Source organism: Squalius cephalus (genome assembly GCF_949319135.1).
Source record: "Squalius cephalus genome assembly, chromosome: 15".
Lineage (NCBI taxonomy): Eukaryota > Metazoa > Chordata > Actinopteri > Cypriniformes > Leuciscidae > Squalius > Squalius cephalus.
The window spans coordinates 23094610-23382967 of NC_137136.1; the positions used below are offsets into that span (position 1 = coordinate 23094610).

The 288358-nt window shown below is 38.2% G+C and overlaps 10 protein-coding genes across 23 annotated transcripts in view; 4 read left to right on the forward strand and 6 right to left on the reverse strand.

Moving 5' to 3' along the window:
• Positions 1 to 21727: 21727 nt before the first annotated feature.
• On the reverse strand, positions 21728 to 27861 carry snx10b (sorting nexin 10b). The gene is made up of 4 exons (XM_079894918.1): positions 27718 to 27861; positions 27527 to 27627; positions 23569 to 23670; positions 21728 to 23423 (listed from the first exon to the last, which is right to left on the reverse strand). Exons 1-4 carry the CDS (start codon positions 27808 to 27810, stop codon positions 23219 to 23221), a joined length of 501 nt encoding a protein of 166 aa, XP_079751044.1. The 5' UTR covers positions 27811 to 27861; the 3' UTR covers positions 21728 to 23218.
• A 2416-nt stretch (positions 27862 to 30277) lies between these two features.
• cbx3b (chromobox homolog 3b) lies at positions 30278 to 33645 on the reverse strand. 2 transcript variants are annotated; one of them, XM_079894917.1, is made up of 5 exons: positions 33387 to 33645; positions 32707 to 32852; positions 32451 to 32616; positions 31932 to 32089; positions 30278 to 31102 (listed from the first exon to the last, which is right to left on the reverse strand). In XM_079894917.1, the coding sequence occupies exons 2-5, from the start codon at positions 32844 to 32846 to the stop codon at positions 30985 to 30987; spliced, it is 582 nt and encodes a 193-aa protein (XP_079751043.1). In that variant the 5' UTR covers positions 32847 to 32852; positions 33387 to 33645; the 3' UTR covers positions 30278 to 30984. The 2 variants fall into 2 exon arrangements, with proteins under 2 accessions (XP_079751043.1, XP_079751042.1); XM_079894916.1 differs by having other exon boundaries at positions 32451 to 32628.
• Positions 32570 to 101658, forward strand: spmip4 (sperm microtubule inner protein 4). 2 transcript variants are annotated; one of them, XM_079894919.1, is made up of 8 exons: positions 32570 to 32649; positions 35662 to 35912; positions 38545 to 38578; positions 95397 to 95542; positions 95914 to 96060; positions 100897 to 100968; positions 101063 to 101092; positions 101381 to 101658. In XM_079894919.1, exons 4-8 carry the CDS (start codon positions 95457 to 95459, stop codon positions 101538 to 101540), a joined length of 495 nt encoding a protein of 164 aa, XP_079751045.1. In that variant the 5' UTR covers positions 32570 to 32649; positions 35662 to 35912; positions 38545 to 38578; positions 95397 to 95456; the 3' UTR covers positions 101541 to 101658. The 2 variants fall into 2 exon arrangements, with proteins under 2 accessions (XP_079751045.1, XP_079751046.1); XM_079894920.1 differs by lacking the exons at positions 32570 to 32649; positions 35662 to 35912; positions 38545 to 38578 and adding an exon at positions 92157 to 92238.
• On the reverse strand, positions 70857 to 92114 carry pde11al (phosphodiesterase 11a, like; the record flags this gene model as incomplete). Of its 2 annotated transcripts, none has more annotated exons than XM_079894914.1 (20): positions 70857 to 71668; positions 71743 to 71826; positions 71916 to 71990; positions 72192 to 72255; positions 72336 to 72413; positions 72728 to 72828; positions 74546 to 74636; positions 76044 to 76153; positions 76639 to 76746; positions 76961 to 77107; positions 77867 to 77917; positions 78289 to 78381; positions 78515 to 78582; positions 78666 to 78741; positions 78835 to 78955; positions 79797 to 79861; positions 81136 to 81276; positions 81489 to 81578; positions 85574 to 85732; positions 91251 to 92114. In XM_079894914.1, 20 exons carry the CDS (start codon positions 92112 to 92114, stop codon positions 71345 to 71347), a joined length of 2910 nt encoding a protein of 969 aa, XP_079751040.1. In that variant the 3' UTR covers positions 70857 to 71344. The 2 variants fall into 2 exon arrangements, with proteins under 2 accessions (XP_079751040.1, XP_079751041.1); XM_079894915.1 differs by lacking the exon at positions 91251 to 92114 and adding an exon at positions 87463 to 87569.
• A 7349-nt stretch (positions 101659 to 109007) lies between the features above and the next one.
• On the forward strand, positions 109008 to 190591 carry osbpl3b (oxysterol binding protein-like 3b). Of its 2 annotated transcripts, XM_079894646.1 has the most exons (23): positions 109008 to 109384; positions 138898 to 139128; positions 148244 to 148360; positions 148874 to 148927; positions 150283 to 150396; positions 151568 to 151732; positions 152969 to 153080; positions 153194 to 153297; positions 155424 to 155516; positions 155863 to 156022; positions 157119 to 157249; positions 162843 to 162950; positions 165564 to 165701; positions 166853 to 166946; positions 173011 to 173255; positions 174905 to 175042; positions 177394 to 177457; positions 177555 to 177633; positions 187118 to 187262; positions 189005 to 189149; positions 189350 to 189476; positions 190030 to 190152; positions 190329 to 190591. In XM_079894646.1, the coding sequence occupies exons 2-23, from the start codon at positions 139033 to 139035 to the stop codon at positions 190423 to 190425; spliced, it is 2649 nt and encodes an 882-aa protein (XP_079750772.1). In that variant the 5' UTR covers positions 109008 to 109384; positions 138898 to 139032; the 3' UTR covers positions 190426 to 190591. The 2 variants fall into 2 exon arrangements, with proteins under 2 accessions (XP_079750772.1, XP_079750773.1); XM_079894647.1 differs by lacking the exon at positions 162843 to 162950.
• Positions 190592 to 193411: 2820 nt separating this feature from the next.
• Positions 193412 to 205802, forward strand: gsdmeb (gasdermin Eb). Its single transcript, XM_079895486.1, has 10 exons — positions 193412 to 193495; positions 194238 to 194479; positions 195229 to 195421; positions 196952 to 197120; positions 197308 to 197431; positions 197642 to 197758; positions 200727 to 200854; positions 202533 to 202704; positions 202849 to 202922; positions 205456 to 205802. The coding sequence occupies exons 2-10, from the start codon at positions 194272 to 194274 to the stop codon at positions 205684 to 205686; spliced, it is 1416 nt and encodes a 471-aa protein (XP_079751612.1). The 5' UTR covers positions 193412 to 193495; positions 194238 to 194271; the 3' UTR covers positions 205687 to 205802.
• A 282-nt stretch (positions 205803 to 206084) lies between these two features.
• pals2a (protein associated with LIN7 2, MAGUK p55 family member a) lies at positions 206085 to 234158 on the reverse strand. 5 transcript variants are annotated; one of them, XR_013823773.1, is made up of 14 exons: positions 234038 to 234158; positions 226446 to 226524; positions 218833 to 218951; positions 217441 to 217593; positions 217025 to 217174; positions 215896 to 216123; positions 213923 to 214054; positions 213715 to 213811; positions 212156 to 212227; positions 210612 to 210773; positions 210308 to 210510; positions 209122 to 209250; positions 207082 to 208804; positions 206085 to 206614 (listed from the first exon to the last, which is right to left on the reverse strand). XR_013823773.1 is itself a non-coding variant. In XM_079895488.1 (14 exons), exons 4-14 carry the CDS (start codon positions 218947 to 218949, stop codon positions 208628 to 208630), a joined length of 1620 nt encoding a protein of 539 aa, XP_079751614.1. In that variant the 5' UTR covers positions 218950 to 218951; positions 219519 to 219637; positions 226446 to 226524; positions 234038 to 234151; the 3' UTR covers positions 206085 to 208627. The 5 variants fall into 5 exon arrangements, 4 of the variants coding, with proteins under 4 accessions (XP_079751614.1, XP_079751613.1, XP_079751616.1 ...); XM_079895488.1 differs by adding an exon at positions 219519 to 219637 and having other exon boundaries at positions 206085 to 208804; positions 234038 to 234151; XM_079895487.1 differs by having other exon boundaries at positions 206085 to 208804.
• A 4060-nt stretch (positions 234159 to 238218) lies between these two features.
• LOC307172764 (pro-neuropeptide Y-like) lies at positions 238219 to 241246 on the reverse strand. Of its 2 annotated transcripts, none has more exons than XR_013823765.1 (4): positions 240965 to 241246; positions 239780 to 239943; positions 238657 to 238811; positions 238219 to 238470 (listed from the first exon to the last, which is right to left on the reverse strand). XR_013823765.1 is itself a non-coding variant. In XM_079895352.1 (4 exons), exons 2-4 carry the CDS (start codon positions 239941 to 239943, stop codon positions 238449 to 238451), a joined length of 303 nt encoding a protein of 100 aa, XP_079751478.1. In that variant the 5' UTR covers positions 240965 to 241246; the 3' UTR covers positions 238219 to 238448. The 2 variants fall into 2 exon arrangements, 1 of the variants encoding a protein (XP_079751478.1); XM_079895352.1 differs by having other exon boundaries at positions 238657 to 238773.
• A 1162-nt stretch (positions 241247 to 242408) lies between these two features.
• On the reverse strand, positions 242409 to 265231 carry stk31 (serine/threonine kinase 31). The gene is made up of 26 exons (XM_079893957.1): positions 265015 to 265231; positions 264835 to 264921; positions 264695 to 264734; positions 264545 to 264597; positions 264316 to 264411; positions 264176 to 264247; positions 262096 to 262254; positions 261623 to 261942; positions 260926 to 261085; positions 258317 to 258442; positions 258086 to 258198; positions 256521 to 256677; positions 256198 to 256323; positions 254956 to 255138; positions 254455 to 254571; positions 254129 to 254248; positions 253519 to 253650; positions 253254 to 253355; positions 252806 to 252886; positions 249566 to 249691; positions 247407 to 247526; positions 247224 to 247310; positions 246781 to 246930; positions 246502 to 246627; positions 242776 to 242847; positions 242409 to 242656 (listed from the first exon to the last, which is right to left on the reverse strand). The coding sequence occupies exons 3-26, from the start codon at positions 264723 to 264725 to the stop codon at positions 242552 to 242554; spliced, it is 2934 nt and encodes a 977-aa protein (XP_079750083.1). The 5' UTR covers positions 264726 to 264734; positions 264835 to 264921; positions 265015 to 265231; the 3' UTR covers positions 242409 to 242551.
• Positions 265232 to 271536: 6305 nt separating this feature from the next.
• Positions 271537 to 288358, forward strand: part of LOC307172826 (uncharacterized protein) — a 19100-nt gene continuing 2278 nt past the window's right edge. The window contains exons 1-6 of one of the 5 annotated variants that reach the window (XM_079895492.1): positions 276105 to 276336; positions 277307 to 277777; positions 282663 to 282746; positions 283446 to 283537; positions 285565 to 285906; positions 286921 to 287265. In XM_079895492.1, the coding sequence (XP_079751618.1) occupies positions 277581 to 277777; positions 282663 to 282746; positions 283446 to 283537; positions 285565 to 285906; positions 286921 to 287265 (1060 nt within the window). In that variant the 5' untranslated portion in view covers positions 276105 to 276336; positions 277307 to 277580. Of the gene's footprint in view, positions 271756 to 276104; positions 276337 to 277306; positions 277778 to 281485; positions 281791 to 282212; positions 282532 to 282662; positions 282747 to 283445; positions 283538 to 285564; positions 285907 to 286920; positions 287266 to 288358 lie in introns of those variants that run through there. The other 4 variants (XM_079895493.1, XM_079895494.1, XM_079895491.1 and 1 more) reach the window with 4 other exon arrangements.

Below are 288358 nucleotides of genomic sequence, written 5' to 3' on the forward strand. Positions count from 1 at the left end.
TACCCTGGCTAAGTAGTATAGATGCACACCTCACGGAAGTAGTAGGTCATCCGGGTAGTTTTTGCTTACTGTATTATGAATACTGTGAATTCGGACATACTACTCTTTCAATGTATTTCTACTTTTTCACCTAAAGTATGCAATTTCGTATGCAGCCAATCTCTTAATGAATGAGTCATTGAATCATTAACTCAACCATTTCGTTCAGGAACAAATCTACGAAAATCCCCCAAATGCGTTTGATACCACCTAATGTTTGCTTTGTTTGAAACTATTTCGTTGACTAGGTAAAAACAAAGTAAGACAAAGGAACTGGCAATATTGTGTCTAAAATATAATTTACTTACCATTAACTTCTTGTTAATTGAACTGTTTTATAAAAACAATATAACAATCATGCCGTTTTTACGAATGTTTATTTAATTATCTATTGCACTGCCAATATTCAGGAACAACAGCAGACTTGCTTGTGTGATATTGGTTAAATATGACTGTGAAGGTACTCTCTCAGAGCACATATTTCTTTAGTACCTTTTATTCAAAGACATTTAAGGTACACACAATAATATGTAGTTGCTCTCAGGAGGATGTTATATCTTCAAGAGTATATATCAACCCATTATAATGTGAAAGAATTTGAAAAAGATGATTGCCATATAAAATGTGAATCTTTACATTTGCCCTCTAGAAGTATTTGTGAGATGAGGGCAACTTGATGCCGTTTAATACCCAGCCAAATGACACTCCATTCACGAGTCACTTCACAGCGTTGCACACACAGTAATTTCTTCATCTGCAGCAGAAATATGCTCTCCTGCACGCAGTGACGCGGACCCCATCCGAGCGGAACCAGGCAAAGGTAGCCTGTCAAGGCTGATGAATGGGGGACATGCTGCATCCAGATTCATTTCCCTGCCGACAAGTGAGTGACGGGGAAGATGTCTGGTATTGGCAGCGCTGGCATGGAGGGCTGTTTTTCAGATGGAGCTTAATGTTGAGACAGGACACATAGATGAGTCCCCTCCCCTTCACTGCAGTCCAGATCCTGATGGAAGACAATGAGTTATTGCAAGGTGATAGAGCGTATATATTGTATGAAAGACACAAGAAGCCTTTCAAGAGGATCTTGCTTGTAGATCACTGTATGTTTGTAATTCAATTTCACAGCAAGATGGCATGTGTGTGTGTTTGTTGGCATCCTATAACAACAGTTTGTGGGACCTTATCCAACAACCCGTTATCTTTCATAAGGGGAATATTGCACCTATTTTCGGAGGGGGCAACAGTTGTTGTGAACCAGACAAGATAAGATAAAAAAAGGTTCAATGGGGTTCTATATAGAAGACTCTTGACCAGTATTGGGTGTAATGCATTAAGTAACATGAGGTATGTAATCGGATTACTTTCCCCAGTAACGAATAAAGTAACACATTACTTTTATATTTACAACAAAATATCCTGAGTTGCTTTTTCAAAAACGAAATGCAGGTTACTTTGTTTTCCCTTTTATTGACTGGAACCTCTCCCATCCCCATGTTGAGAGCAATCGGGAGTAAGTGCGGTGTGTAAACATGATGGATATTGTAGTTCTAGACTAAATGTGAGCATGCATTTACTCATCTCACATCTCACTCATCTCACAAAAAACAGATGTAGTATTCCTAAAATTTAATACAAACAGTGAAATGCAAACTCAGATTATTACGCAAACCTGCAATAAATGTTATATGTGTTGTGTGTTATATAAATAATACAAATATACTTTATGTATTTAATCTCACTTTAAATACACAATTCACTTTCTTTGCTGTTAACCTTTGATAATCCAATTCAACCATAATAATTAGCAAACATTACTTTAGATAAACATCAGATTTGTGTTTCATTTTTGTTTTTATTGCTGAAAGTAAGTGTTGAACTTTCTTCTCATGCGTCCTATTTTTCTGCGATCCAAAATGAGCTGCGCCCTCTACTGTACAGGAGTGAATTTGCATTCCCTTCATCCTGAGGCTTATTCATTTAACTTTTGGTGTGAAAGGGCCTTTACATTTGCCAAAAATATAACTTTTTTTGTTATTAAAAACAAAGAAGCAAGCCCAGCCCAGGTAAGAAAAAGTAATGCATTACTTTCCCTAAAAAGTAACTAAGTAACACAATTAGTTACTTTTTAGGAGGTAATGCAATATTGTAATGCATTACTTTTTAAAGTAACTTTCCCCAGCACTGGTCTTGACTCAATTTTAAACAACCATTTATGCCAAAAGGGTTCTATAGAAGGAGAAATGTCTTAAATTATTTCATTACTTTCATGTTTAACAGGTTATTTACATTTTTCTAGCGATTAAGTATTTTTACGTGCTGTTTATTTAATACAATTTTATCAAAATTAAAAGAGAATTAAAACCAGATTAATGAATTAAAACTAAATTCATAAATGATGATGGGAACCTCTAAAAGGTTCCATATGGAGCACCTGACAGAACCCTTTATGGTTTTATATAGAACCTTTTCTTCTAAAAGGGTATGATCCAAACAAAAAAAAAGTGAAAAAGAAACAGTATTTTTCAAATAATTGTTAGACTTGTTATAGTGATAGAGTTTTTACTTTTTACACGCGAGCTTTCAAACTCTGACATAGTATTTTTTTTTAAATTTTATTTAATAAAATCGAATATTTAAAAAAAATCACAGATATTATATTTATCCATATTAATGATGGATTTTATTTGTTAGAGCAACTTTGCAACTTTAACAGAAAAAAAGGTCATACGACTTTCAAATAATATTATATTTGGAATATAAGTTTTAAAATATACAGTTTTGGTAAGTTGCATTCGAAATGTATAATGTCAAGTCTGAACACCCCCTTGCTCCATTAGATGTTAATTTTACAACAACAATCACTTATGTATCTTGATGTGATTTCAGGGCTCTATGGCAATGGTCACTATTGATCAACTACACAATAAATGCAAAAGCACAATAAAGGTCAAATGCAATCTAAATAATGTTAAATGTGACTTTAATCTGAATATGAGTGAACATGTGTATGTTGTGAAACAATATGCAGTTGGTATCATAAAAAGTGCTGACAAGCACTGAAGCAGATGGTGGTGTCCCCAGTGGAGTCATCCCCCTCTCCGTCACCTTTTGCAGCTTCTGTTTGTGGAGAATTCATTCTGCTCATTCAGCATGAACAGATGACCTCCACACACTATGATGAACACAGAAACACACACACAACAGAATCATCAGCATTATCAGAAATTAACATTTATATAGGGACAATGTTTGCTCCCTGGTTGAATTTATTTTTCATGGGGATTTTTTTTCTAACCATATAAAAATATAATTTTATGTCATCAATGTAAATTCATTGACATAAGTTTCAAATCAGATAAATCAGACTGAGAATTTATTACCTATTCACAATAAATTAAATCAGAATCATCTAATATTTTATGCCATAATACATATATAACTAGGCCTGAAATAGAAGAAATATATCAAATGTCAAAAAAAAAAAAATGATACAGGAATTCATTTGGCGAGAAGCACATTGACATTTGCAGAGACCTTTTCATTTAAACAGACTTGCAGATCTCGAAAGATTTTGTCTTCATTTATAGTATCAAGGTAAAACCCTCATACCCAGCAAACATACATAACATAAACTAACTTTGTTCAGTTAGAATATAATCAGTTCTAATTTAGACATTTCTGTTTTATAGATCCCCGGTGGGCCCCTTGTTGAAAACCCTTGCATTAGATATAAGACAGTGTTTGCTTCAAACTTGGTGAAGGTGAAGGTCTGTTCGGTTTTTAGTGCTGTCAGGACAGTGGAGCGGGACTGACAGCCATGGCCATTCCTGCTCCTCTTCCCCCTGTGGCAGCTCAAGGTTAACAGTCTGTAGAAGAGGAAAACAGACAATTACAGACTAGTCAATAGCTCTCTCAGACTGGAGCACTATACCGCTGAAGTCAATAGCAGCATCTGAAATGGCTAGAAAGAAATTTACTGTCACAATACTCCTCTCATTTAGGAAACAGCAAAAGAGGTCCATCGGGCCTGGGATTGACTATTTCTGAAAGGTGCAATCAGTCATTTTTTCCTCATTAAAAAGTGCTAAAGAAATGAATTGGCAAATTTGCAAAATGATTTGTTTGACAGATGTGTAAAATGATGTACACTCACATGAGGTAAAGATATCAATAATCTAGAAAATGCTGTTTTAATTACCATGTAGTAGGTCATCTCACAGAGGCTGCCATGTTGAGATCACACCACCAGCTAAATACTACTATCTCAGTAACCCGTCTAGTTATTGTTAACTTTCAGTTGTAAAACAAATAATTAATTTGTGACAAATATGCCTGTGAATAGAGTATACAACAGCAAATGTACTATAAAACAATTGCTTTTGTGTGGCGATTTTGTATTCCACACCACTAGGTGCCAGGCTAACGCATGAGATCACAGTTGTATCCTCAAGTGCGACATAAACAAAATTGTCTGGACCTTTAAACTGTACAAACTTAAAAATGGTGCATTACTGAATAACTTATTGTTTTACCAAAGAATATTCACTATCAACTGCAATATTTTTTTAATTAATGCATTATCCATAGTTATCCTACAGGGCTGTTGAATGCTTGAATCTGATTGGTTTACGAACATCTAAGGTGTGCAATTATTTTCAGGGAATCACACAGCTAAAGTAGTTCCAGGCAGGTCTTGACCGCATTACAGTTCCATATTACTTCGCCAAATGATTTCAGTTATTTCAAAGGTCCTTACAGCCTACAACAGCAAAATAACCAAAACCCACAATGACAATGACCAAGCAAATAAATTTAGTAAACAATTGGATAAAAACACACACACAATAGGCTTGTTTCCATTACAGTTTTGCGTTTTTTTTTTTTAAATGTTGATAAAAAACTATTGCGAAATGACGCCGTTTCCATTAACCGATGTTATGCGACTAAAACGTAAAATCAGTCATTCCAATCATGGCAACGGATGTTGGTAGGTTTATATAGTTTATATATATCCCAGCCACCGCACTAGTCATTATTTTTAATGGAAGTAAACATAGGCGTGTTATCCAAGTATTAATAGTAAGGAAAGCCCCTTATACTTGTGAGTGGCACATATGAGGTGTTTCTCCCTCAGATCTGCTTCAAGCTCTTGGTTGAGGTATTTCTTTGAGTTTTATAATCCAGTATTCCTGCAATTCTTTTGTCTTTTATGAATTTCATAAAGAACTGTCTCGTCTTCTGCCCAAAACATACTGTGTCATGTACGTCAGGTGACCTGTAAATGCGCAAAAACTGTTTCCATTGCAGTTTTGCGAAATATTCCTTTTTCGAATTGACTGGAAAACCACCTCATGCGAACATAAAAACTTTTTTGCGATAAATGGGAGGTTTTGCAAAATTGACGTGTTTCAATTTTTCAATTTCAATTTGCGCTAGGCTATTTGAAGGGTAATGGAAACGTGACTATTCTCTCTCTCCCATTCAAACGAACACACATACAGTACAGATACACACTCGCATAGAAACGTGTTGTCATCGCTGCTCTGACGATTTTTATCAGTAAAATAGTTTAGTAACTTAAATTCTACATGACATTTCTCACTAGCAAGGTAAAAACAGTGCTGTTTTTGAAGCAGATAAACGTCTCGGGTTACGCATGTAACCCTTGTTGCCTTAGAGGGAACGTGACTGCGTCAATGACACTTTGGGGACGCTCCCCTAGCGTAGCGGCTCTGAAGTATGAATGAAAACTAATCCAATCCTATTGGCGTTGCGCCGTGACGAAATGAGTGACGGCATAGGCGGAAGCTAGATAAGGACGCCGGCACAGCATTGAGTTAGCTTCGCGATGAAGCAAGCGCTCCCAGGCAGGGGGAGGCGTGGCGAAGGGACGCAGTCTCGTTCCCTCTAAGGGAACAAGGGTTACATACGTAACCCGAGACGTTCCCTGTCAAGGGAACTCGACTGCGTCAATGACACTTTGGGGAACGAATACCCACTATGCCACAATGAGCCCTACCTGTCCCAGTGTGAAGCTGAATACAGGCACACTTAGGACGAGAGCACAAGGGTGCCAGGTGTCGAGGGAAGGTCCAAACTATAAAACCTAATAAAGGTATGCGGGGTAGCCCACCCTGCTGCATCGCAGACCTCTTGGATGGGAACCCCAGAAAGGAGGGCTCTGGAGGACGCCATGCCTCTGGTAGAATGAGCCCTCACGGCCAGAGGTGAAGGCAGATTGCGCACCTGGTAGGCCGAAGATATAGCCTGAACGATCCAGTTACTGATGGTGGGCTTGGAGGCAGGAAGCCCCTTCTTGGGCGACCCGAAACACACCAGCAACTGGTCCGACTTCCGCCACGAAGAGGACCTCTGAATATAGATTCTGAGAGCTCTGATGGGGCAAAGCCGATGAAGTTTCTCTTCGACCGACGTCTCATGAGGTGGAGGATGGAAAGCCTGCAGAACCACAGGCCGAACTACATTGGATGGAACCTTAGGTAGATAGCCCGGCTTAGGATGAAGGATGGCTCTGATGTCGCCTGGAGCAAACTCCAGGCACCCGTGAGATAGAGAGAGCGCCTGAAGATCCCCTACCCTCCTCAGAGAGGTAATGGCCAACAGGAAAGCCACCTTCAAGGACAGGTTCTTGGCCTCAGCCGACTCCAGAGGTTCGAAGGGGGCCTCGACCAGCCCTTCGAGAACCACTGCCAGGTCCCAGGTGGGAACCCTGGTACGAGCCGCAGGTCTCATCCTCCGAGCCCCATGGAGGAAACGTACGACCAGCTGTTGTCTTCCCAGTGGCCCGTCACCCAGAGGAGTATGGAAAGCCGCAATGGCAGCCACGTACACCTTAAGTGTGGACGGGGTAAGACCAGCAGAGAAGCGATCTTGGAGGAACTCCAGCACTGAAGCCACTGGGCAGTTAACTGGATTCACTTCACGTTGTCTACACCATGTGGTGAAGACATTCCACTTTAGGCCGTACAATTTCCTCGTGGAGGGAGCTCTAGAGCTTAGTATGGTCTCAGTCACTCCTGCTGACAGACCAGCTTCTAGGTACTGTGCCCCCTCAGGGACCAGACCCAAAGACTCCACAGCTCTGGGCGAGGGTGAAATATTGAGCCCTCCGCCTGTGTCAGCAGGTCCCTCCTGATGGGAATCTCCCATGGAGGGCCGTCCAGGAGTGATATGATGTCCGAGAACCATACTCGGGCCGGCCACAACGGGGCTACCAACAGTAGACTGACCCCGTCGCGACGGACCCTCTCTAGAACTCCCGGGAGCAGAGCAATCGGGGGGAAAGCATACAGACGCAGCCTCGGCCACGTCTGCACCATGGCATCCAACCCCAGCGGGGCTCGTCTCTCGAGACGCAAACAAATCCACTTCCACTGGGTCGAATCTCTGACATATTGACTCCACCACATCCGGGTGGAGCCTCCATTCCCCGGGCCTCAGCCCCTGCCTCGACAGGACGTCTGCTCCTAGGTTTTGGTCCCCTGGGACGTACATTGATCTGAGAGACAACAGTTTCCCTTGGGACCAAAGGAGAATCTGATGCGCCAGTCTGCATAGAGAGTGCGACCTCAGTCCCCCCTGATGGTTTAGATAGGACACCACTGACGTGTTGTCTGTTCTCACAAGAACGTGGTGACCCTTGAGGTCTGGGAGAAAACTCCTCAGAGCCCGGAAAACCGCCAACATCTCCAGACAATTTATGTGCCAGGAGGAATGTTGGTTCTGCCACAGACCTCTTGTAAAGCGGCCGTCCATGACCGCGCCCCAGCCCGTGAGGGACGCGTCTGTTGAAACGGCCTTCCGGTGACATGACGCTCCCAACACGGGCCCTTGGGACAGAAACCAAGGTTTCTTCCACATTGATAGGGAACGAAGGCATTTGCGCGTAACCCTTATCATGTGGAATGGATTTCCCCTCGGAGAAAACCCCTTGGTTTTCAACCACCACTGTAGGGCCCTCATGTGCAGCAGGCCGAAGGGAATGACAGTGGACGCTGCTGCCATGAGCCCTAACACTCTTTGAAAATGTTTCACAGTGATGGCTTGGCCTAGCTTTAACCCGGACACCGTGGCCAGGATGGACTCGATCCGTGCAGGAAACAGCTGTGCCCGCATCGCCACCGAGTCCCACACCACTCCCAGGAACGTAGTTCTCTGGGCTGGTGCCAACATGCTCTTTTTCGTGTTGAGTCTCAACCCCAAGCTTTGAATGTGGCCAAGGACGACATCTCGATGCCGAACCGCCATATCTCGAGACTGGGCCAAAATAAGCCAGTCGTCGATGTAGTTTAGTACACGGATGCCCTGGAGCCTCAGCGGGGTCAGAGTTGCATCCACGCACTTGGTGAATGTGCGAGGGGAGAGAGCTAGGCCGAATGGAAGAACCCGATACTGGTACGCCTTGCCCCCAAAAGCGAACCTCAGGAACTTCCTGTGAGAGGGAAGGATGGAGACGTGGAAGTATGCGTCCTTCAGATCTATCGTGACAAACCAGTCCTTGGACCTGATTTGGTTCACGATCGTGGGAATGGTGAGCATCTTGAACCTGAATCTCCTCAGAGACCGATTCAGATGCCTTATATCTAGAATCGGACGCAACCCTCGATCCTTCTTTGGAACTATGAAGTACCGGCTGTAGAACCCGGACTCCCTGTCTGGTGGAGGAACATACTCTATGGCCTCTTTTGCCAGCAGAGAGTGAACTTCTTGTTCTAACACTAGACCCTGCTCTGGGTCCACTGCAGTCCAAAGCACCCCGTTGAACTTGGGTGGGCGCACGTGGAACTGCAGTCTGTACCCCTTTTCTACAGTACGCAGGACCCAAGGTGATATATTGGAGAGGCTTCGCCATGCCTCTGCAAAATTCACCAAGGGAACCAGCCCTTGACGATTCCCTGAAGCGGAAGACCGGCAGGGAGTGGTCGAGAACGACTCTCGTTGTGCGGACGTGAACGCTGCCTGACCACAAGCCTGTGGGGTGGACAGAGCAGCGTGCGTTCGCTGGAAACTGATGTGTCCTGAAGCGCCATAGGCGGCGGGATACTGACACCAGTTTCCTGAGGGCCCAACGAGAGAGGAGATCTCGATCGCTCTCTCTCGTGGGGGGCAGCCCTTAGAGGTTCCACAGACATTAGGACCTCTTTCCCTTAGCCTTTCTAGCCTGAAGAACAGTTCTTAAATCTGTCCTCTCAGGAGGCTGCGGGTGAGAGCGCCGTCTAGAGTCCCAAGCTCTCTGAGGGGGAGCTCTAGAAGCGACACTCTCTTTCTGGTCCCATCTGTATGAGGAGCCTGAAGACGGCTGAGACTGGCCACCAGCAGCCGACTTCTTGGACCTTGAGCGGCGACGGATGTACTGCTTAAAAGCTGCGCTCTGCTTCTTAGCTTCCTGAAATCCGTCGACGACCGCATTAACCGCGTCGCCGAACAGACCAGACGCCGAGACAGGGGCATCCAGAAGAAAAGCCCTATCTTTCTCCTTAATTCCAGAAAGATTTAGCCACAGATGCCTCTCCGTGGTTACGAGAGCTGCCATGGAGCGCCCAACAGCACGGGCCGTCTCCTTCGTAACCCGGAGAGACAGGTCTGTGGCTCTGCGCAGCTCAGCGACATCCTCAGGTGTCGGGCCCTCGCCCTCATCAATGTCCCTTAGCAGGTCGGCTTGGTAGGCCTGTAAAATAGCCATGGTGTGCAGGTTCGCACCAGCCCGACCCGCCGCCATGTATGCCCTGCCCACTAAGCCAGATGTCATGCGACAGGGCTTAGAGGCAGAGCCGGGGCTTTGAGGGATGAAGCCGCATCAGGTGAAAGATAGTTGGCCAAGGGCTGCTCGACCACCGGCATCATCCCATAACCATTCTCCTTAACCCCCACAATATTAGAATAGTCCAATATCGGGGGATTAGACAGGCGAGAAGAATACGGCCTGTTCCATGACTTACACAACTCGTTGTGTAAGTCAGGAAAGATTGGCAAAGCCCTTCGTGGAGGCTGTTGTATGTGCTGTAGAAAGCGTTCATCAAGCTTACTTGAAGAACGCGCTTCCCGTTTCTCTTGAGGCCAGCTGATATTTAATTTTTCTACAGCACGCGTTACAACCTCCACGAGCTCCTCATATTTCACTGGAGCAGAGTGAGATGGCATTGTGTGTGTTCCAACAAATTCTCCTTCCACAATGCTGAGCACGTCTAATTCCTCAGAATCAGACAGCTGCAGCACGGGATTCTCAACGTGAACGGAAGAAGCCGCTGGGCGGGCTTCCGCACGGGGGGGAAGGGAATCTGAGCTATCAGACGAAGATCGGGAAAGTGCCGAAGCAGTCCCGATCGCGTCTGCTAGCTCCCTCTGCGAGCCCCACGATCTGAGCCGCCGAGCCGCCTCGGTGGACGCGGGACCAGAACCGCGGGGAGCGCGAGGTTGGCCGGCTTCATCGAATATAGCCCGCCGGGAGCGCAGCACTCTGATCGGGAGTGCTTCACAGTGGCCGCAGGCAGCCCCCTCGAGAGCTGCCTGGGCGTGCTGCACTCCCAAACATTCAACACACAAGTCATGAGTGTCCCTGCCCATAATATAGCGCGGGCAAGGGTGCACACATAACCTAAACTGATCCTCGCTTGCCATCTCCTAACAACAAACAATTTCTTTTCAGTTCACACACACGACAGAGAGCGCTTGCTGAAGAGCTAAAGCTAACTCAATGCTGTGCCGGCGTCCTTATCTAGCTTCCGCCTATGCCGTCACTCATTTCGTCACGACGCAACGCCAATAGGATTGGATTAGTTTTCATTCATACTTCAGAGCCGCTACGCTAAGGGAGCGTCCCCAAAGTGTCATTAACGCAGTCGAGTTCCCTTGACAGGGAACTTACAGTTTTGTTACGTTACTGCCAAACACTGTTGAGACATGCACAGACTCGGTTAATTTACACACGCTTAATCTCTCTCTCTCTCTCTCTTTTCTCTCTCTCTTTAATAACTGCATTAATAACAACATTAGTCCACTATCAATGCTCAAACCTCTGTTTCTTGATCTAAAATGACGTTGTGGAATTAGCAACAGAGGCTTTGGATGAGATGCTTAAGAAATTAGTCGTACACACAAGAGCATTTTAAGGACAAAAACATGACAAATGTCTTGAAATACAACATCTGAACAATGTCTTGAGGTGTGGTAATCGTAGTATAATCTAAGCCAAATAATTGACCCCGGTCTATTCAATTATTAGAAAATAATGCACACACGTGTCGTGGCCACATTACCACCTCGGGTGTGCATTATTTTCTAATAATTCATCAGCCAATCATCAAATATTCCTTACTTTGTGTTCTAGACACCATGCGAGGGAATTTTCCCAGAAAATTATTTTCCAGACTAGAAATAACGGCAGTGGAACAGTGCATCTGCCCTATTCCTGGGCCTGGTCTCTGCCCTGAGCCCGTAATTGGACTGGTCTGTCTTGAGCAGGTGAATGGCTCTCTCATTTGAATATCAACCATATCCACATGCTGGCGGCCATGACAGCTTCATTACCGCCATGTGTGAAAGTGACGGGAGGGGTAATGCATACACTCATGCCCACTGTACGCTTTGCCTTCACACCCATACACCCACAATCTCTCTCTCTCTCTATCTCTCTCACACACACACACACACACACACACACACACACACACACACACACACAGACACACAGACAACTCAACAAACCCTGTGTGGTTTAATAAGACAGCTTCAGCAGTGTGTCCTCTCAACCCCAATTTGGTGTGCTCCCTGCTGCCCTCGCTGGTCTATGCTGAGTAGAGGAGGTCCAAAGGTGACTTTACCTGTCAGTCATGCAGCCGGGAGCCCTTTGTTTCCCCGATTATGAATTTATAATGAATATCACCCTCACCTCCGGACGACACAGTAATCTAATTAATGTAGCAAATGTGTCAGACATGTTCTAGCTAACGGCATATGACATTAGCATAGCATATAGCTTCCTTTAGCAGTCTGAATAAGCAGTCTTTACAGATGGTGAACAAGGCTTAAAGTTTCATAAGAATCACTTTTTCACTTAATGTTTTTGGACACTTAATTGCATCTTAAGTACAATTCAATGAAAATGTACAACTTTACTTACAATTTCATAATTACTTTGTCATTGAAATATGGTTATAGTGTAACGCCGAGTGTACTGACAAGCTTTTATAGTAAGATAAAAGATACTTTAATGTGATTTGTATTGAAAGTTTCATGTCATGTATTTAAATATATTTGTAATTACACATTTGTAGTGTTGAAAGTTGCAATTTAGTGCATTACAAATATATTAACTTTAAATGTAATATCAAATGACACATTACAGTATTTTAGTCAACACATCAAAATAAATGTACTTCTTTAAAGCACAAAAATATATATATAAAAAATATTATTTATAATGTATTTAAAATAACACTTAATTTGACATAAAAGTGTATTTTTTAAATGTGTGCCAAGTCATTTCACTCTGCGGCCATCTTTGAAACATCTCTCGGGCAGCTCTTTCAGTCATGCAAGTGCAGCTCCTATCTCTTTGAATGGGGAAACATCAAATTCTCCAGAGGTATTCACCAAGTGTACAATTAAATTTCATTTTTGAAATCACCAATGAAATCTGACAACATCTGACTCAAATTTTGTTTCTAAATACTCAAATTATGACAAAAAATGTGTATGTATAAAAGCATTTATCACCGTTATGTTTAGTTCAGTCCATGGACTTTTAGTTTGTTTTCATTAGTCACTTGTGTTTAGTTTACAGACGCATTAGTTTCTATGGACACTGATTATCATCACAGTTGTTCATAATTTTGTCATCATCACTGTGTATTTAAAGCTGCAGTCCGTAACTTTTTTGTGTTCAAAATTTACAAAAATTATATAATGAGCAAGTACATTATGAATCCATTTTCCAAACCGTGTTTATGTCTGATCCTGAATACGGTACACCGATGATAAGTGTTTATATTGGGACTATTTTAGACTGGTTTGGGTCGTACCGCTGCGGAGTAGCCCAAAACCTGCGTGACTCGTCATAGACATAAACAGAGAGAAGTAGATCCGGCTACAATGTTCTTCTGCAAGACGCATGCATAAATGAAAATTACCCTATGATTTATCACCCTGGAGCCATCCTAGGTGTACATGACATTCTTCTTTCAAACAAATACAATCGGAGTTATATTAAAAAATGTCCTGGCACTTCCAAGCTTTATAATGAGAGTGAATGGGTATATTTTATTTGGAAGTCCTTCAAAGCGCATTCATCCATGATAAAAGTGCTCCACACGGCTCTGGAGGGTTAATAAAGGCCTTCTGAAGTGAAGCGATGCGTTCGTGAAAGATAAATATCTATATTTAAAACTTTATCGTCTATAATAACTAGCTTCCGGCAGACAGTCATACACAAGTCGACTTACGTCAAAAGAGTAACACTTGGCGATGTATGACGTAGGATGTAGGAGCAGCATAAGCTTTGATGCCTCTCGCGGTTCAAACAAACAGGGCTGGGCAACCGCGTTCGTCATTATGTTGTGCGTCAGGTCAAGGGTTACTCTTTCGCCGTAAATCGATGCGTATGGCCGTCTGCCGGAAGCTAGTTATTTTAGTAGACAAAGTTTTAAATATGGATATTTTTCTTACACGAACTAGTCACTTCAGCTTCACTTCAGAAGGCCTTTATTAACCCCCCCAGAGCCGTGTGGATTACTTTTATCATGGATGGATGCGCTTTGATTGGCTTCCACAAAAAAACATACCCATTCACTCTCATTATAAAGTTTGAAAGAGCCAGGACATTTTTTAATATAACTCCGATTGTATTTGTCTGAAAGAAGAATGTCATATACACCTAGGATGGTTTCAGGGTGAGAAAATAATGGGCTAATTTTTCATTTTCACTATCCCTTTAAGTTCCTTCTTTTGCATTCTTAATTTGTCCGGTATTGTTTGTGTTTCACACGCTGTCTCGCATGTTGGCTGTCTAGTTTAGAGTTGTTTAAAAAAAAACTTGTGTTATATTCGCTTCATCTTCGTCTTCCTTGGATTTACAGATTACCGGACCAGAAATGAATTACGCCCGAAATTCGCTGCTGTGGTTTAGAAGAGCAACGACTTTTTAATTTTTACAGAGGAGTTTTGCCGTTTCGCAGTCAACTCCCCTTCTGACGACGAGACCCTGAAATCACTGTTCTGGATCGGAGCAAATTATCATCATCCCGTTGACCTCCAAGACACCATTCGACTGAACTAGAAGGAACTGTCAGCTCTGCCTTGGCTCCTCCCACATTAGGCTTCACCGGAGACCCTCGGTCTTGTGGCTTCACTGGGTTCCCTTGTACCACTGGCTCCCCCTTGGTCAGTCATCCCTCTACTTCTGCCACGGACATATGGGCCGTCTGCTGCGCTCCATCCCTCCACCCCTCCACCCCTGCGGCTACAGCGTTTTCCTCCTTCCCTTCGGCTTCACCTCTGTCCTCGGTCACACCTGCATCGCCCCAATCCTCGGGTACTCTGGCTCCGCCTCCGACGCTTGTCGCAGCGGCTGCGCCACGGTCTCCTGAACCTGCGCCATCGCTCGGCTCCATCGAACCCCATCTGCGCCTTCAGATTCTATGCCTCAGTCTCCGTCGGTCGTCCCCTAGATGACATCTGCCACCACAACACCATCTTGGCTCCTCCCTCCCTCGACATTGCCGTGGGCTGTTGGCACTGGAAAGCTCTGGGTCTGTGCCATCGGGCCGTTTCCATCTTCGCCGCTGGGCCCTCGTCATCATTCGGAGGTTGCCACTCCGTCGCCGCCAACCCTCAGCAGCCCTTTGCCTCCTCCTGTTTTCATCCCTTCACCAACTCTTCTTCCTCCTCCAAAGCCGCCTCCTCGGCGGGGGGCGTTCTGTTACAGTTATATTCAATCCATGGACTTTTAGTTTGTTTTTTTATTAGTCACTTGTGTTTCTTTGTCTTTGTTTCCCACCACACATTAGTTTCAATGGACACTGATTATCATCACAGATGTTCGTTATTTTGTCATCATCACTGTGTATTTAAGTTCCTCCTCATGCATTCTTCATTTGTACGGTATTGTTCCTTTTTCAAAAGCTGTCTTACATGTTGGCTGTTTAGTTTTGAGTTGTTTTTTTTGTTATTTAGCGTTACAGCATGTGCTGTCAGAACACTGATTGCTTCTAAAACATCTGGTCAGAGATGGTCTTATTATTGGGAGTTACGAGGGTCCGTGGCTCTACCGTTGGAGAAAGCGTAACAGCCAACATGGATCACGTGTGCCTTGATAACCAATCACATTGCAGCTTTTTTAGCCAACCTTGCAGGCTTGCCTTCAAGTGGCTTTGATCCGGAGCTTCTAATGGTAGATGCAGTGACTGATCGACTTTACCATTTGGTGATTTGCTCTTTTATTTAGTAGGTGGGACTTATTCCACCATATTGCACGTTGCACTTTCTCCCATTCATACTGTATGATTGCACTGTCTTCTATATCTAAAGTCTTTGAGTGTACTTAATTGTGTTAAGAAAGTGTAGCCTATTCTCTTTAAGTACACTTAAGTGGACTTTTATTTCACTGATATTATATTATCTGCAAGCACAGTTTATTTTTGAAATATACTTTTAAGTTTATTTTAGTACACTACAAGTGCACATTAAAAGCAATTAAGCATCTTTACAAAGGAAAAGGCAAATAAGTACACATGGCAGCCATCATGAAAATGCAATCAGCTATTTTCATTCATGCAAGTACAGCCCATGTATAATTAAATGAGGAAAAATCCAAATCTCAAAAAGCTGCTTGCCAAAATTACTGAATTAATGAGATGAATGAAACTATAAAGTTTGTATATATATATATATATATTTTTTTTTTTTTTTTTTTTTTGCTGACTCATATGTATTTTTGGTTATTATCTTGTGTCCTTATTTGGTGTACAAGTATGATTCACCACTGGATTAAACAGCTGAAGGAGCTCACAGAAAAACAGATGCTTTAGATGGTACAGTATAATACAAATGTCACCTTTCAGTTGTTCTGACTGGCCTGCTGAATAAATAATACACCTCATGAAGATGTCACAGCAAGGGCCAAGCACGTCATCTTGGAAGGTGGACAGAATGACAGGCCGCTGACATTAACCAACACAGCAGCCTGCACTGGGACTTTGCCTGTCAACGTGGTATTGCCCTCATACAACCGTAGAAGCGGCTTGTCTGTTTGACGCATTCACACCTCCGGTCTCTTTTACTGGTATTTGTGCGTCCAGTGGGAGTCTCAGGCCCGGTGCTGCCAGCACTGCTATCAGGCAGCTGAGTGTGTGCAGAGCCTATTAAGACGGTCTCCATCGTTAGAGAGACAGCAGCAGCTGGCAGTCAGGGTTCTTTAGGGAACCATGGCGAGTGATGTTCAGGAGGCAGGCGATTAGAGGAACATTTCAACCTGTTGGGCGAGTCTTCACATATGAACCTTTGCCTGGAGTTTGAGAGGTGCAAGCAAGGCAGGAAGAGATGGGGCAATGGTCTCCTTTTAGTGAAAATATCAGTCTCTTAAAGCTGAAGTGTGTGATTTCTGTGCCTCTAGCATCACCAACGAAATTGCAAAAATTATGGTTTTCAAACTTCCTCCATTTGTTTTCCAGATCTTCCTAGAAAATAAGACCAAAATAATGAATAATAATTTAATAATAAATTATTTTAAAAATTCAACTAAATTGGTAAAACATCTGAAATACAAAGACACTCAGCAGCCAACGTAATGCCCTTGTTCAGCTAATATTTTCAGTACAGGTCATGTACTTGAATGGGGAAGGCTGCAGTCTCTGAAAGTGTTTGTCAATGTCACATTTAAATAACATATTTAAAATAAATATATTTAAAATATAATAGTAAAATAATAACAAATGAACACGTTCTAGAGTAACAGGCAAACAGTTAATTTGGCTCCTTTATTTGAAAGACAGGACTTCCATTTGTCTATCAAATTTGATCGAGTTCTTTTTTAAAGTGTAAGGCAGGACCATTGGTACCATATTGAGCATTACAATTTCTCTCACTCATTTGATATGATATGTAACCTGCCTTATGTCTCTGACGGGGTCATACGGGTCATACTAACAGGACTGCCAACTTTCACGCCACACATCCATTTTCTCAAGCAGTTAAAAAACATTGCGGAGCAAAGATGACACTGACAACGCGCCCGGCAGACACAGAGCAGGTTACTTTTGTTATGAAACACTTTTATAACAAAATTCAAAACAATAAAAATAAAACCTTTTTGGCACTCTTTAAAGGGTTAGTTCACCCAAAATGTGAAAATTCTGTCATACGTCATAATCCTATGTGTTGTTCCAAACCCAAGGCCTTCGTATCTTCGTAACTTTTTAATAAAATCTCAGCGTTCTGTAGGCCCCATTGACAACTTGGCTAACTGACGCTTCAAAAAGTAAATAAAGAGATTGTAAAACTAAACCATGAATTGAGTGATTTAATTCAAATTTTCTGAAGAGACAGAATTTATATTATTTATATTGAATTTATAGGCTTTTATTCACATAAACATTGATTAGAGAACAAACAGAAGCTCAAAGGAACCTGCTTGACCCATGAAAATGAACCTCATTGGTGCTTGCTGAAACTCAAACGTGGTGCGTAACATGAGAAAGAACCTCATTGGTTGTTCGCACGTCAAGCAAACATGAATGAGCTTCCACCATGAATGTTTTTATACGTGAATAAAAGCCTAAATTAAATCTGTTCAGCAAAACGATCGTGTGTCTTCAGAAAATTTGGATTTGGGAGTAGGCTACACGTTTGGAACAATATGAGGGTAAGTAAATGATGACAGGATTTAAATTTTTGGGTGAACTAACCTTAAAGGGGGGGGTACAATGGTGTTTCATGTATTCAGAGTTGTTTACAGTGTTAAAGAGATGGATTCTCATGCTAAACATGGGCAAAGTTTTAAAAAAATATTTTGGACGAATAACGGAGAATTTCTGTGCCGAAAATCTTACTTCCGGGTTGGTACAAGTTTCGGCTGTTTTTTTTTAGATCGTGGATCTAATGACGTAGATCAGAGTGCAACTCCTTATATGAGCATTTCTCTCGGAAAAGCTCGCCCGCGAGCACGTCGACTAGAGGAGAGTGAGACCGCGCACATCAACGCGCTTCAACAGGAAATCATCGGCAGCGCTGCATAGGATTTGTTCAAGAATGTCTCCAAAAAAGTGTGTATTTGGATGTGAGGGAAAGCTTACCGTGTTCAGTTTTCCAAAGAACCCAGTGTTACAGGAACAGTGGATGCAGTTTGTTTTTCCGGGGCAGCAACAGAGTGTAGGAAGTGCGGTTGTGTGTTCTGGTCGTTTCAGTGACGAATGTTTTATTAACAAGGCTCAGGTCGACGCTGCATGGATTTGCAAATCGTTTGCTATTAAAACGTGGAGCGGTCCCAGTGATAAAAGACCCCATTCATGTAAGTACAACTGGATCAGATTTCTGTCTTTTGCTGGAAATCAAGCATACCGCTTGACTCTATAGCTCCGCCTCCAGGACTTCGGCTTTTTCCGGAGAGAATCGGAAAGCTGTATTTTTCTTTTCTAAATATAATAAAACTAAACACTTTTTTGAGATATTAAGGATGCACTACTACTCTATAGGTACTCAAGATTAACATGAGATTAGGTGAAACTGTGCATGTACCCTTTAATGTGGCATGACAGAACGCTGTAACGTTACCACCTCAGTTCAAGCTGCATGTGATCCGCCCTGTTCTCTTTAATGCTAGTTAGGCCTATAGCACCAAACAGGGTTCCCACGGGTCCTTGAAATCCTTGGAAGTTTGTGAATCTGAAAAAATAATTCAAGGCCCCGGAAAGTTTTTGAAAATGAACATGCATAGATACAGGTCCTTGAAAGTTTTCTCGAAAAAAAAAATCTATATTAATCCATCTGGTTCACTAATGTTTTATTTAGCCAACACTTCGTGGCCTATGCATAACGTTACTAGCTTACTTTACGCGCATTTACGCGTTACCTTACGTGTTTCCCGCGTGAGGTACTTTGTGTTGTATGTTGCCATGACACTCACGCGCGCTTGAAACTACTAAAATGGTTCCTCAACGGTTCACAGACACACCGTGAAACATTGCAAAAATAGGCTGAAACCGCAGAAACGTGATGCCTGGAAAATTTGGCTCACCAAAGAAGATTACAAAGACTGGCTTGTAGGTTTGCCACCCGTCCCGTAAAATACGGAATAATCCCGACTTTAAAGGTAAAATTATGTATTTTACATAGACCCATGGGCGCCGTAAAGGGGTGGAAGGTTAGGACGATTCTAAGGGCCCAGGCTGATTTAGGGCCCAGAAGAGCAGACCCCCTTTTTCTTTTCTTATTTCTTTTCTCTTTTTTATACATACATTAAATGTGCTAGGGCCCCTCATGCACTAAATGTGTATTTTGTCCGTTTTGACCATAGATTTAATATTTAAAAAACAAATAATGCATTTACTGTTTCAGTCACACCCCTCCCCCTTACAATGGTTCATTCCACCTGCGCTGTCCGAGCTACGATCGCTAGTGTAACGTCTCTTGCTTATTGCACTTGCTATGATGCAGCGCAGACAGTGACACACGCAGGCATGTCACATCAAAAGTTAGGGCATCAAAAAAGGAAAGGAAAGAGAAGACAGAGAACGCCGAAGTCGACAGTATGTCACACAGTTTTTCAAAAAGGTATCTTGCCCTATTCCTGTATTCCAAAACTTTCAGAGTTACTTATTTTTGTTGCTACATGACCTGCTTTTATCTAGCTAGCTTAGTAAAATAATTACTGAATTATGATTTACATCCAACAATAATAACATCTCTGGGTTATCATGTCTCTACACAGGCCCGGCTGCAGAATGAAATGACTGAGGGGGCATGTGAAATTGTTAAGGGGGCTTATACCATCAATGAACAATACACACTGATAACTTGCTTAGTAAAAAAAGATAAGCCAGCGTCATTTATTATGCATATATTAACCCTTTCACGCTTAATTTTAATATTCTAACTGACTCCCCATAGTGAGTTTTTTCAAGGCGACTGTTATTTTAGAATTTAGAACGTTCCCCCTTAATGTTTCCATGGCAACGCGTCATATTTGTCACGTGACACACCGCGGATGTATCGCTTTTATTTCCTTTTCCCTTTTTTATTCAAAATATTCACAAACTTGCTTACCATATCTGATATTCCGATTCTCAAAAATGTGTTTGTGAGTGTGTTTGGTCATTTAAAAACCTTTATAAATAATCTTGATCTTGATCTATAACGTGAGATGGCTAGCTGTTTCTTTGCGCCGCAGTTCAGAGAATCCTGTGAGTCATCAATTTCTCCCGAAATACATGCAAGAAAGTGGAATAGAAGAATAGAGTAAACTACTTTATAGTTACTTCCACTGTGTTTGTCTGATATGAATAACACACGTCGGCAAATTATATTTGAATAGATTGTTATTGCTGCTTCCACAGACATCAGTGTGTATTTTACAAACTCCAAATGTATTGTTTTACTAGTGCTTAATGTGTTTTTAAATGTCTGAAACCAAAAATAAACATTGTGAGGTTGAAAACACTGCATAGTTGTGATATATGACAGCGCTGAGCGCGTCCGACTTTGGCTCAGCGCCAGCCAACGCGCGAAAGCACAATTTGAATCTGGCAGTTATGTCGTCACTCGTCACTGAACATTCTAAATCCCATATATGGGACTGTACCGCTCAAAAGGTTAAACATTTCATTTGTAACCATGAATACAAAAATGAAACTGAGGGGGCACAAATCAGATCTGAGGGGGCAATGCCCCCTTTTGCCCCCTCGTGGCGCCGGGCCTGTCTCTACACCATAGACTAAAAAATAGCTACACAGATTCAGCGGTTGCTGCACACCCACGTCCTCCTTCTCCCCCCGTGCGAAATTCGCGTCCGATATTTTAGCACGTTAAAAAATAAATACAACCTCACGTTAGGTCACTAGCACACTGCCTCCGAAACTTTCGTCCGTCAAAAAAAAAAAAAAAAAAAAAAAAAAAATTCGGATCGGGTTCGATTTTCTGTGTTTTTCGCATCCGTAACAAGGGTTTGAATGGTGTTTTGACAGTTTAGAGCCACAGAATGACGGATACGAAAAAACGCATCGATTATGTCAAACTTGACGTTCTTAATATAAAATGCCCCAGAAAAAAATAATATAAAAAAACGAATAAAACATGTGTCTGTAGTAACCATTGGCTATAAGGAGTTTACAAAATAGATATTTTAATATTTTATATTATGAAAACTAAATAGGCCAATAGAAATAATATGGTTATTACGTGTGTGTTTGACTTATAAGTCAAATTTGTATAAATACAATTTTTTTTTCTTGTTTTTGTAGGCTTTGGACTCATCTTTAGACATTTTAACTACGCAATGTGCTAAGTATCTTTTTTTAAAGTATACAGGGCATGTTTATTGGGTTAAATTTTATCTGTAAAAAATGTAGGGGGCCCAGAAATTTTGGTTTCCATAGGGCCCAGAATTTCTGGCGGCACCCCTGCATAGACCCACACATTCATTTGCGGGTGATTGCATGTTATCGTCTTTGTTTCCATAGCGACAGAGTCTAGAGAACATGCGCAACAATGTATCTTACAAGGTAACACGATGTAACCTTCCTCTCACTTGAAATGTGTCCCCACATTAAGTCCTTGAATTTGAGGATATTGGACCTGGAATGTCCTTGAAAGGTCCTTGAATTTGAAGTTAACCAAAGTGTGGGAACCCTGACCAAATAAACATGAATACACATCAGAAGGTATGTGGAAAGATACAGTAGGCTACAGCTTACTGAAATGTTTCATGTCTTGTAATCTTTCAATGAGTAATTCAACCGTGGAAAGACGTGAATAAAACCGCTTGTGAACAATATCACGTAAAGCCATTCAATGACCATATCATATTAGTTAGCTAGAAAAATTAACTTTAGAGGAGCATTTTGCTAGGCCTATGCTAATAATAATACCAGCTGACAGGTTTCCCTCTATGTTTACATAGTTGAGAGAGATTGTTTCCTTGAGAAAAATTAACATGTAGTCTACTGCTCCTGATCTTAAGCCAAATAAATGTAAATATTGAATCAAGATCAGAATCGAATCGCAATGCTTATTAATCGAATCATAATTCTCACTCCAAGCTAAACTCAAAAAATGACAGCCCTGATACAAACCATCCAACCCTTCACCCCTTGTAAAATATATTACTGCCTTGATGATTTCAGTTTATTGAATATTGCTTGCAGCCCTTATTTTGATGGTTTTATTTTGATCTGTTTGCTTTTGGCGATATAACGTAATTCCTTTATCCTCCTGTTCTAGAATGTCTTGGTGATTTGATGCCCCAGTCAATGACTGTGAGAGCAGTGGATGATTTGAAAAGGGGAAATACTGCTTGCTTTGAGGGCTTTTACTCGTTTGATTAAACATTTATGATTTTGCAGGGATGAGACCGACAGGAAAGACAGAAGAGCAGCGGCGCCATCTGCCGGTCAAGTACGGCCTCACGTGATTGTTAAATATTTACGAGAAGGCACAATTTGTATGACATCCAGACAATGATCTTTTATAGCTAACTATGGCAGTAAAATTGTTTGAGTAGAGATTATTATTTGGATTTAGCTCTGTGGGGTCGGGTCTAAATCACACAAAGTCCTAATGCTCTGTGTTTGCTTATTAGGATGTGGTTATTGCGTTTAAGGGACTTCACAAGCAAACATAAATTCCCTCTCGTAAACCTCTCAACACACACATCTGTAGTTTTAACAACAAACTGTCTTCCACACAAGCCACATTATGCTTTTATACATTAATTTGATTGCCAAGCAAGACATTAATGTGTGCGCAACTGTGGATTAAATAATTTAATTTATTAGGTTATCTTCTTCAATACAGATTAATCAGTACAGAGACAAAACACTGTTTTACTCAACAATGACAGTATCTTTTTCATGTTTCATTGTCCCTCTTCCAGCATGGGTTGCACTTCAGCAATGCCTTTGTAAATTTAGTACATTTGCTCCATTTTATTGGCAAGAAATCACTCGGATTCTCAGTGCATATCTTCCTCCTCTTCCATGTTCTCTTCAGATTGAGAATCAAAGCGTTTGTTTCCTGAGCCAAAACTGTGAATGGCCTCAGACACGGTGTAGCGACTCCTGCCTTCAGCACAGGCCTCCATTTGTTTCACACTCAGTTGGGACTGTAGGAAGAGGTGCAAGCAACTGTCCGACAGCAGAACCGGACTGTGCACCACGCTGGAGGATGTAAGCATATAACTGATCACCATTCGAGATATACAGTACCTGAGATATGTCGCATGTTCTCAAGCTAAATGCATTCTTTCAGTCATGGTTTTATGTTTTAATTTAACCTGTTCTTTAGGGCTATTCTGATACTTACCCTTCTAGAAATTTTCGGAGTCCCTGCATACGGGCTCCAATTTCTCTGGCATTGTTGAGACTGAAGAACGGGTTTTTTGGAGGAAGTTTGGGTAGATGTGTTCTGCAATTCGTAGACAACCACAGAGATTCAGTTTACATGCTTCACACAGAAAGCTGCCGAATGACTGAAACTTGAATATGTCTGCATCAACACAGCTGCCTAATTATGGTAATTAGCAGTATTGTTTTTGTTAACTAAAACTATTGACTTTTTTTTTGTTATATAAAATAAACTTTAATAAAGTAAAATTAAAGCATTAGATAAATAAAAAAATAACATTTGCACACAAAATAAATATCTCTTGGCAACGAACTGAAATTGTTTAAGTTAAAGGGGTGGTTCAGGATTTTCGACATCGGACCTCATTTTCAAGTGAGCCTGGTTGTTATTCATCAGTGGAGACAGTTTTCAAAAAAATTCATCCAGTCCTTACTTTTGGATAGTTCGCCTATGCTAGGCTAGCGCGAGTCAACGGTGCACGCGTTAGCCTGCCATTAAAACAGTTTTACCCACTCCACAGTACACCAAAAGCAAATAAATTATAACGCCAGACTATCGATGTAAATGTCTATTGAGAGAATAATGTTAGAAATCAAAGTACTCTTGTATCTCAATTATCTGCGGCAGGTAAATACACTTGCGTGATTGTTATGTGGACCGGCTCTCTCGGTTTCCTAGGTAACCAAATATAACTCCACCGCTGCTGTAGACTGCTTATAAATACAGGGAACAAATGATAACTAATGCAATGTGATTAAAGGGTAGTTTGATTTCTAACATTATTCTCTCAACAGACATTTACATCGATAGTCTGGCGTTATAATTTATTTGCTTTTGGTGTACTGTGGAGTGGGTAAAACTGTTTTTAATGGCAGGCTAACGTGCACCGTTGACTTGTGCTAGCCTAGCATAGGCGAACTATCCAAAAGTAAGGACTGGATGAATTTTTTTGAAAACTGTCTCCACTGATGAATAACAACCAGGCTCACTTGAAAATGAGGTCCGATGTCGAAAATCCTGAACCACCCCTTTAAAGTGCTAAAATTGCAACAAAATTATTTAAACTTGAACTAAAATTATAACGAACACTGAAAATATAAAAATGACAGCTTATTCAAAATATTAATAAATAATAAAATGTATACATAATACTAAAATAACCCTTGTAATTAGCAACAATTAGTAATTTGTAAATAATAATAAATTACCTAAATTATATTTGAATGAACTGAGATGTATATTGGGCAGAGGTGGACAGTAACAACGTACATTTACTTGAGTACTGTACTGAAGTACACTTTTTGAGTATCTGTACTTTACTTGAGTATTATTTTTCCTGGAAACTTTTTTACTTTAACTTCACTACATTTGAAAGACAAATATCGTACTTTTTACTCCACTACAATTCTGTCAAGGTCCTTGAGTAGAATGTAGTAACGTCAGTCAGGGGATGATTTTGGTTGCAGGTGTTGGTTTCTGACCTCAACCCTTTTTTCATTTTCAACCACAATACAACGTCTGTCCAACGTTGGAGATTAACATCAATCTGGCGTTGGATTCTGACATTTTAATTTTCAACGTTGGGTTTGGTCTTCTAAATGTGAATTTTGTCATTGTTTTGGTGCACACTAGCTTATAGGAAACAGTAAGGCAAACATACTCATACTGAAAGCCCAAAAACTTTAAATAGGGCACTATTTGAGGAAACTGTCATTTGGGTGTCCGAAACCAATGTGGATTCAATCCCACTACTGGAACTGTAGAACGTTCTAGAAATAAATTTGACATTGAAATGAGAGTAGGTATGCAGGCATATCAGAGGCATAAGGTACTGTACGTATTACATACAACAATGCATTGACATTTACTTTTTAAGTAATCAAGTACTTCTGTACATTTACTTAAGTAAAAATCGGTCTTTACAACTTTTACTTGTAATATTATAATATTATAATATTTGACCAGTAGTATCTGGAAGTTGTGTACTTTGTCCACCTCTGAGGGTCAATGACGTTCAGTAATTTATTAAAAAATAGATTAAATATGTAAGTCTCACATATACAATGACTTTCATACACTTGTGTACACTCGCATATATTCCAGGAGTAAGGAAAAAATGTGACAAATATATATTTTAATTCTCCTTCAGCATATCCCACAGACTTTCATTGAATTTGAGGTCTGGACTCAGAGGTGCCGATTCATGTGTGAAAATGATTTTTCATTCTCCCTCCCAACCATTCTTTCACAGTTTGAGCCTGATGAATCTTGACATTGTCATTCTGGAATATATCCATTATGTGTCTTCCTACTAGGGGTGTAACGATACATCGATATGGATCGATGCATCGATATAACGTCTAACGATACGATGCATCGATTCCACACTTAAAATATCGATATACACCTTTATTTTGACACCTCCACATTCTCACGTAACATCCTTCCGCCAAAGCGCACATTTTCGTTTACTCACCAACCGCCTGCCGGTGTGTAACGTTAATCTCCTCATCTGAAAAAGACGCCTGACAAGACTGACTGAACCCTAAACAAGTTTTTTTTTTCACAAAAGTCGGTATTGTCCGCTGTCAAGGCATCGCGAGTTCATGTTTTACAGCAGAAACAGACAAGCAGTCGCACCCTTGTTGGTGAACACAACACGATAAATCCGTATTAGCGACTCAGCGTGCAGTATTCAGGTCAGATGTCACTTTGAAAAGACGCGCTAGCTAAGAGGAGTTTCGTTAAAGCTGACTAAAAGTGATCGAGGATGGATAATTTCAATGAACTCGTGATATCTTCTAAAGGGCGTAAAAGGAAAATAAAACCTGAAACATTTTCACGGAACCCACTAAAGCAGCTCGTTTAGTGGTGAGGGAAAAGCTCTCTGTACTGCGTGTACGTTATCACAACAACAAAGTTTGTTAGGCGTCTATGTCAGCTGAGGAGATTAACGTTATGAAGATTAACCGAGTGTTGTATTATTTATCATAGCAATTACTTGGTTTTGTTTGACTCAGAAAGATGAAATGTGAATGTATCTGCTCTGCTCTGCTAAAAAAAAAAAAAAAAAAAAATTTTTTTTTTAACATATTAAAGCATACTTTCAATTAACTTTAATTTTGTAATTTACCTGTGTTTTTTAACTTGTTATTATTATTATTAATCAAAACAACCCAGCTGCAGTTTGATTGATATTACTTGGAATGCACAATAATAATAAAAAACATGATTTATGAAAATGAACAAGAACGGAGTACTTGCAAATGACCACTTCTGTTATAAATGTCCCAATTGGGAGAGGGTGTGCAATTTTCAAAGAGTTTAATTAAACGTTCATGTTATATATTTTGGTTGCATTTGTGAGTTAATAAAAACGTAACTGGTTGTGTGAACATAATATCTAAATATCGATTAATCGATCGATATAGCCCTGAATCGAATCGAATCGAATCGTATCGTGGAATTTTTTGAAGTATCGGAAAATATCGTATCGCTGGCTGAGGGAATCGATATCGTATCGTATCGTGATTAACTGTCCGATTTACACCCCTACTTCCTACATACTACACCAATTAGGGTTAGAAGAACGGTTGCCAAACATATAACATCCTAGAAACATAATAATCACTGCAATAATGATACAATCATATACTTTTAAGCATTCGCCTATTTAAATCCAAACAGCAACTTTTTGGCCAGGCAGTGTATATTTGTCAGTTTGATGGGTACACTTAATGAGATTTTTAGTCTTTCTTGAAAATGGCATGAAACCTTGAGAAACCAACATGAATACAAATATACGAATTTGGTATATTTTAAACTCGCTTTTAAAACTCTATTACAAACCTATAACCATAAGTGCACAATTACTGAACAAAGTAAATAACAGGAATATGAGTCAGCGCTTACATACATGAGCATGGCATTTTCCTTTAGCTTTTTTCTTAGCCACACAAACTCGCTGTATCTCCGCCGCACACAGGAACACTTCTTAGTGAAGGCCAAACTGTTTGTCTAAGTGAATATAAAATACAGAGAATGATCAGTTTCTGCCCTCTTGTTTGACTATTTTGTGTCCTATATATATGCTTCTATTGCACTTACATGTATACAGATTTCATAATCCATGTAGGCATGCCAGAAATCTTCCTTCTGGATGCGAGGGTCCCTCACCCACACTCCAGTGAATTCCTGCATACGTCCAAACGTGAAAAAAAAGCCCTCACACTCACACGTACGCTCACAAACTCACATTGGACAGGAACACATAGCCAGTACTCTGAGGTTTAAAAATGGGAAGAATAAAGAAGGAAGTATTTTCATGAGACATTGGTCTAGTTGACCAACTGGGGCTGATTCATGGGAACTGTAGACTACGGAAAAACATCAGAGCTCATTTTGTGTCTCTGACTGACACCGCTGCTTCATTTTTACCAGCCACCAGAGACATAGCAGACTAGCAGCGTCATTAAAAATAAAAGGAGCAGGAAAAAGCAGCTGGAAAAAATGGTACCATAATCATAACACCTGCATGTTTGAAACATCTAGCAGTACTTAAACAGTTATTCAAGGACGCTCGTCAAGCGTCAAATGCGAGTAAAAATCAGTGTTGCAGAGTATATGAAACAGAATATCGCCAGTTAGCCTGGTAATACCAGACTCTGCTACTTCACTTTGCTTCGTAGTGAGAGTCTGGAATAGCATAATAGAGAAGTGTTTTCTCTCTTGCGGGGGGGGCGCTTGTCTGAAGGTTACCCGTAAGCCAATCACATAACGTTTGGTTATGGCGTGTGTTATGCGCATGCTCAGCCGTATCTAACTTCCACTGTAAACACATGTATGATGCAAAAACTAAACCATCGAGCGAAATACCGGAGTGAACATGGCTGTGAACGACTTTTGCAGATTATGTGAAGTAAATCTACGCAAGTACGCATCCACCACGGTACAATCAGCGTCTACGTCACGGCTCTCAGCCCGCCCTCTGTTCGTTGATTGGCCCGGCTGTTTTCAGGCCGGTGGAAAACTGAAAGATACGCTGCTATCTCAGACTGACTACAGGAGCGAAATGAAATTAGCGGAAGTAGGAAGTCTGACGTAGTCAGGCTAATCGCCAGTAGGCCAGTAACATTTTCATAAATTCTAGAAATGCTAATATTATTTCATTAATATTAATTCACTAACAGAACATGAACAAACGTGAATGACACTCGGGCCAGCGCTGCATAGTCACGAATGTTTAAGACTTGCCAATTTAAATATTCAAGTGCAAGAAGACGAGACAGGGAACTTAATATGTTACTTGTGCGCTGTGAGAAAAGTTTTCTGTATGTAAACATCCGGCATGTGCGTCAAGAAGGGCGGCAAATAATGAATTTCGCGTCTTCTTGTGCTTGAACAGACATTCAAACTAAATTAAGTCAAAATGCCCGTCTTGGCAAGTGTCCTTGTAAACATAAGAGTCAGTTAAAGGTGCAGTGTGTAATTTTTAGCGGCATCTAGTGGTGAGGTTTGCGAATTGCAAACAGCCAGTCACTCACGGCCTATCCCTCAAATTGCAAACTCGAAGGAGAAGCTACGATGGCCGACGTAGGATCGGAAGATGTCGTCGTCTGAGTCTGAGTCAGCAGAGAGTAGCAAGTCAAGCAATGAGGTTTCTTTATATTATATTTTATATTAAATTATATTTACTTAATTATTCAGTAAAACCACGTTATTGCGATTGTTATTTTTACTTGTTCATCATTGTGTTAGTCTTTTATTCACTGACTTTACCATAGCTTGTTTCCATGCTAGTTAGTATAAGATAAGAGCTATGGATAAGAGCATCAAAGCAGCTAGGTAAGGGGAAATAGCTAACGTTACGATGTCCGAGGCGTCGTTCAGACAGCATGTTTTTCTCCACGTTTGCAGAATCATGGACAACCTGAGTATTCTGCTGCTTCTCATTCAAGTTAGTAACGAAACACGCTCTGTAGCGCTGTTTACAATCACAATATGTCGACCTTCATAAAGGGGGGTGCCCACAGTTATGTAGATATAAATGACTCATTCTAAGGTAATAAAAACATAACGGCCTTTATACACCTCTGAAAACATTGTTATGGATCTTATATTGCACTTCTGTCAATAGATCCTCAGAAATATTACACATTGCACCTTTAAGTGAACGTAAACAATTTAGAAAAAAAGCATGTGTAGCAGTGTATTGGACCTGTGCATTAGCTCTTAAAGTGACAGCAGCCTAATATTCCTGCTGCTGTCTGTGTTTTTAATGTTAATCAAACAACAAAAGAAAGAACAATCGCTCATTGCTCTTGACTGAATAACGTGTGCAAGTTTAATGTGGATTAATCTATGTTTCATAGCTGGTAAAAAGTATTTATGGCCGATAAAATAAAATAAAAAGTCACCGGCCATTGGCAGGTTTGCCAAAAAGTTAGTTTTAGGCCCTGCTTGTAGGTTTTCAAACCTCTTGATATTATAGACTGGCTATTTTAAAATTGAATTGATGATTTTGATATTTAAAAGCACAAACTGGTAAGAAAAGGCTGCTTCATCCATCTCTCCTATAATGTAGCAAAGATTATTCGATTTTTTTAAACACCTTTTTACAGAAGACTGCAAATTAACAGGTTTATAAGAATGATCACAACACTTCTGAGGTAATTTTGTGTTTATTTAAAGCACCTATAGAGATTGCTCACTCGAGATGTAATGTTAACAGTGATCTTTACAGAAAACAGGAAGCCAGAAGAGTGAAACTACAAGACAAAGGTCTTAAACGCAAAACCTAAATAACACTACTGCTATGAAAGTGACACTGACCAACAAGAAGCGTGTCGATGTTCACAAAAATGTGATTGTATAGGCTACATTCTAGAATCTGTTTTGTGCAAATCTAAGGATTTATACCTGCATGAGCCACACTTTATGCTCTCACAGATCACGGGATCCATCACAGTATAACTTGAATAAGTGCGTAACCAGGGGGTTTATACTACATTTACACAACAAACAGTTCCTCTCGAGCAGGTTTTGTACATCCGTCGTCATCTCCTATGTTAAATCACAGTTCAGATCATAGTAACAAAGAGGACAGAAGAATGAACATCGCAAGTGAATTTTTCCAACAACAGACCAAGAGACACAACAACATTCGATTAATAAACCACTTGGACACTACAGTAGCACTCTAATACTCCACTCACATTTCTAGAGGTTAGTGTGTTAGGAAGAGCTTCACATTGGGCTGTGGATTCACACACTTTGAAAACACGGTATGTCAAACAGTAAACTTATGCCACAGTGTTTGTGTATGTGTAAAGCTGCCAGGAGGTACAGTAGGATTCACTGCTACATATTTCCCTCTCACTGCTCGTCTTCGCCATGCCAGGTCAGCTTGTCCTCGTAAAAGCGGATTACCATCTGGGGCCACCTTTTACTGGCCTCCCTAGCTGACAGTAAAGCTACCTCATCTGTGTTTTTCCTGCGATGAAAGAAAGAAATAATGATCAGTGTTAATGGACAAATGCAGCAAATTAAAAGCACATAATCACCGGCTGCAGATTAGTGGCAACAGAATTGTAAACTACGCCATCTTTTTGCTGTGAGGGTGTTTTTGATCTTCATCTCTATTTGTGTGTTGAAGAAGAGCATGGACATGAAAGGAAAGGAATTCCTTGGTATCAGTATTAACTTTAAGCAGAGCAGCATTGTTATTGTTAACTAAAACTAAAAGGATTAAAGATGGTTTACGTTAAATTAAAGTTGAAATAAAACTGAATTTATAAATTAGACCAACTTAAACTTGGCAAATAAAATAAAACAAAGTCGATTAATTTAGGTTAAATATAGATATTTAATATAAAACCCAAAAACTAATAAAAAATGCTAAATCAAAATCACTAAAACCTAAACTATTATATAATAGTATTTCATACTAAACACTGAAAGAGTATGGTCACAATATTATTTTAGTATTACTGAGATAATATACGTTTTATACTTTTGAATTAGATTTTATTTTTGTATTGTATTTGTTGCACCTGACAACAATGTGCTTCTATTCTAATCATTTCTAAACAATTTTCCAATTAAGGAAATGTGGTGATAAACATAAAAGCTAAGTTAATATTGAGGCGTGTATCGATGCATGATCCGAGTTAAAGATTTCAATGCACTGATTACATTATTTAATACTAAAGATTGTCGTTACAACATCTAAAAAACGTTTGTGATTTACAGTGCATTTAAAATGAACAAAGCAGTGTGGAATAACACGAATCTCCACAAATGGTCCAGTGTAGAAATATTACCACTTGATGAGAAACATGATCTCTCCTTGTTGGTCTGTGCATCCGATGATGCAGTCAGGTTCTGGGTGGCTGGATTGTCCTGCTGGGATCTCAGCGCTGTGATCGCCAACCTCCTCATTGCCTCTCTCAATGAGTTCTTCCTGAAGCCGCTGGTGAGCCTGCATGATTCCAGACACTGAACTAAACTATCATAAAGCCTGACAAGGTTTTGGAAATAACTAAAACTCAATACTAAAGGTGTGCAATCCTGGTCCTGGAGAGCCACCCTTCTGCTGAGATTAGCTCCACCCTGTTCCAACAATCCTGATGACCTTGATTAGCTGGTTTAGGTGTGTTTAATAGGGTTGGAGCTAAAAACTGCAGGAAGGCGGCCCTCCAGATACAGGATTGGACTTCACTGCTTTATACACAAAATACAACAACATTATTATTTAGCAGTTTATCTAATGCAATTAAATGTATTGATATTCAGGAATTTTCAGTAACACCTGTAGGAGTGAAAGTGAACGGCACACTAACCGTATCAGCGTCTAGCTCGGTTAACTCTTGTTTGGGCTGGAACTCATGGTCTAGAGATTGACACCCCTCTTGATCTGTCTCTCCTGAGACGGTTAGGTTTCTGAGAAACTCCTCTATCAGCTCAGGACAATCCATGTTGTCCTCTGGCTCCCAGGTATTCTCTGCACTGATAGAAGGACTACAGACATGTCATATACTGGTAGATATATTAAATAACATTTTGACACACACAGGCAACTTTGTCCCAGACACTCACTCTGTGAAGCCTTTCCACTTTAGATAGTATTCAACTTTTCCATCGTTGACTCTTCTGCGGATGATTTTTTCCACAGCAAACTCTTGGACAACGGTTGTCTCTTCTGCTTTCCTGTTTTTCACATTCTGCTTTTTCCTCATGATTTCCTATAAAAACACAGCTAGCATTTAATAATATTTCCAAAGGCTTACGTATTTCAAAATCTATTATAAAGCATTTATATTAAGTTTAGCAGACATATAACTAATCATAAAATAGGATAATTTGACATGAAGAGACTTTTTAAGGAAATTGGTTAGTGACGATGATTTGGTTTTTGATAGGCCCAGAATATCACAAATACTAAACTTACATTTATACATAGAATTGTTGTTTAACAATAAAGTCGGAGGAATTTTTAAATAATTTTCCACTTGATACTTATGTATTTGTTTTCTGTTGCTGTATCAAGCGATGTTGCATCTGACATGAAGGAATACAAGGAATTCCTTAAATAAACAATGGCAACAATACGTCGCTGCCGGTGAAAATACCGCAATATGTATGACGTCTAATTTCCAACTAGCTAAACTTTCACAGTCACTGACCAAGCAGGTTAATATTATGAATGGTTGTTTTGTTGTATTTAATTATATTCATTCTACGCCACTGGTATGAATTTGATAAGTGCGCGTGCCCACCTGCCGAAGCCTCACGCGCAGTTCACGCGCTATTCTTTTATTCCCACTGCTGGTGATTAATGCTCGTGCAAATGATCAGTCTCTGTACAAACAACGCGGTGCATCCACACGGAAGATCACAGTGCTGTTCAGTAATCTAGCATCGCTTACTATGTCGCCTTCACGATCATGGCTTTACTGTTGTGTTTACATAACTTTTCATGAATGAGTCAAATTAAACATGGCCGATTGGGAGAAGGGGAGGAAGTGGTTTCAAAGGGAAGAGGTCAGTTCAGGAAACCGGGGGAGGAATCCTTAAAGGCGCATCCCGAGACGAGAGCAAGACCTGGCTGAATTTCTCTTCCCTACTCTTTAGGGAAGGGTTTAATCTGACACTAGATAATGCAGCGCAAAACGCCCTTAGAATCGGCTACTGTAACATATTTTGATTACGACGAGTTGCACTCATATTGGCAACAGTTGCAGTTTTTAATGCCAGATGATTTTGTTAGTTAAAAAAGAACGTTAATGATTTATTGCATATATAGAAACTTTTGCGTCTCGGTTTAGAAAGATGTAGATAGGGAAAATACCTTGTGTTGTGTTGACGTCACAATCGTAATGTAGTCGAAGGACACTGGAGGGCGCATGCGCCACTCATTATGTGCATTTATAAAACCCTTACTGTCTATAAAACCCAGCTCGAGTTCAGTGATTCATGGTTTATCCGTGTAAAATCTCATTAGAAGACACTGAAAATATCTCTTAAATGATTCTTACTTTAGAATTAAAGTAAGGCCCACTTTTAGGGCCAAATAATAATTCTATTAGTTTTATACTACACTTTATTATTATTATTGTTGTTATTTTACTTGTCTTATCTAGACTATAGTTCTAGCCTATATAAAATATATATAAATATATAATCAGGGTACAACTGCATTATGGCTCAAATTATCATATGGATATAGAATATTAGTATTAATTAGTATATTTAAATGGACTAACCAGTTCTATCATCGCAAATTCTATGTTGATTTGTTTTGGAATAATTGTATTTTTACTGTTAAAATAGTGTAAAATAGCACATTATTGCGTCAAATTACTATAAATACACTTTAATGCAAAACAAATTTAATAATAATGTAATTAATAACGATGGTAATATTAATGGAGGATTGCATCTAAACCTGTCTGCACGGGGTAGTTGAGCGAGCTTTAAGTTATAATACGGAGCTCTTTACTTTAGGACGCTTTCATGTAACTGACCATTGGTTTCTGTGTAGAACTTAAGCTCCTCCTATTTTCGAATTGATTGACAGGTTTCCACCTTCCAATCAGAGAGAAGGTTGAATCGGATTGGTTGAGTTTTTCACCCAATCGCATTAAAGATTTAAAATGAAAGAAATAGGCCTATTTGGTTGTGTACCTTCCGCAACAAAAGTTTTTCCTTTATAGCTTTTACTAGCATTTTCCTATATTTTACCTTCATTACTTTTTCATTGACTTAATATTTAATATATTAAAATTGTAAAATGAAGACATAAAATCTGGACGTTTTAAAATTAAAACATTGTATTTGATGTTAAACCCTGCCACTTCTTAGTGGGCCCACAAGAGGTCGCTATTATCCATCCATAAATCTCTTGGCATCGCCATTTTCAGTGGTTGTTTTGGTCCTCATAAAAAGTTTTATTTTTACGAGATAACTTATAAAACGTTTCATTACATGTGTTAATGTGTATTTAACATTTGCTCCGTTTACTTTATACTTTCTTATTAACTTTATATCTCCTTTGACATTATGTGCAATTTATAGCTTCAAGACTCTTGTTCAAAAGCAAGTTTTGGTGAGGTTGCACGAAATCAAGGCAAGTTCTTAAGGATTAAAACTCTTTCTTTTAAATTCATCACTGCACATAAAAACATGCATTTTATAATGTATTGCATATTAAACCATTATATGTAAAACCTCAAATTTGTCAATTAGACCTGCAACATGTAGCTTAGAATGATACGAATTTGAAAAATGCTTCATGTCATATAAACATCAGTTTGAATTATTAATTCAGAATACATCTTTAGTAATTTCATCATGCATAATGTTTTATTTTTCTTTATGTTGAACAAAAATGTACATTCCATGTATAGGAGGAGCTCTGTTATTCAGCTGATGGCCCGGGCCCATAATGGTTGACAGATGGGCTATAGAACGAGAGTTCTGTGTTTTAAGGAAACTCACAGATTTCCCTTTCTCTCTCTTTTTCTCACTCTCTCTCTCTCTCTCTACTCACAGTCCAGTCCTCCAGTCTGCTCTCCATCTCCAGCAGTGACAGTCCTGAGTGGGCCATATGTGAATACGTTCATTAATGCAGCCATGGCTCCTGTCAGGGTTGAAATGTGTCCAGATGGAGGGACCCCACTGTGCAGGCCTGGCCAGCACTCGAGAGCTGATGTGTGGGGTGGGGAACCGCTCTAACTGGACTCTTTCTCTGCATGCGGGTTGCCGAGTTTTGGCACGCCACCGTCCCTCGGCTCAGGTTACAGGTACGCTCGTGCCGGCCGTGTCAGACATGTTGTTTTTTTGTGGCTTGTCAACCCCATGAACCCTGAACAGATTAGTTTGAGTTCAATTTAATGAAAGTGTTCTGTGGAGCTTAATTCATCGAGCAGTTTGTTAAAGGGTCAGCTGATTTACACCAAGGAATCCGAAAGGCTGACATTAAATATGGTCCCTTCATCTGTGCATCTCGCAGCTGATACTGACCAGATTTTCTATCACCAAAGTATTCTCTGTTATTTCTGTAATTTAGTCCTGATGGACAGTAAAAAAAAAAAAAATCCTTTTGTAAAAATCTGATTAAACCAGCTCATTGTGAACCATCTTAAAATTAAATAACTGAATTGAACAATCAATAATATAATTACTAATATTAATTCACATTTATTTTAAATTTATTTCTATTTTGTAAATCAGCACTTTATGTGAACTCAATAAAAAATTAAATTACTAAAATATTATCATTTTTTAACACTTAAATCATTTTATTTGAACATATAATATTTTTGTTATTACTTAGGCTATTATTGCTCTCAAATTAGGCACACAATAAATCAATAACCCCCCCCCCCCCCCCTCCCCCCAAAAAAACTTAAATCCCACGAAAATTAATTTGTACTTTTTAAGGGTTCATCCAAATTTATTTACATTTTTAAAAAAAATGCATTGTGTAAATCAACACTTTATGTGAATCACATTTTTCTTAACACAGGAATAAGGTATCTTTCAACTTATTCAAACAAATATTGTTATTACTGATTATTGGCTCGCTTCTACTTTAGCTTATATCCATTCTATCCAGTTACTTCTTTCATTTATTTATTCTCAATTTCATGCGGTTGAACGAGCCTTGAATTCAGCTTTTCGTTGCTAACTCACTATTGTGGATGTGATTCAACCTCAACACATGTCAAATTCCACCACGGAAGAATCAGAGAATCGGGCGAGCCGGGGAATCTCACTGAAAGCGCCTCGCAGTCTTTCCCAGCAGTGTGTTTGTTAAAACTGTGGGTTCTGTATGTTTTACCGGGTATATCTCGCTCTCTGCCTCTCCATATCAGCACTCAGATCACCATTATCAGCAAAGTGTCGGCTACACTCAGAGCAGTCATCTGTCATTCTCCTTCTTTTGCTTTGAAAAGCCCAAACCTGACACCGGCTGACAGCCTCTGTTGTTTACCCAACTAGAGGGACACGGGCGATTGTTCAGAGAACATGACACGGCATACTGGGCGGCAATATGGCGGACGGCTGGGCCCCCTCATCAGCCGGCTCTCAGCACCTCCGTCAAGTCTCCAAACCCAACAGAGTATCAGATTCACAGGCCCATATTTAAGCAATCTGAGGTTCACATGATGATTTGGGTAAGGGACTGGGGGATTGAGCCAGGGAATTGAAACTGACATTCTGCTGGGGGAGAGACGGAGGAGTTGAGGAAAGACCACCTGGGTAACCTTTCATAGAGCTGTCCTCTGGTGCCAAAACACCCTGGAATAATATTCTCCCTCTCGCTCCGTTTCACAAGTCTTGTACTAAGTGCTAAAACAGTGCCAAAACTTGTGAACGTCTTCAGTTTGATTAAGATGATTCAGATTGTTCAACAACAAACTTCTAATTGTATAATCCTACTAACTCTACAGCATTATTCTTCATTTGTTTACAACTGCATTTTTTCAGTAAACACCAAATCCCTGTACAGATTTTATGAAAGCACAAAAAAAGGACTTTGGGTGTTACATGTTGTGAAATATTATTTCTAAACCTAAAAATCCAGCTAAAACGTTTCATGAAAAAAACATTCCATATATTTTTGTTTGCTAGGGTGTTATTGTGTAAAAAAATGTGACAAGGGATAGTTCACTCAAAAGATGTTACAAAGTAAACCCGTATAAGATGGCAAAACTATAAAAAAAAAAATTTAAGTTAAGAAATTCAAAGTTTAAGCAGAACTTATATTTTTATTTACTCTTAACTTAAAATATTTGAGTAAGCTTATTCATACATTTCACTTAAAATTATCATTATAATCTCAACTTTATTTTTTTAGCAGTGGAAACTTGGCTAGCTTTAACTAGTTAATTCAATAAATGCTAACTTGCTAATTGGTAACACAATGCTTTGATAGCATTTGCACAGCATAGCAATTGCTGAATGAGTACAGCGTTATAGAACATTTAATATGTACCTCTTCTCAAACTAAGCTCATGCTCCACTTGTCACTAAGATAGGAACCCCCCAAAAACCCAACATAACAGAAACTCTTCTAAATGAACATAGCAAAACACACCTAAATCTCCCATTTTACTCAAAAAACATTATATAACACTTAATTTTAGCATTCACTCTCCCTTTCGAGTGCCATGACAAAGCATTCTGCATGGGAAATAGAAATCCTAGCCCAGTTTCAGTTCATTTTAAATTTGTCTAAATTAAAAGAAGGCACTTAAAACTTACTTAAAATGTGTCAGTTTTGTGAACTCAAAAGTAAATGTAAGTTATAAATACTTATAAAAGTTAATTTGATTGAACTCATTTGTTTAATTTAAGTTTGCCCTACTGTTTAATTTAAGTTTGACCAACATTTTAATTGCAATATCTTCTTTTTTGGTTTCATGGAAGAAAGGAAGTCATACAGTTTTGGAACGACATGAGGGTGAGTAAATGATGACAGAATTGTCCTTTTTGAGTCAACTATCCCTTTAATATTCTCTCCATTTGTATATGTGTGTGAGTATGAGTGTTCTGAGAGAATTGTCTTTTGGAGAAGAGAAATGCCTCCTTGGCTTGCACGAATGTGTGCAGAATGGCAACAATGAGAGATTGTTGATATAGTGAAGTCTTATAAAGGCTTCGTGGTCATTGCGAGTCATTACGGGGACTGCGGGTGCCTTTACATACATGAATGGGGGAATTCCAGTCCGCTCTGCCCGCAACAACAGACTTTGTGGGAATCGGCAGCTGTCCCACTCTCTCTATTTTGATGCCTCTCTCTCTTAGGTTCTCAGTTCCTTAATATATATATATATATATATATATATATATATATATATATATATATATATATATATATATATATATATATATATATATATATATATATATATAAAATAGTGTGTGTGTGTGTGTGTGATGGAGGCTTTTGAGAGAGTGAGCAGACATCCTGTGTGTGACAGGGATCACTTTCAGCAGAACACTACACTCATTTCCCTCCTCCAGCCCACACACAATCCTTTCATTCACTCCAATTAAGACTGAACACTGCGTGTGTGTTTCTGTATCTAAAAAGAGAAAGATTCAGGTGTGTTAGTTCCAGTTTATTTCTTTATTTCCAGTTTAGATATCTCGGGAAGATCAGGGAAGCAAAAAGCTGCAAACAATTAACTGCAACTATGGAATCATGTCTAATTAGGATCGAATAATAAATAGGCTTATCAATTTAAAAGGGAGAAAACACTGTATATTTTCTTGTGTATGTCATGTGTCCAATCAACCTCTGTGTTTTGGCACAAATTCGTCTGTCACTTGGTAGAAGCTTGATAAATTAAGCAGAAGTCAAGATGGAGAGTTTGCATGACTTCATCCTTGAAAACCATGAACAAAACTATGCAAGATAAAAGAAATACGGGTCTATAATAAATACGGGTTCACTTGCAATCAGAATCACAAACCACAATTTTTCATGCAAATGATTGTCTTAAAGCATGAAACCATTCAACCAAATACTCAACATTATGCATTTACTAGTTAGTTTTCCTATTCAGTAAATGTTATTTTAATAGTATTGTGAATTGTTGGGCATACAACTACTTTTATAAATGTTTGGTTTTAAGGGGATTTTTGTTGACTTTTTCAAGATGAACAATGTTGGCACTGTATTTTCCAGTGTAAAATCTGTGTCACAACTGAACGAGGACGTAATACTTTTATTCAGCAAGGACGCATTAAATTGATCAAAAATATCAGTAAAGACGTTTATAATATTACAAAAGTCTTATATTTCAAGACCAACTGTGTTCAACATTGATAATAATAAAATATATTATTTATTAATAATAAATATTAATAAAAAATGATTGTATATTCGACTGATTTCTGATGATGATGCTGAAAATGCAGCTTTGCATCACAGGAATAAATTACATTTTAAAATATATTATAATAGAAAACAGCTATTTTATAATATTGAACAATTTAATATTTCACAAGTCACATCTCATAAGTAACTAAGATCCTTACATCCTTCAGGTAATGCTAAATAGAATAAGGTTTGGAAGGGGGAAAAAAAAGTGAACAGAATCAGTGAAAAAGAAAAGTACAGCTATTGTCCACCTATTACGTTTTCTCCAAGAGTTCTTCATAAAAGCCAGTGATTACTTTCGTTGCTCTGCTTTTGAAACCAGAATCTGTCTGTGGTGGTTTGAGCCGTGTGTAACACAGTCCAGCAGGCGACATGTTGACCTGTGACTCTTGACAGGATATGCCATGAGAGGTAACAAGAGCGGTGGATATGCCTCAGGCCACGTAGAGCCCGAGCTCTCACATGCATTATTCAAAGGCCCGCCTCAGGGGACAGCAGCACTAATGGTCTCCATGAGAATGTACCTGATAGCAGGACTGTGGTCAGTTCATTTAGCATCACGGCACCTCTGGCATCACAGCTTCATGACAACATACATGGCTCAGATTGCTCAGCCGGGAACAGCGCTGTGAGAGTGAAGTTTAAGTAACGGTTCTGTGGTGGAATAAAAGTCATGAGTAAATGTAGTATTTTCTATTATGATGAAGTAGACATTTGAAGTCTACATTTGAAGAAATAAAGAAAAGGAAAAACAAGTATGCCAATATTTTACAAAATTGTCTTGGACGCCTGCATATATATATATTCTTTTTTTTTCTTTTTTTTCTTTATATTTGAAAGCTTGACCAATTTTTGAATGGTTCAAAGTAGTGATAGACTGATTTTTACCAAATTAACTGATTAATAGAAGTGTTAACTAAAAATGTAACTATAAAATGTAGTTATATACAGGGTGCAGGTACATTTTTTGGTCTGGTTCTCAAGGGAGCACCTGGAGATTCTGTTTGGCACTTACACTTTACGAGACACACTTATCCTACAAGCTGCCTAAATCTAAAATTACACTATTTGTTCACTGTAGAAATTAAAGGGATACTTCACCGATTAGCATTAAGCTTTGTATCAGTAGAAACCCGGTAGTGTTTTCGAATGACCGAGCTTCCCTCCCTCATGTCCCCCTGAGACGAGAGATTTCTGTATTGTGTGTCTGGAAAAAAACCTCCGATGACGCAAAAATCGTCATTTTGTTTAATCGGAGGCTATTTTGGCCAGAGGCTAGAGACTACAGCCAGTAGTAGGAGCTCGTTCCGCATGTTTTCAACCCGCCCATAGAGGGTGATCTCACGATAAAACAGCGTCTTTTCAGTTTCGAGTCAACTAGTAGCCTAGTTGTATCATTTCTTCCGATACTGCCCTCTGTACCGGTAGGCGTGGCTTGGGAGTGGCCTCGTAGGGCAGCGAAACAAGTGCATTCTGGGAGTTGTTGTCTTTCATCCACATGAGCCAAAAATACATTTTCTGGCTTTTCTCAGTCTAGAAGGCACCAACTTCTAAAATAATTTCACAATTCTACTATGACACATCCGGTTTCTTTCTCAACTTCCCTCCACGTTTTTATATATATATATTAAAAATATAAAAGAAATGTGTGTGTATATATATATATATATATATATATATATATATATATATAATATATATAATATATATATATATACATTTTTGATGCTTTTATTTCATTTTGAGCTTGAGAAACCTAGTCATCACTTACTTTCATTGTATGTAAAAGATATGTGTCAACATTCTGCTACAGAAGACAGAAAACTCCATACAGCTTTGGAACAACAAAAGCTATATATATATATATATATATATATATATATATATATATATATATATATATATATATAGATATATATATATATATAGATATATATATATTGGCCAGCCAAACACATACCGAATCTATCTGAATTTTTTCAAACAATTATTTGGCATCAGATTTTTTTTAAATCGCTTATATGCTTTTTTTTTGCTTTTTTTTTTTTACTTTATCATGAATCCTTTACCTAATATTATTTATTTATTTATTTATTTATTTATTTATTTATTTATTTATTTTTTTTTTATTTTTTATTATTATTATATTTTATGTAATGTGTTTTCATCATTAAAAAAAAAAAAAATATATATATATATATAGACGTATTCAGAGATGGGCATAAATACATGGAAATGTATTTAAAATACAAATACAAAATACTGTGTGAAAAAATGTATTTAAATACAAATACAGTATTTTGTATTTTGAAAATACACAAAATACATGTGAAATTGGCCATCCAGTGCAGGTACAGGCCACAGTGATTGAAGAAACTACATAGGCCTACTGACTTTTCATTCCTAACCTCATCTCTTTCTTTCTTTCTTTCTTTCTTTCTTTCTGGCAATTACAAATAAACTTATGCAAAATAGCAGCCATTTATATAGGCTACTTATTTCTGGTTACAATGTAGTCTATTACTTGTGGTGAACACTATTAAAAAATTCATACTGTATGTAAAACTGTGGGAACCTTTTCTGCTATCTAGCAAAGAATATGGATGGGCGATATGACCAAAATCTCAATTTTACTTCACAGTAACAATATCATGGTTTCACAATTCTCAATATCAGTTTTGATTCCACAGCATAAACTGAATATCAAACTCTTTTTGAGTTTTTTTTAAATTATTATTATTATTATTTTGCAGGTAGTCCAATGCTTTTTAAGTAATTTTATGTTTATTTTATGTAAAGTTTATTTGTTTCTATAAGTTTATTAAAATTAGAAAGTGTATCTAAAATTTAAAATTAGAATTAATTTAGAATCATTTGACACTATTTACCACTTTTTGATTATTATTTTTTATGTACAATAAAACTAAAAGCTGAAGATTTTTGTGGTGTATCATTCATCAGTGATTGTTTTTCCACTCCAACGGTCCAATAATTCCTGCCCACTAAAAGCTGCACGGATACATTTGCTTACCCCACAAATAGGCCCATCTATGTAAACGATTTAGAAAAAGTTCCATCAATTCACACTTTATATCATCGCTATGACATGTAGTGTCATATCACCCAGCCCTAACATGCAGTAATGCTTTAAACACATTTGACAAGCTAGTTGATAAAAATCAACAACCGGTCAAGACTGATTGGCTTACGCTATTTTCCCACTTGTCTGTGCTCTTTTATTCTTTCAAGTTAACTGAAGTGAATAATGCAATATTTTAACTTAAATCAACAAGTAGAATTGATCATGACATTCTCACCTTATAAAAAAAAAGAAAAGAAAAAGATCGCTGATCCAATGCTGAGCTAGTGAATGTCTGAACTAGTTGATGCACAAAATCAGTACCCTGATAAAGAGGTTGACTGGCAAAAAGTATTTTATGTATTTTGAAAATACAAAAATACTCATCTTAATACAAATTACATTTGATTTTTTTCAAAGGCTTTAAAATTCAAAATAGCATTTTGTATTTCAAATACGTATTTTAAATACATGTATCTGAAATACTGCCCATCCCTCGACATATAAGCCTCTTTCAAAAATAAATAGTCGTTTTTTCTAAATTCAGACTGCACAATGCCAAATCCGCATTGCCATCATAAAGCCAAACATAACTGCAGTTTTATACTGTTAATGTCTTTTAACACTAATATAAATATATCTGATAGAGTTGTGAGAAAGGAGATAGTATGGTTTGTTTGTGTTTGTTGAGTGTGTGTTTGTGTATATGTGGCTTTAGCGTGCGGGCTGGAAAGCGGCACTCCGTCTCACTCCAACAGGTGTTGATCTCACGGCAGGCCCTGACAGGAAGTTTCCGCAGCTTTCCACCAAACCCATTGGAGTGCACATCAGCCTGACGGATGGATGAATGACACCAATGAAAAAGGAGCGCTATCCTCCGGGCAACCCGCTCAGGATGAGTGACAGGGTGCAGGCGGGAGAAAAGACTGTCTTTGAACCTGAAAAAACTCTTTTTCCTCCCTCTCTCAAATCTTTTCTCCCCCTTTTCTCTTCTTCAAGGTGCAGATTCCCCCCAAACTCTGGCCGATCCACTCTTTTCTCTATGCTGGCGTTTTGTTTCGGCTGGCTAAGGGTGTGTGTGTGTGTGTGGTGGGCAGTGCAGGGTGTGAGGCGTGTTAAATGCTCTCCTTTCAGAGGCAGAATGTGTCAGTCAGCTCACAGGCCCTGTTTTGTTTGGAGCTGTCAACCCTTCTGGAAGAGGGAGAGGAAAAACCGGGGGAGTGAAGAAGGAGAGAGAGAAATCCGAGGGCAAGCGGAGAGGGACGTGTGGGTGTAGGGAGAGAGACAGCTGGGAGGCCTACAGGAGAGCCTGACCTCACCTCAAGAGCAAAGGGTCACTGGCAGGCCACGCACAACTATTCCACAAAGCTGAAATGAGTTATTGAATACTCGGCACACAGCAGAATAATTCATACAGCATTCAGCTAAGAGTGAATTATATGGGAAGTATAGTAACTGACATAAAGGTGTTTAGAGAAATGTCATCAATTCTGTTACCTTCATGTTGTTCCAAAGCTGTTTGGAGTTTTCTGTCTTTTGTAGCAGAATGTTGACGCGTATCTTTTACATACTATGAAAGGAAGTGATGACTAGGTTTCTCAAGCTCAAAATGAAAAAAAAGATTCATCTGACTTTATTCTAAATGGCTTTGCTGGAGGAAAATATCAAAATTTAAATTGATACTTGCGTGCCATGCCAGGTTACGTGTCATAATTTGAAAAGGTCATTATACATGATGCCTCTTGTGTGTTTCGTCGTAACAAATCATGATGCCTTTAGAGGACGTATAGAGGAATATAGCGCACAAGCCATCTGGACCACTTTCATAACTGCCTGATGCTTTTTGTCTTTTTTTTTTTTTTTTACTGTGACAGCCCCTAATCGCCATTCACTTTCACTGTATATATATATAAAAAAAAAAAAAAATGTGACATCTCATTTTGTTGTCTATGGCAGAAAAAAAATCCTATAATTTTGGTATGAGTGAACGATGAGAGAATTTATATTTTTGAGTAAATTATTCCTTGGTTAATAGTAGATCAGAAGCATTAGCAATGAATATTACTTTCTGAGAAACTGTATATAAAAATTAAACATTTCATGCACTGGGATGTGTAACAAATATGTGTGTGTGTGTGTGTGTGTGTGTGTGTGTGTGTGTGTGTGTGTATTAGTGCTGTTAATCGCATCTAACAAACGTTTATGCTGTGTGTGTGTGTATATATATACTGTAGATACACACATATATTATGTAAACAAAAACTTTTCACGATTAATCGATTTGACAGCATACATATATGCATATACATAGCCTATAACAAATAATTGACGCAGATGCATATCATCGACAAATAGAATTGCAAAAATTGTGTTTTCTGGATACTCACCTCATCTGCCATTGGTTGGCCAGATAGTCCTGCCCCCAACCATTGGTTGAGCTAATGTTGCCATGTCAGGCTGTTGATGCTCAAACAAAACAAGAAGAAAATGTTCACAAAATCACAAAACGGATCCACAGTGTTTGCATTTTGGGGGTTACAACCTATGAATGTCTTACCATTGTCTCTAAACTGGGAAAGGAGAAGGTATTTTAATCAAAATGTTACTTTACCTTAAAGTAAATATCATATTAACATTTACTTGTAAACCTCCCATACGCAGTTCTCATGCCTTTGTTGGGCTCATTAGTGAGTTAGCGAGACGCCACATTCCCATCAGATTGTTTGTTTTGTGGTGACTTTCTTTTGTACCAGGACCTCCTCCACTCTGGTTGGAGAGTTTCTTTTGAGGACTGCCAATCACAGGCAGGAGAATGAGGGATCACTGACAGATAAGAGGCACAGGGTGGAAGGTGAGGGTCAGGCTAGTAACAGAGGACAGAGTGACAGAAAGAGAGACCGAGAAGAAGAGAAGCAAAAAACGAAATTCCTCCAGATTTCGCCAGTCCATTTCTTATTTTTCATCACCATGTCCACGGTGGTTTTAAACTGAGGATCTGGTGAGAGGGTTTGCTGACATACCTTCTCTCACTGGGAGAGGGACAGACTGGTATGCATCTGCTCTGGCTCCGTGCCCCACTGAGTGTCAGCGTGCAGATGGAAGTGGTTATTTGTAATAATAAACCCTGGGAATGGGAGAGATGTGTGCCCTCACAGCCTGAGACATGCGTGACTCTGAAGCTCAAACACCACTGAGGACAACACAGCCCGATCTGAACCAAAGAGCTTGCTTCCACTTTTGAATAGCCTACTCTTTTTGAGGTTCTATTCAGAATGAGGCTTTGTGCATATAGCCTTTTTTATTATTTTGCTTCCACTTTGTTACATTCTCAATAAATGCATTAAGATTCAATGACTATTTTACTGTCCAGATCTACTTATTCAAAAATAAATTAAAAATGCAATTCACATACAAAGATTTGAATACACATCTTTAAGAAAGAGAATTGTTTCATTGCTGAATTAAATTTAATTCGAATATTTTTAGGTGGCATAAAGTCAAACAGTGTGATGCAACTGTCCTGATGACTTAAAGGGTTAGTTCACCCAAAAAAATAAAATTATCCCATAATTTCCTAAGTGTATATATGACATTCTTCTTTCAGCCAAACATAATCGGAGTTATATTTAAAAAAAAAATCATGGCCCTTACAAGCTTTATATGGGAGTGAATAACTTCAAAGATTTTGAAGCCCAAAAAATCGCATCCATCCATCATAAAAGTAATCCATACGACTCCAGGGGGTTAATACAGGCCTTCTGAAGTAAAGCGTTTTTGTAAGAAAAATATCCAAAATTGTAACTTTATAAACTGTAATCACTAGTTTCCGGTAATGTCCGTTCATGAGAGAGTCGAGTGGGTGAAAGAAGAAAGTCATATGATATACACCTAGTATGGCTTGAGGGTGAGTAAATTATTGGATAATTTTCATTTTTGGGTGAACTATCCCTTTAAGGAAGAAAAAAGCCTTAAAAATATAAAAGCTCATGAAGTTTTCTTTGAAAAAATATTTTTTTGAAAAACTGCTTATTATTTGAAAAACTTTTGCCCACCAAATCAAGATCATGTAATAATAATAATAATAATGATACGTATATTTTATATAGCGCCTTTCAGGAAACTCAAGGTCGCTTTACAATAAAGTACAAATAAACATGACATGAAACAATACAAATAAATTGAGATGGATAACATAATAGTGGTACATAAACGTAGAAATCAGATCATAGAGTCAGGGAAACAAGTAGCAAAAAGATATAAGGTGGGTTTTGAAATAGTGTAATGTATTGTGATTAATATTAAAAACATGAGAAAAAAGATCAATGCATGATCAATAAAAATCATACATTATACATGACTAAGGTTATGTGTGAAGGTCAGTAAGTATCTTAAAATATTGATAATTTAACCTTTTTATGAAATTGCAAGGTTAGTTCATGTTGTAAAACGTCATGTTGTGCGACTCCCCAAATATTTGTTTGGCCTTTTAGTGGATAGGACAGTGGAGATTGACAGGAAAGCGTTGGGTTGAGAGAGGGGAACGGGATCAGCAAAGGACCTCGAGTTGGATTTGTGTGCTAACCAGTAGGACATCAGCCCCGACATGAATTAAAGTCTTAAATAATTCAAATGATATTTTGCTTAAATATATACTTAAAACTTTTTTTTTAAATGGATAAGACTCAAATGAATTCAAGGTACAAGGAAAATATATTATTACTTTTTATTTGATGGTCACACCACATGACATTTTTAGAGTCAGTGAATTTAAACTTTTCTTCATAATTGTTTAAAAAAAAAAAAAAAAAATACATAAAACTATATACTAAGACTGCATTTCTAAGCTCTTAGCATAGTTTTTCTTATTGACCATAGATTTCTATTGTTTTTTGTTTGTTTTTTGTACTTTTAAACCTGTAGTTCACTTGCAGCCTTTGAATTCCTGTGACATAAATATTATGACAACTATTTTGTTGGTTCTGTCAGATGACTTTGCACTGATTTTGATGCTGTATTCGTTTCTGAAAGGTGGAAGCTCAGCAAATGATGCTCAAGCTTTTTCCTGCCAATCACACTGAGGTTCACTATAAGGTCTCTTTAATTAGCTGTAATTCCAGAGTCTTTAAACTGTCACTGTGATATTTTGAATAAAAAACATCGCCTGCTCCAAACAGAATTTATTACTGTACACAACCCAGAGGCCAGAGGCAATATTTTGCATGAAATGATTCAAGTATTTCTTCACTTGCCGGGAATAATTTACGTCAAGAAGCGCATGGTGGGACCACACTCGGGGACAGGACCTGAGTGAGCTCTTTTACGAGCTGAACGTCGACAACATGTCAACCTTTTCCCTCCACAAATAAATATTGCGCAAATGTCAGAAAAACTCGATATTTACGCTCAGCCCATGAAAAACACACAAACATTATTTTTTCAAAAACGACATGCTTAAACTCTCATTGCCCTCACAGTGAAAACAAGGCAGGATAGGGGGATGGTGAAACATGCTGTAACTTTTAGTTTTGTGTTTTGAAATAACATCACATTTCTAGGCGAAAACTCCAGCAACATGTGTTTAGCACATTGTATATCATCATAAGCTACTTCCTTTGAGTGAATGCTAAATCGCATCTTAAGCGATTCAATCCAAAAGCGACCAACCCTTTCATTTGCCTTTGTGTTGATGTCATTATCACTTTATCCCCTTTCACAGAATTCTGGTTAATTAACTTCTGTCCTGTCTGCCTTGTTGATTGGCTACTTAAGGACTCAAAGTCTTCGCACTCTTGTCAATATCTTGAGCTCAGAGCTCTGATTGGCTCTTCTTTTGTTAACGAGCTGGTCGGTGCGCTGACAGCCATGACAGCGATGTGGCATGATGTCTTTGTATGGTGAGAGAGGAGTGCGGTCCAGCCAGCTCACGCTGTCACTCCGCAGCTGCTGACTGTCTCCGGGTGGATCGCTTCGTGCCCCATCCCCTCGAACACTGTCTGTTGACCTTCCCGGCTCGGGGCTCTGTTTCTCTCTCACAGCTGTGCGCTTTGAACCCGAAATCGGTGTGTTAGAAGCAATCAGGGCCAAGCTCTGTTTTCAGTTCTTTTACCCTTAGGCCTCACAAGCTGTTCTGTGTGATCAGGCTTTTGGGCAATGAGATTGGATATGCTGGTCAAGAATTAGAGAAACAGTCATTATTCAGGCTGCTTGTGGTTTGGCTACAGACAGAAAGACTTCACGGGCTGCTCTTCTCTCTCCGGCAATCATTACTGTGTCTTTAAAGATGAGAAATGTCTATGTTCAGAGTTAGTTTCAAATGTCTTCCTGTGTGAAATGTTATAAATGGTTGTGTTCTTTTTGCTTGATTTATAATCATGCAGAGCTGTTAAAGGGTTTCATGTTCTCATATAGCTCTATTTAATTTAAAACAAAGAACTGATCTTATGCTGGTGAATTGCTTTGACAGTCAGCTTTTTGACAGCTTTAACAAGCTGAAAAATGTAGATTAAGTTAGCTGGTGTGTATTTTGGAACATTGTGGAAAGTTTCTAACTGGTCCAAGCTGGTCATTGGCTGGTAGACCATAATGGACCAGCAACAAACCAACTACCAGTTTGTCTTTGCTGACCTAAGCTGGTTATATTAGCTAGTCTAAACCAATGGTTCTCAATCCCACTCTAGTTATTTGCTGGTCTAAGATGGTCATTAACTGATCTAACTGGATATTTACTGGTCCAGGCTGGTTATAGCTGGTCCAAGATGGCCATTGGCTGGTCATATGCTGGTCCAAATTAGTTATAAAGGGCTTAACTCACTAACTTACCATATAACTCGTGGTACTGAAGCAGTTAACCAATCACAACATACTGGTCCAGCCGACCAATCAGAGCAGATTGCAATTTTCAGAAGGAGGGGCTCATAGAGACCAGCACTAAACAGATTCTTACTGACAGACTGGGAATAGAGATCACTTTTAAGCATGAAAACCTGTTCCAGTAGACCCCAAAAACAAAATCTAATTTTTGAAAAGGCCATAATATTGGTACATAGCTGGTACAAGCTGGTCATTAGCTAGTCTAAATTGATCATTAAGTGGTCCAAGCTAGTCATTAGCTGTTGTAAACTATCTTGTTCAAGTTAGTCATTAGTCCAAGATGATCATTTGCTGCTCCAAGCTGGTTATGCATTGATCTAAACTGGTCATTAGCTTCTCCAAGCTGGTTATAAGCTGATCTAAACTGGTCATTAGCTGGTTCAAGTTGGTCATCGGCTGGTCCAAGCTGGTTATTACATGCTTCAAGAAAGTCATTAGCCCCTTTCACACAGCAATCCTGGTAAATTATTGTAAAATTGCCAGAATGACTTTACCAGTAAATACAAAAATATGCTGTTTACACAAGCAACGCCGTTCTGGCTTTTTACCGGTAAGAGAACATTCACACATCAGCTCCAAAATACCGGTAAATTCAGTGATGTCAGTCATTGGAAGTGATCTTTAAACGTCACGCCATTGTCTTCATCCGGAAGAGGAGAAGCGCTTTAGTTTCACTATCTGTTCAATTTGACAACATTTTTTGACGTCTGGGTGAAAGGCATAAGAAGATGATCAAACAGAACGCGTTTTAGCTCGTAAAGACACGCGACATGCATAATAGTAACCAACTGCAGTGCCGCAACGCTGATGAATGGAAAAGAAGGCAGGGTCTCGAGTGCGACATGTTGAAAAAGCTGTGAGACGTGGCGCAATGGTCAAAGATGATCTCATCTTGCGCATATTTAAATAGAAAAACAATTAAAAAGATTACTGTAAACACCACTAAGTAATCACATCATCTCCATAAGAACTTTATGATTGGCCAAAAGCTCGTCAGCGCGTTCTGACGTTGTACGTGATCATACTGGTAATCTTCATTCCGTGTTCACAGCAGTACCGGTAATTTACTGGTAATGTTACAAACTTCCCTTACTGGTAAATTACCGGAACCAGTTTACCGGTATTTTTGAAAAGGTCCTGTTTACACATGATCTCTTACCGGTAATTTACCGGTAATTTTTCAGTAAAGACTGTGTGTGAAAGGGGCTGTTAAGCTGTTCAATAGCTGGTCCAGACTTTTCATTTGTTGGTCCAAGTTGGTCATTTGCTAGTCTAAGCTATCTGACAAGCACTTTTTCAAAAACTAGCTTGACTACCTTAACATGGCGTTATAGGCTTTAATGTTGTTGTTGTTGTTATTGCCTACCTACCAGCTAATGACCAGCATGGATCAGCTGGAAAACACTTTCCACATTCCAAAACACAGCTAACACCATCTTACACTGGATTTTCCAGCAATATATCAACTGTGAATGCTGCAGTTGTTTAGTCCTCTTTCTGCTTCCAGTCTTGCTACTATGGTAATCCACCACTTTACCTCTTAAAATAAACAATGAATAGGGGGAAATTGAAATATTTTTTCTAAAGATTCTCTATAGAATGCATGTCAAATCGGGTCTCTGCTAAAACTAATACAAGCATTCATCTGGCACCCATTTGTCTCAAGCACATGACAAAACCACAGCGCCATGTTTTTTCTCTGACAGTCCCTCCTCTGACTCACTAATTGAACGAGACAGCCGTCGGCTGCAGGCCATTCCTTCTCTCATGCGTTTTGAGAAAACTTTCCGTCCTCACGACTGCTTCCAGCAATATGGCAGGACTCCAGTCATCACATTGTCAATGGATAGTCTTACTTTTACTCTTTCTGGAGCCTGTAAACAAACAAGCCAACAATAATAACAGTTCAACAGTCCATGGAACAATTCAACATCTGTAAAATCCCATCAGAGATAAAACTAATCAGGAGTAAATCTGTTTCAAGTAGATTTAGGGAACAAAACAACACTGGATATGTAATCAAGTGATGTGTAGCAATGTGGAAATCTCAGTCTGGAACAAAGTGCTTCCTCTTTTTGACTATACCTTTGAAGTCGAAACAATTGTTTTGTTTTTCTTTTAAACTGCATCTGATTGGTTTACTCATAAATACGTCAAGCAATCAGTGTGAATGACACATGAACACTCTCGCACAGTAGAGCCAAAACTGTTATATGTTCCACTTGTCAGCCTCTGCTTGAACACAGCGTCTCAAGAAACTGGCAGATATTTTCTTGGCCCTACAATATTTGCAATTCAGAGAATATGACCTTACTCTGAGATGGAAAGGTTGCTGGGGATGAAAATTTGTCTACATGTTAAGATTGCCACTGAGTTCTCAAAGCCGCAGCCTTTGGTCTCCCCGACCAGCTGTCTGGAACTGACAAAACCAGAAATGGATTTACATTGTCCATACTCCAGACTGTCTTTGTCAATTTGGGGGCCATCAAGAGGCAATCTGGAAACTGTTAGTCAGTGAGTCCTTGCAGTAATTGCTTGCAGCTGAGAATTCAGTCCTGTGTGAGTTGAAGTGAGGGGGTTGGGGAGAGGGAAACCTGAGATGTAACAAGTGCAATTGATCCTTTTCTGAATTCCCTCTGTGAGGAGCCACATTTGGGCTCCACACAGCTCAGGAAACAGGCTTTCTGGAAAGGAAATGAAGCAGTCGCACAGACGGACTTCTGTTTTTGTTCAAACGCGCAAATACATCGAGCACAGAGAAGAAATCAAATGTAAGGATTTAGGATGTCCTGATCAAACGTACACAGTAAATACCCAGCAGTCTTCTAAAACACTTCCACAAACACACACACGCTCAGATGGTCCTGGTTAACGCTGAGACTTAGGGGCTCCTGCACTTTGTTTCCCCTGTGTGTTCTAGTAAACAGCATGCCAGTATGTTTGATTAAGGCCGCACGCTGGAGAGTGCAGGTTTTGAGGACACAGTAGGGGTCTGGGCTCTCTCGGGTGCCTCTGTGTGTTTACTCTGATTGTTTTTAAGGTCAGAGAAAGAGAGCAGAGAAACATGTAGAGAGCTCAGGCATCAACGCTCCTTTGCCCACAGCCAGCAGAATGCATTGTGCTGAAGGAAATATGGAAATATGTCTGGTATCTTGCAATGATTTTTTCCCCCTAAAATAAATAAATAAGCACACTTGAAAAACAAAATCCTGTTATATACTGTAAAAAACCCGACAGCTGTGTTTGCTAGAAATTCACTGTAATGAAATTCAGCATCATAATTTCATAAACTGTCATCAAATTACAATAATATGTCAGCCTCCTGAGATATGCTTTGTACTTAAAATATACTGATGATACATGTGGCCACACAATGACACTAAAGGTTACTTAAAATGGGTCTTTATTAATAATAACTATCAGTTACTAACACCAACATAAAACTTTAGGGTAACACATAATGTAAATAATGTAACAGATAACAAAAATAAGTATAAAAATGTACATAAAATAAAAATGTCTAAAAAATGATTTTTTACAATAAGTTCATATGGTGACTCATCAATTTTACCAACAACATATACAATTTAATATTTTTTAACAAATAATAGGCCTACATGTATATTTTCTAAATATAATATAGATTTCGGTAGATACGGTTACCATGAGAATGGTTTCACTGAGTGGGTCTCAAGCTCCACTTTTAGTGTCTAAGCAATTTAAAAAAAAACTGTAAGTTAGAAATTAAAGTAAAGTAATTATTAAATAAATAAAATAATGCAATATTTTATTAATAATGCAATCCAAAAATGCATACACCGTTTTTTTCTAGATATCTAAACAGAAGAGTCATAAGAAAGAAGACAGAGAAAGAAAGAAGTGAAAAGAGGTGAAGGGAGTCCTCTTGACATTTGAATGAAGGCATCATTCTTTTGATACACAGCCCTCTCTCTCTCTCTCTCTCTCTCTCTTTGCTCTGTGTTGGAGGTCAGATAAGTGTATTGTAGGGAGGATTTGACGACGAATGCCTCACATGGTTCACTAATGTAAATAACGCTGCTCTATCCACACATTCTCCAGCCTCTGCACCTCGCATGAATCACTCTGAATCTCCAGCGTAATCTCCCACTGCGGGCACAATCACCCCATCCCTGCGACTGCACATCTTTCAGATCTTCCCAGTGGAGGAGGAGGAGGACATGCTTTAGGTTGCCTAGATGCCGCTCAGATCTTGTCCTTGTTTGTCCAGCAAAGTGAGTTATATGTTGATGTCCATTTGACAAAAAAAGGGGTTGCTGGGGTGAGCCCTTAATCATAGACACATCAGTTGAGGAGTGGAGGTCCTCCCTTACCAGAGGAAGACTCGTCTTTTTTGTCCTTTCTCCCTCCATTTCCTTGTCAGGCAAAGAGATGATGAAATGCAAGTGAAATGCTTTCAGTTCAAAGTAATGTTTGGATGAAGCCTCAGTTCATGATAAAAAAGACAGTGCAGATGGAATTTAGAAGTGTACAATTGCAGAGGAAGAGGACATTTTTTAGAAAACTTCCAAACCATTCTTTTGTTTACAGTATTCCAATTGCTTGGCTTTGTGCTTTATTGTACAATTACAAAGCAGAGTGAATGCAGACTCTTTTGTCGAATTTGTCCAGTTAAAATATCTGAAAATCATTTAAAATTAATTGAACTTTTCGAATATTTCGAGTTCAGAACAAGTTAGGCTCAATCAATTTGCAGAATGTTTATAACAACAAGATATAATTTCATTTTCTTTCTTTTATAGAAGTGAAGTGAATAGAAGGGAATGAGGCCACTGTTTGGAGGATTTTAACGTAGAAATGTGAAGCTTCTAATTTTACAATACTTGTTCTGTTAAAACTTGTGTATCATTTAAGCTGTAAAGCTATTTAAATCATAATGTTTACAGTCATTTTAGGGTTTAAGGTGTTACATTGTCATGTTGCATTGCAACAAAGTTCTAAAAATGGACATAACTGTACACATAAAGAGGTTAGTAAGCAATAGTTTAACACTAAAATCATGTTAACGCATGTTTTGTGACTACACTTTTGAAACAATGAGCATTTTAACATCAATTTCCATTGTAGTGCCTCAGTGTAACACAGACTTTTTTAAAGTAGAGCAAGTGGAAATTAATTTTTGTGGTAATCAACATTATAATGCATGCCAATGGAGCTTAACTTGAACTGAGCCCATATTCCTTTAATTAGTCTTTTTTTTTATTTTACTTGTGTCAGTGTCAAACAAATCTTTTCTTGCAGATGGTCTTCTAATGTTCCTTATTCAGAGTTATTTGGCAACACTAGTACATTGCAGCATGGAATAGAAATGCTGGCTTTTCATGCACGGTTATAGTCTGATTTTTCTTGAGGCTGGAGGCCTCTGAGCGTCTTGTTTGATCCGACACATGAACTACTAAAACATTTTGTCTCTTCTCTGTCCAAATGTTAGCACAGGGACAGCCATATGTTAGACCCAGATAAATCAGCCTTATTGAGTGGCCAGTCTCACAAACCAATACAGATTAGAGCATTAGAGAACTAATGAGGCTGCTGGGAGCCGAGGGCCGCTTCATGTTACCTTGAACTGAGACTCTGTGTGAAACACAAAACAGACATGCTTTTGCGTTGAAAACAGTACGGCAGCTGCTGGCGGAAATCAAACACAACAGCTCGCTCTTTTGTGGTGAGTTCACTCTAATCCAAATGGTGCTTTTTTACCTCCTCTGAAAGCATTACTGTGGGGACAACGCAAGAATAAAGCTGGACGCTGACTCGTTCGCCGACGTACATGTATGTTATTCAAAGCTTATGTTTCATACAAGGTCCATTTTTCTTTACAGCTTCCACAGTGGTAATTCTATCAGGCTTTGTCAAAATGTTCTCTCTTCACACATCAGTTATTATGCACATGGTGAATACGGCGCTCAGCTTATGTTTGTCTGTGAAGTATGTAGATCAATACGTAAAATGCATTAGGGTCATTAAGTGCCCTTTGTTTTCTGACCTTGTTAAAATATTCATAAACAGCAGAAAGATTGTCTTCCACAGACGACAGGAAACAGACCATCACCGGACCCCGGGTCTATATCTGGCCAATCACTGTCCATAGCTTGAGCTTTTATACGGCCCATTGGACATCTGCAGACTGTGAGACTCCTTGGCTTTTATGCCCTTTACTTTCTCTTTGTGTTTTTCCTCCAAATGGCTTTATTCCTATGACAAGCAACACTTTATAGCCAAATCAAGTCACATAGTGCTTACAATACAGATTGTTTCAAAGCAGTTTTACATTAATTTGTAAAGCTATTTAAATCATCATTTTTACAGTCATTTTAGGGTTTAAGGTGTTACATTGTCATGTTGCATTGAAACAAAGTTCTAAAAATGGACATAACTGTACACATAAAGAGGTTAGTAAGCAATAGTTTAACACTAAAATCATGTTAACGCATGTTTTGTGACTATACTTTTGCCGTCCATTTGAAACAATCTACATTGTTAAAAGCGCTATATAAATGAAGATGACTTGACTTGACTTGACTCAATTAATAAACAGGAAAATAACAGTGGTAATGGTGTAAAATTAATACGTTTTGAAACAAATTCAACTGTAAAGCAGCTCAATGGAAGGTAATAGTGTCATTATTCAACTCAATTTAGTTCAGTGTTGTTTCAATTAACTGTCAATTGTTGAATCAATGTTGATTCATTCAGTTCAATATCGGAGTCAATGCTGCATAAGTTAGTGTCATTATTCATAATTCAGTTCCAATGTTTTTAAAGGTAAATAAGTGCTCGATTCTTGACTTTTTGCATAACAGAGTGTTATAGAGCTTTAAATAGTAAGAAAACGTGATGCCGGTCTGACTGCTAATGCGGTCTCTTTTCATTACTTACCACTCATACATCAACTTAACCAGATTACCCAATCTGAATTGAAATATTTTGAGTATGGCTAATCAAAGAATTGTTCATTTATGGCGAGTTTTAGAGAGATGCTGTAGAAGGGTATATCTCAATCCACTTTTGTTCAGCTGTCTGGTTTTAAGCAGTGAATGTATCTGCCTGAGAGAGGTTACCATTTGAATGGCAGAGGTCTTACACTTGTAGAGTTAACGCCTCGCTTGTTACTTTCTGAGGTAAAATACCCACCCGTCTATCACTCTGACAGCTCTGACAGCCATTCAGGGAACCCTGAGGTGCCCCAGTGCGCAATCAAAGGGCTTTTATTGAAAGAATCCAAAACTAGCCTGTCAGGACAGAGAGGCGGGGTCAGCTGTCATGGTGACATGGCCCTGCAGCGGTAAATTATCCTGAAAGAGAGAACTCTAAGATCCCGTGAGGAGAAACTCAGCGCAACTCTTGCACTGCACTTATCTGTAACAAATGTTAAAGAAGGAAAGAGTTAGTCTGTTTGAAAGGGGGTTCCTGTCTGCTTTATTTGGCCGTCCTTCATCCTTCTTCATCTTATTCCTACTCTTCCTCAGCACACAGAAGGAATAGAACAGAACAGAACAGAACATAAATCAGAAGTTATGTTCTCAATTTTCCATTTTTACCACTGGAGGACACTACTGTACAGCATATGAAAATTATTTTGCATGCATGTCAAGAGTTTATTGATGTTGTAAATTATCATTTTATGAGGCCTATTTTTGGTTACTGCAGATAAAACAATCTTTTAGGCATATATATAGCAACTGCAAGTTTTTATAGCAGGCAAAGCAATTGTAACAAGGGGGTGGGTGGTGGAATCAATTGTTCTGTCATTTATATGCCAAGTTGCCAAACTTGCCTTGTCATTTATAAGAATTGATAAAACATTGGTGCTATTAAAAAACGGCTGGAATCATATTTAAAGGCTGTGACTTATTCAGCAATATCTGTGAACTTGAACATTCAGAACTGAAGATATAGCTAGTGCTTGCATTTCCTCTTTCAAAGAGTCAGATAGTTTTTTCTTCTTTAATTTTGGAGAAAAGCATACCCCAGAGTTCTGGTGAGTCTGTGTGATGTCGTTCATTACTGGTGTAAAAACGACTTACACTCGCAGTTTCGTCAGCAACATAATAAGAGTTCTGCTGAGGCTTGCTCGGAATCATACAGATGGAAATAATAATGCAATTTCCATCTAAATGAGGGTAGCGCTCTAATTTTCCAGGTGCTTTAGGGTCAGGGCTTGGAACTGAATTTTGTTTACATTATCACTACAAAGCTAATGTGTGAAGTGCTTCTTTCATCTGGTATATCATTTCATACCCCTCTACTGAAAATGGTTCAGGTGTCATCACTCATCATCCATGAGAAGATGACAGCTCAATGTGTGTAAGCCTCATACACTCATGTTAAGCATGTTGAGAATTGGGGACTATGAAATAAATCTCCCTGTAGAGTAATCCATACTTACTTCTAGTGATACAAATAACACAAAAGCAATAAAACATCAGTGTTCAGTGAAGAGTGTGTTGTTTGTGTAAAATGTCAAGAAACTTTCCACACAATGCAGATCGTTCTGTCAACAACCTTCAAAAATTCAAGGCTATAAGTTAACGCATTTTAACTCAATATTTATCTGTTTCACATTAAAGTAACGATTACGACTTCTTACATGTCTCAATTCCCAACTGTGTAAATAACAGGTGGATTAAAACTATCTATATCGCCATCTGTGGTTGGAACATGAAATTACAAGTTAATTGCGGAGTTAGTTGTTGGCTGCTTCCAAAAGCTTAGAAATGCTGCCATTGGAGGATGCATTCCAAGGCATCGGCACGTCTGAATCCAATGTTAGCTTCAATGTTGGTCAGTTTGTGTGTAAATGTACGTTTCTGACCAAGGTTGTTTTCCAAGACCAAGTAATTTCTAGCTAGAAATTTGTATTGTAGTAATCAAATATTCGCTTAGTTATCACCAAAGCTTGCTCTAGAGTTTAGACAACTGTTTTGTTGTAGATCATTAAACCATTATGCTGCCTCTAAAGTCTGTCCCAAATCAGTTTATGTGAGGTATCTTTGTGATCAAACGCTGCCAGCAAAGTCATTGCCTGATGGCAACAAGTCAGCTGCCTGGAAGCAGACGTTGTTTATATGTCAGTTGTGCTTCGAAACTTTGCTATATGCCCGGATGAATCTGATGGTGTTGTTGACAGTAAGAAAGTCCCACATACCTACACTCTTAAGAAAAATGATTCTAAACAGTACCAAATACAGGTTCTTTGGCTTAGCAGAACCCTTTTTTGGTGCTAAATAGAACCCTCTTTATAAGGTTCCATAAAGAACCATGCTTTGAAAATGCTATAGGTGTTAGAAATAACCTTTTTGTTAATATGAAAATGGGTCGTCCGTGCAAGGAAGTAGCATCTTCCAACAAAGAAGCCTGTCTTTTCTTTACTTGCTAGGGGTGAAAGTTCAAATTACTCATGGTTCGGTTTTCATTGCGGTTATGGTTTCGGTACAGTATGTGCTATGTTCAGGGGAAAAAAGGACTACTGTCAAATAAAAAACTACAAGCAGCAGCACAAAGAAATACAATAGAGCAAAGATACAAATAAAATAAACAGTGCTTTTCAGGTTATTTATCTAAAAGTAGTTTTCAGAAATTGAATGAAGTAGTCAAATGTAAAATAACATTGCATATAATCTTCACTTTATAAATTAAACAAAAATTAATCATTACAAAAGCTATTTTAGTCAAGAGAAGTGAGTGATTTCCTTGTCTTTTGTTGTTTGATTAATGCGATGCATGAAACGGACCACACGCTCACATCTTTTTTTAGCCCGCAGCAGACAAATTTAGAAGCCATCAACTTATGGAAAGCTTTTGTATCCGAATGCAACAAACCGTGGATGACGTCAAAAACATGTCATCTCCAGTTTCTGGGTACAACAGGATGGCGATGAAACATCACAAAAAAGTGAAACGCCGGCCTCATCAAACTTGACATCAATCAATTTAAGGCCCGTGAGTGCCCCCCTGTCTTCAAGGACTGGACTTCCGGATCAGAACCCTGGTCCACGTCTATACTGGAGTAATTCACCCCCACATTGGTGCTTGCTCATGAAAGGCAATCTGCTACTGCATTGGATTTCCCTACAACATGTTGAATATCAATAGTGAATTCAGAATTGTAAGCCAGATGCCACTGCTGGTGGGTGGACCATGGCTCCAAAACCTTTGACAGAGCGAAAGTCAAAAGTGTCAAGTTTCGACTAAAAAGTCGAGTGTCGAGGTAAAGGTCAAGCTACTCCCAATCGAACGCATTGAATTTTTGTTCAGGACAAAATTGGCAGCTAAAGTGGCTACCAATGCCCATGCCCCAACTGTTCCTGGACAGCCCCAACTTCGAAACCAGAGAACGTCGGGAAGCGGATGTGTCAACATGGCTGCCTCTGCTAGAGCCCATGCTTTCAAAAACACCAATCATCTCATGTGACGAGGGGTGCTGTTATTAAGGGCCTTGTAGAGCGGACACATAAGCTCAGCTCCTTTGGGAATAAATCTGTGATAGAAATTAACCATTCCCAGGAATTCTTGGAGATCTTTAATCGTGGCAACAGTGTTGGGGAAAGTTACTTTTAAAAGTAATGCATTACAATATTGTGTTACTCCCTAATAAAGTAACAAAAAGTAACTGCATTACTCAGTTACTTTTTATGGAAAGCAATGTGTTACATTACTTTTGCGTTACGTTTCCTCATCTAAGCTGGGCTTGCTTGTTTGATTTTTAAACCAAAAGTGAAATGTCTCAGGCTGAAGGAAATGCAAATTCACACCTGTACAGTAGAGGGCGCAGCTCAAATAAACTTTTCAGCTGTGCTGTTGAAGAGAGTTCAACACAAATGTGATGTTTAAATAAAGTCATTTTTGCTTATTAGTTGAATTGGATCATCGAAGGTCAGCAGCAAAGACACGTGTGAATTTTTGAGAATTTTTTTTAGAAAAAAGTTTTCTGAAGGTTCCAAAACAAAATCACCTGGTAACCATACCTTAAAATCCCTGGTAATAACTCCAAATTCCTCTGAGTGAGTTCACGTAGTGTAACAGCGCAGCGTTTCTGGGTTGTACGTCAGAACGTAGGCTCACTATTGGCCAGCATCACACAGCATCGACCAATAGTTAACCTACGTTCTGACGTATAACCCAGAAGCGCTGCGCTGTTACACTACTTGAACTCACTCAGAGGCCCACACAGAAGAAAATGAATTGCTGAATAATTAATCAATTACCTAGCAGCCTATGGAGGAGTGAGCCAGCTCTCAGATTTCATCAAAAATATCTTAATTTGTGTTCTGAAGATGAAAGAAAGTCTCACGGGGTTGGAACAACATGAGGGTGAGTAATTACTGACATAATTTTCATTTTTGGGTGAACTAACCCTTTAACTGCCGCCACCCTTGAAGGCAATGGGCATGTGCCTTCGCTAGTAATTCGGTGTCCCAGAAAATCGATAGACGAAAGGCCGAATTGACACTTGGCAGGGTTAATGATAAGTCTGTGGGCCCTATCTTGCACCCAGCGCAAATGACTTTGTACACCGACGCATGTATCATTCCTATTTTGCACCCGCGCACAGCGGACTTTTCCCTCCACAGACGCACGTCGGTAAACTAGGAAATACACTTGCGCTTCACGGGGCGGTTCAGCGCAAAGAGGAGGCGTGTTCCGGCGTAAACGTTCCCTGGTGCTATTTTGCAGGTTTAGAAAACAATTCCGCCACTGACCAGGAAAAACCTAGTCTAAAGTCAGTGACACGTTGCGCATGATATTCATATGCTATTTTAAGGGCGCGTGCTTGGCCATAATCAATGTAGCGTGTGCACAATGCGCATACACTTTGATTCTCTCATCTACACAGAAGCAGCAGTTTTCATTTTTGCAAATCATACATTATTACAATAGATAGATAGATAGATAGACAGTTTATTATAAAAGCATAGGCCTACATCTAGCTTACACATTTACCCAAATTATCATACGCCTGTTTAACCGAAGTTAATCCCCAATGTCACTTATCTGTGTTTTACGGCCCTGACGAGAACGTCGGTCTCCTCAGCTGTGAACCGCTCCTGGTGTGCGTCTGGCAAATCCTCCGTTAGCAATCCGCCATAGAACAAGCGCGCCTGCTCTTAAAGGGAATGTGAGATGTCGCTCTGATTGGTTTATTTCACGTTACGCCCAAACCACACCTATGAATAATGAAGCTACTTCAGACCAACCCATTTTAGATTTGCGTCGGGCGCAAGAGTCATTTATACCGCCGGTATAATAGCAACAGCGCCCAAGACCCACCCACAAAGTTACTTGCGTTTCGCGTTTGATACTTGCGTTTCAGATCATTAAAATAGGGCCCTGTGAGTGCTAAGGCATTTGAAAAGAGAACAGAGATTTGACAAATGTTCTTCTTTGGATGTACTTGCGACCAAAATGTCATCCTGGTAGACAAAAAGGAAGTTCAGACCTTGTAACACAGAGTCCATGAGCCTCTAATAGTCTGAGCTGCATTTTTCAGGCCGAACGGCATTCGCATGAACTCAAATAACCCAAAAGTGGTGACAACGGCAGTTTTCAGAATGTCGTCCGGGTGGAACGGCACTTGTTTGTTTGTTTGTTCATTTATTTGATAGGGACGAAGCATGTTAATGAACATTAATACAAAATGTAAACAAGCCGGATTATAGCTACATTGCTAATTTACATCTGCAGTCCCTAGACAGGTACACGCAAGAACAAACACTCAGCTATTATACATACTACACTACAAAGAGACAAATACTGTACCCCAAACACATTATTAAAATTTTTAAGTTAAATGTTTACACAAATGATTCATCATAAGCCACTTTTTCAGATGAAATTGAAAAGTGTGATAAGTAGAACATTGTCTTATTGACTGTGGTAAACTATTCCAGTATTTGCTCCCTATTACAGATACTTTCTGACCAAAATATGTTTGCCTATATGGCACCTCGCAATCCCCTCTAATGATAGACCTGGTACCAATACCACAATCTGTCCTCTGTTTTATAAATTCATTTAACGGAGGTGGGGCAAGCCCATGCCACTTACCACTTGGTGGTAACCTCGCACAAAGTCTACTTTGGAGAAAATTGTTTTGCCAGCTAGCCGCGATGAACCGCAGTGCTAGTGCGTGCCAAACCATGGATGGAGAACATTACGGTTCAGTTTTTTTATCAAGAACTGTTACACCCCTATTACTTACTGACAAGACGTAAACAGCAAGCACGAGTGACGCAAAATTTTCCATCAAATCTGACCTGCCTGTTCAAATATAAATGATTGTTTTAGGCAAGAAGTACTCACTCGATAATGTAAATCTTTTCAAAGATTCCATTAAAAGATATAGTGTGGCTTCAGCCATTAAACAATCACACGCCATTTGTTTGTGGATTTAACAGATCTGCTAAAAAGAAACATGGCAGAAAAGGCCAATTATAAAAAGAAAACTAGTGTACAAACTCTTTCACTGGAGTCAGCAGTGAAGTTCTATTATCCAAAAATAACTCAAAGGTTTATAATTCCTATACCCTCCTCTGAAGTCTTATGCAACATTGCGCTGATAACCTATCATAAAAAAGAGAGACAGACAGAGGAAGATAAAGGAGTATAGTCTCCAGTCCCTATAATTCCATTTCTCTCTGGATCTTTGTTTAAGCCTGTTTTTAAATGCACTGAAGAGCCGATTAAGAACTAGAGTTACGTAACTTCTCTCACATGAATTTTTCACCAGCAAGTCAAAGCACTGAGATCTCTTTGATTGTGGGAGGCGTGCAGACAGAAGAGGATGGAGAACGGCGAGGGGAGATAGGCACGCGCAAACTTTTCCCCACCCGTAATTGATTTGTGGACCGGAGCATCTTCATAAAAACATCTACAGTAGTTTCGGCATTAACTCAAAGGCCAATGAGCCGTGGAGCCTGGCGTGAGTATAGCAGGGAGTTGGGTTTAAAGCAAGTTTTCGTCCTTAAGGGAAAAGCACATGAGCAACATACTTATATAAACCTGAAGAATCTGACTGTATTGTTTCAGTATAAATAATCATTGAACTCAAACCTGACACTGGCAGCTTGGGCCAATTAATATAGAGTTCTCTGTCAGGAAGGTTAAGAGCAGACAGGGTTGGACGCACTCCACTGTCAGCACTCAAGCTGCAGAAAACACTAGCTGAACTTTACTGGGAATTCTAGAGTGCGCTTTTTGACTTTCATGTGTGCGGTTATAAATCTCAGCTTATACTGTGAAAATAGAGCTTTTTATTTATTGGATGCACTGTGTTTTTTTCAAAACACAAGGATTTGAAGATGACTTTTAGAGGCTTATGAGCCCAGAGAGGTATTGCTTTACATTTTCTTATGGCATTCACTTACGGCAAAATGTTGAACTTAAAACAGTTGGGATTTGGGAAAAACAATGTAAACCTCTAGATATAGAGTTATTAAATCACTTTTGACCTTTGGCTTTTGGCTCTTGGACTTTAAATACAACAAACAATGACAAACAATTAAATGTGACAACATATTTGGATATATCCTTTTACACTCTTTAAAACAAACTCTGAGCCACGTGTCCATCTTAACTGTAAAAAGAGCAAAACATTGAACCACAGCAGTTTACTCAAAATTTTAATTTATAGGCTATACATTTAGTAACAGACTAACCCTCATCCATTATACTATTACTTGAAGAATATTAAAAACATGAGCAGACTGCATATGCTTTGATTTCCATCCAGATTTATTTTTGCAAACTACCAACCTTCCAATTCATTGTTACACTGTAATGTAGCAACAAGATGAATAATTCATATATAATAAGATTCTTTATTGTGTGTTTAGCAAAGCGCAAAGTTATTATGACATAAATCTAGACATAGAAATGAACAATTTATATGCAAAATTAACTTGTCATTGTCAAGTTTCCGGCGCAAATGTGCATACATTAATGTTAATAGCCTATTTATTTCACACTGCCTCTAGTTTAGCGGGTTTCAGTTCTTCATATTGATTCAGTATCATAAAATAAATTGGAGCTTTTCTATATTTCTGCTGAATGTAATTGTTATTGTTATTATTATATAAATAGCCTCATCATAACATTATACTTGTCATCTCCCTCGGCCTATTGGTTATTTTCTGTGATGAAGGCATTTGCAATTACTCAAGGAGATATTGTATTCTCAGGAGCAGTTTAGCTTTTTTAAGAGTGCATTGCCTTACTGTTAGTTGTTATGTTATATTCAAGTGGCCAATAATCTTTCTTCTTTTTTTTTTGTTGCCTGGAATATGATATTCTGCATTGTATATTAGCAGAAGATAATGTAAATGAACTGTGATAAAGACGAAGCCTGATATGTGTGAAATTAGATTTCATGGAATATACATAGTGTCTTAAAATGGTATTGAAAACCCATAATAAACAACATGCTTACATATAAATACTGGTTTGTTCAAAACTAAAATATTAAAATAAATAAATGAAATATTCTATCAGCATTATATGATTGAACTATAATTGTGTATCATTAGCATTTTAAGAATAAAAACACAGTTTTATGGGATCTTTCAGGCCTCAAGGAAAAGCTGTAAGTAAAAGAAAGGAGAGGTAAAACAATTTAATGAATGAGAGCAATATCCAAGCATTTGGATATGGGAATGTGTCTCAACAATTCCATGATTCCCAAAGAACCATGTGGAAGCAAGTCTGGAAATTGCCAAAAACATAATAACAACCAGGATCCAGCTTTTTGTCCCATTTTCTTTTTAAATATATAGTCATGTCCACACCAAAATAAAGTGTAACACTTATTTCATTTTGAGCTTTGGTTCTTTTATATATAAAAAGATGGGAATTGTTCAATGAAAAAAGGAGGGGTAGAGGAGCGCTTCCTGGACTCCAAAGTTTGGTTAAGATAGAGGTGCTCTTTGGATGGGAAACTAAATGCCAAAAATCAAAAAAGAACTCCAAGGCACTCTCAATTGAAAAAGTTAAAAAGCCTTTATTATTATGGCTTGGTCAAATTAACCTTCTAAAAAACTCCAACGCGTTTCGGCTACATGCCTTCTTCTGGGAGTTAAACAGATCTCAAACAAACAAAGTTTCTTATGAACTAACAGTCCACCAATCAGAAGTCTCCATCTGTCAACTGGGGTGCTCAGGTTACAATTGTTAGTACACACAAGAGACAGCAGATGTCATCATTTCCACTTCTTAACAAATCAATTAAGTACACACAAAAACTGACTTCATGAAGGGAACATACCAGTACACAACACGGTGACACATAAAAGTTAAAATACAAGCATAGTATATGAATTTCAAACCACCATAAGACAACAGAACATCAAAGATATGCACTAAGGTCAAGTTCCTCATTCAAGCCTGGATATTTAGTAGTTGGTGTTTCCTGTGCGAATTGCGTATTTGTGTTCAGCCAGTCTGTCCAGTAAACGCCGCTTAGTTCTTCCTACATAAAAGACTTCACACATAGGACATTCCAATCTATAAATGACAAAGGTAGTTTGACAGTTTATGAAATGGTTAATAGTGAATTCCTTTTGGGAACCAACATGATGAAAAATGTTGGTTTGTCTTACATTAGCACAATGGTTGCAGTGATGGCATTTGTAAGAACCTATGGGCCTAACCATGTTTGTTTTACTTCTGGTTTAAGATAACTGTGAACCAGTCTATCTTGTAGGGTGGGACAGCTTCTAAAACTAATGAGAGGTGGTTCAGGAAAGACCTGACTTAGTACCTCATCACTTTCAATAATACCCCAGTTTTTTTGTATGATTTGCCTTATCTGTTCAGCCTCTGTACTGTATGTAGTGACAAAAACAGGCCTCTCTTTTGTTTGTTTCGGTGTATTCCTTTGTAGTAGTGATGACCTAGCTACATGTTTGGCTCTGGTGTACGCTTTTTGGAGAGTAGAGCTTCTATATCCCCTTTCCTTAAATCGTGACATCATCTCTTACTCTCAAAAACATGATCTTGGTCACAGATCCTCTTCACTCTCTGGAACTGCCCATATGGGACATTCTCTTTAAGCCAATCTGGATGGAAGCTCTTGGCATGTAAAATTGTGTTTCCGTCTGTCGGTTTTCTATACACTGATGTATGCAAGGTTCCTTGGTTACCTTTTGAAATTGTCAAATCAAGAAAATTAATACACACTTTGCTATATTCTAAAGACAACTTGATGTTTGGGTTAATGCTATTCAGATAACCATGAAATTCATTCAACTCTGTTTCCGAGCCAGACCAAAAAAGACATATATCATCAATATAGCGCCCCCACCAGATAATAAACTTGTGAAACACATATTTTCTTGGTTCAAAACAAAGTCCTCCTCCCATTTGCCCAGTTACAGACCTGCATAGGAAGGGCTATAGCATGCCCCCATGGCACAACCTTTTGTCTGTTTAAAGATCTTATCCTGGAAGACAAAAATGTTATTAGTCAAGGTCCATTCTGTTAGTGACAGCAAGAAATCAGTGGGTGGCATTTCATGTTCAGGACGCCCACTCAAAAAATGCCTGAGTGCTGCAAGGCCCTGTTGATGGTCGATATTTGTACAGTGAGGAAAATAAGTATTTGATATCTAAAAAAAAAAATCCAGAAATCACAATGTATGATTTTTTAACTATTTATTTGTATGATACAGCTGCAAATAAGTATTTGAACACCTGAGAAAATCCATGTTAATATTTGGTACAGTAGCCTTTGTTTGCAATTACAGAGGTCAAACGTTTCCTGTAGTTTTTCACCAGGTTTGCACACACTGCAGGAGGGATTTTGGCCCACTCCTCCACACAGATCTTCTCTAGATCAGTCAGGTTTCTGGGCTGTCGCTGAGAAACACGGAGTTTGCTCCCTCCAAAGATTCTCTATTGGGTTTAGGTCTGGAGACTGGCTAGGCCACGCCAGAACCTTGATATGCTTCTTACAGAGCCACTCCTTGGTTATCCTGGCTGTGTGCTTCGGGTCATTGTCATGTTGGAAGACCCAGCCTCGACCCATCTTCAATGCTCTAACTGAGGGAAGGAGGTTGTTCCCCAAAATCTCGCAATACATGGCCCCGGTCATCCTCTCCTTAATACAGTGCAGTCGCCCTGTCCCATGTGCAGAAAAACACCCCCAAAGCATGATGCTACCACCCCCATGCTTCACAGTAGGGATGGTGTTCTTGGGATGGTACTCATCATTCTTCTTCCTCCAAACACGTTTAGTGGAATTATGACCAAAAAGTTCTATTTTGGTCTCATCTGACCACATGACTTTCTCCCATGACTCCTCTGGATCATCCAAATGGTCATTGGCAAACTTAATACGGGCCTTGACATGTGCTGGTTTAAGCAGGGGAACCTTCCGTGCCATGCATGATTGCAAACCATGACGTCTTAGTGTATTACCAACAGTAACCTTGGAAACGGTGGTCCCAGCTCTTTTCAGGTCATTGACCAGCTCCTCCCGTGTAGTTCTGGGCTGATTTCTCACCTTTCTTAGGATCATTGAGACCCCACGAGGTGAGATCTTGCATGGAGCCCCAGGGAGATTGATAGTCATGTTTAGCTTCTTCCATTTTCTAATGATTGCTCCAACAGTGGACCTTTTTTCACCAAGCTGCTTGGCAATTTCCCCGTAGCCCTTTCCAGCCTTGTGGAGGTGTACAATTTTGTCTCTAGTGTCTTTGGACAGCTCTTTGGTCTTGGCCATGTTAGTAGTTGGATTCTTACTGATTGTATGGGGTGGACAGGTGTCTTTATGCAGCTAACGACCTCAAACAGGTGCATCTAATTTAGGATAATAAATGGAGTGGAAGTGGACATTTTAAAGGCAGACTAACAGGTCTTTGAGGGTCAGAATTCTAGCTGATAGACAGGTGTTCAAATACTTATTTGCAGCTGTATCATACAAATAAATAGTTAAAAAATCATATATTGTGATTTCTGGATTTTTTTTTTTTTAGATTATGTCTCTCACAGTGGACATGCACCTACGATGACAATTTCAGACCCCTCCATGATTTCCAAGTGGGAGAACTTGCAAAATAGCAGGGTGTTCAAATACTTATTTTCCTCACTGTATATAATGCTTCCACATCCATAGTTACAACGAAGGTTTCAGAGCCTATATCTTGTAGCTCTTTGTAGCTGTCATTTATAGATGGGAATTGTTGTTTGCAATGGGAGAACTGGTTCTGAATATGTTAGTAAGGCAGAGATTGTGTGCTGAAACACACATAACTTCAGTTCTTCTGCCTCATTCCTGTTTTCTCCTGGTTTTAAAGCCTCAGGAAGGCAGCTGAATCCCTGTTGAATAATAGATCACAGAGAGCAGAGCTGGATGCAGCCGGCCACGCTGCTTTTGTATCAGTCGGCTTGTCCGGCACAAAGCCTCTCTCTCTCTCTCTCTCTCTCTCTCTCTCTCTCTGTCTCTCTCTCTCCAGCCGCGACTTCAAACACTCGCTTTCATCAGTCCTCACACTTTCACCCAGGCCAAATATTTATGCATATGCTGTTTTACATAAGCGATATGCTTGCTGTTTGCGTTCTTGGCTTGTTAAAAGCAGCATAGGCTGGGGAAAGAGTTTTGAGATTTGCACATATGTTTCTGAATTATGAAGTCTAATGATTTCATGCAGCCAATCACGGATCACCACACCCGCTTGCATCACAGTGTTCTTTATTAACAAAACAGCCTGAGGAAAATGACCAGCAATCAGTCTGGCAAGAAAAGACCCTTTGCACCTCTTACAAACCGGACAGTATATCATATTCATTCATGTGGCATTTGACGGATGAAATACAGTATGAGAATTTCTCTAAAAGAGACACGCTGAGGCACCAAGTATGTTATATGAACATTGTATGTTATAGCTAATAAAATACAAAAGCTATTTCTGGCCTTCTTTTTAACGGTATGAATATAAATTCTCTTTTGAAATGTCGAATCATAATAAATGCAAAAATAGTTACATTTAATTTGAATAAGGCAGACAAACTGAAGTGAATGAGCATAATCTGACTGTGTGCACACCGATAAACATTAGTAGCAAGACTGCAACACAACCCGAGAGTTTAACTCTCATTTAAAGCAGAAAGTTGCTTTTGTCAAATCTATGCAACATGCATTTCATGGCATTCGTTTGAAAAAATACAATACATTTCACATACTAAATTTCAACATGTAACAAAAATAAACACTGAAACTCCCATTCCAACAACATATGTTTGTTTTGCATGCAACAAATTCAGGTTTTTAGCATTGTGACAATTGACTTTGGTTCAGAATCAACCATCAAGGATGTATCCCTGATAGCTGGCTTAAGACATTATCATTCTGGATAATCTTGTGTTTGCCATTTGATCAGTTGGTATGCAATCATGTGCAAAACAATGTTCATACATACAGTATATACAATATTTTGCAGTGAAAGTAATAATATTTTATGATTGACAGGTACATGAGGGTAAGGATGCATACTCAAACATTAAACAATTTGTATGTAGAGCTGTTCAATATAAAATGTTAACACAATCAGCAGTTGTAACAGTGGTTCCATGCAAGTCTAAAGAGACAACAGCAACAAAAATCACAGTGATATTAATTTATACATTCATCAAATCATTTCTCGCATCTCAAGCATAGGAATGCTAGTTGCAACTCTGTTTTATATTAATGTAATTCCAAGCTTTGTAAAACCAAACTCGCAACTTGCAATATAGCAGCACAGACTTGGACAAAATCTGAGCATTTATATTCTGACATTCAAATTTTTTTTTTGTGCACTTGAATTTTCAGTTTTGTCACATATGCCATTTTACATTTTTTTCAGAGACAAAAATCTAAAAAATATGGGTTCTTAATAAACATTTTCTTTTTAAAACCATATAGTCATTTTTAAATTGTGCTGTAAGTGCCTGGATTAAATGGGTCCACACAAAAATGAAAATTCTGTCAGCATTTGCTCACCCTCATGTTGTTCCCAACCTGGTCTTTCTTTCCTCTGCGGAACACAAAAGAAGCATGATGTAAAATCAAACAGTTTTGATTTTTGTCAATACAATTAAAGTCAATGGGAGCCGAAACTGGTTACCAACATTTTTCTTTTATGTTCCACAGAAGAAAGAAAGTCATACAAGTTTGGAACAACATGAGGGTGACTAAATGATGATAGAATTTTCATTTTTTGGATGGACTATCCCTTTAATTTCAATAGAAATACTGTCAGTCTCAAAGCAACCCATATAAAAAAGAAACGAAAAGAAAAGTTGGTTAACATGTTTCTTTTGTGTGTAAACATAGTAAAGCTGTCGAAGTGGGCCGTCCTTTAATTGCCACATCACGCCTCTTATTTGCAATTGGCTACTGGGGTATGATTTGGCTCCACACAGTGGGTGGAGTCTTTGCTCTGATTGGTTGCTCCACTCTGACTTGACTCTGGCTCGTGGGCGGAGTCTTCGCTCTGATTGGTTGCTTCACTCTGACTTGACTCTGGCTCGTGGGCGGAGTCTTCGCTCTGAGAGGATTGTGTCTCTCCTGCCTTCAGACCGGAGATACACTCAGAGGCTCTCCGTGTCTGCTGATAGGACAGACAAAGCTCCTCCCACTTTTTCCGGTTGGCATCAATTCCATCTGCCATCGGTTGAAGCTTCCTATTCAGCTTCACAAGAGCCTGTAAAATACATTATCATCAGTCTATAAAAGTTAATTAGCAGAGTTAATTCATTTGATTTATTTAACTGTTACCTCATATAATGGCTTACAAATTCCATCAATCCATTCCACCTGAAGCACAGGAAGCTCATCTTTACGATTACGATCAAAAATGGCCTGAAAACGAAATAAAAATTGAAATTTAAGCAATCGATTGACAAATCAGCCAATTTTAGAGATATCTGTTGGTGAGAGAATATACGTACAGCTGGTGTCAGCTTCAGCTCTGATCTCTCCCTGTCACCCTGTTCAAAGAATTCACTGGTCACCAGTTCAGCAACCTGGAATTAGAAACATATAGACATAACATTATTTTAATGTTAATCTATCTATCTATCTATCTATCTATCTATCTATCTATCTATCTATCTATCTATCTATCTATCTATCTATCTATCAATATCGCTGCTCAAATAAATGGATCATGTTTTAAGGATGTTTAGATATTTGTACTTATCTAATTTTTTCAAGGTCTGTCTAACCTGTTTTGAGATCTCCCATGGTCGAGTCACTGCACCCAAGTCGCAGGCAGTCATCAACATAGACCTGGTATGTTTAAATATGAAGACCATTTACAGAAGCTCCAGGTATTTCTGTTATCAATTTTAAAAGTTGTAGTCGCTCACCTGAACATGTCTCTATGTTCTTCATTACTCCAACTGAACTGTTCAGAGAGAACACACTCAAAGAACTTGGTTCTTCTTCTTTTATGTCCAATGGAAAACAAAGATCCACAAAAAAAACAAAAACATTTAAGGTTCTTTCACTGCATTCAAGTTAATTTTATTCAATGTTCCTTATGGTGAAGATCTTGTAGATCTTCATCAGGCTTTTAGGATCTGAACAAAAGCCACAAAAGGGGCTCGATATCACCTCTTCTGCCTCTTTCAAAGGGCGCCTCTCTGTGGCCTAAACATGAATTACATGCACCTGCTGGGATATTTAGAGCTGTTTGAAGCTGACCTCTTTTAATAACTATTTAAACAAAAATTCCACTTAAGTTGACACTATGACTTACTTGAAGTATAAGGTGAGATCTGTGGACAGAATGGCCTGTTTCAGTATCTGCATCATGTTGCTGTACTCCTTGGAGCATAGATTCGCAAAAATGTTGTGACCCTGTTGAAGGTTAGGCATCATTCAGAAAACAATGAGAAAAAGATGACAAAGTTGTCAGAGTTGTTATTTGCAATAGTAGGGGGAGAGTGTGTAATCTGGTAAACTGGGTCACCCGCTTACAGTGCAAATGAATAGCAATGCAAGGAAGGAGCAACATTTCATATTTCACGTCCCACATAATCATTTATGTCCTTATTTGTATTTGAGAACTTAACCCCATAAAGGCTGACTTTCACATAGGAAATAATAGTAATAAAAATCTATATAAAAAGGGACAGGTTTTTGGACAAATTATTTTAAAAAACAGGTTTTTAGTATGATATAGTGAGAATTTGAGGCACACACTCGTGGAGGAAAAAACCTGTTTGGTGAAGTTGCTGATATTTATATGGCGGAAAAGATGAAATTCTGATAGCTCTGTAAAAAAAAGTAGCTGCCTTACATTTTTAAGTACAATCAACTTAGATGTTTAAGTCATTTCAACTTAAATTACATTAAACTGACTTAAAAAATTTGTTGAATCTTGCATAACGTATTAAAGAAAGTTGAAAATTGCTTAACTTATTTTGATGAGTTAAAGCAATGTAAAAACGCATGTTGTCATAACTTATTGATCATATCATTTTTTACAGTCTAATGTAAATCAATGAGATCTTTACAACATCATAACAGACTACCTAATGTATATAAATATTAGTTGTCACATGTCTCCCAAAAATGTCTTAGTAAGATATTTAAATGCTTAGTTTCATATCAAAGCTCTGTAATTTTTGTACATTTATATTTGAGAGATGTACAAATAAATGTTCCTCAAAATCCTGATGTATCATATTTGATACTCACATTTTATCATGTTTTCCTGAAAATGATGTATAATCAAGTAAACCTTCAGTCCAGTAAATGTTGAAGTAAAGATTTTTTAGAATTATACTACAATGTCTTTTACCTGCTAAAAAAGTATAAACTGTCAATAAGAGGAAAGAAGGCATGTCGTAGATAAGTTTTGATCATGTTGATATTAATAATTTAGTGTCCTTAGAAATTTGCACATTAAATATGATACAGTAGGTTTTAGAGGGTTAAGTAAAATGTGGCACAGCTTACCCCACTCTCTTAAGGTCTAAGTGAAGTTTGAGGAAATCACATCCCTCCTTCCAAGTTCTATTACTCATACAAAACCCTGTCTTTTCCTCTGAAATACAGCCAATCACGAAACCAGGAATCACTTCACACCCCTGAGTATCATTCATAGTGTGTCTGCAAAGTTCTCTACGCTTGTTCAGTCTCTGCGATAGAAAGCAATTTTTTTCTCTCTCTTTGCTTCAGTGAAGCTGACCCAAGAGGGGAATCTCCTTAGCACAGTTAATTGGTGTTGGTTAAAAAAGCTCAATGGACGTCTACAGGAAATCGATACAGAGCTTTGTCATGATTAAACAGCTCAGAGCTAAATCAGCCACTTCATCAAACGCTGACAGCCATTTGCATTCTTTCCATCCACTGAGACATGCAAATGTGGACAGGGGTCAAATAGGTCATTTGTGCAAATCCATTACAAGAGAGGTGTGAGATGGACACAGTATTAGTCCATTGCTTTGACAATATTTGTTCTTTTTTATCCTCATAAGAATGCAATTCAGTGCTTTATCTTGCTCCTGCTCACAGTACTGTGACCTGACCAGACAGACATGCTAGCTCACGTCATTTAAACATTACTCACCTCACTCTGCAGGATCATGACGGCGTGGTTGAAATGATGATGCTCAAGTGTGGCAGATGTTCCGTACAGAAGCGCCAGTGCTGACCCAGACCTTTGGGAACACAACAGAGATACACTACAGTACAGTAACGACATTATGTTGCTGTACAAACATACAGGACACACTAAATAGAGCTCATTTCTTATTTATGAATAAGGACTGCACTACAAAAAAATATATATTTTCTTAATTACCATTGTACTGTATCTTGCTTCTTTTTTTTAAAGAAATTTATATTTTATCCAGCAAAGACATCAAATTGATCAAAAGTAACAGTATAGTCTTTTTACATTGTTACAAAAAATGATATTTCGTGTTGCAACAAATATTGAACAAACTATTCATCAAAGAATTCTGAAATTATTTTATCACGGTTTCCACAAAAATAAGCAGCACAACTTTTTTTTTACACTGACAATAATATTAAATGTTTCTTGATTGAGTGATTTTTGAAGGATCATGTGACACTGAAGACTGGAGTAATGATGCTGAAAATTCAGCTTTTTTTAAGAATGTTATGATATTTTTACTAGATATCAATAAAAATACAGAAGACATATGGGTAACACTTTATTTTCGATGGTCCACTTTAGATATTCTATTAACTGTAGTAACTTTGCAACTGCATGTGAACTAACTCTCATTAGAGTAGACTAAGTAGACTACATGCTTAATATCTGCTAATACTTTATATTGATGCTTCACCAACAAACTATAAGTAACTATGCAGCTACATGTCAATTTATTCTAACCCGATCCATAACCTAACACTCATTTTAATGAGAGTTAGTTGAGATGTAGTTGCAAAGTTACTTATAGTTCGTAGAGTGTCTAAAGTGGACCGTAGAAATAAAGTGTAATCGACATGTGAAAACAATACTAAATGCAAATAAAATGCAACTAACCACGTAAACATGCATAATTAGGATAGCAAAATAAAAAGACTTATAAACCGTTAAAAGGGAGGAGAATAAAATCCTATATATTATGAATTTAAAGGTAGTGCAGCTAATTAAAATGCACAGTATTGGGACAAATCTATCAGTTATTAGATGATAGTCATACACTGTAAAAAAATTCTAACCCTCCCAAATAAAAAATTTCAAGTGACCGATAACATCTAAATTTTTCAATTGGCCTAAGTGAAATTCTGTAAATTTCAATTGGCCCAAGTGAAAATCTGTGAATTTAATTTTATAATTTACAGAATTTCACTTGGGCCAAGTGAAAAAATTAGATGTTATCGGTCACTTGAAATTTTTTATTTGTGAGGGTTAGAAATTTTTTACAGTGTATTAGGCAGATGCCAACATTGACAGGTACACAATAAACAACTTTATTTTTACATGACAAACTATTTTGATACTGTGTTGGGTGTGATTTGATCCCAATATAAAATCTGGGATAAACCAGCTGAGAACCACTGATGCGATGTACATTGACAGACTGTTGACTCACTTTGCCTGAAAGGCGTTATTTGTACCACGATGGTCCAGGTCATGGCAGAAACACCCAACCATCAGTGCGAGAGTCTCGGTGTCTGTCAGCACCTCCTGTAACCCAGCGGTCTGAAATCCACAACAGAGTCAACCCAGTCACACAAATCCTCAAATTCAGTGATTAAATTAAGACTTGAAAGATCATTATTAATTTAATCTATGTGTATTTACTACCTTTACCTCAGACAATTATTAGAGGAATAGTTCACCCCCAAAAAGAAGCCCTGTTATCATTTACTGACACCCATGTTGTTACAAACTCATATCACTTTCTTTTTTTCTGTTACTGAAGGTGTTTATCTCTTCCCTACAATGAAAATGGATGGAGGACCAGGGGCTATCAAGCCCCAAAAGACAAAAAAAGCACCTTAAAACCATTAAAAAAGTAGTTTACAATACAATATTACAAATTACAATAACTTTGAGAATTCAAGTCGTTATGAGTCATGAAAGTGTATTCTCTTTAAGCGCACTTAAATTGACTTATTATCTACAAGTAAAGTTTTTTTTAAAAATACATATACTTTTAAGATTTGAAGTGCTTGGTGACTTACGGTGATCATAACAAACATGCACTGCGAGACGTTGAAGGCATGCCTCCAGTTGTGGTAGGCTACGGTGCGGTAGTTCTTCCTCACGGTGAGCAGCCAGCGGCACAGCACCTGAGCAGGAAAAGAAAGGACCGCTGTACTATTCACACACCGTACAGAAGCTGCAGACCTCCCGGTGTTCCAGGAACCAGCCTGCAGCACAGTATCTCACCGATCTATAACCCAGCGATCCACCCTCAACACTGCATACATATGTAAGCAGCATTTCACTCTTCCAGTCAGTAGGGTTGGCGTTTCGCCCCCTCTCTCAAAGTGATTGCCTCACCTCATAATCAATTTTGAATTTCTGCACGACACCAAGCTCCAAAAACATCCGCAGGGAGGCAGTGATCATGGCGTCGTTGTCCAGAGAAAAGTCATTAAAGTGGAACTCATCGATCCCGAGCTCACTGCTTAGGGGAATCTTAGCAGCCTGAGAGAGGAGAGGGGACAATCTCAGCGACTCCGGTAGCAAGGCAATTAAACACCAGAGCAGAACCTGGTCCACTGAGGGCTCAAACAGAAAGAGCACTGCCATTTCAATTATTAATACTTTAGCTCTCTCAAGTCTAGGACCCACCAACTATAAATTTCTTGGAAACGCATAGGGCTGAGATGTTTTTTTAATCATCTATCTCTCTAATGTACGAGTTTAATTTGAAGTTTTCATCGTGTCTCTCTCTGGAGAAAAGTTTTAAACGTTCTATGTTCTACTGATCTGTGAATCTTGTACCGGCCCTTTAAGGGTGTCCAACGCCACAGAATCTTATCATGCTGTAGAGATACTGCATAGGTCAAACAATACAGTAAGTTTGATATTTTTGATATTCAATTCATAACAGGCATTACAGTGTATTGCCAAAGCAATTTCTAAAGTTTACAATGAATCTAAAACAGATATTGAATAAACTAATCATAAAAAAGTTAATCATTTTAGAATTCAATATTCTACCATTTAAAAGCTTGGGGTCGGTATTTATTTATTTATTTATTTATTTATTTATGTGAAATAGAAATCTTTTGTAACATTATAAATGTTTTACTGTCACTTTTGATAAGTTTGCATCCACAAGAACATCTTAAACTTTGTTTTAGATATCAATAATGAATTTAAAACATTGGTATATTTTCAGTGCATCTAGTTAGTATGGACTTTATTACCATATTTTATCTCTAGTTTGATGAAACTTACTTTCAGTCGATCAACCTCTGCCTTAGAGCATGTAGCATGATAAGACAGCATCTGGGAAAAGACAGAAACAACAATACAATATGCATACAAAGTCCTTTTTTAATACCGACACAGATTGTAACCACATCATCTGTTCTTATGAGATTTATATGCAGGCAAAATTGCAGCTGTTATGTTTAGCTTAAAACAGAAGAAGAAAATACAAATAAGATATTACAGTTACACTTTATTTTAAGGTGATGTAGTTACATTTTACTTACTCAAATAAGTACTGAGTAATATTAATTAACTACATGTACTTATTATATTGTTACGGTTAGGGTTTGGTAGTTTAGGGTTAGTTGTAATTATGCATAATTTACCGTTATTAATAAATACATAGTAACGTAACCTTAAAATAAAGTGTTACCGATATTACTCACATCTAGAGCCACAGACTGCTTGGCCCAAGTCTTCTTCACCTGGTTATACATCATTGTGTTGTTAATACCCAAGCCACAGAAAATAACAAATGCCTGTGAGGATCAACGGACATGAAAATTACTCATGCGTGTGATTTATGTAAACATCAGTAGTGGAAGTATGGCTCTTTATAAAATATTGATTGCTCATTTTATTCCAATATCAAAAATTTGAATAAAGTCCCACCTCAAATAACCTTTGATCTGCATCATTAAATGTCTTCCTGTCCAAGCGATTCAGAATCTGGGCAACGCCTAATGGAAGTAAGAAGTTATTTTAGTTGTTGTATTTGTGGGTTTGTGTATAAACAATGAAGCATTTGTGTAGGGAAACTCACCAATAATCTGATGTGTCCGATTCCAAATGGGAACGCACAAAACTGATCTGATATGAAAACCAGAAGCCTGGTCCGCCTGAGAAGGAAACGCATTGCTTGCACGATACAACTGACACACCATGTGAAATCATGCAATCAAAACGAGTCTGAGAGTGTGTGTTCTGCTCACCTCAGCATCAAAGCGGGGATCCTGACAGACGTCACTAATGTTAACGGGCAGTCCTGTTGATGCTACCAACTCAGCAATGCTGTTATTGATTAGCCAGTCCGAACAAGACACCTTCTCCATGCTGACTTTGTCAAATGCACACACATACACACAAACACACATACTAAGCATGGTATACATTAAAGTCACAATGAAATCAAAATGGACAATTCTTATTTTTTTGTGCAGAATGTTACAGTGTTTATTATAAAAGATTAATGTGCAGACATAAACTTTAATCAAAAATGTTAACCTTCATTCCCCCTCGAAACGGCATCTGCTCTCTTGACATATATCTAGACGGATGTTGGGACTTTTGCTGTGCTATTCACGTGCTATCGGATATTTCCTACTTCCCACTTCTGAAGTTGTTGATTGTGAACTCGTCGCATTCAAGTGCTTTGTTGTCGGAAAGATGGAGAACACCAGGTTTATTCTTGCTTATTTATTGGGTATGCTGACAATCCTGGAATTTTGGTCAAATACAGGCTATTTTCGCTATGTACAAAACATACAATATGCTTCAAACTATTATTTTAGGGCACGCCCAACTCGGGAACATGGGTATCAAAATTATTCCCGAGCTTCCCACTGGTAAATATGACTTGAGAGGGCATTCATGATAGGGCATTTACGATAATTCCGATTAATATCCTCCACAAATGACTACAGACTTTCAAATATGCCTCCATTTAGTTAGCAACACCCAATTTCCTATGATCCAATCAATTCCCAAGGACGAAATCAAGACCCACCCTACATATTTTTCTCCTTCCAGAAGACATTTCACTCTGATATACATCACAATAGGGAAGAAAAGACTTTCGCAACTTCCGTTTCATGCCGAATTTACTTGACATACACATTACTGTAAACACACATGTAATAGTATGTTATATTATTTATAGTCCTGTTATTCTCACCTGATGTCATGATCAACGCTGCACAGCGGAGACATAAGCTCAAATGTCTGGGAGAACTTTACCACCTGAGAACACAGTAAAAAACAAAACAATGTTAGGGTGATTTCCAGGACATTGCTAAGGTGTTCTGAGCGGTTGCTAGATGTTTTCTTGAAGTCTAAAGTCTGATATATTGTGATATTCTGGTACATATATATGGCTCTGTTTTATTGTTCTTCAAGCATTGTAAATCTAATTGCATAGAAATGCATTATTTGAGGTAGAATTGTGATCGATGCTGAATACACTGTTTGAAAAGGCACAAATAATAACTTTAAAATGAATGACCAAATAATCTAAAACTGATTATCCAACTGATTAGATTATCAGTGAGCAAGTTTTTGTTTATCCAACAAGCAAAATGATACAGTGATATTTTAATGAACATATCTAAAATTAAGAAATGGTTCAGTTTTGGAAATTAAATTAAAGAGATTTTGTTTCTAAAACAAAACGGACAGTCACTTTAATGTTCCATTCAATATGCAGGCACTGAGCATCATCTTTTCAACCCTATTCTCTTTAATTCTACGTTAACTCTGGACTATCAAGTGCTGAAGCACAGTGTCCTCTACTGGCTGAACAATATATGCAGTCAGTGACAAATAATCATGGAATATAAGTCCTCTGCAAAGAAAAAGCACAGACTGTTGTTCCTTTAAGAAGTCAAGCTATAGAGTTAGCATTGTTAGCAACCGTCTTTTTCAAGACAAGTAAAAACTTTAAAAAACACAAGAGGGAATTACTGATGTATTATATGTCATAGAATAAATTGTGAAAATATCTTGAGCTTGTATTAACCAGAGACCTTATTTTAAGGCATTTAACCCAACACCAATTCAAAAACCCATTGACTTTGGAACAATGAAACCGAAAGTGCTAAATGCTAACTCGTTTCCAGGTTTTAAAAAAAACAGCTATATTTTAAACAAATGTAATAAAAATAGAATTAATAATTTAATGAATTATACAAATCACATTTGCTAAATTGAAACGGAATGGAATTGAGTTACATTCAAATTAGCTTTTCATTTTGTCGCACTCCCACTTTAAGCTCCGCCCACAGCCTCATCCACATATACATTTTGACTGCATAATACATATAATAGCTTGGCTACACACTCCTACTTGAGGTATCATTCATGTCCATAGCCTACATTTCAATGCTTATGTGAAAAAAAACCTAAGAATGAGCAATACTGATGTTCTCTTTAGCAAGAAAGGTGGAATGTATAAAGAAAAAGATGTAATAAAGATAGCATGACAGAAAAGAGAAAAGGAGGACTGAAGGTGATCTCACAGGAGAGTGGATGTCCTCTAGCAGAAGCACAGAGCAGCGCTCACACTGCAGTAATGTCAGCGCACGCTGCATGATCTTTCTCACAATCTTCTCCAGGTCCGTCTGCTCCTCAAACAGATCATTCACCACCTCCAGCAGAGCCTTGAGAAACAACAGCAGCAGCTCCAAATGTATTCAGAAAACACAGGCCTTCAAGCTTTACACAGGATTATTAAATATTTTAAACCTTGCGACCTGAGGATTGTATGCAATCTAACAAGCTACACTGTCCGAGAGGTCTAGAAATCTGGAGGCAGGGTTTTAATCATTCTGAAGAGTTTTATTCAGCAACAATTCTGCAGATCTTGACATACCCTGCTCCTCTCATACTCCTTGCGGGATTCGGAGAAGAGTTTGGCGTTGGAGATCGATATTCCGCAGAATGGTAGATACATTTGCAGGACCTGTAGAGAGAAGTTTGATGCTTTCAAAGCTTCAGTCAGATTGATGGGTGACGGTGAGATATTGAGAGGGGAAAAAAGAACTGGAGGCATCACATCAGTTCTCCTTTGTATTTCTAGGGCATTTATAACAGCACAGCATGCTTTCTGCTTTCAGTGCTGCTTGGCATAAATAATTCTAAAGAGAATTTCTGTGCTATTAATTACTATCTATAGAGAGATGTTTGAAGCAGCGATGAAAGTAAGGGAATGAGATGAATGGGTACAGACTGATTTGTGCCAAGAGACTGCAGTACTGGATCTATATTTTGTATTGATTCTGAGGTATGCCATTTACATGTGCTGATTTAGTCAATGACAATAATGACCTCTGTTCACGGCTTAAATTGTTAGTTCACCCAAAAAAAAAATCAATTACTCACCTTCATGTTGTTCCAAACACATAAGACTTTCGTTCATCTTCGAAACACAAATTAAATGAAATCTGAGAGATTTCTTTCCCTCTATTGACAGTCAGCTACTAGTTTTCCGCTTCAAAAAGTTCATAAAGAGATCCTAAAATTAATCAATTAATCAATTAAACAAAACTCATTGGTTCTTGCAGAAGCTCAAATGTGGTGCGTAACACGAAAATGAACCTCATTGGTTCGTGAGGAAGCTCAAATGTGCTGCGTAACTCGAGAATGAACCTCATTGGTTCGTGAGGAAGCTTAAATGTGGTGCGTAACACGAGAATGAACCTCATTGGTTCGTGAGGAAGCTCAAACGTGCTGCGTAACACGAGAATGAACCTCATTGGTTCGTGAGGAAGCTCAAACGTGCTGCGTAACACGAGAATGAACCTCATTGGTTCGCGAGGAAGCTCAAACGTGCTGCATAACTCGAGAATGAACCTCATTGGTTCGCGAGGAAGCTCAAACGTGCTGCGTAACTTGAGAATGAACCTCATTGGTTCGCGAGGAAGCTCAAATGTGCTGCGTAACACAAGAATGAACCTCATTGGTTCGTGAGGAAGCTCAAACTTGCTGCGTAGCTCGAGAATGAACCTCATTGGTTCGCGAGGAAGCTCAAATGTGCTGCATAACTCGAGAATGAACCTCATTGGTTCGTGAGGAAGCTCAAACTTGCTGCGTAGCTCGAGAATGAACCTCATTGGTTCGTGAGGAAGCTCAAACTTGCTGCGTAACACAAGAATGAACCTCATTGGTTCGCGAGGAAGCTCAAATGTGCTGCGTAACACAAGAATGAACCTCATTGGTTCGCGAGGAAGCTCAAATGTGCTGCGTAACACAAGAATGAACCTCATTGGTTCGCGAGGAAGCTCAAACGTGCTGCATAACTCGAGAATGAACCTCATTGGTTCGTGAGGAAGCTCAAACTTGCTGCGTAGCTCGAGAATGAACCTCATTGGTTCGTGAGGAAGCTCAAACTTGCTGCGTAACACAAGAATGAACCTCATTGGTTCGTGAGGAAGCTCAAACGTGCTGCATAACTCGAGAATGAACCTCATTGGTTCGTGAGGAAGCTCAAACTTGCTGCGTAGCTCGAGAATGAACCTCATTGGTTCGCGAGGAAGCTCAAATGTGCTGCGTAACACAAGAATGAACCTCATTGGTTCGTGAGGAAGCTCAAACTTGCTGCGTAACACAAGAAAGAACCTCATTGGTTCGTGAGGAAGCTCAAACTTGCTGCGTAACAAGAAAGAACCTCATTGGTTCGTGAGGAAGCTCAAACGTGCTGCGTAACACGAGAATGAACCTCATTGGTTCGTGAGGAAGCTCAAACGTGCTGCGTAACACGAGAATGAACCTCATTGGTTCGCGAGGAAGCTCAAATGTGCTGCGTAACACGAGAATGAACCTCATTGGTTCGTGAGGAAGCTCAAACGTGCTGCGTAACACAAGAATGAACCTCATTGGTTCGTGAGGAAGCTCAAATGTGCTGCGTAACTCGAGAATGAACCTCATTGGTTCGTGAGGAAGCTCAAACGTGATGCGTAACTCGAGAATGAACCTCATTGGTTCGTGAGGAAGCTCAAACGTGATGCGTAACTCGAGAATGAACCTCATTGGTTCGTGAGGAAGCTCAAACTTGCTGCGTAACAAGAAAGAACCTCATTGGTTCGTGAGGAAGCTCAAACGTGCTGCGTAACACGAGAATGAACCTCATTGGTTCGTGAGGAAGCTCAAACGTGCTGCGTAACATGGGGTGTGTGTGGCGCAGTGGATAAGACACATGCCTTTGGTGTGAGAGACCTGGGTTCGAATCCACTGTGAGACACCAATGTGTCCCTGAGCAAGACACTTAACCCCTAGTTGCTCCTGAGGCGTGCGACCTCTGACACATATAGCAATTGTAAGTCGCTTTGGATAAAAGCGTCAGCTAAATGAATAAATGTAAATGTAATGTAAATGTAACACGAGAATGAACCTCATTGGTTCGTGAGGAAGCTCAAATGTGCTGCGTAACACGAGAATGAACCTCATTGGTTCGTGAGGAAGCTCAAACTTGCTGCGTAGCAAGAAAGAACCTCATTGGTTCGTGAGGAAGCTCAAACGTGCTGCGTAACATAAGAATGAACCTCATTGGTTCGTGAGGAAGCTCAAACGTGATGCGTAACTCGAGAATGAACCTCATTGGTTCGTGAGGAAGCTCAAACTTGCTGCGTAACAAGAAAGAACCTCATTGGTTCGTGAGGAAGCTCAAACGTGCTGCGTAACACGAGAATGAACCTCATTGGTTCGTGAGGAAGCTCAAACGTGCTGCGTAACACGAGAATGAACCTCATTGGTTCGTGAGGAAGCTCAAATGTGCTGCGTAACACGAGAATGAACCTCATTGGTTCGTGAGGAAGCTCAAACTTGCTGCGTAGCAAGAAAGAACCTCATTGGTTCGTGAGGAAGCTCAAACGTGCTGCGTAACATAAGAATGAACCTCATTGGTTCGTGAGGAAGCTCAAACTTGCTGCGTAGCAAGAAAGAACCTCATTGGTTCGTGAGGAAGCTCAAATGTGCTGCGTAACATAAGAATGAACCTCATTGGTTCCCGCAGAAGCTCAAACGTGCTGCGTAACACGAGAATGAACCTCATTGGTTCGTGAGGAAGCTCAAACGTGCTGTGTAACTCGAGAATGAACCTCATTGGTTCGTGAGGAAGCTCAAACGTGCTGCGTAACACAAGAATGAAACTCATTGGTTCGTGAGGAAGCTCAAACGTGCTGCATAACTCGAGAATGAACCTCAATGGTTCTCTCGCTACAAGCGAACATGCTTGAGCTTCTTTTTATCATAACAGATGTGGGTGTTGATGAATGTTTATATGTGAATAAAAGCCTAAATTCAATCTGTTCATCATATAAAGCGATTGTGTCTCTTCAGAAAATGTGGACTAAACCACTCACTTTATATGGATTAGTTTTATGATCTCTTTATGAACTTTTTAATCAGTGTCAGTTGGGGTAGCTGTCAATGGAGGGACAGAAAGCTCTCAGATTTCATTAAAAAGATCTTCATTTGTCTTCAAAGATGAATGAAAGTCTTAAGGGTTTACTGGAACAACATGAGGGTTAGTAATTAATGACAGAATAAAACATTTTGGGTGAACTATCCCTTTAATTTGAGTGTGAGCAATTTTATGAAATTCGGAGAGCAACAGAGTATCGGATCTAAGCTTTGATTTAAGCAGTCACTTAGTACAATGACCACAGGGTGTCTAAGGTTATGAATATAAAGAATAAATCTTCTCATATAAATAACTAATTTTCCAAGTCTACAACTACTCCAGCATGGCAGGATATTCGTTAATTGTTAATTCATAGATCTCTTTTGATTTAGCACAGCAATTATCTTCACACTCTAGAGTTTCATTACCAGCAAAAGTTTGGGCACTATAGTAATAGGTATCTGGAGAATGAAATAGACTATAAATCCAGTAGTTGGAACAGATCTTTAGAGTTTAATATCAGCATGAAGCCAAGTGAAACGGAGAATAGAGCTTACCTTCTCATCGTCCTCAGTGAATGGAGTTCCGCTGGGGTTCTTGTTGATGGCCTGCACTACACCAATGACTTCACCGTCACTGTTGCGGATGGCCATGCACAGAATGGACTGAGTCTTATAGCCCGTCAGCTTGTCAATTTCATCACTGAACCGGTGGTCCTACACAATACACAAGAGGCACAGCATTCTTATAAAAAAGGGTTCAATGGGTTCTATATAGAACCATAGGGTTCTTGATTCAATTTTAAAGAACACTTTAAGCCAAAAAGGTTCTAAGGAAAAATATCTCAAATTATTGCATAATACTTTCTTTTTAAATGGTTATTACATTTTTTTCTAGTGATAAAGTATGTTAACAAGCTGCTTAATTCATAAAATTTTATCAAAAATAAAAGTTAATTAAAACAAAATTAATTAATTAAAACAATTCATAAAATGATCCCATGATGGAAACCCCTTAAAGTTTATATCCACCATTTTTTCATGCAAGAGCGGGGGCAGGCGTGTGGCCATTAGGAAATTGAATGTGTCTGGCTTCCAGTTATTTTTGCTATTGCAAACTGGTATTTCTTACCATATTATTTTAATGTAATGTACATAAATGTTTTTTAATGTAATGACATCGCCAACTACTGGCCTGGCAGCAGAATACACCAATTTTTTTTTCATGGATCTGTGTAAACGGGATCGTTTTGACAATGTTGTCGACTGTACGTGAAAAACGCAAAGGGAAAACTTTATTATGTCATTTTTAATGACTACTTTTGCTAAATTGCAAAAAAGAAAAGTTTTTTTTTTTCCTTTCATTTCCAAATACACTTATATACTCTACGTAATTTAAATCTAGCCCAAGATGATTTGGAAAAAGAGGCTAATTGTTCCATCTTCACTCTTGACTTTATAGCAATGAGGAAGAGGAAAAACATGTGTTGTCTTTCAGATCAATCTTCTAGCATATTAAGTAGTTTGCTTTTTGTGAACAAACTGCTTTTATTTCCACCAAAGTAAAAAGTAAAAAGTATGCGATTCCATTGGACTGCTATGGGATAGTGGCACACTCATTGCACTGCATTAATGGATCTCCTCTGACCTATACCGGGGAAGGCTTGCCTGTGGCCATGATATAATGATGTATACGCACAACTGGTAGCTTGTATTTGAAGATGGAGAAACAGTCATCTCTGTAACTGCGATTTCTTCACATGAAGTATTGAGGTTCTTGAATCTTTTGTCATAATCAAAATAATCAGACAGCGATTCCAAGCCTTGGCTGCAGAAACTGTAGAAATCACAAATCTTTGAAGGCACTCTTCACATAACCCAAGTCTACTCTATCCTCTATATTAACATTTTATATTTTTGCTGTAGCTGTTGGGTAAACAAGAGAATACAAAACTACACAGACATACATCCAGGCAAGGGTTAACTACATGGAGATTTTACCTGAAAGGCTGTTACAATACGTGTCTTTTAAATGTTGGCCAAAACGATGATTTTATATTTATGTGTCACCTCTTACACTAGCTTAAGGCCTAGGCTGTTTAATGGCAGTTCAATAATGTGTATTGATTGAACGGTGGAAATGTCCAATAGTTTTTTTGTAGCCAAGACCTAATACATACACACACACACACACACACACACATATATATATATATATATTTATCTTGGATGTTCTTGGCCGAAAACCAAAAATTATTGATTTCTTATTTTAAATTATCTTATTTTTGTATTAATGTATTAATATTAGATTTTTTAATGAAATTCAATCATTTTAAAGGTCCCGTTTTTCGTGTGTTTTTGAAGCTTTGATTGTGTTTACAGTGTGCAATATAACATGTGTTCATGTTTCGCGTGTAAAAAAACACAGTATTTTTCACACAATTTACTTATCTGTATAATGCTGTTTTCACTGTCCTAAGAACGGGCTGATGACTTCCTTGTTCTATGAAGTCCCTCCTTCAGAAATACGTAACGAGTTCTGATTGTGCCAGCGGTTCCTGTGTAGCTTAGCGCACGTTGCCCGGAAAGGTCACGCCTCTTGCCATAACGTGGAGATGCATGCGCATGCGCATAAATTGTAACCATTGATCTCTAAGTACAGCGTCTCTGGGAAGGCCAAACAAAGGTGATTGGACTCCGGGATGAAAATAGCAGTGTCTCGACGACATGGCGACAAACACACTCTACAAACGCAACTCTTCCTCTTCTCCGTGGGAGCGCAACAAGACCACACCCCCTTTTTTGTGTATTCCTGTGGGCGGAGGTTAGTCAAAAAACTGTTCTAGTGACGTCATTAAAAAAGGAAGTAGAGGGATGTAGTCCAAACTGGCCGTTCACTGTAGGCGACTTCTGTTAAATAAAATATCTCGCTTGGCATTGAACTTTGAGCTTTATAATTTTACAGATATTATTTATACTCAAACAACAACATTACACACATGAAACATGGGATCACGAAGAATGGGACCTTTAATGATACTGAATTTAAAAAAATACAAACCAATGTATACAGGTATTAATAATATGTATTAATATATAATATATTTTTTGGTTAAGATCAAATTATGCATGCTTCAGCACCAAGGAGAGCAGTCCCCTGAAAGAGCTTACACGGGTGGAGCGCGTCTTTTTAAAGATGTCACTCTACCTGTGTGTTTCTGGATGCAGTCGTTACCTGGGAACGCGGGATGGTCACGAGCTCTGCATTACGTGTCTGGGCATTGAACACGCTGAAGCAGCGTTCGTGGATGAGTCATGTACCCATTGTGTCCCACGCTCCGCAGCCAGTAGAGCCACCGACGGAAAGCACTGGACCATCCACGAGGTGTGTACAAGCCGTATCCTTCGGCTCTCCCCACGAAGAACAGATGTTGATCGCTGCATTGGAGGGTGGGTCAGACTTCTCCGCGGATGTCGATTCAGCACCGACTGCCAACAGGATCGGGCTTGTGTGGAACCATCACCGTGTCCCGAGCCCTCGAGGCTGGACGATTGGTTTCTCGGGGTGGCACGCGCTGGTTCTCAGCAACCCACCCCAGTTCCTTTCTTCCCGGAGGTGCATGAGGAGCTCACTGGGTCATGGACAGCACCTTTCACTGCCAGAAACCGTCCCGGTGGCTCCTCCTCCCTCACCACCCTTGATGGCGGGGCGGCTAAGTGTTACATGCGCATCCCACCAGTGGAGTGGGCCGTTGCTATGCAACTGTGCCCTAACACCACTTGCCGCGGAGAGCCGTGTCTCCCTTCCAGGGCCTGTAGCACTTGTCGGACTTAACCGGCAAGGCCTGTGTGGAAGCCGCCACTGTCATACACGCCATGACGTTGTTGCAGGTCCATCAAGCCAAAGCACTGAAGGACCTGCATGAGGGTGGTCATGATCCCCAAGTTCTCCAAGAACGTTGTCCCGGGCCGTAGCAGCAACCTCCACCTAAGCGGCGCCGAGGAGCCAGTCGCAGGCAGGCCGCCCCACCCGTCCCAGCCCCCACCAAGAGGGGTGGCAAAGCCAAGGGTAACCATCCCTAGGACGGGCGACCCAGAGATGGATGGGACTGCTCTTTAGGAGATGGTGACTGCACCGCTCCCTCCCCCGGAAGAGGGCCGGGTGGAAAAACTTTTGTTCCCTTTTATTCGTGTTCCGCCACTGGCCTTAAAACCAGCAGTATCCAAATTCTCAATAAAAGAGCAGTTTCTTCCATCTCTGGGTCCGAAGAGGGCCCGGAGAGCAGTGGGGGGAGATGCACCGGACGCTCCAGGCCTTTATTCGTTGAATCCTTGAGAACCGGTTCTAGGCTGGGTCCCATATGTGTGGCCCTGCGGGGATCCCATATGTTCCTAAACGGAAGCCTGTGTCTTTCCCTTGGGCTAAGTCACCCATTATTTCATATGCAGTACAACCTTCGGGTTAGTCCATATGTATATCTCCACATAACTCCTTCGGGGAAGAATGTGGGTTCCACAGCATTCTCCTTCCTAACAGAAAGGGCACGCTTTCCCAGTGTTATACAGTCTCACTGTATGGGTTATCACGGAACAACAGTGACAGATATACTCTGTGCAAGCCCTCTCCTATAGTCCTTCCAGGCAAGAAGGAGCAAGAGGCTTGCACAGGGCGCTGGATGGGGTCAGCAGCTGTGGCCCTTTGGTAGGGATTCCTATTCGTCGGTCTCAACGTGGCGTCGACTGACCGACTGAAGAGGAACGTCTCAGTTATGTGTGGTAACCCTTGTTCCCTGAAGGAGGGAACGGAGACGCCACGTCCCGTCGCCACATCTGCTGCGGTCTGCTGGGGCAGCCAGCTTATTCGGCTCGGCTCCTCAGCAAAAAACTGAAGTGCAATCGGACCTGCTGCTCATTATATACCCACGCTGTGTGGCAGAGCAGCTGTTGCAAATGCTAATGTGCATTGGCTCGTTTAGTTTCACTCGAGTAGATTGGCCTCTCTAGCGAGATTCCTATTCGTCGGTCTTGATGTAGCGTCTCCGTTCCCTCCTTCAGGGAACAAGGGTTACCACATGTAACCGAGACGTTTTGTTGTTTGATTATCATTAATGACAGGCAGCAGGTATTTATAGGTTGCTGTCACTTTAAGACCTCATGTACGGATCCAATATAATGATACACATCTGATTTCTTTCTCAACTCTTTACGTTCACTTATGTCATAACCAACTGTTTTTTTACGAGAATATTTGCAGAGACTGGTATTTTTACATATAATAGACTGGTATAAAACATTTGTGTGTATGTGTCCGTTAAAGTGCACTGAGATGCAAATGAGGAATCAATGATGCTTGCCAAACTAATCTGTGTGTGCAGACTGTGCTGTGCCTGTGTGCACAGATAACAGTGCTTAAGTACCAAAACCTAGCAATTAATCCGCAAAACACATCCGCGCCGAACCGTGGGGCCTGGCCCGTCCGGATCACGGATCAACTATGATCCGTTTAACCCCTAGCATAGAGCGGAATATTGCAAGTAGGTATTACTGCAGACCGGAGATCTCCAAAATAGGGCACGTGAACTCCAAAAGTGGGCAGAACCTTCAAAAGGGGGCGGGTCTCCAAGTGCAAAGACTTGATCTATTGGCTCTGGCTTCATCCTATTGTCATTGACTTATATATATATATATATATATATATATATATATATATATATATATATATATATGTATGCATGTATGTATGTATATATATATATATATATATATATATATATATATATATATTCACTTTATAAAATTCCCTTAAACAACTAGCCCCGGTCTACCCTAGGCTACAACTGTCATTTTTCATGTAGGCTTACAGTGTATTTAAAATACATTTTAAAAGTTTGTTACATTATGAAATGTAATGTATTTTTCCAGGCGCAATTTGTCTTGCGCAACACAAATTGTAAACTGCACTTGCACAATTAGCTAAACGTCAGCTATCTGAATGACTTAAAAAAAAATGCGGTTTTTGTTTTGTATTTCTTGATGTGTACGTTTATAATCAAGTAAATAAAATCTGACCGCAGTCACTGGAGTTAACTGTTGTTATGGTTACCTCTGGCTAAGGCGACTTCTATTAGTTTGTGTCTGTTTGACGACAGTCAAAAAATACGCTCCGTGACTAACTCTCCCGTAACCTTCAACCTTTTATTGTCGAAATTGTCTGTATTATTAGTTGCAATTCTACCTCGTATGCGTTCGGGATGTTGACGGTTTCTCCGTGTTCTGCAACATAACCTATGATGCCTTTTCCCCACGGAACCTGCACCTCATTTGAGTCCAGGGTGCTCGAAGAGGGTCGCACCGTGGTACCCGAGTGCACATCAAAAAACTTGGACACGAGTGTCCTCTTATGAGACGGTCCCTCCACTAGAAAAAGCGAACACCTGTCTGCGTTTACCATGATGCACACATTGATAAGAATCTTGTAACTGAGGTTCGTCATGTCAAGTTCGTTAGAAATGTCCTTAACCAGCTCGAGGAAGAACTCCCTCTCGTTGGACTCTTTGAGTCTGTATTTGTAGTCAATGGCGCTGGAGGCATATTGAGGCACGTTGACTCGGGACTCGAGGAGCGCGCTCAAGATGTGCGCGGTGGTCGGCGGTAACGAGCTGGCTTTCCGCAAGAGCGCGCGCCGTCGCATACTTGACTGGGACTCGTTGGCCGTGAGACTGACGTGCTCGTCGTAGGTCCGGTGTGCCGTCATCGCTTTGGACCGGGCGAAGTTCCTGCGGAGCTCCATGTGGGACGATCTGCGCTTCAGTCCGTCAGGGTTCGTGGGCCAGAATGGGTCCCTCGCGACCCCGCGTTTCTCCTCCACCGGAGACGTTTTGGACGGCTGATGCTCTTTGATCCACCTGCTCAGGGTGTCACATTTTCCCTTTCTGACGAGATATTCCTCAAAAAGCTCTGGGTGGCAATCCAAAAATGCCTCCACGTCGGAAAAATCAAAAGTTGTCATGTCGATAGCCAAAAATGCCACAGCCAAAGTGATCTGAAATCGTCCAGTAACGCTCAGCTCACTGTGTACTGCCGCACACACTTCACACATCCATCTGTCATTTACATATCACTGTTCTCCAGCCTTCCTCCTCGCGCCGCTCTTTTATGAAGCTCGTGGAGTTGAACAGTGACTGATGCGCGACGACGCTGCAAAATAATAAGGAATTTGACAGGTAAGACACAGGTCTCCTCTGGGATAAGGACCTAAATAAACTTAAAAGCAAACGTGTTTGTCTGTGACTGAAAATGGATGTTTCTTTTGTGTGTCTAGTGGTAGTTTAACGAACTCTCTGGTTTTGTTTGGTGAAGCTCTTTTTATACGGTAGGCTATGTCGTCTTCACACTTGCGTAAATACGTGTGTGTGTGTGTGTGCGTGCGTGCGTGCATGTGTCTGTGTGTGTGTGTTTAGAGAGAGAGAGAGAGAGAGAGAGAGAGAGAGAGAGAGGGGGGGGGGGGGGATTATTTTTCAATACCTTTTTTTATTTATTTCATTAAGCACTAATGAGCTAAAGGCTTTTGAAGTAGCCCCAGTCTAAAAATCACGCCTGCTTTCATTTGTCATTAAAGAATCCCTTTAATCTAAGTCTGTCCACAATATGTATATTCCAACAGGACGAATAGCTCATTGTTGCCTGTTTGCACCGAGAGCATTCATTATGAATTTTATATTAAATAATAATAAATAAATAAAAACATTTCAATTTAACTTTGTATTGCTTTATTGTCGCTGAAGGGAAATATATCTTGGACTCTAGTGATGTACACACACACAACACCCTCATGCTCCTTCAAATCATTATAAACAAGAGCTGTAAATAATATCATGTGCATTTACACATTTAAGCGGTATAGCAACAAGGTGTACATTTTATCCATTGATAAATTGATGATTGATGCTGCAACTCTGATAAATGTAAATATATTTCTGATATTATTGACTGACTTTTGAACACAGTTAGACATTCCTTTTCTCTTGAATGTTTTCGACAGATCATCTGCAAAAGTGGGACAGTAATTTATTTATAGCAAATTAATCTGCTGCTTAAATAATACAATATCATAGAGAAATTTTCATATAAAGTAACAAAAAAAAAATCAGTATATGTGCCTGCATGAAAGTAATGTCAAATTAGCCTAAACTGGTTTTTGGAACATGGTTTCTGCTCAAACTGTGTACCATCCAATCATCTTTTAAAACCACCATAGATGTTTTATTTGTACTGTATGAAGAGTAATGATGTCAAACCAAAATGTATATTATTATTTAGTATTTTACTTATAAGTTCCGTTGAATTAGTTCACCACTGCATGTTCTACACTTGTCATTTCATTTATTGACGCATAGACCTTCACTTCTCCTGAAAAGGCATTGTGTACTTGTTCACCTTTCATTCCAACTGAACTCTTTCTGACTTTGTCAGAAATATGTTTTTTTTACACAAAGAAACAACAAAGTATGCAACTGTGGATTAGTTCTGCTTTGATGTAATATTCCTCCTTACATTTAAACTCCATTTCTGGGATCTGCCCAGAGAGCGTTTATACGTTTTAATTAGAATCATCCATGGATGTGTAATGCTAATGCAGACAGGTCTTCAATAAACAATTTCATCAGATTCTGGGATTGTAGGGTGCAAATGGAGGAGATGTTTACTTAAGTATTCATCTATTGTGCTCAATAAAAAAAACTCCATTGTGCTCCTCTGAGCTTGATAGGTTAATCATTTAAGCACATTTAAATGGTTGCTGGTGTGCGATTTAGCTTATACCAGTTGATGCTCATTAGTAAGTTGAGGTACTGCTGCAGTCTTGACGTTTAAAACCGCCCCTAATGGCTCGCAGCAGTATATTCTGACACAGGCTAATGAAATCTGCTCTCCATAGTTGAGTATTAACAAGCAACCAAGGGAGCGGGATCAGCACACTACATTCATAATACAACAGTAGGAGATGTAATACAGCAACCCCTCCGAAGAGGAGGAAGGTAATTGGTCACTGAACTTTACTTTGGCATGTGTGCTAAACCCCAGCTTTTCTCGAAACCTTTGACAAGGCCCCTGGAGGATCCCAATTAAAGGTGTAATACTGAATATATTGCTCAACACAGCCTTGTAAATAAGGCCGGTCAGTGGAAATGCTTGGCAAGCAGTTGGCGGTGCCACTGGACAGAGTCTGGTTTATCGAACGGTGCGTTCGCTTTTTATTGAACACCAAATGTTCATGCTAAGAGTGGGAGTTTTTCCTCAGGAGTGTGCATTTATAAAAACAGCTGGGTAGATTAAATGTATGTTTAATGTAATGCATGATATGGAATGTAATGAGAATATGTTGTTCATAATAAGACTGAATTGTGGAAGTGACACGTTTCAGGACCACGGACAGCACTCCTACTGTTTTAAATGGAGACAGCGGTGATGATGACTTGGTGGGAATAAATTTAAGAGACCTAAAGGAAATCAAACAAGTCATTACTTTAGCACACAAGCCTTTAAAGGGGATTTTCTAACATTCAAGCCAACTGAAGGAACAATGGAGATTTCCATTATGATGTCAGAATGCATTTTTTTTTTTTTCTTTCAATGAATGAAAGATTTATTAGTTTGGGAACAACATGAAGGTACGTAAATGAAGACAGATGTTTCATTTTGGGTAAACTACCCCTTTAAGCATTCCTATATGTGTAAACTGCACTACTTTTCCATTGGATGCATGTGCTATGAATTCAGTTAGCTGTTGAAACCAGAGATGGGTTTACACTCTCTGCATAGCCTAGATCTCTGTTTCTCAGATAGCCTGCTCTGGTTTCAGCCTATCTATTGAATACAAGCACCGAACTTTCTGCACTCAGAGACCCAGCCACGGCAGACTTTACATTCTGAGCTGTGATTGCTCTCTGAGGGCTATTGATTTCTTGCATTATTCATTAGGAATACATTCACTTTTGAATTTACATAATTAGCTTTGAGTGTAACAGTTAAAACCTACAGACGGGAACTGACATCAGCCTAATTTGTTCAAAGACAACTTTTGCATTATATTTTGAATTTATAAGTGAGTTTAAGGGCTTAGCAGTAGGATTAAGTGCGATCTGTCAGCGAGTCAGGTCTAATGAGCATCTCGCATCACCAAATCCCTTAAACACAACAAAGGCCGCAGCTGAGCTTCCATAGTGATGGTGTTCGGACTTGGATAAAGTGTCACTCTGTGGTCTCATGTGGCTGTTTGTAGATTCAGTACTATGAACAGTGTGGGAATCCAAGCTTTCGGTAGCAGATGCAATTTTCACGGCGGCGTCCACCTGTCCAACATTTGCTTCCTTTCATCCACCAGAATCAGGCTGAACACCTGCCCACCTTTCAACCTGTGTGCCAGAGCATTTGACTGGGAACCATGAAAGAGGAAACCTGCCCTTCTCCACTTAGACTCCCACTCATCTTGAGGCAACCGTTAAGCATCTCTGGACTCTATATTCCAAGGTGAGGATATTCTAGGATCCTGCATTTAAAGGGTTAGTTCACCCAAAAATGAAAATTCTGTCATAATTTACTCCCCCCTTAAGTTGTTCCAAACCTGTATGAATACACAAAAGAAGATATTTTGAAGAATATGGGTAACCAAATAGTTGATGGTATTGATTTCCATTGAATGGGTACTATGGAAGTCAATGTGTTTAGCTTTAAGGTGAGTAAATTATGACAGAATTTTTATTGTTGGGTGAACTATCCCTTTAAGATTTAGTTCTATATAATAAAGAGGATTATTTTGTTATTACATTTTAAGGACATAAATATAAAGACAAATAAGTGTAATGTGGCCTAAACTCATTGTCTTTCAATTGTACATATAGGGACAACAGGGTCTACCCAAAAAGGCATCATGAAGAGCAAAGCCAACAGGCTTATAGAAAGATGGCTTTCAGTTATCGGAATGAACATATCCCTGCAGTCATTAAGGGACATCAACACTTCGGCTTCGGAGGGTCTGTGTTGCCTGAGTAAGCATTGCTAATTCTTACGACATATCTGATATATATTGAACACAATTTAATAAAATTAAATATTACATTAGTTAAATTAATTTAAAAAATAACTTATTAAATTATTATAATTAATCATATTTTAAGTTATTTTATTTTAAACATATTTAATTTTGTTTTTAATATATTTAAGTTTATTGTTTAAAGGAACACGCCGACTTTTGGGGACTTCAGCTTATTCACTGTATCCCCCAGAGTTAAATAAGTCCATACATACCCTTTTCATCTCCGTGCGTGCCGTAACTCTGTCTGAAGAACCCACCGCTAGCCTAGCTTAGCACAAAGACTGGAGGTAAATGGCTCCAGCTAGCATACTGCTCCCAATAAGTGATAAAATAACGCCAACATTTTCCTATTTACATGTTATGATTTGTATAGTCACAGCGTGTACAAATAACAAGGTCACATGAGACACAGCCATCTTCTAACCGTATACATACTGGGAACTATATTCTCAGAAGTGGAAGCACTGCTACTTGGGCGGAGTGATTTGCTCGCAGCAGCTGAGAAGCCCCATGGTGAGGAGCAGAGAGTTCGAGAGAGTTGGAGTAAATCAAGTCAAGTCAAGTCATCTTCATTTATATAGCGCTTTTAACAATGTAGATTATTATCTCTTTACAGAGATAAACGTATAATTTAAGGTAACAGAGATTGTTTTGGCTTTATGGCGGTTCTTTAATAAAGTTATTTTTCAGCTAAAGTTAGTTTTGATTGATTTGCATCCATCGCAACGATCATTTGTTATTAAATTAGGGGCCGCTAAGACGACACCATTCTCTCTACACAGACTTGTGTTACAAGTGCACAACCTGTGCACAACCTGTGATAAACGCTGATGGTGTTCACATGCGCATTAAGAATTGATTCTATAGTTATGTGTGTTTGAATATATGTGCGCAGGTTTGTAATTCCCTACAAACCAAGCCTAAACAAAGTACTGGTCTTTCCTTATAAATTTTGATACAGAATTTTATTTTATTTTGTCACTTCGGGGTAGGTACGCGAAACAAATTTTCCCGAAAACGCTTTATCTGTAGAGTGGTAAAGGGATCCTCCATAGGGAGAGACTAGTTGGCACTTCAGCACTGCGTTAACATCGGGTCCAGGCGCAGGTCCTTCGTCAGATCTGGATCCGGCATCGCTGCGGGAAAACCTCGGGATAAACAAAAACACAAAAATTAGTGTAGATGCCATTCTTCTTATGATGTAACGAGTACATCAGGATTTATGGGAAGTGTTCCCGGTTCCGGCTGACCTAATCTATGCAGCCTAACATTGAATTATAGGAGTCTATAATGTATTATGTGAATGCTAGGTCAAAGAGATGTGTCTTTAATCTAGCTTTGAACTCACAGAGTGTGTCTGCTTCCCGGACAATGTTAGGAAGACTGTTCCAAAGTTTTGGTGCTAAATAGGAAAAGGATCTACCGCCAGCAGTCGATTTTGATATTCTAGGTATTATTAACTGGCCGGAATTTTGAGATCGCAATAGACGTGAAGGACTATAATGCGTTAAGAGCTCGCTCAAGTACTGGGGAGCTAAACCATTTAGTGCTTTGTAAGTAATCAGCAATATTTTAAAATTTATGCGATGTTTAATAGGCAGCCAATGCAGTGTGGACAGAACCGGGCTAATATGGTCATACTTCCTGGTTCTGGTAAGAACTCGAGCTGCTGCATTTTGAACTAGCTCTAGTTTGTTTATTAAGCGTGCGGGGCAACCACCCAGTAGAGCATTACAATAATCTAGCCTTGAGGTCATGAACACATGAACTAATTGTTCCGCATTTGTCAATGAGAGCATATGGCGTAATTTAGATATATTTTTAAGATGGAAAAATGCGGTTTTACAGATACTAGATATTCAAATGAAAGATTGGTATCAAAGAGCACACCCAGGTTCCTAACCGACGACGAAGACTTAACAGAGCAGCCATCAAGTGTTAGACAGTAATAAGTGTTAGACAGTTAGTCCAATAATTAGAATCTCTGTTTTTTCAGAATTTAGAAGTAGGAAATGGCTAGTCATCCAGTTTTTTATATCAGCTATGCATTCCGTTAATTTAGTGAATTGGTAAATTTCGTTAGGTTTTGAAGAAATATACAGCTGAGTATCGTCAGCATAACAGTGAAAGCTAATTCCATGTTTCCTAATGATATCTCCTAATGGTAGCATGTACAGAGTGAACAGAAGCGGTCCTAGTACTGAGCCTTGTGGTACTCCATACTGAACTTGTGATCGATGAGACATCTCTTCATTTACTGCTACAAACTGATAATGGTCAGATAAGTATGATTTAAACCATGCTAGTGCAATTCCACTAATGCCAACATAGTTTTCTAGTCTATTTAAAAGAATGTTGTGGTCAATGGTGTCAAATGCAGCACTAAGATCAAGTAACACTAATAGAGAGATACAACCATGATCGGATGATAAGAGCAAATCATTTGTGACTCTAACGAGAGCTGTCTCGGTAGTCTAAATCCGGACTGAAAATCCTTGCAGATATCATTTCTTTCAAGAAAGGAACACAGTTGTGAGGATACTGCTTTTTCTAATATCTTTGACAGAAAAGGCAGATTCGAGATCGGCCTGTAATTGACTAATTCTGTAGGATCAAGTTGCGTTTTTTTAACAAGCGGTTTAATCATAGCCAGCTTAAAGTTTTTTGGTACGTATCTTAGAGACAAAGACGAATTAATGATATTAAGAAGAGGATCTATGATCTCTGGGAGCATCTCTTTCAGTAGCTTAGTCGGTGTAGGGTCTAACATACATGTTGTCGATTTAGATGAATTAACGAGTTTGCAAAATTCTTCCTCTCCTATAGCAATAAATGAATCAAATTTTTCCTCAGGGAGACTAAAATGCACTGCCTGATGCGGTACTGTAGTAGACGGTTGCATAGTTATAATTTTGTCCCTGATATTATCAATCTTATAAGTGAAGAAGTTCATAAAGTCATTACTGCTGTGTTGCTTGGAAACGTCTGGGCTTGAAGCTTTCTTTTTCATTAGTTTAGCCACTATTTCAAATAAATACCTAGGATTATGTTTATTTTCTTCTAATAGGGTTGAAAAATAAGCAGATCTAGCAGCTTTTAAAGCCTCTCTGTACGTAATCGAGCTCTCCTTCCATGAAATCCGAAATACCTCTAGTTCTTCTAAGCTATCCGGGATGCTGAGATGATGAAACTGATCAGGAAGATTATTAATAAAGCAATCTTTAGTGGCAGAAGTGATAGGTCTAACATATTTGAAACACGGAGTCGGCTTTGCAGCCTTGGCTAAATGTAATTTACAAGAGACTAGATAATGATCTGAGATGCCATCGCTCTGCTGCAGAATTTCAACGGCATCAACATCTATTCCATGTGATAATATTAGATCTAGAGTATGATTACGACAATGAGTAGGTCCTGACACATGTTGTCTAACTCAGTGGTTCCCAAACCTGTCCTGGAGGACCACCAACACTGCACGTTTTCTTTTTCTCCCTAGTCAAACACACCTGATTCAACTCATCAGCTCATTATCACTGAGCTGATGAGTTGAATCAGGTGTGTTTGACTAGGGAGAAAAAGAAAATGTGCAGTGTTGGTGGTCCTCCAGGACAGGTTTGGGAACCACTGGTCTAACTCCAATAGAGTTTACAATGTATTTAAATGCCAATCCCAATGCATCTTTTTCATTATCTATGTGTATATTAAAATCACCAACAATTAGTACTTTATCTGCAGTCAATATTAATTCTGATAGAAAGTCCGCAAATTCTTTGATAAAATCTTTATGGTGCCCTGGTGGCCTGTATACAGTAGCCAGCACAAATCTCAAACGTGATTTATCGTTTACACTATATATTTTTACATTAAGCACCAACATTTCAAAAGAAGTATATTTAAAACTTGATTTCTTAGTGGTTTTGAAAATATTACTATAAATTACAGCAACACCTCCCCCTTTGCCTTTCAGACGAGATTCATGTTTATAACAGTAATCTTGTGGGGTTGACTCATTTAAAGTAATGTAATCGTTTGGTTTTAGCCAGGTGTATCAAACACAGCACATCTAGGTTATTATCTGAAATCATATCATTAACAATGAGTGCTTTTGAAGTAAGCGATCGAATATTCAGCAACCCAAGCTTTAGCATTTCCTCATCTGCATTATATCTGGTTTTTATTTGTTGAACATCAGTTAAATTTTTAACCTTAGATGGGTTTGGACGTTTTTTGGATTTCCAAATTCGGGGAACAGACACAGTCTCTATATGATGATATAGGTGAAAGAGGCTCTATGTGATGGGATTTATCTGACCAAATCACTCCGTAGAAGTAGCAGTGCTTCGCCTTCTGAGAATATAGTTCCCAGTATGCTAGCTGGAGCCATTTACCTCCAGTCTTTGTGCTAAGCTAGGCTAGCGGTGGGTGCGTCAGACGGAGTACGGCACGCACGGAGATGAGAAGGGTATGTATGAACTTATCTAACTCTGGGGGATACGGTGAATAAGCTAAAGTCCCAAAAAGTCGGCGTGTTCCTTTAATATATATATATATATATAAATTAATTAAACTATTATTTCATTAAAATTATGTAAATAAAATATAGAACTATTTAATGTTTAATTTACATAGTTGTATTTTATTAATGTATTTTTTATTTAATTTACATTATTTATAAACGTAATTTTATTTGTTTTATTGAAAAACTGATCATGAAAAAGCCGATATAACGTTTTCTAAATTCATGCCTTAAAAGATTTTCAGACTAAAATTTGAATGTGCTTACGTTTAGGTCTGTCATCATTGAGCAATATTATGACCTCACCCTCACCAAGAAGAGTAATGTCCGACTGAATGACCAGCTGTAAGTTTTCACAGACTCTCCCTTGCTAAATTTACACACTAATCAAATTAGGTTATATTATCATATTTATTATTTTATTATGCATTGATTCCAGGGTTCCCAAACCGACGGACATTGACATGAGGTACAATTATGAAATATCTTTCTGTCCGTTTTCTGTTTTTTTCTTTTGCACACCTTGCATGCTGTATTTATTTATTTATTTATAAATATTTGTATTTGTATTTGTGTGTATCAACTGCACATTAGAATAACACACATGCTCTCTTCTCTTCTACTCTCTTCCTTTCATGCGGTTGGGTAATTGGTTTTGCTGTCAGGCAGGGATGGATCAAGGATAGAGTGAAAGCACAATCTTTTCATTGGAAAAATCCTGAGATTTATAATCCTGTGTCTGTGTGTGTTCTTACAGTAAGAAGATGATTAAAGTTGATATTCCGAGGGAACATCCTTTCAGCTCCCACATCCCCCGGTATCCCGCTATATTTCCATCATACCGATCCCTACCAGTCCAGCCCTCCAGTGCTTCTGCTCCTGTAGTTGTGTGGCGGCATCATCAAAGGAGCAAATAAACATAAAATAAAAGCTGAATAACAAAAACTAAATTATGTATTGAAAAAGTTTGTGGACAAAATGCATTTTGTGATCCAGACAGCCTCTTTCACAAACAAAAAACATACATCTCATTCAAATATTGAGTCCCTCACAAATATATGTGCACCCCTGCCCAAAAGCATAAACATCAGAATCGTTATAAACTAAATCATTTATCTGTTGCTCTGGTGGGTGCAGATAGTTCACTGAGTTCTGAGTCTGTCCTTTCTTTTTTCTATTTAAAAGGTGCTAGAATGACCTTAGCTTCACTGAGAATAGTTTTTTTTTCTATTTCTTCTTCAAACAAGTGAAAAGCATGTCTCACAGCTGCAATGTCCTTGAGCGTTTGCAAACACACATTCTTTCATTCTCCAAGCATCTGTGCCACCTCTGCATTCGGAAAGCTGAAGAATGACAGCAATCTGTATTTTAGCTATTGCTGGAGGTTTATAGAGGGAGAATCAATGTACATATTCTACCATAGACATTCTACAAGTCATTGTTAAAAGATGTCTTATTGATACTTTCAGAGACCCATGTCTGTAGTTTTCTACGCCATTACTGTTAATTGTTGTATTCATCTACTATTTATCTATATATTAATTTATCTCCATATAAGGAGTGGTTTTTCAACGCAAACATGCCTAATATAAATATGCTTTACGTTATCTCACTTTATTAAACAATGTCTTTGCTGCTGACCTTTGATGATCTAATTCAACCATACTAATAAGCAAAAATGACTTCAACATTTAAACATCACATTTATGTTTAATTTTAATTTTAAGATTGTTGAACTTTCTACTCTTTCATCCAGTTCTTCTGTGATCCAGAATGGCAGCACAGCTGAAAGGTTTGTTTGAGCTACGCCCTCTACTGTGTACATTTCCTTCAGCCTGAGGCTTATTCATTTCACATTTGGTGTGAAAAGGGCCTTTACAATTGCCAAAAAATATAATTTTTGGGGGGGCGGGGGGGGGGGGGGTTTACGTGTATAGTGTACGTGATGTTAATTGAAACGTGTGTGACAGAGATTGTATCCTTGAAAGTTAATGTTAATTAACAAGAGTATTGCTAAAACCAAACATTTATACAAAAAGGAAAATTTAGCAATTCATGATGACAGTTGTAATCTAAAAAAAAAATCCAGGAAGAGGAACAGCTGGCATAATACGTGAGTCTAAGAGATAAGTTATTCCTGTTGTCATGGAGACGACTGACTCTTGACCTCAAGTGCCACAACTGAGGATACGTAGAGAAGAGGCGGTTTTAAGAATTGATAATGTCCTTGTGTAGGTTTTGTGCCTTTTAAAATATATATATATATAGCTAGTAGAGTTGTCCCTTTACATGTTTTTTACATGTCATCAGATGCAAAGTCTGTCTCTATTTTATCATGTGGCACACCTTACTGCATGCGTAATAATTATAGACCGCAAGCGTTTTTCCTGCTTTCTGCGTTTCTCTTATTGAAAATGAAGTACAGTGTACAGTTGCCGTGTCCGAAGTGCTGTTTAGTGGTATCAGTTCATGAGCGGACTACCAGGAATTCTCCTGATTAACCTGGACCTGCAGTTTCTAGAAGAGGGTGGTACTCTCTCTAATGAGTAATAATACTATGCCTTTGTTACTCAGGCCCTGTCCAAAATGACACACTTCATGTCCACTTGCAGTCTTGTGGACTTACAATGGCTGCTGTGTGCGGGTGTACGTTAAGTCCACAGGACCGTGCACCCTAGGGTGTCCCATTTGTCATTTCAGAATCCCTTTTGTGGCCAATATCCCCCCTAGATGTGCACTTTTGCCGAGCCCGCAAGCCCATGAGCTCCGCAGCAGACTTCTACTCGACAGTCAAAGCAACATTACATCACAAAAGGGGAGGAAGATCACGGGAGGCCTCAGAAAAAACAAGTTACGAATACTTGATTGGTTTGAGTACCATAAGCAAAAGAGTTTAGGACCATTCGTAATAGACTTTTCTCTCATTTCCCCCACTTCTGCAGTTATCTTTCTCCTTAGTTGCATTCACTCATTTTCCAAAGCCATTTTGAATGTTGAATTGTCAATACAAAAAAAAATAATAATTTTGAGAGAACATCACAGAAGTTTGTTTCATAAATTGATGTTGATTTCCTAAAATGGTTTTGTTGGAACTCACCATTATGGTGATTAGTGTTCCCATGTGGTTAGGCACTTGGAACTTTTGGAACATTTATATCACCAAATTCTCTTTTTATTGATGCAGTGATGCAACAAAAATATGTTTTATTGACAAACATGTTTAAATGATTTCCCCAATCAGCGCAAGAGGAGGCTTATGTACTGTATACATAGCCGACTTACATATGTTCCTCAAAAATTTCATTCTGCATCCCTCCGCCACCTCACTCTCTGCTGTTTCCTCCCAGTCAGGAGTATGAGGGGAGCACACTGGGTTCAGGCCAAACTCCGATCTTGGAGCCCTCCCTTCGAACAGCACACCAAAATACCCAGTAAGCAATAGCCGTCATTTCCGATATATTCGGGCTATGAATAACCCACTTCTAGCCAAAATAACTTTGAATTTGGTTACCTGTTGGATACCCCGCTATGGGGTCTATTACAACATTTGACTTTGTCTATTCAAGTATAAATTGTACATATTATCGTATGTACACATGTTGCAGCAGTGTGGGTAGCTGACGGATGTGGGTATATTGTATTAAAATGTTGGCCTTTCAACACAAACAGCCTCTGAGAAACTCAAGGAAATGTAAAAAGTGTTGCAACCGTCCCCACTCTCCTCTATTCTTTTTATTTCTACTTCAGGACCTTTTTCAAATAAGTGAAAAGCATGTCTCACAGCAGCAATGTGTGTCGGCCCACTGGTTGTCCTTGAGCACTTGGGTACACAGATCCTTTCACTGACAAACTCTGCACACAGAAAGCTGAAGAATGACAGCAATCTGTATTTCAGCCATTGTTGGAGGTGTATAAGGGACTGCAATTATATATAATAATAATAATATTTATATATATATATTATTTTTTGAATGGCCTTTATAGGCAGTCTAGCATACATAATGTTTAATTTAGTAATTTTTCATCAATGCAGAAAGTTTTTCTGTGAATGTTGTCAGAGTAAACCATAACTGTTGTTGACTTCTTCAGACACTATGAAAATAGTATAGTTCACTGTCATCAACTAAATGATTGGCACATTCCACAAAGAACTTCAGGGATCCATGACTCTATTAAATCAATAGAGGGCGCAAATCCCATGTTTTTATGTGTGAAAATGTCAAATAGACCTAAAAAATTGTCTAAGGTAAAATTAAACTTAGCTTAACACATACAAATTTCACATTAATTTGGCTATATTTGTAATTTTATAAATAATTAAAAAAAACATTAAAATACAAAAGCTTTCTATTTCAGATAAATGCTGTTCTTCTATTCATCAAAGAATACTGAAAAGAAATTGTACACAACTGTTTTCAACATTGATAATGATAATAAATGTTTATTTGGCAGCAAATCATCATATTTCTGAAGGATCATGTCATGTGACACTGAAGAGTAATGATGCTGAAAATTCAGCTTTGATCGCAGGAATAAATTGCATTTTTAAATATATTCAAATAGAAAACAGTTATTTTAAATTGTAAAAATATTTCACAATATTACTGTTTTTGCTGTATTTTGGATCAAATAAATGAAGCCTTGGTGAGCAGAAGAGACTTATTTTAAAACATTAAAAAATCTAAATATATGTAAATGTATATGTTTTGAGGGTTGCTTAATGTTTAGTGCTAGAAAATTAGATAATTACACAAATCAGGTTTTTAAAATGGATTTAGATATGCCCTACATTTTGGTGTAAAAGCTCATAAAAAAATTAAGCTTATTATAATATAACATAATATAATATAATTCAACATCATATTTTGTTAAGTTGACTGTGATAAAAGCTGTTGCTGAATAGCAAGATCTCTACATGACTTCAGCTTTTAGGAAACTGGCCACTAATGAAACCACAATTTTGTAGTATCTTAATTCCAACACTAGATGGGAGAATTGTCTTTCTTTAGAAATCTTCTGTCAACTGAAACAAAGCCCTGTGTTGCAGTGGGTTTTATTTAAAACACCCCTAACCCGTTTGTCCGAGACCATATTTGAAGTTTTTCCTATATATGCTGATATGTACCTGTTTTTCTGTTGTAATTCATTCATTCATTCATTCTTTCATTGCATTTAAGTAATTAAGGTTATGTTCATATAACTGAATTTAAATAAGTTTGCAGAGCCCCCCTGACTGAGAACCACCGCTGTAGAACGTTTGTATTGAGCTGTACTAACTAAATTATGTATAAATAAAAGTTATTTTGCCTGCATGTCATTTTAACTAGAGGCAGTCACAACATGTAGTGTCGTTTAATATGCTGTAAATATTTTCAAAAATACAGACAAACATCTACTGTGTAATGTTGCGACTCAACAAACCACATTTCACCAGTATGGGAACTTTCTCAAACTGTGTGCTTTGGAAATGTTGGGTGACTGTGGATGCAATCTGTTATAATGCTGTGTGATTATTGTTTGCATCTAGTTTCTGGTGGAAGCCCACACATTTCCAGTGCAGTCACGCACAAACCCACTTCACATGAATGAGTACTGTGTCCTCTAACACACATGAGCACTCTCAATGATGAGGGTGTGTGTAATACCCCGGGAATGTGCTAAAAATATGCACGGCTTGGTGAACACACCCCCATAATACACAGCATGTCCGACTATGACTAACAATACCCTCAACATCCCTCCTCTGTTTTTACTTTCTCCTCCATTACAGGCAACAGCAAACTGATGAAAGATACATAGAGCTGCTCATGTATTATTTGGCTTCTCTTTTTTTGCTGCTGATTGGCTTTGACATCACAATAAAGGCTTGAATGCTCTTCATTGGTAAAAGATTAATTATCTAACAATTCATGTAGGGTTGTCCAATTCTTATTGGTGACGTACTGGTGTCATTATAGTGACAACCTGTACATAATTTATGTGCCTGAGTGGATGTTGCTAAGTATAACAAAAAGGATATGGCATGCATTCTTAATGACCTTAAAACATTACGGAAACATCATAAATCAATATAGCACCATAAATGTTATGTGTTTATGACTGTGTAAGAGCAGTGATTCCCAACCTTTTGTGTCAGGTGCCTCCACGACTGAATGCGTAGTGCCACTCCATTTACCCAAACCATTAGCACTTTCATGAAAATTATCACTATGATTCACTTTTTGGGATTGTATAGATTTAGTTTTAATAATTTAGTTTTAATACATTTTTTATTTTAATTCAGAAATTCATTACAGATTGAATTACATGCAGGTATGTACGATGTAAAAACATGTGGTTACCCTTTATTTTAATGTGTCTTTATTACACTGTTATTATACATTTAAGTACTGAGTAATAATAATTAACTACATGTACTTGCTATAGGGTTATTAGGGTTTGGTTTGGTTTAGGGTTAGTTGCTTGTAATTATGCATAATTTAATGTTATTAGTAACTGCATGTAATGTGTAACAACGACACTGTAAAATAAAGTGTTACCAAACATGTATGTACACATTAAGTGTATTGTATCAAATTATTAATTTAAACGTTAGACACTTAATATAAAGTGGGTCCAAAAAAAAAAGAAAAGTTAAATGTGAAAGTACCATTCAAATATTTAAATGATAGTTCACCCAAATCTGAAAATCCTGTCATCATTTACTCACTCTCATGTTGTTCCAAACAACTTGTAATCAAACAGTACACTGTAAAAAAAGAAGAAGAAAAAAGAAAAGAAGAAGTTGCTGCCTTAAATTTTTAAGTACATTCAACTTGGATGTTTAAGTAATTACAACTTAAATTACATTGACTTTAAAAAAAATGAGTTTATTCTTGTATAACTTGTATAAAAAAAGTTGATCATATAATTTTACATCATTTACAGTGTTGATGGACACCATTGACTTCCATTTTTATTTCCATACTATGGAAGTCAATGGTGCCCCAAAACTGTTTGGGTACCCATGTTCTTCAAAATATCTTCTTTTGTGTTCAGAATAAGAAATTCATGTTTGGAACAACTTGAGGGTGAGTAAATGATGACATTTTTTGGGTTAGCTTTCCCTTTAAAGGGATAGTTCACTTTGAAATTAAATTTTGGTATGTTTTAGCTTACCTCAAAGGCATCCAAGATGTAGGTGTCTTTGTTTCCACAATAGTTTCAATTTTGATATTTTTAGGTCAAACCGTTCTTGTCTGTCATTCATATAATACAGGTCTATGGTCACCACCTCAAAGAGCATGCACAGAGTCCAAATTAAATAATTCCCCATCGTAAGTACACATTGATGGCCTAAGACACGAAATGAGCGGTTTGTGTGAGAAAACGAACAGTATTTATATCGTTTTTACCTCTTGTACACAACCGGCGCTTGCGCAGACTAAGCCAGAATGCGCGCACACGTCACACACCAGGAAGCGCGCGCGCCCTCAGATCATTTGGACGTGGTTGTGTAGAGGTAAAAACGTTCGTTTAAATACTGTTCGTTTTCTCACACAAACTGCTCGTTTCGTGTCTTAGGCCATCAATGTGTACTTACGATGGGGAATTGTTTAATTTGGACTTCTCTGTGCATGCTCTTTGAGGTGGTGACCACAGACCTGCATTATATGACTGACAGACAAGAACGGTTTGACCTAAAAATATCAAAATTGAAACTACTGCGGAAACAAAGACACCTACATCTTGGATGCCCTTGAGGTAAGCTAAAACATACCAAAATTTAATTTCAAAGTGAACTATCCCTTTAAGACATTTCTCAGAACCTTTTTGGCATAAAGCATTCTTAAAAATTGAATCAAGAACCTTATGGTTCTATATAGAACCCCTTTTTTTTCATAGAGTAAAGCTGAGGTATAACATACTGAAGGTGCAAACAGTGTCATACACATTCACAAAACACCATCATTGTACCACGAGACAGTAAAATAATACAATAAACATTCGTTTTTAACAACATAAGATGTAACATGCACCAGAATAATGCCATACATTATAAAAAATGTACACAACGTGACTTTGTAGTGACCTTCACAAGGACCAACATCCATCACCAAATAGCCTATGTAAAATGTCAAGTTGCTGGCCAGGGGAAGCAGTTAAGCAAAGATGTATTTAATAAATTAGGAAATGTAGGTACTGTGTTAAAAAGAACCATTTATATTCATCAAAGTATCCAAAGAGTAACAAAATTGGATGCTTAAAAACAATAGAAACTAGTGAGCTCTGACAGCGGCGACGTCACGGAAAAGGTGCTGTCAACCCGGTGTAGCCCCGCCTCTACAAGTGACGTACGGGGTAATTCCCCCGCTGATTGGTTAAGGTCACTATCAGTTGCGTCTGTGTGAACCGCTCGCAGAACCCACGCGCACAACAGTTGCAGCACCGTTTATTTGCACAGTGAGCGCGAGGGCAGCGCATCTTCAGACTCGTTTTACTTGTAATCGTTTTATTTCTACATGTTGAATAATAGCGGTTTGTTTCAATATTTAAATGTACCCAGTTTTATTGTTCGGAGGTCTGTTGCGTTAATACCTAACGTAAACTTCAAAAGAGGCGACAGTCTACTCACAAATCTGTTTTGTTTGTTATTATTTTTCGCTTGATACGCTGTGTGCTCGACAAGATGCCGCGCGGATACATTTCGTAGTTCCCTCCGCAGTTTTCTTGTCCTCCGGAAGTGGCGGTCAGTTTAACACTAGTTACTTCAGTTTAAAAGGTAAGTTAAAAACTTCCTCAGTTTTGTGTAACCTACTGTAATTGATGTCATTCCTTATTCTTTTCAGTATTTCATGTGTTGTGCATGCCATGCTGTCTGGAAACATGTCCATGCATGATTGCAAGCAATGCCTTCCAAGTCAGTACATTGTAAAAACGCTTTAATAACTGATGCCTCTTGGAAACTATTTTAGTTTGGGCGTGGACGACAGGAATTCATGCACAGCTATAACTAAAATTCTCTTATGAGGAGAAAAGTCTACTGTTAGTGTTTTAGTTTGAGAGTTTCTTAATGGCTGCATACATTGTTATCTTAATTTTGAGTGTTGGTTGTCATTATGAACAATACAATTCATGGCATTATGTTAAGGTAGGCTATTTTCTTAAATGCACACACGTGATCTTTATTTTGTTGGCCTGTCAAAGTGGCTCTTTCATATTTCTTCATTTAAGAATGTATTAAGATCTTAGTACGCATATGTCACTATTAGAGTCTTTCTCTATTGATGACTTTAATCTCTTTAGATGCAAATAGGTTCATTAAAGTTGCAGTAGGAAATTTGGTGCTTGCACTTCAACTTGTATTAAATAACAAGCACTCTAAAGTACAACTTACAAGCTTATCTAATTGCTTCAATAAAAGGCATGTACTTGGAAGTGAAGGTGATGAAGGTGATGATGATGGTTTGGTTTGAACAGTTAAAGTCAAAGCATGTATTTGTGAGGTCTGGGTTTGAACTACAGGGTGTCTGACTCTGATCACTATCTGAATGTGACAAGACCACAGTATCCATTAGAAATACACTCTTTTGTCATTTCCCTGTCACCATGGTAACAGATTGTGAAATGTGTTTTTCTATGTATGCACTAGTCCTAACCAGAAATGTGTGCCAGTGAAGTACTTTTTTAAAAATTTTATATTTGCTAGTGCTACCACATTATTTAAAGGGACAATGAGCTGCCTCAGTGGCCAATTTGTGAATATTTTCACAGTAAGATATATTGGGGGTGGACTCTTTTATCTTCCTTCACAGCCATCGAGAGTAGAAGCTATGAGGTGGATGCTCTCACTCTCTCTCTCTCTCTCTCTCTCTCTCTCTCTCCTCCTCCTCTCTCCCCCTATCTCTTTATTTGTCACTTTCTATAAACAGTAGGCTACTCCAAGAAACAAAGACTTTGATGCATTACAATTTTGGAAACTGAACACAGCAGTTGAACAGGACAGAGGATTTCTGCTGAGATTCCTATAATGATTATTTTACACAGTATCCCACAGTGAAATTCAATGCGTAACGAAAGCCCAATATTTTATTGACGTACACCACACATTTACGCTGAGTCAGAGTGATTGTGTTAGTAAATTTCTTCAGCCTGTGTCAGTGTTTCGAAACATGATTGGATGGAACAGGGTGTCAAATTGTCCTCTGCGTAGCTTAAACACCAGTGGATTTTTGAAGTGATTGTGTGAAAAGGCTTGTTTCTAACAGACTGGACTGAACATTAATCTGATAAGCCGCAGATGTCTTTAATAACATCTAAAATTATGAATGACTGCAGTTATCCTGCCTCATGATCAGTGCCACTATGTCATGAGACATTCATTTTAAACTAGTTCGCAACCTAATGGGTTAAATAATTAGTACAATAAATTATTTGTATTAACTGAAAATGTTACAAATTGAAAATATTAAGTGTTTATAACATTGTTATAATGTAAATATGGCTCACACTTTTTATTAGGTGTCTTTAAAGGAGAACCGGTCAATTTTAACATTGAGCTCATTTTTTTGTAAATTTGGAGTGCTGTCAATACAGAGAACAACGACAAATATCGGTGTTGCCTACACCGTGTTATCCTCTTTTTAAAATTTGCACCCTGTTGACTTCAATGGGGCAAGTTTTAAACCTGCTTTTAGCCTCTTAACATCCTTGATGTGTCATTACAAGTGCACAGCCATGTGAGTGATTCCTTCGGAGTGAACACGAGTGAATCTGACTGCAGTAGATGTGAAAGATATGAATAAAAATGATGTTTATTCAGCCAGCGCTCATACCTGTATTTACATCCTGTTTTCGGTCGAAGTCCACAGTAGTCGATTGTCGAGTTCACGCGCATGATCATAGGTACTAAACCAATGCGCGTGAACTCGACAATCGATTACTATGGGCTTCGACCGAAAACAGGATGTAAATACAGGTATGTGCGCTGGCTGAATAAACATCATTTTTATTCATATCTTTCACATCTACTGCAGTCAGATTCACCGTGTTAACTCCGAAGAAATCACTCACATGGCTGTGCACTTGTAATGACACATCAAGGATGTTAAGAGGCTAAAAGCAGGTTTAAATATTGCCCCATTGAAGTCAACAGGGTGCAAATTTTAAAAAGAGGATAACAAGGTGTAGGCAACACCGATTTCTGTCGTTGTTCTCTGTATTGACAGCACTCCAAATGTACAAAAAAATTTGCTCAATGTTAAAATTGACCGGAGTTCTCCTTTAAGTCAAGTCAAGCCACCTTTATTTATATGCTTTATACAAGATTGTTTCAAAGCAGCTTTACTGTGATAACAGAAAATGATGCATTTCTGTTGTTCAGCTGAAGTCAGTTCACTGTTGATTCAGTTCTGTTGTAAAGATAATCAATTATTAAATTAGTTAATTTCATCTGTAAACAGATTAAAGTTTTACTACTTAGTTATAGATGTATTTACAGATTTATTAAAACATTTAAATACAATGTAAAAACATGCATGTACACAATGAGTTTATATCAAATGATTAATTTAAATGTTAGTATATAGCCTAGTTGCAAGGGGATGTGATAGTCCTCTATATGTGTCCATTGCCCTTTCTCATAATAATAAACTAAAAGAATGTTCCATATCATCCATTCTGGCTTCTATTTCTGTGCTTGGTATGTCCCAGACTGGACAAACCTAAAGGATGCATTAGAGGCTGTAATTTCCTTTTCCATCAATATTGTATTATGGTGCCATTATGGGGCACTTTCCATTTCTTCAACTCTTTGTGTACTTCCTACAGCTTCTCCAATGCCCTGCCCAGCTCTCAGATTAGTGGTTGTGAGTGTGAAAACACTCCTAGGTACATCATATATGAGTATATATTTAAACTAGATGTACTGCAATTTGCATACAAATCGCAAAGAGGGACAGAGGATGCAATGCTCACTATGGTTGATACAATTGCTATCCATTTACAACAAGCAAAGGCTTATGTGCGTGATCTTTTTATTGATTATCCCTCTGCCTTTAATACTATGCAGATACATTTACTCTTGGAACGTCTCCTTGTTCTAGGTGTAAATGGAGGAATAGTACATTGGATAAAGAATTTTTTAACAAATAGACCACAGCGAGTTTGTGTTCGGGGGTTTAAATCAGATATTATGTCTTTAAACACGGGGGTACCCCAAGGATGCGTCCTGTCACCTCTGTTGTTTTCTGTTTATACAAGTGGTATAAGAGTGCAGCATGAGAATTATAAATGATATGGCACTTGTGGCACTTTTATGGAAAGACTGTGTACATTTTGAGTATGAGGAGCAGGTTTTGAAACTAGAAAAATGGTGTGAAGCAAGTTATTTATTGATAAATGTAAGTAAAACAAAAGAGTTGATTTTAAATTATTCAGAGCCTGTAACAGAAATAATGTTATGTGATCAAACAGTTGAAATTGTGAAGACTTTGGGAGACTTTGAAGTATTTGGGAACCATGATTGACTGTAAATTGAATTTTTCTGATAATGTGAATCTTATTTGTAAGAAAGCAAATCAAAGGCTATTCTTTGCTAAGGAAATTGAGAGAATTTTCTGTAAGTCAGGTTGTTCTGCAAAGAGTTTATATAAGTTTAATTGAGAGTGTTTTAGGGTATAATATAACTGTGTGGTTTGGACGAGTTACATCTGTGAATAAAGTAAAATTAGACAGAATTACAAGAGTAGCAGGAAAAATTATAGGATCTAAGCCAAAATCAGTCGCACAGTTATATCAAATTGCTGTTCAGAGAAAAGCTTTGACTATAGCAAGAGACACAACACACCCCTTGAATCGTGTTTTTGAATTATTGCCATCACGTCGTAGCTACAGAACACCAAAAGCGATTAAAACAATATATAAACAAACTTTTGGACCAAATGCAATAAGTCTTTTGAATAAGAGTAAGGAAATGTGAATATTTGAATTTTGATGTAGCCTATATTGTGTATTGGTAATTGTTTTGTGATTGTATGGCGAGACCAAAGACTAATTTTCAGCTAAGGCTGAACAATAAAGTACTACTAACTAACTAACTGTGGGCAAATGATTAGACCAGAGCGTTTGGGAAGAAGTTTAAGTTTTAAGTGGACATCCACCATAGATGTTTGTCTTTTTGGTTTCTTTTGCGACTGCAGCTATGCAGGTAATCCTCCTCAGTATGGGGCTGCACATAGTAGCCGTGTCCTTTAACAAGAAAATACACCTTTATTTTCACACCAGGGCAGCAGCCTGAGCTCAGGACCGTTTTACAAAACCACACACGCTGTTGCCATAGTCACAGTGTGAGGTGAAGTTGAGTTTGATAAGAGACCTCAGGAGGGTGAAAGTGGTTTGATTCTGTGGCTCTTTGATATGTTTCTTATGGGAAGTTTTCTATGATCTCAACTGTGTGTATTAAATGTGTTGTGGATATGGAGTGAGAGTATGTACAGGGGCTTTGAGAGCAGATGTTGTCGTTGCTCAAGCGCAGTGGCAGGTGTTGCCGCTGTCTCCTTTCCTCATCCATAAAAGATGTGATTTCTATACCTAAACAGGTGGGTGAGGTTACAGCTAGATGGAAAGACACCATTCTGTCTCAGACTTGTCTGGTTTTCACTGTATTTAATATGTTGTCTATTTAAAGCAATTTGTTTTTACATGCTGCATTCACCTAATAGTGGAGGCAAAATCTGATATCTTTAACATTGTGTTTAAGCCTTAATGACATATTATCTCATTATGTCTGTTCAGACAGTCTGTGCTGTAGACAGCTGATATCAATAGCTCGGTTCAACTTTCCTTTGGTGTCATTTATATTAATTGCTGTCTTTGTGTTGTAGAAAGAGGGCAATTCCCACAGTGAAATCTTCCTCCCTCACAGAAAACAGAAAAAAGTACAAAATTAGCATTACACTTATTTAATTTATTATATTTATGCTAACAGTAATTAAAAAGTATATTTAAACACACTACTTGCAAGAATTTCATCTTTTAGCAATGGAATTGTATTTCCTTTTTTCCAAACATTTCGTTGTTAAATAATTGACGCATTTGGCGGAAACCCATTAGGTTTCTTCTCACATGTCATGCGAACACATGCTTCCTCAAGAATCAATAAAGTTTGTTCATGTGCATCAAACAAGTATGCTTGAGCTTCCGTTGAACATATTTGATGTGCTCTTTGAATGTGTGTTGTTCAATGTTAATATGTGAATAAATGCCTAAATTAAATCTGTTCATCATATAAAGTGACCGTGTCTCTTCAGAAATGTGCTACTCATATGGAATACTAGGCTATTACTTGATGAACTTTTCATAATTGTTTTGGTGGAATGGCCTTTAAGTGGAGGGACAGAAATCTCTCAGGTTTCATTAAAATATGTTCATTTGGGTTTTGAAGATGGAAGAAAGTCTTATGGGATTTAAAATGACGTGAGGGTGAGTAATTTATGACATAATTTTCATTTGTGAGTGATCTGCAGCATTTACATAACTGGCTGCAAGATAATCATTTAACACTTAATGTCAAGAAAACACAATGCATGTATTTTTACTCATCTAGGAGACAGCTATCCATATCCAATCCTATCACTTTTTCTAATCAAACGCTTTCAATTGTATCAGCATATAAGTATTTGGGAGTCTATCTTGACTCACATCTTACTTATCAAGAACATGTTCAAACCCTAACCAGAAAGTTAAACCAAAAGTTATATGTTTATAGCAAAATTAGACCATATTTGTTGCTTTCTGTTTCAAAAACCTATCTTCATGCCATCATTCTGTCCACTTTGTCGTATTGTTTACCTGTTTGGTCACTAACAACAAATGAGATTATTGAACCAGTAATAAGACTTTATAATAGAGCTCATAAGATCCATGTCAGGCTTCCAGGCTGGACTCACCACTGTACTGCACGATCTTTGTGTAATGCCTTGACATTTCAGAACTATAAAATAAGCCATGGGATAAACTTGTTTTATCAAATCTCAAATGGACACACTGTAACTGCTCTAACCGAATTGGTTCCGAAACTTAGCTCAAGGTCTGAGCGCACTACGAGATCTTTTACAAATGGACTTTTGAACCGGCTTTTAGAAACTGTTATGGACAGAGATCTTTTTTTCATGTTTTCACTAAAACCTGGAATGAGATCCCACAGCACATCAGAACTATCACATCAAGAAGACTATTTAAAATAACATTTGCTTGCCATTTAATGGACAGGTATACCTGTGACCATTGAGACGGCTCTATAGCCCCTCCTGTTGCCCAATATCTTGGTTTGTGTGTCTGTTGTTGTCTCTAGCTGTCTAGTGTGTGAGCTTTGTTGTGTATGTGGTTTTTATGTTCTGCAGAGCAGGAACCTGCTGAAAATCAGTTTTATACTGAGCCAGGCCCGATTGTCCTTAATCTTTTCCTGTTTTAAAAATATAAATAAATAAATAAATAACCATCCCTTTAAATGTACAAAATCAACTGTGAAGGAACTGGAATCATTAAAATCCCAATGATTAGTTATGTAGTAACAACCAATCACATTAGTAATTTCATCCCGATCTAGCCTTTACAGTATTCCAAAATGTCTACTAACAGGCTGTGGGCAGGACTATGTGACTTAAAGACCTTAAAATTACCTTTCATGTAGTGTGTAACATAGCTCTACGTGAATGAAAACATCCTGCAAAGTTTTAAATCTGAAAGTGCACTGTATATAAAGTTATTGTCTTTCAAAAGTAAGAGTCGACTCTGAGTCAATTAAATGAATAGTTTTTCAAACGAGTCATAAGCCGTTTCGTTGTGACGTCAAGACGAAACATTAGTATATTGCCCGCCCACTTATTGCACGCAGACACCAGGGAAAACTTGAACCTCAAACCGGCAGCTGATTCCTGTGGATGCTGGATAGCATCATGTCGAGAAGACGCTGTGCTCTATAATGTGAAGGTAAAGCCAGTTTTTTTTTCACTGCCCAAGGACGAGCATGTGAAGAATTAATAGTTAAAATTCATCTTTACCATGATACCACAGATGTATAATCCAAAACTTTTGCTGTGTTCCCTTTATTTTACTGACGACTGCTTCTCAAATCTCTGAGTTCAATGCAGGATTCGCAAACCGTTTTTACTCTTGAAAGTGTTCGAAAAACTTAGTTTTGAGTTTTATATTGTGTAGTTCTCCCGCTAACTGGCTAACTCACGTTATCACTGTCCTCCTGAAATACTTCTGCTAATCAGTTGTGGGCCACGATTACCTATAACTGTGTCTATTAATGCAAATTGTCTGTCATTCTCACTACTTTGAGGAAATATTTGTATTACCAACTTTATGTTAAATCAGATCATTCACTCTAGCAATATATTAGAAAAATACTCAGTAAATAAATTAGTACAAGTAAAATAATCGGTTTGTTGATGGACATGCACTTGTTAATGCTGATGGTGAGGAATTACAGCTGCAACATCTCATATAATGTACCTCAAACTGAATAGTGTATCACTGAGAAACGTCCTGCTCTCGAGTCGTCCTTGCGATGGAGGTTCGGGTTGAATAACTAGTTCTTCCAGTGTTTCATCATCGGACTCGCGCTTGCATTGATATGGTCAATTTGACATCATTGTTTGTTACTGTGTTTAGTTTACAGTGTAGGAAGCCTCAGGACAGCTGACGTTGTTATGACAATGAGCGTTTTTGTTTTCAACGCACTGTACACGGTAGGCCAATCACAACAGACTGAGCTGTCTGGCCAATCAGAGCAGAGTAGCTTGTGGAAAGGAGGGATTTAGAGAGATTGATTCATCTCACGAGTCGTTTGAGAATCATTGAAAATGTGATGATGTGCAAATGTGTATTATGAGGAAATTAAACAGTTTTTTACCTTTGATGCATGTAAACATGATGTAGGAGACTCCAAAACAACATTAGGAAACTTTAAAATAGCAAAATAGGGGCCAATTGTAAAAAGTGAAAATTGTAGTTTTCCACCTAAGGGATAACTCTTTTTTTTTTTAACCCAAGCTCATTCGAAACTATTAAAAATCCTGGCAGTCACAGAGAGTGCAAGTGTTTCTTCCTGGACAGGTTTTCTGGTCTAATAAGTCTTGCGAATAGAATGCAGAAAAGGTCAGAATATCAAAAGACCTGAGCTAGTTTGCAGAGATGGATGAGTTGTCAAGCTCAGAGGTCATGACTAATTGGCTCCTCGTCCTTATAAATAATAAAGACAGCAAAGAGCTTCAACATGCTCCTCCACTGTTCCCCTGCTGTTCTTGCCTTTTTAAAATACCTGTAACTAAAGGGTCAAAATGGCTGTGGTCTGGAAAAATTATTTGCCTTAAATAGAAACCGATCAAAGCACATCTGAGTCCCAGCAACCTCTGGAATGAGGCCTCTGGTGGAGAGATAAGAGTCTATGGTCCCTGTATGATCTAAAAGTGTTTTCACTTCACACCTATATATCATTTGTTTTGTTCCAAAACAGGGACTTAATTTGTTACAATGTTGCATTTTCTTCTTGGTTTGGTTTGCTTTCACAAGGCAACCTTTCTAAGCGTACCGAAATGTGTTCATGCAAGTCATATGCGAGTACTGTCCTCTTATTGGTCAGCGTTTCCTCTGCATCAAGATGATTGACAAGTTTGCTCCATCAGCTTATTTTGGCTTTATTTGTAACTTTCGAGACACACGCAAACACTATACGAATGTAGCCGCCATTGCCACGGTTAAATTATATACTACATTCGTATTAATACTACAGTAAATTCAAACGCGCTCTCTCTGGATCTCCCAGCGCTGTCTAGAGGTTAATTGTCAAGACAGACGCAAACACGAATGTTATAATGTTGCTAGAGCAGGAATCAAGGCTTCATCGGGACAGCATTCTCGCACAGAGAAGCGCAATTACACAACATTTTAAGATGAAGAGGTGCTCTTTTGGTTTTTAACTGTGATAACTAATGTGCTCACTCAACCAAACCAAGGGAGAAAATGCACCAGGTTCCAAAGCATATACTCAGGTGTGAAATCACCCTAAGAAGCCTCATTAAATACATCCTGCTGAAGATACGAGCCGATGCCATTCTACAGTCTAAAGTGGAGTTTTATTCAATTCGAGCTGTGATCAGGTTTTATCAAATGGACACTGATTGAAAATATGTTATATTTGATCTTTCCTCTGCTTCTCTGAGTTTGCCTGGATACGCTGGAGTTTGTAAATGCAATAAGAGTGCAATCTAATATTCTCATCTCCTAGAGTGCTTCAGATTACTATATGTTATGTCGCTTTTAGCGAGTTTAGAGCATCAGAGTTGGCCTGTTATTTGATGGGGGTGCATGGGAGTTTAGGATAAAGCTCTTATCTGGGCTTCATTAATGACTAATTCACTCTGTTACTGATGTGAATTATCGTACATTAGACACATTATTTCAAGAGGTGGAAATCTTTACAGAGCACCACTGAAATACAAGCCCGTTTTGCCTTTGTTTTCCACCGTCTTTCCATTTCAGCAACAAAATGGTAACCTTTTATTTGTATTCTCACTGCATGCATTTTATTTGTGCAAAAGAATCAGACACTAGCCCTGCTAAACAAAGACGCCTACACAGAAAATAAATAGCTAAAGTTTGGCTCACTGTCATTGCTTTGCTTGTGAGGAAATGTGATAATTAGCCGTCCTACAATGCATAAATTAGGAGAACCTTTGGTGTCCAGATTCACCTCTCTTGCCTTTTCTCTATAAATATCATCAAAAGAAGAAATGCTATTTTGCTGATGCTTGTATGATTTGATGATGTGGATTTCTTTTTGGTAAATCAATGGAGCTACTGATATCAGAGCTGCTTTTTAAAGAACCACTATTCCCTAATTATTTCAAAGGTGAAATGTACACTCTAAAAATGCTGGGTTGTTTCAACCCATGTTTGGGTCAAATATGGACAAACCCCACCGCTGGTTTAAATTTTAAATTACATTTTTTAAGCCCAATGGTTAGGTTTGTCCATATTTGACCCAAACATGTGTTGAAACAACCCAACATTTTTTAGATTGTACAATTTATGTACCACTATACAATGTAAAAATAAAACAAAAACAAAAAAGTTTGTTTGCTGCCTTAAATTTTTAAGTGCAATCAACTTGGCGGTATAACTTTCAACTTAAATTATATTAAACTGACTTATTTTTTTTTATCTTGTATAACTTATACAAACATTTTTAAGTTGCGTAACTCATTTTGATGAGTTAAAGTAATGTAAAAAATGTCATTACTTTGTGTATAGAGTAGACTAAACAAAAATGTTTTTGAAGATTGTTTCAACTGATTTTTTCAGTGGACCCCATTGATCCAATTCATATGTGAGTTTATGAGTTTTTGTGTCTTGTTGCTCCAGTGATACTGTGTTGAAATAAATGAAAAACACACAAGTTTCACAGCGGCAAGGTTTCATGCATTGTTGTTAAAAAAGTAAGTTTTTTTTTTATTTTTTTTCATTAGTCATTTGAGGGGGTTTACTTGTTGCCTGCAGTATCGATTTAAAGGGTTAGTTTCCCCAAAAATGACAATTCTGTTATTATTTACTAACCCACATTGATGAATGTTTATATGTGAATAAAAACCTAAATTCAATCTATTCATCATATAAGGCGACCGTGTCTTTGGACTAAACCGTTCAATACGGATTAGTTTTAACTTTTTGAAGCGTCAAAGTGGTATTTGCGTAGACTGTCAGTGGAGGGACAGTAATCTCTCAGATTTTGTTAAAATATCTTCATTTGTCTTATGGGTTTAGAACGACATGATGGGGATGAATAAATTATGAAAGAATATTAATTTTTGGGTGAACTAACCCTTTAATATCACTACCTTAGTAGAAGACCTTGTATTGTTCTGAAGCCAAAATGTTGGTATCGATCCAACCTCTAACATGAAGTAATTTTAAGAGAATTTGTCTTAAAAATATTTCGAGTCCAAGTATAAATTCAAGGTTGTGCAGTTATAAAGGATATGCTGTTGACATTGTATTTCTGCAAGGCAGTAGTTTTATTAGGTCAGGCCCTCAGTCATAGCTGACACAAGGAGTCTTCAGTGTGAGCAGAATTTTCCTGCTGGGCTTCTGAGGGTCCGCTGGGACTGAACTGCCCTGTTTGTGTTCTTGCCAGAGGAAGATTTCTGCTGCTCTTACACAGTCTTGCTCTCGCTGAAGTCCGTGTGACATCTCTAAGATACTCTCTTCTTTAAGATATGCATGACTTCTAGCCATTCACAGACAGTGTCTCTGCAGAGATCTGATCTTTCTAGATCAAAGTAGTCGATGAAATATTTCGAGCAAACATCCGTTTGTTGTCTGTCGAAGAAGATGGTTTTCCCCGTCTTGGATATTGTTGCATTTCCCCTCAGCTCTAATGAGTCAGTATTTGGCAGATCACGTCAGCTGAAGAAAAGGAGGGCATGTGGTTTTCAAACAGTCTGAATTCATGTCAAGAGATTTACGAGGATGGGAGGGGCCGTAGTGTGGATGGGGGTCGGAAGCGGTAAAGGCACAGGAAGCAGCGCTTGTGCATTCAAAAAACATTTCATCGGAAAAATGTCTCACAACGCTAGGCTTCATGAACTGTAAAAACAAGGAAAAACTAGCCTAGATGTTATCTTCACAGTTCCCTGAAGAGCTGTTTTTCAATATTCTACATTCACAATGAGCGCCAAGACTAATGCCAGGACATTTGTAAATGTGAGCGTGCTTAGTTTGGCTGGCACTATGTCTTGAGGCCTGATGCAGCAGGGTTTGGCAGGCACTCAGATGGAGGCTCTACAGCATCTCATGAGGAAAAGAGCACATCTGTGCAGTCTCATGCTGGAGGGAAAATTCAGGCTTTAATACATATCAGTGTCATGCTTTCTATGTAGACAACATTTGTTGATCGTAATGGCCGAAATTTCAACACATCACAATGCTCCGTTTGTGTCCAGCCTAGAGTGTACACTAGAATAGAAAGTTCAAAAGATCAGCATTTATTTTAAATAGAATATTTATTTTTTTATTTTTTGCTACTTTTTGATACACTACTACTAAAAAGTTTGTGGTAAGATTTAAAAAAAAGAAAAAGAAAGAAAGAAAAGAAAAGTGACAGTAAAGACATTTATATTTCAAATAAATGTGTTTCTTTTGAACTTTCTATTTAAAGAATTTAAAAAACATTTTGTGTTTTACACAGAGATATTAAGTAGCTAAATTTGCATAGTTGGATGAAAACCCAGCATCTGCTAATATATAATTGAACTGATGTGCGGCCACAAAGTATATCAACTGTTTAACAATGGTATCAAACTTGGCTCATCCAGTCATGTTTGTAACATTGTACTCTTTTTTTCTTTTTAACTCAAGAGTTACATAATGTGAAACTGTTTTTGCACAACTGCCAGACTTAATCAGTTGTTATGAATAATCTTAACTTTGGTTTGGTTTGGTTTTGTCCAATCAAGTTCCAAATAACCTTTCGTTTGGAAAGCATTTCTAGGAATTCACTGGATTATCAGAAATATGAATTGTGACATGGTTATATAATATTTAAAATATGGTTGAATTTACAGGAAAATAACTAGGCTATATTATGATACAGTAGATTATGTTGATATAAAATTTCTTGTGCCTTAAAAAAAATATTTAGGCTATCCCACAAACCACATGAAATTTGAGTAGCCCTGATTTAGCCCTTCAATTTATGCTTGACCGACACACTACACAGTGTGTTTCCTTTTCTTAAAGTGTCTTTTAAAGCAACTAGTATTTCTAATGTTGTACAGCATAATGTTCTACCTAAGGAGACAGATGGAAAAGACGAACCGGACACTACACTGATTTCAGGAGAGTTGCTGAGGGACAATCTGAGTCAATTATAATGATAAATTAGCCAGAAGTAGTGTCTGTGCTCAAGCTCTGAGTGTGTTGTGTGTGCTGTGAAGTGTGTAAATGGTGGTTTAGAATGGAATATTGTGAAAAAAAATTGAAACAAATTTTAAAAGAATCATAATTTTTTATTTCATTTTAATGCAAGTTTGCTATGAAGTGGGGTCCAGCAGAAAAAAATTATTCTATTTTACATTTTTCTAATGCATTGTCATTGTTGTCATTGTAAATTGTAATGATGTTTTAACAAAGTTTGGGAGGGGCACGTTCAGATAATCTACCCAGTCAGCACGAGAGGAGGCCAATATATAAATAGCTGACTCACATTTGTCCCACGACAGTTTTCCAACATCTCCTCATCCACCCCAACTCATAATTATCTGTTCCCATCCCAGCCAGGGACTGGGGAGGGAGTACTCTGGGTTTGGGCCACATTCTGAGTTTGAAGCCCTCCCCTTGGACAGCACGCCAACTTTATTCGATTATGTAAGAGTGAATTCGTGAATTATCAGCATAACGATTTGCCTGAAAGATTGCACTGAAAAATGTACAGTTTCAAAATGGTTTTTAACAGCAGCACTTGAGCTAAATAATCTCCACCTTTTTGTGTAAATAATTAATATTTTTAAATCCTAAAACATTTAGTTAATTTCCAGGTTTAAATTACATTTTAAATATTGGATTCTCAGACACCACAGTATTTAACAAGCAAACTGTACTGAATGTTAAAGATATTCCAAGGCACTCGAATAGTGTTGAATAGTGTTTATTTGTATATGTAAAGAATGTTGACAGGTGACACATTCTCCTCTAAATGACAGATGCTAGCTTAGTGCAGTGCACCAAAACAGAAAAGAAAAAGACTTTTTGTCTATTGTAAAGATTTGCATTTTACCTGCATATTTAAATTCTAATGTAAATACAGACGGAGGTGCAAAGTGGAGTTTGTTATGAAGAATCAGATCAACACACCAGCTGAATTTTCTATGTTGGACAATAAGCTGGAGCAGACATATTATGATAAGAGCTGCCAGAGTGAAAGTTAATGAAGACAGAAGTCCAGCTGAGATGGAACATCCTCTGAGAAACTTGCTCACAAAAGAAACCTATTTGCTTCTGAAATTCCCTTTGAAATGAAGCCTGGAGCTCAATATTACAGCATAGCTTTAATAAGAGATGGTAGTACTGATTCTAATGTCATTATGATAGTCCTAATGGATCCCAGTAAGACGTTTATCTGTCCTGAAGAAGCAAGAAAAGTCATGAGAATGTGATTGTTCTTGTTATTATTTCTTTCTAACTGCAAAGATGAAAATCCCAGCATCTTTAGGGGTGTGTGTTTTGGGTAATTGTAACTATATAAGTACTTTGGGTGGGACAGGGAACATTTTGTGCTCATAGTACTGTGCAGAAAATTGTGCAACATTTTGATGAATTTCCACCCTAAATGCTTTGAAAGTAAAAAAATAAAAGAATATTTAACAAAAAAATATAAATTGTCATAATTTACTCATCCTCATGTCATTCCAAAACTGCTTTACTTTTTTCTTCTTCTGCAGAACACAAAAGAGGATTAAAAAAAAAGTCTTTATCCATGTAATGAAAGTCAATGGGGTCCAAAAAAATATTGGTCCCAATTGACTTTAATTTTCAGAGCAAAAAATAAATAAAAAATTACACAATATATTTGTGTTCCACAACAGTAACAACAGTAAGATTTCACCCTTTGGATCAGTCTGGATCTGTTGGTGTGAGGAACGCTGTTACGACAGAGATAAACATCACACCTATAAAACACTTCCAAAGCTGAAGCTCCCGTGTTTCTTGCACAACAATATGAGTCATTCATGCCTCTAAGACCTCAGGCTTCACATAAGTATCAATAAAGCGCTATCGGTGTCTCATCCCCAGCAATTCATCGCAAATCAGAGAGCAATGCATTTGCCATGCGGCGCTTTGTTTTTGAGTGTCTTCGGGATCTGCTGCATAATTCAAGCCCACCAGCTGAATAGATTGAGGCTTTGCCCACGGGCTTGACTCAGGGCTGCTAAGCAGAGGTGGCACAGTGTGCATAAGCCTCTTTGGGCAGGGCTTTCTCAATGGAGACTAAGTAGGGATTTTCTAACTTAATCTATTGGAAACACATTAAAAGACAATGAGTTGTATAGATTTGTCTTTATGGCTTTTTGGCTTTTTAAGGATTTTTGTTTTGCAGAGTACCAAGAGTAGAGTACCAACCCCTTCAAAAAACTGGGGCTAACAACATTTTTTCCAACATACCTTATTGTGTGTTTTCCGTTTATGACATTTAGTAAAAATGACTAACTATTCAATTGCTATTTCTTATTTCTTATAACAAATATCTAAAACTCTTTAACTACATGTTGTCGTATGAATAACTAATCAGTTATTAGACTATACATTAGATGTAAGCCTTTTATTATCATTTTTATATATCGATGAATGTTTCTATTTTATTCTTTTTGAACATAGGCTAATCATTTCAATGAACCAGTTTCATTCCCAGCTAACAAGGAACGTTTTCAGAACTTTGGCTAATGAACTGAAAAGATTCTCTCGAAGTTATGAACAAATGTTCTTCCAGTAATGTTGATGGAACGTTCAGAGTTATAATGCTTTCAAAATATCAGCACAAAAACGGTATTTATACATGGTTTATGGGAAAACATTTGTGGAGGAAACATTGCAATATGTCATTTTTATTAGCTTGGCCATTTTCCCCTTTCTTTCCCTTAGCTTTAGATTTTTGCTGGCATTCTGAACATAGTTGTTGTCACTGTTTTGCCTGAGTTCTAGTTTGTAGTTTGATTCCACGGTTCCAAATTAGTGCACACCTGTTCCCTGTCTTGTGATATCCATCCTGCATAAAAGCCCTCTGTTTCTTCTGGTCAGTGTTCCACGTTAACGTTATCTTAGTCACTTTATGTTTATTAAAGTTCTTTTGTTGAATCGTCATTCTGCTTCACATATAATTTTTCAAGAGAACGCAAAAGCATTTAGATATATTGTCCTTTGTATCTCATTTTTGATCAAAATTAGGATGTGTGCACTCAAATATGTTTTTCTAACATGGTTACCTTTTTTTCTAAATTCGAAATCTAATTTTCTTTTTCTCAGAAATAATATAAAGGTTTTTCAAAAACTTTTTTTTTTCTCAGGGTCGATATTGTCCCCACCACTTTTTGAACATATTCGGTTTTGATGAAAAAAAAAACAAAAACAAAAAAACTATACGAGTACGGATTAGAACCCGTAACCTCTGACACGCTTGGCAAAAGTTCTAACCACCAGACCATTATGGTCTTACTCACGTGAAAAATCTCAACAATCTAACAATATAGCCTTCTATATTAGTAGATTACCACATCTTTGCTATACTCTCACACTAGTATATTTAATCAACCTAAAATGTAATTAATCCAGGTCTCCAAAGAGCACCGGTTGTCATAGAGGTTGTATTAATGCAGCTAAATTTCTTTCATTAAACCAGCTTTTCCTGGGGGAAATACAGGCCTGTGTCATAAATCAAGCTCTAGCATGTCTCTATCCCCATAGGTCCCTCTCTCAAGAGTGAAGTGCCTCCTTGATATGTTTGCCAACACGTTGTGCAAGCAGAAGTTGTGAGAAACCCCTTACCGTAACCATTCACCTAACAAGCTCTGCTGGTCATAATGTACTCCAGTCTGCTAAACCACCATCTTGTTACCGCTGTAAGATGTAAACCTTGTTAACCAAGCTCGATCGCTCCTGTAATACTGCCAATTACTCCAGCCTGCTGTAAAATCCTCCTGATTATCCCGCTTGCTTATGATAAAGGCTGAGGGTTAATGATAATCTGTCAATACGATCGCTCTAGTGCATTTATGCCTCTGTCCATGGCTAAATCCGCCTCTTAAATTTACAGTAATTAAGTGTTCTGTGGTTTAATTATATACTTTTAAAATAACAAACTAGAGCGATCATTCAAGGTGTATTTCTTTGTGTGTGAGAGAGAGTGGGCATCTTACATTTACTGAGACCCCTTGATATCACCCTCTCATTTTCTGGAACTTTATAGCACCTCATCCGTCCACTGGCGCCCTGCCTGTACCGCCACTGTCATTCGGTTTTCTGTCAAAGCTTTGTGTGGTAGTTATTTTTGGCATTGTCTGTGCCATGCTCACTTTCAAAAGAAACATACAATACGCTGCACCCTGTGACAGAGAGATTAAATTACAGGGCCGCAGACACGGAGAGAGCTGCCAGTCATCCTATCTCACCTAGCCCATATTACGTCACTCCCTCATCTTTGCGGATGCTGGGGTTACAAGTGCAGGGTCTCGACCCACGGAGGTGCTTTTCACTGTGTCCTTCTGCTGTTCTGCATCTGTGCATAATCCTAATTACTTTTATAGTATGGTCTTTATAATAATGGTCTGCATAAGACCATTAAGATTTTTGCATTATGGCATAATTTTGTACATTCTGCACAACCCTTATAATTGTAAAAAAAAAAAAAAGTTATGAACTGGGAAGTTCACACAGATAGCTACATAGTTACTAAGATCACCAGTACTGTGCATCTAAACTAACAAATCCAAGCTGTTTTGTTGAATTTGTGTATAATGCAAAGGCAGAGTTTGTTGATCTTGTGATTCTGTTAAGATAGTCTATTGGTCTGTTTCCTGTTCCTTTTGCCTGCTTCCTTAATAAATAATGAATATGTCATAAATAGTACCGAAAAGAGTCTGCGTGCAGTATTTCTCTGTTATTTCTGTCTATAATTGATGTAGTGTGAGAGGGTCTTGGATTGCCCACAGCATTAATGAATCTTTCATTCAGACCGGCTGCCTGTGGGTTGGAGTGCTGTGATGTGTCCCATTTCCCCAGTCTGTCTCTTCTGTGATGTAACGACCAGAGATTCACATATCGCCAATCAGGGGTGTGTTTCCCAAAAGCATTGTTAGCGAACTATGGTCACAAGTTCCATCGTTACCAGCATAGTTCAACGAACTGGGGGTGTTTCTCGAAACCATGGTCCCAACGAACATTTGCAAACAGCATTGCAAAGTTTTGAGGTTGGAACTAGAGCTCTCGATCTGTGGTTAGAAGCATTATTAGTAAGACATGTGGACTTACATCATGCTGTTGAGCAAAATAAACAAGCAACATACAGTACATTCTATAGATTTCATTCCAAATATATGCAATTCTGTTCTACGTCTTTCAGTTTGTCAAGAGAATTAAAGCACTGTGCACCAGGGAACCCTGGAATGATGTGAGAGAGAACTTGCAATTGAAATAAAGCAAAACAACAAAGAACAAAAATAGCAAAGTAGTCTTCAGATGCCATGTTTGTTATTTTACAGCAATAATCTGACATTAATTCGATCTAGAACAGATTGGTAGACATTATGAGTCCATTATCTTCATTATTTTAACTAACGCATGGTTCGAACGACGGATGTGCGACAAAGTTGCGTTTTAGGGAAACAGTCATGACTAGTTACTTTCTATAATGATGCATTGTACTATGGTGGTTAAATAAGCAATGAGTAGTGACTTGAGACTGATCAGACACAATTATTTTTAATTTCCATAACTGATTAACCAGACGCCTAACCCAAGAAACAAACTAGGTGTCTGGAAAGTATCCCCAAACCGCAACTAACACCCAGAACAGAACAGGCCTCTGGTTACCATGATAACAAAGACCAATCATCAAGATAAGAGTTTCACTCTAAATTCACTTTGAAATACTATACTTCAAAATACTGAAATACTATACAGTCCATCCCAATCCTATTCCCCTTAATAATCACTTGAGATACACAATCATGTATCCAATTTTCCTATGTAATCATATGTTCTTTTATATTGTTTTGCCTGTATATTGTCAGCCTGTATTAATACTTGATCAAGATCACATACAGTTTCTATTTTATTTCCTGAATGATAATTTACAATAAATGTCGATAGTATTATAAGACATTTATTGTAAAGGTTTCTCCATCAATCACCAATCAAATTACATATGCAAAACACCATGCTTTAGCTGGGTAAAGAGGCAATGCGCACGGAATGGAAAGGGCTTGAATGAAGCGCGTTTGGCTCTAGATAAAAATATTAGAGGATATAGCGCCGAATGATCATTACCATAAAAGTTTTTTCAATGTTTTTTCAAGAGAAGACAGAAATTTGTTAGTTACTGAAAATCTTGACAGCCGCTCTTGCACACCGTGCCACACTCAGTGATGGTCATTCTTGTCAGTCAGATCTCTTCAATTAATGGCTTGATCGGGAACACAAAACCGGTCTGAATAATTTGAGCTGATCTGAACTTGCTGACCGGTCAAAGCAGTACAGAATAAGAAAGCTATCAGTGAATAATGACAACAATTTCATTCTGTTCCTTCAGAAGGCATGTAATAGTCTGCGAGTCACATTTTATGTGATAGTACACGAGTCTATTTTATGATACCATTATGTACTTTTGTAAGCTTCAATCTTCGTTCACTTCAATTGCATATAGAAGTTATTTAAAATGTCTCTTTTTGTGTTCCATGGAACAAAGTTAAACGGGTTTGAAATGACATGAGGGGGAGTAAATGATGCCAGAATATATTTATTTTTTGCTGGACTGTTTCTTTGAAGCTCAAGTCGAGTGCTCGAGCTCTTTGATTACAGACGGCAAGCTGCAACTGAAAAAGGATCTTATGAACATGTAAACTCAACAAAAGTTCTATTTAAGGATCAGTCAGGATTTAAGCATCAAATTCCTAAGAAAGAATGTGAAAAACATAAATCGCTCATATCTAACTGATATCCAACGTCTATTTTTACAACTGTGTTGGCATATTAGAAAATAGCCTGTACTGTATTCAACTGTGCGCATGACAGTAAAACGTGACTCAATGCCCAGAGATTTTCTTTAGATAAACGGCCTGCTTCGTAAAGCTAGAGTTACATGCCGTGTGCATGTGTTTGCACTTCTGATGGTCTTTGTAAGATGGTTATTGTGTGTGTGTTTGCATGGTTTATGCTTGTAAATGATATTATGTTGCTTCTTGCTCATATCGCAACACTTTAAAATGAAATGTACTTTGAGTGGCACTAAAAGCATGTTCTGGAACAGATGAATGTGAATCTGGCAGTGTTTTATTACGCTGGTTGTTGTATGTATTGCGACTGTTCGCAAATAAAATGTCTGGTGAATGGCACTAAAAGCATTATTCTCTATCACGTTTGAAAATAACTTATCTACACTAAACCCTAACCTAAACCTAACTGAGCGCTCCTCATTGCAAGTGCAATGCTGTAACAGGTGAGCTTCTGAGCAAGTTTCCTACAAAAGCTATAGGCATATGGAGCTGGCTTGCATGTAAACGTCAAATGTATTTGTTTACAAATCATGCACTATGGTAAAAGTGTTTTCAGGTAATGTGCAAGGAACCACATGAAAATAATTAACTATAAATAATTAATAAACTGCCTCGTAAGCATAACTTGTGAAGGAATAAAAGTTGTTGGAGTCTCGTCGTTTACTGCATCTAGTGGTAGTTTAAGCTAGCAACTGCCATGAAATGCATAGATATGTTTTTGAAGTTTTGCAAAAATGAGTACTAATTAGCCTCAATCCCAGTGTAGGATTTAGCTGTCACTTAATTTATTGTTCACTAGTGTTCACACGTAACGGTCATACTATCAAAATCATCTCAAGTTCACTTTGAATAAGGTAAGCAGAAATTTCCTCTTTTGCAGGCAAAACGATGCCAACGTCTGTGCAAATACTTGTTTGGGTTTGTGCGGTGCGTTTCAAATGTTGTGTGTAAATGAAAATATCGGAACGGACTTCAGTCAGCGCTGTCAATCATTGACCAAAGTCAAGTCAAGCTAAGATGAATATTATATTCTAATATAAAAGATGATTAATGTTGTGCAGTTTGTCTGAGCTGTAAAAATAGGCTAGTTTCATGTTCAGTTGAGCTTGATTGGACGGGGATCAAACTGGGCTTAAGCCTTAAGCCAGGCTTTACCCAAGATTATGTGGTAATGTGAGGCGTTTACAGATACAAATTTTAAACTTTCGATCTGCTCGCAGACTCATCGGGCTGATGCAAATCTGTCAAGATTCTCCTTATGTGCATGTGTGACCAGATTTCACAATCGGTTAAGATTTAAAAACTTGTAGTCCGAGCTCGGATTAAGGGTGTGTTCACTCTTGGCAGGTTTGGTTCAGTTAAAACGGAGCTCTGGTGCGATTGCTCTGTTAGTGCGGTTCATTTGAATACGTGTGAAGGCTGCCATCCAAACATTGGTGTGCACCAAACAAGTGGACCGAGACCCCTGAAAAGATGGATCTCGGTCCGCTTTCAAACAAACTCTGGTGTGGTTCGACTGAAATATGAACGCAACATGGACCAAAGACATCTAAACGAACCAAAAACAGGACGTGATGTCACAAGATGTGACCCTAAAAAGGACAGAATAATCAAGCATACCTGATTTTTCTCATCATTGCTATGTTAACTATGTTAGCTATGTTGCCCATTACAGTTCGGTACAGGCGTCGGAGCTGCCGTCTCCTTGCAGAAGATCTTTGTTTGTGTGCGCAATGGAGGAATTTATGGTAATTTTTTGTCTCCTTTACACACGTCATAAGCTCTTCACGAGTTCTCAGCTGGTAAAAATACCATTGGAAAATATACATCATAAAAGTAGGGTTTTTGAACGCTAAGTGAACCAGGACTAAATGTATCATTTTCTTTTTTGGTCCTAACCAAAAGACCAAACTACAATTTTAAACACACCCTAAATGTGTAATTAAACCATCTAAATCGGGGTGTCAAACTCAGTTCCTGGAGGGCCACAGTCCATTTATATAAATTTCTGCAATCGTCATGATGAGTATGTGCTACTTATATTGAAATATGAATTTTAAAGAAAAAAACTTGTAATTCTTTTTATCTATTTCAATCAACCTTTTGTGCCCTATCTTGCACCCAGCGCAATTGACTTTGTACACCGACGCATGTTTCATTCCTATTTTGCACCCGCGCAAAGCGCGCTTTTCCCTCCACAGAAGCACGTCGCTAAACTAGGGAATGAACTTGCGCTCCCTGGGCGGTTCAGCGCAAAAAAGGAGGCGTGTTCCGGCGCAAACAATCCCTGGTGCTATTTTACTGTTCCATAAAACAATTGCGCCACTGGCCAGAAAAAACCCAGTCTAAATTCAGTGGCGCGTTGTGCGTTGTTCATTATGCTATTTTAAGGGCGCATGCTTGACCATAATGTATAGCGTGCACAACACACATACACTTTGATTCTCTAATATACACAGAAGCAGCAGTTTTCATTTTTGCAAATCATATTATTACAAACGATAGATAGATAGATAGATAGATAGATAGATAGATAGATAGATAGACAATTTATTATAAAAGCATACATCTAGCTTACACATTTACTCCACATTATTATATGCCTGTTTAACCGAAGCTAATTTGGGTGTGTTTCTCCATCCCCAATGTCACTTCTCTCTCTTTTACGGCCGTGACGAGAGCTGTGAAGCGCTCCTGGCGCGCGCCTGGCAAATCCACCGTTATAATAGCAATACGCCAAGGAAAAAGCACGTCTGGTCTTAAAGGGAATGTGAGAGGATGCTCTGATTGGTTTATTTCACGTTACACCAAAACCACACCTATGAATAATGAAGCTACTTCAGACCAACCCATTTTAGATTTGCGCCGGGCGCAAGAGTCATTTATCTCGCCGGGAAAATAGCAACAGCGCCGAGACCCACCCACAAAGTTACTTGCGCTTTAATTGCGCTTTGACACTTGCGTTTCAGATCGTTAAAATAGGGCCCTTTGTCTTTAAAAAAGTTAAAAACATTTAAGTGCAAATATTCCAAATAAAATTAGGTTATTAATGCTGCATGCATAATGATTAAAGAATTAGAAAAATGCAGTTTAAATTGTTTTAGGTGGAGTATATCATATTACAATGCAGAATATAAATTCCCACAAGTATTTCATGTCAGCTACTTATGTGTGTGCGTCTACGTGTATGAACGCATGTATAGTATTTGTGTGTGTTGAGTGTGAACAGTGGAAAGTGAATGAATAAATTATAGAGGCGGCACACAGAGGCAGCTGCTCTCTGTTGGCTTCTGAAGTGGCGTGGGGTGAGGTGAGACAGGCGGCGGTGGAGAGTGCCGTTTACTCACAACCAGGAGTCTGTTTACCGGAACAAACCAGTCGCCATAGCTACTTAAAGCGAGCACATGCTGAGACCGTAATTAGCCGTATTTGTATCCTCGATTGCTCAGTAAGAGGTTTAGGAAGTTGCAGTCAATTCAAACAATCGAATTATCTGAGATAAACAGAAACACACAAACTCCAATAAAAAGGAGAAAGTTGAATGAGAATATCCAGCTGTTATGTAACCTGAAGTTGCATCTAGAAACAAATAGACAACAATTTTTTCTTAGTGTTTTAAAGGTTGCAACAGCACCCAGTAAAAGTGATAATGATAACTGAAATTACTATTAGCACAGTGAGGTGCTATTAGGTGTATATATGATTTTGTGATCTGATTACTGAATACTAGGGGTGTCCCCGACTATGGATTTTCATAGTCGAATCAGAATCGTCAAGTCTTGCCTATAGTCGACTAATAGTCGAATCATGTGTATGGGGGTGGGGCTGGGGGCGGGGCTTTAACATTTCAAAGCCGCGATGTACAGAAAATCACACAAAGATATAGAAGAAAATGTATAAAAACATTTTGGATCAACAAAACTAAGAAATAACATAAATAACTCCAGAAAGTCCACACTGCTGACAGGATTTGCATTTCACATGCAAATCAAATTAAATCGGCTAAATTACCTGTGCGAGGCTCTAAGTACAGCACAACATCGATGCACCGAAAAAATAAACAATTAACTTACAAAATTAAATTAGAACAGAATATACCTTTCTAATAAATAAAAATACAAAACGAAATAAATCAGAATCAAGTCACAAGATGAGGAGCAAATGTGTGCAAAATGCCTAAAGTGCAGGGGAACATATATTCAAAACACAAGCCACAAATAGTTAGATTAGATAACCCTGACAGATCAATAAATAAAATAAAAATAAAGAAATTATTAAAATAACAATAGTAGCCAGAATTTTCAATTGTCTTTTTAACTGCAGAAACAACAATAAATTCTAAACTAGCTAGCTAGTCTTTTTAGCTAAAAATGTTCACAGCATCCAAAAATCAAATTAGAACCGGCTGAAAAAAGTTTCGAAATCACTTGTACCCTACCCGATCGAGAGAACAAATCCAGTCTTTCACTCTGTGCGCGCGGATAAAATACACTCTAAAACACTTAACGTGAAAACGTTTAACGACTTAATCTCCTAAAATAGTTAAATTAAAATATCAAATTATGTAAAGAAAACCAACTTGTTAACGTTGGCTGGCAGAAGTGCGATCATGGTTTTCCTGATGCTAAATCCAGCCTTGGAGAATATCCTTTCTGATGGTGTACATTCACACTTTAGATTTTCTTATCCCAGACATTGTTAAAGATTTAAATCCTTGCCGCCGAGACGCTCCTCTGTCGGTAACAGATTGATAGTGAAACATAAATCTGTCACGGGGTGTTTTGATTTATTCACGCACGTTAAAAAATATGTATTAAAAGCTTCTTTCTTTGCACATTTTTATATACAGCATTATCATAAAAGGCTGAATATTAACGTATTGACAGAAAACCGGCAGTTCTATGTGAAATCAGACATTGAGCGCCCTCATATAGCCAAAGTGGCATGATCCTCGTTTCATAACACCTCTGCGAAGATTCGACCGTGAGATCGGTAGTCGAATCAGGCTCATCCAATCGAAGCATCGAATCTTCGACTATTCGGGGTCACCCCTACTGAATACAGGTATTCAACTGAAATGACAATGACATTTAATTTCAACATTTGTGGTGAAAAAGAAATTCAAGCAAATTAAGTTAAACAGCATTATTTTGTGGTTACAGACTATTTTTCAACATGTACAGTAGTGACACAATAGCCGCTTTCCGACCGGAGGAACCTTTTTACAGTTCCTAGAACTACTGGCTAAAGTACCCGGATGTCGGCGTGTTCGCACCGCAGGAACTAGGAACGATTTTAGTTCTAGGAACTCCATTTGTAGGAACTAATTTAGGTCCTACTTCAGAGTAGGGTCTAAACCAGCACTATAGGAACTACCCGTGACGTTAGTGTACGCTGATGACCGAACGCACGTGGAACACCAGCACCCGCCATTTTTAAAACAGCTAACGTTAGAATGTAAACACACAGATTATAGCCTATATATTTACTCCATTTAACTAACTATACAAACATGGAAAACAGTGATAGATGGGTCTCTAAACCTTTATGCTAAAGAGAAAATCCAACGCAACTGAGGGGACCAAGCCAAACATGATTATGTTTATCTGCCCAGCTAGCAACACTGGACATCAACCACACGGCATAGGCTAATAACCTTTTTTCATATAATGTCTACTTTCTATAACAGTTCTATCTAATAAGATATTAAACAGTACTTTTTGACAGATTGCTAACTAATAAACACGGAGAATGCGAGCATTGTTTGCTCTGGCGTTCTCAGCGCCGCCAAAATAAAGGTCCGTCGCACCGTCAAAATAAAAGTCAGCGTGCTTGCGTCACTCCCTTACCCCTCCTACCAGTTCCTATGGCCACTTGGCCAGTGCGAACGCAAACAGCAAAACCGAGTTTGGGGGAGAGTAGTTCTTAGAACTGTTTAGAAGTGGACAGTTCCTAGAACTAAGTTCCTAGAACTACTTGGTCGGAAAGCGGCTATTGACAAAAATGGCATTGATGAAATTCACGAGTATCACAGGGGACCCTTTTGAATGCACGTTAATATCAAGTGGAAATGGTAACCCGTCTCGGCTATCCACTTTGGATACAAGATAGATGTCTTTATGACTGGATGTGGTTAATGCAGATCACTCTCTTGGCATCTAGTCTAAAGATTTTCAGTCATCCAAGTCATAGCTTGTCAGTTAAAAAAACACGTCACCACACTGCTGCATTATAAAAAACGCAGATTTCTCCATTCTCACAGGAAGTGATTAAACCTTAAATTGTTGATGTGCAATAGACACATGATGATGATTATTAGCTTAAGAGTCGACATACTCATTTACACAATTTCCTGTCGTATCCTACTCCAAGAGAAGAGAAAGTATAATTTTACTAAAAGAAGGAGTAAACGGTTGAAAGAGAGAGAGAGAGTGTGAGTGAGAGAGAGATTTGCAAGTAAGTATGTGTGTTTCTATTGACTTCCACAGGCTGATGGAAATGAAGGGGTGTCTGATTGTGGAGTGCAGAACTAATCTAATTAACCTTGCTGCATTCCTGTGTCCCACATTGTGACCTGGGCCGCTGCTCATAATGGAAAATGTGAGAGAGACAGAGAGAGAGAGAGAGAGAGTATGCTCTTCAAAATGTCGTCAAAATACATACTAGAAATCTACTGAAAAAGAAAACATTAATCTCAACCAATATAAAATGCACATGCCTTGCACACATACCATAAACAATTAATGGATAAACATATACAGTATATAATATAATATAGATGCGTATTTACTGAAAGCCGACAGTAGCCCTATATGTGAGAACATTTTATAGACCTTGCTATTCTATTAGTAATAAATTCTAATCATATACCGGGGTTAGGAGGAGGATGCAGAACTGGCAGACGTGACAACCCAGGACGAAGGAGAAGCCCGGGAGGAGATGACGGAAGAAGAAACCAGGGCGGCGATGATGGCAGGAGGAGCCAGGGAGTAGACGAAGGCAGGAGGAGCCAGGGAGTAGACGAAGGCAGGAGGAGCCAAGTGGGAATCCAGAGCCCGACGGAGCCGAAGGGGTGAAGGGACGAGGCAAAGCCAAAGGCCCGAAAGTCTTTGGTGCAGGCAGAGGAACGACTGGACGGACGAGGGAGCCCGGTGCAGCCATGAGGATGACAGTCCAAGGTGGAGCTGTTTGGTCAAGGTGGAATGACGGGCTCGGCAGCTCGAGGTGGAGGAGGCTGGCGGAGCTGTTGACCATAAGACCCGAGGCAGATCCGTGAAGCAGAGTGGAGTAAGGAGAGGAGATGCCGAGGAAGGAGGAAGGAGAGGCGGGCCGAAGGACTGGCTGGCTTGGGTAGAGGAGGCTGCAGAGATAGGCTGGGTTGTATTATCCTCAACGAAGGAGACTTGGAGCTGGGCAGGGCCAGCAGAGATGCAGGAGACTTGGAGCTGGCTGGGACCAGCGAGGACAAGAGACTACGGGGAAAACCCTCTTCCTCAAACAATAACACAGAAACCTTGACAAGCTCACCCACAGCAATGGTAGTATGGGCGGGGCTCCATTCCATTCCCTTGAACTCCACGATGACACCTACAGGTACTGACGATGTTGCCGGCTCATGCACCTGGTCAGACATTCTGTTGGGCTCAGGCTCCATGGTGAGGTATGGCTCAGGGGTCATTTCAAGCGCTCTCTCTGTACCTGCGGTGGGCTCAGGCATAATGTCCGTGTTGGGTGTTGTTGGTGGCTGGCTGGTCTCTGGAGTTAGGCTGGAGTTGGCCTCACCTGAGAGGCATACGGTCATGGGGGAGTTGTTGTTAGCCAGCACCCACTCCACAAAAGCAGCAAATGTCCCTCAAGGACCATCACGGGCAGGGCGTGCCTTATACTGCTATTATTTAAGCTGGTCAGGAAAAACACACACAGGGAGCGGTAGGAGAAGGTGGTAAGGCAAGCCAGGTCTAAAAAGTCACTTGTGTGGCTTCAACTTTCTGCTCTAAACAGAGCAATCTGACCACAGGAAGATCCATTTCTTGTTAGGTTCGGTCTTCTCTAACATTGTGGCTGTTGTAAAACTACATTGTGTCTCAGCTCAGGTGCTACATTACCTGCATTCTCATGCGCTGTCAAAATAAGCAATCCGGCTCTGTCAGAATTGAAGTATGCTTCTGACACTTATTTTTGACAATATACAAAATAACAAGTATCAGCTAACATATCAGCCTTGGTGAGATACTGTATATCGGTCTGTAGGTTTGTGAATAATCAAATAAACAAGCACAAAAATATTTTTTTATAACATTTTCTAACATTAAATAGGCTTAAAGTTAAAACATTATTCTTATTAGCATATGTGAGGATAATACTTCTTAATAGCTTACATAATGTCAAATTTATATTAAATATAACCCATAGGTGTATTTAAACTTAATGTGACAGTTCTACCAGAAAGACTCGGGAGAATAATTTCAATAAACCGTACATTTATTGACAGCTCAGCAAGCTGATAATATACAAAGTCATTTGGCATAGGCCCCGTCCGTAGTGCATAATCCCAGGGTATCGGATCTGCAATTCCTGCCTGAAGACGAAGGCAGGGGCGCAGCCGATCCCCCCGGGAGGTATGGACAGGACCATCCTGGTGGTGGTGGGGAGGATGGGGGTAATCGTCGCTTCAGTATCTGCGAACTCAAACGTGTAAGTACCGAGCTTTTATACAGTGAGCATAAAAATATGATTGGATAGAAGTGAAGGCAATAGGTGACGTAGTAATTGAGTCTTCCTGACAGAACTTATGCTAAAGCTTTCATTTTTGTGAATTTGTGACGTAATATATATGTGTGTGTGTGTGTGTGTGTGTGTGTGTGTGTGTGTGTGTGTGTGTGTGTGTGAGAGTGTGTGCGCGCGCACGCACAGGTGATGTAACATGAGTATGCATATGGTGTTGTCGTGACACATGACTTCAAACAAACCCAGACACAAAGCAAGTGGACATTTGCATTTTGTTCTCCATTTATGTGAGAACCACACTGAGAGGAAGACAGAGCAGCATGGACGAGATGAGACAGAGAAGGAAGGACGGTTACAACAGAGCAGCGATCACTGACGTCTGTTTCTGCTATAAATGAAGCACAGATTCATAGAGTCAGTGTGTGTGCAGTGTAGCTCCCACACTTTATTTCATAACTCTGTAATCATAATTCAAAGAAGCTGAGTGAGTAGGAGATGGTCTGTGGATGACATCTATAGTATGTCCAGTGATTCACGCTGGCATCTTTCCTCAACACAACCCTCAGATTGTGTATTACGCTGACCAAGCCTTTATGCTTTCAGATAATTCTGATATTTGATATCCTGTGGTGGGTGAGTGCTGTTCATTACCTGTACAGATGAAAGCCAGACATCGTGTTGAGGTTGCCTTTCACATACATCTTCTGATCGACCCTTTCTTTCTCTCTTTATCTGTCCACAGGCTCAAAGCTTTGGAAGAACAAGCAAATGGAGACCCACAACTGCTGAGCTATCGGTTCTCCCTCCCTCTTTTCCTTTCTTCCAGCTCCTCCTCTTCCTCTTCTTTTTACATTCTCCTTTTCACTGAGAGCAGGAGATGAGTTCAGAGGAGAAAAGTTCCACCATGTCCCAGAAGATCTCCTCTCCATCTCATAGCAATAGCAGTTCCTCCTCCAAACATGACAGCAGACAGGTGAGTTTGTGCATGATTTGACAGTTAATGAGTTACATTTATGGAAGTATCACTTTGGTATGTACTATGTAACTCATCCTGCACCTTTGGGTGGATAAGAAACCTCAAATCACTTTTTTTTAGCTATCAGACTATTACTTTTTAACTGTTACTTTTCTTAGCTATCAGAGAACGATTTTTACCTGGTGGATGATAAAACGCAAAAAAAAAAAGTCTAACTAGCACTATCAAATTAACTGAGGATGAAGAAGAGAGACTTCCAGCTCTTTTGTATTAGTGTGTATGATATAAATTAAGACTCTCACTGTTGATTTTCTAGGTTTAATATTTGTCCTGCTGATTCTGCAAATAGGTAGTTGGCATGAAATACTTTTGGGAAATTGACATCCTGTGGTGTGATATGAAATACATAATCTAAAATTCTTTTTAGATGATTTTTTCTCATTATTTCATAGTAAAAAAGCATTAAAAGCCTGCATACTATGTTCTTTAGGATAAAATATAGAATAAATCTTCAAAAGTAAAATAAGACTTGACCAGTTCAGTCAGGAAACTCTAGATGGCGGATACTGATTCCACCTTGGCATGTGGTCTGCTAGCAATTACACAATTTACTATATGACACAAGTTGTTCAGCTGATTGGTCTCAGCTATATCTGCAGCCAGTCAACTTGCTTGCTCAACATTTAAATAGACTGGTTCAGAGTTTTCTGTAAGCCGGTCCATCAGCATGCTATCAGTTTCTCTGATAACTTCCACCTCCCCCAGCACCACCTGTATAAATCTGCTATATGGGTAATTTTATGCACGTATCTTTGTACAGCTTCTGAATATCTGTGTACGTATATTGACAGGAGCAAGTCTCTGTACTTTCTCTGCAGTAGAAGCAGAAATAAAAGCAGAAGAAGCATGCATATCAGATCTAGTCCATCAAGATCAATAAATTAACATTGTCATAACCATTAACATGCTAAAACTGAGGGTTGTCATGACTGAAATATACTTACCCTTACACATTTATATGAAAGTATTTATATAATAATTTAAATTTCAACCTAAAATGTCAAGAAATAAAAATTCCATGCAAACATGCATCAACTACACAAACATTATATTAAGTTTCAATATAGCAGATATGAGACTCTATTGTAGATCAGCTGTGGTTTGTTATACATGCCTGATGTTCTGTTTATACTTCTTAGGATGACATGCATCACTTAAAATTTTCTTGATAATTTTTCTTGATTTAAAAAGATTTTGAACAAAACCGTATAAATATTTTACATTGCTCAAAATGAGTTATTTTTTGTAATTTTCTGAAAGCAAAGGAAAACTTGACAGGCATGACAAATGAAAGCAGAAACCAGTGTACTGGACAAAATGTTTTTGGACTTTGTTCAAAAATTTCTCAGCTATTCCTTTCCACTTTATCTTCGTCTGTCTCATTACCCGCTGTTCTGAAACAGTATTAATCCCTCTTCTCTCAGTCAGATGACTGTGTGGGAAATATGAATATCACCGATCTATGAAATGAGCCTTGAGTGCCAGATGAATAACAACTCAGCAGCCCTTTGCTTTCTTTTTTTCCCCATTTCTTTCCAAAACACAAAAAAATCCCGGAACACTTCCTGAGGCTTTTATGCGAAGGAATTAGTGGCAAACTAATCATCTTCTGTGGAAATGAAGGATAAATACAGCAGGGTTCAAAAGTGCTCTCAGACCTTTGGACACCATTACGTGTCTTCAATCACACTTTGATCATGCAGGTTTATTTATATTGTGTATAGACTTAATATATCTGTGTGCATATGTACTGTACACCTGCATGAGTGTGCGTTCATATGCTCTGAGCTCCGGAGGGCGGATGGGTGTCCTTCTCCTCAGATGAACACGCTGACCTGATTATGAGGCTGTAATCTCTAATCTCATCATTTGGTAGCATTATAAAGCTCATTACTCATTCTAAGCAAAGATATGTTTAACTGTTTAGGTGGTAGACTTTACTCTCAATACCAACATCATGGAACTGTGAGTTTAAACTACAGCAAAGAGGGTTGAAATCCCAGCAGATGATCTGGTGCCCACTTTATCAGAGAATTGCCCTCATTAACAGAACTACCTTGCAAATAAATACTTTCTGAGAGTGCTGTATAGTTTACTTTGTGCATACTAACTGTATACTTTGTGTCACAACTGACAATTTTCCCTTGTGGAAAAGAAGTGCGCTTTTGTATTGAATGTGCACTTGTAGTGTACTTCAAATCTTAAAAGTAAATAAAAAAAACCAGTACTTGCAGATATTATATTTATGAAATAAAAGGCCACTTAAGTACTTAAAGTACCCCTATTATGCTATTTTAAAGGTTTCTAATTTTGTTTTTGAAGGTCTCCTACAACAGGTTAAAGGGGGTCGCACACCGGACGCGCAGCGCCACGTCTTTAAAATTCGAACACATTATTCTCTATGAGTGTACACAGACCGCCGGCGTCATTCGGCGTCTGTCCGCGGCGCCCAGCTATGGCTCAGGACCGTGTTCAAAATTCTGCCGCGCCACAGAGCGCCATTTACACAGTTTTACATTAAATGTACATTTATTTGTCTCAAATCGTCGTTAATGTATATACTGACTTCACCCTGTGCTGCGATATACATTTAGTTTTACATTCATTCACAGAAATCAGCTGCTTGAATGAAAATTGCTGATGTTATCGGATTTTCAGGTGATATTCTCAATTCATTCAGATAACGGACGCTCTGAGGTAAAGTGAATTCAGACTGCAGACTTAGCAACGATTGTATTTAATTGTACAGTACAATCATAACATAGTACAGGCATTATCTTAATTTCATAATGTCCTTAAACATAACAATTGCTGGCCAAAAACTGAAAAAGTGTGCGTCCGGTGTGCGATACCTCGAGTTGTCCTAGACGCGGCACGGCGCTGCGCTGCGTGTCCGGTGTGCGACCCCCTTTACATGAATTAAAGGTCAAAAAACACTTTCATTTTCCCGTAATATACATCGCACATCACCACATTTTTCAATGATTTTCAAACGTCTCGACGTCTTGGTCTACATTGGATTCAGCGCGTGTCAGAAACGAAACAGCCATTACCATAACTGAACTTCAGCTCCTGAGGCTTCCTCAGTCCTCAGCGATTGTACACACTGTAAAGACAGTAACAATGACGTTGATTTTACCATATCAATCAGAGCGCGAGTCTGATGATGAAGCATTGGAAGAACTAGTTATTCAACCCCAACCTCCATCGCAAGGACGACTTGAGCAGGACGCTTCTCAGTGATACACTACCCAGTATTACATACTTACATTATGAAATGTTGCAACTGTAATTCCTCACCATCAGCATTAAAAAACCGATGTGTATATTTCTAATTTATTGTGGTACACATGTGGGAACTGAATCATTAACTTTATCAATAACAGCGCATACCTTATCCGAGAACTGAATGACTGATTTAACATTAAATTCTTTCTTCATCCTTTATCATTACTGAAAGTAGTAAGAACAACAGACAATCTGCATTATTGGACACAGTTTTAGGCAATAGTGGCCCACAGCTAATTACCAAAGACAGTAATAACGTGAGTTAGCCGGTTAGCCAGAGACCTACTCAATATTAAACACAAATCGATGTATTTTGAACACCCGGTACAAAATATATACATCAATAATTAATCATACTTATAGGTTGTGATTCTGAGGAGCAAGTTGGTCCAAATAAAATGGGTACTGTCCCATCTTTAATGGATAAGCGTTTTGTATATCACATTTAGACCTCTCTGAGATTTGAGATGCATTCGACAAAAGGTTGTACGGCTGTTGTATCGCTGTGGTATTTTTAACCACTGACACTTCACATCCTAATCCTTTGGAAGTGTTTACAAAGAGAATTTGCTTTTGCAGAGCAGAAAACAGTGACGTCTTGACATGTACATAACACAAACCAGCTATAGGGCCCTATTTTTACGATCTAAGCGCATGGTCTAAAGTGCACGGCGCAAGTGCACTTAGGTCGTGTCCGAAAAATCCACACACAAAAAAAAAAATACTGTTTTTAGACCAGGTTTTTGTTGGTCAATGACGTAGTCTATTTCAGTTGCCTCAAGATAGCAACGTGTCAACAATGCGCCTGAACACACCTCGTTTTTGCTATTTAAAGTACGTGGTGCAAGGCGTAAAAATGATAACTGCATCAGGCTGAAACTAGCTAAAGCACATGTAAAGTACTTGATTATCATTTTGTAGTGTTATTCGATATAAACTGTAGTGTGATTCGATATTACTTTATTATTTAAATTATATATTCTGCAGTAGACAACCATTTCAAAGACAAAATAACTAATTATGAAATTACATATAAAAATGTACTCAAGTCCTACTTAACTGGGTCAAAAAGCACTCTAAAGCATATATTATTTCTATATTTAAAATATTATTTATGTAATGATTACTCTTTTTAAAAGTATGCTAAAAGTTCTCTTTTACAAGGGTTGGTTGATCAGCTGGGCTGTTCCACTGTCATAACTCCCTTGAAGGTTGTGTTTGCTCTTTGATTTGAAATGTTGTGTAAGAGCATTTGGTTTCATTAGTCTCACTCTGTGGTTCTTAATGCATGTTTGGGTTTTGTCCTTGGCTATAGAGATGTCTCTTTGAAAGTTGTCCTTGATGTAGTGAATTGCTGAGAGTGTGTTTGGGCAGTGCAGCTCTTGCCTTGAGGAAGAGACAGAGTTTGCTGAAGAGGGAGAATGGAGACCCACATTGTTGTCGCGTCTGTCAGGGCTCTAAATAATAGAGAGAATATCTCTCCTCTCTAAATTCCCACCTGATTGCTAACAGGTGTTTATGCACATAAATTTGTTATTACCATAATGTTGATTTATCCAGAGAATTGTGAATGAGTAACCTTGTTCCTGCAGTTAGTATTTAGCTTAATACACTTTTTAAACAATCTCCGACTATACAAAGGACTTTGTATAGTCATTCTTCACTTAAACACTTTATATATATTTTAATATATTACACACTACAGTTCAAATGTTTTGGATCTGTACGATTGTTTAATGAACCTCTATTTCACTGTGGTTTAAATGTAATTTATTCCTGTGATGGCAAAGCTGAATTTTTGTGGAAACTGATTTTTTTTTTTTTTTCAGCATTCTTTGATGAATAGACAGTTCAAAAGAACAGCATTTATTTGAAATTATTTGACATTTTTTTAAACAATATCACTTTTGATCTATTTAATGGATCTTTGCCAAATAAAAGTATTGATTTCTTTTTAAAAAAATACTTTATACTATTGAATGGTAGTGTCATGGTTTGTGTTGGTTCCGAATTTTATCCTAAATTCAAGATTTTCTGTATGAAGACGTTTTTACACTGCTTTTTATTCACAAATATTTCCAATTTGTGAAATCAAGAAATGACAGTCGTTGCATGCAGGAGCTCTAAACCTATAAATAAAGCTGAATACTGGAATGATTTGTTTGATTTTTTTTTTTCTTCCTGTGTTCCTAAAGAAGGGGAGAAGAATCATAAGCTGGTAGCAACTCCATTTTTCTAGGCCCGCTGCCTTCATGTCCTAATAAAACATTTTCTATCAATTTATTATGCATTTATCATACAAATAAGGACAGTACGATATGACCAAAATCTTATATACCTGTGTGATTGTCACAAAAAAACTGTATAGTAATTGACAAATAATATAGAAAAGTAATTGAAAAATGGTTTATATATTAATTTATTTATATAATAACCATTTGGAGATGCTTATTTCGGCAACACTTTATTTTACAGTGTCCTTGTTACATGTAGTTACTGTAGTAATAACTATAAATTATGCATATTTACATGCAAATAACCATAAGCCAAACCCTAATCTAACCTTAACTCTATAGTTGTCAAAAATATACAGTCATTTGTTCGTTTAGTTTCATTTTCATGGACTTTTAGTTTGCTTTTCATTATTTCCTGTTGTCTTTGTTCACTTTCCCCGCTCTAATCAGTTACCATGGCATTTCATTGGATCATCGCACCTGTTAGTCTTTTAGTTCATCATCATTGTATACTCAAGTTTCTGTGTTTCCTCAGTTCATTTCTGGCTATTGTTTGTGTGCTAATATTGGATATTCTGTTTATTCTTTTATTAAATACCTTTGGATTAGAACTTTTGATCTTCGTATTTGGACTCTTTGAACTTAGACAATAGTAAGTAGTACATGTAGTTAATTATTATTACTCAGTAAATATATATAGTTACACTGAAACAAGGACACCTTTAAATAAAGTGTAACCCCTATTTTATATTAATGTGTCAAGTAGCTTCTGTAATGCAAGTGACTGTAATGAAGTGCTAGACGAAGAAGATAATTTTGCTAACACAGTCTTTAATAATACTATTTAGAAGATACAGGAAAATACAGGGGAAATAATAACACGACCACGTAACTAGAAACGAGAACCAACAAGGGACAAAACATAACAGAGAGTTTAAATACTAGGCGAACATAATGACAGTAAGGTGCAGATAATGTAACCAAAAGAACAAACGAGGACATAATCAAGTCAAGTCACATTTATTTATATAGCACTTTATACAATACATATTTATACAGGGCTTAATACAGAAGCAGCTTTACAGTTATAACAGGAGAATGAGTCAATGATGCAAACAGATTTCATTTTGGCTGTACAACGGCTCTAACAGAAAATAGTATCATTGTTCAGCTGAAGTCAGTTCAGTGTTGATTCAGTTAAAGATCATCAATTATTAAATTAGTTAATTGAATCTATAAAGCCTTTTTGCAAAAACATTGTCATCGTCCAGCTCAGTGCAGTTTTTATACAATAGTGTCAGTGCAGTCAAATCAATAATATTTTTGAATATAAAGTGTCCCCAACTAACAAACCAGAGGCGACAGTGGCAAGGAACCCAAACTCTGTAAAAAAAAAAAAAAAAACTTTGGGCGAAACCAGGCTCAGTCGGAGGGCCAGTTCTCCTCTGGCCAACGAACAAACACGGTGTGATTATGATTCAGGCTGCATCACAAGTCAGAATTCAGATTGTTGATCGGAAGCATTCAAATATTTCATCCAGTTCCTTTTGCTTAAAGATCGGATTCATCACTCCAGTATGGAGACGCAGCTGATCATTGGTCTGTGCAGAGGACTTGTCTGGTTCTTATGGTCTTTGCTGAGGATCTGTGGCAGTCGTGTCAACCTTCACAGGGTATTGTCATATTTACAGGATCTCTGCTGACATTCAGGGCTGCATTGTGGTCATGCCTAGGTGCAGGTCCACCATCTGATTCGGATACAATAACGATGCAACAATTACATCATGTGCGTTCCCGGTTCCAGTTGACCTAATATATTCAGCCTAACAATCCTCTAACGAATGTGAATTATAGAAATGTGATAATGTGTTATGTGAATGGCAGGTTAAAGATATGGGTTTTTAGTCTAGATTTAAACTGACAGAGTGTGTCTGCTTCCCGGATAATGTTAGGAAGACTGTTCCAAAGTTTAGGTGCTAAATAGGAAAAAGCTCTACTGCCTGCAGTTGATTTCGATTTTCTAGGTATTATCAACTAGCCAGAATTTTGAGATTGCAATAGACGTGAAGGATTATTATTTGTTAAGAGCCAACTCAAGTACTTAGGAGCTAAACCATTTAGTTCTTTGTAAGTAATTAGCAAGATTTTAAAATGTATGCAATGTTTAATAGGTAACCAATGCAGTGTTGACAGAACCGGGCTATGTGGTCATACTGGTCTAGCTTCTACAGTTTGGACCAGCTGGAGTTTGTTTATTAAGCGTGCGGGGCAACCACCCAGTAGAGCATTACAATAATGTATCCTTGAGGTCATGAACTCATGAACTAACTTTTCTGTATTTGTCATTGAGAGCATATGTGTTGTAATTTAGATATTTTTTTAAGATGGAAAAATGCATTTTTAAAGATGCTAGAAATGTGGCTTTCAAATGAAAGATTAGTATCAAAGAGCACACCCAGGCTCCTAACGGACGACGAAGACTTAACAGAGCCATCAAGTGTTAGACAGTGTTCTAGGTTATTACGTGCAGAAGTTTTTGGTCCAATAATTAAAATGTAGTTTTGTTTTGTTTTTTCAGAATTAAGTAGTAGGAAATTACTAGTCATGCAATTTTTATATCAACTATGCATTCCGTTAATTTTGGTATTGGTATATTTCATCGGATCGCGAAGAAATATAGAACTGAGTATCATCAGTGTAACAGTAAAAAATTAATGCTATGCTTCCTAATGATATCTCATAAGGGTAGCATGTACAGGGTGAAAAGCAACAGTCCTAGTACTGAGCCTTGCGGTACTCTATATATACTGAACTCGTGATCAGTATGACACCTCTTTATTTACTGCTACAAATTGATACCAGTTAGATAAGTATGAACCATGCCAATGCAATTCCACTAATGCCAATGTAATTTTCAAGTCTATTCAAAAGAATGTTGTGGTCGATAGTATCAAATGCAGCACTAAGATCAAGTAACACTAATAGAGAGATACAACCAAGATCGGATGATAAGAGCAAATGAGATCAGTCTCAGTACAATGATACGATCTAAATCCTGACTGGAAATTTCTTTCTTAAAAGGAACATAGTTGTGAGGAGGATACTGCCTTTTCTAGTATTTTTGGACTAGAAATGAAGGAAACAGAGCAGGAAAATGGTAACTAAGGGTAACAGAACTAAGAACAAAACAAAGAATATCAAAATAAGAGTAAAAGACTGTGACAGCATTACTAGTTGACTCTTTATTTTCACACTGCATGTTTTTTCGTCATTCTCATGTGTAAATAATGTTAAGCAGTCCTGCCTAATGATAGCCATCCAATTATATTTACTGCAGTATAAATGGTATCTCTACCAGTTGACACATTTATGGTCACATGCTTTATTTAATTGGCATTTTTTCATAGGCAGTATTTTTTATTTTGATAACACATATTTTTAAGATTGCTCATATACTTAATACAGTTTATTACTGTTTTTCATTGTAAATATGTGTACAGTGTAAATATGTATTGAATGGAATTGTACAGGACAACTGGGAGATCGTCGAGGGCTTGCGTGGTGGTCTTTCTAATGTTCAGGAGCCAGAGAAGCAGTCCGGCTACATGCTGAAGAAGAGAAAATGGCCCATGAAAGGTTGGCACAAGGTATGTGTGGGAAATTGTCATGTCTCTACCAACGTTTTATTTAAAATATTTGGAAGACATGGAATAATTGGATGAATTAGTGTAAGCGCAGATATTTCCAAAATCACATTTCAAAGCAGCTGAGTGGATTTGTGCTAAACTGTCTGAAGACATTGTGCTCACACTGATGGACTCTGGGGTGGCTGATGATTAAAGAACTTGATGAATGATCTTCCTGTGCATTATTTTGTTCAATTTTAGCACACAATAACACATCTTTTTTGATGCTCAAATACTTTCTTCTATGGCATTTAATGTGCAAATGCAACCCTTATTTGCCTTGAAAATACCCATATTCCCCTTCAACCAAAAAGAGTGTATACAAGAATAGACAGAAAAGAGGCATAGTGATATACAGCCTCTCATTCATCAAGAGTGTTTTAGCGTCGCCTGAAAGGACATTCATCATTTACCAAATAAATCTGACCCAGGTTTCTCCTCTGTCCTCTCCTCTTTGTGCTTCTTTTTTCACAGAGATTCTTCTACTTGGACAAGGGCATTTTGAAGTACGCCAAATGCGAAGCTGATGTGAGTCTAAAAGGCCTCACATATATAAATACTGTATACACACACACTCACTTAGTCCATTGAACTAAAGCATTCAGGACTTTTAGTGGTCATTTCTCCTTCATGCAAGTTTTTACAGAGTTCCAGCAATCTTCAGAGGTCTTCATCCTCCATCTTTCCACCAATACATGTTTCCTGCTGAAAAAAGCCTCTTGCTGTGGGAATGTAAAAATTAAGGTTCATTTCCCCAGGGTTTGATAGCATCATCTATAGCCGATAGTTTACAAATGTCTAAATTTCATAACAAAAACTGTTGTGCTACCCCTGTGCTGCGATTGCCTTCCCTCACACCAATCTACCCTTTTAAGCAGCATTATGAAGTGGACGTGTATGGCCAGGGTATTCAGTTATAACGAAAATACATAATTAACCTGCCGTATATCTTTCAGATTTATCTGGGGCTTTGTTAGCCTCTAATTCAAGGCCACTAGTCGAATGTTCTTGTGAGAATGCATCATTGACAAGGTTAAGCATTAGCAAAATTTGCCAAAGCCCTCTTGTATTTTACTTCACCTTTTTGTGAAGAATCACTGTTTTGAATGCACAATATGTTGCTTACACAGGGTTGGGAACCAAGAACAGGTTCTTAAAAAATAAAAATATATAAATATTGGAAATTAATTACGTTTAGTCTAATTACAGAATTAATGACTCTTATGCACAGGTTATTTTTAGTGAATCAAACTCAGTGTAGTTACTGACTGATTGTTTACATGTCAGTATGTAGTTAAAAATACACATTATGCATTTTGTCATTACTATTTCATAATAATTAATGAATGAATGGATTTCTTTTTAGTAAATGTATTGTTAAAGGCCTTTTGTTGGATTGCATTTGTGAAAAGTCTTTTGCAAGAATTGTATTAAAGTGATTTCACTTTCAAATTTAAGTATTAATATAATTTATTTAAAAGTATTATTTCATTATTTGGCACCTGAACCGCTTTACTTTTTTAAAATTTGTATTCCTTATAAATACTAAGTTTTGTTAATGGAACTGTTTGGGAACCAAATCCTTAAATTCTTCACAATTTGCATCTCTACTTTCATGTCATTCATGCAAATCTATGAAATAGCCACAGTAAGATGGGATTACTTGGGCTATCTCACTCTATCTGTTGTATTTTTGGTGTAAAGGATGCAGTAGATTTGATTATTTATGGAGAAGCAAACCAAGAATTCACTGAACCTATATTCAAACCAAGAGCAACTTATTTCCTCAGTAGTAATTTGAGTGTGTTGGACTAACATAACGTTGTATTGATATATGAGGTAGCGTTGATATTTATTGGTCAAACCTTCTGTCTGTGCTGTAGGTGGAAAAAGGCAAGCTCCACGGCTGCATTGATGTGGGACTGTCCGTCATGGCCATTAAGAATAAGGCCAAGTGCATTGATCTGGATGCAGAAGAAAACATTTACCACTTAAAGGTATCACAACAATTATAGTATTAGACTGACCTCAAAATGCTCTGCGGTCATAGGCATTAGAGCATTAGTGGAGAATGTAATTTTGCTGCAGTTTTACTGGAACATTTTACATTATGATGGTACAGTAGATTTGCTTTAGCCTCATATTAACGTAGCACTAGGAGGGTATTTTGCCTTTAAAGTTTTCTGGCTATATGAGAAAGAGTTTTGATGTCCCACCCAAAACTGAATTTAGAATGCCTTTTAAATGGTAGTTTAATTCAATTTAAATTAAATGTCATTTGAGATGCAAACAGAATGCAGAATTGTATAATTACACTTAATTACAATAAAATTAAATGCAAATACACTCATAAACATCATGTACACAATACATTGGGTATTTCTAGAAAACAGCAGATCATAGTAATAAAATGTATATATATTAATATAATATACTAATAATAAAACGACAGTAATAACATTGTGTACTTATTTAAATCATAAATAAGTTATTTAATTCACAAATTTCAATAATTTTATTATATTAGTATGTGTATGTATGTATGTATGTGCTTATATATATATATATATTTATTTATTTATTTATTTATTTTATTTTTTCAATAACATTTCCCAGAATGCTCTGAGTAAATATATTATAGAATTACATTTTGAGGTCAATATGAAATTTGTTAGTATAAAGTTATAAATAATAAGATGTCTAAATTTGTTCAAAAATGTGACTAATGAAATTTCTGTGTTTAATTTCTTTGAATTGCAGTATTGTTTTAAATTCTGAAATTTGTCCAAGCATGTTTTTACTAATATTATCTATCTTATAGGTTGTATAGGCTGGCTTATCATGTTAAAAGCTTTTAAAAAATCAATACAATTCCAAAACATATTAACAGTTTAAAATTAGAAAGCTTTACAAACCTCAACAGAGAGATTGATTGAAAATGAAATTCTGCTCCCATGTAGTGGATCCTCTTTTAAAGAGAATCATTTATGGGGGGAAAAGGGTTTTGTCAGCATCCGTTTGATTTTCTCCAGTTTGAACTCTTGATCTCATGAATAGGAAGCAAGTCCTTCAATACAAAGTCATGAGGTCAACAGCAGCACAGCATCAAGAAAAACAGCTTCTGAATCCTGATTGAGTAGTTTAACTGTGGTCTCCTTGTGCTTGTAGATCAAGTCCCAGGAGCTGTTTGATGAATGGGTCTCTAAGCTCCGTCACCACAGACTTTACAGGCAGAATGAGATTGCCATGTTCCCTCATGAGAAAACGCTCTTCCACCCTCATTACCCCCTCACCTCCTCCCCCACGACACCCGACAGTCAGTCCATCAGAAAGGTAATGCCATGGGACATGTTGAGGAATTAGATGGAAAGATAAATGTCAGATGAAATGACAATGACTGTGCTAGTCCTTTAACTTTGAGAGGACGTTAAAGGTCTATTGTACCTTAATGCCTACAGCAGTTGTCAACTTTTAGAAACTAACTCTCAAAAATGACTTTTCATTTATTTTGTCCTCTAACAATATCCACCAGTGTATACACATTTATCACAGTATACGTTTTTTTTCCGAAGGTAATGAAAATTCCCACATTATTTCCACCTTATCTCAAATGATATATTGTGTTAATATCATTCTGTGATGATTATGGAAATGGCATTTTTCAACTTTTTTGCATAAATTGTTTTTTGTCTTGCTCAGGCTTACTTCAAAGCTAGTTTTAGTCCTGAATACACACAATTAAAGCTGCACATACACACTTTGGTCGCTCTAAAGACATCTATCGCATGGTACTTGCAGAACAACTCTCACATCAGTTACATGCTCTACTGCACGGACGAATCTGATGCTTTGAGGGATTCCCATGGTTACCAGTGATTACTGTGTCAGAGTGGATCTTTCATTATACAGTACACCAAGATCTACTGACAGTAAGAAGAATTTGCAGATAAAGTGCAGATATGATAAAGTACTAATCCAACCCGGCAGTTAAAATTGTAAAGCATTATTTGTAGTCTTTCAAGTTCAACACAGATTTTATGTACTCAGTCAATAATGGAATTCCAATCATATCTAATCAAAATACACCTTTAAATAATATTGTTATCATTTTTGCATAATTTGACAATCACAGATTGATTGGAAATGGTGCACAATTCAAATATTCCATTCACAAATGATATATGCAATTGTTCAGTGTGGTGGAAATTATGTCACAGCTGTGGGAAAGTTGTAGTTTTTGCAAAATATATGCAAATAAATTTCACAAAATAAATATTGAAATGGTTTATATCATAATATTATCCATAAATAAAAGAAATTAGAAAATGTAAAAAATGTGACCTTCATATAACAAAAAGGGGGAAAAAATATTTGTTTGTTTGTGATATGATTTGACAACTTTCAACAGCCAGGATGTTATAAAGCTAATATTGTTTTACTTTGCTATTGTTTTATTAATACATTTCTCTTTCTTTCTCTTTCTCTCTCTTCTTAATCATTTTCTGTCTTCTTTTCTGTCTCTATCGTCTCCCTATCATTTTCTTTTCATGCTTATCTCTCTCTCTCTAGCGTGCCTCTCTTGCAAAGCAGTCCTCTCTTCACTCGCCTGTATCTTTTACTAGCCAGGCCAAGGTGACCGCCTGGCTCCAGTCTTCTGATGACATGGACAGGTGCACCAAAGGTACACACATACACACCAATTTATAAATCCATCTCATACAGAAGATGCTGTGTCTGCAGCTTTTTACACACACTCTCTCTCTCTCTCTCTCTCTCTCTCTCTCTCTCTCTCAGAACTCTCGGTATGTGAGGCTCAGCTCCTGGAACTGAATCACTTGTTAAGAAGTATGGAGGTGTTACACCGCACTTACTCCGCTCCAGCCATCAACGCTCTGCAGGTTACATGTCATTCACGCAAAAAATTAAATACTTTTTTTGATTATAATTTTGTTAACATAATTACACAAGCTATATATCAAAATTTGTTTTTGGTTAGATTAAGTGTTTTACATATCCAGAAATGTAAGGATGTTTTCAGTTGAATTAGTATTATTTTATATTTTTAAAGTGCCCCATTATGCTTTTTTATATATTATCTTTAGTGTGTAATATAGCTGTGAATGTGAAAGGCCTGCAAAGTTCCAAAGGTCAAAGTGCGCGATAAATGGAGTTAATGGAGTCTCCCAAAAGAAAGAACTGATTTTGCATAATGCCAGCCAATGGTTTTCATTGGTTGCCCACGAGCAATGTCTACTTTGCCCCGCCCTCAAACACTGTAGTTGTAGCTGAGGCCTGGAAGAGTTTGATTCATGTTGTCGGCATGTCGAGAAGACACTGTTTTCTGCGCTGTGAAAGTAAATCCACTTTGCATGCATTTCCAAAGGATACGGTAAAACCAACGCCATCGTTCCCATTCGTATCACTGTGTATATTCAAGCCTCCAGAGCTGAAATTCAGATACGGTAATGGGAGTTTTGTTTCTGACTCGCTGTAAGCAGTAGACCAATCACAACAGACTGGACCATCTGACCAATCAGAGCCGAGAAGGCTCTCGGAAAGGAGGGGTTTAGAGAGACTGGATTCTTGATCAAACCGTTTCAGACACCATAAGGAAAGAGGTGATGCTGCAGTGTTAGGGAATTATAGTGTTTTTTGACCTTGGATGCATGTAAACCTACAAGCCTTTGAAATAGCTTAATGGGGGCACTTAAAGTATTACTTGGACAACTTTTCAAAATGTTTAATAGAAAAAAACTTTACAATTGCTGCCATCAAAAAAAGGCCAATCTTAGTCCCTCAGGCAGTGGCCCAGCTGTGGCTGTGAATGCTGTTAATGCTCTTTTCTACTGCCCAACTGACAAACAATTCGGTTGATAGCACAAGTTCAGAAGGATAGCCATGATGAGATTTGCAGTATTCAATTATTCCACATAACCGCCATAACAGATGAGACATTATTCAGAAAGCTGTTCTTTTCATCTTCCAAATGGGTCAACTTATTTTATTACAATATCTGTTTACTTTAGCTGCTGCAAAATTTAACTGTTGCCTCTGGATATTTCAATAATTAAAGTCGTCACAAAATCAAAATTGACCATATTTACTTTGTTAGCGCACATTACTAGTCTTGTGGTGAACAATTCATCTGTGTAAGTTAATACACTGAAAAATATTTGTTTGTTGTGGTAATCTTTAATCAAAATCTGAAAATTTGCTTCTGCTCTCGAATGGCATTCCTTCTCTGATGACGTCAGTTTGACGGCTTGGGTTGAATATCCTTAACCACTCCCCTCCAACCATCAGTCTGCTATGAGTGAGGGATGGAGAGGTGCGCTAAAGTAAAACCCCTCCCCGATAATACGTCACAACACTGAAGTAAAGTCGGTTGTAACTTCTGGTTCACGGGGACCTTTAAGGACAAGTTCACATATTTTCATTTTGTGTCATCTGGCGGACAAATCAACGGGGAGATCTGGGTGCTGGTAACATGGAGAGAGTACACATTGTTCATTTACATATACTACTGATATTGAAAGAAATACAAAGCTGGATGAAAATCACAAACTTGTCCCTTGAGATGCTTGTCCCTTGAATTAATCCCCTTATTTTGTAATAGAATTTTATTTACACCAATCTAAAATCAGTCATTAAGTAAATTTTGGCATCACAAAATTATAATGTATAGTATGAAAAATGGATAATTATTTAGAGATTTGCTAAAGATTACATTTCATTTTAATTCTTAAATTATTAGTGTTTTTAAAGATTAAGTGATTGTTAGATGACAGCAAAGCTTATCTAAATGTAAAATTAACGGAAATGAGCATGCACAATTAAATATCCAATATCAGCCAATATATATCCAATGTTGATCGATACAGGTATATTAAAACATATCTAATATCGGTCAATAACCGATATGGTACCGATATATTGTGCATATAAAAGAATCCATTTTAATTAAGGGTTTACAGTATGTATTGGGGGATTGACAGGATTTTTCAGTATCTTTTGTTTTGTGTAGGCTTCAATGTACGACAGCCCGAAAAAGGAGAAGAGACATCCCAAAAAATGGCGTGGCAAGAATTACGGGAAAGACAACAAAACCACCCTGCAGGTGATCTGTGACCTTCTACTTGCATACCTGATTTTAAAATATAAAACTTCCTTTAAAACAGTCTTCACTTCAGTTTACAAGAGAGCCAGGCATTTTTAATGTTAATTTGCTGATGTATTATGTGCATGAATAGTGTGATGATAATGAAAGTCACTCTCATTCGCACACCTCATCCTGGATTCCCTTAACTATTACACAAAGGACCATTAAGGATTACTGCATGGACTACAAATGTTCTATTACATTTTCCTCAGGCCATTTATCTCACAGTGTTCCTTTTGCAAAAATGAATCGCGCCATCATTGATCATTGACCTGGTATTTTCTCCTTTTTCTGATGTTTTTAGGTTCCGAGCTGTATTTCAGCAGGCTCTGTCCGTCTCCACGCGTCCAATCCCAACCTCTCTTCAGTAGACCTGACCAATGAGAAGAGTTACCATGAACCTCTAGACTCGCCTATAGACGTTTCCAAACTGCAGGAAGACTTCTGCCGCGTCGCAAACAACCGTGAGTGCTGCAAAACTAGTGAATCTTTTTTTCAACTAGATTAAGTGATGTATCACTGGAATGTGTCTTTCCCCAAATCCTACATTTTTGTCTCAAAATGTCTTATTTGCATATAAAATATGTGTCATTAGAATGAAATTGCTGAGGGAAAAGCCAAAACTCTGAAGAACGTGACAGATGTTTATTGCAAATGTGCTTTTGCACTTTATCTTCATGAGGATTGTGAAAATCAGTATCTCATGGTCAAATAAATTTCCAAGGTTTCATTGGACAGTATCACAACTTTGAATGAGCTGACCAACAAGAATAAAATAGTGTAGAATGAGAAGATAGTATGAGTTTCCATGCTAGTTGCTGTTGTATTATGTTGGTTTGGTGATTTTCTACATGATGTACTAGCATGCTATTTCTAGTGAAGATGGATGACAAAATATATCTAGCTGATTAAGCTAGTTAAGAGTGGTAGGGATAGCAGCAAAGCATCTCATGCTAATGATCGCCTTTTTAACTGGGTGAAATTAACGGATATCCATTCAAAGAATTTGGTGGCTCTGCAAACCTGCAGACCAAGTGTGAATTTTGATGGAAAATCTGTTATTTTCTGCATGTGGTTGGTCATTGTAAATGGGGCAACATCAGCGACATGCAAACAATCAAACATCTGATGTATAGTATGGCTGTTTATAACTGGTGCATGCATCTGTATATGTGTGTGTGTGTGTATGTGTATATATATCAACTCAAGTACATGTTTTCACTGCACACTTCCTGTTTCCTTGATATAGCTACCTTTTTTCAAATCACCCTGATGATCTGCATGTGTACCAGTTTTCATGTGGAGGCCAAAGCAGCCTTTACACATTACGCTGTACACATTAACTATAATGAAACAGAGACAACATTTAGTCTAAAATGCACATTTTGCTTTCAGAGATATGATTCATATATGTATGTTTACTTCCTCAAATTACAAACAGATTGTGTTTTAGAAATCATGCATGAAGATGTTAGAATCAAAACCAGATTCTTTAATGATTTGTCCGACTTATATATATCTGAAATGTTGCTCAACTCTTTTTTGTGTGTTTGTTTCCAGTTCATACAACCATGAAATCAGCCATGTGCATGCTGACTTCAGAGAAAGAGAGACTTAAACAGATGCTGGAGCACGAGCCTTGTCCCTCCCCCTCAGCCCAGCTCCTAGGACTGAAAAGTGCCCTGGCTGCTGTAAGCACACAAACACGCACACACATTTCCTCTCTGTGCATTTCCTCATGCTCAGTGCTGTTTACTAACAATCATTCCGTTTCGTGCCTAAATACTTCTTTAAAGCATTGCATGCTACTCAAGCAGAGCTCTTGTTTTGTGCAGATGTAAACATACTTGTCTTATCAATTCATCAATGGCCAAAGTATAAGAAAATATTTAGATGTGCTTTCTAATAAAGTGCTGAGAATTATCTGTGGAAGTGCTATTGTAATATAATGAGTATGTCGACCTTCTAAAGAATCTTGTGAACAATAGAGTTGACCCTCCAAGGAGCCATTTTTACATGCTAAAAACAGTCTGTGCTAAATCGAGTTCTGTAACGCTGAATAATGACTCATCTTCCTTAGTGAGTCACATTATTGTAAAACAGACCCCAACTCTAGCACTTCTGAGAATTAATGGCAAACATCTGCTCTCTGTGAGAACTGCAGGGGAATCTTTTTGAAATTCACAGTCCAGCTCCATCCTTACTGGGCACATTTAGTCTCAAGATACTTTAAACTCAATAACTTTGTGTTCTATTAGACTTTTCCACACAACGAAAACATGCCAGGTCCAGGCCTGTCTAACTCTAAAAAAGACAAAAAAGTAATTGGGCCCTATTTTAACGATCTGAAACACAAGTATCAAACGCGAAACGCAAGTAACTTTGTGGGCGGATCTCCGACGCAAATCTAAAATGGGTTGGTCTGAAGTGGCTACATTACTCATAGGTGTGGTTTGGGCATATGGGCGTACGTGAAATAAACCAATCAGAGCATCATCTCACATTCCCTTTAAGAGCAGGCGCGTTTGTTCCATGGCGGATTGCTATTATAACGGAGGATTTGCCAGGCGCACACCAGGAGCGGTTCACAGCCGAGGAGACCAACGTTCTCGTCAGGGCCGTAAAAGACAGATAAATGACATTGTTTGGGGATGGGAGAAACCCACCCAAATTAGCTTCGGTTAAACGGGCGTATAATAATTTTGGTAAATGTGTAAGCTAGATTTATGCCTATTTTTTCACATCTTCATGGACACCACAATTATTTCCCTCATGTGGAATATTTTTCCTTGTAATTATGTATGGTTTGCAAAAATGGCAACTGCTGCGTCTGTGTAGATGAGAGAAGAAAAGTGTATGCGCGCTCTCTGTACACGCTACATTATGGCCAAGCATGCGTTCTTAAAATAGCATGTAAACGCACCACTGACTTTAGACTAGGTTTTTTCTGGTCTGTGGCGGAATTGTTTTCTGGAACTGCAAAATAGCACCAGGGAACATTTGCGCCGGAACACGCCTCCTCTTTTCGCTGAACCGCCCCTGGAGCGCAAGTTCATTCCCTAATTTACCGACATGCGTTTGTGGAGTAGGCGACTGCATATATGGAAAAAAAACACCTAACCTTAAAAAAATTCTAACAAAAGTTTACTCAGCTGTTTTTGGTAGTATTAGGTGTCCTTAATAACATGCTAAAAGTTTAAAACTAAAACTCCTTCATTATTTGACCTAGCCAAGTAATATTGGTGTCTAACCCCATATTTTCTGTGTCTATGAATCCATTGGACTTGTCTTAATTGCACTGACATGATTACATACTTATGGAATACATGATTTTGTGGTGAACTCTCAGTACTCTGATCTAGAAAAGATCAAGGAAAAGTTTAGCATTTACACACCATTCTCTCCGGACCCATCTCTGAGAAACATTGTAACTGGTGTTGTTGCCAAATAGGAGGTGAATGTGCATGAGTTTGAGACTGTTGGCAATGAGATCATTGAAAAGATGATTGGAAAACCCGTTTTTGGAATATCCTTCAAACGGAAAGACCGGGCAAAAACCCTTGCAGATGACTCCTCCATCAAAGTTGCCCAAGACCGAACCAATGATCCTGCTTTGCTGTTCCACCAGTTCCTGATCATGTCGAAAACGGAACAGTTTTCACTGGAAGATGTAATGAGCTATGAGCTCTGTTCGAAGGCAAGGAAATCTTCCGTAAAGCCAACAAGCCCCAACTAGCGCAGGCAGTCACTGAGTTCTCAAGCAAGAAATCTAACAAAACTGTCTCACCAACTGAGCATGATGTCCTTGACGGTGGCTCCCTGGTTCACCGCTTGGCATGGAAAAGGGTGACAGTCATATGAAGACTTTACCATATGCCATTATGGTAAAGCAACAGTCCTTTTTGATGGTTATAGCGAAGGTCCTTCCATCAAAGACAATACGCATCAGAGACGTGATGAAAACACTCATCCCATCCTTAACTTCAATGCAGAGACTGAGTTTGTGGGAAGAAAGGATGATTTTTTGATGAAGAAGGGCTGATGCAGACGTGGACATTGTCAAAGCTGCAGTCAAGGCCTCAGAACATCAGCCCACAACCTTGATAGGGGAGGATACAGACTTACTCATTCTCCTCCTCTACTATGCTGGGACGAACAATAGAGGCCTCTATTTTCGTTCAGACAAGTCCAAAGCTACTAAACTGTACATCATCAGTGAGATGAAACAAGTCCTGGGTAGTGACTTTTGTTCCAAGTTGCTGTTTATTCATGCCTTCACAGGATGTGATACAACTTAACACATTTTTAGTGTTGGCAAACAGACACCATTCCAGAAACTTGTGAATGGTGAATCAACCATCCAATCCAGTGCAAATGTGTTTCTGCTCCCACATCAAGCAAGGAATGTCATAGAGGACCATGGGACCAAGGCAATGACAGTGTTGTTTGGCGGAAAGAGTACCGATTCACTTGTCTCTTTGCGCTACAACCTTTTTAGTAAGAAAATTGTTACCGCCAAATCATTTGTTACCCCAGAACGTCTGCCTCCAACTGAGTCCTCAACCAAATACCACTGCCAAAGAGTTTACTTCCAGATTATGGTGTGGATTAGAAAGGAAGGTGACATGAGCACGGTGGATTGGGGATGGAAACTAATGGACAACCGATTACTGCCAGTTATGACCAGTAAGACTGCTGCCCCAGAAAGCCTCCTGCAGATGATCCAACTGTCTGCGCCGAACACAGCAGTGCATTTGCAGGCCATATGGACTACCATGCATGCCTGTTTGTGGACCATGTCAAGTTGGGAATTGTGAGAATCACTATAATCAACCTCTATGGGAGGACGAGTGTGACAACTAATGGTAAATCTAGTGAAGGTCACAGTGCAAATAAGTATAAAAAATAAACCAGAATAAGAGAAAACAACTGAAGAAAATAAAAAAAGATATGTATAAATAAGAAAAGTATTTAAAAAATATAAAAAACAAAAGGCAAAAAAATAAAAAATATAAAAAATAAAACAAACAAGTAATAAAAACTCAGTGAGTGTTTTAGCGCAATTTTCTCACCTCATGGGATCACAACACTAAGAGATAGTAAATCTTTTCCTGGATTTTTTTTGTGCGTTCCCGAGATTAGACCTTCCTTAACATAATGCCGAAAACCCGAAGTCTCTAGGTGGTCTGGTTGAGGAGTAGATAGAAGTGCAAGATTGGTGCGCACAGACAGAACAGAAATCATGAGTTAACAATCGCAATTTGTCCGGTGGAAAATTGCGCTAAAAAAATAAAAGGGGTTAGCGGTACTGAGCCTTCACGTGGCAGCCCTGTTTTGACTAATTTTACAGTACCACAAAGTTCTAATGAATTTATTCTTTATTGGAATCAAAAGAATGGTTATGAACCACAGAAACCACCAACACTAGGCAAAACGATATGAGAAAGGAGAAATATGCAATTACTTAAGGGAAATTGTACTTATTTTTCGCATAAATATGCTTCTAACCAATTGCTTTAATATATAATTGTACTTGTAATCACTTATCTATCATGCAGATATGCTAATTAGAATATTACATGGCCAAAACATGTATCAGGCACCAGTATTCCTGGTCTAAGAGGAATACAAAGGAGTAATGGTCATTTTAAGGACCCGACGGCCGACATTTTGAAAATGGGGCCTTTCTTGGAGTCAAACTTTGGTAAACTTTTAGTATGTTTTTAAGTACATCTGATACTACTGTAAACCACTGAGAAACCTTTTGCTAGATTTTTTTTGAGTCAAGCCATATTTGCAGCTGAATAGAGAGAAAAGTCTAAGTGAGTTGGGTGCAAAAGAGGAATGATACATATCACATACACATACATGATACGGTGTACAAAGTCAATTGCGCTGGGTGCAAGATAGGGCCCATTAACTTTATCTGCCACATTCTCATTTTGCACTCAAATCTCAAATTCACGGTCTGCATATTCAAACTAGGGCTGTCACAATACTAGTTTATCTGGCCAAAAGAATTCACAATAAAATTTCACAATGAAATTTTAGAAAAAAACGATGTTATCAGTCAAAGTTATATTTAACCTTGTTTTTTTGTTTAGTTTTCTGTTGTTTGGCTAAAAAATCACACGAGAAATGCGAGGGAAGGGAGGCGGAAAGATAGTTTGTAGCCATAACTGTACAAAATTGTACAAAGAGAACTTTTTCTCAACGACTGTTGATAGGCACTTCGGAATCCATCAAGCTCCCACACTGGAGAGCTAACATTTTTGGGTGCAGATAGTGTCTTGCTTTCACCTGTCATCTCCCCCAACATGATTTTGTGTGATTTTGATTTCTACATACTCCCTGTGTTTCATTCTGAAGGGCTCATCCCTTTGCCCTAATCCTTTCAAAGGGTTTATCTCTGGAGGAAGTAAGGGTGTAGGAGACACACAAAAAAACTGTTCCTTGTCTGTGCAAAGAATCATGGGCGCAAAGTGTTCATCAGTTGTACTCTTCGAAATCCTTTATTCCAAAGGGCCCTTTGGCCAGTTTTAAGCATTTTGGTTTGGAACAACCCTTTAACATGGCGACCATGATTGTTCTCACTTCAAAAGGCAGGAGGTGTATAGATCCCGTTTGGAATGCAGCCACTGTGTATTCTTATCTTTCTTTTCAGTTCTATGACTGGTGGCTACCAGCATTAAGGTGCAGTACAGCCACCTACTATGTTGAAGTGTCTGCCTTTCCCAAAAGCATTACAAGCCTAAGTAGATCATAGAACCATTGCCACCAATGGTCTCTATGATCAACTTGGCTCATGATGCTTTTGAGAAAAGCAGCTTAGATACTGGTGCTGGATTATTTATGATGTTAGCCTATAATATGTGTAATATTAACACAATATCAATAGCTAATTTTATGATATGTCACTATACCGGTACAATTGCGATCCCCTTAATTCAGACTTGGCAGTTACAATCCATAAACTTTGATCGTTTATTAAAAACACAAGAATCAGTGCCATTTGATGTCATCAACATCAAAACCATTGCAACACATCTTCGCACACCACATTTGAAGTAGTGCGATATCTGAGAATGTATTTGCGTTTTTGTTGCCGAATAAGTGTTCTTTTCTTAGCTTGACAGTCCTAGATACTATATGCCTTTGTCGTAAAGGTTTGAAAATACACGAGAGTAAATGAATAATGACCTGATTTCTGTTAATTGCTTAAGGTATGTTTAGTTAGGAGCTCTATGTGGAAGCCATGTGAGTTTTTGCTGGTTGCTTTTGCAGGCTTTAACGCAGAACACTGAGCTGAGAGAGCGTCTGTGCAAGATTCATGCTGAGTCGCACATCTCTGAGCCCTCTGTCCTTATAAACCTCAATCCTGGCCCCCTGCAGGTGGGTCTGGGAAATGTGCCCCCCCCACCCCCACACTCCAATGCTATTATAAAGACCAGATAATTTCTGCAGTTGCCACCAACCATACACTACTTTTCATTAGTCATTGCTCATTATTCACAAGAAATTACATTATTGTTGAAAGAACTAGTGTAATATTTGTCAGCCGAATATTTGTTGTCACCTCGGGTTAAAACCTGAGGCTTAAGTTGATTTGTGTTAATTGAATACACAGCTACTCTCTGGAGAGGTTGAGTCAGACTTTCTAATGCCAGTTAATCATGTCTCTGGGTAGTATACGCCCAAACCCACTTGCTTGCACACTAACAACCTTATATACAGCACCCACGCTTCACATGCTATCAGTGATATGTTCCTTTGGAATTGCTTTGTCAATAACCAACTTCCCTAATTGACATTCTAGTCAACATAATGCTTTTACGCTAATTATCTTGCAAAGCTCTGCCAACTGTCTTTCCTTTTTTCTCTTACTGCTTCATAGCAAGTCGTGATTCAAAAGAAATTGTTTGCTAATTATGTTTTTTTTTTTTACTTGGTCTTGTGCTGATAAGAAATATTCTCCATTATTTAGCATTTTTGTTTTCTTTAATCTTCTGTTGGGACCTTGTATCCTGTTTGCTTCGAATTTCAGCTAATGAGTTGAATTACATGAAAGCTTCCAAGAAATATCCAGGACAAATCTTACCTCAAAATGAAAAGAAACGAATAAGAAATCATGTATTGTACAAGGCAAATGAAGCCTATTTGAAGACCAATAATTTTATCCATTTTTTTTGTTTGTTTTTTGGCATTTTCATGACAATTAGGCATATTTAAAGGGGTAGTTCACCCAAAAATGAAAATTCTGTCAGTAATTACTCACCCTCATGTTGTTCCAACCCCGTAAGACTTTCGTTCATCTTCTGAACACAAATTAAGAGATTTTTGATTAAATCTAAGAGCTGGCTCACTCCTTCATAGGCTCTATGTAATTTCATTCTGCCAGCCCAGAAAAGGTTGTAAAAACATTGTTAAAATAGTCCAAGTCACTACAGTGGCTCAACCTTAAGTTTATCAAGCGACGAGAATACTTTTTGTGCGCAAAAAAACAACAAAAATAACGACTTTATTCAACTATTCATTTTCTTCTGTGTGGGCCAAAAATATCTTAAATTGTGTTCTGAAGATGAGCAAAAGTCTTACGGGTATGGAACAACATGAGGGTGAGTAATTACTGACAGAATTTTCATTTTTGGGTGAACTAACCCTTTAACAGATCTCTGTAACCTACTGTGATATATAAAAATCTTTTTTGTCATTACTGTGATATGTAGAAATCTCATTTACATTACTCTAATGAGAAAATTCCAATTATAAAGTACAATTGTACAGAACAATTCTACAATTATTATAATGTATTCAAAAACTATGACACTTTTTGCATTCCTGGTTAAGTTTTGACCTGGTGGAATGTGAGCTTATAAAACAAAACTAAAACCATATTTTATCTGATAAGTAACGTATCAATATTTAGTGAATCCACAAACATTTCTAAGCATTGATTGTTACTGTGTTATTACCATTTTATTACTACATCCCCTTTGGACTGTAGTTCATTTGATATCATTTCTTTGTTATAGGCTATATTTTGTCTGTTTATAGTTTCTTTGTGCATGCATATGTTTACCAACAAAAAAGTCCTAAATGTGTGTGAGATATGAGAAAGAGGCTTAATATATTTTACAAAAGTATTTGAGACAAATCTGACTCATAGATAACAAAAAGTCTGCCTAACATCATGTGTAAAGCCTAAGTTGATTCCCAGATTAAAATTGACCCAGAAGTGTTACAATGTACATTTTTTTTTATGATTATATATATTTTAAAAATCATGTGTATTTTGATATTCTTAATCCATTTACAAAATTAAGTTCCCGTACTAAACCGTACTAAAAATTTATGGTAACACTTTATTTTACAGTGTCTTTGTTACATAATGTACTTACCATAGTAATAACAGTAAATTATGCATGATTACATAATTACTATACCTCAACCAAACCTTAATCCTACCCTAACCCAATAGTAAGTACATGTTGTTAATTAATATTACTCTGTACTTAAATATATAATTACACTGTAACAATGACACCTTAAAATAAAGTGTAACCAAACTTATTTTTTAAATAATGTTTTTATGTACCTATTCCGGGTCAAAACTGAACTGCATGCAATAGGAGGGATAATTTATGCTGATTTTAACATTGTTTTTATTTTTAAAAATGCAAATGGACAGGATTATTAATTTCTATATTACAAGAAGTAGGAAGATACTTTTGTATGTTACAGTAATGATAATTTGGGGGATAGTGTGCTTAATTGTTGTGAAAATGCATAAAAATAATAATAAATTGAATGGTCCCAAATATAGGCATAATATAATATAATTTGTATATTATATATTAATATAGTATAATGAATGATATTAATTTATTTATATGATTTATGAATATAATGTTTAATTTTAGGGTCAAATGTGATCCGCATTTTTTCTTTTTGAGATTCACTCATTTGGCTCTATGTGAAGTGAAGCTATGCGTTCTCTTCATACAGAAGCAAGACTCCAGTGATGTTTCCCGCCCCCTTGTCCATCAGGCATCCAATGAGAGCAGAGCTTCCATTACAGAGTCTCTATCAGAGTTCTTTGATGCACAGGAAGTTCTGTTGTCGGCTAGTTCTTCAGAAAATGAGGTAAGGATGAAGTCCCCTCTTTTCACCTGTCCCACAAATTAGCTAATATGTGACCCTGGACCACAAAACCAGTCACATGGATACATTTTTCTAAAATTGAGATTTATACATCACATGAAAGCTGAATAAATAAGATTTCCATTGATGTATGGTTTGTTAGGATAGGACAATATATACAAAAAATATTGGCTATACAATATTTAGATACAACTATTTTAAAATCTGGAATCTGAGGGTGCAAGAAAATCAAAACATTGAGAAAATCGCCTTTAAAGTTGTCCATTTATGTTCGCGATTGTGCTGCATTGACTCACAAAAATAAATGTTTTATATATTTACGGCAGGAAATTTACTAAATATCTTCATGGAACATGATCTTTACTTAATATCCTAATGATTTTTGGCATAAAAGAAAAATCGATAATTTTGACCCATACAATGTATTGTTGGGTTTTGTGATCCTGGGTCACATATGAGTATCATCACACTTGGACACTATAACCGAAATGAGTCATAAATAGGTTATAATATAGTTTCAGGTTTTTAAATAGCTTGACAGACTGATACATTTTGCCTAGCTTTACCAAATCATCAAATATTTCATTTACTGCACTTCCAGTACAGAAACCAGCTGCCTCCGCTCTCCCCTTCACCTCAGGCAGACATTGAGCTAAACACCCTATTAGAGACAGAGGAAGGGACTAATTATATTAAACATGTAATAAGTGCTACGGGTGACATTCCACAGCTAGAGGAACCAGCCTGCCTGCCATCCCTGCTTTCTCTCTAACTTCATTTCTGTCTCTCTGCCTCACATTGAGGCCGACCTGCTCAAGCATCTCCTGTAGCAGAAGTAATATGAAAATTGAGATAATTGCTTCTCTCTAAAAATACCTCATGAAGAAATTGGCTTCTGTGACAATTAGAACCCCGAAAAACTTCCTTCATCTACTCTACTGGAGTGATGGACACACAAACACACTAAAGTCTGCTTTATCTTCATCGCTATGATAATGTGGTTTATTAGAGGGTGCAGAGAGATCCATATGTTAATGTTTTTCAGTTGCTAGATGGTCAATAGACAGGCTTTGATAAATTTATACTGTCAGAGAGCCAAACACCTGTAATGATGATGTGTGGTTTCCTGCTAGCCTTCGGAAGATGACTCATATATCAGTGACATCAGTGACAACGTGTCCATGGATAACTTCAGCAACGAGGCAGAGAATGAGAGACTCAATGCAGGTGTGTAATGTTCCCTCTAAGTTGCACGCTTATGATGTCGCACCCACACAGAAAGGGAGATGCTGTGTAGAAGGGAGATGCAAAATATGTGGGGAACACATATTGATTGTGTTCTAGTGAATGAGAAATAATCGCAGTGTTCTGGTCAACCGCTGTAGAGTTATTAAAGCTGCCGAGTTAGAACCGGTGAATGCGATTTACTGGTTTCATAGAAAGAATGAACTGTCACTAGCCGCGTTTCCATTACCCTTCAAATTGCGCAAATTGAAATTGCGAATTGAAAATACGCTTAATGGAAACACGTCAATTTCGCAAAAACTCCCATTTATCGCAAAAAAGTTTTTACGCTCTCATGAGGTGGTTTTTCAGGCAATTCGAAAAAGGAATATTTCGCAAAACTGCAATGGAAACAGTTTTTGCGCATTTACAGTCACCTGACTTAGAAGACGCAGTGTGTTTGAAGTCCATGTATAGCTACGCAAATAATAATTATTTTATATTATTTTATTATAACATTTAATAGGCTATATTTAGAAGATGCTTTTATGCAAAAAAGGAACAAAACTGAGCGTGGAGCGCGCACTGCATGGCACGGAGGCGCGGGCGCGAACACTTGCATTTTCCTATCAACAGTGGAAACAACTTAAAATACTCTATCATTTCTGGTCAGACAGAAAATAATAATACATTATTCTCAACCACTTTTATTTGTGTAAACTCATAATAACAAGAAAACGCTGTGCTTTTGTAAAATAAAAGAAACAATCAGACGCACTTTCATGATCTCCGTAAACTGGAGCGCGAGAACTGAAACAAAATATAGCCTATGTAGGCTAAAGCTTGAAATGTCCACTTTAAAACGAACAAATTCGAATCGAAAGCTAATACCTTCTGATTATGTAGGCTAATCCGTATGAAAGTTGCATTTCTCTCTAAAAGCGCATCTGCTTAACAGCGGAGATGGAGATGTGATTTTAGCCGACACTTAGAAAACAATAGTTTATTAATTATATTAATAGCTCTTCTCATTCAGCACTGCGGGAAAGACATCAATTCCAGTTTCTAATTTGGCCTTAGAAAACCAGTAAAATCGACATGTTTTCCATATTAATTTTGTGAATATTTTAAATGTTTAATAAAGGGGCAAAAAGTCATAAACAAAGCGCAGCAGTTGGTGTAGCCAGTTCAAATTAAAATTTTGGTGTTCAACTTTGCGTTTTAAAAAGACAACAACCGTTCATTTTTCGTTTTTCAATTAGGGGTTAAAAAAGGAAAAACAAATAGACACAAAAGTAGCCTACATGGATCGTTTGGACAGAATACGAGACAGAATTCTTTATTAAATTTATAAAAGAAACAATAATTAGCCTATAGGAATACTGGATTCTAAATCTCAAAGAAATGCCACAATCAAATCCTCGGAGCAGAAATGAGGGCGAAACACCCAGAAACTCCTTATATGTGTCGTTCGGGGGTCTTTCCCTGAGATTAATGCTTGGATAACACGCCACGTCTCCTTCCATTAATAATAATAATAATGTCTAATGCGGTGGCTGTGATATTATAACCAACGTCCGTTGCCGTGATTTTTGGAATGACTTATCGCGAGAGAAAAAAAGACGTTTTAGTCGCATAACATCGGTTAATGGAAACGCCGTCAGTTCGCAATAGTTTTTTATCGATATTTAGATAATAGCGCAAAACATTTGCGCAAATCTGTAATGGAAACGCGGCTACTGTTGGAATACGTCAATGGATGATGTCCTAAAGAGCTCAGTAGGGGAACACAATAACATGAGAAAAAAGTCTTCATGTTTTGAAGAATTATATATTATATTATATTATATTATATTATATTATATTATATTATATTATATTATATTATATTATATTATATTATATATTTTGAACACCCTTGATATGGACAAAATCACATGCAGTAGATTAACATTTAATTTTGATAGTTTTATGCTCCTTGTAGCCAATAAATTACTGTACTAAAAAACACTTTATCATCACAAACCATCTCAGTTTTATATTATATTATATTATTGTCAGGGTTCTGCCCTGGCAGCCTTGTCTGTGTTGTCATGGTTTCATGTTTCTATGTTTGTCTTGTGTTTGAGCACATGGCTCTGTCTTGGTCTGTTTGCCATGTGCTCTCATGTCCCGCCTCCTTGTTTCCTGTTACCACGCCCCCTTGTTTAGTCCATGTCTTGTCCTCGTTTCACTAATTGTGTTCACCTGATCCTCATGTGCTCTGGTCCCTTTATATTGTGCCTCTTTCCCTCATGTCCTTGCTGGTTCATTTTGTGTGTGTACTTTGTGGTGTTTTTTAGTTTGTGTTCTGGAAATCATCTTAGCGCTTAATCTAGTTTTTTAAATCTTTCCCAGTATCAGAGTATCCTTGTTGCCATTTAGTTTTTCTCCGCCTCTGTTTTACTTAGCTTTTGCTCTTTTTCTTTATAATCTAGTTTGAGTTCTCTTTTGTTTTAGAATTTTAATTTGAGTTATTTTCTTCTTTCTTCGTTTGATCTTTTTTTGTTTAACTCTTTTCATTAGTTTGCTTTTGTTATATTTATTTCTTTACTTTATTTTCTCTAGTCATTATCTTATCAGGTTTATTTCGGTTCTCTTAACTGTTACTATACTGTATCTTGTCTTGAGTCGTCTTGTATGTTCTTCTGTGTGTTTCTGCCCTGTATCCTGAGTACCTTGGCCACTGACTCTTAACTGCCTGGCAGCCTGACTGCTGCAGCTATCTAGCTCCTGTTTCAAGCCTCTGGTTCTGTGAGCATCTACCTGTCGGCATGACTGGTGCAACATCTGAGATCTACATCGAGCTACGAGTTCCATGTGTTCCTGTCTGGTCTTTGCTTTGGAGCTGCCTCTATTGCACTCGCATCACCATCTGACTGACGTCTCAGTGGTCACCCATTCTGCCTGTCGTCGTGTCGTCTGCCCTATTGTTTGAACTGTGGTTCACGCTTCACTTTCCCTGTTGTCTCAAGTCTTCAGTCTGGTTAATAAAAACCCATATTGGTTATCTGCTCATTTGCGTCTGGGTCCTATCTCTTGCAGAATTGTGACAGAACGAACCAGCAAACACAGGACCCAGCAATGAGCATCCGTATAGTTCCCCCCGCAACTGCCCAAGAAAGACTGGCACTCCAGCAGGGTTTGTTATCGCTTCACCAGCAGGGCCGAGATGTGCGGTCTTTTGCCCAGTTCTTCTGGACTATGGCTAAAGGCCTTGAGTACAATGATACGGCCCTCAAGGTTGCTTTTTACCTCTGCCTGGATGACCCCTTGCCACAGTGGGAGATGAAGCAACTGAGAGTTTTGGATTTTTGGAACTTAAACTATCTGCATCACCGCAAGGACTGGCAGATACTGACACAGCCAGAGTCAGCTTGCAGTGACCATACCGCCATCCCTCTCTCGTCGTGTCAAATTCAAGAGCCTTCTCTGACTCACACATTAGCAAGCCAGCGCAGCCCTGGAGGGTGCTCCAGAATCAAGTCTGGTGTCTGTCCCTGAAGCCCTGGAGGGCACCTCAGCAGCCCTTGGGGACATCCCAGTGTCCAGTCACGTGTATACCCCTTCAGCCACAGAACACTGTTCCGAGTCAGTGCCAAAGACTGTCAAGGTCTCTCCAGAGCACATTCCCCTGACATGCACCCTTCCTGCCAGTATGGTCATGGCCCCCCGAGTTCATTCCTAATTCCTTCCCAAATCAAAGATTCATCCCTAAGACCGTTCCTGACACCAAGGCCATTTTCAAGCCCCGACCATTTGAGCAAGCTCATCTTCCCAGGAAGACCACTAAGTCTATCTCTACCCATCCTGCCCACTGTATTACCTGGTCATTATGTGTTTTCTAAGCTGGCATATCCCTGGTTAGCCTCGAACTATTCCCCTGGATTTTCCTCCCTCCCAGTCCCGCCTCCTGTGTTTCCTGGATGCCCCGGAACTCCCAAGTTTTGTTCCTCATTCGCCCTTCCAGTTGGTACCCCCTTGCCCAGTGTGGATGCCTGGAGGCGTCCATTAGAGGGGGGTACTGTCAGGGTTCTGCCTTGTCTGTGTTGTCATGGTTTCATGTTTCTACGTTTGTCTTGTGTTTGAGCACATGGCTCTGGCTACGTTTACACGTGGCCGGCTATTTTCATAAACGGACATTTCACCCCTCTCCGTTTTCAAAAATAACATCGTGCACACCTGTCAGTTTTCAGGAAAATGTTAGTTTACACGAACCCGTGTATATGCCGTCAAGAGCAGTGTAACGAGAAGCTCAAGCTCACGTTAGCCAATCAGAATCCCGAAAATAGTCACATACTGTGACGTCGGCTCCCTAAAACTCAGTTTTTCTCAGTTTACGTGCAAACGAAGTTTTCCAAAATCTCCACTCTGGCTGGAGTTTTTAGAAAGAATCGTTTTCAGACGCGAATTCTCCGCTTGCGTTTACACGAAGGGCACAAACGAAGGGAAACGTCTCCGTTTTTCAAAATAACCATGTACGTGTAAACGGGGCCTCTGTCTTGGTCTGTTTGCCATGTGCTCTCATGTCCCGCCTCCTTGTTTCCTGTTACCACGCCCCCTTGTTTAGTCCATGTCTTGTCCTCGTTTCACTAATTGTGCTCACCTGATCCTCATGTGCTCTGGTCCCTTTAAATTGTGCCTCTTTCCCTCATGTCCTTGCTGGTTTGTTTTGTGTGTACTTTGTGGTGTTTTCCAGTTTGTATTCTAGAAATTATCTTAGCGGTTTTTTTTTTATTTTTATTTTTTTATCTTTCCCGGTATCAGAGTATCCTTGTTGCTATTTTGTTTTTCTCTGCCTCTGTTTTACTTAGCTTTTGCTCTGTTCTTTATAATCTAGTTTGAGCTCTCTTGTTTTAGTTTTTTTCATTTATTTTCTTCAGTTCTTATTTCCCTGTCTGGTGGAAGACTTTTCTTTTGCAATTCCAGTTTTGGTCTTAGATCTTTTTTGTTTAACTCTTTTCATTAGTTTGCTTTTGTTATTTATTTCTCTACTTTAGTTTCTCTAGTCATTATCTTATCAGGTTTATTTTGGTTCTCTTAACTGTTACTATACTGTATCTTGTCTTGAGTCGTCTTGTATGTTCTTCTGTGTGTTTCTGCCCTGTATCCTGAGTCCCTTGGCCACTGACTCTTAACTGCCTGGCAGCCTGACTGCTGCAGCTATCTAGCTCCTGTTTCAAGCCTCTGGTTCTGTGAGCATCTACTTGTCGGCATGACTGGTGCAACATCTGAGATCTACATCAAGCTACGAGTTCCTTGTGTTCCTGTCTGGTCTTTGCTTTGGAGCTGCCTCTATTGCACTCGCATCACCATCTGACTGACGTCTCAGTGGTCACCCATTCTGCCTGTCGTCGTGTCGTCTGCCCTACTGTTTGAACTGGTTCACGCTTCACACTCCCTGTTGTCTCAAGTCTTCAGTCTAGTTAATAAAAACCCTTATTGGTTATCTGCTCACTTGCGTCTGGGTCCTATCTCTTGTAGAATTGTGACATATTATATTGAACTGTTCTGTAGTTTTGAAGAATGGCACAGCTGTACTCTATAAAAAAATATCATGTAAACCAGATCTGCTTCATATTTAGTAACTTCTGAATTAGCTGCTTAATTTCAGAAATATTATTTAGAATCACAAGCTACATCAAGTGTAATAAATAAATAGACTTTGCAACTGCAGGACTGGTCTGGTACTGTATACGAGTCGTTTTTTGCTTAGGTAGCTGAAATGTCCGCCCAGTAGAAAAAGGTTTTGCTTAATAAAAAAACATTAGAGGGAACCTTGGTGGGAATGCCCCATTTTTCCTCAAGTCATTGATATTCTGCTATCATTCCATTGTTATACATGAAATACATACTGAATTTCATAAATTTGACAGCTGTTTTATAGCTGTATGAAGGATTTTGTATGTTCAGAAAAAGCACTGACAAGCAATTTTAACATGCCAGTACAGAAACTTCCAGAGACACAATTGCTGGAGATCAATTTTAGATGCATTTCCTGAACCGTAAACGTTTATTTCTTTTTTAGGTTGTGTAGAGAACGGTGGTTCTCAGGAACAGCGGCGGTCTTGTCTTCCCTCCCCCAGCCCCAATACCAGCAACATCAGCCTGTGGAACATACTGAAGAACAACATTGGGAAGGACCTGTCTAAAGTAGCCATGCCTGTTCAACTCAACGAGCCGCTCAACACACTGCAGAGACTGTGTGAGGAACTGGAGTACAGCGAACTGCTGGACAAGGCCGCACATACACAGGACCCTTTTGAGCGCATGGTAGGCAGAGGTCACATGAATAATTGCACAAACCTGTTTGCATATGAAAAGTATTTGGATTTCAAAAAACATGCACACACTTAAACCTGTTTTAATATTTTAGCTTATCACAATCATTGTGCACAATGTTGCCGTCCAAATGCTTTCTGGTGCAAATATGAATTTTCGGGAGATATTCTGACTGGCATTTGTGAATGCAAAGTGTTCTGGTTTATGTTGACATTTGCATATCCTTACAAAGGTAATGTAACAAAACATCAGTGAAGAAGAGATCAAAGTTTGCGTAAGAAAGCATAATACAAGCATAAAAAACGACTGTTAAACAGGGCCAAAACAGAAACTCAAAAGCTCTTAAGTCACAGGTGTAAATGAAGAGCCTTAAAAATAATATTGTAATGTTCAATTTAATAACAATCCATATTGTAACAATAATATAATATTGAAAAAAAAACATGAAATAATATATATATATATATATATTAAAATAAAATATGTATTGCAATTACAAATAGAGTGAGTGTTTATAAATATTACATTGTATTGTAAATTGTATCGTTTACTATTAATATTGTAATATACACACACTTCCATAGTATGATTTATGATGTCACAATGCATAATTTATGTGATTGTTTAGGAATAGAGTGATGATCCAGGCTCATCATCACAGGATCCACTATTACTCAACATGAGAGAATGATTATTGTTCAGAAATCATTCTTCCTGCTTGGAAATGTGCTTTTGTTAGCTGCACTCTACTGTATCCTATGACACTCTGAGTATCCATCATTGCTCTGTCTTAGTCTCTGGAGGAAGACAGCAATCCTTCTCTCGGCTTTTGGATTTCCAACAAACTAATGTCTTGGTAGCTTAGTGTCTTATAGCTTTTCAGTATGCTTACTTATGTAGTTTAATCACAAGAGACAATGGATTTTAAGTCAATATGAAATGTTTACTTTCCTAATGCACATTTTTTATCTAATTGTTCATGAATCATCATTGCACATTATTGAATTGAAAAAAAATTGCCTTAATTCGGAAAAAAATTAATTACTTTGCTTCTGAAATGACTTTCCTTTTTGGCTGATGTCTCATAGGCCACATTTTCCCTCAGGTGGCTAAAAAAAATTCTGGTACTGAATGGAAATGAAGGTGTACTAGATTTCCTTATCACAGTAATTTAATGCCAGTTAATATTAATATAACAAAGGTTACAGCAATAAAATAAAGACAGGATTGATAAAGCAGCGTTACCATTGGGATACTTCAAAATGCTCTATAGAGTTCACCACTTGACTTTCAGCTATCACATCCCTGTCAAAAAGCCTCCCGGGTGCTGGCGGTGTTTCAGAAGAGGACTCGCCCTCCACAATGAAATGCAAAGTCACATTCAGGTCTAAAAATACACACTTTTCCTGATCCAGTCAATTCCTAATGGATAAAAACAAGTCTGGGTCTTCCTAAATTTTTTTTGTTGAATATTTTATTTCACGCCAGATTATGTAAATAAAATTAGTCGAGAATACCATTCCGCGTTCTGGACAGGTCTGAAATAATATATTTTCAATTAAGTCATTATAAAGAGTGTGATGAAATGGGCAACATATATCAGCACATAACTAACAAAGTGTGCACTGATCTGTTTGTAGGTGTACATCGCTACATTTGCCGTGTCTGGCTATGCTTCCAGTTACTACAGAGCCGGAGGAAAACCCTTTAATCCAGTGTTGGGCGAAACCTACGAGTGTGATCGTCCAGACAAAGGCTTTCGCTTTGTTGGCGAGCAGGTAGGATGCTCCCTGTAAGATGTGTTTTTGTGAACAGGTATGTGAATGTAGCCATGTTTCCATCCACCTATTTTTATGCAATTTTTGCTTATCGCAAAAAAAAAAAAAAATGCTAAATGGAAATACCAAAATTCCCATAAATTATAAAAATGCATATAAATTATTTTAAAAAATGTATTCGATAAGAACACATGCGCATAAACTACAATGGAAGCACAACAAAAAACTCACGTGACATTGACTTATCAGAGGATGTGATTGCAAACTGGACTAACCAGGGGACCAACTTCATTGCATAGAATCTTTGGTCATTCTGAAATGCCTGAGCCAAAGTCTGTCATCAACTTGTTTGGGTTTAACAACCTCTCAAAACTGTCTTACACGACTGCATTCCCAAACACCAGGCATCTGCTTCCAAACGCAAGATAACATGACTGCGTTTATTGCATTTTTTTGCACGATCTGATACGCAAGTAATTTATGAAAAAAGGCTTCCCCCGATTGCAGCAGCTTCCATTTATATTACAGATATTTTTGCCAATTTCCTAGGAACACATGAGATGGAAATGGTGCTTTATTCACGAATGTTTTATGCAAAATTAAAATTTTGCACAGAAGTTTTAATTCGCAACTTTGAATAGAAACATAGCGGGCCCTATCTTGCACCCAGCGCAAATGACTTTGTACACCGACGCATGTATCCTTCCTATTTTGCACCCGCGCACAGCGGACTTTTCCCTCCACAGACGCACGTCGGTAAACTAGGACTTGCACTCCCCGGGGCGGTTCAGCGCAAAGAGGAGGTGTGTTCCGGCGCAAACGTTCCCTGATGCTATTTTGCAGGTTTAGAAAACAATTCCGCCACTGACCAGGAAAAACCTAGTCTAAAGTCAGTGGCGCGTTGCGCATGATATTCATATGCTATTTTAAGGGCGCGTGCTTGGCCATAATCAATGTAGCGTGTGCACAACGCGCATACACTTTGATTCTCTCATCTACACAGAAGCAGCAGTTTTCATTTTTGCAAATCATACATTATTACAATAGATAGATAAATCCGCCGTTATAATAGCAATCCGCCATAGAACAAGCGTGCCTGCTCTTAAAGGGAATGTGAGATGTCGCTCTGATTGGTTTATTTCAATGTACAGTATGTCATTTTTTCGCCGCTAGGGGTCGCTAACCTCTTTACAATAACAAAGGCGTAGTTTGATGACGCAACATTTGCTAAGAATTATGGATCTTGTCGTCAACGTCAAGCCGACCGATCTAATAATGTTTATGGATGACTGAATACATCGATGTTTTTATCATGACTGTGATATGAAGCAGTTCGGGATTGCTAAGAGACAGCTATCAGCTCCACGCGCGACGCGAGTCCCGCGGATATAAAAGGAATATGGATATTTCATTCTACCGAACTACACGCAAGTGCAGAATTACAACTCACAGGTCAGTTTATTAGACAAATTAAACTTGTGAGGTAACGCAGCGCTGTTTCACTTGGTCTAACATTACACTATCACACTAAACTGCATTTGAATGTGTTGAAATTTATGTGTTAGTTTGTCTGTATGAGACTAGCAGGAAGCTAGATCAACATTAGAATAACATACAGATCATATTCTAACATTTTATCATTGTTGAACTATATAACATTGATTAGTTTTATGTAAATGTGCTCACCTGTTTAATAAAGTACATATAGGAGCGGTCGAAGTCTCGGACGTGGAGCTCTCGTTTATATACTGTCTATGGGAGCTCTAGGCATCTCGAAAACACTGCGCTGATATTGATTCTCGTTTTAGTTCTCCTTTTTTATCCAAAGTCTGCTTGCCATGGTCCATAATGTTTGAACGAAACAACAACAGTGTGCAAATAGACATTGCGAACTACACAGTGGTCTATCAAAGGGCTCTGGTTCATAGCTCTGGTTGCTATGGCAGTATGAGCGGAAACCAGGGACATATGACGCCATTGACGGCGACAAAACGGAAATAAAGAAACGGGACGTGTCTTCGAATTAAATTACAAATTTCTCCTGGTTTGAAAGTTGTTGGAAACAGTTGGGATAATGTAAGTACACAACTAAAAAAATATATATAACATAGATATAGTGATTTTTGCTATTTTTAAAGCAAAAAAGTTACATATTGTGCCTTTCACGTTACGCCCAAACCACACCTACACATCCTGTATGAATAATGAAGCTACTTCAGACCAACCCATTTTAGATTTGCGCCCACAAAGTTACTTGCGTTTCGTGCTTGATACTTGCGTTTCAGATCGTTAAAATAGGGCCCAACGTGTGTGTGTGCGGATCTCACAGCTGCTCTGTTTTCTTCCTCCAGGTCAGCCATCATCCCCCCATATCAGCATGTCATGCTGACTCTAAAAACTTCATCTTTTGGCAAGGTAACACCACAGTGATAATGTAGGCTTATTGTGTCAGTACAAATGAGCTGATGTCTGCAGATGTGAAGCTGATTGTGTTATATATGACTGATTTCAGACGTGAGGTGGAGGAATAAGTTCTGGGGAAAGTCCATGGAGATTGTACCTGTAGGAAGTACTCATGTGGTTCTTCCTGGGTAAGTTCTTCTGTGTATTTATTATTCACATGCTATCCCATCTGCTGTTTTTGGGCTTCCTGGATAGATGAAGTCCAATTTTAAAAATGTGATTTCTAGACCTGGAAAAGTAATGTAAATTAATAAAAATCGTAAAACTCCATGTGTGAATTAATATATACGGAATGACAATTAATATAATTTTTTCTAATTATGCCAAGCTCTACAATATTTTGTCAGGTAGAGATGTTTTAAAAATATTTTTAAAAAAATGCTTATCCTTAATCCTTATCCACTAAATCACAAACAATTGGAAAAGTCATGGGACCTTTGAATATTGTTAGGAAACATGGGACCTTGGATTCAAAAGTTTGAAAACCACAGGCCTATTGCACACTTGTGAGAAGCAGACATGTAGTATTAATTTACATTTTACATTTACATTTATTCATTTAGCAGACGCTTTTATCCAAAGCGACTTACAAATGAGAACAATAGAAGCAGTTAAACTAACAGTAGGACAATATGCAAGTGCTATGACCCTTCTCAGTTTAATCTAACGCAGTACATGTTTTTTTTATTTAAAAAAAAAAAAAATTATAATAGAATAGAATAGAAGAGAAAGCGTTAGTATTACTGGATCAAGTGCTGTCAAAAAAGATGCGTCTTCAGCTGTTTCTTGAAAGTGGCTACGGATTCAGCAGCTCTGGTTGAGTTAGGCAGATCATTCCACCAGCATGAAACAGTCATGGTAAAGGTCCGAGAAAGAGATTTTGTGCCTCTTTGAGATGCCAGTGCAATTTTGTGAGGAGAGGAGCGACATGTGCTCTCTTCGGCTCCTTAAAGACCACTCTGGCTGCAGCATTCTGGATCAGTTGCAGAGGTTTGACAGTGCAAGCTGGAAGACCAGCCAGGAGAGCATTGCAATAGTCCAATCTGGATAGAACAAGCGCTTGGACAAGGAGTTGTGTAGCATGCTCTGATAGGCATTGCCTGGCAATTGATCATCAATTACAACTCCAAGGTTCCTGGCTGACCTTGATGGAGTTATGGATGACGAGCCTAGCTGAATGGTGAAGTTGTGATGAAGTGTTGGGTTGGCCGGGACCACAAGTAGCTCTGTCTTCGTAGGTGGTGAAGGTGGTGGTTGAAGGTGGTGGTCCTTCAGCCAGAAATGTCTGTCAGGCAGGCTGAGATACGATCAGCTACCGTCGGATCATCAGGCTGGAATGAGAGGTAGAGTTGTGTGTCATCAGCGTAGCAGTGATAGGAAAAACCATGTTTCTGAATCACAGATCCTAGTGATGTCATGTAGATGGAGAAGAGAAGTGGTCCAAGCATTGAGCCCTGAGGCATTCCAGTAACTAGATGTTGGGTCTTAGACACCACACCACTATACCCTAAAGGACCTACCTGAGAGGTAAGACTTGAACCATTGGAGTGCGGTTCCCGAGATGCCCTTCAGCTTTAGGATTGACAGGAGGATCTGGTGGTTAACTGTATCAAAGGCAGCAGACAGATCCAGCAGGATGAGAACTGAGGATTTGGAAGCTGCTCTTGCCAGTCTCAGAGCTTCAATTACTGAGAGCAGGGCAGTCTCAGTTGAGTGTCCACTTTTGAATCCAGACTGATTGTTTTCCAAGAGGTTGTTCTGTGTAAGGAAGGAAGAGTTCTGGTTGAAAACAACGAAGTGTTTTCGTGACAAATGGAAGAAGAGATACCGGTCTGTAATTTTCCAGATGTGCTGGATTTAGAGTGGGTTTCTTAAGCAGTGGGGTTACCTGAGCCTGCTTAAATGCTGTGGGAAAGGTACCAGTGTGAAAAGAGGTGTTTATGATGTGTGTGAGTGCGGGTACAACTGAGGATGAAATGGCTTGAAGTAGGTTAGTGGGAATAGGATCAAGTGGACAGGTTGTAGGGCGATCGGAAAGGAGGAGTTTGGAGACTTCTGCCTCTGAAAGTAGAGAGAAGGAGGGTACAGTGTGTGTGTTAGCTGGTAAAATGTGTGTGTCCGTTTGTGGATTGGTAAATTGGCCGCGGATGGTTGTTTTATTTATGAAGAATGTGGCAAAATCGTCAGCTGTTAGGGTTGATGAAGGAGGAGGAGGGTTGAGAACAGAGGACAAGGTTTTGAAAAGCATGCGAGAGTCAGAAGAATTGTTAATTTTGTTGTGATAGTAAGTGTTCTGAGGCAGGTTGAGGTTGAGAGTGAGGAGGAAGTGATCTGAGGTGTGCAGTGGAGTGACCAGTGTATGGTCAGTGGAGGAGTAGCGCGTGTAAATAAGGTCCAATTTGTTACCGGATTTGTGAGTAGCCGCAGTAGATACTCATTTGAGGTCGAATGATTAAGCAGAGTGTGGAAATCAGCAGCCTGAGGTTTTTCTAGGTGGATGTTGAAGTCTCCAGGAACTATGAGAGGAGTACCATCCTCAGGGAAGGATGAGAGTAGCACATCAAGCTCCTCCAAGAAGCTGCCAAGCTTACCTGGGAGACGATATACAACTACAAAATGGATTTTAATAGGGCTAGTGATGGTACTTGAATGTGATTCAAATGAGCTGTTGTCACACAGAGGTGGTAAAGGATCAAATTTACAATCGTTTGAGATGAGCAGACCAGTACCTCCACCCCTACCAGTCATGCGAGGGGTGTGTGAGAAAGTGAAGTTAGTGGAGAGGGCAGCCGGTGTGGCAGTGTCCTCTGGTCTGATCCAGGTCTCAGTCAGGGCCAGTAGGCGGAGACCTGAATGAATAGAAATAGATGTAATGAAATCAGCTTTGTTTACAGGGGACTGGCAATTCCAGAGACCAATAGGAAAAGAGAATATAGTACTAGAAGACACCGGAAAGGTACGCAGGTTGTTAGGATTGAACTGCCTCCGACGTGTGAAATTTGATTTACGTATGTTAGTAATAATAGGGATTTGAAAACACAGTGTAAGAGAGCTCACAAACAGAAAGATCAGATGAAAAGTTGTGTAGAAGAGAAAGGAAACAACAAGAGAATTAAATAAACAACAAGAAATTGATACTCAAGTGCTTTGTCGGTGTCCTTGCTCGGTGGAGTCGCACAGGTAGAGTCGTTGGTCTTTACACTCTTTGGTCTTCACACGATGAGGGCTGCTGCGGTGCACTAACCTATTTTATACACGCCTAATACCTCGTTATTGAATACTGCAGGCCACGCCCTACTATTTAGCCATGGGAAACTCAAAAGTCACGACACACAAACAAATGCCACGTGGGCATGCGTTTTACCAGAGTAAAACACAGTAAAGAAAACAAAGTTTCCTAGTAACAAAGAACCGCGCTAAAATCTACTGTGAAAAGTAAACACTCTCAGACTGATGTTCTCTCCTGTTGTTCGACTGCTTCTTCTAACAAGTACTAGCAGATGGGTAGAATAATTACTTTAACTGGCTTTGGCCACGCCCTACTATTTAGCCAAGCGGACACAAACAAATGCCACGTGGGCGCGCATTTTACCAGAGTAAAACACAGTAAAGAAAACAAAGTTTCCTAGCAACAAAGAACCGCACTAAAATATACTGGGAAAATTAAACACTCACAGACTGATTTTCTCTCATACATGATGATCATACTGTACATATATGATGATGCAATAAAACAAGTGTTGATTGTAAATGTAATTAGCAGAATAAATATATGTTATTATCAGATTAATTGACAGTTCCAAATGCATGTTACAGGACAGATAACACCAGATAATTACACCAAGAACGATAACTATAACAATAAAGTAGTTCTAAAAATATACAACCAGTCTTGGGTGGCACAGAAATCTTCATTATTTCTATATCAAAATGTTTTAGTGCCTACAGCTTAATTGTAATTGAGACAGTTTTTGTGTTATTCCTCATCTCCAGGCATATTATTAGAAAAGAAGTTCACACTATAGCTAAAGTTCAACTTGCACAGCCAAATGGTTCTGGTTCTCAAAACTCCCAATAGCTTGCTCTCCATTATTGCATCCTCATGGATGAGACATGCAGATGACTACATAGTTCAAAGATTAGTCAACAATTCAAGGCACTCGAGTAAACTGTTTTTAGAAAAATATAAAAAGCCGTCAACCTTCATGAGTCAACCTTCATTTAATTTGATATAATCAATAAACTCTTCATTGAGTTAGACTTTAAAAAACTTGCAACTAAAAAATTGAATGCTTAACTTATTTAATCATGTTGTAATAACTCTTTCACAATCTTGTATATCTACTGTTCGCCGTTCACTGTTGATCTACTCAAGCTCCCTCGGCACCTGTACCTTTTCCGCGGTCGTTTGACTTGTGCCTGGCACTGAGGCGAAGTTAGAGTGTGTGTCTAAAAAGTCTCCCATTTGTTGTAGTCATAAACAGACGGTTCTATGTTTAAACTCAATTCTTGTCAAGAAAAAAAGAGAAACAGCGATTGTGAGCGGGGTGGCCAAGCTTAGGTCAATGGTGTCCACGGCCAGCCCCTAGCTACGACCTGAATCTATAACGATAACAACACAGAGAAACGATATCACTGGAATCACTTACAGAACAATTTCATCCACTGGTGTGGACACTAATATAGTTATCCTTAGAGTTATCTTTCTTGGTGTGAATGGGCTTTGGAGCTTTGGGCTATGTAGACCATTGAGGTGAGAACAGATTGTAGTCTGGGTAATAATTGGTGTCTTGAATGATGGCACTGTCCAAATTATAGCAGCAGCTGTGGTTGATGTTGTCAGTGTCCTCATTCTCCCTAAGCAATGGAGCTTTTATCTTTCCTGGAAACAGCAGACTGGGGCAGCGAGGTGTTGAAGTTGTCAGTGACAACAGCAGCTAGTTATTCAGCTGCACACATTGTAATGACATATGATGACGGACTGTTAGTGATGAGTGGGTTGCGTTGCTTTCACTGTTCTACAGGTTTTACAGATCCTCTGATTCTATGAATAGCTCAGTGTTGTCCGCCCAATTCAGCTCATAATGTAAAAGTTAGAAATGGTAGTGAAGTGTTATAGTTTTGGTGATTTACCTTTGTATTGTTTTAGAAATTTGTCTCTCGCAAGTACTTAAAGCCGTATAAAGGTGATATATTGCACGGCTCTCTGAAATACTTCATTCTGATTAGTCGATCATTGCATTCTGTGTTCTTATATTTTTGAGTAATAACTTCTAAACTGTATAATTGACATTTGTTGTCGCAGGGATCTGATTTCTTAAATATCACTCTCTCGTATCACTCCAAGGTCTCTTTCTTCTTACAAATAAAAATCAGTAGCCATATAATAAGAGTCAGTGGTCAACATGAATGTACATTATTCCTTATGTAAAGGAAACTTAAGCTCAAAGGGAATTATTAATTAATTTATAAGGAATTTTGAAAGAATCACTTATTTTACGGCCGAACAAATGATCCGTCCAGCGCTCAATAGAACGGGCCGTTACTATCAACTCTGTAGCGGATATTAATATCCAAACTATAGTGAAAAGTATAGTGACTCTTTGTTAGCATGGTTACAAGATCAGCAGTTTAAGACCTTAAATTCTTAAGCACATAACACAAGACACTTCTCTTTAAATACAAGCAAGACTTTATTGACTATTCAGACACATAAAAAACTAATATCTAACACATAAACACACTCACACACACATTCACACATGCCGAAAGAAAGAAAGCAAGGAAAGAATATGTTTTAAGAGTAAAATGAGGAAATCCCAAGTTTCTAGCAATATATGCACTTTATAAGATATGACCTGAATGAACCATCAATCATTAATTTAACCCTTCTATCAGTCTAGGATCTGGAGGTGTTACTTGCTTTTGTTGTTTGTGTCTTTGATGGGGATTCCCTTCTGTGGCATCCTTTCTGTAAGGGATTTCCCAGGTTTTTTGACCCAGGTCTTGTCAGTTCTGGAGTGACGTCTTGGGAGGCCAATCATGTTGGTGTGTTGGCGGATGAATGGAAGTGGAGTCTCGTGGCTTAAGTTTGAAATTTGAGACGAGTAAAGACTATATAGTCGTTGACGAAAACGTACAAAGTGAGACTCAACAGAAAAAGGAAAGTAACTAAGTAAAGAAAAAAAAAGAATTGAGATGAGAGTAGTTAGATGGCTTGCCGCAGTCTTAACCCATTTTACAGGTCTCCCAAATCTGACCTGATCGCACCTAATGCTTTGTTTGTGTACTGAGTTTTTAAACTCAGATGTTTGTCCAACAGTTTGGAGGAGTTCTGTCTAATTAGGTATCATCTTTGGTGCAGGTTTTTCCTCCTCTCACATATATTACAGTTGTCATCTTATTAGTCACATGGTCTCTTAAATTTCCCGCTTTAGCAGGGGATAATTTAGACATGATTTCTATAATACAAATATGATACATTTTAGATCGATTTGATTTATACCACAATTTGAGAAAGGAAAACCATTCATGCTGATACCGAGCACTCCATGCTGTCTATGAACTATTAATAAATAGTTATCAAAAAGACATAAACAATGAGCGATAACAAAGTGATATTCAAAAGTGTGAGTTACAGACATTATGCAATGAAATGACATTTGATTATAAGTCTGTCTAGCCTTGTTTTGGAATGATCTGATGCATTTTGATATGTAAAGGCAATCTCTGTGGATTTTAGAGGTGATTTCAGTCCTGCGTTCCAGAGGTTACCAAGGGGTCTTAAGAAGAAGGTCTGTTTTAAGTCTTGGGAATTAAACCCCCCTTTGGCGTAAACTCATGGTTTTCCTCGTGACACTCAAGATTTGCCATCTCTGAAACCCATTTGTCTTGTTAAACTGCCTAAAGTTGACAACGTTCTTCCTTTAGCTGTGATCATCTCTTACAAGCGTGCATTGTCTTAAACCTGCTTAGCTAGACTAGCTGATGCACAAAATGACACGGTCTTCTGAATTAGAGACCTGAGTGTTGGCTCGGACTATCTCGGAATTCTGCTTCTTGGTTAGTTTGAGGGAGTCATTGCTGTCTGATTCGTTCTCAATTCCTACACTTAAAAATAGAAAATAGTTTCTTATGCTAACCAAGACTGCAATTATTTGATAAAAAAAAAAAAAATATTGTCAAATATTATTTATTTGGTGTTCAAGAAACATTTATTATTATTGTCACTGTTGAAAACTGTCAGGCGTGGGTGTAGAGGATGTGCACAACGAAGGTGTAAGAACAAAAACAAGTCTTTAACACAAACTAAAACTCAGGAAATAGCTGCAGAATAGCGAACACAACCATGTAAACTTAGACGAGAACAGACAATGGAACACTGGAAACTGAGGACTTAAAATACACAGGGGTGATTAACTGAAACAGAGCAGGTTTTAACTAATTAAGAACCATGGAAACTAACTCTCAAATCAGATATAGACTCTTTTACACACAAATGTGAGTTTATATCTCACAATTCTGAATTTATGTCCTGCAGTTCCAAGTTTATAACTCGTAATTCTGATTTTTTTTATATATAGATGTAAACTCATAATTGCGAGATATAGCCTAAACTCAGAACTGTGAGGTAAAAAGAACCAAAACAGGCTACACGTGACATTACACCCCCCTCCTGGAAGGCGCGTCCTTGTGCCATAACAGTCCAAGGTGGTGGCTGTCCAAGTCCAAGGACGTGGAGCAGGCGAAGGACAGGAAACAGGGGAAGGTGACGGTGGGAAAAACCAAGGCGGCGATGACGGTGGGAGGAGCAGATCCAGGAGCAGAAGTAGTGAGGCCGGAACCCAGAGGACAGCCAGGACGATGTCCCACGGTGGAGTCGAGGGAAGGAGAAGCCATGGTGAAGACTTGGCTGACGACACCGACCAGGGGGACGACTGACGGAGACTAGGCCGATGGAAGTGGAGCCCTAGGCTCAGATGGAGAACAGATGGGACTGGGCAACACCGATGGTCCTGGAGGCAAGGCGGAGCTGCAGCGACGAGCTTCCGTGGTTTAGCTAGGGTGTCTGAGCACTGAGGTTGAGCTGAAGAGAAGGCAGAGCCAGATGGAGCCAAAGGAGTGGAGAGACGGGGCACAGCGGACAGTTCGTAAGTTCGTGGAGGAGGCAGGTTGACGTCTGACCAAGGCGGAGCTGGAGGGACGAGGGAGCCCGGTGGAGCTGCAAGGACAATGGTATCTGGTGGAGCCAAGGGAGGGAGAGTGGATCAGTGGCTAGAGGCGGAGCCGGGGGATCCACTTGCCTGGGCGACACTGGAGACCTGCAGATTCAAGGCAAATCCTTGGTTTTGGTGGTGTTATAGGAGAAGCCGAGGGGCTGAAGGGAAAAAATGGAGGCAGGGCTAACGGACTGGCTGACTTTCGAAGAAGAGGTCTTGAGGCTGGCCAGGAACTCTGGAGACACAGGAGACATCGGGCTGGGCGGAACATCGGGATGGGAGGTTAAGGTAAGCATCCTCTTCTAAGTCATAAAATATCAGCTTCAGCTCAGAAGTGGGAGTGTGGGCATGGTCTTCCTCCTTTTCCTCCAACTCCACTAGCTGTCCCATGATGACACATGCTGTTGCCGGCTCACACACCTCATCAGACTCACAGTGGGGCTCGGGCTCCAGGGCGATGGTTGGCTCAGTCCTCATTTCAGGCTCTGGCTTGTGAATCATGGCAGAATCAAGCCCTCCGTCTGCAGTGGGCTCTGGCTTCATGTCTGTGCATGAGGGTGATGGCTGGATTGTCTCTGGCTCTGAGTGGGGCTGGAATCCTCTGCTAGGCAGATAGTGTTGGCCGCTTTTGGATAGGCATGCTTTCGTTTCCACATTCAGACTTGTGAGCTAGAAAGTGCGCAAGGAGCGGTCAGGAAAGTTTGTGTAGCAGATGTTGAAATTTTCAAGTGTGGACCCTGAGGGACTGCTGCTCCTGGTCCATACAGAGCAGTTGGACCGCTGGTAAATCCATATTGAATGGGTCCGGTCTTCTGTCAGGCGTGGGTGTAAAGAATGTGCATGACGAAGGAGTAATAACAAAAACACAGTCGTTATCATAATACACTGACTAAAACTCAGGAGATAGCTTTAGAATAGCGAACACCGGAGACCGGACAATGGAACACAGGAAACTGAGGGCCTCAATAAAAAGCGGATGATTACCTGAAACAGAACAGGTGTTAACTAATTAAGAACCACCATAACTAACACTCAAATCTGGCAGGCAAAACGGAAACAGTACAGAGAAAACTAAACCAAAACAGGCTACATGTGACAAAAACAGTTGTGCTGCTTAATCATTTTGTGGAAAATATGATACTTTTTTTCAGGATTCTTTGGTACAGAGAAAGTACAGAAGAAGAGCATTTATTTGAAATAGAAATATTTGTTATATTATAAATGTCTTTACTGTCATTTTTGATCAATTTAATGCACAGCAATTATGTTTGCTTAAAATCCACTATTTGACTATTTTAATATTATCCTAAACACTAATTTAAACTAACACTAATAACCAGGCTAATTATGAATTTACAGTAGACACACACTCACACGTCACTCTCTCCTGCAGCTTTGGGGATCATTATGAATGGAATAAGGTGACATCATGTATCCACAACATTCTAAGTGGGCAGCGCTGGATCGAGCACTATGGTGAAATCTCCATCAAAAACTACAACAGTGAGAAATGCCAGTGTAAAGTCACCTTCATCAAGGTCAGCTGCCTCTCCATCCCATCTATTCTGAAATGTTTTATTTTCTGATATTTTAAGGTTTCTCCACACTGCATTATATGGTAGGTAGTGGTTCAAAGGCTTTCCATTTATTGCTTAAAGCTCACTTTAAGTACTCCGATATCAAAGCCAACTACTAGTCTAACTTATTAAGTTAAAACATTTTTAAAGGCATGTGAACAGTCAGTAAAAAGAACAAATACTCTAATTACAAGCATAGAAAAATACAATATAACAAAGTTACAAATAAAGTACGGTCTAACTGTTGTATTCATTTTGGGTACATAAATGTAATAATTAAATATAAAATAACACTATGTTGACTGTATAAATTTAATATAGACTAATCTTTGTTAAAGCTGTGTTTTGTTGTTTGATTAACATTAATGACAGACAATACCAGGTATTTATAGGGTGCTGTCACTTTAAGACGTCATGCACGTATCCAGTATAATGATACACATTCGATTTCTTTTGCAACTCTTTACGTTCACTTAAGACATAACTAACTGTTTACGAGAATACTTGCCGAGACGGGTATTTTGACAAATAACAAGAAAAAACTTGTATGTGTCCATCCAAGTGCATGGAGACGTGAAAGAGGAATTAGTTCAGAGATTGCGCACAATTTGAAACGTGCCGCTCTTTGTGTGTTCGCGGTTCGGGTATGTGTTGTAAGGACATTATAACTCGCAATTGCAAGTTTATATCTCCCAATTCTGAGAAAAAAAAAATGCAAGATATAAATACATATAGTCAATTCTGACTATTTTTAATGCAAATCACAATTCTAACTTTATGTCCTGCAATTCCAAGTTTATAACTCGTAATTCTGACTTTTTTTAGATATAGATATAAACTCAGGATTGTGAGATATAAACTCAGAACTGTGAGGAAAAAAGTTATAAACTTTGAGATATAAACTTGCATTTGCAAAAAAATGGTCGGAATTGCACATTATAATTGCAAGTGTATATCTCACAATTCTGACTTTCTTCTTGTAATTCTTAGTTTAGATTTAAATAAAGTCAGAATTGCGTTTATAATTGCAATTCTGACTTTCTCAGAATTTAGAGCTATAAATTCTGAATTGTGAGTTATAAAGTCTGAATTGCCATAGAATTGGATCAGTTGTTATTCTGCCCTGCCATGTTTGACAGTCTGACATCCTCCACACTTGTAGGACTTAAAACATGTCGGTCATCTCTTTCTGGCCTTTCAGAGAGCGCCACATTCTTTAGCATCTAATGAGGGATCTGTGTGGCACAGTTAAGATAACACAACTCAGACGCTGAGGACTTCAAAGACTTCCAGCAGGCTTCAAGGACAACGGCTTAGGCTTTGCTGAGGGGTGAAGGAAAGACAGAAAAGATCAATTAGGGCAAAGGAGAGCAGGATCAAACAAGAAACAGGACAGAATGAGATTCTGCATAAGTCAGATAATTATTCATGGTTCATCCCCTATGAGATTAGTTAAATTCACTGTCTGACTCAAGTATGACATCTGCTGGAAATCTCCTTCATCTGACCTGATTGCAGCAGTTACTGTTAAATGTCACAGTTCTTTATAATGCCACATTAGCAAGACCTTAATGGTGAATTGATTCGGTATTTTCACTCATTTGTTCAGTATCAGCATCGTTGACCCAGGTGGTCTCATCTAAATATGTACACACTTCTTTGTTCAGAGGTGCTCTGCTCAAACATATCTATGTCCTTTGCAGGCGAAGTACTGGAACTCCACCATGAACGAGGTGGAGGGAGCTATCACAGACCACAAAGGAAAAGTCGTCCATAAGCTGTTTGGGAAATGGCACGAGGGCATGTACTGCGGCAGCCCACCCTCTGCTACCTGCATCTGGAGGACGAGTAGGAAACACACACACACACACACACATACACACAGTCTGCCCCAGTTGATGTGCTCCAATTTTCTGTTGCCTGCTAGCTGATGTATTCCACAGACAATATAGTTACTAGTGTTTAGTAGTTATTGATTCATTTGCTTAATATTTCAGAATGTATTGAAATAAAAACTATTTATCATCTGCTTTTATGTTTGTGTACAGATCCCATGCCTCCTGATTATGAGCAGTACTATGGTTTCACTAAGTTTGCTATGGAGCTCAATGAGCTCGACCCTCTTACCAAACCACATCTTCCACCCACGGACACCAGACTACGACTCGACCAGAGGTAAAAACCTATATTCATATTGTTTGGCTTCCAATGAAAGGTTATATGAAAACATTTTAGTTCAGTCAAGTGAAAATAAACACTAACATAACTAAACTAAAATAAAATACTTTCATACAAAATATATTACAAAACTTGAACTTGAAAATGCCACTATAGCAATAACACTGGACTGTGCTGAGAAATGTAATGCTACTAAACATTTTTAAATGATACCAGTTAGTGCATTAACATTGGAAGCCCTACATTTTAATATTCATTAAGTTATGAGTGGACACTCATGAGTATGATCAAATTAATATTCATGAGACAATTTATTGACATTGGAATATTTATAGATTTGCAACTCGCATACTGATTTGAAACGATATTCTACTGATAGAAAACGTTGCACCAAACTACCAGTAATTTTGAAATCCATGGTTGGAGTTAAATGTGTCACATCCGGGACCATACTAAACCGTTAGGGACACCAGACGATGACATCACTGCATCACTCTGTTTATGCAAGGGTAAATGGATTTCACATGAGACTGTTTATGTGCGCATGCAGGTTATTGGAGGAAGGGAACGTTGAATCTGCAGAGGTGCAGAAGCAGAGGATCGAACAGCTGCAGCGAGAGAGACGCAAAGTCCTGGAAGAGAACCAAATAACGCATCAACCTCGATTCTTCCAGTATGAACTAACTATCCTTCTTACTGTCTTTTTTTTTTACTGTTTTACTGTTGCTGTTTGAGCATGAAAAAGGTCTGCAAAGCACAAAATCCACTCCAAAGGGAGTTATGCATGGCCAAAGTGTGCGGGGTCCAAATCCAAGTTGTTATAGCTGATTTCTGCTTTATCACCAACAGGAAGTCCAAAGATGACACCTGGGTGAGCAACAACACTTACTGGGACTTAAGGAAAGCCCCTGGATTCACTAACCTTGACTGTCCAGTCCTCTGGTAACTCAGAGGAAGCCAACATACATCTGTGCTCACCGTTGCCTGCTCTTATCTGTTCTGGCCAACATTACAGCTTCAAGAGACAACAAACACCTTTTAAAGTGAGGTAGAGACTATGAGAAAGCTGTGAGAGACTGATGGCCGCAGAATTACAATCTGACCATTTCAAATCATTCCTTAATATTCATTATTTAATGTCCCAGCAGTTCAGTTGCCTTACTATGCTTACATTTATGTATGGTTTCATTTATGCAAATGGATCCCTTGTAAGTATGAGAAATATGCAATCTTGGCCCAGTTCATATTTTATTTTAGTTGATGTGCACAATACGTAGCACAAGAAACCAAGAGAAAAACTGTTGGATTGTGGTCTCTTGTGGCTAAATATAGTACTGCAGATGACCGCAGCCTAAAACGTTACAAAAAAAAAGTATAGGATGTTGTCCGAACAAAACTGCGTCGTCTACCTCTTAAAATGAAATTGTTGAGGAATTTATGATGTTTGTTAACTATGAATATAATACATATAATGCCTTATATTAAATTGTATACATATACTTTGCTAGAACTTTTATTCAAAACCAATGTATCGTAACAAAGTATTGTAATTTTATGATGCCTTTTATTCTGAGACTCTTGAATGAACAAAATGTTTGAGGTGTTTCTCAGAAATATTTATATTCATCTTAACTTATTCACAAGACTGACAGATGGCTCAATAGTACTCAACATTACCATCACAACTTGAGCCTGGCAGTGTTTTAAAGCTTCTTCCACACAGTTTGACCTGTAACCTGTGTTCATTTCACTACGCACTATGACGAAAAAACGTTGGGGGACTGGGGTACTTGCGTGTTGATCGCTGCAGCGTTTCCTCTGTCCTTCAATAAAGTCTCATTTAAAAGATTGTTCTTTGTTGTTTTTATTTCAGATTGAGACAGTGCAGGCATTTGCAGGGCGTTTTTTGGCTGAGGCAATGAATCTGGGGAACTGAAGTTTCAGATTGTGTGATCTGGGGTTTTTATTTCTGTCACAGCATAAGTATAAGCATACTGCTATGAATCAGTTTGCATGAAAATGTCGTTCCTGAGCTGTAGCTTGTGTAGATCCCTTTTTTAATGGCTTTTATAGTGGTTGAGGAAAAACCCTAATGACCCACAAAGTATTTTGTGCTGTCATTATGCAACACTGGGAATTATGAGTCATTGAGTTAAAAAGGCGATTTTTCTTTTCTGCAGTTTTCATTGCAGTCTTGTGGGTTTTTTTTTTTTTTTTTTTTTTTTTATAGTGGTGCTAATCCTATAATTAGATTAAGAGAATCCAATTAAATAAATAATAGATAAACCTTATTTTTTTGTAGACCAAACCTGCGCTGTAATAAAAAAGTTACTGCCTTAAATTTTTAAGTACAATCAACTTGGATAATTTAAGTCATTAAATCAGGGGAATCCTGGAGAATGATGTATTGAGGGAATCCCCAGTTCTGCAGAATAGCACTGAGATATAAAGTTAAGAAAACTAAACAACGAGAGAAATGTATGTCTACTGCCTCTGAGTTTGCTTCTGTTGCAGTTTGTCCTAGTTTTTTTCATAAAATGACTGGACAATAATTGAATTCAGTGTTTTTCAATTCAAACAGAACACTTCTCATTTAAAGGGATAGTTCACTTTGAAATTAAATTTTGGTATGTTTTAGCTTACCTCAAGGGCATCCAAGATGTAGGTGTCTTTTTTTCCGCAGTAGTTTCAATTTTGATATTTTTAGGTCAAACAGTTCTTGTCTGTCAGTCATTTAATGCAGGTCTGTGGTCACTGTCTCAAAGAGCATGCACAGAGTCCAAATTAAAACAATTCCCCGTCGTCCAAATTAAACAATTCCCCATCATAAGTACACATTGATGGCCTAAGACACGAAACGAGCAGTTTGTGTGAGAAAACGAACAGTATTTATATCGTTTTTACCTTTTGTACACAGCCACGTCCAAGTGATCTGAGGGTGCGCGCGCTTCCTGCTGTGTGACGTGTACGCAGACTGGTGCATAGATATATACACTAGATGTCACCTTGTTCCAATGAACTGCCGTAGCCAAGGCTACATCTATTATATATATCTATGCACCAGTCTGCGTACACGTCACACAATAGGAAGCGCCCGCGCCTTCAGATCACTTGGACGTGGCTGTGTACAAAAGGTAAAAACGATATAAATACTGTTCGTTTTCTCACACAAACCGCTCGTTTCGTGTCTTAGGCCATCAATGTGTACTTACGATGGGGAATTGTTTAATTTGGACGATGGGGAATTGTTTTAATTTGGACTCTGTGCATGCTATTTGAGACAGTGACCACAGACCTGCATTATCTGACTGAGAGACAAGAACGGTTTGACCTAAAAATATCAAAATTGAAACTACTGCGGAAAAAAAGACACCTACATCTTGGATGCCCTTGAGGTAAGCTAAAACATACCAAAATTTAATTTCAAAGTGAACTATCCCTTTAAACCTTATATAACCAACAGTATCTCATTCCTCCAGGCTGCCCCTCCCTACTGTGAGCCACACCAGATATTGAAAACTTGCCTCTCCTTTACATAGTAGGCTAATAGATATTTAGATATCTGACAGTAATATATAGTTAACGGCTCAACGTTTAATGGTTTTTAATTCCCAGAAAGACACGGTAGGCTACTTGTTTTCACAACCTGCTATATGATAAAGTAGGCCTAAGCTAGATTTAATTACATATTTTTTTTATTACATGAAATCAACTCCAAATTCAATTAAGCAAAGGATTTCGGTGATAGCTTTTGAGAACTTGGAACTTGCATGTTGTTTACAAGAACACCCTCTCTCAAGAGATAAGAAGTCCGCTCTTAGATTGACACACTGTGCAGCGAATGAAATCATCTTTGTCTGGGAGTGAGCCAATGAAATACGTGTAGGCGGGGCTGAGGAAACAGTAAGCGTGTGTAAATCTGATGACTCGCCGGGCTTTTGTATGTTTTTCAGCTGTGATAGTGGATGACTGTCTTGTCTTCTCTTCAGCCACACGCGCGAAAAGAGCAGACGACGGTAAGCGCAGGATCAGTATTTACAAGTTTTCTGTTGTCTGCGAAGGTGTATTAGTTACTATTAATTTAGTGCGCTTTTGTCCGAATTGCTATGTTATGAAGAGAAAGGATTACAATAATTATATCGCTACATTGTAACGTTACCTTTCGCCTTCTGTAGTGTCAGTTTCAATGTAAGACTAAATTATGTATAGGTATGAGTTTGCTGCTGGTAACTACGGAACTAGACATCATAATATTGTTGTCGCTATACAGTGAGTTATTTGAGTAAGTGTGTCTTAGTCAACATGCCTGTTACGTATTTATTACAACTTCAGCTAGAACAGTGTTCATGATACAGAGATGGCATATGGTTGTAATACCACGGTTCTGAATGATTTATTTTATCTGATGACATTTTATTTAAGGTGTCCTTGTTATAACAATGAAATACTGACATTTTAGTATGGGTCAACAAGTAATGTATGGGTAGTTGCTTGTATCATGCATACTTAACTGTGATTAGAGTAAGTACATGTAACGTGTAAGAAGGACAGTGTACCAAATAATCATGTGCGATGGTATTTACATTGTATTTACAAGGTGCTTCAAAGAATTCCTTGGCATTGTCATGGTAGGCTACATTTCTAGACTTGAGAACCATGATGCTTATGGTTTTTTTTTTTTTTTTTTTTGTAATGCACACTGGTTGGAGTAATACTTTGAAATGAAATACACTTATGGCAGTTTTGTGCTTTTTCCAGCTGACCCTCAAAAATCTCCCTGTCAGCATTAAAGATGTTTGCAAAAGCCACTAAGAACGTGCTCTCTGAGATTGACACTGAAGGTTCCCTGATCCCACTGTCCCGTCTGAATGACTCGGACGGTCTGGTTCCTCTGGCCCTGGTCATCAAGCGTCATCGCTTCTGGTTTTGGCAGCTGCCCAAGTACCTGACATTAGACTTCAAACTAAATGATGTTCTTGTTGGAGATCCAATAAATCCAGGTACATAGCAACTTTTCTGTCACTCTTTACTGAAATGGTCTAGGAAAGTTTGAATTGATCATTAATCCATCACTTTTTTGAAAGGCTAAACACAATGTAATGTTTTTGGATAATTAATTGCATGTTAATTGCAATTAAATGAAAATGTTATTTAAATTTATATTAAATGCATTTATCTAAACTTTTGACCCTCTTAAGTACATCTTTATATGTAATTTCATGAATCTATTTTCTTTGAAATATGGATTTATGGTAAGATGATAAATTGAATACTACACTACAGTTAAAATTATAATCAAGTACTTTACACATGCTTTAGTATGATAGTCAACATATCAAAATAAGTTTACTTCTTCAAAGCACGACAAAAGATTTTAAAATGTTCTTTAGAGTAAAGTTTTAATTTGACTATTACAAAATGCACTTTTAAAAGTGTGTGTTAAGAAACATAACCATGAAAGTATACTTTCTTTAAGTACACTGGCCTTATTTTATTTTTTTATTAATATTATATAATGTGCATGTACACTTTTTATACTTTTAAGTACTCTACAAGTGCACATTTATTAGAATTAAGTGCATTTCTTTTTCTCAAGGGACTGTATTATCATGAACACATCCAGCTTTATGTTCTCTGTAAATGGTTCCCAAAAATTATGTTTACAACCAGTGTTGGTTGATGATGTTGTTTTTAACAAGGCGCTATATGTGTGAGAGAACTGATACAACATTGTTATTTTTGTCCACAGTTGTGGTTGAAACAGACTTTTTGTCGTATAATGGTAAGGTTGTGGATAGCAAAAGTGGAAGTGCTGCAGCGGATCTTGGGCCGGGGAGCATTAATATAGGGGGGACTGGCTCCAGCAAACTTCAGTCATCGTTTGGAAACCTAAAGAAACAGGAACTGGATGTCCAGAAGCTCTTACAGGATTCCAAATCTAGGTGAGTGACTGACCACTTTTTAGAGCCACAGTCTTCTCAAGCTTGGTCAGATAAGGGAGTGTTGTGATGTGGAATGTGGTGTGAAATGTGGTTTACACGCGTATTACAAGTGAATGTAAAGTGACTGTTACAGGCACTGGTGAATGAAAAAAGGGGAAATTAAAGTGCATGGCATGTTGTTTGTGTTGTAAAATTGTAAAATTCTTGTTTTATTTCTAAGGATTTGTCAGTGAAGTTCTCCTTTCCCGTTATAGTATACTCTTGATCACAAACCGAGATTTAGGCTATTTTGTAGGTCTCTAAAAACGTTGCTTTTTTAAAAAAAAAAAAAATTATATCACATAAGGCAGTTATAGGACTTTTCACACTGCGCTTAACCTTGGGTAGGGCTGTCCCCAACTAAAGTTTTTTCTAGTCGACTAGTAATCGTTCATTTAAGCGAATAGTCGACTAATAGCACATTTATGATATGTGTAATAGATGTAATGTAACATTGTGAACTTTGTTCTACATTACAGAGAAATTCTAAACCATAATATTGAGCATTTAAAATATAAATTAGCGCTCAAGTGCATGCATAACACTCAAAGTAATGAAAATGAATGTGTTGAAAAAACAACAAGGAGACTTACTGAACATTTTAAAATGTTATTGGTAACCTTGTCTGCTGCATTACATAATCGTAGAATATTTGTTAGATATAGATATATAGATAATCAGTATTTCAAGCTTTCTATAGACATATTGAATATGTCTGTGAGGCAAGTATCTGCTTGTATGAGTATGTTTCTGTTCATATTTGTGACATGCTTCATTAAAGAAATTGACCAATTGAAATATACCACTTGACATTCAAAGTCATTGAAACTTTTTTTTCAAAGACGTGTGGAACAAACATGATTTAACAAAGATTACATTTCTGTGTGCACGTCTAAACCATACTGTAAAAAAAAGATGGACAGAACATATCTGCTTTCTTCCACTGTAGAAAAATGAAGCCAAAATATCCCAGAAACAGTCGTTCGCAGCCGGGTTCTGCGCAGTTGTGATCGTGAGGTGGAGCTGCGGTATCAAGGTCCCAAGCGAAAGGTCCCAAGCACAGATGTCAATCATGACGTTACACAGTTTTTATAGCATCAAATAACTAACTAAAACGAAACCTATTGGAAAAATGAACATTTGAACATATGTCTGTGTGATAACTACCTAAAATGAGAGAAACCAATTGGATTTTTTTTGGCTCGTGCTCCATTTGATTACATGGAGAGGGTGGGGTTTATGACCTATACTGCAACCAGCCACCAGAGGGCGATCAAAATGCTTTGGCTTTGCTTTTCAAACTATCTTATAGAAAAGTTTTCATTGTATTCAAAGCCTTATTTGTCATTGATCCCACACTAATGATGACCCTAATCGAAGTTTTATCGACAATGAATCGGTCATCGATTAATCATTAGCATCCCTATTGTAGACCAAAAAAAACAGACACGTGACAAACCTGTCACACTTAAATCTGCACTGTGGTTATAGAGTTCTGGACCTGCAGCACTCTCTGATCCAGCAGACACGGGACACGCAGAGGGAGGTGTTGGCGGTAGTGAAGGAACGAATCTTCACCACCCAGCCCTGCACTGTCACTGAAGAGGTTCAGGAGGGTGGTACCTGCACTGGAATGTTCGGGTTTAATAAGACAATAAAGGTTGGCCTTTCTTCTTTTGTGAAAAAATAAATAAAAGAAATCACACACCCCTCTCTTTTCCATTGACATAACCATGGGTGTATTATCATCATCATCAAGTAACAACATTCCAGAATAGGCATGTCTGGTCCTGATGTCTCTCCTCCTAATACAGACTGTCCTGTCTTTTTCTCTTGTTTCTCCACAGGTGTCAGTCAATGAAGGGAAGCCTTTTGTTGAGTATGACACTAATGTGTCTATCAACATCCCCCCTAAAACCACTATTGCTTACAGCGTGATTGAACTAGAGGTTGCTCACACTGGACACTACGGTATTGATTGCTCTGCATGTTTTGCTAAAGCTGAGTTGTATCATTCTGTAGTTGCTGATTGGAAGTTTTGTACCAATTACTGCTTTTGCTTGAGAAACCAGATTGTGGCAACGGTACCAAAATTGTTTATTGTACAAAAAATTATGGGAATAGTAATTCTGGAGTGTCAAACAAGCAGTAATATGATTGTACCATTGACCATTTTGTCAGGACTGTGTCTGCTGCCAAATGTAAAAGGAGGTTTTGAAGTTGACGGGCTAGTGAAGGTGAAGCAAGCTAACTCAGTCAGTGCTGCACCAGGGAAAACAACCAGCAAACTGCAGAAAGGTAACCGCACAGTTTAATGAGTTGTCATTTTTTTTGACAAACAAAATACCTTCTTTTATCTAAGCATAATTATTCAGAGACTACTACAAGTAAGCCTCTTTTTTTAAAGCTAATATCCCTGAAAAGTGTGAACATTATGGCTCTGTGGCGCTATCAAAACATACATTTTTTATGACTAGCCTTGCGCAGCAACATTGGCTCAACCAAAGGTGTGATCTTGGGGCGGGACTGTCTGTTTTTGAGAACAAGGACACTGATGAGGTACAGAGTGCTACGGGGATGATGTATTTTTGTAGGCCAAACCTGTAACCGAGTTAGCATTTTAGCACTTCCTGTTCCATCGTCCAAACCAAAGCCTGAAATAAGGTCTGTGGTGAACACAAACTCAAGATATTTTCACATTTTATTCTATGACATAAAACACACCAGTAATACCCAACTCGTGATTCTTTTGAAAAAGGCGGTTGCTTAATGGGACTACAGAGGTTATTGGAGAAAAGAGAAAATGTTTGTTTTTTAATAACGACTGAAAGACCACATTAGTCGTGGTGATTATTGAAGTTGAGTGACCACGGTGTATTTCGTTTATAGCCTAAGGTGAGCTTTTTATTTCTAGCAATTGTATTTAGGCTTCAAAATTCATAAAAGTTGTGTTCATTTGTGAAGATTATCTTGATGGTCAAGCCCCTATGGCTTTTTTATATTTTTGGCTTTTTTGGATATATGAATTTTTTTTTTTTTTTTAAATAGGAATGTTTTGAACATTGCACAATTCATATGGTTTAATGCTCACTAAACACTGGATTTAATTAAACAATCTTCAAAGCTATAGCCTATTGCTTTAAACAGCATGCCATTCATACAATGGTTAGTTTAATTTTACAAGAGACTTGAGCTTTTGAAGGCAGAACCGCAGCTGCTGGCTCTAAATGACATAATTTTATAAAGTTGCCCCACATGGGACTCAAACCCTCAACCTGAAAGGTTTTTGGGTTTGTGGCTTAGCAAGTTGCGCCACTCAGTTGACACTGATTCACCAAGCTGCCTTCAGTGTAAAAATGAACACACAAAAGCATTAATTAGCATAATAACCAGATAAGCATGCTAAGCTAGCTTAATGCTAATGTATCTTATGTTAAGCCTGATAGCTGAAGAGTCACATTAGAAAGAGAGGCATCTGGTTATCATGCTAACCAATTAGCATGCTAAGCTAACTAACATAAGGCTACAAATAGAGGCATAGTCAACTTTGGAGACGAATATCTCGGGAACGATAGTGAATATCAAAAGTCCGTTCAGTCATTTCTGTGCGGCTCAGTCCAAAGATCATCTGATCAAATTTTGGACAAAATCTTGCAAGATTTGAAGGAGGAGTAGCGAAAAAAATGTTTTTCTTTTGCTTCAATATGTCGGACAGTCACATTGTTGGAAAATGAAAAATCAAATATCATCGGATTCGGCATAAACCAAGGAACATAATGATATAAAGATATTGAATTTTGAACAAAATTTTCAAAAGTTTTTTTTTTTCAAAAATTTTTGCAACAAAAAAACGTATATCTCTGGAACACTACATGGTGCTGTCTTTGAACTTCTCAGGTACCTTCAGGACATGGTGTTGATCATCCCTACCAATTTTTGTGAAGATATGTCAAATTGTTTAAAAGATATAGCAATTTATGACAAAATTATAAATGGCGGTCCAATGGGTTGTCCTTATACCCCCTGATTCGGCATGACACAAGGAATCTATAGACACCAAGGTTGTGATTTTCTGTCAAACTGTTCAAAAGTTATTGGCCAATATAGCCTTTTTCCAAATCTCATGACCTGTAGGTGGCGCTGTTCCCAAATTTGGCATGGACCCTCAGATCATGCTTCTGATGAAGTGTACCCATTTTCGTTTCGATTGATCAAAGTTTGGCTGAGATACAGCCTCTAAACCAATTTTGGGTCGACCTCGTTCAGTTTGGCATAACTTTTTAACAGAGATAAATAAATAAAAATGTGTTTAGTCATTTCTGTGTGGCTCAGTCTAAAGATTATCTGATCAGATTTTGGACAAATTTTGAAGGAGTAGCGCAGGGTTCCTCAAACTCGGTCCTGGAGGGCCACTGTCCTGCACAGTTTAGCTCCAACCCTGATCAAACACACCTAGCTGTGAGTTTCTAGTGATCCTGAAGACATTGATTAGCTTGCTCAGGTGTGTTTGATCAGTGTTGGAGCTAAACTCTGCAGGACAGCGGCCCTCCAGGACCAAGTTTAAGGAACCCTGGAGTGGCGATTAAACGGAATACTGTACTTTTCAAAATGGCTGCTACTCTAATGGGCGGAGCCTTGATGTAAGGTGTTTAATGTGATCCGCATGATGAGAGGAATCAGGTGTACTAAGTTTCATTTTTCTTTTTCAAGTTTTAAAATGGTTCAAAAGTTATAACCATTTAAATGTTGCATTTTGAACTGGTGGTGGCGCTATAGAGTTGGTCTTGGAGATCCCAAATTTGGGCAAATTACTTTTTTTTTTTTTTTTAAAGACAACATTTAATAACATGCTTTTACTCCAAACTCACTTCATAACGACAATTGAGCATCCTTCTGTGAGATGATGTGGCTTCTTACACAAAATAAGGAAGTTGTGTGTTTATTAGTCATGTTTAATCAATCAAAGCGTTTCAATCTTCTGTTTATTCAGCTACAGCCATAGGGATTTCCTGGAATGATGTGTGTTATCATACTTCAGAGGCGGGCATATTTGGCGTGTCTGCATGAGAGCGCTCTCTGGCTTTCAGATGGAGCATTTACTACCGATCAGGCATGCTGCACTGACAAACTGTGCATAAAACAGCCTTTGCCAAACCATGTGCGGTTTCATTGCGATTAATCGTGCAGCCCTACTGTTTTAATGAGTTAATTTTTATAAAAAGCTTTTTTTTAAAATGTATACAGACCCCTCTTTCTCTCTTTTTAGATCTTGAAGGACTCCAAGGGCAGTTTATGGTTCTCTCTAAACTCCCATCCAACACACGCTGCTTATTATTCCAGCAGATCTCTGTGCTCCTGCAGAACAGTGTAGCCATCAGCTTGCTGGAGGACGCTGTAAGTGAGCCGGGAATCTTACTTTAGATTGTTATTCCATAGATCTGTACATTCACCAGCTACTTTATTAGGTACACCTTGCTAGTACCGGTACTGCCTTAATTCTTTGTGGCATAGATTTAAAAAGGTGCAGGAAACATTCCTCAGAGATTTTGGTCTTTATTGACACGAAACATGATAGCATCACGCTGTCACTGCAGATTTGTCGGCTGCACATCTCAATGATGTGAATCTCCAGTTCCGGCACATCCCAGAGGTGCTCTACTGGATTGAGATCTGGTGACTGTGGAGGCCATTTGAGTATAGTGAACTTATTGTCATCTTCAACAAACCAGTTTGAGTTGATTTGAGCTTTGTAACATGGCGTGTTATCCAGCTGGAAGTAGCCATCAGAAGATGGTTACACTGGTCATAAAGGGATGGACATGGTCATCAACAATACTGAGGTAGGCTGTGGTGTTTAAACGATGCTCGATTGGTACTAACAGGCCCAAAGAAAATATTCCCCACACCATTACACCACCAGCCCGAACCGTTGATACAAGGCAGGATGGATCGATGCTTTCATGTTGTTTACACCAAATTCTGACCCTACCATCTGAATGTCACAGCAGAAATCAGTGACTCATCAGACCAGGCTTTGTCCAATTCTGATGAGTCAATTTTGTCCAATTTTAGTGAGCCTGTGTGAATTGTAGCCTCAGTTTCCTGTTCTTAGCTGACAGGAGTGGGACCCGGTGTGTGTTCTGCTGCTGTCCATCTGCTTCAAGGTGCGTTCAGAGATGCCCTTCTGCAGACCTCTGTTCTAACAAGTGTTTATTTAAGCTCCTGTTGCCTTTCAACTCGAACCAGTCGATCCATTCTGCTCTGACATCAACAAGACATTTTCATCCACAGAACTGCCGCTCGCTGGATATTTTCTCTTTTTTGGCTGATCTTTGTAAACCCTAGAGATGGTTGTGCATGAAAACCTCAGTAGATCATTAGTTTCTGAAAAACTCAGACCAGCTCGTTTGGCACCAACAATCATGCCAACTGTGGTCGCAAGTTCTGTCGTTACCATATTTGGCTAACAATGCTTTTAGGAAATGCATGCCTAAATGCATTGAGTTGCTGCCATGTGATTGGCCAATTAGATATTTGCATTAACAAGCAGTTTTTAAGGTGTACCTAATAAAGTGGCAGGTGAGTGAATACATACTATATTTGCTATGCTGTTATTATCATGTGACCTACCGCCATCAGTTGCGTCGCTTCACTGCCATTCACAAATCCTCTCCCTTGTCCTCATGGGATAGTAAAGTGTCCATCATATGCACACTTCAGAATCTTGCTGGAACTAGTAGGTCATCCGGGTACTTCTTGCCTACTCTTTTATGAGTACTATGAATTCGGACATACTTATTTTGTCACATTGTTACACTGTTTTCGCCTACTATATAGTAGGGAAGTATGCGATTTCAATTGCAGCCTATATTTTTTATAGATGTGTCAAGAATAAAAAACTAGGAAGTTGATTGAGATCTTTATGGCCACTTTTGACCAATTTAATACATCCTTGCTGAATAATAGTATTAATTATTTCTAAAAAACAAAAGATCTTTTGAATGGTGATGTATAGTATTAATAGATAAGACCCGATGTTAGACATCTTTGGTCTTGTTTGTCCTTCTCTCAGCTAGAGGACCTGTGTGATGGGACACAGCCTGACCTCAGTGCGTTAGATGAAGTTCCTGCTCTTACTGCCACACTGAAGCTTGTACAGAAGGCTGCTGGTTCAAAATCCTCTGGAATGCAGACGAAACCCAGCGCTCTTACTGCCACCCATCTGCTCTTCAGCTCCTTAGATGGTGAGTTGGATGAAGTCTGGGATTATTATCTGGTCATAATAAGTTTACTTGACATGCATTTTTGTCAGCAACAAGGCCATAATGATTGTCATAAACCTGTTGTCAAATTGACCTTTGTTCTCAAACACTTACGTTCCCATGTAGAGATGACTGACTCTGCCCTGTTTGAGCTCAAATCCTGCTGCAGTTACGCAACCCTGCAAGCTCTGCTCCATCTTGTAAGTATCTTTACCGAAATATTGTGATCACAAACAAGTATTAATACCACATGTAATAAATAGGGCATGTTCAAGAGAGGTATTCAGTCATGCGGTCCATTTATGGAGCCTCTTGCAAGGCAAATTAGCCATGGGGTCCCTCTGGAATTTCCTGTGGGCACTTTGGATTTATGAGTGAAAAGGCTTGTGGTGAACATATTTTGAAGAGACTCGTGTTGTTTTGCAACAAATTACAGTCAAACATCAGATTTGAATTTTGAAGCATCCAAGTTGTTAAATTGCACAAAAAAAAAAAAGACGAACTTTGATATGAGGTTACATGCTTGAGTCATACAATCATACAATTGTAGTCCTTATTTAACAACTTGTTAGTAATTTACACTACTGTTCAAACGTTTGGGGTCAGAATGATTTTAAAAATAAATTAATACTTTTATTCAACAAGGACACGTTAAATCAAAAGTGACACATGTTTTGTAGTACAAATGTCTACCATTTCAAATACATGCTGTTCTTTTGAACTTTATCTATCAAAGAATACTGAAAAAAGGTTTCCACACAAATATTAAACAGCACAACTGTGATAAGAAATGAGCACCAAATTAGCATATTAGAATGATTTCTGAAGGATCATGTGACACTGAAGACTGCAGTAATGATGCTAATAAATCAGCTTTGCCATAACTGTTTTCCATTTTAAATTTTATTATAAAATGTAATTCGTGTTATGACAACATTACTGTTTTTACTGTATTTGTAATCAAATAAATGCAGCCTTGGTGAGTATAACAGAATTGTTTCAAAAACATCTTATTGACCCCAATCTTTTGAATGGTAGTGTGTTGAAAGCACAAAATTTATTCATTTTAATATAGTGATAATGACAGCACATCAGGGTCAGAAATTAATTTGGGCTTGGGGCAAATATGTCCTGTATAATCAATGTGAAGTGTGTAAATGAAGCAATAAACTACTTCATATACACTTCTTAACTTTTGTCAACAATAGGACGTGCCATTTCCCGACACATTAAAATGTGTTCATGTATTCCATTAAGTCACATTAATAATAATTAAAATATCAAGAGCAATAATTGACGAGGATTATTGTAATAATCCACCCCTACCCTACAATTCATTGTAGGCTATTTACATAATGCAGTTGTGTAAATACACGTTTGTATAAATACACATAAATGTCATGTCAGATGCAGCTCGTGATAACTTTGCAGTGTAAAGTTGACTTTTATTGATATTTTGGGTCAAGGTCAGTGTTTATGTTAACATCCTAAACCATAAAGTGACTGTAAAAATGATGATTTAAACAACTTCACAGTTCAAATACCGGTAATACAAGTTGATACAAACATCATAAAGATTTTTGCATTTTAAAGAAAAGGCACAAGTCAAAATGATTATATATTATTAATTCAAAATGATTTATATATATATATATATATATAAATAAAATATTCTAGATCCCTTATCAGTTTTTAAATGCACATTAGCTTCTTATCAATCCACAGGTTCACATTTACAACACTGTGTGTAATCAGAGTAAAATGTGTGTCGATCTTCACATTTTTTCTGAACAAAAACGGCAGACACGCTTAATAAAATTGCAAATTCATTTTGACAATAGATGGCACTTATGAAACAGCAGAAATATAGCAGTTTCCCCAGCAAACAAAGTAGCGCTGTGCTTCTATAATCACTACTTTATTAGGAATTACATGGAGGTAATAATAAAAGAAAATGCAACCAAAACAGAAAGGCGACGAGTTTGCAGGTATGATATAAACACCTTGAAGTAAACAGTCATAATTCTTCAACGGTAGATCAAAGCAATTGCTCATTTGGATTGTAAACTGCTCTGAAAGCGCGGGCCTGTAGAATGAGCAACAGCGCCACATTTTTACTTTAAAATGTGAAGCGTTCGCATTTCATTAAATCACAACCTTTTGAAGTTAATTATCATATTAAGCCATATTGCTATTCTTGGTTTTCCATCCCTAAACATAAGAACGTAACGTTTCGAATACCATTTAAGATATTGCCTTATTTTGATCAAACAAAATTTAAGACTTTAAGGACCTGCATGGACCCTGAAATCTTACTGGTAACAGTCTGTATAGTAATGTGATTGATTGACGTAATTCACTACATTGTTGTCTTCTGTCAAATACTAACGAGATACATTTAATAAAGTAATTATAAAAATGGCCTTTACCAAGGTAAAAAAAAAAAAAAAAAAGAATTGATGGAAAAGTTCATTTGTGACCCTGAGTGCATTTTGTTGATAATCTTTACACAAAGCACTCCATGATATTGGTTCACACGCATTGTAAAAGTCTCAAGTTATGTTAACTACAGGCCTTAATTTACTCATAAATCCAGAATCATCAGTGTTAAAAAAACCCACAGAAAATTCCTAATCCCTTATTATTGGCTTGAACATGCCAACTATCTTCTGGCTAGTAGGACCACATGTAAGAAACAAAGCTTCCTTTCTTTGCCTGTCCATTTCCATGCAGGTGCAAAATATGGCTCTAAATAAGAAGTCCTCTTGGAAAGATGCTGCTCTGGCTGTGTTAGTCGATGAGGAGGTTTTCAAGAGGATTACAGCACTCTTTGCTTCTTGTAATGTGACCTTGCTTAAGAAGAAGGATTCACTTGTTACAAAAATCAGCAACCCACAGGATCCCCTTCCCCTCATGCTATGCATTGCAGTCAAAGGTTTGGCATCTCTGGCTCCCCCTGTCTGACTGGAGTACAAAAGGTGCAAGCTAGTAAGTTACAAGGACCAAAGGGCCTTAAAGCCTGCAGGTGGATGATCTACTCTCTGGGATGGAAAAAAAAAATCATTGATCCTTTAAGTGGCCTTTCAGGTGTTTTGTGGATGACATCATAGTGAAACCCGTAATCAATTTGAATTGGTCTTTGAAATATGTTTTTTTATATATATATATATATATATATATATATATATATATATATATATATATATATATATATATATATATATATATATATATATTTGTTGTTGTAAAAGTACTTTTGTAATATCAAATCTTTTAAAGTGAATATCCAATACTGTGAAAAAAATGCAAAAAAAAAATGTATCCTGAATCCTGTTTCCTGCCTTAAACTTTTTTTTTTTTTTGAGAACAATTTTATGCACACCAAAATATAAAATGATTTAAGTACAATGATCCAAAATTAAGATTAATTTATTAGACAGCCGTTTCATTTCAGAAAATACAACTCTCTGTATTGCAAAATATAGAATTTTCAAGTGAATTGCGCAAGCTGGATAAAAATGAGTTATACAGCCTTGAAAAAGACACTGGAGCAAGTCGCCAGAGACAGAGATGCATCACTACAGACAACCAAGACTGTTATGAATCTGTGAGGCCAGGTAGCTTGTGATCAGGACACAATTGGTCTATATTCCACTTTCAAAGGTCATTTTGTGCCCCCACGTAAAAAGGCATTTAGCTAAATACAGCGCTGATTCTGTATACTATGACTGAGTTCATAATTCTGCAACAATTTAATTGAAACCGTGATATTGGTGGCACTTTATTTTATAGTACATGCACTTCCAGTATACTTGGTACTCAGTACTCTCATGTGTTAGTAATATAAGATAACTTGGGTTTTGGTTTAGGTTTATGGCAGGGATGGCCAACTCTGGCCCTCGAGATCCACTATCCTGCAGATTTTTGCTCCAAACCTAATCAAACAGACCTAAACAAGCTACAATCAAGGTCTTCAGGATTACTACAAAGCTGCAGACATGCAAGTCTGATCAGGGTCGGAGTTAAACGCTGCAGGATGGTGGACCTCGAGGGCCAGAGTTACCCAGAGTTTAGGGGCAGTTCACACAGAACACATTTTTGCTTTAAAAAACACGAGATACACACAATGGTACACACAATGGTATCCAAATGGCGCTGGTGAATGGAAAAGCAGCCAAGGTTTTGAGCTGTGTTTTCAATTTGAAATGCAGTGCTCATGTTAAAAGTTCACGACAAGTTTTCATGTGCGCAATGCTGTAAAAAAATCAGCAAGATGCATGTTCACATAGGAAAACTATTCAAAAGCAGCACATTGTAGCAAAAACATTCTGTGAACTGTCCCTTAAGCTCAAAGTACACTTTGGTTTTCACACATACACTAGGGTAAATTAAGTCATTAGTATGGTACGCGCGCAGCAATATTTTTCATATTCTGTATGCTCAGTTTGTGCATATGCCTTTGCACTAATTAGTTTGTCTACAAGGTGGCAATGCTGTTGCTCACAGTTATAAAAGAAACAAATGAGACGAAGAAACAACTACTGGAGATCGCAACAATAAACGCACACGTTGACAAAGGGCGATTAAGAGATACACGCAACTGTAGTGTAAACGACAATGATGACTACATATAATCTCTGCGGTCTCTGTACTAATAAAATGTTCAACACCGTTTTACAACCAAAGTATATGCAACATCTAATTTAACTTGGACTGGAAAGGCTTTCTAGACATTCCACGAAATCAGGGCACGCAATTTCCTGAACATGATGAACGATGGCATAGCCTTAGCTTAGCCTCAACGACAGCTCTAAAGCTGATTTAGTGTGCACTTAGTTCCTGTTGCATTGGGTAAATGCAAGTGTGGGTATTGGGACAGGCCCAGATTTTTCAAATCTCAAATCGTATTGTGTGTAATCCTTGAACTTCTTTGTACTAATTAGTTTGTCCACAAGGGGGAAACACTGACCCGGCTTTTGTTTCAGGTCAAACGTACACTTTTCATATTCTGTATGCTCAGTATGTGCATACACCTTGTTTTCCCACACTGGTTTCAGTCCAAAAAACAGAAAAAACTGAGACAGAAACAATAACAAACTACTGGGGATGGCAGTAACAATACATGCAATTCTAGAGTTAAAAGAATTTGAATCGGTCATAACTTCTGAAGAGAAGTAGCGCAGACACTAGATGTATTGGGCTGTAGACACACCAAGCTTTTGCGTCAAAACTAAAGGTACTTTGCGCTTTAGGGATAGGTTCAGGATTAGTACCTAGTAATTATAGTAAGTACATGTTGAACAGGACTGTAAAATAAAGTGCACCCATGATTTCTAAAAGTTAAAACTGCCTTACTCCTAGCGTTCCTTGAATTTAACTTGAATAAAATCAAGGCTAACAGGATGACGCTAATAAAGATCTTACCAAGTCAGAAGCTGGATAAACTATAAAGTTGCTCAAATTATTTGACATACTGTAGTGACTGAACTATATGACATCAGGTTTCAGAGATATGAAGAGATGCGAGATGAATACTGCACTGTAAACCAATGTTAGTAACACTAAAATTACAGCAAGAAAACAGACCTCCCGCTTTCAATACTGTAATGCAGCTTATACTAGAATGAAAAATGAATTACCATTTCAATAAGTCATTCCAAAAAAAAAAAAAATCCTATTTGTTTCTGTCCCTCCAAGTAACATTCTTTAAAATATGTTTAGTCAGTAGAACATAAAAAACGTTAATAAATAAGTACACTTCCCTTCTGTCTGTTGTGACTGGATAGCTAGTGTACATTTGCATAGTGACTGGTGGGTCCGTTCAGTGTGAACATGTGTTCTGTGCCGCTGACCTATCAGTGGTGCCGCCGCCGATGATGATGATGATGATGGTGGTCAGTATGTCTCAGTAAACCCAGTTCAAAGGGACCCACTGCGGTTGTGTGGTCAGCTGCTCCACAGCTGCCTGCAGTTTCTCAAAGGCCTTGTCCAGATTGTCATTAACTATAGTCAGATCAAAGTAGTGATTGTACGCCCGCTTGATCCTGCTGCTTTCATCCACCGTTTTCTTTAGGTCCGTTTCCTAAGAGACAGGAAGAGATGAGCTGACTATTCAACATCTTTGGTTCCTAAACTACTTTCCTTCATTCATTGTCTCTTAACGATTGAATGAAATCAGCAATGTAAACCATGAACCAAAACTGCCAAATCAAAACTTTGAGTTTTACATGTGGCATATATCAAACAATCTCAGAGATCTAGGTAGCTCTGTAATATTTCTACATTATTGTAAAAAAAAAAAAAAAAAAAAAACCCTTCTCTTTAGAGAAAATCATTTTGATAGTTTATTTCCAGAACTCGACTGTTAATGAACTGTGTGGAGACAGATGTGAGGCTAACCGTCAGTAGCTTGGTTGTGATCCCAGCATCCACCACAGCTTTGTGCATGGCCCGTAGTGTATCGAGCTCCGGGGCCGCGATGAAAACCACAAATGGCATAAACTCTGATGTCTTCAGTACCTTTAGAGCCTGTAGAGCACATTTAATAAATAAAAAATAATTTTTTAAAATTATTTTACTAGTGATGAGACAAGCGAAGCTTTCTGAAGCTCTGAATCAATTGCTTTGTAAAATGAGACTAAAGACTTAGTCTTATACACTAACCGCACATACGCACACATTTGAGTGTGAAATCTCTCTTTTCACAAAGAAATGATGATATAAAGTTAAATAACTTTCGTTAAAAACTATTGTAAATTCACAAAAAAAGCGTATGGCTTGGTGAGTTTAATAAAAGCTCTGAACCACTGATTTGAAATGAAAGATATGTAAAGGTTTTAAAGCTTTACAAGGCAAGCTCATCACTACTTGCATCATCACCACTGTATATCATTTATACATCAACTGAACTGATGACTGCAGGAAGTTGAGAGGAGTTGACACCTTGCTGTGCTATTAAAGGAGAACTCGGCAACTCTAGCGAACTCTAGTCACTTCTTCACTGATTTTCCGTTTTGTTGTCGCATGTTTTCCCCACGAGCTCCCCCTACAGCTGTGGGGGGGCGTATATTTCACAACACGGTCGTAAAAAACTCACTTGCGGCGGCCTCCTCCCCCTCTCTACCGCTGTTCATGTGCGTTTGTTTTGATCGGAACAAGCCAACTGTATCGTGTGGAGCTATGTCTGACTACCGAGGTGGGTAATCTGGTAATACATCATACATGCGTGTGTGTTTATGTCGAATTGCCATAAAGCAATTCGTGTTTCGCGCTCGTTTGTTTCGCGCTCGTTCTTGTTCTCGTTCTCGCTTCTCACGAGACTTCCAATTTCTATCTTGCCGGGACGGTAGTCCCCAAGTTGCAAGGTTGGTTTTCCGCCTGGGAACGCTGGGGGGAGTGGGGAATGTCACCAATATCACCAGAACAGGTTGTTTAACCATCCAAATGATTTCTAGACAGTTTTATTAAGTTAAAAAAGTTACCAAGTTCTCCTTTAAGACACAATTGCCTTTTTTTATATATATTCCGTGGTGGAAACAAGCTTCCATTGAACACACAACACTTAGCCTTTCACAAAACCACTGACCTGTGGGTTGACGTCCAGTATGCAAGTACGCCCTGTGCGCACGACTTCATGGATGGAGTCAATTTTGGTACCGTACAGATTGCCGTCATACTCTCCGTGCTCCAGGTATCGACTTGCCTTGATGTCCATGTCCATCTCCTCTCTGGAAACAAAGCAGTACGACTGGACGTCCGTTTCATCGTCACGTGGATGCCGAGAAGTAACTGAGAAACAGAAGAAATTCCCAACGAGTGACTATGTTTGTTGGTAAAATAACATGACAGCTAAGTATTAATGTTCATAGTATTAATGTTTATAGACTCACAAGGTACAGTAGTTCCATATCGCAGAGGGTTTACCACAATCAGACGGTTCTTGAGGCTTCGGCGGCCCACACCTTGTGCACCAATCAGCACAAGAGTTTTTCTCTGGAATGGAGGCATCTTTGCTACTTCCTCATAGATCTGTAATTCATGCCGATCAAATTCTATTAGAAAGAGAGAAGTTTTGAAAGTTATTTAGGTTTTAAAAGTACTTACACTGCCGTTCAAAAGTTTAGGGTCGGTAAGGTGTTTTTTAAAAGGTACATTTCTTAAAGTTTTTGAAATAAGAGTCTTACGTCCACCAAAGATGCATTTATTTGATCAAAACCACAGTAAAATCTGTAATATGAAATATTAAAACTTTAATTAACTGTTTTAATATATTGTAAAATATTATTTATTCATGAGATGGCAAAGCTGAATTTTCAGCATCATTAATTCAGTGACATGATCCTTCAGAAATCATTCTAAAATGCTGATTTGGTGCTAAAGAAGAAAAAAAAAAGTCGTGCTGCTTAAGATTTTTATGGAAACCACACTATATTTTTTGAAAGCTCAAAAGAAACGCATTTATTTGAATTTATTTGCAACATTTTAAATGCGTTTACTGTAATGTTTGATCAATTTATTATGTCCTTGCTTGAATAGAAGTATTAATTTCATTTTTTAAAAAAGACCCAAAACTATACACATACATACACAGATGAGCCAAAACATTATGACCACCTGCCGACCCGCCGAGGCATGGACTTTATAAGACCCTGAAGGTTTCCTGTAACACTTTTTTGCAGATCCTTCAAGTCCTGTAGGTTAAGAGGTGGAGCCGTTGTGGATTGAATTAGTTGGTCCAGCACATCCCACAGATGCTCAACTGGATTGAGATCTGGGGAATTTGGAAGCGAGGGCAACACCTTGAACTCTTCATCTTGTTCCTCAAACCATTCCTGATCAATGTGTGCATTGTGGCAGGGTGCATTATCCTCTTGAAAGAGGCCACTTCCACCATGGGAACACCATTGTCATGAAGGGGTGTAGTACCTGGTCTGCAACAATGTTTAAGCAGGTGGTACGTGCCAAATTTCCACCCACATGAATGGGCGGACCCAAGGTTTCCCAGCAGAACATTGTTCTCTGGTAGAAGTGGCCTCTTTCAGCAGGTTAATGCACCCTACCACAAATTGTTCAGGAATGCTTTGAAGAACATGATGAAGAGTTCAAGGTGTTGTCCTGGCCTCCAAATTCCCCAGATCTCAATCCAGCTGAGCATCTGTGGGACATGCTGGACCAACAAATTCAATCCACGACGGCTCTACCTCGCAACCTACAGGACTTGAAGGATCTGCTGGTAACGTGTTGGTGCCAGATACCACAGGACACCTTCAGGGTCCTATAGAGTCCATGCCTCGGCGGGTCGGCGCTGTTTTGGCAGCATGCGGAGGACAAGCAGCATATTAGACAGATGGTCATATATATATATATATATATATATATATATATATATATATATATATATATATAAATAAAACAGAGACCTAGCAATTCTAACCTGCATTTTTTGCTGTTAAGTACATCATTTTCTTTTTCTTCTTTCTTCCAGTTAATGTCCCGCAGAGAATTCCTAAAACAAAGTTGTAAAACAGTTGTAATATGCAATAGGAAAGAACTTTACCTTAGAATCAACTGTCTAGGTTTTCCAATTAAGATTATAACAGAGTATGATTTAATCCACAACTACACTATCCAGTTTCCAAGGGTACATTAACAACAATGTATAAAAATCTTTCTTTTGCATTTTTGGAAAGTTTCATATACAGACAACAACATTGTCAAACTTATCCCCTTACACTCGGATCTGAGAAAACGATTAAAACACTGTATTATGCATGCAAGGCCAGTAGTTGGCGGTATCTTTAAAAACTTGCACTTTGTTCCCTTTTTTTAAAGGTCCCGTTATATGCCCCTTTTCACAAGATGTAAAGTAAGTCTCTGATGTCCCCAGAGTGTGTATGTGAAGTTTGAGCTCAAAATACCCCACAGATCATTTTTTACAGCATGTTTAAATTGACATTTTTTGGGGCTCAGAAAAACAAGCTGTTTCAGTGTGTGCCCTTTAAATGCAAATGAGGTGCTGCTGGACGGCACAGGGGGCGGAGCTTCATGAGCTCGCGCTCAGTCTGTCAGGAAAAATTCATCTCACGGAATGATGATAATATCAGAAACTCTCAGTAACGGCGTTCATTTCGAGTCGGACAATAATGCCTACAGAGTCAGAGTGCTGTATAGAGATGAAACAGGTATAGTTTAATAGTTTAATTACGGTTATTATAACGTATTTGTCATCTGCTTGTAGGCTATGTATCCATTATTTATTAATAGCCTACAAGTCTGCTGTCTGAATGATGATCAAACATATACTGATGAGTTTAATAAAGTTTATTGTACATCACACAAAAGATGAAGCGTCAGTTTTACTTCAGAAAATCACCGTAAGAGCTGAGTAAACACAGTAGCCTAAGTTATAAGAAGTGCGCAAGTAGCCAGTAGAGATGAGGGAGCATTTCTGTGGGCGGAGGTTAGTCAAGAAACGGTTCTAGTGACATCATTAAAGAAGGAAGTAGATGGATGTAGTCCAATCGAGCCGTTTTTTGTAGTCAACTTCTGTTAAATAAAATATCTCGCTTGGCATTGAACTTTGAGCTTTATAATTTTACAGATATTATTTATGCTCTAACAGCAACATTACACACTAACTAAAGTTTGAAACATGGGATCACGCAGAACGGGACCTTTAAATCAATCTTCCTTTTATTTTTATAGACACCTTAATTATCTTTATTTCAATAGACACTTTCTACCTGTAAATTATCCATCTCTGACATTATGTATATAGTTCTAATTTTTTTTATTATTATTCTATTATTATTCTTTATGTATGTGTATCTGTTTCTCTTGAGTATATCTGTTTTATATTTGTTATCAGTTATGTTACACAGAATTAATTAAGTGAAAATTTGTCAGTGCTAAATGCAGGTAACCTTGTTCGTGAGAAAAACACAAAATATAGTTCAAATATATTTTCTATCTTTTCAGGCCAATCCACTGTACCTGATCCATCCAGGTCTCTCCTTACAAACGCCTTCCTCTTTTCCTCAAGAAACTGACTGGGGATCAGGCCAGTGCAGCCTCCATTTATGTTACATGCCTAAAAAAAGAAGAAAAACACTACATAGCTTCAATATGTCAAATATTTCATCATTTAAAAGAAATCAGACCAAAAAGATCTGGAAAAAAAGAAAGTGTATTTGCTTCTCACTTGCCACCAGTTGGGGTCCTCCTTGTTCACTATATGCAGAATGTCTCCTTTAGAGAAAGCCAAACCCGCCTCTTTACAAGGGATCAGGTTATCAGTGTCAGGATTGTAGTTGAAATGTGGTTTTAAATACACCTAAAGGGAAAATAATGCATTACTCCTGCTTATTGACATATGAATTATTTTAAGCTGCTAATTATAGCCTAAAATGCAATTGTGTCATAGCTCACACTAGGCAAAAGGATTTCTTTATAATCATTGTTGCTTTCTGACATATAATGCTGATGTTGATACAGTTGGGAAAGGAGAAGTATTTTCATAAAACTAAAAATAACCACTGCCATTCAGATTGGCTAAAACGTTTGCATGTTACATTGACTAATATCTGCTTTCAGTAATGATAAGGGCTGACTCCTCTTTCACACCGTCAATGATTTTCAACAGAATACTTCAACCAAAAAATAACTTGGGAAATAAATGAAGAGTAACAGAAGCAACCCATGTTGGTGTGTGTTGTAAATGGACTTCTCTACGGAGGACAACAGCATGTTTTCACATTAAATATTTATGGATCGTGGTGGATCTTTATCAGTGATGAGGTCCAAACAGTAAACATACAGCGGTCGTTCACTGCACATAACCAGGCCACTGAGTAAAGTTCAGGTCGAAAGACAAATTTAGGTTTGACACAAGCAATGGAACCCTGTAAACCCTCGCCTCCGGTGTTTGCTCTGTGCGAGCTTTGTAAACATTACTTATTCAAGGAAAGTTGGTAAAGGACATCTTCCTGTTTATACGCATACACTCAGGAAGTGGTTGATGTGCAGCAACAGCACTGTTTGGGGATCTGAATGTATTTGGATCAGAAGTTGAACCAGCAAATATCACTCATCCAGAATCACATTAATAGCAAAAAGTTTAAAAATAAAAAAAAGGTTCCTAATCAATACATTCCAACCGTTTCCGTGGCATATTTCAGCTGACTGTTATAATAATAATAATTTGTTACATTTATATAGCGCTATTCTTGGCACTCAAAGTGTTTTTACATGGAAGGGGGAATCTCCTCAACCACCACCAATGTGCAGCATCCACCTGGATGATGCGACGGCAGCCATATTGCACCAGAACGCCCACCACACACCAGCTTACTGGTGGAGAGGACACAGAGTGATGAAGCCAATCAGTCTATATGGGGATTATTAGGTGGCCATTTTGATGGATAGAGGTTAAAGGGCAAATTTGGCCAGGACGCTGGGGTTAAACCCCTACTCTTTTTTTCAAAGGATCCCCTTTCATGGGATTTTTAATGACCACAGAGAGTCATGCTATTATATAGAGTCATTCTAACATGATGCAGGCTTTGCAAAACTACTTTATAGAAAGACCAGTTAAAAACTACATCAGACCGCGTCTAAGGCCACATTCACACTGACTGCAGTTCAACTCGGTTGTCAACTCCAAAAAAAAAAATATTAAAACAACTGAAGGTCAGGATTTCTTTTCAGGATCCGTTTCTTTCCAGGCCCAGATCTCCTTAGAGTATAGAGTAAGGGTGTGCGCGCGAGTTGACTCCTCCCATCTGCCCTACTTAGCGCAGGTTGTGTTATTAATAGGGATAACCATGCTCACAATGCCACCAGGCTGAAACTGAGTCACCCAGAGGCCAGGTCTCTCCTTCCTCTTTCTCAAGGACTGTACTAACCAATATCCCATCAGGAGGTTATACAGCACTAAAATCTGGTCTATGGGAAAAGACTGCTTTGTACTCTCAGCATCTGATTATTAGGGAAAAATACTAGCAGCTCAGATGAGGATGATCTTGTACATCAATACACATCTTGCTTCAGAAAATGGGTTCAGGTTCATTTTACATGTATTTTTATGAGTTTTGCCTCAACCAGGCAACTTGTTTTTGAATATTTTATATATAATTGAATTGCATTGGACTTGTTGTGAATCAGCGGTGCGCTGACCTGTGCAGGTGGAGGTGTGTCCCTGTAGCTGGGCAGGATTTTGAGCGTGATGCTTCCATTGCAGTCCCTCAGCATGTGCTGTAACGCCATGGGGTCTTTGCCCACCTCTCGGCCGTTCACCTCTCGGATGACATCACCAGCGTGCAGCATCCCCTGCCTGTCAATCATACTGCCGTGCATAACACGCGCGATGACAAGGTCGCCCTCCTCCACCCGGAATGTTACACCCTAAAAGAGATGACACCATGAATCTCTGACATGCCAGCACAGAGTCAGTCATACTTTTTATTAAGGGATGATACTGGCACCCTGGAACTGGTTATCAGAATTATTATTATTATTATTATTATTATTATTATTTTCCTATAATATAATAATACCTCAGAATAAATCAATAAAATAAACAAATGTTATTTTCAGTGGCTTTTAACAATATATAATAATATAATATCCTTAAATAAATATTTTCAGTGTATGTTTATAATACAATATCCATAAATGTTATTTTCAGTGGCTTTTAACATGATACAAAATCTCTAAATAAAAAAAATCTAATATTTTCAGTGGATTTTTATACAATAACATAATATTTATTTAGGAATATTGTATTATATGTTATTGTATACAAATATTTTTTTATTTTAGGCACATTGTATTAATATATAAAAATGCACTGAAAATATGCATTTTATTTGTTATTTATTTATTTTAGGGATATTGTATTATATTATCCTATTATATATTATATTAAAAGCCACTAAAAATAACATTTCTTTATTTATTATAAGATAATACAATATCGCTAAAATAAATAACAAATAAAATGTATATTTTCAGATAGATAGATAGATAGATAGTGTTAAAAGACTGCATGACTGCCCACTATAGATAAGTTCAAGAGACTGGTTGGCCTTGTATATTCCTATCTTCCTTGTATATTAAAGGAAAATTTAACAATTAAGCCTAGTTCTCGTTAATGCAAACTTTCCAAAGCAGACCGACCAAAAATGGCTTTTCACGCTGCCTGAAACACAAGCTGCTAGTAGTTAGTAGAAGTACTCTGAATGAGCGGAACATCTGACTGACTATCGGATCTAATCCTGTGAAACGGAGAATGTCTGTCACTCACAAGAGGCTCTCCGGCCTTCTTCTGGATGCTGATCATGCGAACCGTGTCAGCCGGCATGAGGGATGAGCTGGTCATGCTGGTGGAATTGGTGCTGGTGGGAGGAGCTTCATATGACTTAGAAGCCACCTTGTCGTGAGCTTCTAACAGGGACTGAAATTGCCAAGAGTATTAAATTGAAGTTTGGATAATTAAATTACCAAATTAATTATATTCCTTTAAAAAAAATGAATGAGCAGGAAAAAAAAAAAAGCAACTCAATTTGTTCATGGTCTCAAGTGCTTAAAGATGATTTTGCTATACTACTGAGAAAGCAACAGGATGACAACAGGATTTACAACAGGTTGTAAATAAACAAGTCAACAATGTTATGAAAAGAGGCAGTCAGACACACACACACACACACAAAGGTCTGGTACCTGGAAATGCGGTTCCTTCAGGATATTACTGAGTTCTGCTGCACTTTCATCACGACTGATCAGACTGTTCATATCAGACAGGATCTCGCTCACTAGCTCCACGTTATTACTTTGCACCGCCTCCAGCTTAACGTCCTCCAACCGCTCGTGTGCCTGAGAGAGAGAGTGGGTGGAGACAAAATAACTTGAGTATCTTGCAAAGAAACGGATTAATGGATTACGTCTAGATGGACTCAGAGCATTAACAAACGCACTGCCAGGTACACTTTAGATGGAAGAGAGTATTAACAACCGTACACAAAGTCATTAAGAGAAATAATTTAATCAAGTGTCTCAGGTTTAAAAAAAAAACAGAATTATTAAAAAAAAAAAGACACCTTGCTATTTTTTACCATTTTTCAAATTACCTATGAATAAATAATTAAAGATCAGACTTTCAATCTTAAACTATTAAAATTTAAAATGGATCTTAAAAATAATAACAATTAAAACTAATTAACTAACTAATTAACTAACTAAAAATAATATCTAAACAAAGGAAATAACTTCAATATTTATCAACTTAAAAAAAAGAAAGAAAAAAAGATTAAAGGCTACAGTTGTCATTTCCACCACTGACCAATTTTGCCCCAAATTAGCATACTTGTTTAGAAATGTCATTTTTGAAATTAAATATAGAAACAAATATATATTATTTAAATAATTTGTGTATTGTTCACAACATTGTTCGTCATGTTCAATCTAAGCCAAAACATTATTATTTAAAACAGAAATACATTAAAAACACATAATTTGACAAAATTAAATGAATGACAGAATTGAGAGATCTACTTGAGTATATACACATTGTTAGAGAATGTTGGTGAACAAATGAAGTTACAATCCAACAAATATTTGAAAAATGTGTTTAAGATAAATCATAAGGGTCATTCACGTGCATTGTTGACTATCTTTTGCTATTAAATCTATAGTAGCACAAACTATATGTTTCTCACAATATCTACAGTAGCACAAACTATGTTTCTCACAATAGAGTGTTAGTTCCTATTCAAACAAAGTGAAGCTCAACCAGTATATCTCACAATCTGAACAATTTCACACAGCTATTTTAAGAATGAGAAGAGAGCCCCTGTACATCACGTTCTTATGACCTCTGACACTGCAAACAACCCCTGGCCTCCAGCTCATAAATGCACGCACACGATTAGAGACATGTGAACGGGGTTTATGTTGATTTCAGGTGGCGGATACAAGATCTCTTATTGACTAAATTTAAATTACTAATTATTTGATTTTAAATGAAATGTTAAATTTAAACACTTGATGTCCACTAATAGTTATAGAGCTAAGTGAGAGAACGAACAAGAGTTAAAATGGAGAATTAGTTTACACCTTAGCGAGGGAACGAACTATAGGACTCTCCATAATGCCACGGAGGAAGATGAGGTCGATGTCTTTGGCTCCCGTTGAAGGCGGCAGCTCCTTGAGGTTATCCAGCACCTGCTGCATGGCTGAGGGTCACACAGAAATTACACACATATTTAAAATAAATAGCCCATAATGTAATTGAGGTGATTAAGATAAGAGAAAAAGAATAAAGCACACTGGCAACAGAAGGACATATGACTTAAATCTTATGCAAATCTTATACGTTTTCCTATGAATAAATCTTTAAGCATTTTCCTTTAGGTATGCATATCATAGTAGATGATATGGTGGTACTTCATACACATTTTATGGTCTGTAAATTATATACATTTCATGGTATTAAAATATATCAAATGGAATACTAGAGTTTAATTAAATGATGTCAACATAATACATAAAACAAAAAAAGACAAAAAAATTTAAGATATTTGAACAAATAAAGTAACCTAGTTAAACAAGCTAGGTGTAGCTGACATTTTTTAGCACCTCAGAAAAATTACCCTAGTAAATCTGGTTCCCATTCAGTCAGTCACGTTCAACATTACGTCGGACTGACGTCATGGGGTCTCGCCTGGGAGCCCAATCACCTCCAAGTGGTAACAAAATGAGTCAATGGACATTGGCCAGTGAGATTTGCATGTCACACCTACCTGGACATACGGGTATAAATAGGACCTGTATTACTCAATTTATATTTTGCGTCGGAGCAGAGCGGTTGTGACAGCGATCGCTCATTTCCATTCACCTTCAAGAGAGGAGTGCAAATTTCCTGAAAGAAAAGAGCAAAAAGCTATTTTCATTGCTACTAGGAGAAAATCCCCCCAAAAAACAGCAATTGTAATTGCTATTTTGCTTTGCAGCTCGTCGCGGGTTCTCTCTGCCGGTGTGAAAGTGCATTCCAGCGGAGCGCAGCATTCATCCCTGGCCGTTTCTGCTGAAAGAGCAGTTCCCTAAAAGAGGAATCAGTGTCTTTTTCAAGATGTCTTTTCACATGTTTGTTTCTAGATGCGATCGTTTCCTAACTTCATTTGATGGCCACGATCGCTGTCTCTCATGCCCTCCATGCTGAGACGCCGTTTGTGGTGGTTCATGTTCTTGCATGGGAACATCAGGTACGCGGGTCGTAACTCTCCTTTCTTGTAAAGGCTCAAGTCCCCTTTGCTTTGAAGTGGAGTCTGTTCACAGAGTGGTGTTCTTCCCAGCAGGAAGACCGCCAGAAATGCCAGATCGGCTCTGTGCCTGCCTTCCTTCCTTCAAGAGGGCTTGGAGCGGAGGCTGTCCCACTCCACCTTGAAGGTCTATGTTGCTACCATCGCAGCACATCACGATGCTGTTGATGGCAAGTCACTGGGAAAGCACGACCTGGTCGTCAGGTTCCTGAGAGGCGCCAGAAGGTTAAATCCTCCCAGGCTACACCTCATCCCCTCCTGGAATCTTTCTGTCATCCTTTCGGGTATACAGAAAGCTCCCTTCGACCACCTAGAATCAGTCTCTAAAGAGAGTGCTCCTGACTGTGCTCGCTTCCTTCAAGAGGGTAGGGGACCTGCTGGTATTTTCGGACAGCAAATCGTGCCTAGAATTTGGCCCAGCCTTGTCTCATGCCATCCTGAGACCCCACCCCGGATACGTGCCCAAATTTCCCACCACTCCCTTTCGGGACCAGGTGGTGAACTTGCAAGTGCTGCGCCCGGAGGAGCTCACTCCACTTGGGTGTTGCCTCGGCTCGGGCGCCTCTCTGGCAGACATCTGCAGAGCTGCAGGCAGGGCGACACCTAACACATTCACGAGATTCTACAATCTCCTAGTGGAGCCAATCTCTTCCTGTGTATCGGGTACAAACAGATAATGTACGGGAAGACTGGCTCAGTGTCTTGCTTGCAGCGCCATTCCCCTCTAACAGGGGGATATGAGCGCCTACTTGCTCTTCAGGAGGCGTATTATAGAAACTTTCTATCTTAAGTCTTAAAGGGTCATGAAACCCTAAACCAAATTTTCTGAGATTTTAACAGAGGTATGTGTGTTGTTGAACACCATTGAAGACAATGTTGGCATCTGTTAGATTTAATAGTATGGGGAAAATGGTTCTGGGTTAAAAATCTTCATCGTGTCCACGTCACAGGCTGTGAGGTGGCAGAGCACTGTAGTACTTTGATGACTCATCGGTGTCTCAATTATTCATGAGACTGAGTTTTCTTATCCAATGAGAAGACACTTCCACTTAATTATTCATGACACCACGTGGATCTTTCCAATGACAGACATGTCAAACTGTGATATCGCGTAATAGATGAGAGTGGAATTTTTTTTTAAGCGGAAAATTAATTATTTTCAAATATATGCATTTATAGTGTGTATATATAAACAAATATATATTTTGTAATGACATTATAATTATACATGTACATTAATATATTTTAAATACAATTATGATTACTGTAGTAGGCTAATATATGTAGCAGGGCATTCAGTTACTTTTGAAGGTACAAAAATAAGATGTCTGTATTTCATTAGACTTTAACTTTGCCAGCTATAAAAAAAAAAAATCTAGTATTTTACTAACGCTAGCATTTACTAATGTTTTACCACTGATTTTTAGTGACAGTCGATATGCATGGGCCACTGGCGATAAAGCCCCGTTCACACCGCCAGCGACACGCAGCGACATGATCCCATTCATTTCAATGGAGCGCTGGCGACATCCGGCGACACGAGCGACAGTGACCGTTGGCGACAGAATGTGGGCGTGTCAAGCGACACGAGACGCGCGACAAAAGTTCAGAAATTTCAACTTTATGCAAATGAGAAGCGATTTTCGCGAGCGACAACCAATAGGAAAGACTTTCAGTGGAGTTCAGCTCACGTCACCGTCTCAAGTGCAGGCAAGAAGAGTTCCGAGGGCGATTTCACTGCTTTATATGATTTGACTGTATGGATATAATAAAATGATGCATGGAAAAGAAACTGTCGACATTCTCAGTGAGTTTAATTCACACATTTAGTTCGAGTGTTGTAATTTTATGATGCAAGTTTAGCACTGCTGCAGACAGTTCATTTTACAGTTTCCCCTGCATTATGTGGATTATAAGGGACAAGAAATGGATTATTTGTCAAATTCGAATGACGTTTTAGTAACTATTGACAGTATGAGTGAGTTTAATTTGTTGATTGATCGATCGTTAATGTAGTTAAATATTTAATGCACTGCACTGCTGTGGTTAATATAACAACACTCTCCCAACAGCATAATATTGCTTTTAAATCTTTTAAGACCAATTCCTAGTCAAATTAGAATTATATCTCAGTTTTATATAACACTTGTGTTGGTATATGCTCAGACGTGCAGTCTACCAATAACATTAGAGCGACAACACTAGGAACGCCCACAAGCGACTTCACTGTACAGAGACTAGCGACAAAATCGCTGGCGGTGTGAACGGGGCTTAACAGTCCCCACCCCTCCTCTCCCCTGCCGTGCCATATCACACCCACTCCCATCCCTTCTTCTCACAGCCATCCACGCCCATTAAGTTGCATTTTTCAAAAAGATTGTGAGCTAGACTTGAGCTAAAAGAGGGGGGTTTTGTGTATTTTTCACAAATTCGTATTACAGAAGCAAATCTTAAGTTGATTTAGGATTCTTATCCCATCTTACAAAATCTCATCTTATCTGTAGTTAGGAAATCTTAAACCCCTTCATCGAGTTCGGTAATCAACTCTCAGGTCCGTTACCAAGCAACATTCGACACACAAACAGCTGCTGTGTGAAGTAAAACGGAAAAACTCTAGAGATTAAAATGAAGAAACAATAAGTGGTTGTAACAAATGCATGTTGTTGTGGGAAGGAGGCGGCGGGAACCGGCGAACATTTAACAACTTTAATCATCATAAAATAAATAAACACAAAACGAAAGTAAAGGCGGCAGCCCCTCACAGCCGACTGCCGCACACACAAACTAAACTAAACATAAAATAACATTACATAAATAGTCCAGGCCTGGTCCCCTCTCGTGGCTCCTCCTTTTATGCTTCCGAAGCTGTGACGTAACATCGAATGTGACTGACTGAATGGGAACGTTTAGGTTACTAATCTAACCCCCGTTCCCTGAAGGAGGAAACGGAGACGTTATGTCCCCCCTGTGAAGGGTTACAAATTTTAAATCTATTTCAAATATGCTTCCATACATAACATCATGGTAAAGAATATTGTATTTAGCGTTTAAGGTTGAGATAATGATTCTGCTCAGCAAAGATGCAATTCCTGTTTTCTCCTTATTGTCTTTAATGGCTCTTGGAGTCCCAGTTTCACTCAGAGCCACAGCCCAGATATTGAATCGTTGGGCTGATTGGATTAGCACATATGCGTTTGAATGGTTATGCTGATTGGATTGAGACTGGTAACACGCTGGAGTCGGGCGGGTTCCTTAACCTGTATACTTAATTTGCATGCTTTGTTCAACCTCAATGTAAATCCCTCCCCCTAAATGTCTATAAATTTGCAAGGCAACTGTCTTGAGTTAGTCTTGATGATGATGAACTACAGACTACTTGGAAGAATAAATCTCTTCTGCTAATAAGATCCATCTCAAGTCTCCTGGTTTTTGCTTCGATGAAGGAATAATAAGTTCCCAACACCTGCCACAGTTCTGAACCACCGCTGAATGGCCAGGATCCTGTCTCAGCTCCTCAGCGAAACATGAATGAAGTGAGTAATGCTGGACTTATTTATACCCGTATTTCCGGGTAGGTGTGACTCAGCCTGCAAATCTCACTTTGTTACCACTTAGAGGTGATTAGGCTCCTAGGTGAGACCCATGATGTCAGTCCGACGTAACGTCTCATTAGTAACCTAGACATTACTTGGCCAGTTGGTTGGTAACCGAAACACTATTTCAGTGTTCAGTGTGAATGAAGTGAGTAATGCTGGACTTATTTATACCCGTATTTCCGGGTAGGTGTGACTCAGCCTGCAAATCTCACTTTGTTACCACTTAGAGGTGATTAGGCTCCTAGGCGAGACCCATGATGTCAGTCCGACGTAACGTCTCATTAGTAACCTAGACATTACTTGGCCAGTTGGTTGGTAACCGAAACACTATTTCAGTGTTCAGTGTGAATGAAGTGAGTAATGCTGGACTTATTTATACCCGTATTTCCGGGTAGGTGTGACTCGGCCTGCAAATCTCACTTTGTTACCACTTAGAGGCGATTAGGCTCCCAGGTGAGACCCATGATGTCAGTCCGACGTAACGTCTCATTAGTAACCTAGACATTACTTGGCCAGTTGGTAACCGAAACACTATTTCAGAAAAAATTAGGAATATTTCAAGCTCCAAATGCGACTAATTCGCTTTGGTGAGTTATAAATATGAAGGTCATTTAAAAAAAAAAAAAAATAATAATAAAAAAAAAAAAAAAAGTGTACATGTTCACACACATATACAAATAATTTCCACAGCTTTCTACAGCTTGGCTGCCCGGTGTGGCAGAAAGCTGATTTTGGATCCTGTTTACAGTCAATACTACGCAACCTACTGCTCTCAGAGAATGACAAAAACAATCCATGTGCATCAGAAAGCACTAGAAAAGGGCATATTCATCACAGTGGCATAATTTGCATAATGCAAACAGTAACCATTTCCATGGTGAACAAACCCACGCAGAGGCCTCTCCCACTATAAGGCAACAAACTGCACAACACAGCAGAGAAAATGGAGTCAGTGAAAGCAACTGAAAGAAAACACTGCGCTGTGGGTCATAGATGCAGGTCATTAAGCCTCTGAGACACGCTATTTTATCAGCAATTTTATCAACCTCTCTACCTCCATCCAGTGCTGCAAGGGTTGCTCTCTATAGAGGCAGGATCCATTAGACATTGCTAAAGTTATAATGACATGGCTGGAAGGACTGAAAAGGTCTTTCTGACCCATACTCTGGAGCAACTGTTTGCAAAAGGTAAATCAACCGCAGTCATAGTGTGAAGTAGGTGAAAATGTAATGAAATGAAATGAAAAATAAAATAAATAAATCTGAAGCCACTGCAGCATAAAACTGCTGCTGATAAAGTAGAATATGGCAAAAATCCTAATCATAAATTATAGCCAACATTGAGACCACAATTGTTTGTGATCATGTACTAATTTGATTTTTACAAAGTAAACAAATGATTTCAAATTTGTATTTTTTTAAGATATTTTTAGGGACGCACGATATATCGGCCTCCAAATCGGTATCGGTCAACGTTCATTTTTAATATTATCGTTATCGGCCCGATAAGAAAATTTGGTATATCGATATATTAAAGCCGATAAACAATGGATTATTTTCTTCAGCTGAGACACTTCAGATGCGCACGGTTCACCATGATGGTTTTGAATAGCCTAACTTGAAATATGACTGGAATCACTTCAAAAAAACAAAAATAACGATAAGTGCAACATGTGCAGCGCAAGTCTGTCATATAGGCTACATAAAATTATAATGAGAACATTGTAATTGTGTGTTTGGGACATGGCTATTAATGGTGAGACTTTTGTTTTTGTAATCAGGCTATCAAAAATATTTAAAAAATATGAATTTAGATTTATTTGGCCAATATATCGATTATTGGATTTCAAATATAAAGAATTATCGGTATCGGTCAAATTTCCCTAGATATTTCCTAAAATCCTTTAAATATAATTCAGCTGAAAAATATGTTTTTTTAAATGATAAAATAAAACAAAAATAAATATATAAATAAATATAAATAAATAAAATGTACATACACGTTTAAATAAATAATATAAAAATAAATTAATAAAATCGGTCTCAGTGGATACCATGAGTTTCATGTATCCTACTGATGTATAAAGCATCCCATAAACCTGTAAGAGGCTCAAAGGTGCTTACCTGTCATTTTTCCTATATGGCAGGGGAAGCTCAGGGCTAAGACAAAATTTGTCTTCAATAGAAATGAGAACCATGCACCTGGGGGATGGGAAGAAGCAAGTCCACATCAGAATGTTTATTCACTCCATAATTCTGTGCAACTTTTCCCATTTTCATTTAAAACAGAATGAGAAAGTCACACGATTGCAATAAAAACACGAGCCGGAAACAAGTGCATCAAAGTCATCCTTTTGAGGTTTTCTTGGAAATCTCAGCATTATTGCTGCCCTTTTCCAGGAACCTTGAAGTATGAATGATGTGAAACCAAGAGAAAGGAACTTTATCCACAAACAGACCATCTTTACACAATAGGATCAGAGAATCGCATTCAAAGATATTCTACAAACAATACCTGGATCTGTTTTTGCCGATTGCTGATATTCCAGGCAGCTTTGGCATAAACACCGCAATCCTACGATGAGTGTGTATGGATACACAGTGTACTACAGAATCATCACACTGATTTCATGTATAGACAAGCAAAACTCTCAGTTGTACTTTAGCAACATTTAATTAAGCATCTATGCATACTATAGCCTACTCCTGCCCGTTACCATTTGAGGAAATGTGACATCCACCACTACGCGTCACTGCAGTGCAAAAAATGTGACAACAGAATATAACAATACATGCTATTTGTAATAACTCACCTGCAAATTGAATTTCAGTGCAGTTCACAGAAGCTCTGCTCACTCCCTTCTCATCTGGAGCTCATGGAGACAGCAAAATCTGCCATAGAATTCAGACATTTCCAACATCAGCAAAAACTGCAAAAGTTCACCTGTGTGTAGGCCTATATCAGGGATTGGCAACTTCTGTCCTGGAGGTCCTGAAGACATTAATTAGCTTGTTCAGGTGTTTGGTGTGGGTTGGGACTACACTCTGCAGGACAGTGGCCCACCAGGACCGAAGTTGCCCATCCCTGTCTGATATACATCAATAACACTATACTGACTGAGATTGGCATCTGATTGAAAGAACTATAAAGCCATAAAAAGCCATATCAATATTTTCACTTAATTAGCATTGCTTTATTGTGGATAAACGAGCAAATAACTAAATGCAAGCAATACACAACATTACCTTCAAAACAAAATAAACAGCTCACTTACAAATAACTCTGCATAGCTCCTCTGAAAGGAGCTACACTTCCACATGTTCACAAATGATGGTGTTTAAAACAAAAGTTGTCCAAAATGTACTCATGACCTATAGTACTCCATCATGACCTGACCTACAGTACTCTCTCATGACCTGACCTACAGTACTCACTCATGACCTGACCTATAGTACTCACTCATGACCTGACCTATAGTACTCACTCATGACCTGACCTACAGTAGTCACTCATGACCTGACCTATAGTACTCACTCATGACCTGACCTACAGTACTCACTCATGACCTGACCTATAGTACTCATTCATGACCTACAGTACTCACTCATGACCTGACCTACAGTACTCACTCATGACCTGACCTACAGTACTCACTCATGACCTGACCTACAGTACTCACTCATGACCTGACTTACAGTAGTCACTCATGACCTGACCTACAGTAGTCACTCATGACCTGACCTACAGTACTCACTCATGACCTGACCTACAGTACTCACTCATGACCTGACCTATAGTACTCACTCATGACCTGACCTATAGTACTCACTCATGACCTGACCTACAGTACTCACTCATGTGACCTACAGTACTCACTCATGACCTGACCTACAGTACTCACTCATGACCTGACCTACAGTACTCACTCATGACCTGACCTATAGTACTCACTCACGTGACCTACAGTACTCACTCACGTGACCTACAGTACTCTCATGACCTACAGTACTCTCTCAAGTGACCTGACCTACAGTACTCACTCATGACCTGACTTACAGTACTCACTCACGTGACCTACAGTACTCACTCATGACCTGACCTATAGTACTCACTCATGACCTGACCTACAGTAGTCACTCATGTGACCTACAGTACTCACTCACGTGACCTACAGTACTCACTCATGACCTGACCTATAGTACTCACTCATGACCTGACCTATAGTACTCACTCATGACCTGACCTACAGTAGTCACTCATGACCTGACCTATAGTACTCACTCATGACCTGACCTATAGTACTCACTCATGACCTGACCTACAGTACTCACTCATGACCTGACCTATAGTACTCACTCATGACCTGACCTACAGTAGTCACTCATGTGACCTACAGTACTCACTCACGTGACCTACAGTACTCACTCATGACCTGACCTATAGTACTCACTCATGACCTGACCTATAGTACTCACTCATGACCTGACCTACAGTAGTCACTCATGACCTGACCTATAGTACTCACTCATGACCTGACCTATAGTACTCACTCATGACCTGACCTACAGTACTCACTCATGACCTGACCTATAGTACTCACTCATGACCTGACCTACAGTACTCACTCATGTGACCTACAGTACTCACTCATGACCTGACCTACAGTACTCACTCATGACCTGACCTACAGTATTCACGTGACCTGACTTACAGTACTCACTCATGACCTGACCTATAGTACTCACGTGACCTACAGTACTCACTCACGTGACCTACAGTACTCTCATGACCTACAGTACTCTCTCAAGTGACCTGACCTACAGTACTCACTCATGACCTGACTTACAGTACTCACTCACGTGACCTACAGTACTCACTCACGTGACCTGACCTACAGTACTCTCAAGTGACCTGACCTACAGTACTCACTCATGACCTGACCTACAGTACTCACTCATGACCTGACCTACAGTACTCTCAAGTGACCTGACCTACAGTACTCACTCATGACCTGACCTACAGTACTCACTCACGTGACCTACAGTACTCAACCATATAGTGTATGAACTTTATAAGGTTAATTTGTCATTCAACATTGGAGTCGGATAGCCCCTCCCCCTCCACTACGTAATTAAAGCTGCGACCGTTAAGTGCATTCCACACTTTGTTTTTCGGTTAAATAATTGCATCATCTGGGTATTTAAAGTACACTTTCTTTTTGGAACTTTCAGTGTGTACACAATACTCGCACTATTTATACTACAAAACGGCATAGAATACTGCATAAGTACGTGAATTGGGATACACCTAGGCCTATAGTGTAAACATTTACTTAAGAAACCAAGTTCAGATACACTATCATTCAAAAGTTAGGGATCATTGTTTTTTTATTTTGTTTATTAGACTTATTCAGCAAGGATGCATTCAATTGATCAAAAGTGAGAGTAAAATCTTTTACATTGTTAATTAAGATTTCGGTCATCACTGTATCCACAAAAATATTAAGCAGCACAGTAGTTTTCAACAATGATGATAAGAAGAAATGTTTCTTGTGCACAAAATCAGCATATTAGAATGATTTCAGGAGGACCATTTGACACTGAAGACTGGCGTAATGATGCTGAAAATTCATCTTTGCCATCACAAGAATAAATTACATTTTAGAATATATTTAAACAGAAAAGTCATTTTTAAATTATAATTAATATTTCACAATATTAAAATTTTTAAACAAATAAACGCAGCCTTAGTGAGCTGAGCATAAAATAATACTTTCATTTTTATTTATTTTTTACAAATCTTACCGACCCCAAACATTTGAACAGCAGTGTACACCTGCAGTACAAAGAGCAAAATGTACTAAATCATGTCTTTGCAAGTCCAGGCACCTGCTATACAATGCATTCCAAGACTCTGACAGGTTAAGGAAGTTGAACAACCACAACTGTGGCAGCAGGTGAATATAACCGATTAAGAACAAGCGTGGAAGTTTAATCTGATTACAAGTCAGATTAAACTGAGATCAAGGCTGCATCTGAAAGCTATGACAGCAGCATTCCTCTCTCACTTCACAGGGGCCATTTTAGTATGAAGGCACATCCTGAAGAAACTAAAATGTCACATTTAATGATTTCAATGCTCCATCTGACACACTCTTATTTGGACAGAGGCTACAGGTTTTAGGGGTCTCATTTTTGAAGCCCACACTCTAAAAACTGCTGGGTTAAAAAATAACCCAACCTTAACCACACCGCTGGGTCACTATTGGACAGAACACGCGCTGGGTTGGTTTGACCCAAGTGCTGGGTTTTACCATTTAACCCATATTTCTGGGTCATTCATTTGACCCAACCAGTGGGTGAAATTAACCCTCTTGCTGGGTTAAGTCTTACTCATGTGCTGGGTTATTTCTTGTCTCATTGCCTTAATAAAATTAGTAACAAATATTTGTTATATTAAAAATGTAAAATAATTATTATCTCTGTAATACAATAAACCAGAGAGGCCACTGTATATTTGATTTCAATCTCATTTAATTTTTTTAAATTTTATACATTTCTTTAATACATTTCTTTATTGAATACAAATGTTAATCAATGTCAAATGTCTGACATGTCCCCCTCATCTCATCCCTGAGGCACAGAATGTGCAGCAATTCACCAGTCATCTCATTTTGTAAATATTCAACCATGTTTGTCCTCACCTGTTGATTACACAAGTCAAGTCAAGTCATCTTCATTTATATAGCGCTTTTTACAATACAGACTGTATCAAAGCAGCTTCACAGTGATACTGTAACATGAGAATAATACAACAAAGTTTGTTTCTAGAAGAAAATTGTGTCATCGTCCACCTTAAGTCAAATCAATAATATTGTTGAATATTAAATGTCCCCAACTAAGCAAGTCAAAAGCCAAGGCAACAGTGGCAAGGAACCAAAACTCCATCAGGTGACAGAATGGAGAAAAAAACCTTGGGAGAAGGCTCAGTCGTTCAGTTCTCCTCTGGCCAACGAGCGAACAGTGTATAATTATGATCCAGGCAGCATTGCAGGTCAGAAGTCAGATTGGATCAGAACATTCAGAATATTTATCAAGTTCCATCTGGTTGGAACTCGGAGTCATCACACCGGTATGGAGACGAGTTTGTTGAGGATTAGTCGTGTCGATGAGGCCTTCACAGGGCTGATGAGGCTGGCCCTTCAGGGATGGGTCCAGGCGCAGATCCACCTTCTGATCTGGATACGGCCCGGATCCGTCTGACTTCAGTAAACTTTAGAATGAACAGAAAGACAAACATTAGCATAGATGCCATTCTTCTTATTAAATAATGAGTACATCAGGTGTTATAGGAAAGTGTCCCTGGTTCCGGCTGACCTATGCAGCCTAATAATCATTTAAATGATTTGAATAATAGAAATGTATAATGTTCTATATGAATGCCAGGTAAAAGAGATGCGTTTTAGTCTAGATTTAAACTGACAGAGTGTGTCTGCTTCCCGGACAATCACTAGAGTGTTGCAATAAAACTGACATGGAAGTTAAGCTTTTTTTGAGGAAGTATCAATTTATTATTGAATATGCAATTAAAATATTGCAAACATTACCAAATGACCAAATGTGAAAATCAAACAAAATGTGTATTCAGTATTTGCAAACTGAATTATAGTAATGGTAATAAAAGAGTAATTTGGACAAATATTATCAACATTAAGGCATTCAAATAAAACATTACTTTATTAAAAGTAAAATATTACTGTAAAGTTGATAGTGTCTTTAACATTAAAACTCATAAACCCACAAAGCTGCTCGTTAATCTCCTGACTGGCAGCGCTGATGATCGCCTCGTTTAGATGTTACACACAATAAAATGAAAGATGGTAGGTAGGCTATCATGTAAGTTTACATTTTTTAAGTTTTAAATATTGACGGTCATTCGTTCAACTAAACGGGTATAATTTTCTTCTCTAAACTGGCGCCTGTCCATTTATTTCTCCTTTCCTCAGTCGCTGTTTATAAAGATTGCAAGTCATACATAAAAAACTAGGCTAGCCTATATCAAGGCTCTTGAAAGCCTTTTTTTTGGCAGAAACGATGGTTCGAGACAGTACAGAAGACACACGCAGACTGTGCTGGAACTTACCTCAGTCACTTCTTCTGACGAGTATTTCTAAAACTACGCCAGCAGACTTTTCACTCACAACTCACTAGCTAGCCTAACGTACATTAGAGACTCATTTCCCGCTGATTTTACGTGCGAGCCCTGTGAGGGAAACTGCGCGTATGGATTTCATACAAAACGCTTTTCTCGCTTTTAAATACGCAACGTCCACAATGAATAGGCTTACGATAATTACATGATAAATTTAGAATTTAAACTGCATATTTCAAAAAGGCTGCTGATATAGCTGGTTCAATTTCAACTAAGGATTTAACGATGCGGCATTCTGTCAAAAATTCTAACCGGCTAGCTGTGGCTATTTAATGTTTCACAGAATAAATATTACCCCTCACACTTCCATATCAAAGACTGTATGTTGAACAGAGAAATTAGCTTGCTGCTACTACCACAACTTATTAAAAATATAGGTAAACATTCATATTAACTTACCATAAAACACTGCCTGATCCGAGTGACGTGCTCCTCGAGTCAGAAGTGAAGAATCCAGAAAGTTCCGCAAAGAATGAAAAAAGTAACCAGTTGCTGGGTTCAAATAACCCAACCAGCAGTTTATTTGTGAATGACCCACTTACAACTCATTTGACCCAGCATGAGCAACCCAATAATGTGTTTACAGTACCCCAAACAACCCAACTTTTTGACCCAGCACAATCAACCCAACAATTTGTTTACAGAAACAACCCAGCATTTTTTTGAGTGCAGTAAACTGGAAATATGAAGTGATCAGAGTGGTCACATGCTGACTATCTGTCTTGTGTGATTTGATATGAATCATATTGTACACTATGTGCAATTACAGTCTGGCATTTTATAGTATGTATACAGTAATAGCTTGAGGCCAAAAGGCTGGGAATAATTTAACTAGGCCAAGGCGTTTCAAAGCTGAGGAGCGTGCAAGAAGCTTACATTCTGAAATAAGTCAGCACAAACTAAATCACATGAAACGTTTGCTCAACTGTTACTGCAAACACCAACATGTATTAACTAAAGCAAGGGGAGGTGAATGACCCTTCTGATTGTTCAACTATCTGAAACCAAAGCTTCAGTTTTTAGTATTTTTTCAGTTAAGAACAAGAGCTTGTCCGAGTTCATTATGAAATGTAAGACAAAAAGAATGTTTTCAGAGATGAAAGCAAATGTTATCTTTCGTTTTGGTGAAACTTAATCACTTAACACTAAAGTTAAACACTCAATAATGTAAACCACTGGGAGAACACAGACGGCTGTCATTCAATGTATTGATTTAATAGAAAGCCAGTTAATATAGCCTTAAGATTTTTAATACTATGTATTTTTCCTTAAACTAAGTTAATAGTATTTTCGTCTGACGAAACCAAGGACTAGGAGGAACACCGCCTCACAAGGATGCAGCAGGATTCTTTGTAAAGTCTTTACTGCCACTTTGACCAATTCAATACATCCTTGAGGAAAAATGATTAATAATGAAAAAGAGTATTAATTTATTTATTTTATTTAAAAAGGCAAGCCGACGCTGCTGGTGTCTGTTTTGAGATGTACATACGTAAATTGCCCACTAATGAAGTCATAAACATACGTAGATGAAATTCAGAGAAGCACTTCATAATGTGCGTTGTAAATGAGTTATAACGCCACAACAAAGGCCAGTGACCGTCTTGAATCGAGCCGCTCTTATTGTTCCGGGCAACAACTCGCTCGCGCATTCTAGCTACAGTTGACTGTCCTGGCAGTGGCACGTCCTATTCAGATACTGCTCCAGTGCATAACCTACCATTAGTTAACGTTTCCAGCCACTCCGGACCGTAAGAAACATTACGCAGTAGATTTTATGATGGCAACACAAGCGCACGTGCGGCCCATTCAACTTCAAGGAAACGTGCAGCGCGTGGGATTCACTGAGCACATTGCTCGGACCTGTGCTAGTAACATTACAGCATTTACACACCGTCACGTTTTCCCTAAAAACATAAAGTTAACATTGTGAATTCGGTCGGCTCGTTTTCGCGGTTCTTTCATTCATGGTTTGAATTGAATACAGCAGCTAGCTTTAACAGTGTAGCAGCGAAGCGCTAGCAGCAATCAGCTGTTTATTATTAGACGGCTAACTGGATTTAGCTGGTTAGCGCTCCAATCAAAAGTGTCCACAGGGTGAGACAGCTGTATAGACAGCCACGTGTAGAGTCCTTATCACACAAAAACACCCGCAGCCACAATCACTAGAGATTCACAGTTCCCAAGACTTACCTCACTAACCCCCACTGGGTGGATCTGTGTCCCGGTGAGAAATTTAAAGCCCCATGAACTTCCCAAGCAGACAGAACAAGACACTTATCCTCTCTAGTGCTCTATATGTCAGTCAAGACGTTCGGACACGCCCTTTTCGTTGACGCCCGAGTGGAATGACCAATTAGAGGCATGGGATGCATACAGGACACGCCCACTGACCATTGTGTTCGCATGTGCGACTCATTTGTGAAATATGTGAGGATTATATATTTTCTACGCCCCATTACTTGCTCAGCTTGATAAGGATGTGTTTGACCAGGCAAAATGTTGAATATGAATGGTTTCCCTGACTTTTTTTAGAATTCCCTTTATAAAGAATCTATTAGGGAACTTTCAGTTTGGACATCTATAACAATTTTATCAAATAAAACCAATAACTGGATGAGGATCACACATGAATCTATCTATGATATAATAATTATCAGTTTCTTGAATTTTCAGATACATCTTCAGGCGGTCACCTCGATTTTAATCTCGCGCGTGTTGTCCAGTAGAGGGCAGCGTCAGCACATTTAAAGCATTTCTTTGAAACAGAACTATATAATAATTATAGATGTTTTTTCCCTTTATATAGGCCTATTGGTCAAGGGTCTCTAAAATGAAAAATAGTGAAATGATTTCTGAAGGATCATGTGACACTGAGGACTAATTATGCTAGTTATTTTAAATTGTAAAAATATGTAAAAAATATTACTGGTTTTGTTGTATTTTCGGTCAAATAAATGCAGCCTTGGTGAGCATATAGACTTATTTTAACATACAGTGAGGAAAATAAGTATTTGAACACCCTGCTATTTTGCAAGTTCTCCCACTTGGAAATCATGGAGGGGTCTGAAATTGTCATCGTAGGTGCATGTCCACTGTGAGAGACATAATCTTAAAAAAAAATCCAGAAATCACAATATATGATTTTTTAACTATTTATTTGTATGATACAGCTGCAAATAAGTATTTGAACACCTGTCTATCAGCTAGAATTCTGACCCTCAAAGACCTGTTAGTCTGCCTTTAAAATGTCCACCTCCACTCCATTTATTATCCTAAATTAGATGCACCTGTTTGAGGTCGTTAGCTGCATAAAGACACCTGTCCACCCCATACAATCAGTAAGAATCCAACTACTAACATGGCCAAGACCAAAGAGCTGTCCAAAGACACTAGAGACAAAATTGTACACCTCCACAAGGCTGGAAAGGGCTACGGGGAAATTGCCAAGCAGCTGTCAATCAATGACTGTCAATCTCCCTCGGACTGGGGCTCCATGCAAGATCTCACCTCGTGGGGTCTCAATGATCCTAAGAAAGGTGAGAAATCAGCACAGAACTACACGGGAGGAGCTGGTCAATGACCTGAAAAGAGCTGGGACCACCGTTTCCAAGGTTACTGTTGGTAATACACTAAGACGTCATGGTTTGAAATCATGCATGGCACGGAAGGTTCCCCTGCTTAAACCAGCACATGTCAAGGCCCGTCTTAAGTTTGCCAATGACCATTTGGATGATCCAGAGGAGTCATGGGAGAAAGTCATGTGGTCAGATGAGACCAAAATAGAACTTTTAGGTCATAATTCCACTAAACGTGTTTGGAGGAAGAAGAATGATGAGTACCATCCCAAGAACACCATCCCTACTGTGAAGCATGGGGGTGGTAGCATCATGCTTTGGGGGTGTTTTTCTGCACATGGGACAGGGCGACTGCACTGTATTAAGGAGGGTGTTCAAATACTTATTTTCCTCACTGTATATGTGTATTGTATATACATATACAATACTTTTGTTTTTGCCCCCATTTTTCATGAGCTGAACTCAAAGATCTAAGACTTTTTCTATGTACACAAAAGGCCTATTTCTCTCAAATATTGTTCATAAATCTGTCTAAATCTGTGTTAGTGAGCACTTCTCCTTTGCCGAGACAATCCATCCACCTCACAGGTGTGGCATATCAAGATGCTGATTAGACAGCATGATTATTGCACAGGTGTGCCTTAGGCTGGCCACAATAAAAGGCCACTCTAAAATGTGCCGTTTTATCACACAGCACAATGCCACAGATGTCGCAAGTTTTGAGGGAGCGTGCAATTGGCATGCTGACTGCAGGAATGTCTGCCAGAGCTGTTGCCCGTGAATTTAATGTTCATTTCTCTACCATAAGCTGTCTCCAAAGGCGTTTCAGAGAATTTGGCAGTACATCCAACCGGCCTCACAACCGCAGACCATGTGTAACCACACCAGCCCAGGACCTCCACATCCAGCATCTTCACCGGATGAATCCCGGTTTTCACTGTACAGGGCAGATGGCAGACAGCGTGTATGGCATTTGGGTGAGCGGTTTGCTGATGTCAACATTGTGGATCGAGTGGCCCTTGGTGGCGGTGGGGTTATGGTATGGGCAGGCGTATGTTATGGACAACGAACACAGGTGCATTTTATTGGCATTTTGAATGCACAGAGATACCGTGACGAGATCCTAAGGCCCATTGTTGTGCCATTCATCCACGACCATCACCTCATGTTGCAGCATGATAATGCACGGTCCCATGTTGCAAGGATCTATACACAATTCCTGGAAGCTGAAAACATCCCAGTTCTTGCATGGCCAGCATACTCACCAGACATGTCACCCATTGAGCATGTTTGGGATGCTCTGGATCGGCGTATACGACAGCGTGTTCCAGGTCCTGCCAATATTCAGCAAGTTCGCACAGCCATTGAAGAGGAGTGGACCAACATTCCACAGGCCACAATCAACAACCTGATCAACTCTATGTGAAGGAGATGTATTGCACTGCGTGAGGCAAATGGTGGTCACACCAGATACTGACTGGTTTTCGGTTCATAATTTTGTTCAGTGTATGTATGTTATACATACATACCATTTTTAACAGATACATACATTATAAGTGGTATAATTTGATATAATTTGATATGCTAAGGTATTTTAAAAATATATATAGTAAGGTGTTATGTTCTCTGTTGATATTAAAATATATTTAAAGTGTCTGGAGTGTCTGGAAAAGTAAAAACGAAAGACTATATTCATGCATAAAATATTTTCAGTCTATTATAATGTTTTTAATGTGTCTGTGATTTAATGAAGATACAACTGTTAATATTCATTTCTGCAATGTATTTAATTCACAAACACTGTATAATGAATTGAATAGACTTTATGCCAAAGGTCACATGAACAAACAGGAAAACAGGTCTCATTGCATCTGCTTGTCAGAGAAAGCGTTATGACAGTACGAACTGATGGCGATATCTAAAGACTTTTGAGGTAATCGGCTAACCTATCTATTTCTTTTAATTTTTGGTGTGGTGTTTTATTCAGTGTAAATATCAAAATGTTAGTAAGAAGAAGTTTTTTTTTCGATTTCAATCTGCATATGTGATGTACAATCGGTTATGCTCATATTTGCTCGCTCCTTTGAAGGTATCTTGAGTAAAACGGCTTTATATTTAACAGAGCATATACAAAAGACCTGAACCAGAAGCGAAGCGACCTGTTTTACAGAATACAGAAGTTTGTTGTGCATAACCCCCATAGTACAGAACATAATGAACGCCGTTGTGGTGAGAAATCGAGTCCCCCCAGGAATTGGTCTCCTTTAGGACCCCCAGTGATCCCATTAGTTCAACGGTAGTTTTTTAAGCGCCTGATTACAATTCCTGCAAAATCACGTTCTGATTTCTGCCATTTAAAATGCATTATAATGACCATTAATGACCTTTTAAATTTCATGGTTTATAGACTAGTATATAACTGACGCTATAGGTTGTGAAATCAAGCAATTTATTTGGTTAGCTTACGTTCTAGAATAGCATACATCTATAAGATCAGCCTGTTAGCTAAGCTTATATTATATTAGGTATGGTTTTTGCTTTCAATATAGTTCCCAATTACATGTTCCAAATTAATGACGTTTGTGTGTACTTAGCATGACAATAATTTTTTTTTAAATTTATATTTATTATAATATTATTATAGCTTATACTGTACCACATTACTATTATTGTGTAAAATTAATATTAAATTACTTTTACAGAACATAGTATGTTGCTTCTAAAAAAAATGCATTTCCAGTTTGTTTTATAATGCAATACATAATAATTAATTTTAAATTTCAAACATGTTGTTTGTGCACTTAATGTAATAAACATCATACAATAGTTAAATAAGTTATAATTAGTCGAGACATCACAATAACAACTTTTAATCAGGCATTACCGTCTGGGTCCTAAAGGAGACCCAATTCTTGGGGGAGGACTCGATTTCTCATGACACCATATAGGATCAATGGTTTAAAGCTGCACACTGCCACTATCTGGTCACCGCTGACCGCTTGGTGGTTGATAAAAATCTCCCAACATCATATTGGCATTTCCTTGAATCTGAAAAGACACAATCAAAAAGCAAAATCTTTGTAACTTTGTATAACATGAAAAAGGGAGAGAGGAAATTATACAAAACCTTTTTAAGTGAAAGTTTTTATAATCTTCTTTGTAACGTATGACACACAACTAATAAAAACATCATATCTAGTCTCCAGTTAAATGAAAAATGTGCAGTGTTCCAACCTGATGCTATCATGTTCAGTGCCTGCTTCCTCATTTGTGGACTCAGGAATGCTTCCTGGTGTCTCTCTCAACAGCAGACTCAGGAACATGGGTTCAGGACTGTTTCTTTTCCCATACCTGAGAGAGGTTAGGACAACAAGTATGGAAGCTGGTTTCTGCCACGGAATAAAAAATAAAAAAGGTAATTGTGACTTTTTATCTCCCTATTCGGACTTTATAACGCACAATTGCATGTTAATATCTCACAATTCTGAAAAAAGAGTTATAAAGTCTGAATTGTGTGATATAAACTTATAAAAGTTATAAAGCCTGGTCGTCATCTCGTCATTACAGTATTTATGACATGGCGTGAACGCAGCATAAATCTCACAATTCTTACTTTTTTTCTCAGAATTGTGATATTTATGCTGTGTTCACACGATGTCATAATTACCGTAATTTCGAGATGATGACCCGTGACGATCTATTCAGAGCTGTTCACTTCCTTGAATTTGGAATTATGTGTTTCTATGACAACACCAAAATGAATCTGCAGCGGTCAGGTGGTACAAGTCAGAGATTTCAGAAAATTCAGAGTTTACAAGTTGTAATTACGAGTTCTACGTTCTCATAATTACGGTAATTCCAACATGGCCTGGACAGACACACCTATGAACTGGCAATTGCGAGAAGAAAAGTCAGAATTGTAAGATTAAAAACTCGCAATTACCTCCTTTAATTGTGTTTGTATCTCACAATTCTGACTTTTTTCTTGCAATTTTGAGTTTACAATTCTCTTAATTGAGATATAAACTCGCAATTGTCAAATTGCGGGGGGAAAAACACATCAGAATCGTGAGATGAAAAGTTGCAACTACCTTTTTATTTTTTATTCTGTGGCAGAAACAATCTTCCATAACTTATATAGCTACAAAAGCATCAGAGGAAATAAAAAGGCTGTACAAAATTCTCCAAAATAAGAGAAAGTGTCACTTGTTTTATTATTATTTAAATTATGAAAATATGAATACTGTAAAAAATTAAAGGCCTATTTCTTTGTCAACTCAATTTCAGCTTTGCTAAATACTTTGCTATTGTCCTGCTTTCTGTCTTTTACTGATTATTACACTTTTTTTTATCTTACCTTTGTCGTGTGATGAGCTTGATATATTGCCGCAGGGCAGTGTAGTATTTGGTCAGGTCCTCTGCAGGGATGACTGTGTCTGGTGGTGTGTATGGATATGCTTCTGTGACTGTCACTATCCACATTACAGCAATGATCATGAACATGAACTGATGAGAGTGCATCTAGAAAACAGCGAAGAAGAAGATGAAGCTGACTCTGTAATACATATGGGATCATGTGATTCATGCATGCAACTAAAATGTAAATTTAGCCTAGTTTTGAACAATTTGAACAACTCTTTGAATAATTTTAGCATGGTAATTGATATGACAATGTTAATGTATTTGGTCCTGGCGGAATAGATCTGCTACGCTACTGCTGCTGAATTGCTGCTGTTATTGATTATTGCTGTTGTAGTAGATTATTGTTGCTGCTGATCTATACAGGTGGAGCTGGGGAAGGTGGAGAGTTTTAGACGAACTCTGAAAGCGCGCTGCAACTGCAATAGTGAATGGTAACCAGCCATTTAAATGTTGAGCAGCAAGCTCATTGGCTGCAGATACAACATGAACCACTCAGCTTGTGCCAAGTAGTTAACGCTGTGAATATCATCATCTTGCGTTAAGGACCCATCAGCCTGCGCCATCTAGAGTTTCATGACAGAACTAAGCATTTATACAAACTATACATTAAGCATTTAAAACTATACATTACATTTTTATGTAAAGATATAAAACAAAATGGTAAATAATGAAATAATTTGTATTATTATTAATTATAATTAATTGTCACTTTTCCCTTTTTGCTCCTTCATGAATTGTAAAAAATAAAAAATATTTTTTTATATAATGTAAAACAAGTCAACAGGCTTGATCTTCTTCTTGATCTAAGAACTTCACTTTCCACAAAACCGTGTGTGTGTAATATAGGCCTAGTTTTCCCATTGTGTTTAATTGTTCACACGTTTACCTACAACAACTACAAAATATAATGGTGATAATAATGAAATTGACATTTTTAATTGTAGAACAAATTAGAAATACTGTAATTATTTAAGAGGGTTTTGAACTAGCTAATAGCTCTTGTAACAGCCCGGATTATCATAGGCTACTTTTCTTTTGTAAATTTCGAAATGTAACTTTCACATTAACAATGATGACTTATATAAGATTAAAATAAAAACAAAAATGTTATTTTACTTACCTTCCTCTGGTAAACTGTGTATTTCTTGAGAGGGTTTGACTGACAGAGCAGCTCCCTGTGTTCTCAGGTGTTGTTGTCTGTCTGAGGGCGCTTGCTCGTGTTTTATATAGCAGACCTGAAGCACGCCTCTCTTTTGATACAGCTCTTAACACTACAAGAGGGCGTGTCGATGTATAAAATGCATTATATGACAACTTTGTCAGAAAGAAAGACATTCTCAAACGTCCTGAATGTAACAAACAAGCATTCTGGCTTGTCGCATCTCAAACTCAAAAAGAAATGAGGCTGTAATCGCTGTCAAGGTGCTTCAACATTTACTCACGTCACGTCGTTCCAAACTTGGTGACTTCTTTCTCCTGAACACAAAAAATATATTTTGAAGAATGTTGGTAAATAGTTTTGGTTACCACTGACTTTCAAAATATTTTTCAAATTAAGTTTGACAAAAAAGAAAGTCAGTGTGGAACTGAGAGTAAATGAGGTCAAACATCATGTGTCTGTAAACGATGCCTTGGTCCGAAATTGAATACTTCTGGAATTTTTTTTTTTTTCTTCTTCTTTAAAATAAACTTGTCAGAAATCTGTTTTTTTATTTAGTCGTTATGGGGTATAGTGTATAAATTGATGTGGATTTGATTAAATAGCATTTTAACAAAAAAATTAATCAAATTAAGTGGTCTAAATACTTCCTTAATGCATTGCACTGTGTCCTTATTTTCTCTTAAAAACAGTTGAAGCCCTATATTATATATAGTGCTATGTTCTATTAAATGACCTTGGGTCATAATTCAGCGTCTTAACCAGCCAGTTGAGAGCACTGTATGGCTCTGTGGTCTGATTTCCAATAATTGAACATCATCATGTTACATAACTTTCCATCTCACCCTGATGAGCTTCGTCTTAAGTGGCGTAAATTGTACCTTTCATCAATATTTCGACTGATGCATTAAAAAAAGAAAAGAAAGTGGAGTACCAACTTCAGCTGAAATACCAGGTGACCTATCCAAGGTCAACAACCACATAGAGACTCAATGTAAAGGGTGATTGTGCTGTGCTCAAAATACTAATAAAAATGTGGTTTTACTTTCTCACAAATTTGTTGATGAAATTATAAAGTTATTACACACTCATATAATTCCTGTGAAAATTCAGTAGAATGCCAAATTGCTCTCCTTTTAAGAATTTATGGGTCACTTTTTAATGATCCTGGAGAAAAAAAAACGAGGACAGAAAGATAAAAGATATTATGGAGACACTTTTCGAACGGACAATTTCAAAGTAAGGTCTTGTCAGTGACTAAGATTAAAGCTGACAGCCTTTTATGTTACACTGATCGGATCTGGAACAGGATAAAACATCACATAATGGAAAAACCAAGCATATTCTTCCTCTTCTCTGATGCACATAATTAACTGTATTGACAAAGATTCCCACTTTATTCTGCTTTTATATATTTATTTTTATTTATTCAAGGAACACGAAACAGGGTGTGAGGAACAAACGAACACCTCTGTGGGTTTTTTTTCTTTTATAAAGAAAATTATAAAGAAAAAGGGTAAAGAACGCAAACATGAACACATTTGACTTCTACACATCAACTGAGATGAAGTAGTCATCTTTTAGGGCTTCGGAAGCAGACAGTCTTGTAGAGGAAATCAGCAGCTTTGAGAGGAGTTTCAGCAACTGAGCATCCTGTCAGAGATACATTAGATGATTGAATCATTTTGGAGTAATAATTTTAAACTTATATTAATATTATACATATATATTTATCATATATATATATTTATCAGCTCTTATATTCTACATACCAGATCCAAACCAGTGAACTCGACATTTTGATGCTCATTCTCTAGAGTTCCGCTGAAGTCTGGAACATGCAGCTGTGAACAGAAACGTCTACTTTACTGACAGAAAAGACTTAGATTTACAGAAATAGTTATTTTTAAAGTGCCCAAATTATTTAATTTTAAAGGCTTCTTGTTTTGGAGGTCTCCCATAATAGGTTTACATGCATTCAAAGTCAAAAAACACTTTAATTTTCTAATAATATACATTACAGCATCACCTCTTTTCAAACAGCTATATTACACACTATATGAAAGGTAAAATCTGAAAAAGCATAATAGAGCCACTTTAAAGGGTAACTCTCGCCAAATTGCAACCTAGACTATTTTTGTAAATCTACCCGAGTCAAACATTTGTGTAAAAGTATAATTAGAATGGAAACGCCACTTTTAAGTTTGACCGTATTTTCGTTTCCGGTCAGAATGCCTTTTGAATGGGAGTGCTAGGGGCACTACAGTGATAGCGTCAAAATCACTATTTTTAAAAACTAAGAAGGCTCGACACAACATGAAACTGTGCTTGAAGTATCACCAGGGGCTCTACACATGAACACAAGCATTGACAACATTGTTTGTGTACACAGAGTTTACTAAAAAGAAAGGTTTTGTACGACTCACTTTATCAGTGAGCCGGCATTTTTTCAGTCAAAAATAGTCGATCTACGAATGTAACGTAACAGGGAGGAGAGTAAAGATGGAAAGCTCCTAAAGCTTAGTTCCATATGAATTCACGGATAATTTGTTGTTTTGTCTTTAGTGAAAATTAATATTGACCTTGTATTTGAAAAAGGATCCTCATATAAGAAACAACACTAAAATTCAGAGTCAGTTCATTCACATTCGGAGATCGACTATTTTTGACTGTCAAAATGCCGGCGGCTGGAAACAACAACAGTTGTTCAAAACCTTTATTTTTAGTAAACTCTGTGTACACAAACAATGTTGTCAATGCTCGAGTTCATGTGTAGAGCCCCTGGTGATACTTCGAGCAAAGTTTTATGTTGTGTCGAGCTTTCTTAGTGTTTTAAAAATAGCGATTTTGATGCTATCATAGTCGTGCCCCTAGCACTCCCATTCAAAAGGCAATTTGACCGAAAACAAAAATACAGTCAAACTTAAAGGGGTCATATAATGGTACATGCACTTTTACAAGTTGATTGTACTGAAATGTGTGTTGGCAGTGCCTGTACACAACCATCATAAAATGATAAAAATCCATCCAGTGTTTTTTTTTAAAGGGGTGATGAACTGAGAAATCAAAATTTCCTTGAGCTTTTGACATATAAGAGATCATCATACTATAATAATATCCTGTAAGTTTCAGAACTGAAAACTACCTTGTTAGTCCAATAAAAGCTTTTATAGACATCAGGCTCAGCAAACGACTCGTTTTTCAAAGTGGGGAACTATGACGTCAAAGAGGATAAAACACCGCCTCCACAAAAGAAGATCAACGCCTACTTCAACACGGCCTGTTTAGCCCCGCCCACCGATTCGCCCAAACATGCTAAATAACATAGGACGACATGATAATTGCTAAACCGGATCGAGCTACTTCCAAGCAATAAACATGCTGTTTACTAAATATTGTGCGTGCCTGTTTGTGGAAGAAGACAGTCTGCATAAGCTTCCTTCGGATTCCAGCATGGTTAAACTTTATTAAATCAGTCAATCACAATTTCCCGACGGATCTGCCAGCAACATGTAAGTAACCATGTGTATTCTAATGCCTGATCTGCGATCAGTGATTTCTGATGTGTAATTATTCAAGTTCAGATATTTCTCTTAAAATCGTTCAATACTGTTTATGCATCAGTGACTAAACGATCAACTTCACATAATTTCTCGTAGTATTATGAAAATAATCTTTTTTAAACTGTTATTAAATTATATACAGAAAGATCAAAGAACGATCCCTTTCCATTCGGCCAAGCTGTCAATCAAACAGCACAGCGCGAGCCGCGAGAGCTTATCTGGACACTTACCAAACTCGTGATGAAATAATGACACTGTTACACTACACAACGAAGCTCTTACTGTGTATTCACATCTTGTTTACATTGTGATTTGGAGTAAGCATTTGTGAGAGTGCAAAAATTGCGTTGCAATGATAAGATCTTTATTCACGCGATCAACAGACTGTCTGTCATCTGCTCAGTGCTCATCATGCTGCAACCTTTCATGTGATGGAATAGATTTAAATATAATGCTTTAAACGATACTTTTCACGATTTGTTAATCTCGATAGCTGTAATAGTAAAAACGTAGTAAAAGTTTTCGAGAGAGTTCCTGTAATACTAGCTATTTCATATGCAAGCATGTCAGCCAATCACAGCAGTGGGCGTTTGCACTGCAGTCTCACAGCAGACACGCCCCTTAAAACTGAGCGTTCAAATCTGAAGCTGAAATCAGGCTTGGAAAAATGGCTTTTATTTATAAATTATGACAATTTTTGATGTAAAAATCATACTAACATTATAAGGGCACCCCAGGCAACATTATAAAATAATAAAACAATCCAGTTCATGACCCCTTTAAATCTTCTTATGTTTTCCCCTCTCTCAAATCAAGCCATTCGACCTAGTGATGTCACACGGTCGGACGCCCCTCCCACGGTTGTTGATTGACAGCAGCGTTTCAACACAGACCCGCCCTCGCTCGTGAGCGAGCTGTCAATCATAGTCCGCGCGTCATTGTTGATACGCTGGTTCACTGTCTATGAGCAGAATGGCGTCTAAGCGATTGTGGTGTTCTGTTCTTGGGTGCAATAAGGAACACAGCAGTCATTTTGATGTTCCTAAATCCGAACCACTGAAGACGCAGTGGCTGAGTTTGTTTTCGAAGAGAATATTCCCCACGATTAACGTCAATGCTTTCATGTTTGCGCGAATCATTTCACACACCAGACTGCTTTACAGACGAGGGTCAGTATAGCTGGTTTTGCTAAGAAACTGCTCCTGAAAAAAGGATCGGTACCAACTATTCGTGTTCCTGCTGCACCTCCAGAAGAAGAAGTGAGTGTAACGTTATATTAACCTTTATATTAATCTTTATATTAATCTTTGCAAATCGCTAGCATGCTTCACGATGAATGCGGCTAAGGTTTACACTCAGGGTACATTACGGGCATGTTTTCTATGTACGACGTTCTCAATATAATTCATAATCCCACGTTTATAATGAACAACGCGTTATGGTTATTGTGTTACAAACGGTGTACGCACAGAACAGAGGGGCGGGGTGATTAAAGCTCATTATCATTTAAAGACACATGCACTTAAACAGCGTGCTGAAAACAGCTGTTTTTGACCAGGTAAAATGAGTGTTTTCTTACAATACTAATGATAATTTTTGAAATTACAAACTTTTAATTTAGACCCTAAAGAATAATATTAGCTTGTACAAAAATGGCATTATATGACCCCTTTAAAAGTGGCGTTTCCATTCTAATTATGCTTTTAAATGAAAGTTTGCCACGGGTAGATTAACAAAAAGACTCTAGGTTGCAATTTGGCGAGAGTTACCCTTTAAAGATACCAGTTGATTTTATATTTTTATATCTTATAATTACATACTTATGTATATTTTTAATATAACTGTATATAATGGAAATTATATACTATAATTAACTTATAATTGTACTTAATAAATAAATAAATAAATAAGCAAGCAAGAAAGCAATAGTTCTACCCAGAGCATGATTCCTCCAAAGGCATACATATCAGAGGCTGGGGAAGGCGGCTGACCCTGCTTCAACTCTGAAGCCACCAAACTGATGGAACCGGCCACCATCCCGCTGTCAAACACCCTCTGCTCCTAAAAAAAAAATTGCAAAAAATTAATAAAATTCAAACCTATTGTCTGAGGTTTAATAATCAGGATCAGGTCTGTTTCCATTTAGTTTTTTTCCCCAAAAGGTAAATGAATCCATAATGTCACTGAAGTTGCAGTTTATTAAATTTCACTTACAGGTGTCTTTGTGAGATCGTAATCTCCAACAATGCCTTTCTCTCGGCCGATGGCAAACACGTTGTTGGGATGCAAAGATGCATGAGTAATAGATGCCGCATGAAGACTCTGCAGTCCCAGAGCTACACCCTTCATCACCTTCCTAACCTCCTATGTCACAATAAAAATAAAAAAAACCAGGACAAAAATAGATTTATGCATTTAAAATAAAATAATCACAAAATGATGCACCAAAATTTAAATTCTTATGTTACAGCTGATAAACTATTAAGGCTTGATATTAAAATTCTATACTTTTTATCTAAATAAATACAATTATAAAAATCAGTCATGACTCAATTCTTAATAATACAAATATGCTTTAGGAGAATTTTATGTTAATCTGTATGCATTGTAGACAAGTGGTAAAGTTTGTCAAATACATTTGGAAGTGATGCACTCACACAAGAGGACAGTGGGGAGGATTTCTGAATGGCCCTGAGACTTCCATTAGAGTAGTGTGGTACCATGATGTATGCCAGTGGATCAGACTGGATAGAACAAAAGACATTGTACGCATGAGATGGTACAGAGCAGTAACATCAGCAAAAAAGACAGAAACAAGTATAGTAAAATATGAAGAGAACTTTGCCGCAAAACAGCGCCAGAAGAGGAACCGCTGTGGCCGGATTCTGCTGCTGAGCTCTGTGATAGTGAGCAGCTTGTTCAAGCATCTTCACCTCTGATTCTTCATCCACAGCGTAGCACTGCAAACAACCCAACATCCTTAGTAATCCTGTTGTGATTACGTATACATACTGGGCACTGCTACTTGGGCGGAGTGATTAGCGCAACACCTGCTCGGTGCTGCGAGCAAATCACTCCGCAGAAGTAGCCGTGCTTGGATAATTGGGGAAAACAATCTTGCTCGTTTGGTTTACTGCATTATTTTATGATCTCAGTTTAACACAAAATGTGATACATTTTATAAAACCAACACCCTTGTTACAAATTAAATACTGTACAGGAAAGACAAAGCTACAAATCTGTTTATAGGAAAACAAAACATGACAAAATACACTCACCTAAAGGATTATTAGGAACACCATTCTAATACTGTGTTTGACCCCCTTTCACCTTCAGAACTGCCTTAATTCTACGTGGCATTGATTCAACAAGGTGCTGAAAGCATTCTTTAGAAATGTTGGCCCATATTGATAGGATAGCATCTTGCAGTTGATGGAGATTTGTGGGATGCACATCCAGGGCACGAAGCTTCCGTTCCACCACATCCCAAAGATGCTCTATTGGGTTGAGATCTGGTGACTGTGGGGGCCATTTTAGTACAGTGAACTCATTGTCATGTTCAAGAAACCAATTTGAAATGATTCGAGCTTTGTGACATGGTGCATTATCCTACTGGAAGTAGCCATCAGAGGATGGGTACATGGTGGTCATAAAGGGATGGACATGGTCAGAAACAATGCTCAGGTAGGCCGTGGCATTTAAACAATGCCCAATTGGCACTAAGGGGCCTAAAGTGTGCCAAGAAAACATCCCCCACACCATTACACCACCACCACCAGCCTGCACAGTGGTAACAAGGCATGATGGATCCATGTTCTCATTCTGTTTACGCCAAATTCTGACTCTGCCATCTGAATGTCTCAACAGAAATCGAGACTCATCAGACCAGGCAACATTTTTCCAGTCTTCAACTGTCCAATTTTGGTGAGCTTGTGCAAATTGTAGCCTCTTTTTCCTATTTGTAGTGGAGATGAGTGGTACCCGGTGGGGTCTTCTGCTGTTGTAGCCCATCCGCCTCAAGGTTGTGCATGTTGTGGCTTCACAAATGCTTTGCTGCATACCTCGGTTGTAACGAGTGGTTATTTCAGTCAAAGTTGCTCTTCTATCAGCTTGAATCAGTCGGCCCATTCTTCTCTGACCTCTAGCATCAACAAGGCATTTTCGCCCACAGGACTGCCGCATACTGGATGTTTTTCCCTTTTCACACCATTCTTTGTAAACCCTAGAAATGGCTGTGCGTGAAAATCCCAGTAACTGAGCAGATTGTGAAATACTCTGGCACCAACAACCATGCCACACTCAAAATTGCTTAAATCACCTTTCTTTCCCATTCTGACATTCAGTTTGGAGTTCAGGAGATTGTCTTGACCAGGACCACACCCCTAAATGCATTGAAGTAACTGCCATGTGATTGGTTGATTAGATAATTGCATTAATGAGAAATTGAACAGGTGTTCCTAATAATCCTTTAGGTGAGTGTATAAAGACAATTTACAATTATGAGCAGTATACAATGTACTAGCATAATTGTGACTGGCATATCTTACTCTTAGTTCAACTGTAGTGCCTAGCAGTGAGCTAGGCTTCATGTTATATTATATTCTCTTGTGCAAAAAACAGAATTTGCAGAGGCAACAAGCATATTATAATCGTGTATGAATACTTTAAAAATACAAAACTAATGGCAGGTATGGGTGAGCCATTCATTCAAAATTATAAAAATTCAAAATTAGTTGGGGCACAAGTAAAAATAACATAAGGACTCTGGAAGGTTTCTGCCGTATTCTATATTGTAAAGTAGGATAATGTTGAGATGTGACTTGGTCTGCCTTGATGCTGAAGCATTATACTTGTCCGTCACATGCTTATTTGTACTATATTTCACGTTTTTGGTGTGTAATTCCATTTTTCTTCACTCTTGTCTTTTCAAAATGTCTTTACAGTTGAAGACATTGACCGGCAATACTTTTGACGGGAAATTAATCCCATAGTAACTGACCTTTAGGACTACTTTCTGCCCCTGGAAGTCTGTGCTGAGAAGAGGTCTCCTCCCGCTCAGCTCTCTCATCGGCTCTGCATCAAACATGTCTCTGTCCAAGCTCTTCATTAACAGTCCAGCAGAGCTCTGAAAGCACACGTATGCAAGAAATGAAACAATATCACTCTGCTCCAACGCAGACCTTAAATACACATTCTTTGCTCCATCCCTGTAAATATTAAAAAACAAATGGCTGAAACACTTCTTTGCTTTAATGACGCCTTATTATAACAAAGTATATACTATACTTTTCTGCCACTCTGCCACTGCTGTAATTCCTGCTTAAACCACCAACTGATAAATAAAACTGATAATGAAAATAATCATGCAGTTTATACACTAAATATTAAGCAGCAAAACTGTTTTCAACATTAATAATAAGTATATACTATAAAAGTACTCTAAAGTTTTCTAGCAGTATTTAAATTTAGGCAGGGCTGATTCTGGGTCTTAGCGCTAGTTTATGATAAACATTTTGTAAGCTTAGCATTCTAATCGCTGAACACATGCAGAGACACTTTTGGCAGAGGTCTAACGTCCTTGTGTTATTTAAATTAATACATTTTTAGCTAACTGGGATTTGTATATTATTATGTACATTTCTGAAATACATAACTTAGACAGTTACCTCTGATCACAGATCACTCTAAATTGTAATGTGGACTCTTTGAAACAATGTGTATTGTGAAAAGCGCAATACAAATAAATGTGAATTGAATTATTCAGCCTGAGGGTGGTGCTCTAATGTTGATTGACAAGCAAACATAAAATGCTATCTTAGTATTGCCTTAACGTAGTGTTTATTGCCTCTGAATGTTGTTTTAGAATGTTACAAGTTATGGAGGAATTCCTGTGAGGAAAAGAAAGTCATCTCTATTCTCAGAACAAACATAAAACAAACACAACAGAACTATATAAAGGCTATTCATATTAGCGTGTTTAAACTTTCATTAATTTGATACGAAGAACAGACATGCCAACTAGTTACTGATGCAGACTAAAGCCCTATTCGGACGGGACTAGTTTTCTAAATGGCGTTTGAGTCACAATTCTTATCACTCGACATCTGTGATTTCATTTTGCGATTCAGACCGGACGAACATCTCCATGTTTATTACAGAGGTCGAGTGTGTGTTTTCTAGATGTGGGCATTACAGAAGGTCATATGCTTGTGCATGCGTGCATCACGTATGACATAAATGCCTTTTAATTTATTATGTTAACATAAAATTTTAATGTATTATAAGAAACCCTATTTAATAAACTTCACAAGTTTATTGCAGTGGCTGTTTCTAGACAATTCTAGAAAAACTTTTCTAGTATCTAGACAAATATCTTACTCTTACCTGACACCAGTGTTAATTTCGTTGACGAATAATTTTCGTCATTATTTTCGTCAACGACATTTTTTCACAGACGAAAACGAGACGATAACTAAATAAAAACTAGTTTTGAATGACAAAAACTATGACGAAAATCTATTGACATTTTCGTCAATGAATAAAAACTAGACGAAAATGTTAGATAGTGACGATTTGGGAAGCGATCCAGTCTGATGTCCTGCATTTGTGGTAGATGCGCACAATTGTACTGTGACGTGATCTACCCAGCGGCACACGAGTTGGCATGCGCTGCATGTCTCATAAAACGTTAAAACATGTAAACGTCTGGGAGAATGAGTAGAGCAGACATGAAGATCTGAATAAGAGTGACGACGCAAAAAAAGAGCTATATTCGGTACGGTTTTCTGTGCGCACACACCCGACCCGAAGCGTGCAGCCATTCACATAGACACCTATACAGCGCGCGAGGACTGAATTGGAGAGTATTCACGTAAATTATGTCGGTTATTTCTTAAACAGTTGTGAGTGTATCTATGTGCATGTCATTGGACATGAACCGATGTCTTAAAGTGACAGTGGGTAATAAACCTAATGCGGTCTGTGTCCTTAATATTGATCAAGCAACAAAAGAAAAAGAGAAAAGCATTCACGGCTCGTTAATAGCTTTAATAAGGATTAATTATATTTAATTCATACAAATAAATATGTCTGCTTGAAAGAATAGAGAATGATGTATGCAAGTAGTTATAAAGAATTCATATATCATTCATTGAAAAAAAAGACTGTTCTACTTTAGGAAAAGTGGTTTTATTTCATTTTAAGATATTTTTTAAGTTACAGTAGTTAAATCTGTATCTGTATTGCACGTTCAAACTTTAAAATCATTCATATTAGCAGGTTAATATATGTTTTCTCCGGGAGTATATGGGTTTAGAAATTTTAGAGAAATTCTAAATAAATGCATTTAAATTGAAACCCATTATATTTTAGTCGACTAATTCTACTGTAGATTTAGTCGACTAAAATCTTATTGTATTTCGTCGACTAAAACTAGACTAAAACTAAAACAATTCAGATGACTAAAATATGACTAAAACTAAATGGCATTTTAGTCAAAAGACTATGACTAAAACTAAATAAAAATTTGCTGTCAAAATTAACACTGCCTGACACTGATATTAAAATATGCAGTCTTCGCAGATTCCGCGATTTAGCTCTATTTATTGATTGTATATGTTACTTTTTCGTTGGATACCATCCATATTGAAACTAAATGAAAGCATGCCGAAAAACAGTAAGTAATTTGCTCTGGAATTTTTACTGCGGAGCCGCAAACCACAATCCCACTCAAAACCATGGCTGAATCCGAAATCGCCCCCTAAACACTCATTCACCCTACGTTAGTCCACTAATACTGTTCACTTGAAGGAGTAAGCGAATTCGGACAGCCGTTGAGCGCACATCAAATGTACACTCGTTATTGTGGTGCAATGTGGGATTGAATAAGTGCACACAATAACGTCCACTATGGTTTCGTATACCACCTCAAATGGCTGTCCCCTCATATAACGCCCTATTTGAGGGTATATGGGGCGATTTCAGATTCAGCTCATGGCTTCCTTCCTAAACCTTTGGGGACACTTTTACAGATCAGCAGGTTCAATATGGTTAGGGTTAGGTGTAGGGGAGGGCTTTAGGGACAGGGACAAGTAATGTCCCAATACAGCTATTTTCCATTAGTGAAAATAGCATCTTTCACTGTTTGCACTTAGTGTACATAGCAGCTACCTAAATTTAAACAATGTACATTTTTAAGCAAAACTAGAGGCTTGTAGGTACTGACAAAACAAGTACTCACCATATAGCCATTGAGATCGGCATCAGGAAAGATCATTGGTAACTCAGGAAAGCCTCTTTTCACCAGGTCACACAGCATTATCTGCACATTATGGACATTTCAGGCATTAGATAAAAAAAACAAATAAGGAACTTTTTAGCTGCAACCTGACCTTCATTATTCAAAATATATAAAACACATACAATATGTATATAATGCATGTTCATTTTTTACTTGTACATTTTTATTTACCATAATTCAACATTGACATTTCTATCCCATGACCTGTATTTCATTGCCAACCACAGGTATAAAGGCATAAACACAGAATTATATTATAATTCTTTGCCTTTCTTAACTGTGTTTGTACTACTAAAACGAGGAACAGTTCACTTATGTGTTCATTCTATTAATCGAAGCTCAATATCTTCTAAGAATGTGAAAGATCTTTAAACGCATCTAAACATACATATTGCTTCTTCTCTTGGCTGATTTCTTGAAAGAGAGCATTCCTCGTCTCAGCGATCTCCTCCTTCTTCTTAAGAATCTCTGGCAGGTCCAGCTCTTCTGCCTGAAGGACACTCAAACTGATAAACTGATCATTTCCATCGGATGTAATCAGCATAATGTAGTGTCAAATCAAAATCAAAATCAATAAATCAATATTTAGCCCCTGGTCATCTGAGAACTGTGGCCCCACCATGTGGTTTCTCAGAGCACAGGACTGTTCTCACCTCCTCCAAACAGCTGACCTCAACCAGTTTCCAGCGCAGCTGAGATCGCAGGCTCCGGATGCGCTTCTTCACTGCAAACAGTTCGTCTGCTTTCGGAGGGCCGCTCTGCCACTGCTGTAATTCCTGCTTAAACTGCAGTGAAACATCATAGCCTTGACAACTGATAAATAAAACTGATAATGAAAATAATCATGCAGTGCATACACTAAATATTAAGCAGCACAACTGTTTTCAACATTGATAATAATAAGAAATGTTTCTTGAGCATCAAATCAGCATATTAGAATGATTTCTGAAGGATCATGTGACACTGAAGACTGGAATAAATTACATTTTAAAATATCTTGAAATAGAAAACAGTTATTTTAAATTGTAATAATAAATTGCCGAATTATTCATTCACAATATTACTGTTTTTACTGTATTTTGATTATTGATTATTTTGATCAAATTAATGCATCCTTGGTAAGCAGAAGAGACTTCTTTCGAAATGTTAAGAAATCGTACACACCCCAAAAATTTGAACGGTAGTGTATAAATATTTATACATCTAGAGATCAGCTCTCCAATGAATCAGCTTTTCTGGTCAGCCACTAAGAGAAACTCTTACCTTTGTGTTGAGTTCGTACTTTTGCCTGATCTCCTCTAACAAACTTTGTTCTCTCTGGATGTCTCTCATGGCTTTGCGAAAGGCATTAAACACGATTTTCCTTTCTTGATTGTCTTGTTCCTATGAAAACAGTGGAAAACAAATGTTCCATTCAGTAATACAGTAGTAGCTTGCATTTCACGCTTCTGTTTATCTAAAATTGCACTGAGGAAAGCCCCTCTGGATAAAACCTGAGGGATAGTGCCCTTGCTCAAAAGAAAGGGAATGCACAGGGAAAGGCAGACATAGATGAGCAGAATGTGGTAGATCAGGATAGAAACTCTTACAGAGAATTCAGTACTGAGTTCTTCACACAGGGCATTGTCAGCATTCATCAGGATCTCATCCACACTTTCTGCAACATCATCTTCGGTCACTGATGTTTTCTCCATCAAACACGAAAACTGAAAATCAACAAAGGCTTCATCTTATGGCTTTGAATAAAGTACCTTGATACAATAAACCATAGCTGTGTCCCAAATTACACATTATACACTTTGTACTTATGCATTCAATGTACATGTATGAATGGTTATTTTGTCATTCAACATCAGAGTCTGATGTGCATCATACAGGTATATAAAGTCCACTTTTTCTTTTGGGAATTTTCAGTGTGAACAAACTACATGCACTATTTATACTACAAAAAAGTATAAAATAGTGCATAAGTACAAGGATTGGGAAGCACCTGATACCTATCCTTCTAAATTAAAAGCCAATTTGCCCAAATAATTACCTAACAGTAAAAGGAGACGTGAATTTTAGGAGGTTTGCATGAACTAACATACCTTGCTAAGCCTGGCTGCCCAGCCGCTAAGAGCAAGGAGAGCCTCATCTGTAGCTTTTCGTACGTTTTTGATTTTCTGTTGTTTGTGCCCCTTCCACTCACAGAACTTCTCAAAAGAGTACTCTTCGGTCTGCTCTGCCAGCATAACAGAGCTAAATATTGCAGTCAATGAAGATGCAACTTCCTGTAGATGCAGATGACACCATTTAAAATCCAGTAATGACAACCTGTAAGGTCAATCTTTACATACTATATGCAGTTTGACTGATATTTTAAACACAAGACAGTCCTGGGGTCCGTTCTTCGTACCTCGCTTAATACATCTGAGATGATTTAACAGATGCCAGATCATCCATTCGTGATAACTGATCTCTGGCTAATTTGGTTCTTCAAACGAATTTGCAGATTTGATTAAAATCTGATTTCTAGATTTAGTTGTCGGATATTACTGCGTGTTATTGTGTTCATTGGAAAGGACAGATATATCGATACTCGAAACCATGATCAGCAATCAGCGATTGGCTGGTGTCAAGCGCCATCATATAATAATCAAAACAGGAAACAGCCAAGCAGGCAAAATGACAAAGTTGTAATAGATAAATGAAATGTGTAAATGTTTGTTACACAATTCCAAATTATTTCCATTTTTCATGATTTCTAGTATTTGTACAAGCTTTTTTATCAGTGTCAAGAGTAGCCAATTGTAATTAGCATATCATTTAATTTTACATGTGTAGTGGATAAAGCTTCTTAAGGGTCAATAACATATTTGTAATGGCACAGCAGACACCAAGTTATCTGCATCTCCTGCACTGCATCAACCGTATAATAGAGAACAATATATTATTTGAACGGTGACAGCTATGTAATGTGTGTAAGGCTCCAATAAAATTATGAGGTAATTATTCCCTTGCAAATAAATCTCTCAATGAGTAATATTGGCTCTGTCTATAATAGACTACACAACATTATAATTCTTTTCAAATTCATTATAAAAAAATGTATTATGTACATAAAAACATATTTCCATTTAAATGTTTAATTAATAATTTCCCTGATTCAATAGCATGCTCTTATTTTTTATTTTTTTTGTATATAGTTTTTTTGGCGATTTTTGCCTTTTATTGTGACAGGACAATAGAGAGTTGACAGGAAGCGAGGTGGGGGAGAGACGGGGGACGGGATCGGGAAAGGTCCACGAGCCGAGACTCAAACTCGACTCAAAAATTTCTTCACTGCATACCTTCAGCTTGTCCAAGCGTTCACTGATTGGCAGCTTGTCCACCTCTTGGAGGAAGTGGTCTACAGCAGTTAAGAGCAGATCACGGGCCTCATTCCTGCTGTTCACCAGTGACTCTATTTCTGCCATCTGACGAAACACACACAAACATCTTACAAGCAATGTCATCGCCAACAATACAACAGGGAATTCCTAACAACAATAGTTCACACAAACAGCAATATTTTTAATAAAAACTCTCTTTTTTGAGCAACAGAGACAACATTCTCTTACACGTAAACTCATTTTATTCATTCATTGATCAGGAGAATGTATATTTTACTCACAGTTTGACAGCCTCTTAGATTCTCCAAGGTTTCGTCATAAGCTTTCCACGCAAGCTCCAGCCTCTCTGAGCTCAACGGCACGGAGATCCTGTAGTTCATGATGATGGTGATGGACCCCAACAGGTGATCTTCATCAGCGGAGCATGGATTACTCTCCCTGAGGTTCAAACCCACAATAATGGCAAGTGCATCTCTGAATCACCAACACTTATACATTAAAACCAATGATAACTTTTCAACAACTACAAAAAAACAACAACTGAATGTTAAACAGGAAGTGTTTCTGAAGAGAACTGCCCATCTCTCTACTTTGATTTGGTAGGATAGTTTGCACTGTGTTCTATGTGGTTTTTATTGTGTTGCTATGAAGTCGCTAGGGATTATATCGCCCATTAGGCAAAAACTGTACATCCGATGACAAAAAGACACAATTGACCAATCAGAATCAAGTATTTTGTCTTAGCAAGCAACACTATTTATAAAAAAAAAAAATACAAGTGACCATCATAGGATACATCTTACCTTTTGGACCTTGAAAAGCCCAAATGGGGAAAAAAAGAATTATGTTGAATGTAAAAGCGATCCATGAAAACCCAACTTTAAACTCGCCATGAAAACAAATTTTACAATTTGTATTTTTAAATGTAATATTGTAGTGTTTATTACAAATGATTTATCGGTGCACTTCATTCATTTTTAAAAATTCATGTGCCCTTATATTCTTTAATCAAATATGTTATCCTTCCCTCCCCCCTCGAAACGACTTCTCTTCTCTTCCTGTCATGTGCTATGGCGTGAGGGCGTGGCAACTCCCCTCAAACCATTAGATGGAGAGGAGGAGCGCTAAAGTAAAACCCTGCCCTCTATTTAATATTCCGTTTCACTTGGAAATACGTCACAACACTGGAGAAAAGCCGTTTGTAACTTCCGGTTCATAGCGACTCTAAGTGTCAACATTTTGAATCCGAAACACTGCCCAATTATAGCAAGTATGCATTAAAGGAGAACTCGGCAACTCTAGCGAACTCTAGTCACTTCTTCGCTGATTTTCCCTTTTGTTGTCGCATGTTTTCCCCACGAGCTCCCCCTACAGCTGTGGGGGGGGCGTATATTTCACAACACGGTCGTAAAAAAACTCACTTGCGGCGGCCTCCTCGTCCTCCCCCTCTCTACCGCTGCTCATGTGCGTTTGTTTTGATCGGAGCAAGCCAACTGTATCGTGTGGAGCTATGTCTACCGAGGTGGGTAATCTGGTAATACATCATACATGCGTGTGTGTTTATGTCGAATTGCCGTAAAGCAATTCGTGTTTCGCGCTCGTTCTCGTTCTTGCTTCTCACGAGACTTCCAATTTCTATCTTGCCGGGACGGTAGTCCCCAAGTTGCAAGGTTGGTTTTCCGCCTGGGAACGCTGGGGGGAGCGGGGAAAGTCACCAATATCACCAGAACAGGTTGTTTAACCATCCAAATGAATTCTAGACAGTTTTATTAAGTTAAAAAAGTTACCAAGTTCTCCTTTAAGACAGAAAAAAAATTGATTTAATAATAAGAAAAAATCATTTTGCCTTAGTTTCCTCAGAGAATCCACTTTCTTAGCCAGCTGGGAAATTCTGGTTGCAACTGTTGTAGGATGTTTATGTTCAGTCTCCTTCGTCTTCTCATAACTCTCCTTCGCTGTCTGCAAAATATGAACAAACCTTTATAAGATAAACCGGTGTCATAACCTAAAACACGCTGAACAATCAACCAAATTAATTAAAAAAACACATGTGTGAAACAGCTCAAGTCAAGGGCACCTGGAGCTCTAATTTGGCCTCCTCTAGCTGCTGCCCCAGGAGAGATGCATGCTGCTGGATGGCACTTCCTTCCTCTTTTAGCATCTTGATCTCTAAGTCCTTCTCATTTATCACCTCTCTCATCCTCTGGGTACACAAAACAGCACAGAGGGCACAGATGATCTCGCATGTAACCAGGGTTTTCACTTCAAGTGTGATTTCTTACATGCAGCATAATGATAATGAGAACCAAGCATCAGTGTACATACACACACTACCATTCAAGAGTCAGTAGGAGTTTTTTAATGTTTTGAAAGAAGTCTCTTATGCTCACCAAGACTGCATTTATTTGAAAATATAGTACGAACAGTAATATTGTTACAATTCAGTCTTCAAATGTAATATACACTAAAAAATAATAATATTGTGAAATATTTTTACAATTTATACTAATACATTTTTAAAACATAATTTGGGCAATTGACCTTTCGCCGGCCCCTCCCCCAAAACGGCCATTGTCCAATCACACATCATAGCAACCGTTACTATGTGAGCAGGTCCGACAAACATTAGCAAGATGGTGAAGCGTGCGCCCATGGCGTTTGTAAATCGGACACTAGATACCCCGAGAGATTGTCTGGAGGAGTTATGTTCTTTCCATTCCCAAAGCCGAAAACACAAACAGTGTGGACGGCCCCACTCCCAGTTAAATGTGTCGAACATTACAAAGCATAAATACGTCTGCTGGCTGTGGTATCGATGGCTACTTAAAGTTTTTTTTGTTTTGTTTTTGTGATCTGAAAAACTATCCTATCTGTAACTCAAAAAACATAATATTGTCTGAACCGCGATTTTTATGATCCGTTGCCCCACTAATAAATATTATGGTCTCAACCGCGATTTTTGTGATCCGTTGCCCCCCTAATAAATATTATGGTAAGTGCATTATGAAAGACAATCAAGGAAAGTTATTTAGATTCAAATTAAGGCTATGTCTGGTTAAACAGTTATTGTGTGATTTCGTTTATTGTGCTTTGTCAACTTGAAGCATGAATTTAAGAAAGAAAATCATTTTTGGAAGAAAATGCACCACATACTTTTGTCAATGATATAAGTTATAGCTAAAAGATTGTAAAAGCTTTCAGTTCACCCTGCCTAATTGTAGTTCAAAAGTCAAATTAAGCTTGATTAATGATATAGTGACTGATCAAATAAACTACAGCATCGGGAATATAACTCCCATGTGTTTTGCAGCATTTAAAATTTTAGTCAATGCGAAAAAACACACATAAGAAATTATTGCTGACAGCACTTTTATTTTCAGAGAGTTTTTTCTTTCACACAAAAACACAACAGTAAGTGTCTTTCAATGCTTTTAAACACTTGATTCCTCGTTCTTTGTCATATCACAAATGATGTGTGAACACCGGTAAGCATTAGCCTCGATAGAGACGTAGATAGTAGTCGTGTCTCCTTCATTGCGTATTTTTATATTTTGAATATATCCCTCCACTGCACTCTGTAACCCCTTTTGCCTTGATCTGGAGGATATCTCGGAGGTATTGCTCCAAAAATGGTCACTGACACGCACGGATATACCTCTTTCCGTCATGGCAATCTGTCGCGCTGGTCGTGTTTGACCATTTGTTTGTCGGACGTAGCAACAGTAACTAAGGGGGGCGGGGCTCGGCGAAAGGTCAATTACTCCAGTCTTCAGTGTTACATAATTTTTCCAAAAACATTCTAATTTGGTGCTCAAAAAACATTTCTTATCATAATTATCAATGTTGAAAACAGTTGTGATCCTTCTTTCAGGATTCATTGATGAATAGAAATTTTGAAAAAAAAATGAAACATATCCTGCAAGTGAATGTCTTCACTTAAAAGCGTCTGCTAAATGATTAAATGTAAATGTAAATAGAAATATTTTGTAGCATTATAAATATCTTTACTGTACCTTTTGATCAATTTAATGTGCCCTTGTCGAATAAAAGTATCAACTTCTTTAAAAAAAAAAATCTTACTGACCCCAGACTTTTGAATATTAGTGTACACTGAAAAAATGTTCTGTCTTTAAATATCTTGAACGCTGAGTAATGGAAAATCAATGGTTTTGCTGCAGGACCCAGATATTATATTTGACATCAACTAGCAACAATGTTTATTGTACAATTGTAAACTAAATTAATTGTTAGATTTAAAACATTAAACTAACAGTGAATAAATAATTAGTTAAAATGTATGTAAATTAAAATAATAATTCAACTAAATTTAAATATTTAAAATAATAATTTGAATAAATGTTCAAATGTATTCAAATGTGTTCAATATGTTGACTTGTCTACATTGTTGGTTTTCTAAATTGTATGCACACCCTTAAACATCAATAAAAATATGGGTATTTTCTTCTCCCTTCTGAAAGTTGACGGGGGTCTAAATCTCTCTGAATATCTGGCTGGCAGATTTGACCATTGGGTGCTTACAGTGTTTTTTTTACCCCACAGGTCTGATGTCAACAACCCTAACAGAAGATAACTACCAGCTGAGGACCACTAATTTATAATGATTAGATATGCTGTGAATGTGGTGATAAAATGAACCTTTGAGAGAATGAGAACGTGTCACCTCACCTGGAGTTCAGACTCGGTTTTATTTGCCATCTGCTCAGTATTCTGAGAACACAAGTGCGGTCCATCTCCATGTGCCTTTGAGGCCTTGATCTCAGTAAGAGATTCCTCACCAACATTCATTTTCTCCACAGGCTGGAGAGCAATGATGCTTTTCTGCTCCCTACAACATGTAGAAAAACATGGATTCATACTCAGAACATTCATCAAGATATTTTCATGAAGAGCATGGGTGCTACATCCCACTGCCATAATAAAAGTGAATAGAAATGTTATCCTTAAAGTCACCATGAAATCAAAATGGACAATTCTTATTTTTTATGGAATATTTTAGTGCTTATTATAAATGATTTATCAGTGCACATCCTTTTTTTTTTATTCATGTGCCCTCATAATCTTTAATCAAAATAGCCTCCCCTCCCTCTTCTCTTCTTTGATGACTCGTTTACTGGCGCGAAGGCGGGGCAACCTGTCACTCACATGACATCACAGTAATAGCAAACCACAACCATCCAATCAACTTCCCATGGACAAAATCAACTCCCATCCCTCATTTTTTCTCATTTGAGAAACTGTTTCACTCGGATACTCGTCAAAATGGGGAAGAATAGTCTATCGCAACTTTCTTTTCATGCAGACTTTAAGCACAAACCACAAGAGGTAAATGCTTCTAATATTGTCTGCGTCTCTCAAAACTTACTTAATAACTTGAGGTTTCTGGTCTGAGAATATTGGCCGCAATTTCGGCATGCATCCCAATGAAGAGCCAAGTGTGTCCAACTCCCCCGGGGGGTTCCTGATGGGCCATAGTCCTGTGCGCTCCTGCAGGTTTCCTGTGGGAAGGGAGTTCTCCCTTTTGCCTGGGAGACTGACTTTGGCAAACTTAAATTTCAACAGCTCCTCACCAATGTCAAGATTCCCCTGGAAGGCTTCAACCAGGATGGTTCCATCAAAGCAAACTGACTTTTTATGGACACGCAACTTTTTTCCATGAATAATATTGTGAAGGAAGGACTTCCCCTAGTAGTGAACAATTCAAGAGTTGCAAGTGCTGTAACCAAGTCTGAGTGAACATTTCATTTCACTACATTTAATTTTAAACAAATATTAGATGCATTTAAATTCATATTTATAGGTAAACGGACCATTCTATAAAACAGTTGTGTCAGATACCTGTGAAAAAAGAGGGGACTCTTGCTCGCTTGACACATGAAAGCCCCAGAACTTGTACTTTTTTGCCAGTCCTGTTGTCTGCAGTTCTTCAGGGAGTTCAACTAACTCAGACCGACTGACAATCTCCATATTTCCATAGTCAATGTACGAAATATAGAACTGAGCAGAAAAGACAAATTAAAACCTTATACAGTGAGGAAAATAAGTATTTGAACACCCTGCTATTTTGCAAGTTCTCCCACTTAGAAATCATGGAGGGGTCTGAAATTGTCATCGTAGGTGCATGTCCACTGTGAGAGACATAATCTAAAAAAAAAAATCCTGAAATCACTATGTATGATTTTTTAACTATTTATTTGTATGATACAGCTGCAAATAAGTATTTGAACACCTGAGAAAATCAATGTAAATATTTGGTACAGTAGCCTTTGTTTGCAATTACAGAGGTCAAACGTTTCCTGTAGTTTTTCACCAGGTTTGCACACACTGCAGGAGGGATTTTGGCCCACTCCTCCACACAGATCTTCTCTAGATCAGTCAGGGACCAACAGTGGACCTTTTTTCACCAAGCTGCTTGGCAATTTCCCCGTAGCCCTTTCCAGCCTTGTGGAGGTGTACAATTTTGTCTCTAGTGTCTTTGGACAGCTCTTTGGTCTTGGCCATGTTAGTAGTTGGATTCTTACTGATTGTATGGGGTGGACAGGTGTCTTTATGCAGCTAACGACCTCAAACAGGTGCATCTAATTTAGGATAATAAATGGAGTGGAGGTGGACATTTTAAAGGCAGACTAACAGGTCTTTGAGGGTCAGAATTCTAGCTGATAGACAGGTGTTCAAATACTTATTTGCAGCTGTATCATACAAATAAATAGTTAAAAAATCATACATTGTGATTTCTGGATTTTTTTTTTTTTAGATTATGTCTCTCACAGTGGACATGCACCTACGATGACAATTTCAGACCCCTCCATGATTTCCAAGTGGGAGAACTTGCAAAATAGCAGGGTGTTCAAATACTTATTCTCCTCACTGTATGTGATATTCATGAGAACCACATCAGTGTTAAAAGAATGAAAAAAAAAAAAAAAAAAAACAGCTCTGTACTTTTCTAATTATTCATAAAGTTGTTATGTAATAGACCTCAAATTATCTTTGTCCACTCTGAAAAAAAAATGACACCATTTGCTTTTGGTCACAGAATAAATTAATCACAGGTGACTTCATCTGAACAGGGAATTTCTGTAAAGTCATTGGTAACCTTCCATTTTTGTGTCATGATGCATTTACACCAATTTCAAAATAAGGTCTGTAATATCATCCAATAAAACAAATAATTCTGATTATAGAGTGCAACAGTGCCCTTCCGGAATCATTTTTTGGGTAAATTTTTCCCATAGGGATTTTAAAAAAGCTTAATTTTAAGAGTTATAAGCCATGAACCAAACCAACCAGCTACGAGGTAAATCACAAACATTAAAAACTTTGATTTTAAGCAAAAAAAGTATTTGAAAATTAGACAAAAGTCAAAGGTGCAAGACTGTGTACTTAATGGCTTTAATAAGGGAAAGAACTACAATCCCATGAAGCATTGAAAATTACAATCTAATGAAAAATGATGGAGAAAAATAAAACTATTGATTTAAATAGATTGATCATATATAGAGAAACAATATATTTTGTTTATTGAGAAATATTTAAGAGTGTAGCGAAACAGAATATTCAGTGTTTCATGGGAGTGAGTGGGCGCTAAAGTTATTTTGACACGATTTCTCAGCAGAATCATGGGTAATGTTGTTTTTCAGCAGGAATTCCAATTGTAAAACATGATTATTTAAAATATATTGTTGAAATAATATGGACTTGGAGGCTTAAAAAAAAAGCAAATACCATTGATTAGCAACCTCGTAGCTTACAGTAGATCTGTCTTTAGGTTTATAAGTTATTGTTTAAAATCAATTCCCGTATGGAGAAAATGAATGATATTTTTACTTCCAGAACCAGACTGTTGCACTCGATTTCTTCCCTCATTGAGGCTACTATATGATTGGTCCCTTTTTGATTTACTCAGCTTTTTACAAACCTTGTCTTCTGTTTGCTGTTGCACTGTACACCTGTACCAGCACTTGTCCTCTGAAAATCGTGCCCCATAGACCTACACAGGAAAATGGAGCAAAGAGTCAGATCTTGTAGATCTTTCTTATTTGTCCATGTATTACTTGCCTTGTGTGAACTTGGCCTTCCCATCAGTATAGGCGCGATGGGGCATTTTTCTGTCAGCATAACATTGATCTTCTCATTTATTTTGTCTGTTACATTCTGATGAAACAAAAACCAGCATATGGATGAACATACTGCATATTCTGATTTTCACATTCTGAAATGTTTCAATTTACATTTTTGGCTCACACTAGCTTAACATGGTAGCGTAAACAGTAAATATTAAGCTTACCTGAGCCCAAAACGTGATGGCATCCACAACATGAGTGACAACCACGAGTTCCACTGGATAAATAACAATGAAAAGCAACGCTCAAACATCAGCTCGTGTATAAAAACGGACAATGACGGATCGAAAACCAGGAGAAAAGCTGCAACTTACTTTTTTCAGGCTGAATCCCGGACTGATCCATGAGATATGCCTAAAGTCAACAACGTGGCAGCCGTTATATTAGTTTTAGTTTTCCACGGGTCTCCATTTGACAGTAATTTTTATTTTGAATATAATGTCGTTCGTCTTACCAATGTTTAGCGACCTGCTAACGTTACTGAAAATACCGTTGCTAATCCACACAGGCGAACGATGTTGTCAATCGATTGCAGTATGTCCTGTAAAGTATAGCAAGAAATGTACTGTTAAACATGCAAATTGCAAACCAATTAATCAGTTTTAATAATGGGTAAAGTCACCAAAGTTTGTACAGTGGTCTGTCTCAGGTGTTGTCGTGTTTTCCCCTTCAAAGTAAACGATTGAAGAAGCATGCAATTTTAATATAGGATATATTGCCACTTATAATTTTAACTGCAACTAAATATTATTTTAGCAAAGTGTAAACTAATAATTCGGATTTTTAAATCAAATCGAATCTTTGTTGTAGTGACGTCCGATTTGTGAACAACTCGTTCGTAACTCGGATCTTTTCAATGAACTGTTTGAACCGAATCGAATCGATCTCGAATCATACTCAATCGATCCGAGCAGTTCACAAATCAACGACCTAGAACTCAGCTAGCCAAAATTACTGTATCAAAGTGATGACATTAAACAGTCTTATTTAAAAAAAAAATGTAACAAAAAAAACTCCTATGCGATAAACAGCAATATGCAAAAATATGGATCTGTGTTGAACTGTTCGAAGGAACCGATTTGAATGACTCAGCAGTTGAGCAGTAGGTGGCGAGAAGAGATCTTAGCTTTTTTATTTTAATTAAGCAATTCATTTAAATGACTCAAGCTATTGCAGGAAAGCAATTTTTCGGCTAAACAATCTCCTTTATTTATACATCGCGTTATACAGACTGTTTCAAATCAGGTAATAGAATAACAAACAGGAAAATACTCTTGAATGATGCAAGAGCCATTCCACAGAATGGGTGACATTTCTGTCCCCAGGACATTATATGTATAAAACACATGAAAATTAATTCTAAAATACATTTTATTATTAAGAAAATTGTCCCGCACATTAAGCTATACCTGCAAATTTAAAATGTATAATTAAAAACATTAATAAAAACTAACTAGAACACCAAAAAAAAAAAAATAGCATTTGTTGCATGTCCCCACTCTCTATCTCTAAACTTTACCATGAAATATGATTAAAATTTCCTTCAGAAATCTTTTTTCTTTTTTGCATTGTTGTGTGACTTTATATCCAATCTATCCTTTAAATGTTTGTTTGTTTTTTCACTGAGAAGGTCAATCTCAACATACTGCCCTGTTACCTAAATTATTTCTTAGATGTTATTTGTTTATTTTAAAAATATTAACTTTTGGTAAGTCACTAGAATTTGCTCTCAATTGTCCTCATGCTATGTGGTCATATGTCATGTATTTGATAACTTTTTTCCTTAAAAACTCAATCCTGTTACTTTCAGCCCTCATATGAAAAATAACAGGAGTGAGTTAAAGTAACAGGAGTGAGTAGAGTCCTCTGTTTTGTTGATTTAATACTGTAAATATTAGTTGATATAATACAATTCACCTTATGAGTTCTAAGGTTGCAATTACTTAAACTGTAGACATTAGTACGATGAGAATGCCATACTTCCAGGGAGCCAGTCCATGACGAAGTGACTTTATACGTTTTGTCTTTCTTATATTTTGTAGAAGATGGAGAGAACCCATACTATGCAGGTGCCAGAAACACCCGCCCATGGCATCCTTGCAAGGGAAGGAGCGAGACACACCCGCAACCTTCTGTTTTCTCCCTTTTTGTCTTAACTTCCCTCTTTCTCCCTTCCTCTCTCTTCTAATCTCTCTCCTTCTTTCTCTTTCCATCTCCTTCGCTGTGAAGTACTACTAGCACATAGTACATCACTTCAACACAGACATCTTATGCACACACAGTCATGTACACTCCCTCTCATGCACACACATATGGATACTCATTCCTGTTACCCAATGTTCATTCCTGTTAAAATTCTTCTAAAAAAAATAAAGTTACACCACTGTTTTTATCAGTTTTGTTTGGTCCATCATTTATACAATTGTTTAAATTAAATTATTTTTAAAAAATGATAAATTTGAGGCTTCGGTCTTCTTTAAAATGAAAAAATGGCTTTGTGTTTTTTATTCAAATATACCTTCCTTAATATATATTTATTTTTTATCACAATTATTTTAACATATAACCAACTATTTCTTTACAATAAACACTTTCTTGTGATGAAAACAAAGGAATTAATTGACATGCTTTTAAACATGCTTTTTGAATAGTTAAATATCTGTAGTATTAGATTCAGTGTTGAAAAAAGATGAACAAAATTAAGTTTAATTTTGAAGAGTTACAACAAGCAAATGTCACCCATTCGGTGGAATGGCTCGCAAACAGAATTGAATTCTGCTGTAAAGTAACAGTGTCATTCAGCTGAAGTAAGTTCAGTGTTGATTCAGTTCAGTTAAATAACTGTAAAGTTCATCATGAAATAAGTCCAATTCAGCTATAAACAGCTCTAGAGTTCAAAGTGAGTAACGGGAAAAGTGTCAGTGTCAGTTCAATAACAGTTTTAATGTTTCAAAATGGTCAATATGAAGTCAAATCGGCTCTAAAGCAGTTCTGCAGATATCATTTTCATATCAGTTCTCATCCAGTATAGTGTCAGTTCAGTGAAATCAATAATATTACTGATTAATTAGTGTCCCCAACTAAGCAAGTCAAAGACAACAGTGGTAAGGAACCCCGGGGTTCAGACAGGGGGACCATTCAGATCAGAGAGCGGCTATGGAAAAATCCGGCACTCTTTGGAAGAGTGATATAGGAGTATGTGGCGCTCATTTCTCCAAAAAGGACTACGCAATAGTATCCAACTGCAGAACCACAGATCCATACGTCTCGGGAGGAAATTGTAGCTTCATTAAGGAAAGGATTAGTGGTGGGTTGGGGTTAGGCATTTGCTAGGGTGGAGTTTATAGTCAAGTCAAGTCAAGTCAGCTTTATTTATATAGCGCTTTTTACAATACAGATTGTATCAAAGCAGCTTCACAGTGATAACATGAAAATAATACAACAAAGTTTGTTTCTAGAAGATAATTGCTTCATCGTCCACCTTAAGTAAGGCAGATCAATAATATTGTTGAATATTAAATGTCCCCAACTAAGCAAGCCAAAAGCCAAGGCAACAGTGGCAAGGAACCAAAACTCCATCAGGTGACAGAATGGAGAAAAAAACCTTGGGAGAACCTAGGCTCAGTCGGGGCCAGTTCTCCTCTGGCCAACGAGCGAACAGTGTATGATTATGATTCAGGCAGCATTACAGGTCAGAAGTCAGATTGGATCAGAACATTCAGAATATTATCCAGTTTCATCTGGTTGGACGACGGAGTTATCACGCCGGTATGGAGACGACTTTGTTGAGGATGGCTGTCGTGTCGATGAAGCCTTCACAGGGCTGATGAGGGATGCTGGCACTTCAGGGATGCGTCATGGATGAGTCCAGGCGCAGGTCCACCATCTGATCTGGATACGGCCCAGGTCCGGCTGACTTCAGTAAACCTCGGAATAAACAGAAAGACTAACATTAGCATAGATGCCATTCTTCTTATGATGTAAAGAGTACATGGGAAGTGTCCCCGGTTCCGGCTGACCTAATCTATGCAGCCTAATAAACAATTAACTGATTTGAATAATAGAAATGTAATGTTCTATATGAATGCCAGGTAAAAGAGATGGGTTTTTAGTCTAGATTTAAACTGACAGAGTGTGTCTGCTTCCCGGACAATGTTAGGAAGACTGTTCCAAAGTTTAGGTGCTAAATAGAAGGATCTACCGCCAGCAGTCGATTTTGATATTCTAGGTATTATCAACTGGCCAGAATTTTGAGATCACAATAGACGTGAAGCACTATAATGCGTTAAGAGCTCGCTCAAGTACTGGGGAGCTAAACTATTTAGTGATTTGTAAGTAGTCAGCAATATTTTAAAATTTATACGATGTTTAATAGGGAGCCAATGCAGTGTTAACAGAACCGGGCTAATATGGTCATACTTCCTGGTTCTAGTAAGAACTCTAGCTGCTGTATTTTGGACCAGCTGGACTTTGTTCATTATAATGACGAAGACTTGACAGAGCAGCCATCAATTGTTAGACAGTATTCTGGGTTAATACATGCAGAGGTTTTTATAGTTGAAGTTACGGTTAGTGGTGAGGGTGTTTTAGGCAATTGAAAGCTCTGCCCTAACTTCCAGTCTGAGACTGCCAGCCTGTAGTCTCAGCCTCAGACACCAAGCCCATGGAGCCCACCAAGCTGCTACAGAGTCCAGACCTTCTGCTTTCAGTGGGTGCTGCAATATCAGAAGGTTGCTTCTAAGCCTAGCAAGGCTGCATATCTCGGCTGCCATGTCATCAAGTGCCGCAGAAGGCCGCAACAATTTAAGGACCCTTAGAAGGCAGCCTTCCTTTTGCGTCCTTTATTCAGCTCATTTTGAAGGATGCATCAAGTGTATCCTTCACGTCCTTCAATTACCCACTATCCTTTGCACACATTCCAATTCACGAAAAAGAACTGAAAAACACGAGTCGGCGCTGAGCTTGTCTAAGTTCATTATGAAATGTAAGACAAGGCATAACTTACATGTTCCATTTTGTTTTGGTGTAAATTAATCACTTAAAGGTGAACTAAGTAACTTTTTTACCTTAACCGAACAGCTTCGGAGTCATTGGAATGGTTATATGACTTTTTTCGGGTTGAATGGTGGTCGTCTCTCACGTTCATGGCAGACTGTCGGCTAGTCTGTTTTGATCGTCTTTACAACAGAAGTAAACGAAGTCAATCCAACATAGCCTACTAAGAAAAGCGCTATATGTGCGTGTCTTCAGATTTATATTCAAAGTTCACAATTTCATAGCCTGTTTAGATCGTGTTTAGAATAGTTTTAGCTGTTTGGGGGAATTTTGTGACGAACATGTGAACTTGGGAGTACAAATCTGACCAGCCTACGTTTCGTAAACTCGCCGTGGCTCTCAAGTACTGAACAGTTAGAGCAGGGGTTCCCAACCTTTTTTGTGCCAGGGACCAGCATATTCATAAAAAAAATTCCAGGGACCAGTTGTCAATTTTAAGATGCATCGTTTGGAACATATCACTGTGTAAAACAGTAACAGCCTATCATTTATTTGCATAATGAACTAGATGGCAACAAAGGCTACTTGTATACCAATCTTTTTAAACTTTCAGACCGGTTCACAATATATTTCCCTTTACTGCCATACAATTAGGTCTACTTCAAAAGCAACTCACACAGCACTCACTCACTAGCAGGTGGCAGTAATGGCAAATTGTATGAAAATACCAGTCCATTTCACCTGTCAAATCTCTCCAGAACCACTAAAGACAATCACTTCAACAGCAACTTAGTGTTTTCACACACCAACAGGTGACAACAAAGGCTAATTGTATGAAAATAAGTGCCAGTTTCAACAATCAGACAGTTTCAGAATACAATAGCAAACACATAACTTAGTGATTTCAGCCAATCATTTTTAAAAGTATAAAATTAGAGATTAAACTTTAACCTTTAACAAAAAATACCAAATCAGACCAATGAGAACAAAACTATTTTAATGTGAGCATGAACTGCTTATTGATATTACTATAGGCTATTTGTAGCTGTGCACAAGACCAGCTGTTCTTCCTGAGCATCCATCAAAAACATATGCATCCAAAACAATGCACAAAAATTCCAGGATACAATAAAACGAAATTTAAAAAGGTCTGCTTTACAAATATGAACGAAAACCAGCTTACAGTTTTTCACCACAAATAATACACAACGGATTTGGCGCCACGGAATCGCCTGTTGTCATAAATCCATACCTAATGTATGAGGTATCGTATTTATGAAGCGTGACTTTTTCTCTCTCGCTATTTTCGAGTTGGTCATCGCCTTTCCTTTTACCAGAACTGTCCGCAATGAAATTAGCCATTGAAAAAAATATCGCGGCCCGCTCATCTCTCCACTTCCCTGTCACTTCAGGTGCAGCCGCAGCGCGCTTTTTTGCAGTCCGTTCAGATATGACGCGTTGCTAAGCAATCGCAAGGCGCTCAAAGAAACACATTTTAATCAATTTATTGTTTAGGTTTTGGATTAAATAACATGACGTCATAGCACTTAAAAAAGCATATAAAAAAGAAAATTATTATTATTATAAAAAAAGAAAAAAGAAAAAAAGAAACATTATTCTGGGAATATTTCAAGGCCCGATACTAACGGGTCCACGGACCGGCACCGGTCCGGGGACCGGGGGTTGGGAATCACTGAGTTAGAGTACATAAGCATATTTAGGCCTATGCATTGCCTGGGTTTAAGATGTATGCAGTACAATAAAACGGCACTATTTTGCCCAGCTGTGTGCAGTGCACTATTCTAGACTAATGAAAACTAGTGATGCATCATCATGCTCATCTTAGCACTAGGTAACTTTTCAACCTTCATAATATATTTCCAAGTCTCTTGTGATGGTACATCGACTTACAGTAGGTTGAATGACACGTCTGCTATAGCCTGACGGGGTCTGTATCGTTTTTAATCGTATTTTTAAACTTCGGGTTTCGGGTAGTAACCCGCGAACAAAAAGAACTACAAAATTCGACTGCTTTACGGCATATACGTCACTTCCACCACCACCCCCACCCCCACTTCCTTAAATTCGGACGTGCGAGCCCAACTAGCGTTTGTCTGGATGCCAACCGCCGTAAAATAGCAACAAGAAGAAGAAGAACTAGCGTTTGTTTGCCAAATGTTATAGTCATGGCCGAAGCAGCACAGAAAAGCAAGAAAGCAAAGGTTTTGTCGGAGGAGAGCAAAAAGAGGAAACGAGAAAGTGATCGCATTAAAGGCAGGACGAGGATCAACATTGGGCCAGCGTTTTCTCGCTGGCGTGAGCTGAAGGAGGAGGAGGGGTTCCCGACCGATGCGGACTTGGCTGACATGCTTTTGGACTAGTAAGTATATTGCTTGCATAGTATCTCTTGTTTGTTTTTTGTTTTTTTTTGTTGTCTGCCTGACTATGTTACGGAAGCTATCTTATCCTCCGTTTATCTTCATGAATCAAGTAATGATAGTAGAGTAGCGAAATAATGTTGGTGTAGCGTATTATGATTAACCTTCTGTTTTTTAGGTGAAAAAAAAAAAATCAAATGAAAGCCTGTGTCTAAACGGCGTGTACAAGTTTGGTAGGGGCTACATTCTTGCAAGTAAATATATAAGATGTACAAAAGCATATTTTAGGATACCTAACATGTCTGTGATATTTGTTTATTTGTCTTGCCTCAAGCTATAATGCAAATCGATTTGTAAAATTTGCAGATTCATCTATGGTAGCTTGATATTATAATATTGACGATATATGGTTATTATCTACCACTCAAACATTGCATTGAAGTATCATATAGATTCAGTAAAACGGTAACCAATAGACTAGGCTACTATAATGACGCTGGCTTGTAAACGTGAGCATCGCGATCATTTGGCGTTTAAAAAAAAAAAAAAACATGAAACTATATTCATATGACATGCTGAAATATATGCCACTTTACCTGGGATGAAGACATTTCACACGCGACGCAAGCAGAACACCTGCATGTGAACTCCTCCTACAGTGTTCAGGGCTATCATGGTTGTCAACAAATGCACGTGCATGTAGGATGACAGAGTTTACGACAGTAGTAGAGGACAATACTGTTTCCCAACTGTAGGGGGACCCCGAGAGCAAAAGTTACCTAGTGTTACTAGGTCCATTAAAATTTAAATAATACAAACAATTACACAGAGGGAACTAGGTATGGAAACCAGTGAGACATGTAATGACTATTGTACACTGCAGTGGAGTAACATTGACAACCACCTCTAACAAATAGGCTACAAGTTTTCCCAACCAGCAAATAGGCTTAGAACAGCAGCACAATTAACAGAACAGTCAACAGAGTTCATTAAGGCTCCCTGAGGTGACAAGAGATGTGTTGGTCCTAACTTGTATACTGCCTGCTCAACAGAAACTATTTAATGAAACTATTACGTCCAAATTATTACTTAAGTAAAGTCACAGGCATGAACATTTTTAATAGGCTATCACAAATGAATGAAGCCGCAGTCAGCCAATTGTAGAAAAGACACCACAGTATGATTCAAATGACAGATTAGTAATAGAATGACAGAATGCTAGTAATAGACAATATTAGTGCATGTTAAACATACTAGTCATTATTGTGTTATTATGTTATTAGTAATTGTGTGTGTGTGTCAGAGTGAGTGTTTATTTCTTGCTGTGCTGGCTACCTATGACACACAAGTAGAGACACACTGGGCAAGGGAGTGTGGTGCCAGTCTACATAATTCACTTTTGTTGGCGGTAAAGATGACCAGAATAGACTAGCCTTTTTTTCTTTTTCTTTTTTAGGTGACTGTTTTTTTTTTTTTTTTTTTTTTTTTTATTAAACATTTACTTACAAAATACAAAAGTGAGAAAACATAAACCAGAGAAGAAAGCCAGAGGTTCAGGTACTGATAAATATTACATCACATTTAAATTCAGAAAAAGAAAGAAAAAAACAAAACAAAATAAATAAATACAAGAAAATAAACCAAATTAAATTACAAAACGAGGAAGTATCAATTAAAAAAAAATTAAATAAATATTTTCCCCACAAAACATAAAATAATAATAATAGAATAATAATAATAAAAATGATAAAATATTCATACAAAAACACCAAAAAATGAGCATACATTCAAAGACATTCATACATTTTTAGTTGCCTTTTTGTTACAAGAGGTAGATAAGGATTTGATATAAATCTTAACATCTTCTTGAAAGTGAGAAAAATTGGGGGTTACTTTCATAGTTTTACACTTGTTGATAAAAAATTTTGCAAGCAAAATAATTAAGTTGCAAAGAAAAAATATATTCTCATATTGCTTCTCAAAAATGAAAAACCCAAATAAATAAAACATCCTCAAAGTCTATATATATATATATGTTTACAATGAACTGGCAGATGTCCTGCCAAAGTTTTCTTGTATGATCACAATGCCAAAAAAGATGTAATATAGTCTCTGGTTGTGAATCACAAAAAGTACAATTTGCATCTATACTTAATTTAAATTTTGCCACCATCAGAATAGAGCTGGTAAGTCCCGCCCCTTCCGCTAACCCCACTGGACCTCTAGGCCCAAGAGGCGAAACTCAATAGAACGCTCCATAGCAACAGTTGCCCCCATGACGTGACGGCACGGCCGCCATTATGGACTGAAAACTGAAGGAAAACGCCGAAAAATAATGGGAGTCAATGGCACTGAAAAACTTAACATAACAAAAACTTAACATAACTTAATTTTTTCTGGCCGTCATATCTAAATATGAAAACAATTTAAAATACATTAATGAGGATGACCGACGTTAAATGACAAAACATGTGACGTGCTGGTTATGCATGGCCTACCCTTAGGAAAATAGTATTTTGGGGCAAAATATTACTATAGAAGTACTATAAGACTACTATAGAAATACTCTAGGATATTATAGAGGTATTACAGAACATAACATACTTCTGTGATGTTCTGTAATACCTCTATAATATTTTAAAGCTGCTATAGTATTTCTAAAGTAGTCTTATCGTACTTCTATAGTATGTCCCAAATTACTATAGTATTCCTATAAGATTACTATAATATTTTGTCCCAAAATACTATAAGATTCCTATAGTACTTTTTCGTAAGGGTATGTCCCCCACCGAATCGGCTTCATTAGCCTACCACTTACGGTTTGCAAAGATACAATTATAAAATTACTGCAAACCTTTAATCTATCAATATTTATGTTCTATTATGCATTTTCCTTGTTATATGAATAACAGAAATTCATGAAATAATATATAGGCAGACACACAGTAATACGAAATTTATCCAAATGTTGATTTTGAAATTAGTGAACATCACCATATATCTGATTTGGAAAAATAAATAAATAAATAAAATTATAAATGAACATTTCTAAAGACAGTTAGTCTTTTACATAGAATATCACAAAAATATTAACAACTTGTTTTTTCAACATCTTCAGTGAAAGTGCACACAGTGAACGTTTCAATGGCAAGAACAAAAACAATCTATGAATTTCCTATTACAGGCGGAAAGGTACAAAAAAGATGTGCAATCTAGCAAGTGCACACATGAACTATAAACAGTAGCCTACTAAAATGGAAGTGGTGCCATAAGATCTCACTAATTAATCAGACACCATCTATTGTGTGTGCATTTGTGTATGAGAAGTTTTTTTTGTATTTTTTTCTTTTTGTGAGAAGAGGCATTGATTTTGCCATTGACTGGCGCTAACGATTTCAGCAGCTTTCAGTCCATAATGACGGACGCGCCTCCGCAGCGCCATCTACAGACTGTTACCCATAACAGAGTTTCGCCTCTTTGCTCTGGAATAGGCTTGTTTGAGATGAGCAAAATCTGCGCAGAACCGATCACCGGTGATCAGCGCGAGATGCATGCCGGTTAGAAATGTGTCCGAGTGCGGTCCGCCTTGCTCTGCTGATCTCATGCTGACGTATACATGTCAAAAAACTCTCGCGATCGCAAGTCGTACATGTCGGATTCTGCAGTCGCGCGCAGTTGCTCTCCACCGACTGCGCTGATCAAAAGCACGATGGGAAACGACTTGCTGACGACACAGCTTAATGCTCATTGGTTTAAACAACCGTGATGTATTGATCTCTTTTAAAATGTTTGATTTTAAAACTCTGATATCATGTTTTATGTGTAGTTATGTGTGAATATTCCCAAATTATCTGACAGTGCGATATCTTTGGGTTATGCAATTTAATTTTTATAAAAAAATACAATTAATAAAAACACAAATGTATTAAAGAAAAAATGATTGATAAACATTTGGAATATAATTAAATAACAAGTACTTTGGGTGTCTTGTTCATTTTATTTATTTTCATATAAAAGCAACAGAACTTGAATTGCATCCAGTTTATTAGCAACACTGTGCACGAGCGTGAATCCCGCGATATCCATCTTTGATCTCGCAGACCAGATCCACTGCGAGAAGAGTCTGTCCGGCTTGCCTGCGCTTTTTTCACTCCTCCTCTCACTGCAGCCGCCTACTCTCGTATACATTTCAGGCGAGGCAAGGCGCATCTCTAATGTAGACGGGCTCTGACCTTCCCCAGAGCCCGTCTACATTCTCTGCCTTCCCCTACCATCCTGGGGAAAAAAAATATCGCCGGCGAGCCGCCGGCCTCAGCGTCAGGAAGTATCGCGTGATATCAGGTCTCGCGATGTAACGAATTGCTTTACGGCACTGCACACATAAGCCGTTTCTCAATATGCGAACTTGTCTGTACTTGTGTTCTTGTGGACTTGTGAAACGTCATCAGTCGCTGCCCTAGTACTGTTCCAATTCAAAGTTCACATCTAGCCAAGTCCAGTTCGAATCCCCGGATGTGTTCTTGATCCGCCCCTTTTACCGAGGATGCATCGAGAGGTGACTTGTGCGGACTTCAGACAGCCAGGTATCCCAGAATGCATCTCACACCAACCAGCAAGCGTCAATAGCAGAGGAGAAACCCCGCGTAATTTAAAAATACTGCTATAATTGTGTCACAAAATGTAGTTTTAAGAGTATTTCAGGCGAGAATGTAGTTGTTAAAAGCTCAAATCTTTGGTTTATTTATAAAGATAGCGCCTATTTGAAAATTTGATCTGACGTTTTCGGAGTTTTGAGAACCAGGCAATCGGACGCTCGGCGCTCGTACCCCGCCGAGAACAGCCTCTCTCGGCTAGTGCTGCTGACTTGCCGGTGGCTCGGATGTCTAGTCTAGTGGTTTAACTAACATGAGATATAAATCGTCTTGTGTAGGCTATATCCAACAGGCGATTTATTTATTTTATTTGTCTCATTAATGTATAATTTGTTCCCTGGCAAAACGTTTTAGCTGAGAGCAAAGTGAAGTTTCATAGCTTTATTTAACGTTAGTCTATTTAAATTTAACGTTTTAGCGAGAGCTGACTTATGTCTGACTGAATCGTTGGCTTTATTGTTGTATAGCTTCTTATACCTTTTAGGCTACTTATACTTTTAGAATGGCTATTATTGATCATTAAAACTGACATTTAACAAAAAAGGTTGTCATTTTATTTTATATATTTAAAACATAGCCTATACAATATTTTATTATAGTCTGCATGTTGCCTATTCTCTTCACTGTATATACATATTATATGACACAACCCTGTCTCTTTTTGCTAAATATTTGTTTTAATGATCAATATTATAATGTTTTTTATTCATCATATTTTTAAAATGAAAACAAAGAGTCAGGGTTGTGCTTTATATTTCGTGTTGTTGTAAATATGCAGTGAAGATAATCAATTGCATTTCCTGAACCACATTTGTGTGGCCATTATGTTAAAGATTTTTTTTTAAATGAAAATGAAAAGAGGCAAAGTGGTGGTTTATAACATATTTCGTTTTATTTGTAGCCTATAAAGAGATAACCGGAGTAGCCAGAGCGAGCTGCATGAGTGACGCTATCAAGTACGCCGCTGTTCCATTTGCAGAATTATCGGACTCGCGTCCTCCCGTCCTCGGGAGTTCGTTCTCCTGAGTCGAACTTGTCAGTCCGAACTACCAAGGACTCAAGTCCGAACTTTGCGTACTTGGTATTGAGAAACGGCTATACACTCCCCCATCCAGGATCCGGCTAGCTATAAGAAAAAAGGTAACATTAGAAATTGAGTTCTTCACACTTTCGTCATGGCTGAACCGGTCAAAAAGAAGCAGAAAGTTAGGAAACCTTTGTTGGAGGACCAAAGAAAGAGGAAACGGCAGACTGACCGAGCAAGGAGTCAGACTCGAGTAAATATTGGACCGGCTTTTTCTGAATGGCGAGAACTGAGAGAAACAGAAGCCTGCAAATCCGATGCTGACCTGGCTTTCTTGCTGTTGCACTTGTAAGTATCTTTGGAATAAACTGTGTTTAATATTTGTATTTCTTGTAATTGTGACCTCAGGATGTTCTGTAAAGGTTTTTATTATGATCGCTGTCTGTTACTGGCTTACTAGTTCTTCGCTAGATACTGTAACTTAGATGTTAGTATTGTCATTAGCAAACACGTTTGTTTTCTGTACGTTAGTTGTTTGGCCGTTCCTCTGTCGTTTTTATTTGTGTAACTTAGTTCGCCAATAAATCGAGATCAAATTCTTCAAATCATGCTTTCATTTAGCTTGTCGTCTGGAGAGTTGCCAATGAGTTTACGACAGTTTTCTCAAATATCTATTCCGAAACTGTAGGGGGAGCTCTAAAAAGAAACCTGCGAGAAAACAGCGAAGAAATTGCCAAAACTTTTTTTTTTTTATTGAACAATGTCATGTACAAACAACATGGCAACAAAAATATATAATTACATAATGACAGTAGAATCAGGTGCAAAATTGCATTACCAAAACAATAAAATAATAATAATAATAAAAAAGGAAAATAAGTAAAATAAAAAGAGAAAGAAGAAGGGCTAGGGTTTACTTTTCAAGTCATATTCTTCTATTATAGCAAAAAGTTTTTTAGCATTTTTACTTTTCATCATTTTAAGGGAAAGAAATTGCCAAAACTACTTGAGCGCAGCTTTAACACTAAACTGCCAGTAATGTAAGCCACTGGGAGACCAGAGATGGTTGTCCTTACTGTTTTACATTAATAAAACGCTAGTTAATATTAAAGTAAAATATGACATTTTTTCCAAAATTATGTTTTAATAGTATTTTTTTCGTGCCGTGACCGTGGGAGCGGGAACATGTGTGACATAAACCTAACTAAACCATCTCATTAGGAGGAGCTAGCCTAAGAAGCCTCAGAAGGACTGGTCTAGGATGCAGCCTTTCATTTGAGAAGCACCTAGTAGCTGCATCCCAATTAAAGGTGCAGTGTGTAAAATTTATGAGGATCTATTGTCAGAAATGCATTATAATATACATAACTATGTTTTGAGTGGTTGGTACCTTACAAAATGAACCATTATTTTTTATTACCTTAGAATGAGCTATTTCTACACATTTTTTTTTAAGAACTTTATTGAACAATATAAACAAACATAATGGCCTGGCTTGGTGACCAGGGGCCTGTTTCAGAAAGGAGGTTCAACCAACTCTGAGTTAAAACTTGAACTCTGAATTGACTTACCCTGAGATGGGAAACGCTGAGTTTTCGGTTACAGAACAGCTGAAATGAGTTGGTTCAATCAACTCTGAGTTGACTGACTCTGAGTTAAGCGCGTGCCGTGCACCACAATTATAAAAAGCCATTATCAATGGAGCGCAGATATTATGAGTCACCATGGCAAAAGCGCCAGACAAAAAGAGGTCTGCATATTTCTCACCAGCAGAACTGGATGTGCTTCTGCAAGCATATGGAGAGTACAAACACATATTATAATTATTATAATTATTTAAATATCGGCTGCAGCAGCGAAGGACAGAGAGTTGGCTAGGGAGAAAATAGTTGCTCGAGTCAATGCATAAGTTTACATTACTGTTATTATACAGTGTTGGGTGTAATTAATTACCAAGTAATCTAAATACTGTAATTTAATTAAAGGGATTACTCTTAATTCTTCTGTAATTTAAAGTAAAATCTGATGTAATTGCATTAGACTATAGAACAATTCTGTATATTTAACATACATTTTAAAAGGTATATTTTTAATGTAACCTTCTCCCTTTACACACTTTGGTCAATTCAAGAATAATTCATGCAATTGTATATTGTTTATTTGAAAGCATTAAAAGTGCTGTTTCTTGTCACTCCTTGTATTGTTCAAGTGGTTGAGGTTGATATGGGTTTTAGTAATTAGTAATAAGTAGACCAATACTTTCTAAAGATAGTCATTATTACATTAATCTAATTACACTGTTGAAGATGTCATTTGTAGTTAGTAATAAAAGTAACTTACCCAACTGTTATAATATCAGAGGTGAAACTGGAAGAAAAGTATGTTATTCAACCTAATTTTAATTTTCATGTAGGTGCAATCCTGCAGGTATTAAAAGAACATGGCAGCAGCTGAAAATGAAATATAAAAACATAATTCAATCAGGTAAGGCTTGAGCATATCGTGGGTGTAGGCTTTACATTTTACATATTAAATTAAATAGCATCCAGTGTCTGTAGTGCAGCAGCATTTTTGGCTGAGGGAATTCCTGGAGGGACTTCAGAGCCAGTCACTCCCGAAGATCCAAGGGCCTTCATAAAATGTAAGAGGTTTACATATGTGTTATTTTTTATATAGGCTATTTTTGATATTTCCATTTAGTTTAGGCTACTTTATGAGATGTTGCAGCTAATTCCTCACCATCAGTGTTAACAAGTGTGTGTCCATCAACAAACCCATTATATTTCTAATTTATTGTGGTTCACATGTGGGAACTGTATCATTAACTGTAATAATCGTGCATACGTTAGCCGAATGACTGATGTAACGTTAACGTGAGTTAGCCGGAGAACTACACAATATAAACTATAAACGGGTCAAGTTGTTTGCGGGCGGACAACATAAAACATAGGTAGGCATTAGGCAAATGTGTTACCCGCAAATGTGTTCACGCGCGTGATCATAGGTAACTAACTAACTGCGCGAACTCGACAATCGACTACTGTGGACTTCGACCGAAAACAGGATGTAAATACAGGTATTTGCGCTGGCTGAATTATCATTTTTATTCATATCTTTCACATCTACTGCAGTCAGATTCACCCGCGTTCACTCTGAAGGAATCACTCACATTGGCTGTGCACTTGTAATGACACATCAAGGATGTTAAGAGGCTAAAAGCAGGTTTAAAACTTGCCCCATTGAAGTCAACAGGGTGCAAATTTTAAAAAGAGGATAAAACGGTGTAGGCAACACCGATTTTTGTCGTTGTTCTCTGTACTGACAGCACTCCAAATGTACAAAAAAAATGACCGGAGTTCTCCTTTAATTCCTGTCCCTGTTATTCCAACTTTTCCTGATTCTTCCATCATCTTTTTCCTCAGTTCTTTATATTGTATGCAACTCATAAGCACATGTTCTATAGATTCTGTAACCTGACAATAGCCACAAAAAACAGCTGGGTGCTTACTTATCACGTATGACGTGGCTTTTATATTATTGTGACCTATCCTTAAACTGGTCATAACTATTTCTTATTTTCTATTCCCTCCCCTATTCTTCACAGCACCAACTTTTTGAATAGCATATAAATGTCTCCCACTGATGGTGCCATTCTCTTCTCTAATGGCTTCTTTCCAGACTATACTCTTTCCTTCAGACTTTGACAACTAAACTTTTGTTTCAATATTCTCTTTTTTTAAACAGCTTGTTTGGCTAATTTGTCTACTCTCTCATTACCCACAATGCCAATATGAATAGGAATCCAAATCAGTTGAATCGCATTTGAGGATTTTTGCCTGATTCTTGTGTACTGTATATTGTCAATATTGTATACAGTAACTCCTGATGACTATTGGACATACCTGTCATGAGACTGTACAGAGCTGACACTGAATCACTTCCAATTAAAGCTTTTTCTATTTTATTTTCCCCAATCCATTCTAGTGCCATCATGATAGCGTATAATTCAACTGCATACACACTCAGATCATTTGTGGTTCGTCTGCTTTCCTCTTTGATTAAAAATGTTCGCAAAGAGAAATGAATGGGAAATTTACTTCCGGCACCTATAAGCTCTCTCGGGCTGTGGGCGGGACTGTGATGCTCTATTGAAGCTCGCCGTTCTCACCGGGTTTTTTCAAAATGTCTGAGGGTCGCAAGAGAAAAAGTGTGTACGAAGTGTATGACAAGAAGAGAAAGGCCTCTGAAGAAAGAAACAAGACCAGAGTGTTTTTGGGAGAATATTTCACACGATGGCGTGCGCTAAAAGCACAGTTTGTGCTTCCCACTGATGCCTCAGTCGCGAAGTTTCTACTCGACAGGTAAAGTTCGGCATGCTATTTGGAGAAATCCATTTAAAATCACTGCTAGTAAAAGTTAATGTAAGTTATGATTAGCGATGCTAGCCCTGGCACACGCACCGCGCAGACACGGTAACGTTAAACATCTCAATTTGTCTAAAGTAGCCTTATGACCAAATGGTAAAAGGTATCACGCTGAAATGTTCTAAAACCTTGTTCGTTTTTGATAATTCCAATGTGTTCACCATAGTATTTATTACACAAATGCAACAAGCTACTTAAGTTATAATCTGCGCGACCCGGTTGTTGCCTTTCTTTGACGTTGCTGGCCATTCCAAATGAGCGATTATTCTCACCGAAGTCCACTTCAACTGATGTACCGTGTTCAGGGAGTAGGGAGCAGTGAACACTGCGTAGGGACCCTGTGTTTACATTCCTCTGCGCACCCTGCTCGCGCGGACAACACACGTCATCGGCGCGTTTCAGGAGGCTAGGTGCTTACTGTAATGGTCACTGAACGACAATGGCATATAAACAGCAGCCACCTTTTGTAGTTCCTCCTCAACCAACAATACTTGGCACAGGAAACAAAGGTAGGAAAAGAAAAACCGTATTAGAAGTTGCTATGACAAAAAAACGTCTGGAACATGCAAGAGCTCAAACTAGAGTAAACATCGGTGTTGCTTTTCCACGCTGGAGACAACTGCGCGACTCACAGGGTCTGAAAACCGACGCTATGGTTGCCGTTTTTCTTTTGGAGTGGTAATATATGGTTTGACTTGTTTTTGGTGGAGTTTGAGCTATTTAGCTTACGCGTTTATTACCTTAACGAATTAGCTCAACGCTAACACCAGCTGTGTAAAATTAACTTTTTTTTGTTTATGTTTTCAAAGTTACGAGAAAACTGCAACATCCACACCTTCCGTGCATGGATTCACAAGACCACCTGCAGACGTTTCGATTATTTTGTCCGACCGGTGAGTGAAAAAAAAATGTTCTTGTATGAAAATGGCCTTCCTTGATTATTTGAACCTTGTTTAAATGAATGTCCTTTATAGATATTGTGTAAGGCAAAGACGCAAGGGAGATATGCGATTTGTGTCTTCATTGCATGATGATTTGACCATGTTTTCATTGTGTTTTTTGCTCTGGCTGTGCGCGTTTGTTTTTCACAATGTATTGTGGATATATGTGACCCTGGACCACAAAACTTGTCTTATGGGTAATTTTTTTTACATTGAGATTTATACATCATCTGAAAGCTGAATACCTAATCTTTCCATTGATGTATGGTTTGTTAGGATAGGACAATATTTGGCCGAGATACAACTATTTGAAAATCTGGAATCTGAGGGTACAGAAAAATCGAAATATTGAGAAAATCTCCTTTAAAGTTGTCCATCTCTATTGACGATAGTGCTGCATCCATTCACAAAAATAAATGTTTTATATATTTAAGGTGGGAAATTTACTAAATATCTTCATGGAACATGATCTTTACTTAATATCCTAATGATTTTTAGCATAAAAGAAAAATCTATAATTTTGACCCATACAATGTTTTGTTGGCTATTGACACAAATATACCCGTGCAACATAAGACTGGTTTTGTGATCCAGGGTCACATATGTAACTATTTGCAGTTTCTTCAGAGAGCATGTGATCTTTTGTTCTAGCAAAGGACAGGAGATGAAGTCTGACGGTTTTGGTCCTTGGAGCTCAGTTTCACTTAAACTTCAGCAAGTGCAAGAAGATGGTGATGGAAATGGCAAGTACATATTTTTCTGTGTGGCTGAATATACATTTCCGTAACCAGCACCTGCTATTGAGCAAAATGCTGATCCAGAAGACACTGGCCACGTGCACACTTTAGGTAAATTCACCCTTTACTGCTTAATCTTGTTCTTTACACACACAGAATTCAGTAATTAACTCTCGAAAAATGAATGTGGTGACAACCGCATTTACAAAAATTCTGTGCAGTGTGTATGCAACCAAACTGAACAACTAGTTAAATATGTTATAAACAAACACGTATCAGAGACTTGTCTCTCTGCTGAATGTTAAGTGCAAGAAAACCACATGGAAATAGGTACGAGCCTTGACTCATGTGTTACCAGATCTTAGCGAACAAGAACCAGCCCATAATAAACCAAAATAAATCCAAATGCTTCATATTGAAAACAAGTTAAAAATATCGTAACCCACCCCTGCCGCCTTTAAAGGGGACATATCATGCTAAATCCACTTTTTTAGCCCTTAAATGCATTTTGTTGTATATTTGGAGTGTTTAGAAGTACAGAAAAGTTGAAATTATTCTCTTCAGGTGCTTCGTTGATATCTTTATATTATGTTTTGGCCTTATTTTTCAACCTGTTCCGATTTTTCTGTTATCTATGACGTTTTGTGAACTATTACGTCACAGTATTTGCAGCGGAACTGCCAAATAAGGACATTGACTTCCAGCCCAACACTTCGAGCAATCCGCCATTTTTATTTCTCGCTGCAATTTTGGAGTCCAAGCTAAAAGATGCAGAAGTTACGAGAGGGTAAGTTAAAATGTTCGGTTGTTGGATGTAGTAACCCACACGCTTCATTACACCGTCTAATGTAGATGAACTGCCGCGCTTGTGACAGGGCGCATGTTTAACTGAAAGAACGAGCAGAGAGAGAGAGACCCGGTCCCGCGCACGCACTCTCTCTCTCTTCGGAGCCAGGCGAAAATGTAAACAAGACTTCACCGTCTCCAAACTCGACGCTGTCTTGCTCTCTCTCCCTCGCACATATTAATCAAAATAAATCGACACGGTGGTAAAAGGTCGGAAGACCAAAGTTTCATGTGTAAATACAGTAACACACCATTGCGATACATCCATATGAAGACGTTGTTCTGCAGGTACGTCGTCTTCATTTTCATCTCGCTCCGGCTCCGACTCTGGCTCGAACATGTAAGGCTGGCTGGACAAGTCTAGACAAGTTGACATTTTGTTAATAACGTGTGAATAAAAAGTTTCTGTGCCGCTAGATAATCGTATCTCTGCTATCAAACTACAAATATGGCCGACCGGGGTGGAGTTGAACCGAGTGTCACCTCTGCAACCTGGAGAGGGGGCGGGGTATGAAGTGTCTCAATTGTATTTAAAGAGACCGCACCAAAACGAGTTGCTCTCAGACGCACATCAGAAAAGGGGTAGAAAAGGGGCCTGTGGAGCTATAATAATGAGGAATTCAGACCCAAGCATTGCAGTTCCGCTTTATATAGACTACAAATGTATAATTTATATGTAAAAAGGAACAATTTAAAAGCATGATATGTCTCCTTTAATACTCCATAAACGAGATTGTTTTATGAGCCAAACCCAAACAAGTGGCACAATATAACAAGTGAACATGGCATCACTTTAAGAGTGCGCTCTGCAAATCGGCCTTCCAAGCATAAACTAAACACGGTTCTGTTAACGGTGTTTCGGTTAAAATTGTAGAACGTGGTGAGTCTTTGTTTGCTGTAATATTACTTTGGTCTAAAATAACATACCAACTTCAAGCCACCAGAACACTGCTACAGTTACCGCGGTGTCAATCGTCATTATTTCTGGATTGAGTCGTGTTCCGTACACACACAGAATAGGCTAATAATTTAGGGGACTCCCGTATTTAAATGAGGTTGACACTCCTGAAACTTAACAGTGCATATGGGCCACTTAATAGCTGGGATGATACATTTTATACAGTAAATGAATGATTTATCAATGAACTTTAATGAGAATCTTAACACATCTCTCTTTCCACTCCCAGATTCGTCCTCTTTCAGTGTGGACATCATACAAGTGAAGCAGGAAGTCCCAGTACAGGAGAAGCAGGAAGTCCCGGTACAGGTGAAGCAGGAAGTCCCAGTACAGGTGAAGCAGGAAGTCCAAGTACAGGTGAAGCAGGAAGTCCCGGTACAGGTGAAGCAGGAAGTCCAAGTACAGGTGAAGCAGGAAGTCCCAGTACAGGTGAAGCAGGAAGACCCAGACGAGTCAGAGTTTTGGTGCATGCAGCAAGATCCAGAGATGTCTGGGGGTATAGATGCTAGTCACCCAGTTCAACTTACTTTCAACAAATTAAAAGAAGAAACTGATCGATACTGTGGAAATGGCAAGTAATCTGTAATATTTTTATATGAATTTAATGTTATTATGCTGATATGAAAGACTTACTGGATAATTTTATGACATTTAGGGTGTGTTCACACATGTAGTTTGGTTCTCTTGGTTCGGTTTGTCTGGACCAAAAAACAAACAAAAAACATTTAGTCCTGGTCCGCTTAGCGTTCACATTGGCATTTTAACACCAAACCTAAAGGCATAGGAATATGGTGATTGGTCTGCTTTTATAATGTTTAATTCGCGATGGAACATATCAAACATCCAAAACTATGCTGTGTGCTGGGCTATATGCGCTCGTTGTATGTGCGTAGCCTGCATATTATGGTATTTTGACCAGTTGAAAACTTGTGAATCGGATATTCGTGTTTAGACGTATATCGGATGTCCAGAAATCGGATATGTATCTTGATTTAAAACTACATTTGGAAGTGGTTCAGATTGGATGCGAATAAATAGGATCTCGTAGATATTTTTGTGTTTAACAAATTCCGATCTGTGTCAGATGTGGGTAAAAAAATAGATTTTTAAACGCAGCCTTAAATTTGTTTTTGGACCTTTGGTTTTTTCAAAGCGTCATACTGCAAATGTTTTAAAGAACAAGGGAGTCTATTTTTGCTGAAGGCGAGAAGAAATGAGATCTACATTCTCTCTGCTTACAGTGCGTCATTCACACTTGTCCAGAAAGTAAGAATACAGACAAATCTAATCAGTTTTATCTAATCATACGGTATAAATAGCGGTTCACTTTTAGTGTGATTGTGTTCATATCAGCAGACTCAAGTACAGTCCACATCCGAGTTCGAATAGCAGTGTTCACATCATCCAAATGAAGTTGAACCAAACTTCTGACATCAATCGAACCATGGTGCACACCAAAAGTGCTAGTGTAAAAAGCATCCTTAGGCATCACGACATTATAATGTACATATTAAAAACGTATATGCGTGTATATATTAAAAATGTATTGGTACCAATTGTTCTACTGTGGAATTGTTACCTTCAGAGCATCCTGTACAATCTCTCAAAAGTGAAGATTTGAAGACTGAAGAGGCCATTGAGGAACAGAGCATGGACAGGAAGGATCACATAAAAGTCTGTTCTAATAGCATCTCAAACCAGACCACCCACATGCAGACAAATCAAGTGTCTTCCACCACCACCACTCAACTTGTCAACACAGTTTCTGAACTGGCCATGAAGGGTCAATGTGAAAACTGTCTAATTCTTGCCAAAGTCAGAGAAGAACTCCAAATACAGATTGCAGTTCTTCAAAGCCGAATTCGAGCCATTATGTGTACAAAAGTCTCCCAGCACTCAGTCTGCTCTCCACATTCTGATCTCGATTATGGTAAGAACAACTTTATCTATGCAAGCATTTTAATCATGATCACATGATTACTGTTACTTGGGGACAACAGTCTTAATCTTTGAAGCAAGTGTGACTCATTTTTATTATATTCAATCATTTTTTATTAATTAGTCATTTTAATTTAAAGGGACACCAGGCAACTCTTGAGTGTTTTTTCTCTACGAAGCTCCCCCTAGTGTCTGGTAGTAAATGCTTTCAAACACTCTGTTGTAAAAACGAACTGTTGTCCCTCCCCCCTTGCCACGAGCAACCCAGCTGATCAGCTGTCAACCTAGCTGAGCAGAGGAACCGGCTATTTCAAAACCAGTTATGTCTACCGAGGCAAGTAAAGCAATATTTTCTTTCCAACTGATGGCGATTTTTTTTATTTTATTGTGTTGTCATGCATACTAGTATTTTTACCGGGAACGAACGATATGAACGAGGCGAACTACTGCTTTCGTGTTTGTTTGTTTTTGGGAGAGTGGGCATGATCATAAAATATATATCGGAGGCTAATATTTGTCTAAAGTTATATTAGCAAGGTTCATCTAGTAGAATGACGGTTACCTTTGCCTGTCTAAGAAAACATCAGAACGTTTTTTCTAGCTCGATCATGATATGTGCAACATGTTTATTGCCTATTATCAGACGCGTTGACTTAGTGACATAAAATAAAAGTGCAAGTTACACAAATAAAACCGACAGAGGAACGGCCAAACAACTACAGAAATCAAACGTGTTTGCTAATGACAATGCCTAACATCAAAGTTATAGTATCTAGCGTAACGTTACTAGTAAGCCCGTAACAGACAGCGATCATAATAAAAAAACTTTACAGACAATAGCAAACATCCTGAGGTCACAATTACTTGAAATTTAAATATTAAACACAGTTTATTCCAAAGATACTTACAAGTGCAACAGCAATAAAGCCAGGTCAGCATCCGTTTTGCAGGCTTCTGTTTCTCTCAGTTCTCACCATTCTGAAAAAGCCGGTCCGATATTTAACTTTACTCGAGTCTGACTTATTGCTCGGTCAGTCTCCCGTTTCCTCTTTCGTTGGTCCTCCGACAAAGATTTCCTAGCTTTC

Excerpts from the sequence above, each read along its gene's own strand:
- snx10b (XM_079894918.1), bottom strand. The coding sequence starts at position 27,810 with ATGCAGGAATTCACTGGAGTGTGGGTGAGGGACCCTCGCATCCAGAAG. Across the intron at positions 27,628-27,717 it reads ATTATGAAATCTGTATACAT|ACAAACAGTTTGGCCTTCAC; the intron begins GTAAGTGCAATA and ends ATATTCACTTAG. Across the intron at positions 23,424-23,568 it reads CTCCGAAAATTTCTAGAAGG|CGTGGTGCACAGTCCGGTTC; the intron begins GTAAGTATCAGA and ends TACATCCTCCAG.
- gsdmeb (XM_079895486.1), top strand. The coding sequence starts at position 194,272 with ATGTTTGCAAAAGCCACTAAGAACGTGCTCTCTGAGATTGACACTGAA. Across the intron at positions 197,432-197,641 it reads TGCTCACACTGGACACTACG|GACTGTGTCTGCTGCCAAAT; the intron begins GTATTGATTGCT and ends CCATTTTGTCAG. Across the intron at positions 202,923-205,455 it reads TGCAAGCTCTGCTCCATCTT|GTGCAAAATATGGCTCTAAA; the intron begins GTAAGTATCTTT and ends ATTTCCATGCAG.
- osbpl3b (XM_079894646.1), top strand. The coding sequence starts at position 139,033 with ATGAGTTCAGAGGAGAAAAGTTCCACCATGTCCCAGAAGATCTCCTCT. Across the intron at positions 165,702-166,852 it reads CTAGTTCTTCAGAAAATGAG|CCTTCGGAAGATGACTCATA; the intron begins GTAAGGATGAAG and ends GTTTCCTGCTAG. Across the intron at positions 177,458-177,554 it reads AAACTTCATCTTTTGGCAAG|ACGTGAGGTGGAGGAATAAG; the intron begins GTAACACCACAG and ends GACTGATTTCAG.
- cbx3b (XM_079894916.1), bottom strand. The coding sequence starts at position 32,846 with ATGAGGAAAAAGCAGAATGTGAAAAACAGGAAAGCAGAAGAGACAACC. Across the intron at positions 32,629-32,706 it reads AAGTGGAAAGGCTTCACAGA|TCCTTCTATCAGTGCAGAGA; the intron begins GTGAGTGTCTGG and ends ACATGTCTGTAG. Across the intron at positions 32,090-32,450 it reads CCGAGCTAGACGCTGATACG|GCTCACCAGCGGCTTCAGGA; the intron begins GTTAGTGTGCCG and ends GGAATCATGCAG.
- spmip4 (XM_079894919.1), top strand. The coding sequence starts at position 95,457 with ATGAAAGAGGAAACCTGCCCTTCTCCACTTAGACTCCCACTCATCTTG. Across the intron at positions 100,969-101,062 it reads GTCCGACTGAATGACCAGCT|GGTTCCCAAACCGACGGACA; the intron begins GTAAGTTTTCAC and ends CATTGATTCCAG. Across the intron at positions 101,093-101,380 it reads CCGACGGACATTGACATGAG|TAAGAAGATGATTAAAGTTG; the intron begins GTACAATTATGA and ends GTGTTCTTACAG.
- pals2a (XM_079895490.1), bottom strand. Across the intron at positions 216,124-217,024 it reads AGAAGGCCGGAGAGCCTCTT|GGTGTAACATTCCGGGTGGA; the intron begins GTGAGTGACAGA and ends CATCTCTTTTAG. Across the intron at positions 209,251-210,307 it reads TACTGGACGTCAACCCACAG|GCTCTAAAGGTACTGAAGAC; the intron begins GTCAGTGGTTTT and ends TGTGCTCTACAG.
- stk31 (XM_079893957.1), bottom strand. The coding sequence starts at position 264,725 with ATGGATCAGTCCGGGATTCAGCCTGAAAAAA. Across the intron at positions 261,086-261,622 it reads CAGAAACCTCAAGTTATTAA|GGAGCAGAAAAGCATCATTG; the intron begins GTAAGTTTTGAG and ends TACATGTTGTAG. Across the intron at positions 242,848-246,501 it reads TTGGAGGAATCATGCTCTGG|CTGCATGTTCCAGACTTCAG; the intron begins GTAGAACTATTG and ends TTCTGTTCACAG.
- LOC307172764 (XM_079895352.1), bottom strand. The coding sequence starts at position 239,943 with ATGCACTCTCATCAGTTCATGTTCATGATCATTGCTGTAATGTGGATA. Across the intron at positions 238,774-239,779 it reads AAGCTCATCACACGACAAAG|GTATGGGAAAAGAAACAGTC; the intron begins GTAAGATAAAAA and ends AACCTCTCTCAG. Across the intron at positions 238,471-238,656 it reads ACTGAACATGATAGCATCAG|ATTCAAGGAAATGCCAATAT; the intron begins GTTGGAACACTG and ends GTGTCTTTTCAG.